The 243793-nt window shown below is 42.7% G+C and overlaps 9 protein-coding genes, 1 long non-coding RNA gene and 16 other non-coding genes across 46 annotated transcripts in view; 24 read left to right on the top strand and 2 right to left on the bottom strand.

The window, feature by feature from the left end:
* The first annotated feature begins 313 nt into the window (after nt 1-313).
* On the top strand, nt 314-132391 carry slc8a2b (solute carrier family 8 member 2b). 5 transcript variants are annotated; one of them, XM_047335706.1, is made up of 18 exons: nt 314-464; nt 3695-4048; nt 50884-50912; nt 80874-80938; nt 102201-102687; nt 105487-105624; nt 105931-106158; nt 106371-106748; nt 107829-107954; nt 108078-108273; nt 108820-108950; nt 114438-114811; nt 118314-118417; nt 119849-119866; nt 122692-122816; nt 125088-125187; nt 126656-126922; nt 127669-132391. In XM_047335706.1, exons 5-18 carry the CDS (start codon nt 102301-102303, stop codon nt 128043-128045), a joined length of 2949 nt encoding a protein of 982 aa, XP_047191662.1. In that variant the 5' UTR covers nt 314-464; nt 3695-4048; nt 50884-50912; nt 80874-80938; nt 102201-102300; the 3' UTR covers nt 128046-132391. The 5 variants fall into 5 exon arrangements, with proteins under 5 accessions (XP_047191662.1, XP_047191663.1, XP_047191665.1 ...); XM_047335707.1 differs by lacking the exon at nt 50884-50912; XM_047335709.1 differs by lacking the exon at nt 80874-80938.
* A 1417-nt stretch (nt 132392-133808) lies between these two features.
* srsf7a (serine and arginine rich splicing factor 7a) lies at nt 133809-142155 on the top strand. 3 transcript variants are annotated; one of them, XM_035621770.2, is made up of 8 exons: nt 133809-134049; nt 136121-136368; nt 136613-136789; nt 136965-137057; nt 137170-137211; nt 137483-137539; nt 138440-138532; nt 141214-142155. In XM_035621770.2, the coding sequence occupies exons 2-8, from the start codon at nt 136136-136138 to the stop codon at nt 141263-141265; spliced, it is 747 nt and encodes a 248-aa protein (XP_035477663.1). In that variant the 5' UTR covers nt 133809-134049; nt 136121-136135; the 3' UTR covers nt 141266-142155. The 3 variants fall into 3 exon arrangements, with proteins under 3 accessions (XP_035477663.1, XP_035477662.1, XP_035477664.1); XM_035621769.2 differs by having other exon boundaries at nt 139334-142155; XM_035621771.2 differs by having other exon boundaries at nt 138758-142155.
* A 368-nt stretch (nt 142156-142523) lies between these two features.
* LOC118295903 (heterogeneous nuclear ribonucleoprotein L) lies at nt 142524-153482 on the top strand. Of its 2 annotated transcripts, none has more exons than XM_035621763.2 (14): nt 142524-142680; nt 144225-144340; nt 144526-144763; nt 145395-145480; nt 145863-145959; nt 146115-146187; nt 149514-149546; nt 150036-150107; nt 150385-150632; nt 151459-151580; nt 151739-151940; nt 152071-152128; nt 152687-152797; nt 152899-153482. In XM_035621763.2, exons 1-14 carry the CDS (start codon nt 142603-142605, stop codon nt 152955-152957), a joined length of 1593 nt encoding a protein of 530 aa, XP_035477656.1. In that variant the 5' UTR covers nt 142524-142602; the 3' UTR covers nt 152958-153482. The 2 variants fall into 2 exon arrangements, with proteins under 2 accessions (XP_035477656.1, XP_035477655.1); XM_035621762.2 differs by having other exon boundaries at nt 152881-153482.
* Nucleotides 153483-154792: 1310 nt separating this feature from the next.
* Nucleotides 154793-161536, top strand: LOC118296033. 2 transcript variants are annotated; one of them, XR_007031704.1, is made up of 7 exons: nt 154793-155189; nt 156278-156597; nt 157027-157097; nt 159483-159796; nt 160489-160521; nt 161143-161214; nt 161492-161536. It is a non-coding gene; the product is annotated as an uncharacterized LOC118296033 (long non-coding RNA). The 2 variants fall into 2 exon arrangements; XR_007031705.1 differs by lacking the exon at nt 159483-159796.
* Nucleotides 161537-164725: 3189 nt separating this feature from the next.
* ech1 (enoyl CoA hydratase 1, peroxisomal) lies at nt 164726-172938 on the top strand. 4 transcript variants are annotated; one of them, XM_035621768.2, is made up of 10 exons: nt 164726-164913; nt 166660-166828; nt 167439-167527; nt 167619-167743; nt 168132-168180; nt 169424-169488; nt 169919-169989; nt 170687-170758; nt 171129-171279; nt 171370-172938. In XM_035621768.2, the coding sequence occupies exons 2-10, from the start codon at nt 166701-166703 to the stop codon at nt 171472-171474; spliced, it is 855 nt and encodes a 284-aa protein (XP_035477661.1). In that variant the 5' UTR covers nt 164726-164913; nt 166660-166700; the 3' UTR covers nt 171475-172938. The 4 variants fall into 4 exon arrangements, with proteins under 4 accessions (XP_035477661.1, XP_035477660.1, XP_035477659.1 ...); XM_035621767.2 differs by lacking the exon at nt 164726-164913 and adding an exon at nt 165191-165402; XM_035621766.2 differs by lacking the exon at nt 164726-164913 and adding an exon at nt 165192-165579.
* On the bottom strand, nt 172005-186033 carry cep295 (centrosomal protein 295). Of its 2 annotated transcripts, none has more exons than XM_035621764.2 (29): nt 185617-186033; nt 185021-185221; nt 184599-184723; nt 184407-184500; nt 184116-184229; nt 183893-184033; nt 183450-183633; nt 183124-183303; nt 182653-182889; nt 181928-182025; nt 180596-180805; nt 180263-180339; nt 179163-179958; nt 178816-178975; nt 178474-178674; nt 178139-178375; nt 177934-178031; nt 176791-176887; nt 176336-176533; nt 175566-175699; nt 174980-175424; nt 174659-174823; nt 174034-174512; nt 173776-173937; nt 173624-173684; nt 173151-173435; nt 172468-172564; nt 172198-172297; nt 172005-172109 (listed from the first exon to the last, which is right to left on the bottom strand). In XM_035621764.2, exons 1-29 carry the CDS (start codon nt 185713-185715, stop codon nt 172074-172076), a joined length of 5511 nt encoding a protein of 1836 aa, XP_035477657.2. In that variant the 5' UTR covers nt 185716-186033; the 3' UTR covers nt 172005-172073. The 2 variants fall into 2 exon arrangements, with proteins under 2 accessions (XP_035477657.2, XP_035477653.2); XM_035621760.2 differs by having other exon boundaries at nt 174034-174521; nt 185617-186027.
* A 132-nt stretch (nt 186034-186165) lies between these two features.
* On the top strand, nt 186166-193097 carry med17 (mediator complex subunit 17). Its single transcript, XM_035621761.2, has 13 exons — nt 186166-186315; nt 186983-187233; nt 187986-188149; nt 188357-188576; nt 188686-188822; nt 189007-189088; nt 189283-189435; nt 189768-189898; nt 190062-190246; nt 191069-191206; nt 191532-191649; nt 191967-192126; nt 192613-193097. The coding sequence occupies exons 2-13, from the start codon at nt 186993-186995 to the stop codon at nt 192819-192821; spliced, it is 1938 nt and encodes a 645-aa protein (XP_035477654.1). The 5' UTR covers nt 186166-186315; nt 186983-186992; the 3' UTR covers nt 192822-193097.
* A 716-nt stretch (nt 193098-193813) lies between these two features.
* LOC118296017 (V-set and transmembrane domain-containing protein 5) lies at nt 193814-197303 on the bottom strand. The gene is made up of 5 exons (XM_035621772.2): nt 197147-197303; nt 196610-196964; nt 195413-195739; nt 194276-194419; nt 193814-194006 (listed from the first exon to the last, which is right to left on the bottom strand). The coding sequence occupies exons 2-5, from the start codon at nt 196683-196685 to the stop codon at nt 193975-193977; spliced, it is 579 nt and encodes a 192-aa protein (XP_035477665.1). The 5' UTR covers nt 196686-196964; nt 197147-197303; the 3' UTR covers nt 193814-193974.
* Nucleotides 197304-198568: 1265 nt separating this feature from the next.
* On the top strand, nt 198569-207641 carry LOC118299568 (pannexin-1). Of its 2 annotated transcripts, none has more exons than XM_035623392.2 (8): nt 198569-198778; nt 200214-200436; nt 200879-200994; nt 202130-202317; nt 202985-203263; nt 203447-203669; nt 204046-204289; nt 205385-207641. In XM_035623392.2, the coding sequence occupies exons 2-8, from the start codon at nt 200256-200258 to the stop codon at nt 205468-205470; spliced, it is 1317 nt and encodes a 438-aa protein (XP_035479285.1). In that variant the 5' UTR covers nt 198569-198778; nt 200214-200255; the 3' UTR covers nt 205471-207641. The 2 variants fall into 2 exon arrangements, with proteins under 2 accessions (XP_035479285.1, XP_035479284.1); XM_035623391.2 differs by having other exon boundaries at nt 198570-198768.
* Nucleotides 207642-208345: 704 nt separating this feature from the next.
* The window catches only part of LOC118299086 (transient receptor potential cation channel subfamily V member 1), a 39980-nt gene continuing 4532 nt past the window's right edge, over nt 208346-243793 (top strand). The window contains exons 1-12 of one of the 8 annotated variants that reach the window (XM_035622499.2): nt 208346-208456; nt 238091-238237; nt 238684-238895; nt 239728-239820; nt 240103-240152; nt 240248-240319; nt 240483-240563; nt 240898-241738; nt 242299-242444; nt 242871-243023; nt 243271-243408; nt 243501-243793. The exon at nt 243501-243793 is cut by the window's right edge and continues 12 nt beyond it. In XM_035622499.2, coding sequence (XP_035478392.1) covers nt 241599-241738; nt 242299-242444; nt 242871-243023; nt 243271-243408; nt 243501-243793 — 870 coding nt within the window. In that variant the 5' untranslated portion in view covers nt 208346-208456; nt 238091-238237; nt 238684-238895; ... (3 more) ...; nt 240483-240563; nt 240898-241598. Of the gene's footprint in view, nt 208457-208484; nt 208607-209884; nt 209987-238090; nt 238238-238683; nt 238896-239727; nt 239821-240102; nt 240153-240247; nt 240320-240482; nt 240564-240897; nt 241739-242298; nt 242445-242870; nt 243024-243270; nt 243409-243500 lie in introns of those variants that run through there. The other 7 variants (XM_035622504.2, XM_035622502.2, XM_035622501.2 and 4 more) reach the window with 7 other exon arrangements.
* On the top strand, nt 209996-210186 carry LOC118299931. The gene has a single exon (XR_004789995.1). It is a non-coding gene; the product is annotated as a U2 spliceosomal RNA (small nuclear RNA).
* LOC118299930 lies at nt 211071-211261 on the top strand. The gene has a single exon (XR_004789994.1). It is a non-coding gene; the product is annotated as a U2 spliceosomal RNA (small nuclear RNA).
* LOC118299932 lies at nt 212126-212316 on the top strand. Its single transcript, XR_004789996.2, has one exon. It is a non-coding gene; the product is annotated as a U2 spliceosomal RNA (small nuclear RNA).
* Nucleotides 215602-215792, top strand: LOC118299928. The gene has a single exon (XR_004789993.1). It is a non-coding gene; the product is annotated as a U2 spliceosomal RNA (small nuclear RNA).
* LOC118299921 lies at nt 217225-217388 on the top strand. The gene has a single exon (XR_004789987.1). It is a non-coding gene; the product is annotated as a U1 spliceosomal RNA (small nuclear RNA).
* LOC118299927 lies at nt 219384-219574 on the top strand. Its single transcript, XR_004789992.1, has one exon. It is a non-coding gene; the product is annotated as a U2 spliceosomal RNA (small nuclear RNA).
* LOC118299920 lies at nt 221010-221173 on the top strand. The gene has a single exon (XR_004789986.1). It is a non-coding gene; the product is annotated as a U1 spliceosomal RNA (small nuclear RNA).
* Nucleotides 222925-223115, top strand: LOC118299925. Its single transcript, XR_004789990.1, has one exon. It is a non-coding gene; the product is annotated as a U2 spliceosomal RNA (small nuclear RNA).
* LOC124850806 lies at nt 224547-224710 on the top strand. Its single transcript, XR_007031728.1, has one exon. It is a non-coding gene; the product is annotated as a U1 spliceosomal RNA (small nuclear RNA).
* LOC124850807 lies at nt 226462-226652 on the top strand. Its single transcript, XR_007031729.1, has one exon. It is a non-coding gene; the product is annotated as a U2 spliceosomal RNA (small nuclear RNA).
* LOC124850805 lies at nt 228088-228251 on the top strand. The gene has a single exon (XR_007031727.1). It is a non-coding gene; the product is annotated as a U1 spliceosomal RNA (small nuclear RNA).
* LOC118299926 lies at nt 230003-230193 on the top strand. The gene has a single exon (XR_004789991.2). It is a non-coding gene; the product is annotated as a U2 spliceosomal RNA (small nuclear RNA).
* Nucleotides 231631-231794, top strand: LOC118299919. Its single transcript, XR_004789985.2, has one exon. It is a non-coding gene; the product is annotated as a U1 spliceosomal RNA (small nuclear RNA).
* Nucleotides 233383-233546, top strand: LOC118299922. The gene has a single exon (XR_004789988.2). It is a non-coding gene; the product is annotated as a U1 spliceosomal RNA (small nuclear RNA).
* LOC118299918 lies at nt 235180-235343 on the top strand. The gene has a single exon (XR_004789984.2). It is a non-coding gene; the product is annotated as a U1 spliceosomal RNA (small nuclear RNA).
* On the top strand, nt 236943-237106 carry LOC118299917. The gene has a single exon (XR_004789983.1). It is a non-coding gene; the product is annotated as a U1 spliceosomal RNA (small nuclear RNA).

Here is a 243793-nt window from a genome sequence, read left to right as displayed (position 1 = left end):
AGTGCAAAAGTTATGTACATTTTCTTCAAATAAGTCCTTTGATTTTTCAACCCCAAAAGTCACTTGTGACATTCTGCAAGGCGGTTCCTGTCTGCAGTGACACAGAGTAGTGTCAGTAGCGGTAGTAATAGGAGTAAACAGGAGGAGTGAGATGTCCTGTTTTCAGTGTAAAATCTTTGTTTTTTTTGACAAGTCGACAACAAAGCCCCTGATTGGTCAAAGATCCAAGATGGACGGCTAGAAGTCCGCTGACAACCGCAGTAGCCTTTTACGTCTTGAAAAACGGGATAAAAATGATCATAAAGTCATTCAATGTTGGATTTATCATCATGGACATGTTCTTACAAAGTCTCCGAAAAGACACTGAAGTTCCAGGCCGCGCTTCAAATCTTCTGAAAGGGTCAGGGTCGCAGGGAAGCCCCGCCTGGAACGGCACGAGTGTTAGCTTCCCGTCAAAGCAAACCGTAAGTCGCTGGCATCAACTTATCAAATGTTATGAGGACTTTTGTGACATGACGCATTTTTCTGTCGAACAGTCGACAGGCTCGGGCTCAGGGGGGACTAACTCAAGAACAGAGAGTTACAGAGAGTAGAGAGCTGCAGAGTAGAGAAATGAGCCTCTATTGGCGCGGGTTGCAGTTCCTATCTTTGACCACTAGGCCATATGATAAATCTAGTCGCAGTGGGGCGCTGAGGTCTCCTGCCCCAATATTGAGCCACGCACTAAATTGAGACGGAATCACTGAAATGACTATCTCAACTCTTTCAAAAATCAGAAAATGCAATATAATCAGTGTATGCCGTAATAATGTGTTAAAATAGTTTATAAGGAGGAACAATGATGTGGGGTGGGTGATCTTTCTTGGTGTGGCGCTGCCCCACCTTCCCATATTGAGGGGCCGAGCCTGGCGGTGAGGAACCATTTTCCTGTCGAGGGCCATTTCAATTTTTATAAGATCCTTCAAGGTCCAAACCAATTATTGCCCATGCATCCCTTTAAACTCTGTAATGTGGTGAATGGAACTGCTTCTCTCTGACGAGGCGTGATGACTTGATGATGATGATACTGATAGTTTTAGCTGAATCAACTTGCTCAAATAAAGATAGAGTAATTCCTATATTCCTATATTGTACCATATCAGTAATCTGGTCTGCAATGATTCTTCTAGACAAACTGACACTTAAATGCGACATATCATGCTCATATTTAGGTTCAACCTTTTCATTTGGGTTATTCTGCAATTGTGCTTTTACCACCGTAACTACGTACCCAGAAGCTATAGGCACATTGGCTTGCCTTTTACTAAAAATAAAACTAACATACAGTCCTGACTGTATGTTAGTTTTTTGTCTATTATGTAGTTAGTCTATTTATGTTATTTTCTTTTAAAACAGTTAAATGCTAGTTAAGATTTTTGGGGGTTTGTTTCTGAGTTGCCCTTTTTGTTGTGTATCCGAACTGTCTGACAGGTCAGAGGTTTCCCAGCCCTGCATTAACTTGTCACCTATCTGCATCTGATGCTCAAATAAGGGGAATGTAATTTAAACATGTCCTCTGCTTCTCTCCTCCTCTGCCTTGATGTGATTTAATGATAAGCATGCTATTCATGCAAAAAATCTCTCACTGCTCCCTGCACTCATTTACATAATCACCACAATGACAAGATCACCCAGTGCTCACATGCTGGGATCATAGATCATCTGCATATTTATCTGTGTGGAAGCAGGAGAGCCACTGCTGCGGGCAAACTCTGTGCTGACTCTTATGTGTATGAATTATTAAATTATGTGTGTGTGTGTTTATTTTAGAGCAAGTTGTGTGTGGACTTGGACAATCCTGCTTGGAAATCTGCGCTAATTACTTGACCCAAAAGATATAGGTCAGTGACTCTTGAGGTGTTAAGAGCGACAGAGCTTTAGTGTGTATGTGTGTGTGGAGGTAAGATTTATAGCGAGGTACAGATATGATCCTGGGGTCAACTAGCCAATCTGTTCACTCTCATGGTATTTAATGGTATTTACTAAAAGATGTAAGAAAACATTTTCCATCTCTCTGATAATTAGAGGTTTTGGTCCTATTACTGTACATGCAGCCAATAATGATGTTTATTTTGACAGGGGCAGATGGATGGAGATATGTGTAATATGTATACATATGGCCTAGCTGATTTTCATTACCTGCCTATTGCTGCGGTTTGATGACATATGTGTTGTATAGAGCACAATAAAAATAACTACAATTACATAAACACTTAGAATACACAACTATAGATTTATCATTTAACGATTCCCAAGGAAAACAATCTGATCATCCATGATCTTTTCACCGGTGTCATGGTTCCGGTTTTGTTTCCCACTTTGGGGACACATATTTTAGTAGCTATATGGGATAAAGCTGATGTCAGTCAAATACGGACAGTATCTATTGGACATTTTGGTCTTCTTCTTTCTCCGATGACACAGAATGTGACCGGTCACTGATATCACAGCTGTCAAACGGTGGGATCCCATTTCAGTATAGTACACGGTATAACAGCAGTAACAAATCTCTGCTCTATTATCTCAGATTTTTAGCTTTTTATGAATTTGCCACCCACAGAAATATAAAAAAAAAAACCCTGCAGACTATGATAAACATTTATGCAGCCCTGCAGAGTTGTGTCTGAAGCCATAAATGAAAATGATGATACAGGCGGGATGTAAAACTGAATTGCTGCAACCGAATGTGCCGTTCACCAGAGATTCGAGTAGAGGCCGTAAACCCACTATAAAGCAAAATGACTAATCGCTGATGCTAAGTAAGAACGAGGAAGGAGGGAGAGAAGCAGCAATAAAGCGAGAGTGTTGGCTGAAGTGAAGAGAGGAGGAGGTGCACAGTGTGACATCTCCACTCCATGAACTCTGGGAGGTAGATTTACAGTAGCGCAGCTCGTCTGTGTCGAGACAGACTGATTGACTGACTGTGTTGCAGTGGTTGCTTGGTCAGCAGGCCTCGGCAGTCAGAGCTGAGCCCGGAACGTCGCACGCCGGCCAAAGTAATTGGCTGTGCTCGATAGTCTGATTAATGCCTCCCTCTCTTCTCTCCCCCTCCGGGCCTCGTCTCAACCCCCCTGTTCTCCCGCTAACAGTTATTGGGTTAACTGAGGAAATGTCAAACTGTGGAGCCTGCTTATATCCAAATTCAGATATTACGAGTGTCAGGTATGATGATGTCTGATATTAGATGATGGGGAGAATACCGTGGAGGACGGGAGCCACGCTGGCTGCAGAACATCCTGTTATAACACGATTAACAGTCGTTTTCTATTCTATTTTTCCCCCAGCTCCTTTATATTACTCCCCCCCTCTCTCTTAATTCTCCTTTCTGATCTTCTCCTTTTCTGAATTTCTTTTTGCCTTATTTCCCCATTTCCCCCCCTTTTACTTTTTCGATCTTCCACATAAATTCTGCTCTAATTCCTCTTATTAATGTTTTGATTTCCTCTCGTTCATATCTCCTCTGCTGTCATCTCTCCTATGCATCGTTTCCCTCCCACTTTCTCTCTTTGTCTTAATTCCATTCCTCTCCTCTCCAACCCATCCCTCCTTCCTTCCCTCTCATTTTAGCCTGTTGTGTTGTCCATCTCTATTTTTTTTTTTTTTTTTTTTGTCTCCTCATGACTTGTGCCTCTCCACCTCTTCTCTCCTCACCCAGGCACACACATCCCCTCCACTCCCATCCCGTCCGCGCCCCCGAGGACGAACCGCGCTCCTCGGCACCCCGCCCGGCTGCGCGCTGTGTGTGTGATGAGGGACAGCGGGGAGGGGGAGTGAGGGAGTGAGGGAGAGAGAGAGGGAGAGAGAGAGAGAGAGAGAGAGAGAGAGAGAGAGAGAGAGTGTATGTACTATATGTGTGTGCAGTTCGAGCGTGTCGAGGCGATAGAGGGGAGAGAGCGGAGCAGCGCGGACAGGAGCGGCGGAGCGCAGCACCGAGGACAGTTTCCCCTCCCATCATCTGATACCATGCCCACTGCTTCGAGTGCGGACCGGCACTAGATCGGATCAGGAGGTAAGAGACACACTTCATTTACACCTGCGCTCTGTGTGTGTGCACTGTGAGCGGCCGCTTGTGCGCACTTGTTCATAGTGCGCGGCTGGTTCTGTGCGCGCGGCCATGTGGAGCTGCTCCGCGGTGCCAAGAAGCGCTCGAAGAACGACGGGGAGCGTGCGCCTGGAAGAGTTGTCGGGTGCGCGGTGTCATGACCGATGGGTGGGCGTGTGTGAGCATCGCTGCGTTCACACGCGATCCCCGTCGTCTTTGGGACGGTGTCAGACAGTCCCACACGGCGCGCTCGACGCGCTTTCTCCTCCATCCCTGAACTGAAGCATCTTCGTGTCCTGTATTCGCCTTAAGTTTGTTCTTCCTCTTTCGATTGCGTGAGTGAAATGCTTAGGATGCTGCGGGGATGCAGACACACACACGCACACGCGCATTACGCCTCCTGGCCGGAGCTCTCATCCAAAGTGCCTCCCAGTCTGACGAGCGTTACTACCCCGCGTGGCCCCAGAGGGAGTCGGCTGCAGCCTGGCAGTGCTGCCGTCGACAACACCGACACACCAACTGTCCCGTCTGTTCCGCAGGCTCCTTTTGTAACGAGCAGACAAACAAGTTCAAATGTTAAAAAGGCGAGGACCCCGCGCGTCCCTCCTAATTGTTGCGCTGCTGTTTTCCATCGGTGAGGCAACGCGAGGTCGTCGTAGTGCTTCTGGGATACTGCGCCTCTCTGGCGGCGGAGACCACTGTCGAGTCGGCGGGAAGGGACGCGTCGCTTCCTGTTAAACTGTCAAAGTAAAACCCACAGTGTTGGTCGAACTCGTCTGTCGAACTCGTCTGTGTCATTTTTGGTGTGTGTTTGCGTGTGATTATATACAATGTGGACCGCATACCGATTTTTTTGGGGTGAATTCTGTTTTGACACCATTCATTACAGCCAAATTTACACACTTTACGCTTTTATGTTGAAAATCTTCCGGGGTTTCCCCCCATGTCTTGTTCTGTCAAACTTGACGCAGCATGCAGAGCGATGCGTCCCAGTCGAGCAGGGCTTCTGTGCTGTTCCGGTCCGGTGGCTGGTGTGACTCCCAGTTCACGATGGTGAGGTGTGGTAGCCTATCCATCATTTATGTTGCGTTGCTCTGCTCCCAGGACGATGGATACAGTTTGACTCTCGATGGAAAGAAATGTGTACTTGGACATAATTGTGTACAACACATGGAGGAAATTGATTCCAATGTAGTCTGTGGTCACTTTGCTTTGATTTACATGCATGCACGGACCACATGAAGATTGCTCCACCTCATATTATGCGGGAGTGATTTCTGAAATAGTAGGTCAGTATTGTAACAAGGACATACACACAGTACTTTAATTTGACTGTGTGATATCTCAGATATTGTCAAACATATGTTTTGAGCTCTCTATGGGGCAGGACTGCAGGGCACAGAGAAGGACGCACCGCACTTGATTATAAATGTAAACTATAGTTTGAGCACTCAGTCTTAAAGGCTGCAGCATGCAGGCTGTGGTGACAGAAGGGAGTCCGGATCGTCCTCCCGTGCATTGGAGCTGCAGCAGGGCTTCCCTGGGCTTTTCCTCCCTCTCTCTCTCTCCCTCTCTGCAGTTTTTTCTGGGACTTCCCTTGTGTTCCCTGCACCAGGCGTTAGCCCGGCCCTCCCTCCATCAATCTGTACGTCTAACGCTATTACAACCCCCTCCTTCTCTCTCCGTATACCTCCATGCATCTCTGAGGGGGAAAGGCTGTACGCAGCTGCAGAACCACGAAACCACCACAATCCTGCATGTTTAGAAACATTACAGGGATGTAATGGAAGTAAATGTCATAAAGCTCAACAGCAGACACATCATTTTCCACCTGAGGAAATATTTGAGGAGCAATTGAAATCATGGGGTTGTGTTCCATTGTACTGCAGTTTGTTTTTGCTTTTGGATACATGATATTTGCTTTAGCCTCCCTCTGCACAACTCCACCAACATGCTCAGCTTCACCTCAGCAGCATCCAAATGCTGCTTTACCTTTTTTTTTTTATCTTGGCTAATGGATTATTCATTAACGCTCCTTCTTCCTCTCTATGCCTCTCCTCTCCCTTCACTCCATTATCTCCGGGCTTTCTCTCTCTTTCACTCTTGCATCCTCTCATCTTCTCTTCCCCCCTCCTCATCCCTGCTCCCTTGGCATCTCCTCCTATCCTCACGTCCTCTATATTTTTTCTTTGAACCGCCACGCATTATTACATTTCACAACATGCATTTAGCCAGAGTCTCTTATCCAGAGCCACTTACGCACAGAGAGACATACGTGTAAGTTCCCCTGTTTTCTGCATTTTTGAAAAACCCTTTTTATTTAGTGTGTAGTGTGTACGGCTGCTCTTTCATCACCGCCCCTACCCACACTCATGCATTTACAAATCACACTTGGGAAAAGAGCTTCAGCACAACTGCAGCCCTGCACTGAGCAGCTGCGATGGAGCAGAGGGCTGTTACGTAGCACTATCCTGTTCTACTCTACTGTTAATCTTATAATCTGCGGCATTTTGATGGAATAAAAGATGTCGTCCACGCGAGGAAACCTCCCCTCCACGCCAGTTGTTCTGAAGTGTTGTCTTGTGTGTTTGTAAAAAATTCAGAAGAAGGAAATGTCAGTGAAGTTAGCAAGAGCAGAATATATGTCTGGACCATGTCTGGTCAATGTGGGATATGGAAAGGCTGAAAAAACAAAAGCCTTCAAGCGTAAGAAGTTTAAGCCTCAAAAAGTTGCCAAATGTCGCCAGATGACTCAATGCGGCAAATTAGCAGAAGCATGATATCATTGCATCATATTTGCATTCTGCCTAGTGTTAGCTGCTCTCAGCTCTTTGGCTGCACCAACATTACTACACTTTTGTTTTAAAACACATCACTCCTGCTACGTTAACGCCTGCCGTCTCCACTCTGGAGTGTCAGAGCATCGAAAACGGAGAGGTTTGGAGATGTAGATCGCCCCGTTTTAAGTTTCACAAAACTCTGGGGCAACGTTGTAGTGTGGATGAGCAAAGACAGAGATATTTGGTAAACAATGAAGCAGTCGCCCGCATTCGCCTCCTGATTGGTTCTCATCAGTCACGCCACGTCAAAACGTTGTCAACACCGTCAGTACTATTTGGACCTCGTCGTGCTCTTGCTTACTTACTAAATTGTTGTTCAGTGCTCGTAGTGTCTTCTGTAACTAAGTAACCAACTGCAGAGTAGACAGTCTGCTTCCTGTTGTCACTGGTATGCACATGCTCAGTGTACAAGACTGGTCACGCGATACATGTTTTCAGGTGCGTTAGTACAGACGGGGATTTATACTGACTGTTAAAAGCCAGCTAAAACACACGTGTATACAGAGATTGTTTGTACGGATGTAGCCTTAATCCGTTTGCTTCTCTGCTGCTCTCCGTGCTCACATGAATACAGCCAAATTCACCATGAAGCTGTTTTTCTGTTTCTGTCGTCAGACAATGGAACACGTATGAAGTGGTGACAGAAACGTGACCCATTGAGACAAAACGTTACCCAGCAGTCACTTCCAAACTAGTCAGTTGAATGAGAGGCATAGGCAAGTGTGTTGCTATATTTATTGCTATAGGTTCTTTTTTGAAGTCACTAAAGGGATCTGAAAAGTATTGTAAGCGGGCGCCCTGGCCCCGTAACAGAAACTCTTGAGTCAGTCACGTGGAATTTCGGCGGACAGATGGTGTAGCTTAGTCAGTCAGACCTCGATGTGCTGCCGTCTCCAGCAAAAAAAGAGTGACACATTCAGGACCTCCATTATCGTTAAATTCGTCATCGCTTTTTCACCGACAAATTTATTTTTAGGAGCTTAGAGAGCTTAGAAACACTTGCCAAGAATGTGCGGCACCAAAGGAAGGGACCAAATAGAATGTGCTGCTCATACACCAGCAGCGGCTGCGGAGGCATCCAGATGTGTCGCTGTAGTTGAGCTGAGCCTGCATCATTCTAGTACAGTGTGCACGAAGACAGGGAGACGTGCCAATATAACCCCATTGAAATAAGTGCAGGTGATGCAGTAAAAAATATTCAACTCAGTCCTTTGTTGCAACATCAAGAAATCCGACAGCCTACCTTATACAAGTACCTTTCCTAACCTTATGCAAGTTGTTAGATACCTGATATACATCTCACTGAAAAAGCACCTACAGCGTTTTTGTGTTTAGTCCTGAAGGCGTGTGAGAAATCGATTGAAACCTGAATCTGCACCAAAGATCCAGACATAAAGACCACACAACGAGCAACAAACCAAAGAGGGACAAAAAAACATTTATCTCCTTTACCAAATTAACCTTCACTCTCTGCCTTGTTTCATCTCAACACCTCATTATCCATTTCTTCCCTGACTCTGAACTCCTCCTCGTTCCCTCCTCTGTTTCCTCTGTCTGATTGCTCTCAGGGGACACATACAGGGCTGTTTCCATACCTCCAGCCTCTCATCCACTGGCTCTTCTCACTGTTTTTTAATTACACAAATGATCTGGCTGATTGGTGCAGGGTAAAATAGCAATGCGTCTGGGTGGGAGGTGGTGTGCAGGCTTGACAGACACAGACGCAGGGATTGATTTTTCTCGGGCGCGACAGAATGGCCTGGGGGACGGTTAACAATTTGCTGAAAAGAAGTCTGTAGGTCTGTCACCCCGGTGATTTAACTATAAATTTGAAAATGTGGGAGTACTGTAGTGTGATGCATCGCTCCCTCAAGTTTTGCTGGAATTGGATCTGTGTTATTGCCAGATATTGGCGAGTGGCAGAGAAGCACACAAACGAGCAAATGAATGAGCGAACGGGCTGATCTCTTCCAATCCCTTACACCTCCAGTTTCGTCACGGGCGACTAGAAAAACAGGGGGATTAACTTTAGGATGGACAGGTAAACAGACAGACAGACACTCTTGAGCACAGAGGAGCGTAAGATCCAGCAGAGGGACTTTACGACAGGAAGATGGGCAGAAAACAAATGCTAGAGATCAGATGAACGGAGACTACAGAGGGGATTATATGAAGGATCGTGAGAACAGAAGGATGGTGGGAAGGAAAACAGACAGACAGATCCTGTGGTTTATTAGAAAATAGCATAAGAAAATCAAGCTCCTCATATTCAGCGGTTCCTGTTGACACACGGTTTCAATATGACATGAAGAATTAGCACACATCAAGTCACAAGTCTACATAAGCAAACTGAATTTAAGATGCAACTCTAAGTGTGTTGTCACAACAACGATACCCAAACCTTGTTTTCATTAATTGTCCTTTTTAAAAAATGTAATTTGACTAAATGGAAAACCAGTAATTGTGGATAGTCACCCTGGGTTTGAGCTTCATCAAGTGCCAGACTTATAGTTAATGTATGTTTCCTAATATCATGCTTGAATATAAGTCAGGATTTAATGTCTTCCAGCATCAGTAAATTGCGTAATACTACTTGCAAGTCCTTTCAATGCAATTAGAATTAAACATTCAAGCTGTGTGTGCACGCCAGAGTGTTGCTTATCCATTTTTCTCTCCACTCAAGTCCTTCTTGTTGTGATTTAAGAAGCTTCACATTGTCACGTTATGAAAACAGTGAGAGGTGTCGCTTGCTGCGATGAACATACATCTTTTGTGCATGCGCGTTACTTGTGCGTGATGTTTCATTGAGCTTGCATTTGCCTCTGCAGCTCTATAGCCCCAGCAATTAGCTGGTCACAGCCACAGCTTCAACCATACAGCAGAGCCCCATGTGGTCACTATGACTGCATCCTGCTGTCAGAAGCTCAGCCGTCTGAAAGCTGTGATGAGCAACAAATGCATAATGTCAAGTGTCACACTATGTCTTCTTTCTATAATATCTGCAGTGCATCACCTGGCTAACTAGACAAGAATTCTAAATGTATTATTACCAATGAATGTATATAAATCCAACATGACGGCTCCCTAAAGTGATGCCGAAGCTACTGGATCTCCCCCTGGTGGCTGGCCGCAGTATAGGTCATAATCCCCGCCTCCTCCATGTTAGCAAAAGGGGATTGAATTGGCCAAACTTAAAAGTCAAAGTAAACCCCACATGAATTTTCCCCCGAAGATGTGTTTCTGACATTGTAGGTAGATCTTATCACACTGATATAGGTTCAAGTGTTCGTGTTTCTGATAAATTTGGAGGCGTGATGTCATGACAGCTGAGACTGATTCGCCATTGGCTGAGCGGGTGTATCTGTGGCTCCCCTCCAGCAATTCCCATCCTGCGCAAGATGGCAGCCCACCGTATCTGAGATATTTTGGCTTCAGAGCAAGTATAGATGTAGAGATGCGTCGGCCATTTTTATATACAGTCATTGACTGTTTCTAACACACACACACACACACACACACACACACACACACACACACACACACACACACACACACACACACACTGCTTCACAATAAAAGCCACCCCATGATTCACCAGCTGAACACTTTCAATGTTCAGCCGCAGCAGGAGATGTTTGGTTTGCATCAGGAGCAACTTGATTCGGTTCTGATATGGCTTCACAAAGAGAAATCAGTAAATGGTAAAGAAAGGGTTTCATTGCTGTGGTCTGAATTGATGAGAGCTGTAAAACTTCAATCCAAGCCCAAAGTGTGTAGCTCTGCTCCCGCACCACCAGCGCTCTGCTAATCTGGAGTGATACTAAAACTGAGGAGCAACTTGTGAGACTGTGCACTTTTTTTTTTTCAAGCAGATTTTTTTACATTCAAGAGAGGAATGAAATCAAAGTCACGGGAAATAAAGGGACTGATTGCGCAAACATCTCACAGATCTGAGACTGCGACCTATTCTCCAGGCAGACAGGCGAAGTGCTGCATCTTTCTATCATCGATAAACTGACTACAATGTGTGTGTGTGTGTGTGTGTGTGTGTGTGTGTGTGTGCACGTGCACGTGCACGCACGCGCGCGTGTGTTGGGAAGAGAATAACTGCTGCAGTGGCCTCCTGCTGAGAAGCAGCTCCTCAGTTCTCTACTGCTATGAACTCTCATTATCAGATGTGTCTGAAGTATGTATGTGATATAGAGGCAGTGAAACACGCATGCACGCACGTGCACACACACACACACACACACACACACACACACACACACACACACACACACACACACAACGACGGTCATTTCATTGGAAAAATGGGTTTTACGTGCTACAGTCTTGTGAACTCTCAGCAGTAATGCATTATGGGTGGAACTGAGCTGCACTGCGAGTGTCAGGTCCCTCCATGAATTCCACTTCAGTGCTGCCGTCTTACATAATCAGAGGAACTGTGGCACATTTCTGTTGACATTTGATTCTTCTCACTTCTTCTGCTGGCACTCTCACCATTACACTTAACCTCATCTGTCCTCTCTCTCCCTCTGACTGCTCCTCTCTTCTCTCCCGTCTTGTTCCTTTTTAATTTGCATTGAATTAATCTGTCACCTCCTCGCTCGACCCTCCGACTTTCCACTTATACATGTGTAACATTGGCAGCCCGAGTCTCTATAGTGTAAATGCGGATTATAGAGTCATTGAGATGCAGTTTTCACCGTGAGCCTGTCGGGCTCACACTGAACCAGTTTTGACTCTGTGTCTGTGTCAATCACACGCAAGGACTTCATGGAGATTCATTTTTTGTGTGATGTCATTGGGATGAGTTATGTGTCCACACGTCTAATTAAATCGGGGATGTCTTTGCTTTAAAGTGCAGGATTATTAAGTGTTGTTCCAAAAAATCAATCAAATCCCACACCAAATCCCTTTCACTTCTCTCCACTTCAGATAAACTAAATTTGGTGCAAAAAGGCTGTCAAAAAGGTCCGTCTGTGATTTTCTCCTTGTTTCCTTTGCCCTTGTCTGAGTGTTTCTGCATCAGTCTCCCTGCTTTATGTGCTTAAGGGCTCATGTATTATTAGCATGTGCATGTGCGTGTGTGTGTGTGTGTGTGTGTGTGTGTGAGTACAGTATGTTCTGTCACTGCACAGTACTTGCCTGTTAAAAGCTCAGAGGCCAGGCATCCAGACTCCAGAGGGAGTAAAATTGCTGACATAAATATGCCATATATATATCTTATCTAGCCGACTTGACTACTGTAACAGTGGCTTTATTTTCTGGTCTTCCTAAAAAATTGCTGCATCTGACCAAGTGGATCATATCAGTCCAGTTCTGACAGCACACTGGCTTCCTGTCTCTCAGAGAATTGGTTTCAAAATACTGCACAAAATACTTCTTTGCGTCACTGTTTCAGTTTAGTTTCCCTTGGTCATCCCCATGCGTCATGTTTTATCTTGAGTTTGTTATTTCCTGCTTTATTATGAAGTCACTTCCGTGGTGTCCCGTCACTTCCTTTCCACCCGTGTCCTGTTGTTTTCGGTCACTTCACGCCCCCCCCCCCCCCCCGTGATTGTCTGCACCTGTGCCTAATGTGTTTCACCTGTGTCCAATCAGCCCCGCCCACCTCGTGTATAAAGTGACTGTCCTCGTCTTTGTCAGCTCGCTCAGTTCAGTCGTGGCTCCTGTTCCCGCTCAACCTCGCGGTCTGCTCAGTGTTGCTCCCTGTGTGGATCTCCCTGATGTTGCAGTTGTGTACTTTTCCCAGTCATGGGTAAGCTGGTGTTTGTTTGGTTTGCCTATTTGTCTTAAATGCATTCTTTAGTTTCCTGAACCTCACCGCTACTGTCCCTTTATTTGCCATCAAAAACTCATTTGTCATCCTCTTCTGTCTTCACTCCGTCCTCTCCCACTTGACTTGTATCCTTCCTACCTACTTCCTTCATCTCCTTTCTTCCCCTCGTACAGTTTTCTCCTTTTCTTACCTCACCACCCCCCCTCCTATTCCACCCTTGCATCATTCACCATCTCGCACTATTCATTCATCAGCTGTCATCCATTTTTCAGATTTGCCCCCTTTCTTTCCTTCGTCTCTCCTCTTCCCATCATCATCATCATCATCATCATCATTTATTTCCTTGTCTTTGCCTGTTTCAAAAATCATTTTCACCTCTTTACCCCCCATTTCTTCAAATTTGCATCATTCTTTTCACCCTCCTCATCCCTTATTTTGTTATTCATAACCTCTCTCCACTCATCCTCTGGCCTCAACTCCCTAATTCTTCTTCTCTGCACACTCTACCACCTTCTTTGCTCTCCGCCCTTCATCTGGTGTCCTTCTAACTGCTCTTTCCTTTTACATCATTTCAGTCACGCTCCCTTTTGAACTCTGTCCCCTCACTCGACTACTCTACCAATTCACATCTGTTAGCCGAGGGTGTAAATCCGAGGTGTTGGTGCCGTGTGGAGGAACCTGTAGAACGCTCACGTAGGTTGGATTAGCTCAAAGTGGACTGTGGGTTCGGAGAGCGCTGGTTTTTGCCTCTCAGAGATGTCGTGGTGTTAATTGAACGGCACACCAGAGAAGAAAGATGCCCACTCACTGATCGTATCGTTTATGACCCTTCTGTTTCCTCTTTATCTTGATAGAAGATCGTGAGATGGAATATATGTATGTATAGAAAACTTTCTTAGTACAGAACTTTATTCCATCTGTTTAATAACTGTGGATATTTCACTTGAATGAAGAAATCTGAAATGCAATATTTAAATATTAGGAAATTAAAAAGCAACTACAGCAGTGTTATTATACTGTACGTAGTCATAGTTGTGCTTTGAACTCAATTCTGATGTCAACATGCTATATCAGATATGATTACTGTCCCAAACGGCTTACTTCTCTTACTTGCTATTTTGAATGCATAAGTGCACTCACAATGATAATTTGTGAGTGACAAGTATGGCACCATGCAGTGATACCAGGATCGTGAACGATAGACTCCTGGACACTTCTCTCCCATAACATCAAATTTGTGAACGGTGATTTCCATTTCCATTACATGACATAAGAAGCTAGTGAGCAAAGCTTTTGTGGTGGGTGACCCAGTCACGCGTTGCGATTGTCATTTCTAGTGAGCGCACAATGGCAGTGTTTGATTTGAGACAACACTGCTTTGTTTAAATTCATGATACACGAGTGAGTCTAATGTGTGCACACTGTTCCACATGTATCTGACTTGGGACGAAGGAAAAATGTCTTCGTTCAACATCTTGGCATGTGAGCACGCTCGTATTCGATGATTAGCAGTACACACATCTGCTGAAGCTGATAGGAATGTAATGTCTTTTTTCAAGTATTTAGTCAAAAACCAGAGGATTTGAGAAATTAGATTTTTGATGTAGCCAGAGGAAACATTAGGGGATTTACATAGTTGTTGCATGTGCATAGATCATGTGTACCACATTTCATGGTCACTCATCTAATAGATGTCAAGATATGTAACCAGTCTGTAGGATTCATTGTCTGGGAAGCATCTGATAGTTGAGATCATAGAGATGGCAGACGTGACAGCTCACAAATGTGAAGCCAAAACATCTGCATCGCCCCCCCTAATGGTTGGCTGCAGTATAGGTCATAAACCCTGCCTCTTCATGTCAGTGGATGAGACATGGAGCAAACAAAAAAGTCAAAGTACACAATGAATAGATTTTTGTCCCCACAGAAGATGGTTTTCTGGCATTTGTTCTGATCACACCGATGTGTGTTCATGTTTCTGATAAATTTGGTTTTAATTAGTTATTTGCTATATGTGAATGTCATGATTGACAGCTGAGAGTGAGTGATTGATCTGAATGTTTTTTTTATCGGCGCAACCTCGTTACCACGGCTCCTCTCCACAATCACAAGGGGGCAGTGCTCGTATCCAGGATATTTTGCTTTGCTACAAGACTGTCGATGCTTGAAATGATAGATTTAAGAAAAATATTTGATTCGGAGTATGAAAAAAAAAAATCAGTCTCCACGAGTGTTTTATGCTCCTGTTTACTCCTTGTGACTGACAGATTCAGTATCTGCCTCGTCATCCTTCACTCCGTCTCCTCTGTCTTTCATTCTTTGCCTCTCTACCTTCAAAAGTCATCCACCCTATGGCCACAGTATGCTCTTACTCCCCCTCCTCCCACCTCCACTCTACAGCTGTGTGTGTGATTGATCGACAGCAAATGTGTCCTCTCATGCTTTTCCTCTTTCCTCTCAAGAGAAGGAGAGAGTTATTAGTGGTTAGTGATGTCAGCATCAGCCCGACGTTACGTTATAAACAAGACTGATGTTCATTCTGCAGCTGTTAACATGTGCAGGTCTCAACATGGTTTTAGAGGAAGCCTGGGCTTGTTGCACTGGCTTGTGTTTGCACATCTGCAGTTCAGCTCCACTGCTTCAGGCAAGCAAATCTGAAGTCAAGCCTACATTTTTTTGTTCATGCCCAGTGTGACTGTGTAAGAAAATAATTGTATTTGTTTATTTATTTGACAGGGACAAGGAAAATTCATGAACATGCTTAATTACCATATTTAATGTACAGTTCATCTTAGCAGTATGTTAAAGGAATATTCCTTTCTTCATGTCCTTTGTAACCATTTTAGGGATTTGTTTGTTCAATTTGAAAGATGCCATGTTTGTGGTGCTGTTGAATAATATATTTATACAGTACACTTCATATCAGACCGATTCATATCAATAAACGTAGCCCAAATAACAAACACTTGAAAAAAATGCACCACACACTGCAGCCTGTTGAGTAAACACGTCTGTCAACACAAATTCAACAGTATTACCATAACCTGAGTGTGTGATGCTATCACTACCTCTTGGCTCTAAAGAATATTTAATAATTAATGTGAAAATTGGGGCCAAGCAACCCCCCCAAAATGGAAAAAGTCACGGTAATGGCTAATAGAAGGCAAACATGAATTGCAGGTGTACGATGGGACACAAACTCAAACCAGCCTGACCTTTACACTCAGTACTTTCACCTTCTCTTTTCAATGGATGAACCACTTCCTGCATTGGCACTGAATATTGGCCTTGGACGTCATGGATTTATCCAAATTGGACGTAATTCCTGGAAGGGACATTCTGCTATGGGCACTGTGGAAATGCAACACACATTACCACTAAATGCAGAGCTTAATTTCTACCAGGTTTAACATTTTACCTCTGGGATATTCACACGTCTTTTTGTGGCACCAGGGCTGTCACACTGCCAAACCAAATTGTTTGTTTAATACTGCTGAAGTGCATCACTACCAGGCTTTTGATGGCAGTAGAAGTGTAGTATTTACCACTGGAGATGCACTAAAACCAAGAGCAAAATCACAAATGAGATATAATGAATATTTAAAATACAACTTTTTAAGAAAGTGCAGCATTGGGCTAGCCAATGAGTAAGCAATGGACGAGCAGCAGGTGGGTGCTCTGAGGTGCACAGATCAGTGCAAGGGCATGTTGACAAGCTTGACAAGGTCATGTGAGGACACAAGTCTGAAACACGTAGCTCTCAGCACACAGATGGAGGGTGCCATGGATACGTGGCAGGGTTCTGCACAAATTCAAGGTGTTTTGTCAGGGCAAACTTATGTCTTCAGAGTGCATGTCGGGAAACAATGTTTTCTTTGACAGGATATAACTGCAGGGACAAAGACATGTCTTATATTGTACAAAAGAAAGACACATTTTGACTATATGAGTGATGCTGACCTGTATTGTTTATTTTGATAATACTTTCATTTACATATGCATACTGTACATGCATTTGGAAACACATAAAGGCACCCCACCAGTCCACCCACATACAGTCATTGGTCCAGGAACAGAACTGTGCCACCGGCTGTCCTCCTATTGGCTGTTGTCCTGGTGTGTGCATGTGTGTGTTGTGTGAGTATGGTGATATGGTGGTCTCTTTTACTTTCATTCTCTCTGTCAGCCTCGCCCACTCTCTTTCTCACGTCGACATCCTGAGACTGGAGCTCAGCCTCTCATCCCGAGCGATTGAATGAACATGGCAGCAGATTAACCATGGTGTGTCATTGCTGTTACACAAAATGCACAACAAGACCAACAACAAGACCCACAACAAGAGAAAACAGACCTTGATACTGTGTAGTAGATAGATCATGATGATTCTCTTCCTTCTTGTGAATGTGGATGCACCCTGATCATTTCTCTTTTTTGTGATAATGTTGTTATTGTGTGATGTGTTATTTGTAACAATCTCTCAGGATCTTTGTAATGATATTTGTGAACATTTCGCTTCGTAGCTACAAACAAGGCGAGCCAAGAAGTGGTAAACAACTTATAACCCCTGAATTATGCCTATAGGGAAATATCAGTCCTGCCATATGTACAGCACCAGCCAGCTGCATGAATCAAATGGTTAGTTTTAGGTATTAGATTGCATAAGATTTGTTTTCAATTTCTTACAAAATGGCCCTCCCTTCACAGATACAAGGCCGGCTGTTTGTAGATATAATTTTCTGAACTTGATTGTTTTTAAGCAGAAAACTGCAGTAATTGGCAAGAATTATTATTATTATTATTCTAAAACAATTTTGTGGAAAAATAGCTGGGAATTGAAGCTGTGACCATTCCAGCTCTTCAATATACAAATATAGTCTTTTCTCTTGTGCCTTCCACTCAGCTTTATTCAGTGTACTGACTGAGGTCAGTTTCAGCCACTCTGCCATCAAATCCTCTCCCCTTTTTGTCTGAATTGGAACAGGACACGCACGCATGCACACACGTCTTCACCTTGAAATGTAAGGCTTTACGTTATATAAACTTGCTTTCTGTCTCCATAAATGAGAAGTCCCCATAATGAGACTGTTCAAACAGATTTAGGTCCCAACAACATTGATAACCTAGACCACAAACACACAAACGTATTTGGCTTTGATTGCTTTTTAAACTCATCCCTCCTACACACACCTTCACACTGACTCTTCACACACTATGACCACATTGAATCCTATCACTGACCTCCTAACCAGTAATGGTCTCAGTGGTGTTTGTGCGTGTGAGATTGTGTGTATACATTGTGATGGCAGGATCTTGGCATGCCACAGTCTGATGCTTCCTTCAATCATCATTTAGTTTTAATTAAATTGAAAAATCCCAATATTGGCTCCTGCAGGATGCTGCAAATTGACGTTTCAGTCTCTCTTTAACGAGGTCGTGTGATGCTGAGAACAATCCTTGCTCCTAAACAAACTGGAGCCCAGAGAAAATCTATTTAAAAAACAAAAAACCTCTAATAATAAAACCATGGTGTTACATGATTCAGTCTCAATATGCAGTTATGATATGCATTTCCACTGCAGCCTCACAGTCGGGGGGGGGAACTGCAATGATGCTCCTTCACAGAGTAAATGTAATGATTTGTTACCCAACAACAACAATAATGTGAGGCAGAGATACACGTTAAAAAGCATTTAAATTAAAAAATATTACATACAAACATTTTACGTCGCAATTTCTAAAAGCATTTTTTGTAATGTATCATAATTTTATTAAAAACAATAGAATAACTAATATCAATATCAAGATACCCTAGTGTTATACCACTATGGTGTCCTGGCATAATTCAAAAGATATTCAGTAATCAAGCATGAAGATGTTAACCCCTTATTTTGTCCTCTGTTGTACTGTAGGTAGGTACGATAAGTATTTTATTGATATGCTCTGTACACTGTAATCTAAAGCCTCACTGAAAGGTCTTCATTTCTGTCATTATAATGCCGGTCAATAAGTCCCACAGGCTTTTAGCATCTGATTTGCTTGCTGCGCTGTCTGTCTCAGCTCTGCCATGTGTTCCTAAGAAGCTTACAAACCATTTTCTGCTAGAAAACTCTGGGCTCAATGTGAATAGTTCCCACTAAACAATCTAAAATCCTTTGTGTGTGGTGGTTTTATAATGTGAAAGCTGTTTCATGTCTGCTGTGTGGATACAGTAGACTGGAGTGTTGTAAGCTCTCTCTCTCTCTCTCTCTCTCTCTGTGTCCAGCCATATGGTCATCAGTGCAGCTCTTTCTAATCAAGGAGATAAGTGTGTTATGTAAGATGTAAAGAGTATACGCTCATGTGACCTTTGACCTCTGCAATTTTATAACAGAAACACATCACATCCTCAGGCTTTTCAGCTCGTTAACTGTGATCTATATTGTCGTTTGTTGTGTTCACTGAAACTTTGATTTGATCAGGGGAAAACAGACCCGTGTATGTTATACGCGTCTCTTTGTGGTAGTGAAGAGTGGGTGAATCCCGTTGCCTCTGGTCTGAAAATGACTCCACCATGCCTGTGCCACTGCAGCATTTAATGGTCACTGTTAACAGTTTTTAATCAGATTAATATAAAATACTGCGGATGCTGAGCAGCAAATGTTAAGAAACATCATAGGGTTGATGTGGATGCATCTTGCAGAAGCCTCTGGCTCTCGTTACGCAACTTAACTCACTGTTGGTACCAGTCGGATGTGGCTTCTACTCATTCCTGTAACATCACGATGGCCACACATCGAATCAAAATCAATACAGCAGGGACAGATGTCTTTAATTTTTTTATTTCATACTTGTCAAAACCTGGCTTCTACATTACTCACAAAGCAACTCAGGCGTGCTATGTTGGTAGCTGCTAATGTATCCCCAAGTCACTGTATGACGAGGAGCAGCTCCAGAGTTCTGGCAAACTCACTTCTTTCTAATTCCTCATCGCCACGTCTTCAGATCCAACCCAGGCTGCCCGAGGTGACATCACCTTAGTATGTTTATCTGACTTCACTCAGCTTTTCTCAGAAATGCACCTATAAACAGAGAGTATTCCAGTTCCACTTTTTAATTTTTTCAATTCGATCAGAAACGCACCCGATTCAACCAGCCCGGACTAGCAATCCTGTTTTCGTTTTATGTTGAAACTAGAGGTAAAACATATTACAAACATTATGGAGTTTTTGACCTAGTGGTTTCAAAAAGCAAAGCTGTACAAACAACAACAGTTTGCTCTGGTTCTTTTAGGTAGAAAATTCTCATCAATGTGTCCATAAGGCTGCGAGAAAATGCACAATGTGTTTTATTGAACGTGAACAAATGCTGAAAACTTCCACAGTTTTACTGCACACGTTTTACTTCTGCCGTATCATTTCAGTTCAACTCAAGTCTGCTCTAGAAAATTAATCTGAGTGTGACCTAAGGGGGGAAAAAATACTTTTGTACCACAGTGATTCTTTATTCAAATTGGGAGAACAAATTTGGCATTGTGTGCTGTAAATAATTAATGGGGAATTTTCCTTGAATCCTGAATGAGCTGGCAGATTTGTTCCGTAAGAGAATGAGCCTGCTGGCTGATGTCACTGACTCTTTAATTTATCTGTTTTTCTGTGTGTCCCTGCAGCGTCGGACTACATAAAAAGAATTAAATCAAAAATAAAGAAAAGACAGCGGGGTTAAGGTCAGGTTCAGGGTCAGTCGTTGTGACCAGAGGATAATATCAGCATCTCTGGCTACTGCTGTTATCAATTAGCATGGTGACTCATCACCATGGTCATACACACACACAGACGCACACAAATACACACAAAATTACGGCAATTTAGAATTTCTTGATGGTCTCTTCCCAATCCTCCAGACAAGGAAACGAGGTTAATCTGATTCTTATTAATGATGAAAAGGAAAAACAAACAACAACACAAACCAGACGACACCCACACGTGCACATGAAATGCTCCTCTCTCCTTCGCTGAGCACACCGGCGCTGCAGGGTGCTCCCCCTGCGTGTCAGCATGAGCGAGTGTTCCGTTCTGCTGGTAGTATTGTGTTCGGGGTCTTCCTCTGTTATCTGGCCGCCTGCCTGCACCAGCGTCGGGCTGCTCATCCTGATAACACTCTGTTATTCAGCCACAGCGTGATGTAGTGACCTCTTTTTGCAGCACATTCATTTCTGCCGCAGACTCCGTTTTCAATGAACTCTTTAATCACTCTGTTGGAACCCAGCTCAGTGTTGGACAGGAAGTGAATAGTGGGTGATGTCATTAAGCGTTTATTAGTTTATGACTCTGGGAAAGTGGGGAAAGACAGTCAATTTCCCCCAAAAACTACTTCATCTTTCAAAAATTGTTTTAACAAGATCACACACATTTGGGGCTGTTCTATAAAGTATCCTTTTGATAGCCTCCCCTTAAACTGTTGCAGACTCCCTGGAGAGGCCCACCTCCCACTATCGAAACATCTGGACTTGACTATTAGGCAAGAAAATAAACTGATAATGAAAAAAAATAGTTAGTTGTAACTCTGCTCTGATCCCTCTGTTTGCTGCTCAGTGCTCGCTGTTCAGTCTCATTGGGTGTTACCCAATGTGTCACAGGCCAAGGTCACTACCAACCATCCTGCTAGTTTGTACCAGTTGTCACCTGTGGTAAAGGAACATAAAAAAATCCCAGAGCTGGCCATAAAGCATTTTCACTATAAATTATATTATTATAAATGTGAATTCTCTAGAACTAGAGCAGGACAGAATACTGTAAGTAGTGTTTTATTTATTTTAGTCCCTAAATAAATAAAAGTCCCAGCCCCTTTAAAAGGAAACAAGTGCACAGTCCATTCCTGAATATCTACAGATGCTGTATGAAGTCTTAAAGACAAACAGACCCAGCCTTCACCAGTTAGCAACAACGGGGAAGAATGTGATTTATTAAATACTTGAGATAACTGGAGATTTTGCATATCTTTCCAAAGTATAGCATGATTTTATTTTTTTTTAAGTACTGACAGCAGTGTGCAGCGACACACAAACCGACAACGGTTTAATTTAGGTCTGTTAACAAGTGCAGGTGAAGGTTATTTTAACCTGCAACAGTGACGTTCAGCATCGGGAAAAAATGTAATCGTCCATTGCAAGGTTTCACATTGTCATACACCATTTCAGTAGACATCGCTCCACCCCACTTGGGGATCCTTCAGGGTACAAGGGTGGCATCAGTCTATCACAGCCTGTGGAGTGATGGCTGTGATAGACATTAGAACAGTAATTGGGTTGGCAGTGAGGTCGATGGAGCTTGCAGCTGTAAAATGACTTCAGATAGTTTTCTCTCCGCTCTCCCGCTGTGTCAGTGTTCTTATGAAGGTCTCTTCTAAAGGTGCAGTGTTGCACACAATTAACTCGCCCTTCAGTGTGTATTCTGAAATAAAAATGGGGTAAAACAATAACTGCTGTTGTGTAACCTGATTCCCACTGTTTCTCTGCGCTGTATTGAAGCTTTTTTCTCTTCTTCTTTTTTTTTTTATCCCGACACCAGTGTGATATTGTCTCGCTCCAGTCGCTGTTGGTTGGGGGCGTGTGAGGCAGAATTGTTCATCAGCTCTGTGTTTAACGATGCGAGCAGCCTGTTTGATAATTATCATGTGGTTAAGTTCAAATCGATTGGCTCAGCTAGTAATGGAATAGTAACACAATGCAATGTAAAATTACTCTCTGACTTTTTGACTAATTGAGTGTGGTTTTAATATTATTGCTATAACAGTATTAAACCATATTAATTTGTCTCAGCTTCCTACATCAAAGGGGCAGTAAGTGATTTTAATCCAATACACTTATTAATAAAATTCTGCGAATGTTTCCTCACGGTCCACTAGCTGTTGGTTCTGTGTGGAGTCCTGGCTCAGTGTTATGTGGTGCGGTCCCACACAACACTGAGCCAGGGCTGCGCCGAAAAAACTGTGCGCAGTTCGAAACATCACTCCCCGACACCTTAAGAGACGTGTAAGCGACACTTGCCACAAAGTGGCCCCACGTGAAAGTGTTTAAAAGTGAAATGTTGTTCAAACTACACTTCTATGTAACCTGCATCTAATCTGAGATTAAAACTTTACTGATCCCCTAACAGGAAATTTAAGGTTTGTACCAGAAAGCAGGGATAAATAGGGAATAGGGAATAAAAAAATACACAAGAAGAGCAAGAGCAATTCAAGTTTAGGGCAAGAATAAATACACAGAATCCAGGAGTAGTGTTGTAAACTGATAACATAGGACTATCTCAGTTTGGTGACAAATCTGTAATGGGGCTTTCATCCACTTTTAACACAATCTCTTCTCTCTAAAACACAAAAGATAAGATACTGGTAGCGTAGTGCTGGCTTACCTTAAACAGGTGGACCGTATTAGAGCATATATCTTTTGCTGCCAACAGACATCTTTCAAAGTTTATTTCAACTCCAGGAAAGAATCACACTCGGAACAACTTGAATAAAATTACAAGGCAATGACACATTTTGGGAAAATACAACTTTTCATTTCTCGATAATCAAAGGGCACCATAACGGTACAACGGTAACCTTTCCATGCACCTGAAGTCCAAACCAGCAGCAGCGGGAGCAGTAAACGAAACTGTCCATCACCTGCCATGTAAAGGTCACTGCCAGACACACTGAGAAATGAAAACTCCTGCCCCCTGCCAACCTTTTAATACAAACTCACTTTTTCTCTCTTTCTGAACCTCTTTTTTTTTTTTTAAACTGCTGCCTAATAAAATCATTAATCATCAATAATATCTGACCATCCGTGTTAGGGATTACGGCGGTCTTGTACTGTATATAGCTATCAGGGAAGAGTATGTGTGGTAACCAGGACGTGTGTCTGTGTGTGCGCGTGTGCAACAGACCCAAATGGTCCAGTGGCCCTCAGCTAGACGCTGTTAGTCAGCGGGCGAGAGACATAGAGAGAGACAGACGAGACAGAGAGAGAGACGGATGCAGAGAAGGTGCCAGGTGGTCGGGACAGATTTAGATAGTGGTGTGCAATCGGCCCCAATTATGGACATCTGCATTGTTCCTTGGATTCATTAGACTGAGTCATTTTCATGTCCCACCCGAGTCTGCCTGTTGAACCATGAAACTTGACATGTTGCGGTTTCCACTGAATTCTTTTTGGTTTACACTATGAGCTCCTAGCTGTCCATCAGTGCGTGAACGTGCCTCTGGTCTGCTCCTCCCCTCACACAGCTGATAGATTGATTCCTGCTTTAGGTGAGACGGTGAGCACGATACAGATGCCGGCTCAGACTACAACTTTTTTTCTGATGTTTCAGTAACTCCGTTAAAAGTAACTGTTTGCTCAACTTTTATTAGCTCCAACTCAACACGATCCACAGTCGCCACTGTTGGAAGTTCACACGCGGTGGCATAGAAACCCCACTACCAGCTAGTGTGATTGCAGAGCGATGCAGACACCCCACTGTACGGCAGCGTAGACCCTGACGAAGGCTCTGTGTCGATCCTGCACAGAGGTAGAGACCAGGCTTAATGAGGCAGGGAGAGGGAGGGCTGGGGGGAGTAGCGTGGTTTGCCTTTGAGTCTCATGCTTGCACTACTTTGATCACGTGGACCCCATATCGAATATAATGCACAGCGTTATCTGAAAATGTCATACTTAAAATAATAATGGAAAAACAAACTGCTGCTGTGGAGCACAGGCTTCACCATCAAAGGTTCAGAGAGGAAAACAATACAACATGGATGCAAAGAAAGAAAGAAACAACACTTGATTCTTCTGTTAAAAAAAAGCCGCTGTTCATTTGTCAATACGGCACAATAACAAATGTGAAGTTCAAACCTCTGAAAATCGGACGTGTTTCTCAAATTACAGATGTTGGCCCGAGTAATAAACAAAGGTTGTTACTGTTTTGAACTCACCTCATTTAAAAGGTCTGTTTAAGCTTAGAGGAAGGTGAACCTCTACGGTGGGTCAGTGGTTCTAATAAATGTGCGCAGGGTGTTGTAGACAGGCACTCTGTCTCCAGCAGTGTTTATTTTTTCATTTCACTTTTCAAACAGTAGGCAGTAAAGTAGGCAGTAACCTGATTTTGTGATCTTGAGGTGAATCCAGGTGGAAGAGGTCGGGCGGAGGTGCAGCGCCTACTCACCTCATCTGAGGACTGCTGCTTCCTCACGTGTGTGTGTGCGTGTGTGTGCGTGCGTGCGTGCGTGTGTGTGTGTGTGTGCGCGTGTGCGTGTGCGTGTGCGCGTGCGCGTGTGTGTGTGTGGACCTACAGGAATACTGAGTTTCTTGTGCGTTTTTCTGTGTTTGAGTCTGTGTCCTCCGGTTGTTACGCAACATCTGTCTCTCTATCCGGTCCTCTCAGTCTCTCACTTGTTTTCTCTGCTTCTCGTTCAGCCGGTCATGCACAACTCTAAAGGCTTTGTTTTAGAGCACTGCAGCCTGACACCGAATGGCACTCATAGCCCCCCCCCCCCCCTCTCAGTGTGCACACATTTAAACTGGCAGCCTTACATACAAACTCCCTGAAACATTTGAAAATTATTTATATTAATAACATTGATAATACACAAGCTTCAACTGACAACAAAGGAGGATTGGGGCTTAAATATTGTCTGTGCCAGAGGAAACAACACGCACACAAGCACCCCACATTTGGAGAAGTAAATATAATGTTGTCTTGGCCCAGAATCACTGCCCAGACGTTGATCCACACACTTCACTGTCAGGGGTTTTCTACTTTCATTTTCTACTGTCTGAAGAAAATTGCTCATAATCAAATCCCCAACGAAAGTTATTGTCTCTGTGGATTGTCAAGAAAAAAGACACTAAGCTGCTATTGACTTTTTCTAATGTCATGTTTGCATGCATCGATCATCTCAAATTAAATTCCATTCGCTTTAATTGTATTGGGATGGTCATGTTCAACGTCTAGAAGGCTGACCTCCAAATTTGAAATTTGAAAAGCTCAACTTTTTGAGCAGCAGTGTGAGCACCAGCCAATCAAGTTGCACTGAAACATACTTACGTTCATTCTAATACAGGTCCCGTCTGACATCAAATGTCAGAATGATTCTGGAGAGAGGAGGCAGAGGCAGCTGGGGAATCGGGTATGTGGCCATCTAGTGGTGGTAGTTTATTCCCCGTTTAGGCCTACTTTCCTTTAGCATTGCATGGACAGCTAGCATGGCTCGTTAGCGGAATGTTGTGGGTCCCGAGTGGGAAACGGTGATTGGTGGTGGTTGTTATGGCGATCTCGCCAGGCCCGTCCCACCGTCATTGTGTGTGTTTGTGTGGAGTTCATGTACACATGCATCATGGTACCGGTGCAAAGTTGAGAGTAAGCGAAAGAGAAACTTTGACAGGATGTGGACGAGTTGAAGTCTGATGGAGGCTCCTCTCACCACAGCTTCAGCTTCACCTCCATGATTGATAGCCTGGGGAGAAGCGACTCAGCCAGAGCTCATTGGAGCCATTATTTCTAACTTCATTTCCTTCATTGGCAATATATCCATGGATTGGGACTCGGGATACAAATGCTCTTTTCTCCCGTGGCTCTGTCACGTGGATTCTCAGCCTGGAGTTCCCGAGTAGAACCACAAAGCAGCTGCACTGGAGCCTCTGGATCCTAAACAAGGCCGAAGTTCTTTTCATCACAGACTTTCTTATCATCCATGTGCTGCTCGTTCTCCCCAAACAGACCACTTGAGTGGTATTGTAGTCATTTAATGTACTATAAGTACAAATAAGTGGCAGTGCAGGTTTACCATGCGTCGTTTATGAACAACGTTAGCTGTTGTATTTCCTCACATCAGACGTTTCCACTTCAGTCATTCCACACATGTAGGCTACTATTAACAGGAGCATATATATATTAAAAAAGGACAAATAGCTTGACACAGTAATTGACAAGAACCTGAAATTCGATGCAAATACTGATAAAATTTGTAAGACGGGACAGCAACATTTGTGCTTCCTTAGGAAGTTAAATGTTTTTAATGTTGATAGGGGGATGATGTAATTGTTTTACGTCTTATCTAATCTATTCTGACATTTACCACGATTGCTAGATTAGGGAACCTGATGATTACAGACAAAAAAATAATTTGAGCCATATTGTGAAGGTGGCTGGCAAGGTGATTGGTGTCCCACAGACCCCTTTGTGGGCTATCTCCGACCGGCAGGTCCTGAACAGAGCCATGTCTATATTCTAGAAATTCTCCCTTCAAGTCACAGATTCAGAGTATACCGGGCCAAGTGCAATAAGAGTAAAAAAAAATTGTCCCATGTGCAATGACTCTGCTATATTTGCACATGTAATTTTAGTATTTTAGAAATAGTTTTTTTAGTTTTTGTTTGTGCTCTGTGTTGTATGTACAGGAAATATTTTTATGTGCTCTTGTATTCCTTTTCCTGTAATTGTGTGGCGCCCTGTGCAAACATCTCCCGAGGCGTGCCCCCCATCCGCCAGGGGGCGTGTAGTGAATTTGCTGGGGTAGAGTGAAATGAGTTGGTCACCAGAGCGCGAAAAAAAAAAAAATCCAGACAATTTTCCCATTTGGGATGAATAAAGAACTGAGCTGAGAGCAGGTAATTGGTGTAATGCCTTCTGAAAAAGAGACGTCCTGGTGTAAATTCCAGTTTCCATTTCTCAATCAATTATGTTCTCTTACATAGCTTTAGGTGCTTGTTACTCACATTAACAGTTTGTTTTCAGTACCTCCACACACAGGGGTTAAGAAGATGAGGCTGTGCTCCTCCATCAGACTTCTGGATGTTCAGCCAATCAGAAGAAAGTGGGTTTTTAAGGAGGCCTGAGCTTATACTTTGTGATTCAGTCAGTGACTCCGCTGATGGGCTGCACAGCAGGCAGTTTGAGATAAGTGAGGACGTTTTTTGAACTGTGAAACGAGCAAAGCTGCTTTAGTGGAGTCCCAGAATGAAAATACAGTGCTGAGATTGAGCATTATAGATCTCCTTTAAAGGACAAGACTCCTGTTACTTGTCTTTTTATTATCTTCTTGTCAAATGAAAAGACCAAATGAAACAAAGTACTGTCTGTGTTGCCACTGCCTGATGCAGTTGGTCTGTGCGTTAAAGCTCCATCATCCAAATGAGGAGTAAATTAGACCAACTAGCTGAACATAACAAGCCCACTGTGATTTATTCCTTCCAGTACGTCTAACTACCAAAGCAGTGTAAACACACAACTTGGACCCTGAGCACGTTCAGTATCATCTGCCACATGTGGGGCTTCGCTGCAGAGAAACATACCATCATACTCAAATTCAAAATCTATAGAATAACAAACCAAAATTATTTTTTTTTAAATTGACCTTATTCAAGAGAATTAATTCCAAAGGAATTCACTCAATGCAATTATATGTAGAGTGAGAAACAATAATTTGCCATTTGTAAATCTACATGGGTTATTACCTTTAATTGAAATCTGCCTTTCCATTTGAATATTTTTCATTTAGGGGTAGGGGGGGATTTTACACCTGACATCATTTATTATTTGTTCATCGTTATAAATTACTGTAAGATTTCCTTCCCCCAGGGGATTTTGTGTTTACACTCTTGCTGTAATGACTTTTCGAAATAGTCGGGGGCCACTGCGCAGGTCGTTCTGCTGAAAGGTTTTATGTCTGCTGTCTCCACTCACAACTCTTGTTGTTGTTGCTGTTGTCCACTCTGATCCTCTTCCCGGTCAACAACCGTACACTAAGTGTTGGTTTCTGTTCATTTACACACAGAAAAAAATGCGTCGTCACTCAAAGGATTATCAATTATTGTCCATAACAGTTTCCTCGCAACAGTATGACGCTCTCATGTCTCTATTCTTTTTTGAACATTTGACGTCTGGCTTACTCATAGGCAAGACCTGCCACCTTGAAACCTGGGACCCAATCTAAAACAAGTGACCTTTACACGAAGAAGAAATGTTCAGGTTGTCTCCTGATAACCATTCATCCATCATCTATACCACTCTATCCTTTATGTGTGGCGGGGGGGCTGGAGCCAATTCCGCCTGTCATTGGGCGAGAGGAGGGGTTCACCCTGGAGATGTCGTCGACGTATCGCAGGGCAACATACAGAGACAAACAACCATTCACTCTCACGTTCACGGCAAGTGAAACCCACGCATACATGGGGAGAACATGCAAACTCCACACAAGAAGGCACAGAAGAGACTGAATTACGTCTTACAATTATCTGCTTAATTAACTTCTGTTCAGATTTGCATAATCCTTTTCTACGAAGCATGGAAAAGCTACAGCGCGTTCTCATTAATATGCACAATAACCACGGCCTTTATGCTGGGTCAACACGACGAATCCACTTCTGAGTGGCTCTGGTAATGGAGCCGCTCCGTTTTATAACGGAGAGCGACGCGGAGAGGTGAAAGGCGGGTGGCTCCAGAAGTTAAACAAGGTGTTGAACAGGAACAGAGCAGGTGAGGACGGACGACCAGCGGTAGAAACAGATATCCGATTACACAAGATACTGGAGACTTAACAATTTAGGGACTAAATGTTTCTGAACTCTCAACATGGATTAGTGAGTCATCACGCAGATTAAGTTAAACCCAACCCATTATTTCCCTTTTGTATATTTTGTATTTGATCTTGAGGGATAATCTGTGTGAGTTTTTTTTTTCTCTGTTATGAAATCTTGCTAAGTGAGTTTTCATTCTTCCCAGAAATCACCTGTCTATCAGCATTGAAGGTGATCTTTGTCGTTCCAAATTTCTAAATTGTAATGATAAAAACATTTTTTAAATTAATTTTAGCTTAAATTCAAGCTCAGTCCCTGTATTTATCAACCATCCGAGAATCTCTCCTACAAAATGCACTTATGGTCCTTAATGGAATTGTTTGACCCATTTGGCCTATATGTATTATACTGTAAATTTGTCAACTTTGGTTCAGTTTAGATTGATATTCTATCCCAGTTGATAGATACAGGTCTTGATCTAGATAAGACAACAATATTGTACCACAGCACATTTCAGAATAGCTCCACTGGTAAAAGGTTTTTATTTTATCAAGTAGCTTGACACACATTAAGATCCACATTTGAAGCCCGTCTGCTCGTCCTGTCGCCGTCTTCTCTGCTTCTGTGCTCATCAGTGACACTCTTCACTCGTATCTGCCAGACTGTGCATTTTCACAGCTCCGCTGTTTCATGTGTGTTGTTTCATGTCGCACCACAATAAGCTTTTGATCAGCACCTCAGCAGGAGATTTGTGTCTAAATGGGTTTGACCTCATGTTATTAACCTTCTTTTCCAAAGGTTTTAGGCTCTTGTAGAGCAAATACATCACAGGTACACAACATCTACACACTTGACAAGTAATTCCACCACTGGTTTACCAGGAGACGTACTGCAGCGCAAATTGAATTTCTGGAATAGGGTAATAAGTTGGGGTCTAAAGATGATTTTGATGGATTTTTATTAAATTTAATCAAAAAGGTATCAGATTCCCTCATGGTAGATTCACACTGTAATTTTAACACGGCAGTCAATCATGAAGCAGAATGTTGTCTTTATAAAATTCGTATATACATACAAAACTACAAATGGAAGTCACCACGAACATAGGGCTGTAGTGGTTGGTATGACGACCATGATCAGATTCAGCAGCATAAATCTGCACTGTCCGGTCAAAAACCGACAGAAAACAGTCACCAAACTGTACAGTTAGAGACCCAATTATCTGTGAATGTCGCCTCCAACGTGTCCGCCAGAGGCTTTGTTATTGCATTTCCTCATTTGCCAAACAAGTCAAACCCAGAAGTTGTTTCACAGTGTGTTATTATGTTGTGAGGCCCACGAATGCATCATAGATATTGTGTCTTTATGGCTGCATCAAACGCTGTCCGGCATTTATGACTGTCCAGCTGCACAATATACATCCATAACTCATGATCCGAACCTGAACCATGGTCTGAAGGATGATGGTGTTTTCTCTTCACTCTGCCGTCTGTCGATGAGCTGTGGCCATGAATTTTTCAATCCTTCAGCATTCCTATGACAGTTAGTTTGATCATGCACATACATTATTTGCAGGGGCTGTAGGCAATTCTTGAATAGTGGATGGAATTTAACAAAATGATAATAAAAACAAGAACTTTTCATATACAATGTGAAGCTACAATTCATCCCAAAACAGACATTTTCCAATCAAGTTGAAATGCCGTCTGACAAATAGGGTCCCTGTTTTTTATTTTTTGTGCCATGACAATAGCTTTACATAAACTACAGAGCTTCACATGGCTCATAGGTTCCGTCCTAATACTCACACTTGCAGTCTCAAGCACTCAAGTGAGTGTTCATGTGCCACCAGGTTGTAGGAACGTGTCTGTACTAAATATGTCAACACATACTGTAGTGCACGTAACCCACACTAGATGCACATTTCTCCTAACAGTGCAAAATTCGCCAGTCGTCTGTGCCGCATCAGTTCCCAGTTATTGATGTTAATGCGCCTATTAGCTGGTTTTAGGAACAACGTGAAGCGACACAGTGCTGAAGTTCCTGTAACAGTGACTGGAAATACGTGACAGGAGTATAGGACTCTTCACTGCGCCTCACGTCATACCACAAGTGTCCGCACTGAGACACTGGGAGCTACACTCCCCCGTAGACACACAAGACCAACTCCGAGAAGTGATGAAACTGGGTGAAGCGATGTCCTCTTGGTTGAAGATGTGAAGGGACCATCAACAATATCAGCATGGGCCCATGAGACATAGCGCTTGTTTGATCGTACTAAAGTACGTTGTTTTCTTAGGGACAGGTCAAATGTGTCTTTATCCTCTTCTCCCCATAACTAAAGTGTTCATGTCTTCTTGGCAACTGTAAGCACTAAACGCTTTGCCGTGTTTTCTTTGAGCCCTTGAGTTTTGTTGTAAGAGCCAGAGAAAGCAGTGAGCTTAGTGAAAAATCTACTGGTGTTAATCCCGTCATTAGCCTGATTTACTGTAATGATGCTTCCTTCCCAGAAGGAGGATGACCTGTGGCTCATGTTGTAGGGTCTCATTAAATTAATGATGGCTGTTTTTGTCTGTGTGAGCAGGACCGTCCTAGTGAGGCTGTACTAATTGTGACCTTCTGGGTGATTTGTGTGTGTGCGGTTTTGCGTGTCAGAAGTTCTTTGTAATCTGCTGTGCAATTCAAGTAAATGGCCCCTGTTGGCTCATTTCTTCCACTATCATATCATATCATATGCATATCTGTCTATTTTAGTGGTGATGCCTCTTAAGTGACATATGGTTCATTGTTCATTATTCAGCGCCTGAGCTCTTGAGATCTAGTTTTTCCTTCACACTTTTCCTTAATCCTCTGCACCCTGTCAGCACGATCAGGTCCCTGCTACTCAGGGGCATAACTCAGGCACATAATGAGAACTGTTGCTCCGAATTTTGCCGCTAAATGTCAAGAAATATGTTTTATAATAAGGCAAAAAAGACGCTTAGTATGATACAGGGGACACTTCCATCAGCTTTTGAAATGCAGGTTTTCCGCCGTTCCAGCTGTCATATCTATTGCTCAGAATTATGAAACTGTTCTTGCTGTGTCCCTGCTTCTGTGTGAACTTTTCTCACACTGGACAAAGACTGAACAAGACAGACACTGCTAATCTTAACACACAGGTCTCTTTTGTAAACTTGGGTGCTAGTGCTGGTGTAAACAGACAGACCCTTGACCATACTGGGATGGTGGAATGATAACATCACGCTGGTTTCCTGCATAAGACGCAATGGATATCACTCTCTTCTGCAGTTTTAGAAATGTGAATAGATGTTGTGTGACCTCTCTTCTCCACAATTCCGTTGCCCTGTGACTCACGGTTGCTCATTTTAATAATGTTATTTAGTGTTTTTAAACTTTGGGCCTCCACATAACCCAAATGCTGTAGCCTAACAGGGGGCTTGTGCAGAGCCCTCTGGAAAAATACTCTTCAGTTTATCATTCTTGTTGTGGGATTTTTTTTTTCATAATAATTCATCATCCAATTCTGGTTCATCATCCAGCTGTTTATAGTGAGAACTAAACAAGTGTTAAACTCGTAGGTTCATTTAGATACAAATAGTTTGTCTATTTATCATAAAAAGCCATATGGTTATTTCACAGTCTAACCTAGAAAACATACAGCACCACTGTCCCTCTGGCATATTGGCTGTAACCTTCTAGTTATTTCTATTCACAATTAAATAATTAACAACTTAATGAAATCAGATATTTTGTTATTGCACTTTAAGGTGTTGAAGCGATTACTATTCCGTTGTAGAGGTACATTTGTGTTTGTCCGGGGGCTGATGGATGACAGACGTGAACCGAAAATTGTAAAGTTAACGTTCGATTAAACTGTCATGAGGTTAGTGAAATCAGTAGTCGAGGTGGCTGCAGCTCATTATTAAAAAGAAAGAAAAAAAAAAACTCCCTCTTACCCAGATATGCACACACAGTCACTGGTCTTTCTGCCAGCAAATTGCCCGAGCCCATAGAGGTATGAAACTCAAGGCCTTAATATTAAGATGTTACAATATTTAGTAGGATTTGTAATAAATGTCTCTGTGTTTGGGTAGGTCGCAGGCAGGCGTGGAGATGAATGAACTGAAATGGAAAAGAATCAGCCGGTAGTGCAGATTATGAAATTGCGTCAGTGATGCCCTCCAGGTGCACGCTGTCCTTCAAAAAATGCCATCATTTTGGAAGCACATTGCAGCTCAACTTGTTGATGTCTTACCCTGAATGAAAACAACCATTGCCAGATACTGTGCAGACTGCAGCTGCTGTTGTGGCCAAATTGTTAACTGTTAATTCTCCCTTAGATTGAAAGTGCAGCTAATGGAATTGGATACGAACCCTTTTCTTCCTCTCTATCCACTTACTGCCAAGGTCTTCCAATACAACTTAATGTTTGCCTCCCAATTCATCTGTCAGTCTGTCGGCACTCATTCATCACTCCGTCCGCCTGCTGTCCAGTGATTATTTGGTTTAAGTGCAGATTTGGACCTGGTTCTCTGGGCCCGGCAGAAAAAGTTGAACTGTCAACATTTTTATTTTTATTTTCTGAGCATCAGAGCCAGTGGGCTGCTGTTGAGCGTGAGCAGGCTTCATAGCTTAATTTCGACATGGGCTAGGTGCCAATGAGATAGGGGCATTTCGTTTAGTGAAGGGGGGAATACGCTGAAAATGAGATCAATTAAGCGGACATTTAACTGCTGCTGTTTCAGCTGTCAGCTGATGTGATGGATGAAGAGCTGGTGGGCAGAGACCGAGGGATGGTGGGATGAGAAGGCTTAGTTTCTTTACTCCTCGCAGCTTGGAGTCAGAGGTGTGAGACGAGATAAGACTGTGACAGGACTCCTTGCTGTTGCAGGAGTCAGACCTGTGACCTGACAGGCAACGGGCAATTTCCGTGAATACTTACTCCACTTGTTCTCCACTTTTCATTCCATTCATGCGCCCATCCATCCGTTCAGGCCTCGGCCATTTTGCATTTATTCCTTCTCGCCTGGCCACTGCCAAGTCGGTTGGCCCAGCTCTTTTTTTATCAGCAGCGGACCATCTGTGAGGCCTTGACTGTGGACAGAGAGAGAGAGCAAAGTAATGGGAATGACAGGAGGCATGAATGTATTAAGAGAACTGCAGTGTTCCAAGATGATGACCCATTTTGTTCCAATCAAAGTTTGTATGTTCACTGAAAGAGCTCTTTAGAAACTCTAAATAGCCCGTTTGGTGTCCTTTTCCATCTCAAATTTGTCAAGCAAATCGTTTCAGCACAGTGTGAGGACATACTCCAAACTCAAGTCTTTCTGTTGCTCCATGTTTTCGTAGCTTTATTACAGGGACTGCTGTGGCTTCTTATAAAACGGTATATGCTGCACATTAAAATATAAATTATACATTAGTCAGTCTTCTGTGTCTGCAACTTGTTCAAAATGCCACGGTCTGAGTTTCCCCTGGTCTTACGTCACCGCTGTGCTTTCTTTTTGTCGTAGGTGTCCATTGTGGCAGTTGACTTAAACATCTTACTCTTTGTTAAAAAGAGTTGCAGTATTTGCTCAACCTTTAACCTTTACACCCCTGTTCTCACCCAGGTGTGAGTGTGTGTGTCATGTGATCCAAATCGTGACTGGTCAGGGGTTGGCATCACGCCGTTCCTGTAGTGGAACACTGTTTCTGAGCCAACAGTTAAACACATTTGCATCATTTTCATGCAAATGTGGAAGGAATCACATGTGAGTACAGAAAATGAAAAATCAAAAACAAAGACATTGTTGTTTCTGAGACACAGAAGTTTGTGCTTATGAAATGTTTACACAGAGAGGACATTTTGGAAAAGGATCTCTGAAGCTCGGCCTGAGAGACCATTGAGTTCTTTGTCAACGCTGTTACCAAGGCCCGTCTCTCCAGATTGCTCAGCTTGGCTGGACATCCAGCTCCAGGAAGTCCTGGTCGTGTAAACCTATAATGCAGCAGCATGGTTGTGTGTAGCCTTCCCCAGATCTGTGCCTCGACACAATCCTTCCTGTGAGCTCTGCAGGCAGCTCCTTCATCCTGGTTTTTGTTCTGATATGCACTGTCAGCTGTGAGACCTGGGACAATTGTGTTGTCGTCCGGATCATATCCAATCAGTTAAATTTGGGCTCCAGTCAAGGTGTAGAGACATCTCAAAGATGATCAAGAGGAATAGGAGGAGCAGCACAGTGTGTGTTTGTTTATGTCAATGTCATATTTCAGTTTTTTTTAACTGAACAGAACCGCTTTAGGAACCGCCAATGATTTGGTGGAGGGGGGGGTAGAAGTGTGCCGCTCCCTCAGCCATCAGGCAGTGAGATTAGATACTTAGCGGTGCTGCGTTCAAAGGCTCAATAAACAAGCCGCGTTAATTATTCTGCCTCTGATTGTCAAGCGGTGCAGCTGAGAGGATGTCAGCAGTTTGTATCAGTGTGGAATTTGGGAATTGAACTGGACTCGTACCTCAGAGCAGCAGCCATCTGCCTGGTCGGCGGCGTATGTTAATTTAGACAGAAAATGATCCGATTTTTTGTGATTTAATTTGGGAGCTGTCCAAGAGACAGACGAGAGCTGGCATGTGTGTGTGTGTGTGTGTGTGTGTGTGTGTGTGTGTGTGGTGACACTGATAAATCAAAAAGTGGTTGGCTTAAGCACATATTCATATCAAGAAAACACAATTTAGTGTCTTTGTGTCGGTTATCATGTTTTTTTTTATTTCTGCAGGCACATATAAACACAAGAGTATTCACTGGATATCCCTGCGCTCCTTTCTGTAGCCTCTCGTTCACTGCATGCAGGAATATGTTCACCTACTGACTCTCTGTCAAACTCAGCATTTGTCCGATTCCGTCAAAACAACAGCAGCAGTGGTGCAAGCTGCACTTGTGTCCAGTTACCTGCGATCATGATGCTGCTTTTTAAACTGCAGTGTCTGTGAGCGATGATAATCCTCTCTACCCACATGAAGTGATAAATCCAAATAATAAGTGCAGAGTCTGAAGCTCTCCATCCCGCCAGCCACGGCGAATAGGAAAGTGAAGCTGTTTTCTCTCTATGAGGTTAAAACAAGATATTATGGCTTGAACAGCTTACACACACCGTGATGTTGTCAAGCTACTCACAGTTCAAATCAGCAGAGATATCTTCTTTTATGTTTTTCAAATCTCACCTGAGATGTCATTTTGCAGATGCACCACAGATTGAAACCTGTTCAGAATAGTGTGTGGAATGAAACTGCAGCGCTGAATCCGTTTTACCCAGGTCAGAATGTGCCTTGGTGAGTTTCGTCCGTGATCACAGGACATGTTTGAATTCCTCTGTGTTTCTTATCATTCATTCATTCATTGTCTACCACTTTATCCATTTAAGGGTCGCGGGGGGTCGCTGGAGCCAATCCCAGCTAACTTTGGGCGAGAGGCGGGGTAAACCCTGGAGAGGTCGCCAGCCTATCACAGGGCCACATACAGAGACGGACAACCATTCACTCTCACATTCACACCTACGGTCAATTTAGAGTCTCCAATGAACCTAACCCCATTCTGCATGTCTTTGGACTGTGGGAGGAAGCCGGATAACCCGGAGAGAACTCACGCATACCCCCGTGTGTTTCTTATGAACAATTGAAATGTGCTGGATCTGCACTGTGTCTAATGTTTGTAGGACACTGCAGGAGTTATTTGAAATTGCTTTTTGTCATGTTTTTTTCGGAGGGTTTGTTCAAAGAAGCACTTATCCAGGTTACCATGCTGAGTCACTGCTCTCAGGTTCATTAATGGGGTGTAGGCTGCACCGCGCACGTCGTTTGTGCTGATTAGCGTTAAACACGCGTTTAAGAGCCTCGGTATCCCACTTAGCAAACTTCTTTCTTTTTTAAATGATTTTGCTTATATGCAGTCGTGTATGGTTTTCACAGAGAACAATAGTCTGCAGTGAACTCTATGAAACTTATGAGTCAGGTCAGCTCTCTTGTCTCGCCACCGTGCAATCATCCTGACGCACACTGAGCTGGACTCTGAAGGTGTTCATGTGTATTAAATCCAAAGATGGAAATAATTTGCAGGTAGAGTGGAGTTATGTAGGAGAGGCATTACACAATCTATGACTAAGATTTAGCATGAATATTTTTGAACTTTCTTCTTTTCTTTTGTAGTCGACAGGTTGTCCAGCTGACCTTCTCCCTGACTTTGTTGAGCTCCATCTCTCAGATTACAAAAAGGCCTGGCACTCTCTCAGGGCCAAATATTCAAGATGTTTTCATCCGATATATATTTGATTCCAAAACGTAAAGTCATGGCTCTCTCTCTTGGCTTTGAGCATTATTATTTGTCTGTGTTTTTATCATGATATTCAAATCCAACACCTTTAAACGCCACAACAGTGCGTACGCTGCATACTCGACCCTCTTTCCCATAACAAGCAGCCGTGCTCTGATCTGCAGCTGTTTGTTACTGATAAAACAACGGCAACCACACGTTTGTTTTGTCACAACCCCGCTTCGAGTCAGCAGCATCTTCAACTTGCATCACTAACAGAAGGGAAAACTGGAAAGGCGACTGGATGCGCATGTGACAGGATCACCATGGAGCGTGTGCTGGGTACTCCTCAATAACACTGGATAACATGTGTTGCATCATGCTACATCCTCCCCAGTTGCTGTTGCTGTGGCGATGAGCAGAGCACTCGGTCTGAGGAGGTAACACTACTGACACTGTTGCCTGCACACCAATCGTAGAGATGAAAGAAATCGATCCAGCTCCTGTTGTTCATTGCCACAACATTGTCTGGTGTAGGAGAACTTTCTTTTCCATATAGATCCCATGTATTCTTCATGTGTCTTACCCTCTGACCTAGATTGACTAACTGATGCATGATGAGCGTCTGAGAAGTCGAATATGCAGACATCAGCGCGTCACTCAATGTCCAAGGACAGGACAAGACAAGTTGTCCTGGAAGACGCCCTTGAGATGTGTCTCAAGGTGGAGACCTAAAGCTACCCCCCCGGCACCGCCCATGATGGAGACATGTAACCAACCCAGCATTAGTCTAGGAAATAGTGCCCAAACCAACAGATGTGAAGCACTGCTATTTCTGTTCTCTGTTCTCATTTGCTAATTCATGTACTTGAATGTGTTGCGAGTCCATCTGCAGATGCCGAAGGAAACTTACAAAAAGACCTTTGCTCTTTATTCAACAGAAATTGCCACCGCACTGGTGCTGTGTTGTGGCATCGGGCCGCAGTGATTCAGTTGGAATGAATCACTCGGCCGCTTTCAGCTCCACCAATCTGAAGCGTGACAGAACACAGCTGAGTCACATTAGCCCAAAGTTAAGTTGCATTTTCTAAACAGATTTTTTTCATGATGATGATTCATGAAACCCAGCAGGTCACTTTCTACCTTTTAATAGCTGCGTTGTGTAAGATTCTCTCTGTACAATTGAATTACCGGAGTGTATAGATTCAGCGGTATTTCTGTCTTTTTTAACTGAGAATTAATGAAGTAATTCATTCATATCTCACTTATCCCTTGAGAGTCTGGAGCTAATCCCAGCTGACGTTTGACCCGCAGATTCCAACCCAGAACCTTTTTGCTGTGAGGTGAACAGCACAAAACACTACCGCTGTGCCGCCCTAACTGGGAATGGGGATCATTATAGTGGCCACAATAAATTTAATCGAGTCAGAGTTTAAGTTGCACAATCCTTAACCGGCACACCATGTACAGTAGAAGGTTGTTTTAGTACGGCAACATGAAAACATTAACATTTGCTGCATCGCCAAATCATCATTCTGGTCATTTCACGACCTAACATGGCCAAAACAAAACCTGCAGGTACCTGAGCACGGAGGGGGTTTTATGGCTGTTGGCCATGGTCAACAGTTATAGTTCACATAAAAACCCACAGGCCCAAAACGTCTTACCGTTTAACAGAATGTTATTTCAATGCCATGAGTGGCAGTGGGATGTCAGCGAAGGGCTCTGCTCAACGGGCCCACAACGATGAAACTCTGAAGAACTTGTATGTGGCCGTTGGGCAGCTTCCATTTTAATATACGGGGTGCCATTTTGTGCCAGCAATAACTTTAGCTCCATTGCAAGGATCACAGCAGTTATTGTATTACTGTATAGTTCAGTGGTAAATGTACAGACAATTGTACATTACTTCCGAGTGTTATTGTTGGATCAACATGTGGCATTTCTTTCTTTTTTTATAGAGTTTGTTTTATATTCAGGCAGAACCTTAACACCTGTTCACCACACAAAGATAGAGCTGAATTCATACAGACATACCCAATCCAGAAGCAACTACTGACATCTTACCAGTATCAAAATTCATACTGTTGTGTTTGCTCATGCTGCATTGCAACTATCTAATATTTGTTCAGAGCTGCTCCAACCCCTGGGCGGATGCAGGCACTCATGCATGGGTCCAATTTATTTCCCCCCCCATTCCCAGGACAGCCGCTGTTTATCCACAGCTACCTCCATCCCAATTCTTTCTCTTGCTCAGGTGAACTTCAGCAGTACACACAGCCGCTGATGGGCACACAGCTGCAACTGCAGCAGGGGGATTGGTTTCAAGAGCATGCACATACTGTATATATGTCTGCTACACGCGAACACACACACACACACACACACACACACACACACTCTCTCTCTCTCTGCCTCTGGTCTAGTGGGACCTGCAGACAGTGCATGGGTCTTATGGAAACTGTAGCCTGCAGGCCCCTTCTGAATGTACATGTATGGAAAACAACAGGTTAGTTATTCATCACTTAGCTCATTTCCAAAATGAGACATGATGTATTTATCCTTTTTTAACAAATGAGGGAGTTTAAACATTGTTAAGTAAAGCTAATGTTGCTCCGACAGGGAGCAGACGAAGCCTGGTGTGTTTATAGGGCGTTGGAGGTTTAAAAATATGTAGTAACATATTATTGTAGCTGTCTACTATTGCCTTTGAAATATTCAAATAATCACATTCAGCTGTCGTAATCATACAGTACAATACAGTAGTACTCTGTATACTATGCTCTTTGAGATTAGATGATGGAAGATTGAATGAATGCAAGATGAATCTGCTGAGGAAGGAGTGTTTCTTGACAGATTGTGTGTGTGTGTGTGCGTGCGTGTGTGCGCGCATGCGCGTTTGTGTGTGTGCTGTGACCTGTAAGTGGGAGGGTGAGGTCTGCATGGAGGGACAACATACTGATGAACACGCCACATGCTGGGAGACCACCTGGACTATAGAAACCTACCTTGACCGCACACACGCACGAGTTTACTTGGGCAAATAATGAAAGTAACTTTAGGAAAGGGAAGACGATTTGCTTAGTAGTGCACCTGCTACAGTTTCAAACAGTTTGCGTTTGCTTCTCACTATGTTGATTATTGTCAAACTTTCATTTTCTTTAAGGTAGTTTATAACCAAACAAACAAATTGACGTATGAAATGGCTTAGTGGACGAAAGATTATGTCAATTAATAAGTCGTCTCATTGAAAAGAGGATTCATATCTTTGATAATATCAATTTTCTGCATGGTTTTTGGACCATTGGTTGGATGAAATAGGCAATTACTGCTGTAAATATACAAATACTACATCTTCATGTTTTATCTCATTCAGCAATAGTGACTGCTTAAATGAAAACCTTTCAGATCTTTAACATGATAGTTGTATGAAGGATTATTTTTAGTCTCCTCCTCTCTGCCTGAGCTCCTCCAGCATTTCCTCTCTTTTTTAAATGAATCGCTCTCCGTCTGTTTATTGTGTTTTCAGTCTCTCTTTTCGTCAACTTTCATTTCATTTTCTTTCCTGTCTCTTTCCTATCTCCCTGTCTCCTCACCTTGTGCTCGCTGTAATGTTACATGCCATTTCCCCAGAGAGCCTGTGTTTTGTGTCTCATTTACAAGCTGAAAGATTTATTACAGCTATTTGTTCCTTTTACCATTCCCCCTCGCTCTCCCTTTCTCTCCGTCCATCACCCCGTCTCACACGGGCCCTTTGCAATTGCGAATTCAGATTCTCCTGCCTGGCTTTGTACCTGCTTTCCTCAGCCTTGTATGTTTTTCATCCCTGCAGTATTATTTCAGTTCTCGTGATGCTTGACAGCCCCGTCATCCCTTCCGTCTCCAGCCTTTTCATCTCAGTGCTGCCATCTGCTTTGGCATGAAGGTCTAAATAATGGACACATTCACAAGGAAGCTGCTGTCGACCCAGAGTCAAGGTCAGAGAGTAAGAACTTTTATTTCATGTATTCCAATTATTATCATTAATAAAATTCAGGAAATATAAATGATCTGCCCAGAGACAGGTGAAAACTGCTGGGAGCGAGAGATGATTAAGGATGGTTATAGACCTAATCATGGAGGCTCAATAATTCAGAGGAGAATATAGATAAAGTATATGCTAATTTAGATTTTGCATTGTCAGTCATACCATGTTTTAAGAGCTCCATTTCAAAAGAAGAAGATATCTACCATATTTTTCAAAATATACTGTATTTTATTTAATATATATATATATTGTCTGAACTCATTTTATGGGCTCTTCTGAGCCTTTTCATCATCTCTTTGATTCTTTTTCCATCACTGATCAATTCTGACCTTCACTCTGGAGCTGCTTCCATCCTGCTTCCGGTGGTTTGTGGCCTCCCATGACATTCTTGTGAAGCCAACAAACGGACTCTCCAAATATCGACCCCTGAGGCACCCAGCGTATGTTCCGTACACAATATTAATCTCTCACTTTGTAAAGAGGCGTACTCACTCTTGACTGACAGCCTGACGCAGCCACATGTGCGGCTCCGCGAAGCAGCTGAAGACAAATTCTACCTCTGAATCGATAAACGTCCAAAAAGGTCATTAGGCTCCACCTTACTGTAATGCAAAATGGATGTAATTATACGGTGACAGCAACTGATATGATGGGAAACAGGGTCCAAGTATGCATATAGGTGGGATGAGATAATATGACCTGGTGCTTTTTTTTGTAATGCATGTTGATCAATTTCAGGGTGTGGTTACCAGTTTCAGTTTAAGGTCATGTTTACTTTACTTTTGTTTATTCTATCATAATAATATCAAATTCATGTGAACCAGCCTTTTCCTTGCTCTTTGATTTTAAATTACAATTGGGAGGGGCAGGGGGTAGCACGCAGAGAGCATTACTTGAATCAATGCTAACCCACCCATTAGTAATTTACAATGCATGATATTGCTAATAGGCATGCACGCCCTCCTCAGGTCCTGCCTCAGTATAATACAATCAATGTTAATTCACAGGGAAAGTCAATATGTGACCTGCGCATTTCTGCACTCCCTGGAGACACTCGATCATTGGACACATGCAGCGTACTAATACGCCGTCTGTAACACCGTGAAAGGCTAATTATGCACGTTTCCTTGTTTTGTGACAAGAGGCAACAACAGCAGAGGAAAGCTTGTCTTGCTTAATATTCAGTTGTTAGAGCAAATGAACGGATTAAGTTTATTTATTTTTCACTGTTCCAGTTGGTATTAAAAAATGATAGTCATCTGTTATAAGTGTCTCCAGTAGTATATGAAAGAGTCCTGCTGAACCAGTAGTACGGCAGCCTCAGCTCAGTGTTGACATTATACAGAAATAATTCAATTGAATATATAAATTCAGAAACGGACGCAGACAGACAGAGAGAGACGATAAATGAAAGACAGAAAAGAGAGAAAGACAAATGAGGACATAATTAGTTATATAAAGCAGCATATTGTGGAGGCACCTCCAGTGTTGGGCGTGTTGCCTCTGTCAACATATTAGAGTCAGGATGTTCCTGTGCAGGGTGTTAAATGTACCCGACTGTGTGATGTCTGCTACCATCATGAAACATTTACTTTTCATGTGATAAATCTCTGTGTTCCGTCTCCTCTCACACCACAGCACATTTGTCCTCTAATATCACACATCACAGTGATATTTTTTTCCGACTGTCATTGACATTGAGTGGTGAAGGGTAGTAATAGATTACCTGTAGTGTAATTAATTAACTATAATCACCCCAGATTACTTAAAAAAAAAAGTGTAATTGGATGATTATGGTATTCAAAAACTGTTTCTTAAAACAATTCGTCTGGACTTTTGTAATCAGTGACCACTGCCCTCAGCCCGGCCGACCCGGAGCCACCGCCAAATCTTGCAGGGTTTGGTTTATCCAAGTGTTTACCTGAAATCTGCGATATTTTTATTTAATATTTACAATAGACTCGTAATAGTGTTGTTCTCCAAAGATTGTTTTAACATTTCATCTCGGCTACATCACCCCTGTATTGGACCTGGGCGCCTGTCCCCCAGATGGTCAAGGACGTTGGAACCAGATGCAAGGCTTTGGTGTTGTGTTTCCCACTGAATCCAGCCAGAGTGTTTTAGTCTTAAGTTGACTGTCTGCTCGAATCATTTTAGAGCTGACTGATCATCACCATTTGCGTTTACCAAGGAGGTTTACCAAGCTACATTAGCCAGCTACCATCCATTACGTGTGGTTGGCCCTGCCCTGCGTCACTCAAAACAGTCGGCCAATCAGAAGAGAGGCTCAGAGCCTGCTCTTGTTAAGTAAACCTGCATGGAGAGGTCTGTGCCTAAAACCGATAATACATTTCCTAATGGATCAAAAAAAAGTGTAAAATATGGGCCCTTTAAACTCAACACTCAATCTCTATACTCACCCTTTTCTTTGCTGTCACACTTGGTGCACAAACCTCCCTGTCTCCAGTGTTTTTGGGGACACCAGACATCAGAGAGAATCCGTGACAGCAGCGTCTGAGCTGACTGGGTTTATTTAGAGCAGCCAGCAGAAAGAACCCCCCCCCAGCACAGCTCGTATTCAGTTTATACCCCGCCTGTGTGCCTGTCCTGGCTGCCAGCTAATGATGCAGGAGGCAGATATCCGTACTAGATTTCACTTTTCTCCAAAACTACCTCTCATGTTTTCAACGCAGAAACTGGGAATGCCTAACAGGCAGTTTCAATACGATGTGTCTGATTCAGTTGAACCCTTAGTGTTATTATTTTAGAATAAATTAATCTGGGAAAACGTAGCTCCAGTAAAGTCAGTTGTTTCTGATATTAGCCTGTTGCTTGAGTTTGTCGCTGAGAAGCAAAACGTGCCTAAAAAACCCCCAAATTTTAGTCCCGTGGTTTACTTATTCTGGGTCATATCCCATATGTTTGCCCTTATTATTAGAGAATATTCTGATTTCATTTCCGAGATCTCATGTGCAAGTTGACAATCAGAGGGGGCATTAATAGCTTTTTAAAACAGACATTTTATTTAGTTTTTTGGAATTAAATTCCCTGTTTGGTCTGAATTTAGGGAGAAATAAGTGGAGAGAGAAACTGGACTTTCTGCCAATGTCTCTCAGGTGATGATCAACAACTCCACATTGAGCCTCTTCAGGCTGAGTGGGCTGATACAGCCGATGACCTCAGCCTAAAACTTGTAATTTGCACTGGTTGTGGTTGTGGATGTGGGAATTGAAATGCTCTGGTGGTCTGAGCTCATAATGGATGTGCGGCTGCTTTTAAAAAATGGACGTATAACCACTAAAACAACACAACCCTTTTGTTTAATGCTCCTTATATGGTAATGTTGAGCTTTTGCAGTCCTCTGTGGTGGAGAGCTGCTCTGATCCGGTTTTAAACGCACTCTGCACCTCTGAACAGGCAGTCAGGGCCTAACCATGTGCCGGCATCACAGACTATATAAAATTGGACGTAGTCACCCGCTCTGGAAAGTGAAGCTGATGAGCAAGTGCCTGAAACCTGTATTCTCTCTCTCTATAGAAGTCTCCTTCAATCTCTAATTTCAAGTCTTCAATACAGCATGATGTTCATTTTGTATTTGCATTTTGGAGTAAAATAAACGATAAAGCACCGTTTGCATTGGGGACGTGGATGCAGAGTGTGACTGACAGCAAGCACCGTCCAATTGGTGCATGCTAAACTCCACACTCCAAAATGGCAGTCCACAGACCAATGAGTCAAGGTGGGTTGCCACTTGGCCACCCTATACTCCCTATATCCCGTCTCTCAGCAAATACTTCTGCCTATCTGCTTTTCTGTAACTGTGGACCTTGTACTGAAAATGAGAAATATTTCTCCAACTAGTACTTTGACCTCTAATGCATTGGAAGTGTTTCTCAATTATTCAACCACTGTGTGTATTTCCAGTTCTTTTCCATTCACCTCCCCGTGTTAAATGAGCTCTGCTCGAGCGAAAAGGTGCGGCCGGTTGATTGAGGCGATGCAGCTCGGCTGGCACTGACCCGTCAATACATGTATGTGTGGTTGATGGGGATCGTCTAAAGAGCTAACAAGGAAGTGTAACGGCCCACAAGCCTTCACTTGTTTAGACGAGATGATTTATTGAGCTGATATTACCCGGAATATTGTGGGTGAACTTTCTGCCCTCGGTCACATTTCTCATCCTTTCACCGCGGCTGGAATTGTCACATTTTGTGATGTTACTACATTTTACATTTTGGGGAAGACTACACTGTGCACAAACTGTGTCGAACAGCTGAGACAACAACAACAAAAAATAAAACGGTTGCAGACATGTCTATTGCAACCAGAGCCGGAGTCCGTCTATGTTGGAACGGCCCCATCTGACCGGTTCAGTGAGTGCTGCAGGCGCCTGCAGCACCTCTTTCCCCGTCACATTAAGAGCCGTGTTTGCGGTGGACGCCAGTGTCCATGCATTTTAGCCTCCTTGCTAGTGCGTCCGCGTCGTGGGGGGTTCAAGGCCGCTGCTGTAACACATGGGCGATGTTGGGTGAAAATGTTGTTTCCAGTCCGACCCTGGCGTGTGCCGATTTTGAGGCTGCCACCCTCCTTAGACCGAATACGTTCTGATCAATCAAACATTTAAATCACCCGATTGATGAGCCGTTTCCCTCTCGGGGAGGGAAACAGCAGATAGAGGAGGCAGAAGAAGAAGAATTCCATTTTTTTCTCCTTTTTTGCAACCTTTCAAAAGTTTACTTCAAATTTGCTTGACAGTTATAAGGAAAACAGGTCTATAGACACAAATGCACATAGACACACAGCACATCCTGTCACAGTGCAGCTTATTAGAAAACAAACCAAAACCTTCCCCCTTGAGGCAAAAAAAGAGAAGATCCTGCACACACACTAAGCAATGATAAATCACGGTCTAGCCACATTTCCAGCATGTCAGTGAAGGAGCCTTGACACCAAACCTGTCAAGTCGTCTCAAATGAAATCTGATGTGTTTGATATATTTCATATTAGATGTGGACTAAACAACGAAGCCAACTCCACATAGAAAGGTCCAGTTCATATCTAGAGTGATATATGTAAACAAACTTTGGTGTGAATTGTTTGTCATTTGGAAGCAAAGTAAACCTCAAGGAAAAAGATGAGCAGAACAAAATTTACAGTCTCTTCCATTCTAACATCAAGCATTTGCTGAGAAACGTGAGATTTTATAGTTTTTTTTAGTTTTTTTATTCATATCTTTGGGCGACAACAGGTCTGCTGGTAAATGACAGCAGATGGGCAAAGGAGAAAATCATTGTGAGTTAAATGTGCAGCCTGTGGACCCAAATCTTATATTAGTGAGGTGTCAGCCAGCCCACTTTATTGAGTTTCATTTTGTGTATTCTGTGGGTGTGTGTGTGTGTGTACGTGTGTGCAAAGATGCTGGAAGCTTAGTAAATAGACAAGGAACTCGCTCTCTCTCTCCCTTCTGGTAGACCACATTTTTTATGATCTCTCATCTTCTGCCACACACACACACACACACACACACACACACACACACACACACACACACTTGCATGTTGCCAATCTCAAATGCTAGAAGTGTTTTTACCTCAAAGTCCCAGAGATCTAAATGTCTAATGTTGTCTCTTTGAATCAGAGACAAAGTCCATGTTTAAAGGAGATTGTAGAAGATAGACGGAATGACAGAACATAGGCCTTCATGTTTCCTGTGTTTCCTGTGCAAAGGCGATCATTTCTTTAATTCATGATCATTCTACAACCTGTTGTTTAAGCCTGACAATGATGGTCCTCTAACGCGTAGGGAAGTACTCATTTGAATACAAACCACGACCTTCTTAACCCTAAGTGGTGGTTGTGACTAAACTTGATCAAAATGTGCCCGATCCACAAGCTTGACAGTGATGTTGACCACGGTCTTGAGTTCCCTGCGCTGACATGCTCTTCTCAGCTGGCAGGGGCAGAAATAAACGGCCTATACGGTTGTTCAGGCCTGGGCGCTCGTTGGACCTTGAGCCTGGTCATTAACCTGATAACTTTCCCTGGAAAATATAGTCATTTTTGCTTTTCTTGGTTACACAAACGCCCTAAGGCATTTTTTGAAATGTTAAGGGTTTTTTCTCTTGACTCTGCTAAATCAATCAACCCTGGGTAAGTGATGCCTCAAAGGCCTGAATTATTATCACCTCTGTGACATCTTAATTGCTTGTGTGCTTTGGTGCCCCTCTCAACCAGAAAAAGAGGTCAATGCTCTTTGTTATAGTTGTAACAAAGTTATATAGCTATATTTAAGGCTTTTTAAACATATTTTCCCTCCTGAGTGCCTCATGTTACCTTACTCAACTAGTTTTACAGCCGGGCAGCAATCGAAGCAATTCATTTTTTGTCATTTACATCATGGAGTAGACTGGATTATTAGAGTCACACTTTGATCACTGCCCTGCATATCTATCTCTACAGTATGATGCACTGAGGGTCAAGGTATGCTTGACCACACAGCAGCACGTGAGTGACTTGTTTCTGCTCCTCTTGTCGCCTTATTGTGACCTACCAGCTCGTCTGTCCAGTACAGATGTCATCAGACCTCATGTGACAAAGAATATACCGACGCAGTTAAACTGATATTAAAAACACAGGATCCTCTGGCGGCCGAAGACGTTAAACTCTAAATTGCGACCAATGTGTGAATGCTATTTATGAGTCGAGAAGTGGTGTGTACTGTACATACAGTAGGAGCACTGTATGAATGAAAGGGTGAATAAAACACAGTCCATGTTTTAGTGGATCTGTCTGTATTCACTTTAATTCAACAGATTAAACTCTGATCCTTTTTTTACTGGACTCTTCAAGGTCAGAGGCTTCTCTGAGTCTGGCAGTAGCTCTGAGTTCTGGCAAACTGCCAAGAGCTACACACCATTGGCTCACAGTATCTTATTAAATTGATTTTTACTTGTTTCGGAAGCTCTATATGGTTTGGATCAGTTACTCTGTCGTTTCATTATATGCACAACACAATGGGGAGCACTGGTTTATTTTTAAATGATGCTGCAAAACGAGATAAGATACATGATAAGCTACCAAACACTGTAAGACGAACACAGGCTCTTTGAAAAGCTATTTATTTAATTTGCTTTTAATTGATGTCAGGCTCATATTTTATTATACTTACTGTTTTCTGCTTTTTTCATTTTTATATTTTATCATCTAAGCTAATATCTTTTTTTTGTTTATTAAATTCTGTCCTTTTCATTTTACATCTACATCTCTTGTTTAAAAAGTGCTCTATATAAGTAAAGTGTGTTATTATTATTATTATTATTATTATTATTTTTGTTGTCATTATATTCATCAGCAAAGAGCAGCTTACGAGTCAGCTTTTCATTTTGTGGTGGCACTGGCTGTTAAAATGACAAATGCTGTGAGTGGCAGATCTTATAGCAACTGTCACTAACTGTTGTTAATACATGAGTAATTTGAGTAAGCAACTTTATGTAGCAGTATGAAAATATAAAATTGTAAATGTTGTCTTTTGAATCTTGAAGCCTTTTTGTGGGTCAGAAAAATTCAGCAGTGTGAGACATTCTAAGTTTGGGCGTCACACTCGTCCTTAAACTTTTATTCTGATCATGTCAAAATCTAACCTTATGAACTTAGATTTTTTAAACCCGGACCTCGATTAGTTTTGCTTGATTAAGCAGCGCACAGATGTTATTTGTGCCAGATGCATATTTAATCAACCTGCAGATTCCTCTTCCAACTTGAAAACAAACTTGACCGGGGCAACTCCACTTGTAACGATGATATAAGTGCCGTCTTCTTTCTTTTGTGCATCAATCAATTATCCAATCTATATATACATCCATAATCTATATCCCGGTTCCCCGAGGAGAGGAGACCTCATCACTTTCTCAGGCACTTCTCAGTAGAAAGACAGACAGCCAGACAGACTCCCATGCTTACTAAGGCTGGAGCCTTAATATTTAATTTACCCTTCTCTTTTACACTGAACTTAATTCACAGAGATGTTTAGGCAGAAGTAAGAAACATTCAACTGTGGCTGTTTCAACAACCTGAGCACAACTGAAGCTTTAAAGGATTTTAGAGAATTAGACGTTTACTGATAAAAAGCTCTCAGCCATTGAATTTTCACTGTCAAACCGAAGGTGTGCTGTAGTAATTGGTACCAAAACACAAACGCACATTGGAACAGACACACACACACACACACACACACACACACACACACACACACACACACACACACACACACACACTCAACACTCCAACAAAAAGTGAATACCTCTGGATTGTCCTCTGCAGAATCACTGGCCACAGATTGTCCTCGTCATTTCCTGCCAATCAGTCAAAGCAGACAGGCTCTTGATTGATCTGAGGTGGTTTTGGTTTGGTTTGTCTGTTTCAGGACATTAAAAGGCTGAAGAAATATTGATTCGGTGTTGAAAGGACGCTGCATTGTGGCAGATTGATCTCTGAGGAAATACGTGTGTGTGTGTGTGTGTGTGTGTGTGTGTGTGTGTGTGTGTGTGTGTGTGTGTGTGTGTGTGTGTGTGTGTGTGTGTGTGTGTGTGTGTGTGTGTGTGTGTGTGTGTGTGTGTGTGTGTGTGTGTGTGTGTGTGTGTGTGTGTGTTGTTCCAATATGGATAACGGTAGACAGTGCTTACTGTAATTGGATATTTTTCCACCTTCAACCTCCCCAAGTTCTCCCACGGTACATCACTCCTCCACACCCTGCCCTGGCTTCCGGTGGTGGCTCAAATCCGATCCAAGGCACTGGTACTCTCCCACCGTTCTGCGAATGGTTCAAGACCCTCCTACATCCAGAAAATGGTCAAACCTCACACCCCAGCCCTACTCCCTCACTGTGAGGGGCGGGCAGCCAGCGCTCATCTGAATCCCGTCCCTTCTCTGTCCTGGTTCCTCAATGGTGGAACGAGCTCCCCATTGACATTCAGGACAGCAGAATCCATTCAATGCTTTCATCGCATACTGAGAACTCCCCTGTTCAGACTGCACCCTTGCGTTTTTTGCCTATTTGATGAATGTTTATGTTTATGTTAATTCTTGCACTTTTGAGTAATATCTTCACGGTTGGTTGCACTTATTGTAAGTCGCTTTGGACAAGAGCGTCTGCTAAATGACTGTAATGTAATGTTGTATTTTAGAGGTTACTCATTTTAAGTTTAGCAGGCAGATTTGTTGAAAGCTTAAAATTGAATGGCTAAAATAAAACATCAATTTGTGAACTAGATTTTTAGTTTGTCCAATGTTCTGTTGTTCTCTGTGTTCAGGGTTTCCAATAACTAAATCTCATTTACTGTTTCAGGTTCACACAACCCCGCGAGTTTGGCTCGGGTAAGTACACATGCCTTTGTGCTTTGTGCAGGGATACTTGTAATGAGCAGTTGGTTTATGCATGAACAAATGTTTCACAGTGAGAGATCCAGTTTCTCTCTCACACGCACACACTCACACACACACACACACACACACACACACACACATACACATTGTCTGAGTGAGTGAGTGAGTTGGAAAGAGGCTGATTTGCTACTGAAGCCAGCTCACTCTCTCCTCTGCTGTCCCTCCTTCTCTCTGAATACTAAACACCCCGCTGCTGTTATCCATGGCTGTGTGTGTGTGTGTGTGTGTGTGTGTGTGTGTGTGTGTGTGTGTGTGTGTGTGTGTGTGTGTGTGTGTGTGTGTGTGTGTGTGTGTGTGTGTGTGTGTGTGTGTGTGTGTGTGTGTGTGTGTGTGTGTGTGTGTGTGTGTGTGTGTGTGTGTGTGTGTGTGTGTGTGTGTCAGAGAGAGACAGAGAGAGAGAGAAATGTGTGTTTAGTAGTCATGGTAAATTAAACACATAAAATGGATGCAAGTCCCATAAAATTAGAAATTTCTGTTTGCCCCTGATCTCTTGCTCCTTTACATTGTAGTTTATGTCACATTTGTCAAAAATGACATTTCGCGGTGACCCCTGCTGTTGTCTGGTCTTGTGGGGATTCTTCTTTTTACATAAAGTCTCAACCCAAAACAACGATTTAAGGACAAGCCATTATAAAAGTATAGATCAGTGCATGTATTTATATGATCACCACAAACGTCAGATGATAATAATGTTAAGTAATTGAGCGCTAAGTTCTTGGTTGTGTTACAGTAAATAAGATTTTCGTCTCTCAGCTTCCATACCTGACTCAGGGACATAGATATTGCACGGTAGACAGACCATTGGGTTCCCTAAACACTGTTTTTTAAAATGTCCTTTTTTTTTTTAGTTGTTGTTTTATTTTTGGTCTTTCTGGTGGAGTTAAGTGATGAGGAGTAACGACACAAAATTGCCTTGCCTAAGGTGCAAGAAGGAGAATCTGTCTTTAATGATAGGCCAGTGTTTCTTTTCTACCTCAGGCATGAATATAAACCATTGTGATGTTTTTACATTTTATTTCTAGTATTTTTCATCCAGATATCTGAATGTGCACAGTGCAAAAACAGCGGAGAGGAAACAACACCTTCAGACACGAACAGCATTCATGCAGATGCTTGTGTTTCCCTCACCGCCCAGCATTCCTCCTCACACTCAGACTCACACATCCTCCGGTGACAACTCGAGTGTTGTTTGCCAGAGGTCGTCATATTGGTCCTTTTCTTCCAGTCCTTCAATTTTACGGGATGCAAATCCCTGAGGCCCACATTATCTCCAGAGAACAAAACCATATCGCTTTTTCATTGCTGCCTCTCAAACTGAATGTTTTTGTCCAACGATCCAATGCATTGTGTTCACTGAACAACACACGCTGATGCACACCGGTACCGTTAGGTTACTGCATGAGAATGATTGATGAATAATCGCTATTTACTCCATTAGAAAGTTCTAACATCCCTCCTATGTGTGAAGAAAGACGTAGAATCAATAAGTCGGACTTGGATTTCTGACACGTGACTCCGTGCTCACAGTGGGAATGTTTCCCTGTATTTTGAGAGTAGAAGGTTGCAGGGGGAGGGAATTCAAAATGCCTCAGAGACATTATCCAACAAAGGCATGTTGCTGGTGTAAGCTCAACACCCACATTCCCAACACACATCAAACCACACAAAATACAACATACACTGTCAGGAGTGGAACTTTGAACATAACCTCATTTGTTGTAAATTGACATTATAATTAAGATTACCATACTGAAATATCGATGTATCAGAACATACCAACCATGACCAAAACAACCCAATCAAAGCAATGAAATATAACACATTTGGGTAAAATAAACCTTTTTATGAAGTGAGCAGATTTGAATAATATTCAAAGTTTCTGTTGAAACTGTATAATGACTTTTGGATGCTCCATTGTCTCGTCGGAGAATGTTTGAACAGATTAATCAACTCTCGCCGTTTCAGCGACTTCCTCCTTTTTTTTCCGAGCCGGTGAATGAGGCCGACATCAGCGTGTGTGTGTAGTCGGTGCCATGTTGAGTGGAGCCGCACAGGGAGTGACATGAATCGTCTCGTTTCTATAAAAGGTTATCGTTCTGTGTGCGGCGCCCGCTGTGTGTCGTCTCTAATGGCTTCTGCCTGGATACAGTGGAGGCTGGTGGGGGGAGGAGGCTGTGGGCGGGCAGTAATTGGCTGTCTGAGAGGCGACCAAAGGGGAGTTAGTAAGTGTGTATGTGTGTGTGTGTGTGTTAGGCCTGGGCAATATGGTAAAAATCTTATCACGATCATTCTTTTCATATTGATCGATATCGATATACATCCCGATATAAGTCAAATCACTATTTCTGTCAAGCTTAATAAGGGTTGTGAGATGTGTAGATATCGTAATATTTAAACAAAATTTTGTGCTGTAGAACATTATACAACTGCTGCTGTGCCAAAATAGCTCCACACTGCCGAATTCCTCGGACCCTTCTTTTAAACAGTGTCCTCATCTTTTGAGCCTCGGCCCGTGTCTGTTGGGACCACATCTACTTCGGTAACACTGTCGCTCGGGTCAACATTTCCCATCTTCATTGCCCAAACATTAACACGTGCCATCTCCTGCGATCTGCTGTGGGCGTCAACCTAACATGACATCGCTGTAACTCTATTCCAGCCACATGATTGGTTCAGCACGGCGCTATTGTCATTTTCATTGGCTGTTCGTGTTGTCTGTCAAAACATGAACGGAATTAGTTCTATCGAAGTTCTATCGACGTATCGTGTGTGTGTGTGTGTGTGTGTCATCTTGAATGATAATGATTTATATTATGGGGACTTCTTGTCCCCTTAATGAAGACAAGAGTAATGACTGGATACAGGTGCCTAACCCTAACCTAAACCCAATGCTCACCCTAAAACCACGTCTTAACCCTCAAACAGCCCTTTGAACGAGCGAGGCCTGTACAAGTACACACACATACACCCACACACACTTTTTATACATTTAATGCTGCGTCCTCCTTCCCTTCTTTGGTCTCTTTCTTTCCCTTTCACCTATTTTCCCCCATTGGAAACTTTTCTTCTGGAGCTTTTTTCCAACACTCCAGACATTTCTGTTACCATTTCACACCGGAGGCCTTTCTTTCTCCACTTGTTGGCTTCCTGGTCACGGAATCCCTCGACAAAAAAGTGTCCCCCAGAGTGTGACCACATTTTGTCGACGGGCTGCTCGCTGCAGGGTGGTTGGAGGTTTCAGTAACGAGCGCTGCTGTCTTGAACAAAAGCTCCGCTCGAATCTTTATCGAAGGGCCCCCTCTGTCATCTTGCGGCTGGCAGATTGAAGAATGTCAGCAGCGGATAGAGGATATAGAAAACTGTCTCTCCAGTAACCACAAGCTACAAAGCAATATTGCGGCGTCTTTGTCACATGGGAGCTCAGCGAGCGCAAGAACAAACTCTGCCCAACTTGCTTATGGAACTTTGACGTCCACTGGTGTGTTTAGATTTTCAACATTGAGTCAAGAAGCTGACGAATTAACTGATGATATGGATTTACCATAGACTGTATATGAAAATGGGCTTAGACCTAATTCGGTGTAGAGAGGCTCCTGTACGGAGGAGGACTGGTCATGACTTCCTGTTTGTCGCTCTCCTTCTGCATGTTCTGTGTGTTCTCCGTCTCTTCCTCTGTTCCTTCCTTCCACTCCTTTGTAAATTGCCTCCTCTCACTCCGCTGTATATCTCTGCTCTTCTAGCTGGTGAATGTTGAGCCTTACTCTGTCCTCCTCCCCTGGCTTCTTTCCCTCTGCATGCCATCCATCTCTCTTTCAGATCTCTCTCTCTTTCTTTCTTTCTTGTTTTTCCCCACAGTGGCGTTGTCCAGCTCTCCCACTCTTTCTCACTTTTCCCTCAGTCTCTTTCTTTCTCATCCCTTCTTCCTCTCACTCTCCTGCTTCTCTTTCTCTAATCTCTTCTTCCTTCTTCTTCTTCTTCCCATAGTCTCTCAACTGTCTTTATCTCCTTGTATTTACTTTTCTTTTCTTCACCGGTTCCCCTTTCCCTTCCATCATTCTTTGGATTGTTTTGCTGTTTTCTGAACCCCCCCCCCCCTCCTCCTCCTCCTCTTTGTCTCTCTGTCTCTCCCCCTGCAGCTCTTTTCTTTCACCTTTCACTCCCTTTCTCCTCTTTAAGTTTTCAAATCCCTCCACACTACAGATTCCTCTCTGCAGTGCAGACACCGCAAATCTCTTTTCCTCATCCTCCGTCCATCCCTCCGTCACCTGGCTGTGTTGCACAGTAATAATGATGCGGGTGGTGATGGATCAATAATAATTATAAAGAGGAATAAACTGCAGCGCTTATCAAATGTAATTAAAATAAGGTAAACCACTTATACACACACACACAAGCGCACACACATTTATCGAAAGCGACTGAGGCAGAAGAGACAGAAGTTGAGAGGGAGAGGAAGTTGTCTCAATCCATTTCTCTTTGAATGATTTAACAGTTAACATTCAGGTGTAGCACCCTCTTTATTATCTTCATCATCTTCTGCTGTGTGCAGCTCTTTAGTTAAATATGGTGACAAGAAAAAGCAAGTGGAGCCAACAGTAGTCAGTTGTTCGCACCAGGAGTTCAGATAATCTTCAGTGCACCAATCAGACCTCTGTAAATCAAGACAATTTAGTTCTGTGCTTTCTCTGACTAGAAGAGGACGCCCAGCTTGGATGACTCCAACACAGAATCTTCACTCAGAGTAACCCAGAGTAACAGCTAAAGGCACTACGGAATCACTGGGGCTGGTTAACATCCCTTTTCATGACCGTGTGCATGGAGCCTGGTGTCCATCGCAGGACACCACCGAGGAGGCAGCTACTGGGGGAATTGTTTGGGAAGAACTCAAAACATGAATAAGCAATGAACAGTTGTTTAAAGTTGAGAAAATACGTATTTTAATTCTGTGTTGAGCGGCTGCTCCTGTAGACTGTAGATGTGGATTAATTTGAAGCGGCATATTGATATGAGCCAGTCCATGAGTAAAAAAGTTAACACTCTCCGTCTTTCACTCTCCTTCTGCGTGTTCTAATTCTCTTCTTTAGTTCCTGCCTTCCCCTCCTGTGTAAATTCCTCTCACTCCGCTGTGTTTCTCCTCTAGCTGGTAGTGATTAATTTAGCGAGATGAAACACGAGTTTTAGGAAAGGGCATCGACATAAGAACATCACCTATCAGTGAAGTGCGGTGGAAGGAGAATCATGATTCAGGGCTTTTATACCTCTGGCGCCAGAGAGCTCGACATCATCAAGACTAAAATGAATTCCCACGTTTGTCAAAGTGTCATAATACATATACTAATAATGTCAGGGAGGCTGTAAACCAGATCAGTAGAAGTTGGGCGATGCGGCGGGACAATGACCCTGGACATTGAAGTAAATCTACCACAGAATGACTGAAAGAAACCAGATATACGATTTTGTCTGAACTGTATTCAGTGTGACAGTGTTATGATGTGCCAGCTGTAGTTCTGCACACAGGGGTGTAGCACCAATAACACACACAAAAAATAGCTCACTCATTTATGGATTTATTGACATCAAACCACCTCTCGTGCCTGAGACATCTTCTCACAGCTTTCACAGCTGTTAGTTTGTGAAAGAAGCCCTTAGCAAATCCCTTAGCATCCTTATCAGTGAGCATTTTGCTTAAATATGCATATTTCAGGGTTTGCGTTTTCATGTGTGAAATACTAAATGGCTGTCATTTTGTATAATGGCAGTGATTTGAAATTCCTATGTGTAATAACAAAAGAGTTATTGATTGAAATGAGCCGTCCCTGACAACGCCATAGTGACACGCGCACAGGGCACACATTCAACGCCTTGCGCTCTCCACTGCATCGTCATCTTTGGTGATTTTGATTTGATCAAATCTGTGGAACATCTTCCTGAATGAGCTCGCCAACATATCCCGAAACTGGGAGAGATCGAAGTTTAGACGCGGAGCTAATGAAAATAACAGCTGACGAATGTCAAATATGAAAATGACTTCGGCCCTGGATTTACCAGTTTCAACTTGCTGAAAGCCCGTTCACCCCCAGAAACAAACAAAAGAAACTTTTGATCCCAGGATTTCCAGGGCCCCCCACCCTTGGGCCCTGGGTAGCCTGTCCCCCTTTCCCCCCCGGTGCGACGCCCGTGTCTGCACCTGGAAGAATTAAACGATTTCAAATTTTGAATTAATCCTGCTCCCTGCTCCTTTTGGGATTATTCCACCTTGAAGTTCAGTTGTGATGATGTGAGTGAGTGACAGGGTTGTTTCACAAGAAATTCAAGGGCAACAGGTCGAAATCTGAGGGCAGAAATTTGGCGAGTACAGAGGAGCAGCCTGAGCGCTGGGAGAAGGACTCCAGCAAGGATTGTTTCAGAGAGCGTGTACAGAGATAAACGGGGAAACACTACGAAATGTGAATGTTAATGACAGCCCATGCTTTTGAATAAAAATGGAAAAAACACTTCATGGTAACGGTGACATGGTTGCACCTCGAGCTGCCGCGGCATTTAATGAGGTTGGATACAGAGACGCACACAGGGATGTGTCAAATCTTAAAGATTAATGAGTTGCATCAAAAGGCACCGTGAATTAAAGCATTAATCAAAATACATCACTGTTCTCACACACACATTCATACAGGTAAATGTTAGTTTGATGACGCAGAGACGGATTATGACAAATTCTTATTCTTATACCATTAGAATACCCTGTCATGCCTGCTTAAATCTACATATAAGTGTGCACTGCTGGAGAAGAGAGCAGCGTATTCATGCCACCAGTCTGCAGTATAAGCAGTGATCCAGTGTTATATAAAAATGTAAATTATTTTCATAGAGAAGTGAAAAAGCCGCAGGCGGCAGCGTCACTCATTTAAGACATTAAAATAAAACAGGACAAGGTCATGTTTATTATCTGTGATATTTTACGCCCACAGAACTGTGATTATGAAGGAAATTGTTGATAATGTTTTAGTCTTCAGACCTTAATCTGGCAAATTCATCAAAATGATCTGGTAAAATATCTCTGCAAAGGGTCTGAGGAGTAATAAATAAACAATACTGTGCAGGAACTCTGAGCTTGTCATCCAAAAATATCATGAGACTTTTTACTGTGCGAGAAGGATTACCTGCAAAAAACAGAGGTGAAGAATATCTACATATTTTTATACTTACTGTACAGAGAGCTGCCAAGACTGCCGTGGCCGAAAGAAATCATGATAATGATTTTATCACGATTTCTGTAGAAAAATAAAACAAACATATTACACACAGCTATTATGTTATTACATATGAATATTACATATTATTGTTATTATATAGAATTTTAATTTATGTTATTGCTTCAGAAGGTTTGCATGCTCTAATGTTCAGCTCCTCTTTCCAGCCTCTGTCTGAAACACATGGTTTGAGCTCCTGTCTCTTTAAGGCCCCTTCCTCCCATTAAAGCCCAGCCTGCTCTGATTGGCCAGCTGGCCCACTCTGTTGTGGTTGCTCAACTGCATCTGGTGGATGTAGGAAGTGTCGGCGCAGGGCTGCGATCGAATGTCAAATTGGCTTATTGGTTTTGTAAATCTTGACGTGACCCGGAACTATTTGATCAGCAGCCATGATAAGAGCTGTTCGGATGCTCTAAATGCACAGGAAAGGAGCTTCAATGCTTCCTTTCCTATCTCCTTTAGCATAGGGTACACTGGAGCTTCCTTTGTGAGAGTAAGGAGATAAAGACGCCCCACAATTCATTGCAGCAGCGATATTAAACGTGACGTGCCGTGCACGACCGTAAACGATTCAATCCGAAATCGAAGAAAAAAAAGTAGAAGAGTATGAATATGAGCCAGAAGAGACGCAAGTCATGTCAGTTACTGTTGCAAATGAATAATTTACAACTGATGTCACACGGTGGTAAAACACACTGAAACATGCTGATGGAGCCGCTGCTTTTTTTGTAGTTCATCTTCGGAAGTTTGTGATTTCACCACGACAGACGCATCAATAACATCCGCCGTCGCGTGATCACGTAGTTTATTCAGAGTCGAGTCGGATTCCCTGAGCAGCGCTGTCGGCTCTTCCTAATAACTATCATTCCTCCTTTACACCTTTCCTTGACCTCATGACGTTTCCCACTGAGGTCAAGGAATAGAAGATAGGAATAGTAGATGGGAATGACAATTCAACCTCACTCCTGCTCTATCTTTACCTGGCTATGCAAACGATGACCCTGTGAGAATCTGGACGACTACTGAAGAGGCGTTTCCAGGCTTTTTTAAATTCGTAGAACTTTTAGATCCAAAAGAAAAACCCTACAGAGGTAAGGGAAAAACTGAAAAAGCTAAATATGTCTCCCTCAAAGACGTAGTTCAGAGATACAGTTTTGGGAAACAAATAAATGTCTCGGGCCAGACGTCGTATCAAACAGTAACATTAGGTTTTCTCACACTGAGAAGGACAAGGAAAGTAAAGTCATGTGAGGTTTCCAAACCTCAGGGGAGGCCCACCGTCTCAAACCCCTGTTACAGACAGTTTCTAAAGTCCATGGAAAGCTACCATTTCAACAAAAAGTGTAATATCTCTGAATAATGTACAGAGGATCTGTGAGTTTATTCCCCCAGTGCAGTAGGAAACTCGAGGTTGACAAAATCACTGCAACAAAAAATACCGGCTGCCTGCTCAACCTTTTTTTTTCTGGCTGTGGAGCTCGGAGACAAACATAAGATGGCAGATCACCGTTACCACTCAACCAACTCAACCATGTCCTCGTGCAACCTCTGGGGAAATTAGTGAAAGATAACAGTAAAAATGACAGCATCTGCTTAATCTGCACAGCTGGAGCATGTCAAGTGTATTGCTTTATCATATTAATGCGTCCAAACACTTTCAAATCAGGAGTTTATTTAAAAATGTCTGTCCCAGTGAGTGAACTGGAGTTAAGGTCAAATGTTTGTACTTGAATCCCACCGTCATCATATCATTCAAAGTCAGAGAGTGATAAACCAACAAGACTTATTTCGCCATTCTAAAAACTGAAAAGATTGTTGGTCTAGATTCAGACACTGCACAAGCAGAAACCACTGTTAGTATTTCAGGTTGCTTCCACAAGCTGCGGTGGACAATTTTCAAAATGTTAAATGAAGGAAGGGGCAAATTGTTACCTAACAAAAAGAGACAGAGACTGCAGCACATTAAGTCTTCAGTGCTGTTCAGCATCCCGGCACAACGACTGTACGTAGTTGCTTGTCTGTGTGAAGTCAGTGAAGTTTAGTCAAACAAAGGGCATAAATATGTTTTCATTGCAACATTAAAAGTTTTATGAGCCAGCAATCTACCTGATTGAACTTTGATCATTTAATCACTGACCTTTCTGTCGAGCTCACTCGGGCTAAATGTTAATGAATCCTCCCCTTTCAGAAGAGCGTGTGACACTCCCGTTCTTCTGACATATTGAAAGTTTATAATCCATTTTTCAAGTCCATTGGCAAAGAAAGAGACTCTGAATGTTTAACCATAAAGATGACAGACACAAGACATTAAAGACATTAAACAGCTAAACAGCAGGTGTGAATTCAGAGAGGCAGAGATTTTGACGGAGGAGGAAGAGGAAAGCCACATGTCACAGTATCAAGTGAAAGTAATGGCTTGAAAACCGAGAAGATAGCAGTCATTGTCTAGGAAAATAGGGGCAGGGGGGGTTAACCGCAGATGAACGTGACAGTACAAAAGGTTTAATCACAGCTGCAGAGGAGGCGGAGGGAGATATGATGAGACGGCTCTTATTTTTCTCTGGAGTCTGTTTCATTTTTTTTTTTTTCAATAAGTGATATAGATGTTAAGTGTGAGAGGAAGATGTGGAGGACAGATTAAACCTAGTGACTCCTTTTTAACCTGGTATTAAAAAGTCCAGATGTGATTTTAAGCTGATTACATGTACACCTGGCTTTTATGCGTTTCCAGTGTCCACTCTGAGATTGAGTTGAGATCTGCTCCGAGATCCGATCACATCCTCCTCTCCTTTGAGCAGCTCCAAAGATACTAACAATGGGGCGGGGAGGAAAAGGAAAAAAGATGGTTGCCGTCTATGAAGCTGCATCATTGTGTTTCTGTCCATTTCGATTGATATCATCTTCGCTCCATCCACTTGCACGACATGAGAAGTGAGGAGAGGACTGCTTTACTGGCTGCAGCTGGTTTAAAACAGCCCATCCAGGCTTTCTTGTGGATTGACAATGCAATTGCATTTACGCTTGTGTTCAGTGTGGTCACAACGTGGCCAGTCGGGTCACTACCTGTCCTCTGTGCGTCTCGGGTGCATTTACAGCGGGACTTTCATGTCGCTAAGCTCTATCGTATAGAAATCAAATTAGTTAAAAACGTATTTAATTCTAGGTGTACGCGTTTCAGTGAACATACATACTGTGTTTGAGCCACTAAACCCACATCTCTGCGTTATTGTTATTGTACGCTAGAAATAAAATTTAAAAATCATCCATAATTCTGGGCTCGTCTTGAGAAGATACTGGATTTTGATCCTCCACACTGACTACTCTGCCACCTTCCCTCCGCTGTGATTCATCACTGCTACTCAGCAGCCAAACAGTTTGTCTGCCAGTAGACGTACAGATTAAATAACAAGAACTGATCTTAGATTCTCAAGACAAGAACAAGGGGACACACTTTTCCCTTTTTCCTCCTCATGAAAAACTTTCACACACTTGCTGTCGACTGCTATCCGCCCTCCGCACGTGCACTGGATACTTATAAACCTGACGCGGTCTCTTGCTGCTGGCAATGTACTGACGGACTAACTGTTGAGGATGCACACATGGCTAAAGACAAATTACAAGACTTTCACATGAAATACGTAGCTCTTGAAATGCACGGAGCGTTGTAGATTAATGACATGTAATGATGTGTGAAAATATGCAAAAAGGGGGTTTTCTATCAACTTCTCTAGTAGAGCTTCTTCTTGGCCAGCAGACTGGTAATAGAAACACATCAGCAGATTTATAAGGACTTCTGCTGACAAGATAAAGTTAAACACAAACCCTGGAGCTGCTCACACTCACACTGCACTGTACACACAATGGAATGTTAATGTAGTTTTGAGGACATGCATTCACCGTCATGAACTGTAATCCCACCGTTAACCTTCTGCAGCACAGGCCACTCCTTACAGCAAATCTACTCCTGAGATTAAATCTGTCTGTAGCTCCTAAGCCAACAGAGACACAGACCTCATCAAGTGGCTTCACTCCCACCGATTTTTTTATTTACATCTGATTGTCGCTCGGTACAGTGGTAGAAAGATATAAATAAAACAAAATTTCCATTCCATATACGGTCCTGGTTCCTTTGGGAACGTTGACTGGGGGAAACGTGTTTTTTCTACATCACACCAGTGAGCAGCTACCCTGTCGGAGATTCGACAAAGGAGGAGCAACTGGTGCTGTATTTTTTGGTCTTTACAGCGCAGCCGAACAATACGGCAACTCACTGCATCATGTCGTTTTAATAAAGTAGAAAGTCAACAATTTATTATGTTGCAGCTGTGCGCTCATTTCAACACGGCACAGAGCAAGTCTAGGTTTCCACACAAAGCTGTGGCGCGGACAAAATGTAATTAGTGACCTTGTTTTCTAGATCAAGAGTGTCAAAAACATTGCATTACCTGAGGCTCTTCACAAAACAGTTACAGCTTCCACTGTGGTCGGCCAGTTGAGCGCTAATGATGCGAAGCAGCCGCGGTTGGGGATGTTGGATTTGCATTCGCAGTAACTTACAGTAACACAGTCCTGGAGGGCGCTCAGTAAACGGAGAGGTTTCTATCAGTTACATGTAGATATTCTTACAACCTGTAACATTAAAGTACGCGTGTACTTTGTTTCTTCTAAATTTCCTCTGCGGGTCAAGGTCACTTGGTTCTGCTTTTAAAAGGTCTGTATACACTTTTAAACTTTTTGTCATAAGCATTTGCACGCAAAATATCATGCGGCAGCAAAGCAACAGATTGTTTTTTTATTTTTTAAAGGATTTCTGAGATGTCATGCTGCATATTCTGGCATCAGACATTTACTTTACACTATAGTAGTTTGGATTTTAGACACTGCGGCTGGGCAGGAGAATCCCAGGTTGCTCCTCAGTCTCCTCAGATGCATCTCTGGCATCACCGGCAGGACTTCAAACTGTCCTACCGACATCCCAAATTATGTCCTGGACTGAGGCCGCGGTCGGGCTTCCGCTCCTGTGCGAGGCTACTGACTGATCCATTTCCCAGAATGCCTTCTGACAACCCCGGCGTTATCTACCCTGTTGTGTTCAGATGTTTTTAATAATCGTCGGTAGTAATCTAGACAAATCCTTGTGCACATACTCCAGGATTCAAAAGACACATTTTTTTTATTTGATGGAGATATTAGATCGGTATGAGATGAGATCCTCTACATGCAGACGGGGCAGGATGCAGCTCAGCAGATGAGGGATTTAGCGTCAGCAGCTTGTTAATATACCTCCCATTCCCCTGCACAACGGCAGGCTGTATGGCTTTCTACTCTCGTCTAAAGTGGTGCATTTATATGAAATGGATGATCCCCGGTTCGCCCCAGCTACTGTTACAGACCAATATGTTGCTGGGAACAAATTGTTCTCAACCCCTCCATCACTCTGCTCCCAGTCGCCTCCCAGTATGGTCGGCTGAGCATCTGCCGCGTTCCCAACAACTTCAGCAGATGACAGCTGCATGTCAAGTAAGCGGTTCTCCACTCAGCCACGTTACCATAATCTATATGTTTTTCATGGCACAGTGAGTAATTCATGGGCGAGTGTGTGAGGAGAAGAGGAGATGTTTGTGCAGAATTTGTTTTATGAGTGATATCATTGAGGTGTAGTGGAGTGGAAAAGCCTGCTGTGATTTAATAACACACACCAGGGAATAACACATAACTTATATCCATCATTGACAATGGTTACATTTACAGCATCACGTGACTGTTTATTTCCCCACTGGTTTGGTCTTTTCCTCAGTACACAGATAAAAATAGAAACATCTCATTTCAACATGCACGCAAATTAATACAAAACAGTGAAATAAAAAGAGGAACATAGCAGATGAATCACAATTTCTTGCTGGAAATCTCATAATGTGGTCAGTTTTAGTTAACATGATGGGCCTAAACATTATGACCGTGCCTACTTCATATGCTATCGGTGCTTCACGTGCCATGAAAGCTGCTTCTACAAGACCCCTGAGTGCGCCCTGATGTTGGCAGCAGATCTTTTTAAGTCCTGTAAGTACAGCGAGGGGGAGCACCACAAACCCCCAACAACACGGGACTGTGGTCTATTCCACCGACAGCCACGGCCCTCTGTCTTTAATAACAGCCCGACCAATAAGGATATTCGGGGACCAACGCGGATACAAATATTAGGGAGTAAAACATTTCCAATATTGATATATCGGCTGATATCTATGAAAACAGTGATTCTGTCCTTATCCAACCTCCAAAGACAAAGAAATGTATTTGAGGTTTGATGATCAATAACTATAATTAGGAAGAAATTACAAATACAACAAAATATTTCCAACTCGAATCAAGACAATATTTTTTTAAAAACATAAATGCACATCTTTTCTGCATTGTTTTTTCTGCAAAATATATGCTTTCGTATCATTTCATATTTACTAACAAAACACAGATACATGAACATAATAAATCCCAGACGTGCGCTGCTGTAACGAGATAATCATGAATCGCTTCACAGTGTACATACATTTACCACCGTCTTTGTCATCTTTGCAGTATTGGCTGGTATTTGTGCCACTGAAGGTGTGAAAAGCAAAGACAAAGCATCCTTTTTACATTGTAAAATGTACATCTTGTATACAGGGCATATAGATTGATGTCTGTTTGCAGTCATCGTGTAGCTTTGGGGAAATGCCACGGCTCATTATCTCATTCGTCTTGTAAATGTCGATTATGACACTTCTCTTCAGGCCTGTAACGGCGGCGTGGTGAAGACTGATGCTGCTGACCTCGGGGTCACGGCAGAGTCTGGAGCTTGGTTTAGTGTCAATGTCACTTAAACTCAGTTCATCATTTAGCCAAACTTGATTGATTGGTTCATTGATTTATTAGTTGGTTGATTGACAATACTTGTCAGATATGTCTGAAATTTGTCTTGCATTACAGCAGCACGGTGACAGATGGTGACATTTCTTTCCGGAACAAAGGCTGAATCTGTCTCGGTGGTTCAACAAATCCTTTAAACATCCGGGGAACACTGAATCTCTAACTGTGATCCGACCTGGGACTGTGTACCGTGGCAACAAGCTCACCATGACAACAGGAAAATCCTGCACAGTATCATTTTATTTTTAATGTGACTGCATGGTCAGTTGTTAAATCTCAGAAGGAGCTGCGGCACCATTACACTGGAGCCCCGTTACTATTTAGAATATTACATTTAACAAAAGAGCAATTTGTGACACACACACTAACACACACACACACGAGACAATTCATTTCACAATTTCCTAAATGCCACCCAAAGACACTTTGTTAACATTGGCATACGTCAGCAGATTTAACGTGCCTTCCGCCGAGCAGAGGGAGGGTTGTGATATTTTGTGGAGGAGTCGGAAGGGACGGATTAAAGGATCAGATTTCTGGGAGCTTTTTGTTGTTCTTTAATCCAGACTGCTTGCAGTACAATACAAATCTGGATTCTGACTGTCACCCTGTTTGAATGTCTTTTCCTAATGCTCCTTTTAAAATAATTTTAACATAATCCTTGTATGCTATATAATCACTTTACTTTGAAAGCCTTGTTTTATATCTACTCTCTAAAGCACGGACGCTTAAAACAAACTCTTTACTTGGTTTTGTTTTTTGGTTTTTTTACCAGATATTGTTTATTGACACTGATGGGAACAGTGACAGCAACAACACATACATACCTTCATGCTCGTACACACACGGACGATAAACACTCACCGAGATCTTTATTGGGAACACCTGAAAACCTAAAGTGAGGAGCTTCAGGTGATCTCACTGACGTGTGAGGTGATTGTTGGATTGAGCATTTCTGGAACTGCTCATCTCTTTTGATTTCTGCACACAGCAACGATTTTTACTCGTTGTTGCTCTGTGGTGATGAGAGAGGTCAGAAGAGAATGGCCAGACTGGGCGGAGCTGACAGGAGGACTGCGGTTACTCTGATAACCACTCTTCACAACTGTGGTGAGCAGGAAAGCATCAGAATGAACAACATGTCCAACCTTTGCGGCGGATGGTTCTATTAAAGCAGATCAGAACCACATCAGGTCCCACTCCTGTCAACCAAGAAATGACATATTAAGAATTATTATTATTATTTTCTTTTAATTCATATCTTGTCAATATTACAGTATCAGTATGTCTTTGCTACTTTATTTTGTTATTATTACCAAAAGGTTCGGGATACAGTGACTGATATCGATCAGTATTTGTTTATTTCCTAAACTAAACATTTAATCAATCAAAAACGAAATCAATAATATGGTTAGACAAATAAATCCACGTGAATTTAATGCTGCATTTAGAAAGGTGGTACAAAATAAACATTGTATAAAGATTTATATTTATTCTTCTCTTTTTAATTTTATTGATGCTTGATTACTGATCATTTAATAGCAGTATTTTAGTGATATTTAGTGCACCATGGTATATGGCAGCAGGTCTTTATCTCCCGCCTTCCATCACTTGCATCTCCCATTCTGTTTTCTTCTGCATTTCCACTATCTCATTTGTTCAGGTGGTCCCAGTGTAGATGAGCTCTTGTCTACAAAGTGCTGGTGTAACCAATCTGTCAAGTCAATATAGCGCCTGCTAAATCCCTCATCTCTCTCCCATAACAATCCTTTCCTCCTCCTCAGCATCTTCACTCTATATTTCCTCAGTGGCAGCTTCCTTTTGTCTCCCCCACTGGAAAATCAGCATCGACATTGTAATTTTGACCTTTCTTTTCAATTAGAACCTTTCATTTGTCCCTCAAATCTGTTTGTTTTAATTGCACTTCTTTCATCTAGAAGAGGTGCAATTAATACCTCCAAGCTCATTTGTCTCTCAAAACGGTTTGTTTTAATTGCACCTCTTTCATCTCAAAGAGGTGAAGCAGCTCCTCTGACCATTATGATCATTTTTCTGAAATATTATCTGTCTGTAGGCAGTAAGTTGCTATAATTTAATTTATTTTAAGTTTAGTTTTTGAAGCAGCAAAAAATTTCACCACAGCATATTTAAGTGCAATATTGACTCTGCTTTTTGGCTCCATTTTTGGTCTCCTCCAACTCCTGCAGGTTCTTTGGCTACGGTATGCTGCATGTTCCATTCTCAATTCACCACGCTACTTTCACAACAAATTAGCATTTTGAGCAAATGAGCTTTCTCTCTTCCCGTCACCCACATTGAAACTCCCGTCTAAGGATGTATTGAGGAATTTGGTGGTTCTTTGCAGGTTTCAGAACTGAGTCATTTACATACCTGCAAAGATTTTTTTCTATCAAGTCAGCCAGCAACCTCTGAGCTGTGTCACCGTGGGTCAAACCATTGTACCAGCCATCGTGTCAGTCAGACAAAAATACATTTTCTAAGGAGCAGGCACTACACCTTCAGCCTCCATGTTGTAAGTGTCAGTAAAATCCTTTATGCGAGACATGTTCGCCTCTCGGCCATGACCACAGACTCACGTCTGAAGGGAATACATCTTCTACTTGCACGATATATCGTTCAAGATTATGTATTCAGGCTGTTGAATATACTTGGTGGATTTGTTTCAGTGAATTTGTCTGGGTCTTGTTGCCTTTTGTTGTCTGTTGTTGCAGCACCATCGCAAACGAAAGTGGTGCTACTGAGTTATATTGCCGGAAGGCCAAAAATATATTATACTCCTAAATCAATCATGTTTTTCCATCGTGTTTCATTCACTTCATAGAGAGCAGCACAGCGTTATCTTCCACCTGTCTTTCAAAGATCACAAGATACATGTGAGAGTAGCATTATTGAAAAGGAGGAGTTTACTGAGCAGGGCATTTATTTTACTCAGCGTGGTCGTCGTCGCTTTCTTCACTTTCGATGGAGCACAAGAAATATTTCTGCTGAATAGATGAAAGGTTGTGGTGTTGCTCACCGACTGTATATAAAGATGGATGACATGACAGCTTGCTGCAGTATCCATGTTGGCAAATGGTCCAAAGTGCAAAGATGTTTTTTATTTATTTATTTATTTTAAGTAGTTCCTATCACACTGTCAAATGTTTCAGATGGATTTTGTTTTTGATTAATTGATGCCAAATAGCCGCTCCAATCGATCCAACTGCACAGCCTCTGGCTCCAAATTACGTCACTAGAAACAACATGGCTGCTCCTGTGTCAGAGATATTTTGGCTTCATTTTTGTACAGTGGGTGCACACGTGTCGGCCGTCTTTATATAATAATAATAATAATAATAATAATACATTTCATTTATAGAGCACTTTTCATTGCTAAAAGCAATCTCAAACTTTGTGTGTATATATAACACAATCTACAGTGATTAGTGCTGCTGAAAATGTTGTTGTGACATCAGACGTTCATCAGGAACATTAGAGAACATACAGCAGCCGGAAAGGACCAATCACATACGATGCAATGTCTCTGATGTGTAGCTACACGTCCCTCTGTCAGTGCCTTTAAATAGAGTATGAGCTAAATATATCTCTCGTGAAATAATAGAGCATAAATGCACTGCAATGAGAATGTTCTGTATAATGACCACATTACTCTGCAGCAGTGCAACATTTGGGACTCAACCAACCGGCACGAGAAATTAATCTGTGTGGCTGAAGAACTGTTTAAATAAGCAATAAGCATGTAACACAGTAAAACATGAAAGGAAATAAGAAAAATTGTATAATCTTTACATGGTCTCCTCAAAAAACTGTACCTCAGCTTTGTCTGAGCCTCGCTATGAATATTGAAGTGACTAAATTATTCAGCGGCAGCTTTGAGCTCCCAGAAGGAACACAGCTTCAGGGACACATAAAGTTCCTTAACACAGGGCAAGAGGCTTTTTGGGTGTTTCTCTTCTATTAGTTGGTGCGTTATTTGAATAATATCTGAAACAATCATAGGCCACAATATTTATTTGCTCAATCTTCTAAAATCTTCTAGCTGCACTGTATACATTTAAATAAATAAGCATCAGCATTGGTAAATATATATAATAATGTGTTATATTCATCTATTTGACCTCACAGAACGTACACTAACCATGAAAACATTTGTTTCTGATTTTGCATAATTGGTGGGAGATGGCATGATTCATATCTCCTTTTTTTTTATTTGTAGGCTTCCAAATAAGTAATTTCTTTAACATCTTGCGCAGTCTTTGATCATTTATATTTGGGCCTGAAATTTTGACCATTTGAATGTAGCCATTTCCTTTTAAACACATCATTGGCATTCCAATATGTCCAGAATCTTGGAATCTTGAATTTAATATTGTCCTTACGAATGCAGTTTTCCAGTGTTGTATTATTGATGTTTTGCAGTAAAACAACAATAAGCTGGTAGACATCAAACACACCCTCAATAGCCCTCGACACTTCATTTCCCAGAAATCTCCTGCCGGAAGAAGTGAACTCCTCCCATACATCCAGCTATTTCTGCTAATTTCAATTTTAAATTCAACACATCAGAACCTGTGCGGCAGATAAATAACCTCTCATGGCCTGAAATTAGACTGAATCACTACTGTATAATCAATACTGTCATAATCACAGTTCCTGTGGCTGCTCCGGAGTTTGGTGACTCACAGGCAATAGTGAGCAGTGCTGCAGGGAAGTCATAGTGTGAGGTGTATAAGAAGAATGAATAACAAAGATTATACACAGTTAAACTGTAAGTGTGTCTATACACATGCATACATACATATATACATGCGTGTGTATGTTTCTGTATGTATTAATCTGCTAATCATTTTCTCTATAAATCTTGTCAATTGTCATCAAATTATGATTTCAATTTCTCAGTGCCAGAGGTGGCGTCTTTAGCAGTCTTGTTTTCTGTGATCGACAGTCTAAACGTGTTCCTTCATTTACCTTCATCTGTCCCTGAAAGAGCATTGGAGCTTCAAACCTGTGAAGCGGGATCCAGCCAGCGTTTGGAAAGTGACTGAAACAATCGTGAAAGTGTTGATTCATTTCCTGTGGGGCGAGTAACGGCTTCAACACATATTTATATGAAAGTATTGTAGGGGACCATGCTGCCATGCTGCTGTTTAGTTGTTGTTGGGGGTTTTTTACCTTTCCCTGAGATAAAAAACAATCCTGTCCAGCAGGATGTGAGGTGAGTTTCTGCTCGGAGTTTCGGTCAGCAGGCAGCTCTGTGTGCTGCTCGTCACGCTGCCGTGGTTGGAGTCCTGGGCAGGAGAGGGCGGCTCTCTGCAGAGCCAAGCCACTTGTACGTTCAAACGCTGTCGTCTCAGTGTGTGTCTGCGAGCCCGCCACTGCCAAAACCAGTAAACAACCAACAGTACATGCCCATGCGCGTCGCCCACTCAACACACACACACACACACACACATACACGCTCACATGCACACATGCACAGATACACGCACAGCATGCAGGCCAAAGAGAAGCAGAGGAGGTGACAGATTAGTGTGGGAGAGGAAGTTGTGGGTGTAAATTATTCAGGAGCTGTCTCTGTGTGTGTGTGTGTGTGTGTGTGTGTGTGTGTGTGTGTGTGTGTGTGTGTGTGTGTGTGTGTGTGTGTGTGTGTGTGTGTGTGTGTGTGTGTGTGTGTGTGTGTGTGTGTGTGTGTGTGTGTGTGTGTGTGTGTGTGTGTGTGTGTGTGTGTGTGTGTGTGTTTGTTCTTGAGGGACAGAGGACAAGACAGACAGGAGAGTCAGATAGATTTTTTTCAGCTTCCTCCCTCTTCCTCCTCCTCCTCCTCCTCCCTTCACCTCGCCCTCCACTTGCTTCTTCGGAGATAGATCTCACCTGTTAAATTGTCGAGAGATAAATGCGTAAGAGATTAAATATCGGATCTCTGTCTCTGTGTTTCATCATATACGGGAAGACAAATAGCTTATAATATCTATCTGAGGCTGTTAATACAAACACTAATGTAAACTCACAAATAAAGAAATGCCCTAATTAAAGCCGTCACCCCCTTAATCGATGTTTACCTGTGAAACATTGGACAGTGAGGAGGAAGGCTGGTGACCCTTAAGTAGACAAGTGTAGATTAATGCCTGTAATGATTCAACAGTTTCCTCACATGACATTTTGTTCATCAGCAGTGGTTTATCAGTTATCATAATTTAACCTTTCTGTTGATGGACTCATTAATGGACCAAACAAAAGAGCTGGGGGAGCCATTTGGATTAAATGCAAAACACCCTCAATGAAAACTCAGTGATTATTGATTTCTCTCCCTAAGTCAACAGGGCAGTCAGAAAGTAACAGAGGAAATAAGAATGATCGAGACAGTCCTCTTCAGAAACAATACATTAATGTGAATATGATGAAATTAGATCTTTGTCAAGAGCGGCGAGAAGGCAGACTGGAAAATAAGGGGGCTGGAGGCGGCGACCGAGAATAGATTGACAAGGAAATAGATGGGTAGAGACAAGATGCCAAATAGTCTGCAGGAATGATGAATACACAGGGCGAGGGAGAGAGAGGAAGAAAGAGGTCGGTTCAACAACGGACAAGCAGAGTGTAATTAGGGAAGAGAGAAAGAGGGAGGTCAAGCAAAAAATATACAAGTAGAACATGATTAGGATAGAGAGATAGATAGAGGTCGATTGTACGGCAAAGAAGAGAGCACGATGAGAAGAGAAAACAGAGAGAAATGTCCCATGAATACATAAACACCACACAATTAGTGAGAGAAAATGAAAGAGGCCGTTTGAAGTTGAGCACAATTAGCAGGAAATGAGAGACTGAGAGGAAGAGAAAGGAGACTGGGAGTGTTTGGACGCAGCAATCTGGAAAGCGAGGAGTGGAGTCTCCAGAGCAGAGCAGAGAAGTTCCCTGTTTGTTTATAGCGAGGAATATAGGAGAGGCCCCGGACACAGGTTACACAATCATCCTGCGCCGAGTGAATTCGTTGTAGCGTTGAGTTTGCCCGTGGCGCTTTTACTCCTCACAGTCATGACTAACTCGTGATTTATTGTATTTTCCTATATGAGCGAGGGGAGGGGAGGAGAGATCCAGGAAGGAATCACTGTAGATTTGAGTGTGCTTGTGGATCAGCACAGAAAACAGCGGCAACAATCAACAATCGGTTACCATTTTCCTGTTCGAGGGAATGGGGAAGTGGTCTCAGACTTTTTGAACCTACTGAATATCGCAATCCAGGATATTTAAAGCAGCTACACAATGCAAACACTAGAGTTTTTAATATAGGCTCCAGCTCTGCTTCACATAATTATATTTTTTTTTCCCTCATATGCAAAAAGGTTATACTGGTTCTCATATTTACCTCAAAGCATCTCAAATGCTCAGTACTGAGCTGATACCATCACTTTACCAAATTCGAAATGTACCTGACAAAAAATGCCACTTAATTTTGTATACACCTTCACATAAATTAGTGTATGCGGAATTACTGGAGGTAGTTTTTTTTCTCTTCGGTTTGAACAAAAACACTTCCTTCCACTGTACAAAAAATTAAGCCAAGACATCTTGGATACAGGTGCTGCCATCTTGGACTGATGACATCATTTCAAATAACTAATGAAAACCAAAATTATCTGAAACATTAATACTTGAACAAACGTGTGGTAAGAACTACCTTAAATGACAGAGATGATCATTGGGTTAAATTTGTTTGACGTATTCTTGAAAGAAACATTGTTGCTTGGGCCAAGTCCTATCTGCTAACATTGTGAGGGCAGCCAGCCACCAGGGGGCGATCAAGATGTTTTGGCTTAACTTTTGGAAACTGTCGTGTTGGCGTTGGGTTTGAACAACATGTCCCTGAAGCCACTGTATAAACTCCATTGATTCTCTAAGATCCAAGCCTTGTCGCAGGTTAATTGAAATCATCAAATCAAATTACACATTTGACTGCAATGATTCTAAAAATTGTTTACAGGATTTGACACCTTCTATCCTTGGGACTTAACTAAGGAGAAACTTTAAAAAAAAACACAATGGGGGAAAAAGAAGAAACATGCGGGAGGAGCAACATGAAAGCGCTCGTCTTTTTCTTCCCTCTGAGTTGAGGTTATAACACAGTGTTGTTATCATTATTGAGAATGTAAATGATTTTTTTTGTGTGTGTGGTTTCTGGAGAGTCACAGATTTTGAAATGTGTGGTCCTGGTAGACAGGAAAGACTTGTTCAGTTAATTAGAGCTCGAAGAGTTTATGTGGATGAAACAATAGTTTGTATTTTAGTCTCCTGCAGGAACAATGCCGATGGGGAAATATCAAAACACTTTTCATGTTACTGAAAAGATATTTGCTAAATATATGTTGAACATCAAAGGGTTTTCAAATCAGTGGAATGGAGAACGTAATGACTCCGGTGAGAGGAAATTACTTCACCGATGTAAGCACTGAGAAATCTAAATCTTATAAATGTTTCTGTTCTCCCAATTAACTGACAAACTTTAAATGTATTTTAGGGTGCTTTTACATCAGGCCATGATAGAAATGTTGTTGTTTTTTATCAAACACTATATATTACTTGTACTGCAACGTGTAGAAAGGGTTGCTGAGGAGCAAGGTCACTTTCTGGTCAAATCCCTGCACTCATATCCCACGTTGCACTTTTAACTACATTTTTATGACCAATCATCTTTGAGAACTACTGTATGTGGGAGATTGATTCCTGGACGGCAGTCATGATCGGCTGATGAATCACATATGTCCAAATTGCACCTCAAATGACATCAGAGCTCACTCGGACGTGGATCAAACTAATGGTCTACCAGCCGGAGCGGGTGAAAAACACACCAAAGTTTCAGAAAAAAACACATGGAACACAGCTTTATGTATTTATGATTGCATTGACCATGTGTTTGTCTGTCCCTCTGTCTGACTCTCAGCAGGATTACTCAAAACTTATCGTACTTATCTCCAACCTTTTATTTCCATAAAAGGTTGAGGAGGGGTTTTGAAGTAGATCCAGATAAAGAGTTGGATGCATGATTATATATTTTTTCACTTTCTTTAACATGGTACGTAAGGGCATTAGCACTAGCCTCTCTCCGAGCGCCCTTCTAGTTTGGATTATTAATCATAATGATTTTATCTTAAAAAGACGATTGAAGTTTCTTCATTCCACTCCCAAACTAAAGGTGCATTACGTTGAAGCTATTCCACCCTGCAGGTACAGCACCTCCATCACTAAGCCCTGTGGTCCAACAGTCAATCGTTCACGCAGGCACACCTGACCCTCACTGTGGAAAATAGGCATCGCTTTCAGTTCGTCGGTTTAAGAAATGCAAAAAGATCAGACGACACAGACATGTGACCAAACTTCCGATAGGGTATGGCTGGTTCTGATTCTGACAGGATGCGCTGTATTGGTAAAAGCAGCACCGGAGGCGGAGCATCCTGGTGGCTCAGGAATCCACTGCATCGGTGACCGAGGAGAATATTTGACGGATGAATGCATCACACTTTTCATAGTCATCTTAAGCAAAGTGCACAAATGGTCCTTGTTTCAAGACATTGTTTGCAGCTCCAAACCACTGTGGTGGTGTGAAACTGAGACAAAGTACATTCAGAAGACTCTATGGGTCAATGAATGTTTATTGAATTTGCAAAATGGCTGAGTTGCTAGAATGTGGATCTGCAGCATTAGGTACAGCAGCTGCAGTCACCTGGTTGAGTAAACACTGCATAAAGAAGAAGCCATTGTTTTCACTTTGCCATCTGATGTCTTGCTCTCTCTGCCTACTCCGCAAAAGTGGGCAGGACTAACTACCAAAGTGTTGTGTTGAGAAGAGAGAAATCGTACGTGCTCAGAATAAGTCATTTTGAAACGAGAGACCAGGACGCCGCTTAAAATGCAGACTGATGGCAAGTTGTTTGAAAAGTGGGCCCGAGGGTCCGACACCAGAGTCGGCTGCAGTCACCTGGAGTCACCCGATGGGCTGTGGACCCCCGGCAGGTTCTGCTGAAGTCCACACGAGCCTGTAAACAAACTGCAGAAACGTATGTACAGTTCATAAAAAATAAAGTGCACTTGCTGCTTTATATATGGCTCTGGTGATTATCGATGTGTGTGCTCTATAATGAAGCACTAAGAGAACACAGCTCTGCGGGGGGGAGGGGTGCGTGTGCGTGTGCGTGTGTGTGTACACATTAGTAACAAGAGGGAGCTCCTCTTTTTACCTTATGCAGCTGAATTTGCTCTGATTATGTGTAGAGGCATTAACTATTTCTGGAGGAAGGATATGCCCCGTATATCCCCTGTCTGATCTCTGGACCGCTGAGCAGTTGCGCCTAGTGCAGCAATTTGAGTTTAAAAGTAATTGTATTTGGTGTTTTAATCTGTTTCCGAGTTGGTTTGGTGATAAGGGAGATCATCCTCCAAGCTTTGATGTCGTGAATTTATATTTCCTAAATTGTCTTTTTGTTTTTTAAACCGCATTCTAATAAACTGGCGGGTTCATAGCGGTCTGGTCTTAGTGGGGTCAATGTGTCGAGTGGTGGCAGAATTTTCAGCCTAAAGGCGACCGAGTCAAAAAGTTTGTCCTTGAAGGAATTCAAAGCAGCAGCACCAGTGGCTCCGGGGGAAAGTGATGTCTGGCCGGTCTGTCAGCTCACCTCTTTGGTCCAGAGCAAAATCTTTCTACAAGAGGGCTACTGGATGGACGGTGGGGAGATCTTTTGACACAGGTCTTTCCCAGGGGGTGAATCTTGACGGCTTTGGTTCTTTCCTGACATTGTGTCAGCAGGCTCAGAACTTCAGTTGGGGAGATGGATTGGGACAAAATTTGAAACAGATATTTGTGTTTTCACAGACAATGCACCAGTTTGGAGGGTGCTAAGGACGTGTGACTTACAAGGGCCCTAAAAATATTAGACCAGTAGTTCAGAACAGTAATGTATTTCAATATGTAATTAGCATATCATCATTAGAATATGGGGGGGGTTGTTGCCAAAATGGCTGCCCTTATACAGTAAGCAGTTATCTGTGGCCGCAGCCCCCCGCTCCCTTTGAGCTCACTCCCGTCACTTGATGTAAATCAAAGCCAGTGAACGGGGACATGATTCACCTCTGGGTCCGTGCAGGGTCATCGCGACGCTGCGGCGTAAACGTCTTCATGGAGAGATTCCAGCCAATGGGCTTGTCACAAAGAGAGAAATGAAAGACATCACAGTCACGGCTTCGCCTCGGCTGTACATTTCATTAAACAAGCAGGTCTCTGCCCCCCGTGGCCGCAGGTTAAAAGAGAAAAAGAAAAAAGTGCATCGAGGGCTCTCCTCTGTTGTTGAAGTGCTACTGTACTTCATGGCCTTTCACGACCGCACATGCCACATATGGCCACTGCATTATGACCAAACATGAATATGCATGCACAAATATGGATATCTGTTTTGCTGCCTGAATGTCGACCATCGCAACTTGAAGTAATCGCAGTGCCCCTTCATTCGGTTTGCACGATGCAGTTGTAGATCCATCGACATCTTTGCTGCAAGAATTTGCATTTACATGAAGGCAGCATTTTTCAATGAGGGATGAGGACGCAAGGCAGTTTTTAGTTGATCCCAAAGTAGATGCTTCCCTCACAGAAGTGCTTCACCATCTTCTCAGTTGGGGACTTTTTGAGAATGGGAATTTCAGATTTTTAAATGAAAACACTGGATTCTAATGCAGTCAAAGGATCATTTGGAGAAATGCAGCCTCAGGGATTCTTGCAAAGTTTGCCTCTTTTTTAGAGTAAATGAATGTCACATATTTTTGAATAGGGGAGAAATGTTTTTTGAAAAAGGGTCGGACTCATAAACATAGCGTTAGGGATTTTTTGGGGTGTTTTTTGTATCGTCATCGTAGTTCATGCAGGCTCTGCCACGGCTATGGCGTTGACACCAATATTAATGCATCACCACTGTTCAGCAGGTCTTCTCCTGAAGAACAGCTAGTTCACGACAAAGTGCAGCGGCTGCAGCTATTTCTAATTAGTAAATGAGCAGCCTTTTTATGTCGCTGGCTGAAGGAGAATGGAATTGATTCTTTTCCTTCTTATTTATTCTTTGAACCTACAGACGGTGGCAGTAAAAAACCTTAAGCGAGGAAGCAGGAATTTTTAAATGAAGAGATTCAAACATGAGATAAAGCCAATAAAGTAAATCATTAAAAAAAAAAATGCTTTCTCGCTTACAAATGTAGACAGCGGTGACCACTAGTTAGCGTCGTGAATAGAATACACCCATGCAATCTGAGCAAGCTTGCCTTTCTATAGTCTTTATATGTAAAAAAAAAGATGTATGTTGAAGAGAGTTGGGCCTCAACGTCTGCAGTGTTGCCGCACGAGATGTAATGGGTTGAATAGTGAGCTGCTGGTTGGTGGATTTTATTACTTTCATCTTACTCTTGCAATTATCATCGATACTAGAAGAAGCTACATGTGAGGAAGAGCAAGAGGAAGTCTGAAAGGCTTTAGTTCATACTCAAATGATCATGCTTGGTTAAAAAGAAACAAGCATGTTTGAGCCTGTGTTGTCGCCCAAAGCTCTTCCTAGAGAGAGAGAGAGGAAAAGGACTGCAACAACCCCATCGCAGTGGGATTTATTATTTGCAGCGATGGAGATTGTAAACAGTGAACTGTGGCGAGTCGGGGCAGGAGGAATCGTTTTCTCCTGGAATGACTTTTTCACTGATATGCCTTATCCCCCAGTGTCATAATGGTCTGTGAAGTAACAACACAGATGAACCATCTGACTATCCTCCGCATAACCCCCAACTCCAGGTAAGGAATATAGTATAATTGTAATAACGGCCATGGTGACAAACATTCAGACTGAATCATTAATGATGATTGTTCTTATTGTGAAGAAAATAGTGTCTGACTGAAAAAAGCTGAATGGAGTAAATGCCCCCTTTTCCCCAGTACAGTTTGGTGGATACTATTTTAATACGTAGCCTGACTTGACCTTTAGAAATACTGTCAGATGTGTCAGTGGGAGATGAAGAAGCAGTGGGAGAACAAAGCCACTGATGTGATACATGAGTGTACTGTGCCACACGTAGCGGAGGGAACAACAGAAGGAGCTACGCAGGGTTAAAGAGCACACAGCTCAGAGTCAATTGCGTGGTGAACTTTTGTGTCTTCGGTCCAGATGACTGGCTCTGTAATGAACCTTTGGCCGAGGCCTTTACGTTGGCGACGGCCTGAGTGAAGAACGAGGAGGGCAGGAGTGAGGGGGGGGGGGGGGGCAACCCTGACGTTTAGTGTCACAGACAACGTCCCAACTCTTCAAGTGTTGACACACACCTGAGCCCCTTTAAAGGACTGGGACTGAAGTAGAAGTCATGTTGACAGACAATGACTCGGGAAGCTGGTTCAAACCGACCAGGGCCTTTCTGTGTGGAGTTTGCATGTTCTCCCCGTGAATGCGTGGTTCTTTCCGGGTTCTCCGGCTTCCTCCCACAGTCCAAAGACATGCCGAATGGGCTTAGGTAAATTGGAGACTCTAAATTGACCGTAGGTGTGAGTGTGAGAGGGAGTGGTTGTTCGTCTCTGTATGTGGCGCTGCGATAGGGTGAACCCTGCCTCTCGCCCAATGTCAGCTGGGATTGGCTCCAGCCCCCCGCGACCCTTAAATGGTTAAAGCAGTAGAAGATGGATGGATGGATGGATGATTCAGGAACACTAATGATAAGGGGAACAGATGTCAGACTTTGTGTGTGTGTGCGCGCGTGTGTGTGTGCGTGTGCGCGCGTGTGTGTGCGTGCGTGTGCGCGCATGTGAGGGAGAGAGAGAAAGGTGTGTTTATTAGTCATGGTAAATGGTTTCATATGCGCGGCGTTTACGACACGTGCGTTGTCCCCCTGACCCACGAGTCATGTCAGATGAGGTCACCTGGCAGAGCAGATAGGTCTCAGTAGATAAAGAGCGATTGACGGCGGGGAGGAGGCTCCATCGACCTGTTAATAGAGGTCACGACCTTGTGGAGAAGGACGGAGGATTTGAATTTTCTCTCGGTCTGTTGTTGTTTCCGTAAGCGGAGGCGGAGACCAAAACAAAAAGCTTCCTTTCTCGATAATTCATCTGACTTTTATTTTGTATTCAATGCTGCAATCATTGTCTCATAATTCATCCTCCCCTTTCAGTTGTTTAATGGAGCATTGAGTTGGGAAATGTCAGGACCACATCAAACTTACCAGGCATTTGCATTCAGGTAAAAATTCCGCTTCAGGCTAGGATGTGAATAACAAAATCGGGGAGTGTTGTGCTTGTTGGCTGCGTAGATATTTTGTCAATCACTGGGTGTTGCAGGAGAAGAAAAAAGATCAAATGAATAGACGTACACATTAAACTTATTCTATAAATTGTCATCTGTTAAAATAACTGGCATCATGATGTTTGTCCCTGGTGTTTACATGTCGTTGGAATATGAGATGTCGTTTTGCAGCAGAGGCAGAAAAAATCCTGAGCGTGATATGGTGATCGGTTAATAATCATTTCATTTCTGGAGCAGAACCAAAACCATCTGAATTTTTTTTCCACAAAACTTCCTAATTATGAAGTATGGTGAAGGAAATTGGTGCCTTTTGATATTTTGGTTTTCATGATATTTCTATTTTTATAGCAAGGAGTTGACAGGTCCAAATAAACCTTAACAAAATTGTAGAATAACACAATATAAAAAACCAACAGGTAAGTTATACAGATGAGATTAAAAAATATATATTTTGCCATACATTAAATTAATGTAAGTAATTATACTTAATTGTACTTAATTGTAACCCAATTCAATATCATTTATAGTTCTGCAAAAGTTATTCAAAATCCCTGTTACCTCCGTAACTTTATTGCAAACTGAAGGGGAAAAGCTTGCGGAAGTATCAGTGGATGATTATGAGACGCTAAGACTAAAACACTAAAAGATGAAATCCCTTCAGGTTTTGGAGGCTCTTAAAAAATAGGATTTGGTCACGAGTCAGAAAGGATTTTGACGTGGCTGTGGTCACAGAGTAATCTCTGTCACTATCCTCTGTGGAGGACTCAGACTCGGCAATATTAGATATTTAATAAAAGGCCAACATAAAGTCAGTATAGCAGCCCGTTACGTCGGCTTCACCCGGCGCATTTCTCCCTCTCACACATCTGTTGCTCTTGGACTCGCTGGTGGAAAAATACTTCACACACACACACACACACACAGACACACACACACACACACACACACACACACACACACACACACACACACACACTTCTGAATGTATAAATGAATGTGTGTGCTCATCGCCCATGAACTCATCTCTGGGGATGATTGCTCACCTAATTATCTGACATCTATACAAATGAGGCCCGATCATTGATCCATATCCCTCCTTTCTTTAACCCTCTCTACTTCTCCCTTTATTTTTCTCTCTTCCCTCTCTCTCCTTTGGTTCACCTCCCTCCCTCCGTCTTCCACCCTTTCTCTGCCCGTGAGGTTTTATGTGGGATGCGGTACTCGGCATTCAAGCTCGATCTTCGGTGTTCAAAGTTCTGTTGTCGTTTCTCATGGGTGACTGTGGGAGTCTGCAGTGTTTTCAAGATGCATTGTTGCCTCCGTCTTCGCTGAGAAATGTTTAAAGCAACGTCAAATGTGAAAGTCACTCATCTGTTATTCTCTTTCTCTCTCTCTCTCTCTCTCTCTCTCTGCAGCCTGTCAGTGAGTAGGAGCTCCATGTGGAGTGAGAGTTGGAAAAGGAGCATCTGACTCACCAGCGGTGAGTTTGCTCTCCTTCCTGCTTTGCTAATTTTTTTTTTTTTTGTCTGGTCATATTTCCGTCTGTGGGGTGTCACAGTAGTTGGGCAAGACGCTGCCTTTGTGAGGAGACAAGACAAGGAGAGGGGTAGTGTCAAAGGTCCGACTGCTATAATTGTGGCTCATGTCACGGTGGGCTCAGATCCACCTCACCCACAGCACGTCACACCTCTACAGAGTTTCTATTCACATAGCTGGTGTTATTTGGCTCTCAGACAACATTAATATAGGCCACATGAACATCAGCGTACGTCACAACCCCCATCATTCAGAAAACTCGAACGGCTCACAAAGTCGCGAAATCATTTAGAATGGACTCCGCTTGTGATGGAGGATATACCTGACCCCACGCGTCTTAACCCGGGCCACAAAGGCTCTGATTGGTTCAGGCTGTTTTTTTCTTGCAGTCAGTCATGAGCAAGGCTTGGTTGTAACTCAGAGATCTGGCACCAGGCAGGTAACCTTCACCTCCAACCTGCAGAACTAAGGCCATAGAAAAGTTGGTTTTCTGCCTTGGCTTTAATTCTTTGTACCACTGACGCAGTATGTGAATGACATTCAGCAGCATTCATTGTTGCTTCTATTGTCCCACAGGCAGACGTTTAACTTTTTTTGATCCGTTTGCAAATTTTTGCGTCCGTCCAGCAGCACCCGTTTGTATTTAAATTGTCATGACATTGTGTATAGTGATTTGTAGAAAACACTGACTGAGATGATTGTGAACTGTCCCTGGATCCTTGGTTATTATATTGAATCAATTGACTAACTAATGGGATGTTCTGACTCACACTCAAATGAATAGACACACATACACACACACACACACACACACACACACACACAAACAGACACACTGTGCTGGAATAACACAGCGGACTGGAAGTATATTCAGATGTACCATACAATGTCAGAGTATATAGGAACAGGCAGTGTCACACATGCGTATCAACCAATGACCAAGAGGCTGGGGAGCTTGAAGGGCTAAAGCAATGTATTCTGGGTAATAGCAAGAGTAATGGCTCATTAGTTGTATCCCACAGCAACTCAGGCAAGTGGTGATAAATTGGAACTGTTGGCAGGGTCATTATTGTTCTGTGTATGTGGGGGGGCATGCACCCTTCAGAGGACTCAGTCTTCTCGGCGGGTCGACCGCAAAGGCTGGAGGATTTCCTATTTTTGTCACCAGGTCGTCTCACTCTTGCGTTGGCTACTTTGAGGCGCTGCACTTATTGCAGCTTGGCCGCCCACATCAGACCATATATATATATATATATATATATATATATATATATATATATATATATAAAAATGGACGTAGTCATTGGGTTCAGAAAGTGAAGCCAAAGCGAAAGTACCTGAAGCCTGGATTCTCTGGGACGACAAGCCGAGGCCGACTCCAGTGGCTGCAAAGAGAAATCAGTTTCTATTGAAGCCATTGAGAAAATGACTAATATATATTTTTTTATTGTAGCTCATTTAAAGTAAAATAGAGGATAAAGCACCGTAGCGTGTGCCCACACAGTGTGTGTCGTTTTGTGTGTGTGTGTGTGTGCGTGTGCGTGTGCGTGTGTGTGCGTGCGTGTGCGTGCGTGCGTGCGTGCGTGCGTGCGTTAAATACACTGGTATCGGATAAGGACTCTGTATCAGCGGATACTGAAAGGCCAGGAACCGATATCTGGAAGGAAAAATTGTTCACGGAACATCTCAACATAAAAAGGCTCTGTATAAAAGGCAATCCATTTAGCATTTTATCATTCAGCAAAATGTTTCTCATATTTCTATATCAAAATCCCCTTACTTAAAACTTGTAGTGCTTCAGGCTAAACACAACATCCAAGTTTCATTTAAAGACACATCTTTACCCTGCTGCAGCACAAATGCTGAAAAGTAGTGTGAGGGAAACCTAAGAAAATCTGTCTTTGACCTGAAGGATGTTGAATCAAATCCCTGTACTGATCTGAGCAATCTTTGCAGGGAACTTTTTAAGATGCCGATCTCTTGTGTTGAAGTGCTTCAGTGAAGACTGTCAGGGCTTTGGTGGAGTTCCTCAGTGGGCAGCTGTAAAAAAGAAAAAACAGGAATGGGTGTGTGCCTCTGTGTTTCTGCAGGACACACTGACAGAATGAAAATGTGTTTCCTACAACTTCCATCATCCCTTTTAGTTTTCTCCCGATCAGAGACCAGGACCCACAGCACATTAAGATTCCGTTCAATGTTCAGTGAGATCTGTTGAAGCTGAGAATTAAATGTGGAGTCAATTTATTGGAACTTTGATGAGGCGTTGCTTCCCAGGGCGCCGGAACAGGTGCTAAGACTGAAATCCGACGCATCACTGAGTACTGTGCCTGGAGAGGTTTAACAGACTCTGACTACAAAACAGGAGACAAACACATGTAGTTTGAAAAGGTTCACTTGTATTTAAAAAAAGAAGAATATATTGTACAACAATGTAGAAGATTTGATAGAACATTTATATTGAATATAACATGTACATTACATTATATTACAAGTACTTTGTGGAGTCTGTTTCTCATGGGTTGCATTCTTCTTTCAGTGGAGTGAAAATTCCCCATATTAAATTAAATGAATCAAACTCATGTTAGATGTTTACTGTGTGCATATCAAAACTCAGCTCTCGTGATCCAGTGATTTATCTTCAAGAACTCATCCTCATTTCTTCACAGACTCCGCATCCTTCAGATTAAATTCCCTCATCCGTTTGTTCGAGATTGGAAAATGAGTTAAGTTCAAAAACATCAGACAGTAATGAAGACATGAAACTATAGTGAGCCAAAGGAAATGACATGTTGATGTATTGCTACTTCTGCAAATGATAATAGTAATTTTGTATCCTTTTTTTTTTGATTAATGGAAACATTTATGGTAAAATTGGTCTATCTACGATCGCTCTTGGCACCATGGAGATCATCATCTGCAGGTGGAAGCAGAAGTTTCACCGCATCAACAAATCTGTTAAATTAGTCGTTTTTCAGCATCCATGCAATGGGTTAATTTATAAAACTGCAAGTTCATCCTTTCTTCGAAAAGAATGTCTTTATTCTCTACAATAGTTTATTCTGTAAAACTTCCATAAGTTCAAAACAAATGCACCAACACCTGGGGATAGAAGAGAGGCGGAGGTGAAGGACGGACGTCTCTTTGTGCCCTTTAGTTTCTACCTGCAGAGAAACAGAAAATACACAACAGAAAACAGGAAATAGTCCTGTATCCACCTAAGGACCAACAACAGTGGACTCACGCACAGCAGTCATTCCCTGACTAAGGAGCTGTTTCGCAGCAGCCTGAGGACCGAACTGTCTTTGGAACAGAATATAATAGGATAACACTCAACGCAGCAAACACACAGCCCAGGCCTCAGCTTTATTTTCTGCTTCCTCCTCCATCTTTTCTTTTACATGACATTTCCCTTTCACGCCCTATTTAACCTCAATCTAAACACGGATTCCTCGTCCGCTTTGACATTGTAGTCTTTCAGCCAGTGCTCTTATCTAGAGTGACCTATTTTGCAGTAAAGCCCCAGCATCATTTGTTCCTGTGTTCCTGTGTGATTGGTGTTTTAATTACATGCCTACATGTTCCCGGCAACATTTGCCGGGACCGCCCTGACTAACGTACAGTAGGAAGCGGGGGAAGCCAGGGAAAGATTTAAAAGAGCAGCGAGTGTGGCGAGTTCTGTTTTCTGTTACCGTGAGAAATAAATTCACCCTGGACAAGCTGACGTGGATTTCACCCTCATACAGATTCAATAAATCCGATCGACGGACGTCTCAGGTGTTTTGCCACGGAAGAACAAACAGGAATTTCGAGTTAAATTGCGACCAACTTTCGAAGCCTCTTTTCCTATTGTACACAATATAAGACGTCTTAATAATAAGATCTCCCTTTTTTCATGCTCTGTTTTGTGGATCCAAACTTTTTTGGACAGAAATCCTCTGAGCATTTGAACAACGCGTGCTAATAAACCCTATTTCTGCTCTGTGCTCGGTCGACTGACACTGATCGTCTCCTCCGAGTGAACAAGGCTCATCAGACACAAAGACGATGATTGTTGAGAGACCAATTTGCTCCCCAATTTAGCCCTAATGAGACTTTGTTGTTCGTGTGTGAAGGGGGGGGGGGGGGATTTGTCAGCCGTCCTTTGTTATTTTTGCACTGCATGACATGAGGTTTTGCTCCCAGTGGACACCAGTGGTTCCTCAGTCTAGATTCTGTGTCAGCAGGGAAATCAGCATATAGGCTGTGTTCTGATCGCCTTGTAGTTCGCTGCGTCATGGACTCCGTTAATTGAGATTCCAAACTGTGGCGATCAAACATTCTCGGCTCAAAGGAAAGTGTGAACTGGGTAGAGGAGACCTGATCAACCTTTTGCCTGAAGTTGACGAGCAAGATTACCCATCAGATGTATACGCACATGTCATCTACGAGGGTGCTGCGATAGCTTTTTCTCATAAGAAACCACAGGCTAGTCTCGTCCAGGGTTGCCATGGTTTTGTTTTTACACAATGCAAGTCCACAGGTTCTATACTGCCTGAGTTTGGTGGCCCTTTTTGTGGAATACCTCAGTAACATGCGTAGTACACAGAAGGGGGGTGAACAGTTCCGTTCGATCGTGCATCTGGTTGTGTACGCGTACATCTCCCGCTTCACCTTTAATTCCTGGTTGCACGTGAGGGCGGACTGCATACTGCGTTCGCCGCGCAATCACAACAATCAATCCTCATCGGCCTGCTCATGTCATGACTAGTTATCATTAATTGTTTTCTTTTGTGTGCACTTAAAAAGAAAACTAAATCACATCAATATTTGATGTGACCACACTTTACCTTTTCTCCGTGGTACAATGGGCCTTTGTCACGCCAGGCGTTTTGACATGTCATTGGGGGAAAGGCACAGGCGCTATTGTTGATACTCATGATGGCTCCTGACATGCCAGTGTGAAAATGAGCCAGCAAATACCAGGACACAGCATCATTTTTTCCATTACATTATTTACGCCTGTGCCTTTCTGCTGTGACATGACTGTCTGCCATGAAAAAGGCATTTTGCACACATTGTTTTCCAAGTACTTGTCGGGTAGGTTGTTCCCTGCGCGTTGGAGAACTCCCCACTGTCGTTGTGTGAAGTGAGACTGCCTCACTGTCTTCTGTCTCCTCGTGGGATCCCAGACTGACTCCATAATGTTGAGATCAGGGCTCTTCGGGGGGGTCAAACCATCTGTTTGAGGACTTCTTGTTCTTCTTGGCTCTTTGCCATTCTGTGGAATGAATCTGAGACCAGTCAGATGCCACCCTGATGGTATTTGTTGGAGAAGAATCTAAACCTCCAATGTGTCTTAAACCTTTCCACAGTGCAGTACATCTTCAGCCAAGCAATCATGGACAACTCCTCTCATCCCCTCTGTGCCGAACTGAGGCAACTTAGGAGCACGTTCAGCCACAGACTCAAAGCGCTTTGTGCCGTCAGCCATCAGACTGCATAACATCTCACAACACACACTTCAAATCTCAACTGCACAATCTTTTAATTTTTGTTTAGATTCTGTTTCTTTTCTACTTTATTATATTATTATGTCCCCCCCCCCCCCTGTGCTGCTACTCATGCATATAATGGAATCTGTGTATATGCTGGCGTGTTTTTGAATTTCCCCTACGGGGATCAATAAAGGTACATTACTTATCCATCTTATCTCACCTGGAGACAGAAATGTCATCAGTTAGTGATGGCAGTAGTGACAGTGCAGACATAATAGCTGAATAGAAATTCCATTGATGAATGAAGAAGGACTATCATGGAATAAGTTTCTGAACTCAGTGGGGACAAAAGCCAGACAGTGAATATGGAGATAAATGCTGAATGCAAATTCCGCGGTTGCTGTCATCAGCACATTTATCATCTGTCAACGAGGTCTACAAGACAAGTGGAGGTGGGGACAGATGCAGCATAAATTCTGGCAGCAGATTGGACCAAAGTTTGGCTCATCATCTAAAATTGTGAGGGAGAGAGTGGAGCAGAGAGACGACAAGAAACACTCGGTTGGTGCCGCTCTGGTCCGGATGCAAGATGCTATTAAGCCCCTGGGCTTAAATATTGTTTGAATTACATGAACTTTTTCCTTGAAAATGAAAAAAGATTGCTTCGAATTTTGAACTTCATCATTTATATGAATAAATACAGCCTGTGGTGTTTTTACCCAGGATCCTCTCTGGAGTTCGAGGAAATGAACAATTAATGCAGGAAACACATTCCCATCACAACAATTGTAAACACAAAAAGAGCGAAAAATCCACAGTGAGCTGTTAGACACGAGACGGAGCTGCGGGCGACAGGCTGCACACCTCGCAGTTGATCATCAAGGTAAACAGCTCCTCTTACTGAGGCCCGCTGTTGTGTTTAAAACTCCCATTAAATCGGACTGCGCTTCCTCGCGGTCTGATTGAAATTACTGACTTCATGAATAAACGCTTTGACACATTGCATCCTCTGATTCCACAGTTTTGATTGGCTGCGCTGCGAACAGATACACCAGTTGCTCTTGCGTGTGTGTGTGTGTGTGTGTGTGTGTCTGTGTTTGTGTGTGTGTGTGTGTGTGTGTGTGTGTGTGTGTGTGTGTGTGTGTGTGTGTGTGTGTGTGTGTGTGTGTGTGTGTGTGTGTGTGTGTGTGTGTTGTACAAAATAACTAGAAAACGCATGGATGGATTTTCACCAAACTTGATTGCAATTTTACTCTGGAGGGTATCTACAAATTATTAATGTTTGACACTAAGCAGTTCGGGGGGACAGAGCAGGGCCGTTGTTAAGATAATGTCTGCCTTGTGACAAATGTACACTTGTCCCGTGAATGTACATGAATCAAGTCAAGTTAATTCTCCATTCTGCCTGCCTGCCAGGGGCGGTAAACATTTTATGGATGTTTTGATGGGCCAACGACAAGGGCAGGATTTCTCCCAGTGCTGCTGATGGACAGCACTGTATGTTTTCAGTGATTATTTTCAGTGTGCTGAGGCCAGGGTTTTAAGAGAGGTGGAGTCACCCGGACGCCATGGGAACAGAATGCGGACGATGCTCTCATGGACGCTGGATTAATGCAAGGCCAAGTAATCAGCCTCGACCAACAGGTACATTACAAACGGGCTCTGCACAAGTATGAATAATTCACAGATAGGGGAAATGTTCTTTCACATTCTGGACTGGCCTTGTTCATGTTGTTTCATCCCGTCCACTTCTTTGCCGACCGGCTGAAATGCAGGCCATCCGCAATTTCCAGTTGATTCCGGTTTATTGGTGCACTTACCAGAAGGTCTGAGTGAAAGCTTTTGCTGCGACGCGTGAAACAAATACTTCATGGAGTATAGTTAATGGGAGTGTTTTAGCAAGCGCTGGAGCACGCTCCGTAATGCTCTCTTCATTAGTTTTCAGTTGTGGAAATGTGGAACGTAATAAAAGCACTTTCTCTGATTTTATTTAGTTTCTCATTCACTGCTTCGCCCATTGGTTGGTAAACACCCAGCCGGCACTGACACAGTATTTAATGTGTGTTTGTGTGTGTATGTATGTGTGTGTGTGTGTGTGTGTGTGTGTGTGTGTGAGTGTGTGTGTGAGTGTGTGTGCATGCATGTGCACCTACTGAGTGTTGCCAAGCAGCAACTTGTTGTTGCCAAAGTGCTGTTTGCCTTGTGCTCTTTAAGAATTCCCATGAGAGAAAAGACTGGGAGAGAGAGAATCAGACAGTGACAAACATGCGAGCGTGCACACACACACACACACACACACACGCACACACGCACACACACTGCTGTCCAACTACATCGGCATGTGTTTATAGTGGCTCAGAATGGTCACGCTCAAAGGTGGAGTGAAAAGCTAGCAGTGATGGAGGGGCATCATCTGTAAACAGGAAGACAGTCATAGCCGTTGCACTCAGTTGTCTGTGTGTAAACGCACTGAAATAGTTAAATGAAACAGAGATAGTTGATGGAGGGAAGCAAAATCACACATTAATACTGTAAATCTGTCACAGAAAAACTAGAAGAAAATAAAGGGCCGTGAAACATTGCAGCACACTCATCTGCACCAACACTTCCTCATCACTTCATCTGTCGATGAGCCGAGGTGTTCTCCCATGATCCTCCGGGTGTTGCTGTCTTGAGGGAGAAGCAGTACAGTGGTGTCGCAGATTAAACAGGCACAGGGAGAGAAAGCAGGAGCACGAGACAGATAGTAACAGTAAGAGGTGGAGAAGGCAGTAGCTCAACATTCCTTCCTTCATTTTTTATATAAAGCTGCGATATAAACGCTGTGAGAGTGTGTGTGTGAGTGTGTGAGAGTGTCTGTGTGTGTGTGCGTGTGTGTGTCAGCTGTTTTTAGCCCCTCCCCCTCTCCGATCAGGTCATTAATCACACTAACTGGCTTCCTGGTTCTACTAACTAACACTGTTTAGCATTAATCAACTCACTGTTCATAAAGCGTAGTGATGGATGGGCGACGCGATGGAAATGGTGCGTGTCTTGTGGTGTATTGTGTGTGTGCATATGTGTGTGTGCAATGTGAAGGTGTATTCAGAGCTCACTCATGATGGATGGGACTAATATATGGCCTGTGAGAGACATTACAGATGAAGTACAGGTGTACATTGTGGACCACATAGCCATGATAATCAAAATCATTATTTTTGGAGGTCAACTTGAAGGTGAAAGTGCAAACAGAACATTTTTCTTCCGCACAACTTTGCCTCATCAGGTTTTTGTTGGGGCCATTTTTTTTAACCCTTAACCACATGGGGGAGATAAAAAATGCTCTTGTGAGCAAGTTTTGTAATGTCATTTGTTGTGGATTTGGAAAGCAATTAGAAGCGACGTCGGCCTCGTACAATGTCAATAGGTGTTGTTTCTGAAGGCAATGAAAAAACATTTAATTTGTTGTTTGATTGGAAGGACTTGTGTGTGTGTGTGTGTGTGTATTTGTCCCGGTCCGGGTCATGCTGGTTACACAGATGCCTGTCTTTGTGTCACAAATGACATCACCCCTCAAAGGGGCACCACAACCTCAAACACGCACACACACACACACACACACACACACACACACACACACACACGCATCACATCTATTGCCAATCATCGTCATCATATTAACATTTTTTAATGGTTTATGTGGATACCACTTTCCACACTAGCACGGAATGTTAGCTCCGGATGGAAATGAAGAGTAGAAAAGACTTCAATGGTTGTAAATATGACGCACACGTACAGAAACAGTGGACAATAGGGACCAATTCTTTTGGAAGGGAGTGAGTTCTTCCAGTTCACCTCCACTGTTTGGTCTGGCATGTTTTGTAATTTAGGTCAGCTGAAGTTTTCTATTGTATTGAAATAAATTCATCAGAGAGCCTGTCGGCGTTCCTCTGATGTTTCCTCCTTGTCAACTCGACAGCAGATGTTGTCATCATCACACACGCGCGCGCGCACACACGCGGGCACACACAGATAGACACTGGGACACACTGGGTTGTGGCTGATTTCCTCCCTCCATGCACAAAGCCTGAATGATTCATTACCATCCCAGACAGCTGGGGGTTCGGCGTTGATTTCCTCTTGAGAAACACTTTATAGTTATTCCTTCCCAGAAATTAGTGTCATCAAAATTTACAGCAGCAAAAGCCTTTTCACCGAACTTTCGCCAAATGTCTGCGGGTGATATTACAGAGGTGTCTGATGAAGGGCAATCAAATTCCCTTTCACTTGGTAAATTGGAAGAGAAAGTGTGCTCAGAGGGGGGAGGTGTCGTGAAAAACGGATACTGCATTCATGCCCGGGGCCATATTTGATATCAATAATTTAAAGAGACACAAAGGAATCTTCCGGTCCTAAAAGCAGCAGAAAGTTTATTGGTTCAACATTTCAGCCATTTTATAGTAAGAACCCGGCAAAGCTCATCTCAGCTTTTGAATAGAATCGTTTTAGCTCCCTGAGATAATGTCACCGCTTGTCTCTAGGTGGTTTAATGCTCCAGCGGCCAGTGCCTTTCTTCCCACTGTCCAAAGACATAAAGCCCAAGGTGCCCCGGGACTCTGCATTGTTCTTCCTGGAGTTGTGATGGTCTTTCTGAGTGTCCATCCTGGGACCAGTCGGTCTTTCTAGCCTTCTGATGCATGCTTGGAAAGGTATCCAGCTAAACCCCACTCCCATCCCCCCAGTGTGGAGGCTGTAAATATCCTTGATAGTGCTTTTATTGACTCTCCTAATGCTTTCACACTAACTTGTCACAATTGGCAGGTTGTCAGTTGCCACATTCAAGTGTGGGATCTAATGCAAAGTGATGACTTCCTTCAACTGGTGGCACTGTACATTAGAAATGTAGGCACATTATCAGGAGGTGGTTAATCTGAATCCCCATAAGGACAAAAATAGTAAGTATAAAAAAACAAAAATATTAATCAATTTTTAGATTTGTTGTTGATTAATTTTTTGTAGACTAATTTCTTAATGGACTAGTTACAGTTAGTTAGTTAGAAGGCACCTGAATCCCCGAACATCGCCGGTCATGCTGACTTTAATTTGTGTCTATGCTCAAGACTGTGGCAAATGCTGCATTCATGTCGTATCAGTTTTCAAAATTAACACTCTCCGACCCATAGATACTTCATACGTCATATCGCAACATGCAGGTCAAAATCTACATTATATCAGCCACTATGGTTGGGCATTAAGAATAACATAACAACAAACTCTTGTCAGGAAAAAATAAAGGTTAAGGCCAAAAGAGCATTTCATTCTTGTGATATTTTGATTTCATTAGCCAGAGTGGTCTACTGCTTCTGATCTGTAGATTAAGGCCCTAAAGCATCAAACACTTTTAATCTCGGCCGCCTGATGGTTTGGCAGCAGGTCAGATATCGAACAAATTGTCCTTCATTAGCCAAGATGCTGTGGACGAGGAGCAGACAGAGTTGAGTTGTTCATTTACCAACTATGAGGAGCATTTTCTTTCCCACTTGTGTATCCTGCTGAATTTCACTCTTTGTCCTTACATCCGGCGCCCACTAGTGGTAAATTAGTATTCAAGAAGTATTTTTAAAGTTCTATAAAGGTGAGCTCCAGCCACCTGAGGGGCAATTTACCTCCATATTATAGGCAATTTGCGTTGGTACGTTTGTGGTATGTTAGAAAAATCTAAGTTGAGAGAGAGGAAATGAGAGAAACAGTGACAGGAATAGGTTGCCAAAAGCACCAGGGACTGAAAAGCCTCGATCTTCCAAAGGATGTTTGAGCCGCGACTAACACGGTCTGCTTTTAATACACCAGAGACAAATCTCACAGACTGCTCGCCGTTTTCTGTGCACTTCAGAGTGGCATGCGTCCTTGAGTCAAAGGCTTTGCAACTTTTCAGCTTTTAACCCCGTTTTAGCCCTGCGGATCTGCAGAGGGTCCACATCGTGGTGATTTTCTCTTTCATTCTGCTAAAAGGCAGTGCACCACTTAGAGACTGTCATGACCTGCACAATAGTAGCAAAAATAACTAATGTTCATGTTTTACTCAAAAAGAAGCCTCCTCTGGGTCCAAAATGAAATCAGTTAACAGTCTGGTCGGAGAGTGTTAACTGATTTCATTTTGGATCCCGTTCCCCGTGAGCATGGAACAAGGTTTTAACCAAGCTCAGTTGCTTACAAATCTCCTCCCTCTTTAGTGTTTGCAAAGAACAGATGTACATAGCATTCAGTCTTGGCCATTTCCTCATTTTCATTGGTCAAAAATGACACATTACCATGCACAAGATTATTAACTTCAATCCGGAAGGAGCATGAAACGCTTTGGCTGATGTCTGGTTAACAAGCTCTCTGTTCTCAGCCAAAGATTGATCGTCAGGGAACAACACATCACCCTGCAAAACTAATCGATGACTGTTGGGTGTGTCCCAGCTGCAGAGGACTGGGCGAACCGAAATGAGACGGATTGGTACACAGAGTATTTCCTTTTTGCATCACCAGCTTGTTTTATCGATAGCTACTTTGAGCCTATGCAGCTCTGAGGCCTGCATAATAATCTTGTCACGTCACTTGTGTACAATGAATCCTGGTATAGGTTGTGCTGAGAAGGATCCACCCACATTGGTCCTTCGTTGCTCGGGAATGGAAGGACGGATGTTGAGGTGTATTCGAAATGGGACAGCCTTGTTGTGCTGCTGGGACACGTTCAGTCCCCAAATGCAGCCTCCGAGGGATGGGACCCCTGGATTTGGACACAGCTTGTGAGCAGACTGTGACTTTTGCAATCTGCAACAGGGCAAATACCTCACTAGAGAAATGATAAGTCCATTTCGTCACATTGATTTCAAGAGAATCTCCCACTCCAGCTTTGATCAATAACCTGATCAAGAATTCAAGTTGATCAACTTGAATCGTCTGCACCAAGCCCTCTGGTATTTGGAGCAAGTAGTTGATGAAAAATATGGTTCTAAAGTCAGCAGGCTACAGCTGTTATATCAGTGTCAGATTAAGTAAATAAAAATATCCCAGATGCCGTTGGCCTTTTTTTACTGGTTGTGAACATTAATTAGACTGTCACCCCAAACAAGGGCTTCTGCCTCCTCAGCCAACCAGTGTGGATTTCAGTTTGTGTTAAGTTATTTATAACTTAAGTTTTATTTTAAATATTAAAAAGAAGAGATCCTAATTAGATTTGATTTGAACTGAAGAAGCCTCTTGCATCAGAGGTAAAAATGTCTTCAAGTATCTGCTACCAAGTCCAGTCCCAGTTGGATTGAGCTTTTCTTGGATAACCATGACCTGGATGAGACTGACATTTCATAAGGGGTTAGAAAGGATTTACTGGTACTGGGTTTAGATTTGGTAGATTGTTGTCAAGGTGATTGATCAGAAAATGCCAACATGGAGTCATTTTTGGGTCACTCGTATGTGTCAAATACCTAATACTGATACTGATTCTGAATATGCTGGACACAATGGATTTTGATACTTAACCAACATGTGATGTTCCTTCACTGAAATCCTCCATGACATCAGCATCCATCACTCTGAAATAAGACACTAAATCCTTAACGGCACCGCAGCCTGCTCTGTAGCTGACCTTTGACCTCCCATATGAACCTGAACTGTCTCTTTTAGACACCAGCATTACAACTACATTTTCTGAATGGGTGACGCAGAGACAGAGCAGTTCACTCAGCTGTTCATCCACCAGAACATTCACAATCTAGTTTAACACATGACTTTTTGAGTAGTTCAGTCCGTAGAACATTTCAGTAACTGGAGTTGTTCTTTCTTCCCAGTATAAAAAGAGGGATTTAAAGATTTCATTTTACTTTCCACTGGAGGCAAAGACTAAACATTACTTAAAAGGTGAAATAAGCCTCTGTTTATCTTATTTTGATGCTGAAAATGTCTTTTTGTTTGCCATTTTTTAACTCTAGACACTAAAAACACTACACTTAAGCAAAAGAAGGAATCACTTGAGCATTTTCAGTTGTTGGATATCACGAAGACTGTTATAGGCTCAACGTTGTGAAGTCCCTTGATGTTAGGGCTTTGATTCAAGGAAGTGACTCCACCATGAATAAGTAATTCATTATGGTGCGTTCACACCAGAGACTGAGTTTGGTCGCAGGATCATTTGTGCTTATTTGCAACATTTGCGTGAATAAGGTGAATATTTCCCTGTTCGTCCTTACCCTTTCTCCGACAAACCAAAAAAAGCACACTTTCTACCAAGCCCCCCTTTTTTCTTAATAATACTGTAACTCGTGTCGTTACCTCAGTGAGTTCCGTCAAGGCACAAAGCACACGCACGGTCTGGAGCACTTTATTCTGAGCACACACACACTTTACTCAAAGACATGAAGTGATTGTGTCATCAGGTGCCGTGCATTCATTCATACTGCGTAGGCCTACAATGAGTTGCTGTGATTATTAACGATATAGCAATCGTCTGCTTTGCGATTGTCTGGAGCGGTTGTGTATGTCCGTCCGTGTGTATATGCACGAGCGGACCATGAAAAAATATTTGCACCCGGGGCCAATCACAATAATGTGACACTGCTGAGTCAGACCTCTCTTGTGTTCACAGTTCACGCAGTTTGCACGATGCATGCAAACTCCGAACTGTGGCCAGAGAAACTTTGGGTGAAACTTTAAGTGAAAGGCCTGCGACAGTCCACTGAGAGTTTATCAAAGTGCTTGTAAAGGACTTTTGGTATGATGAGACAAAAAATTTAACTTTCTGAGCTGCACATCAGGCCATGCTCATCATCCGCCTAATACCAGACCTGAAGGTTGCAGTTCACAGACACTTCACAACTAATATGCCAGCGCCTGAGAGTGGGATAAAATGCCCTAATCCAGGTGAGACTTCAAAGTTTTAATTTCTCCCAGAGGGGCTTCTACAAATCAGAGCATGGAGGATAAATGTGAATACTTCTATGAATAAGGGAACATTTCTGAAAATGTGCTATTATTCTGAAATGATGGATAATTTGGTGTATAGATTCATGGGAAAAACAAATAATATGATGAATGAAGTCTAGTGATTTTACAAGCCCAAGGTGTGTGTGTGTGTGTGTGTGTGTGTGTGTGTGTGTGTGTGTGTGTGTGTGTGTGTGTGTGTGTGTGTGTGTGTGTGTGTGTGTGTGTGTGTGTGTGTGTGTGTGTGTGTGTGTGTGTGTGTGTGTGTGTGTGTGTGTGTGTGTGTGTGTGTATGCGCGTGCGCGCCTGTGTGTTTAGTTCAGGTCCTTTCAGGTCTCTCAGACCTTAGTAATGAATGAAGACCCTCGCCCTCTCTGTCTCTCTTTCTCTTTTAACAATCTTTGTCTCTACCTTCTTCTCTCTATCTTTCTTTCTTTCTTTCCCTCTCTACCTCGCCCACCTCAACACCCCCGTGGTGATTGATTACCCCACCAAGCCCCTCTCCCCTGGTTGCCATGGCAACACACTGAGCCTGTACTCCGAAATGAAGAGTATAAACACATTTATGACCTCGGCCCACGTCGTTCCTGCATCCCTTCATTTTGTCCTCCCCATCACGTTGCCTCCCTATACCTCCACTTCCTTCACTCCTATTATTTATGAGTTTGTTTGTTTTTTACCCCTCACATTCTCCATTTGTCCACAGCCTCATTTCATCCCCCTTCCCGTATACCTTCCTTCACTCTGATCAGTTCCAGTCATTCTTTCCATGCTTTTATCCCAGCTTCATCCATCACTCCAATTACCCCCTCTTTTTCTCACTCAATCCCTCCATCCATGTTACATCTCTTTGTAGGATACTCAATTCTTATTGGTCTGTTATTTCTGAATTGCAAATTGTTGCTATGATCATAGAAGCAGTTATGATCATAGACTCTGGAGAACCACGTCTAATCATATCAAGCCGCAGAGAGAAGTCTGGTAAAATTAACGCTGGCTCTGTATCAGAAGATTTTATTTTATCACGTGGATTAATATAATCGAAAAGCACAAAACATTTGATTCACGGTCAAAAATGTGAACTGTTGTCAGTAAAGAAAATAAAGAAGTAGAGGAAGAATAGCAAGGGAAGGGTAAAGACGCAAAGAGCCGGACGAAATCGAGAAAATTGTAGAAGACGGACATGAAATTAGCGTGCGTGTGTGTGTGTGTGAGTGTTTGTGTGTGTGTGTGTGTGTGGCAATAAACACTTACCAAAACACTCATATCTAGAAACAGGAGGAGAATGGCAATGACCACATTTCTCATGTTCGCAAAGATGCCAAATATTTGTGTAAAGAATATTACAGGCGTGATTTTTTTCCCCCCTTCCTGATACTAAACCAGCAGCTACTGGACGGACCAGAGTCCATGGGGCATAATTTCCTTGTGTGGGCAACTATTATCCCATATCAGGCCGTGAGCCGGGCTCTGAAGGAGGTACATGACCACCGCTAGCGGAGCACAGCTGCACTATACTATGCTTCTCTCTCAGGCCAGTACTGGGAGCAGGCACATAATGTGCGGGACTGGGTTCAGGTGCGATGGCAGCCCGAGGAGGCTACTGAGCTCCAAACATTACAGATAGGGAAAGTGGAGTGTAATTCAGGTAGTGAAGTGGAGCCTTTTGATATGTTGGGTTCAGTGAGAGAAATATTACGACATCAGGTAACTATGGTAGCATGAAATAATCTGCTTGTGTGTGCCGGTGGGAACATGTCATCTCCTGCCCCTTCCGTGATCTGCTTCAACTCCAATTCCCACCCTTGCTACGTCGCCTTTCCACCTCCCGCTCCCTTTTTTCTTCCATTCCTCTGTTCGGTTTACTCCACCTCTTGTCTTGTTCTCCCCCATCTCTCTTTCTATTCTTCCAGTTCTCCTTCATCCATCCGTCGCCCACGCAATCGACATCAACAATTCGCCGAAGTCATACATTTTTCTTACAGCTGTTTGTGCTGATCGCCTGTTGGAAACCCAGAGCCGTGCTTACAGAGAAAAGAAAAATGCATGTTAGCAGCAGTGCGCTCAAAGATACTGAGTCACAAAATGGAAAGATCACATCTGCGTGCTGCCCTTCCGCTCAGCTGGCTCTTGTCTGATGATGCAAGTCGTTCGTACGCATCTGCCGACACATCGGATGAATTAATAACTGCATTCGAATTGCACTTTTTTTAAAAGGGAATAAGTCAAAAGGAACCAGAGGTAATCCAGTGCTGCTGGTGAATGTGAGAACAACAGCAGAGACCATCCGTCTTCTCCCTCGTTCCAGCTCGTCTTCACTTTGTATGCTTTTCAATTGGGAGGTGCTCCCGGGTCGTCTGGGGCCCTTTTGTAGCAACAGGAGAAATGAAGCAAGAAGCTGAAACTGATTGCTAAACGGGAGGGAAGCGTCAGAGGGGAGAAGAAATGGAAATGAATGTAACGCCTACTAATGATATCAGTTAACCGACAAGAACACAGAGCACCATATCATCGCCAGAGTCAAATGCTTTTGGTTAATGCTTTTTGCGTGTGTTTAATTTGACGGTATCGACCCTGATGGGTGATCTCTGTACTGTGTCTGTCACCTGAGCTCACTTTACTGTTACAGCTGCAATTACTAACCTTATGTGTTGCCGTACATTACTCATTTTGCTCCTTTAAAAATGTTCTCTGCATTGCTGTGATTCGTCATTATGTTATATGAGTTTGACCAGAAAGAGTAAAAAGGCCAGGGATTCCCTTTAAGCATGTTCATTTTTAGCCAAGCACAGCTATTCAAAAGACCTGTGTGATAGCACTTACCCCTAACCCACCATTCAATCACAATTCAATTTCATCTGTCTATCACCAAACCCCAACATACATTATCTCAAGGCACTTTACACATAGTGAGGTCGGGACCTGCATTGCCAAAATTCATTGTGGTTTCTACGCTCCGCGCTGCGTGTGTTAGAAAAACTCGACTTTTTACAACATGGGCACCAATGAAAACAAAGAAAGCAAATGCAGTTTCTTGCTGACATCAAACGTCCGAATGAGTCCGGAGACAGCAGACAGAGGCAGATGGTGAAAGGGCTACGTGTCCATCTGGTCACGGAGTCTTCTTTCACATCTACTTACTTTACAGTAACATCGCATGGAAAATAATTATGGCATGTTGGCACAAATCCCCGGCAATGCTGTGTGTCCCAAGTGGGGAGCTGGGATTGGTTGTTGTCGTGCCAGCGCCAGGCGTTAAAGCATGTAGTCCTTAGTTTTCTGAAAAGAGACACGAAAGGCAGAACGCATGATGGCTTAAGGGAGATGGCTACAAAAAAAGGCAAACAGGTGAGATGAAACGTCCTCAAAGGGACGCAAAATGACCACAGAGCTGCAGAACAGCTAGGAACCCACACAAAATGTGTGTGTGTTAGTGCTTATTTACTGTATATATGTTTTTTTAAATAAACTCTATGTTAGACTGTTACAGTGTAAGTTTCATTTTATGAGCCTCTGTCTGTTCTCCCTGAGCATCTCAGCTGATAATTAGAGTCTAATGTGAGACAGTCCAACAGGACCACGGGGGCCCGGAGCTATTCGTCTGATGGTTATTGAGAGCAAACAGCCCTTTTTGTAGAGACGACGCGTGGCGCATTTCATCCTGACTGCACGGTTCTCGCTTCACTCCTTTTGTGTTTGGGTTCAGGCCCCGGTGGATCCAGAGAAGTAAACATGGAGCGTAAACATGTTGTGTAGTTACATAAATCCAAACTGAAACCACACACCGGTTCAGGTTCATAAAAGGAGACATCCAGCGTTTTGAAAAAAGGTCGACCTTGGTTCACTATGTACATGAATTGCTATCATAATACAGCAGCCGGAAGCCATCAGTTCATTGCAGCTGGTTGCCGTTCAGTGGACTGTGTTTGTTCTTTTACTGGCAAGGAACCTGTAAATGTCCGACATGATTCTGGCATGAAAAGAAACGCTGGTGGTTATTTTCTTATCATCAGAAAGCTTTTGGTTTTTAGTTGGTCTCACGCAAATGTTCACATAATTATAGTAGTAAAAAGCCAGTCTTCACATGAACTAAAATGATAATTTAAACATGAGCCTGGTTGCACAGTAAGCAGAAGCGTTTCTCTGTGGAGCCGTGGGTTCTTCCTCTGTCTACGTGGTTATTTTTTTTTTACTCCTCATGCAGTCCAAGGACATGTACTGGAGACTCCACATTAACTGTAGGTGTGAGCGGTGGTCTGTCTCTGTATGTTGGCCCTGCGATGGGCTGGCGACCTGTCCAGGGTGAACCCCGCCTTTCGCCCAATATCAGCTGGCACTGGCTCCAGCCCCCACAACCCTTACAGGATACGCGGTATAGATAACTTTCTTCATTTCTTCATGCTTTTAGCACAAATCACTCAACTGTGTGGCATTTATAAGAGACTGAAAATGAAATCAGTCTCTTCCCATCATTTGCACCTAAATAGCCAAAGTTAAAATACCAAACAATGGACGGTCCGGTTCATTCTCTGTTGGCATTCATGTCATGTTCAGAAAGGTAATAATCATGACAACATTTTTTTATCGTGTGGAACGTTTTGTGTGAGCAGGTGCTTTACTCCTCCAAAGGGCAGATGGAGAGAGAGAGAGAGAGAGAGATGAAACAAGAGGCAGGAAGAGAGAGGTGGAAGATTAAGGGCCGATGCACATACTGACGGAAACAGGGTTCAGTCCATCTGTCCATCCTTTGGTGTCACACTGAGGTTTCAATCTCACCAGTTGGCACACACACACACACACACACACACACACACACACACAGCCGTAGCCGAAAGTAGAAGATGCTAAGGTATCAAAACTTATCCCACAAAATGTAGAGTATAAACAAATATCAGTCGGCTTTTGTGTGTGTGTGTGTGTGTGTGTGTGTGTGTGTGTGTGTGTGTGTGTGTGTGTGTGTGTGTGTGTGTGTGTGTGTGTGTGTGTGTGTGTGTGTGTGTGTGTGTGTGTGTGTGTGTGTGTGTGTGTGTGTGTGTGTGGTCGTATTAGTAGTAGCTTTGGGGTTTGAATGAAATGAGCACGATGACATAAACAAACAAACTTGAACTCTTTTTCCCAGAGGCCATCACAGTGACTCATCCCTTCTTCATCTTTCTTTCTAACTCCACACTTTCTGGCCTCTGCCAATTCCTTTTCCGCCTCTCCGCTTCCTTCAAACACATTTTGCCCTCATCTGTTTGTGCTTGCCGTTTGGCTTTGTGCCTTGTTCTTACGCTCTTTTTGGGACCTTTCTCTCTCTCTCTCTCCCACTCGTTTTCCCTTTTCTCCTCCTCCCTCCCCGAGCTGAAGAAAGAGGTTATTTGTATTGCCTATTGTGAGAAAGAGAGGGGGAAAATGCTGCTTTAAGGAAAGAAAATCCCAATCGCCTCATTCCTCATTCTCTCTTTTCTCAATCTCCTCTCTCGGCCTTTCAATCTCTTCTCTGTTACCATCTGTCCTTCCTCCCATCTCTCTCTGGTGAGCTCCTGTCTTTCCAACCCTTCCTTTCTTTACCTGCTCACGTCCTCGTATGTGTGTTTTTCTTCTGCCCCTCAGTGACTCACCACCATGAATAGAGTCTGCCAGCGTCATCTGCTATGAATCACGCTTCTCAACTTTTCTCCCAGTTTTCTGTTTTCGTTTATGATGATATTGGATGTTTAAATTCACCCACTTGGTGAGTCCTCACCTAATATTTGATATTTACAAGACTCTTGTGTCAAATGAGCTGTGAAAACTTCTCCTGAATGGAGGCGAGGTTCCGTTCATAAACGGAGCCTCTGGAACTCTTTCTGGTAAACACAGGCAGCGTCTTGAAATGGATTAGACATTGATTGAAGTAAAAAAAAAAAAAAAAAAAAAGGAGGAGGAGTGTTTGATATTCTCATCTTGGCTTCCAGTTCTATTCACAGTGCAGTATTTTTCAAAATAAGCTTTCTCAAAAGCACCGTGGGGGCTGTAAATGTTCCACCTTTTAGTATTTTTCTTCATCTTGATCGAGGATGGTGGTCTGGTTTTTAGTCAGGAGGCCAAGCAGCTTGCATCCTTTAACTTCAAGTCTTTGTATATGTAGGAAAAAAATATTTAGATGACGAGCACATTTTCCTCTGCTGCCCCCGACCGTCCACTGATGTAATGCTTCTGTGCTGCATCTCCTCAAAGATCTTTTTCTTTTTTACTTTTCAGTTGAGGATGTTGACCTTCTGCTGCTGGTGCTTGGGTTTGTGTGAAGTATTTAAGGTCCATAGCTGCCAGCCAAGGTACACCTCATTCCCATTCAGTGAGAGAAAATGGCATTCATGATGGCGGTGCCACATTTAGATGATCCAGTTTCGGGGGTTGGTGTCATACACGCTGACCCGCTGCCGGGGTCAGAATGTCTGCCGGGGGGAAAAATGGTTCAGACGTACGTGTGTACACTGTACACACTGACTTCACACTGACTTCAAAAAGGCTTCGGCATACATGCATACATTTATTTTTGCAGACGTGAAAACACTTTCCACTCCGGTGAAAAATGTCTCCTCACCGTTAAGAGTGAGGCTGCTTTCTGTCCAATCAGTAATAACTCCCTCTAGAATTTTCTTTGTGTTCAGTCGAATGCGCTGTCAAAGATCTTTACTTGTCTTTTGTGTTTTCAACAAAACAAACAGGCAATCTGTGAGAGGTTGTCTGGTCTCTGTCTTTTCACTTTGTCACAAACTAATTTGTTCTTTCTTTTGTCTCTCTCTCTCTCTCTTCCCCCTGTAGGTGAACTAGTCGCACCCCCCGTCAGCTGTACCAACGCCTCCCCCTTCCCACCTCCCTCTTCCTCAGTCTAAACCCATCACCCTCCCCCCCGCGTGTCGCCATGTCTCTCTTCAAATCCACCGCCTCCATCCTCCTCCTCCTCCTCCTCTTCCTCCATCAGCTGCCTCCTTGTCAGCCAGAGTCCCAGCGCAGTGAGCCCAGCACCGACCCCAACCTGAGAGGGGTCTCGCCCTCTATGTTCCCCTCCTCCCCCCCGTCCTCCATGCCCGTTGGCAATAGCACTCCGTTGAGCAGAAAGGAGAAGTGTGAGGAGGCGACGGTGTGCAGGCCCGGCATCCTGCTGCCCGTCTGGCAGCCCAACCGCCCGGGGATCGGTGACCAGGTTGCCAGAGCTGTGGTCTACTTTGTGTCGCTCATGTACATGTTCCTGGGAGTGTCCATCATCGCCGACCGCTTCATGGCATCTATCGAGGTCATCACGTCGCAGGTGAGAACCTGTGAATGAATCTCTGTTTTGCTCTCCCTCTCCCTTGTTTTCTGTCCTTCTCCTCAATATCAACTGTCTAAAAAAAATGACGCGGTGAATCCTCACGTCTGAGACGCTTGGGCCGCTTTGCTCTTTAAATCGGATGAATGTACAAGATGTGATTGATGGGAATTGTTTTTGTTTCTGCTTGCTGAATATTCCCATCCTAGAAAATTGGATTTCAATTTGCTAAACCAATCTCCTCAGTCATCAGCAATTCTTCTTCAAGGGAAAAATGCAGTGCGCAGCGCCCATATAGAGGGTGTAATTTCAAAAATGTTGCTCTGTTCTTTTTTTCTCAGTATTGTACTTTCACACAGAAATCTAACATAAGACTGTTACGGTTAGCACTTAATTTGGACCTCGAAAGCAGATTCGGACTCAGGCACCAAGGATAGGAGGAGATAGTTTTATTTTGTCCCAGTAGTTGCAGAGAAGTGAGCTGTGAGGTGGTTTTCCTGGAGGAAGCAGACGGCGTCCGTGGCAGGCAACGGCAGGGGCAGGCTCAGCTTAGACAGGTGCTGGGAGAGAGGAAACACTGGTGAGGTGTGATTCAGCAGAGTCACAGCCATGGGTCAAAATCACTTTCGTCTGGAGTCTTGTTGAATCTAGACTTTACACACTTGTTTTCCTCTGCAATATCTACCTTCCATGGAGTCTGAATCCCGCGCTGACCTACATCCACACAGGTCCCTCTGCAATAAGTCAGCCACGACGCCCCGACAGCTCTCAGACCTCTCCAGTAATCGGTGGCACTTGATGTGCATTGTTTGAAAGCAGACAGAAACTATGCCGACTGTGCGACAAGCGGCTGAAAGTAAACGGGCATCATGTTGATCCATTTACGAGTTAGTGTATTCTGGTCTGTGGCGTCACCATAAATGATTGATTAGCCCTGTAATGTTCGAAGTCAGTGAGTGCGTCTGATGACCGCTGAGGAAGAGAAGCCGCCGGTCAACACGTCTGCATCATCATATCGTCGCCCCTTCACTGCAAGCAAGGCTCGTCAGCTTCCTTAATGGGCATTAGGCAGATTTCCCTCTGCATCAATTTGTCCTCCATAACAGTGGCGATGACCCTCGGCTGTTTCAGAGACAGACACACAGAGCTGAGTTATTAACTTACCCAGGAGGACTGTGGTGGATCTGTTTGAGCTGAACGCAGCAGGGGTCCCGCTAGTCTCTCACTCAGTTGGTGGAGGTTTGTGTGATGTGTCACAGGCAGATTGAGCTGTTTGTTTGTGTGTGTGTGTGTGTGTGTGTGTGTGTGTGTGTGTGTGTGTAGTCAGGTTTGGCAGTTATAAGCCCTGGAGACGAAGAGAGGAAGGTTTGAATTTAAGGCCTGAATGGAGGCGCTAAAGTACCAATACCTCAAAATTGTACTTAATTAAAAAAGGTATTGGTAACAGATCGATGAGGTTTGAGGCTCAACAGACGCCGAAACAAAGAAAAAAAACCATCATCAATTCTGCCTGGATCAGGGCCGACATAGAAACAGCAAAACAAGCTTTCACGCTCACATTAACACCAAGGAACAATTTAGAGGCTACAATTAACCACAAGCAGTTGCTGCAGTTTGGCCGCTCTTAATGGAAAATGTGTCAGATAATGATGAGGGGGGGGTTAATGCTGTATAGAGAACTATATAGACTTAATAGAGATAGTAGCAGGAGGCATGTGGGTGGAGGGGGGGCAGCAAAGTGAAATGAAAGGGTTAACGGAGGAAGGAGAGTGTTCATCCATCCTGTTCAAGGTCAGTGTGTATGATTGTCTGATTGTGTGTTGGTGTATGTGTATGTAGCAGCCACAGCAACACCTCAGCTATTTTGGCAGGGGAATAGTTTGCCCTTTGTGTGTTTCAGTCTGCATGTGTGTATTTGTGCTGCACAAATATGTCCTGTCCTCTCTCTGTGTGTGTGTGTGTGTGTGGGGGGGGGGGGGTGCGCGTTCTCATGTTAGGAGGATTTATGGGTCTAGAGAAGACGAACGGTAAATACAGTGGATCAGTGCATAAACTGCGTACGGTGGTGAACACAGCAGAGACAGAGGTATAAATCTGTCAGTGTGGATAAATGTGGACAGCAGCCAACAGCTTACACAGACTGGTTCTGATGGGAAAGTCCCAGGTTTGATCCCACTGCACACTTCCCGTTATCAAAAGATTTGTAATAAAACTAACTGAAGACATGTGGTGTCTCAGCATGGAGAACAACATCAAGATTCGAAGTGGAGGTAATACACAATGTATTATGTTAGACAAGGATGATACCGTAAACATTAATATTATGTGAATAATGCAGTGTGCAAGTGTGACATGCCCGTATGTGAAGATGTTCAACCTACACACTGTTAAATATTATATAAGGAAATCCTCCAGTCACAAAACAAGACTGTTGGGGACAGTTGTATTGTTTTTTTTCATTTGCACCTGTACAGTTGATCTCCCTTTTTTTTATATAAATGATCTGACCTTGCTCCAGGGCTGTGTGGGTGAACCCCCACCGTCCCCACTCTGCTTGGTTGCTTCGTTACGCATGTTTTATCGGAAACAATTTACACCTTAATCATCATCTAATGAGTTCAGTAAATCTGGTGACCTGACGCACATCCCTGCAGAACTGGAAACACCTGCGCAGGTGTGCGGCGAAGGTTTACGTTCGGTTGTAGAATTCGTCCAGCGAATGAATGCACAGTTCAGTGTTGTGTGTAAAGTTGTACGTTGTCCTCACGAGTAAAGTAACACCGACGTTTGGGCCAACAGGAGAAGGAGGTGACCATAACGATGCCCAACGGAGAAACATCCGTGGCGACCGTTCGGATCTGGAATGAAACTGTGTCCAATCTGACGCTCATGGCTCTGGGCTCCAGCGCTCCGGAGATACTGCTGTCTGTTATCGAGGTACACACACACACACACACATCCCCATCTTCATCATGTTTTTTTATTTATTCCAAAGCACATACTCATATTACTTTCAGTTGCAGCTTTGTAACTATATCTGCTGCAGAGACCATGGCTTGTTGAACCTGAGACTGGTTAATCATTTTCAAAGCGGAACAATAATAATGCATCACACACTCTGCTGCTCATTTCTGCCTGTGTCATTGATCGTCTTTAATTGTTATTCAAATATATTATTGTTTGCTTAGATGCTGGTCATAGATTTCAGTCCAACAAACCTCACACACACTATGACCCCTCCAGGTGTGCGGTCACAACTTCGAGGCTGGTGAGTTGGGTCCGGGAACCATCGTCGGCAGCGCCGCCTTCAACATGTTTGTGATCATCGGCCTGTGCGTGTGGGTGATCCCCAAGGACGAGACCCGCAAGATCAAACACCTCCGGGTGTTCTTCATCACCGCCTTCTGGAGCATCTTCGCCTACATCTGGCTCTACCTCATCCTGTCCGTCATGTCGCCGGGCGTCGTGGAGGTGAGACGGACTCAAAGACTAAAGGCCAAACGATGAAGGGCAGCAGCAGCGCGAGTGCGGTTGCAGAGCCATTTTCTCTGACATTTTGGGGGCTAATTTGGTCAAAATGTGTGCTCCATCCCTCTTCGCGTGAATTACACAATGTTTTTATCATCATCAAACACCTGACCACATGCCAACATGTGTCACAAGAATCTGGACGTGTGTTTCAGGTGTGGGAGGCCCTGGTGACCCTGCTCTACTTCCCAGTGTGTGTCCTCCTGGCTTGGATTGCTGACCGCCGCCTGCTCTTCTACAAGTACATGGGCAAGCGTTACCACAAGCGCCACGGCATCGTCGTGGAGACCGAGGGAGACGTGACACCCAACAAGGGCGGCATGGAGATGATCACAGACGGCAAGTTCCCGCCGCGAGGGGGCGCCGTGGTCCCCGCCGAAAACTGCGGGGGGACGGCGGACGGCGCGGCGGGCAACAGCGTCGGTGCAGCAGCGGGGGCCATGGCAACGGGAGCTGGAGGCAACCTGCCCAACTCCAACAGCATGATGGTCAATGTGGAGAGCAACAAGGAGCTCGACGAGAGCCGCAAAGAGGTGAGAGCCAGGGAGGGAGAGAGGGAAGTTCCATTAAAATTTAGAGAAAACTTTTTTCTCTGTTTATTAATCTACTCATCATTACAATTCGGATGCAGCCAGATGAATAAAGGCTCATCTCAAACTACATGTTTTTAATTTTAGCTGCCTCAAAACAACTTCCTGTGTCATGAATGTCCCTGTATTCAAGATATTCAAGATATTCAAGAGGACTGTTCAGAATATTTTAGCCCAACACAAGACATGTAATTATTGGGAATCTCAGTTTGACTCAGAGGAAGAGTTATCAGTGAAGAAGTGAGGGGTGATGGGATAGCTGCTGTCTCTTATTTTCCAAAAAAAGACTGTGTCAAAATCCTCAGATTTGTGCTGTTTCAGGGAATTCATGCAATCCAGGCCGTTTTGAGTGACACGTCCATGATTTGAATGGTTTATCAGATGGAAAAATCCCTGCTCAGCGTTTCGTAGCACTCAAAGATACAATGTTATAACTGGCTTAAGTTCTCGTGGGAGCAATTATTAAATTTTTTTGTCTCAGCAATCCCAAGGTAAACAGCAGAGGAGGGAAAAGTGCAAAGCAATCTACAATGAATGTGCTCTTCCGTGTATGTGACTGGATGAGGCAGTAACTTGACGGATGTCGTCGCGTCGTGGATCTCAGATTCAACTATTATGTTGAACATTTTAATTTCACTGTCAGCAAACTAAAGTTGGACATGACAGGTAAATACTGTGCCTGTCATTTCTTCTTCAAACCACAAAATTTAAAATGTGACGGCACCACTGGTTTGTGCAGAACAATGATTTGTATTCAGCATCAGACCTTTAAAGAGAGGGTGAAAAGAGCTTTTACACATCTGATATCTGGAAGTCCATTTCAGCCAATGTGATCAAATTTGGTCCCGTTGGTGTGTACTTGTATTGAGAAAACCTTTAAAAAAATCTAGTACTTTTTCCCTGCGATCCTCCACACATTCAGTGTCAGTATGCATGCAGCCGTGCGTGCTGTCAGTTTGTGTTGTGTTGACAGGTTTTTCTAATCTTGAGTGTGTCGCCCCATCTCTCTCCAACCGTCTCCAGGTGATTCGCATCCTGAAGGAACTGAAGCAGAAGTATCCCGACAAAGAGCTGGACCAGCTGGTGGAGCTGGCCAACTACTACGCAATGCTGCATCAACAGAAGAGCAGAGCCTTCTACCGCATACAGGTAACACACACACACACACGTAATTCATAAATAGTCCCTGATGTCAAAACTTGTGTAGACCTACAAAATAACATGAAAGATAGACACTTTTAACCCCTCCTCAACTCTCTGCTGCCCTCAAAGGCCACCCGTATGATGATTGGAGCCGGTAACGTCCTCAAGAAGCACGCGGCCGACAACGCCCGCCGCACGGCCATAGTTGACGAGGAGGCCCCGGTAGATGACGACCTGGGGATTTGCAGCCGCATCTCTTTCGAAAGCGCCCACAGTCAGTGCATGGAGAACTGTGGCATTCTGACACTGGGCGTGGTCTGCCAAGGTAGTGCGATGAATAAGTAATACTCTCATTTTGAGTTCACATGAATAAGTCAGCAGAGGAGAAAGTGTTGCGGTGATGAAGTGTAAAATCTTCCCTTTCTTCAAATTAATGAATACATTTAAACTGAATATATATACATATATATGTGTGTATATATAAATGTCTTTGATCTGTTCAAGTTTTAGTCTCCTTGATGTTTTTTTCTCTGAACAATCTGAACTTTAAAGGCAGCGTAGCCACCTATTTTATTTTAAGTTTAGTTACTGTATTTAAGCAGTGGTAAAAGGCATATTCAGATTTAAAACTGTATTCAACTGATTTAGGATCACACTTCGTAACGTGGTGTAGAACGTCATACTTTTACGAGAAAAAAATAAACAAATATTTTCAAAGATTATTCAGTTGAATACACCTGTCACAAAAAACTCACTGGAAAGTGAAGCTATGTGGTTTTGTTGTTACATATACACACACACACACACATATATACATGCAATGTACAGTATGGTATGCCCGGTGTTATTCTGTTTTGTTTCCGTTGTGTAGGTGGTCTGGGAGAGAACACCTTCTATGTGGACTACAGGACAGAAGACGGTTCGGCCAACGCCGGGTCCGATTACGAGTACAACGAAGGAACGCTGGTGTTCAAACCAGGGGAGACTCGTAAAGAGATTAAGGTGAGTGAAGAGGCGGGGCGGGAGACGAGGCGGGACAGAGGGAAGCCGTCCGGACACTGTGGGAATGTCGGCTAAACAAAGGAGTAGTTCAGCACTGAGCTCTGCACCACAAACCACCAGCCGAAAGGCAAGACCTGGCCCCCGACCACAAGCCGTCGCTGGGCCACAGAGAAACACCAGACAGCTTTCAAGTGCTCTGACCTTCCTCTGGTATTTAAATTCGATTCCTTAATCTGCTTCTGTGGCAGATTCAAGATTCAACATGTTTTAGTGGCACACCGGTTATACGTAAGTACAATTGTGTGGAAAGGGAAGGGCTGCTGTGTACTTTCTTAGGCACTGCTGGCTTTCTTAGGCGGGGGTCACTCGCACCCGGTGATGTGATGCGGACCACAAAGTGGAGACAATTCCACCAGAAAAACTTCAGCACAGTGGTCTGTTTAAAAGCCCCTTGCTCGACGTTTTTTTTGTCTCCTATACAACACTTGTTCTGTTCTGCAAATCACTTTCTCCTGAAGAAAAACCATTCGGGAGAAATTGGGATTTCACAATAAAAAATGTTGTGAATGCTGTATGCACGTTCATAGATGGAGAACATATCTCAATGCAGCATGAAGCCGTGGCGTCCGTGTTGCATCACCGGCAGAGCAGACGGCCACACTGAGCCAGACAGAAGCTAATAGACACGATCGGGCCAAAGACTTGACTGAGCAACAACCGCATGGACATGCTTCTTGTCCTGCATTCAGTTGAACAAACTCACTAAAACATTCACTGCTAAAATCAGGCAAAATATTTATTAGCCCAACTTATTGAACTGCATGAAAACATACAGCATCTGCAAATGTCACAACGACAAGGACTGAATGTCTAAATGTGATTTAAATGAGTCTTTATTCAGCATTTAGAGACGGAGATCGGGACTTTTACATAAATTCACATGTATTTCATTAGAGCCCTCGAGAAATGAGTTCAAGTACCCTTGGCGGAAGTGTCCCGGAAAAAAAGTTTCTGATGCTGCAGATAAAAAAAGGAACCTGTCATTCAGAGGAAGGATATAAGTCTAAAGAAGACAGGGATCGATGGCGAGGTGGCGCACTGATTTTCACTAAGTGTGGCTTATCCTCGTCGGAGAGCACAGAAAGAGGAGACGGGGGGAGACAAGTGCACCACGCTGCAGGTTTATCCTGCAAAAAATCTCTGATCTGTAGCCACAGATAACAGCAACAGAATAATATTTCGGTAGCCAGCAAATCATATTTGTGAAGAAAACGACTCATTCTCTCGTTTTCTGAAGACCTGTTTTATAATACTTCCATATTTAATTAAGTCTCTCCTGTGCTCCATCTTTGTAAAACGCCTGTCTTTGTTCAGTGTGTCGCCAAGCGCAAAACATTACAGACTTTAAAAAGTCCTCGGGGATTCTTCCATCCTTCACATTGTCAGGTTTGACGGAATAGGAGGACTACACGAATTCAGGACTTTTGGAGATGACATGAAACTTTGATGATCCCTGTGGATAAAATCATATGAGTAGCCTATAAAACACATTATGAAAGAGAGGACCTGCCAGTTCTTCACAAAAGCTCCAATTTCAAAGATCTCCTTGTTGAATTGTTGGAAATAAAAGCTGACATACTTTTTTTTAATCTTAGAATATAAACAAATCAGCCCCTAATGCTGACACCTTCTTTCTTCCTTTTCTTTCTTTCTTATTGTTTTATGAGCAAATCTGGTTCAGGAGGAGAGCTGGGCTGAGAATAGTTTGACTTTATGGAGCTGCGTAAACACGCTGCTCCTGCAGTGAGGCAGTGAAATCTGCAGCAGATATCCGGGGAGATCAAAGTGAGGGGGAAAGAGAGGAGGCGAGGGGGCGATGAGATAAAATAATGAGAGTCGCTGCAGGAGCGACAGAGAGAGTCTGAGGAGGCACAGATGAGATTTATCTGTGTCTGGTGTTTTTAAAGGTACAGACCGTGTAGTTGTCCTGCAGTGAAAGACAGAGATGCTCCTGCACATCTGAGGGGAGTCGAAGAATCAAACATCTTCAATGAAAAAACATAAAACTTAAAACAGAAGAAAGATTTTTTTTAACATTTTTGTTTTAACATAATCTGTTCTTCATCTTTTTATATATCACGCAGCTTACCATCGGTCTTCAGTATATATTTTTGCCGTTCTATATTTTACCGTTCTATATTTTAACCAGCATGAAAAGGTTTCATCTTGCTGATCAACTGTAACTGCGTCGAACAATTTTAATGCTTTATGCTCCACCAGTGAAAATATATCTGCTCCTCCTCCTCCTCCTCTGCATCTACTGTTGCTGCCCATCTCATAATGCCACTACTACAGGTGCTGCCATCGTTGTAGCTCCAGTCAGCAACTTATGTAATCACTGTTTCTTCATTAATCCACAGAATTATTATTTTTTTCTGTAATAAAGCTGCTCTAATGAATAGTTTTACAGTACCAATTATTCAATCCCGAGAGAGTCTCTCATCCGAGAGAGAGAATCATCAACCACCTCTGCAGTTTCCCTCAGCTCTACAGAGTTTTACAGCATCCTTCATTTTCATCATCTGCAGATTTACTGTTTTGGTTTTTAGTCTGTCCACTCCCATCGATCGCGGTTTTAGGGAAAAGCTTTAGATGATCAGTGTGCACGCTGAGCATCGGGCAGCTAAAGTGAGACCAGAACAGAGCGAAAAGAAAGTGAGACATGATTCAGCCGGTCGTCTTTAACACATCATTGCTCTACTGGATATGTAAATAAGCCTCATTTGGACTTCATATGGTGATTATATGTCAGTTGTTGGGGGGGGGGGGTCAGTGCGCCAAGCTGATAATCTAACCTCCTTCATGAAGGTTTTAATCTTCAGATTTTGTTTAAAACTGTGTTAAAGAGGTGTTGATTTAACTTCATTATCATTTTCTGTCATTAGTCTGAAGGTGTTCTGCCTTCACCTATTTCCATTTTGGCACAGAATTGTGTTTCTTTTCAACATTCAACTATAAACAAATCATGTCACCTTAGTTTCAAAGGATGAACGATAAAGGAAATCCATTGCAATTAAGAAAAATGTTCTTCGACGTTCAAAAGCCCTCTGGTACATCAAACATCAACAATTCAGGTTTCCTTATTTTCAACAAAAAAAATGACTAAAGGGAATCCATTATAAAAAAAATTAAACTGTGATAAATTGACTACATGAAATGTCATTCAGCGTTATTAGCCTAATCTGACAAGAGGGTACAAAGTCTGATGATTGATCCAAGTGAGTAGATCCAAGAGTTCAGTTTCTTTGATTACAAATATTACATATGCAATCTGAACTTGGGATCAAACACCATAGTAATTTTTATTTTTTTTAACTGAGGTCAGAAGCCTGTGCACTATGCTGTTTGATTTAAAAGCACATAAGATGATTGTAAAGATGTCGAGAACCGAGGAGAGATCAGAGGAGACTGGGGCAGCAGCCTGAAGAGTCACATTAAAGAAGCATGGGGAGGACAGTGGACAAAAAAAAAAGAGGTTATAATTTAGCCCGTCTACCATGAAAGAAGAGAGACGATGAGTGAGTAAATTACAAAGGTCAGAGTCATCCGTTTTCTACAGCATATCAGTGGGTTTCATCGATCGCCGTGCCAGAAATGAACAGAGTGGGGAAACCAATTATACCTGAACGTCTCACTCGTCTGCCCGAGCTCCAATTTCCCTGCCGCGTCACGCCCAATGTGTAGCCATCACCGCCGCCCTCGCCGGCTCGGCTCTCCACAGATTAAACAGAAAGAGATGGGGCTGACAGCACCGATGAAAGGCCTCGCTGTTGTAATGGAGAGTCCGTACTCGTTAGGTCAACATAAGAAGGCAGTCATTCATTCGCGTTGCAGAATGAATCTAATTTGCAACACGGCGGTGGAGCGGAAAGTGATGTCTCATCGCGAGATGAAAACAGAGCTGCCAGTCGTCCAGGCCTAAAAGTATTAATGCAGATAATAATAGACTACATGTACCTATAAACGTATATAGGTTGTACATGAACGTGAATACCTATTGCAAAACCTTACAATATACCATCTTCTTTGTGTGTTTAACATCAATACAGTAGTTCTGACAACATATTGATAAATTATATTGATAGAAACAATTGCGTTTCTGTTTCTCAGAGAGAAAATCTTAAAGTCCCTCTTCTTTTTTTTGCATTTTAAATTTTTCTTTATCCATATTAATTGTTCAGCTGTAAATGTCAAATGATTAATGCATGACAAAGATCGCTGAACCAGAGTGAACAGCACAACCTGTCTCCTTCAGGGCTGCAATGCAGGGAGCGTTGTTGTATTCAGGGTGAATATCGAACCAACTGTCGCTACATCTCTGCCGATCGAGTGGAGGTCTGAGCTGCGTCTGAAGTGGGCACATCGACACCATCAGCAGCCGAGACGAGACAATCAATTATAAAAATCCTCCCGCTCGCCACTAATGGGACGGTGCAGGAGGGTTACTGTTGTGTGTTATTTCACTGGATCAAACAAACCTGTTATCCTGTTTGCCCTGTCATCGGGGAGTAGGTAGTAGTTTTACTTCATTCATTCCGTTTTAACTTGACCTTTTTTTCATTATATTTAAGAAGTCATTATGAAAGCCTCCACTTGCAGACGCATTGGAAACAGCCTCACTCCACAAATATACATAGATTACTGCTGCACCAGAGCCACCGCTATTTTTTTCACCCTGGGAGTCCTCCTCAGAAGCAGTTCTGACTACTTTGGCTGGTGTTTATATGTCTGTCACAGAAAAGAACATTGAATTTGACCCCTACGAGGTGACCTGGGGACAGAACACACACAAAAAACTTAACAAAGATTCCCTATGAATCTTCCGTCACTTTCTTGTGATGAAAGGGACCTGACAAGTTTCTGATTCTGCGAGTTTTGCTCATGTGCCAACTCTAAACAAAGGGGTTGCGAATTGTATGCACGGTGACAGGCGATGAACTTCAGCCACTATTAACGTTAGAAGTGTGGCAGAGCAAGCGGCAAAGGGAGCGCTACTTTTTCAGCGGTGCTGTAGTCCACCTGATGTGTACTGAAATGTTCTGAGAGGAATAAACTGGGCAATCGATACCTTTCATCATCCTGCTTGAAGGGAAATGCCATAATCTCCAGATGCAATGACAGGTGTGCAGCAGATAAGAGCTTTGGCAGACTCATGGCGACCTTCCCTTTCACTTAAGAATTGGGACTATAAATTGGAAAGAAATGGACCCAGTGGGGGAAACAATACTTCACTAGCCCTTCTTTATTGTATATGTACTGTACATCTGACTGTGAATGAATACATATGTGTGGAATTAGTAGAAATATTGGAGACATTTTGCAGCTGGTGTTTAACTATAATTGATTAAATGACCAATAACACAACATCCACCTTCTGAGCCTCCATGCCCAAAGAGAACGACCTCCCGTCTCCCTGTGCCTCTCCAGGTCGGCATAATCGACGACGACATATTCGAAGAGGATGAGCACTTCTTTGTGCGCCTGCTGAATCTGCGCGTTGGCGACGCCGAAGGGATGTTCGAGAGCGACGACGCGGGTGCCGCCCCCAAAGCTCGTCTGGTTGAGCCCCTGGTGGCCACGGTGACCATCTTGGACGACGACCACGCCGGCATCTTCACGTTCAGCGAGCGCACGATGCGCGTGAGCGAGAGTGTGGGCACCATGGAGGTGACGGTGGCCCGCAACTCGGGCGCCCGCGGCACCGTCATCCTGCCGTACCACACAGAGTCGGGCACCGCCAAGGATGGAGAGGACTACGAGGAAGCCAGAGGGGAGCTGGAGTTCATCAACGACCAGACCACGTGAGTCAAACTAAACTTTCATTACATTTAATCTGTCCAGAAAACTAGGCTGGATGACGTGCCTCTGTCTCAGGAAGATGCTGAGCTTATATTTTGAATGAAGATTTACTCTTTAAAAGGAATGACCTGACAGGTCAGACTGGCAGGCGGTTGTAAAAGACAATAAAGAAAAACTCAAAAGAATGAGGAACAGACCTGAAACCACATGGGAGCACCATGAAGCTGAAATGAAGGCCAATGTAAAACAGGGGAGATGAACAGACAAACTGGGATTAGGACTGGGCACAGAGATTGAATACACAAGGGAGGCAGGGATAAATGGCAACAGGTCAAAACATCAGGACGGGCCAGACAAACACAAGAGTCGGAAAGCTCGACAAAGACAGGAAGTAGAACACCCAGGACACACGGACACACACACACACACACACACAAGGTAAGAAGCTTCAAAATAAAATAGGAAATAATAAACTGTTCTAAACAAAGAGTCCAAAAGTTCAAACATTTGCTAAAGACATCCCTAGAGGTGCACATCAAGACAAGTTGGCAGCTCACTGTCTTGCTCAGTAGTATCAACACAGTCCACCGGTTATTTTTTCTATACTAATAATGGTTAAATTACTCTTAATTATTGATGTGACGGGGCCTCTGGTGAGCCCAGTGCGGCTGTTTGCCTCAGGTCAACTTCTATTTTAAGTCAATTGGATTTCAGCACTTGAGGTTTTTGTGACAGTTTATGCCAGATGTGAAATCCCTCCAAAACTTCTTGTGGCGTCACGTTCTAAGGGACCTTAGAACCTTGACCTTTCACCGCCAAATTTAAATCAGGTCACCCTTGAGTCCGAGCGAGACTTCCTTCCAAATTTGTAGAAATTCCATCGCAGCGTTCCTGCGCCGTCGCGTTCACGGCAGTGAGACGAACGGAGGGATGGATGGACGGACAGTGAACTATTCTCAGTGATTTAGTGTCAAAAACCTTTTTTTTTCTGAGGGCGTCCTCTTATGGTTTTATGTTTGTGCAGCACCTGTGACAAACTCACATGGACTGCTGTTTGTGTGATATATTGATCCCAGCAGCTCAAAGCTGATGTAAACGGGCAGCCTCGTCGACTGGCAGTGATGTGAATCAGGTGAGGCGGGACCGGTGGTGGGTGATGGGTGTGTGGCAGGATCTCAGTGGGGTTTTCTGTAATTGTGGGAATATTTTTCACGTTCACCACCACTTTGGCTCTGCTCTTGAGGGGGATTCATTCCAATTTATTCTCCCAGTGGTTAATGATGACCCAGTCGGCATGTCTGAATATGTGTCACCTCCACCTGAAGCCTCAAACCAGATTTCTGCTTCTAAAATGACAATTTTGCTGTGTTTTTTTCCCACCTCATTAACTACAAGATTCCTCCTCCTCTGCCCCTCGTGGCTTTCTCACACTTCGGTATGACTACGTCGATTTCCTCGATTGCTAAGGCCCCATGACAGGTCTCCAGATCCAACTTTAAGTGGCAATATCGCTGTGACGGCAGTGTCACGCTGTTAAATGTCACTGCAGCCAACTCTGAGCACTCTTACCTCTCTGTCTCTGTCTTGTGCTCAGGGAGCTCTATCCCGTTTGGCTCTTCTCGGTCCCGACATGTCAGGTAGAATCATCGTAAAAGACCTCTGCTGAGAACTGGACTCTTTTGAAATGAAACGATTGATTGATTTTGATCACATACAGCAGGAAGATGAGCAAGTACCTTTTTTAAGGCTTCACTTTTTTATCCACCTGGCACATAATGCGGGATGATAAAGTGATCAGTATGTCTGTCCATTACCAGAGCTCAACTCAGGAAGTGAAGTGGAGCTTATTGACAATATAGGTTTCATGAAAGTGTCAATACTTCCGCCTAGGAGGTTGTGTTTTCACTCCTGTCCGTTTATCTGTTTGATTGTCAGCAGAATTAAGCAAAAACTATTGAACGGATTTCACAAAACCTGGATGGGAGGGGCAGAGGACTCAGTGACATGTCATCACCTTTTCAAATGATGAGAAAAACACTTTAGGAAATGGTTGCTTGAATCCAACAGTAAAGGAGCAAAATGATCTTTAATTCGGAGTGATTTTCCTCTTTGGTCTCTGTTTTTGGCTTCCACCATTTGCTGAGGGAAATGTCAGGCTCTTCAGCTGCTAAATGCTCCACTCTGTTCAACTACTGGTCTCTCACTGTGACTGTTGCGTTCCAAAATAACTGCGCTCTCCGTCTGAGTACAGAGAAAGTAACAGTAAAAACTAAAAGTTGCCGAAAGTCACCTGTAAACCTCTGCAGAGCCGAGCGGAGCTGCGGCTTTCACTGATTATTCTCCGTCGGTTTTCATCGCTAGGATCGACGGCTTTCACGTGTTGTCACATTTTTTGATACTTCACTATTTCAAAAAATAATGAATATAGCCGCAATAAAGACAAGAAAATGTGAAAGCAAGAAATATACTGACAATGATCTGAATGATAAAAACGTTCTCCAAAAGGAGCCTGAATTCTCAGAAAATGTCCACAGGATGAATTTTAAGTTACCAAAGACACAAACGGGTCGGTTTTATGAGGGCAACAACACCGACGAGAAAAGGAGCGGAGTGTTAAAAGAAAAGAGGGAAAAAAGTGAGTCATTGATTGAGGGCTTTTATGCCATCAGAGACATTTTATGCCATCTTGACATCGGCCATTTTCAAAGAATCAGGAATGATGGCACGGCATTAGAGGAGGGGAGGTGAAGATGAAGTGACGATGACAAGACCTGTTAGCGTCTCCGAGCATCACCGGAGTGAAATGTCAGCACAGAAACCAGCTCGGCGAGAGCAGAAGGAAATCTACACTGACAACGGACAGAGAGGGGGAGAGGGGTGGAGACGGGAGAGGAAATGAACGATGGAGGGAAGGATATGGAGAAGAGGACAGCTCAAACTGGGGAGGGGGAGTGAAGTTGAGAAAAGGATAAAAGGGGGATAAAGAGGCAGTGAAGTTGAGGAGAGTAAAGGAAGAACAGGACAGAAGAAGTCGGCCGTTGACTTCAGAACAGGGGAGGAAGGTGTGAAAAATGAAGGAAGTCTGGCATTTTATCTAAAGAACACCCTCACTGGAGATGAGTCAGTATCTGATTCTTGTCAGGGTAAGACCCGACAGAATCTGCCGTGTCATACCTTTGTCTCACTTTCACTTTTTTAATTATTGTGTTTCTGACTTTTTAAGTTTGATTCAGTAGCTTTTCCTTATCAGGGACAACTGTTTGTGTTTGGGTCTTAGTGTATGGGCCTTGAGGTCTGCAAGTCGATAACAAGGATGCCCTGTTGTGGCAGCCCTGTGAGCGCATGCAACTGACTGACTCTGTGTGTGTGTGTGTGTGTGTGTGTGTGTGTGTGTGTGTGTGTGTGTGTGTGTGTGTGTGTGTGTGTGTGTGTGTGTGTGTGTGTGTGTGTGTGTGTGTGTGTGTGTGTGTGTGTGTGTGTGTGTGTGTGTGTGCGCGCGCGCAGTCAGACACTCCACGTGAGGATAATTGACGATGAAGAATATGAAAAACATGAAAACTTCTTCATTGTGTTGGAGGAACCGCGCTGGCTAAAGAGAGGAATCTCAGGTATGTGAATACAGTATGTGTATGTAGTTTTCCTTTTTTTTTTTATGTATTTACTGGATTCTATGTTGACGTCTTTGGGTCTCGGCCTGGTTGTTTAGTCAACGCCAGAGGTGGGTTCCATTTTTTTTTCTCCATCCCAAACAAACTGTAGTAAAAACAGGCAATCATACCAGAGTTTGTGACGCTGGCGAGCAAATGGACATGAGAGCAAAAATCCAATAACACTAGCAAGGGTCATAAAACAGGAGGCGACACTAGAATGCGAGAGAGCATGTGAACTCCAGAAACCTAACGCAAACACTAACTGTGACAATCTGGCTTTGGTCAAAGCAGAATATGTAATGTAATAATCAGACCAAACCAAAAAGCTTTTATTTACAACCCATTGAGGCTTTGGTTTTGTATTCATTCTGCTTCACATGTAATAGAAATTCAATATAATTGGAACGATATGTAAACAACTGATTAATTACGTGGTTAGTGGAATGTTGTACTCTTTCAGTGCTTTGTTCATATTAAGTATTTAGTTTCACATTTAATCCAACCTATTTTTGTACTGTTTTGGTTTGTGTATTGTATATTATTCTGTAGTTATTTATATTTGTATATTTTTTTCCGTGTGACAGCCTGTTCTGTTTCGTTCCGTTTGATTGTGTTGTCTTTTACTGTAGCTGCGCTCAATGACCCACTTCACCACATGAAACTTCAATAAGCTTTCATGGTTTTCATTTTAAACAAAAAGACACACACACACACGCACAACAGCAGCAACAACGCACCTGTTCAGGGACCTATCCATTCATCTGTAACCTGTCAGTACAACAACACGCGGGCCGTTGTGGGAAATGTGGAGCGCTAGAGACAGAGAGAGAGAACAGGTGGAGAGAGAAAGAGAGAGAGAGAGAGAACAGGTGGAGAGAGAAAGAGAGAGAGAGAGAGAACAGGTGGAGAGAGAAAGAGAGAGAGAGAGACAGAACAGGTGGAGAGAGAGAGATAACAGGGGGAGGGCGCCTCGATGGCAGGACAGTCAGGACACACACCATGTTGGTGCATACGCCTTGAGCAGCCCCCAGGAGGCACCTTTGTACTGAGTCTCCTTCCCCTGCTCCACCTCATTTCCTGTTTATCCTTTACTGCTGCATCAGATGAAGACACATGAATGCCCCCAATGATAATAATGATTATAACTATATATATATATATACATATATATATGTTGAAACGTGGAGAAGAACAACCGGAAGTGATGATTTGTTGTGGTTGCGGGTTATGAACCTCTTGTTACTGTGTGAGCGTTTGTGAGTTTAATCTGAACACAGAGAACAGTTTGGTGTGTTATTATGGGCATTTTATTGCGTTGAATGTGTTCCTTTACTCACTGCTCTTCTTTTTTCATCCCCCCCTCCTCCCCCCTCTCTGTGCTCTCCACAGCTCTGCTGCTCAACCAAGGTGAGACCATCTGATTATTCCTTCTTTTAAGTACTGATTTTTTTCAATTGTTTCACCTCTAAATCTGGGGCTGATATGAGAAACCCAACGATCAAAATTACTCAGCGTAATGTTTTCTGCTATTGCCATAAAAAACAATACGAAAACGTTATGCCGGTCACCCTTCCTTACACAACCTGGATTCAAACCGCCCACCAAGGGAGCAGCAGCCAACCGCCCCTAAACATGCTTAACATAATCTCAAAATCAAATTACGGAAAGTATTTCATCTGAAATAGTTAAAAAGATAATTTAACCCACATCCAACCATCAGAGAAAATTTAGACAGAGGACAGGGGTTTCTGTTTACATCTGGATCACAGCAGAACTGGATCAGATCACTGGCCTCCGTGGGTCCCACAGCACAGAACAATAGGACATTATATAGATAAATGTTGACAAAGGAGTCCGCCGCTCCACACGGGGTTGTTTAGTGTGTGCTCATGCAGATATATCGCCGTGTTTGTGCTCTTTATTAGACAAATAAATGGGCTGGCTTATATCGGTGCATTCTCATTCTGTATTATGTTTTTTATAGTAACTTTCTGTGACTATTTTGGAGCCTTGTGAGTGGAAGGCAAAAGAGAGTGATAGGGATAACTTGAAAACTTGATTGACTTTATGAAAATAGGGGTCGACCGATTTGGCTTTTTCCGGGCCGATACCGACAGGATTATTACTAATCTTTGGTCACTGTCCACTTGTGATTGGATCGCAACTCCCTGCTCTATAGGCGAGGTAAAAGCCATGCGGGGCTGAGTGTATCAATGCGCTGAGTAGCTCTGCTGTGATCTAACATCAAAAAATGAATAGACAATAGACAAAAATGTGGTTGTCAGTGTTAATGCTGTGTCACTGGCCACACCATGAACCAAAGGGTGGTAAAGGTTCTTTATCAAACTGTAGTGGATCAGAGGACATCAGCAGTCTAGGGCGGCCCTTCAGTGTGGCCCAGGACATGGTGTTCACACTGCTTAAAGTATGTGGCCACGCGTCTGAACAGGATCTGATAAACTGTTTAAAATAGGATAAGACAAGACAAGATGAGATGAGGGGAACAGTGAAAATAAGAAGCATCAGTAAAAAAGTAATAAATAAGTAAACATGCAATATAAACATAAGAAAAAATAGCAATGTAATCACTGTAGAGCTGTTGAAGTCACGCTTGGGAAAGTATCTGTCCACCTGCATTATAGCAGAAGAGAACCTACAACCCGCTGATTCATGCTCAGATTAGATCTGAGCACAGTCCCATGAAGGGAAACAAATCCAGACATCCAAATGAAAAACAAAGCCACAGCTGATGTGCAGGACCCTGAGCCTTACTGATAAAGTAGCAGCTTTGTCTATTTCCACAGTGTGCGCAGGTCACCGATTTCCCATCCAAACAAAAAATCCAAAAAGACAAGTTCGAAGCAGCCGCGCAGCTCTAATCTCAAATGACTGACCGGTAAGGAGAAGCAGCCAGAGCAGAGAGACGAGTGCTGTGAGAGCGGGAAGCCCCGCAGTGGTGATGACATATAATGACGCTGGTCGTCCTGAAGGCGGTTTTCCCGTTCACCTCACTGGTCTGCCGCCGCAGGGAGGTGATCGGTGGAGAGGCTGCTCGCAGTGGAGTCTTACCTTATTTGAGCGTGTGCGATCAGGGGTGTGTGTGTGTGTGTGTGTGTGTGTGTGTGTGTGTGCGTGCGTGTGTGTGTTTGTTCATGACAGTATGAAATCATGTCGATGAACACTGGCAGGTTTGCCATATGCTGCATTACTTGAGTCTTTTCATTATGAGACATGTGCGGCCTTTGAGGAGAGGAGGCTATAATCTCTGCCTGCTCTTCATTCACACACACACACAAACGCACACACCTCCTGGTCTCTTTCCTTTTCTCCCCTCCCTGCGCAGAAATGGCGAATGAGTAAAAGCCCCTTTCAGCAGACATGAAGACACACTCTGCACACACTGAGCCCAGTTAGAAGGCTCAAAGTGTCTCCAAAGCTCTTTGTGAACCACCACAGCGTTACACCCTCTCTTTGATAAACAGAGAGGGGACTTTTGGCAGTAATACCATCCCCGATTGGCTCCGCTCCTCGGCCCTTTCTGCGAGGTAAACTCCGGTTGGTGTAGCCGCTGTTGCTACAGTGTTGGCAGTGGATCAATAGCACAAACTGGGCCACATGTCGGCATTAATCCCTTCTCTCTGCAAGGTGCTGGTACAGTAGGTCTCTGTCTCTCTCACTATCGCTCCAATACTGTATTGAAGCAGAATGAAAAAGAAAAAAGCGGATCAGTATTGTCCAGAGGGTGTAGGTCAAGCTTCGTGAAGAGTAATAGTGGCTTCGAAACATCTGTTTTACGTATCATCCACAGCAGCTGAATAGATTTCTATAGAACAACAAATTATTTTCAGACAGTAGAAGCGTGGACTGATGTTACATCATATGTACCTTGGTTGTCCATTTGTTTGCACCAATCACCGTTGACCTGACTCGAACGGTTTTATCAACAATGTTTGTGACAATCCCTGAAATCATTGATAAAGCAAAAATAGAATTGTTTTATTGGAAAACTAAATCAAGAATCCATCCAAAGAGACACTTTCCACACCAGCTCTTCTCATTCTTCTCTGTAAATCCACCTCTACAGCTCTAAATACAATTCTCCCCCATAATCTATTATTGATAGATGAGAGAAATATCTGCGACACTCAGAAATTCAACCCACACTCGTCTGCGTCGCCATTATTGTGCATCGTCTTCACGTTGTACCCCCACCCCTTCCTTTCTTCCCACAGAGGGGGCGGAGGGGCAGATGAGCACTGAGGAAGAGGAGGCCCGCAGGATAGCTGAGATGGGGAAGCCCATCCTGGGAGAGCACAGCCGCCTGGAGGTGGTCATCGAGGAGTCGTACGAGTTCAAGGTGCAACATTCATTTCATTATTTGTCCTTGTGCTAAGAACAGCAACAGCAACTGCGCTTCTGTGGCAGCGTTACATAGGCCACCTTTACACTCTTCCTCACACTCGTGAACCCCGGTCCTAACCCTCTCAGCAAACGGACCTAAGGGGGTTTGAATTATTGGATTCAGACTCGAGCATGGAGCGCTGATACTTTTGCCTTTCGGGCCTCCACTGTGTTCCCCTGTGCAAAAGAAAGCTCAGGGCTCTCAGGGTGTATTTTAAGCAAATTACAGTGTCCACCACCTCACAAGCCAATACCCACTTGCGTGCCCCTCCAAGCAATAGAATCAGTTTAGTTCACTGGCAAAGCAATAAGTCACAACAAAAGGTCCAACACAGAGAAGGAGGTTGTGTAACACATTTATCTGTTTTCATTTGTCTTAAGAAAATTAAAACGATAGATTCTTAATGTTCCAGCTCCCTCAAGAGCAGTTGAGGGTTTGTGAAGTAAATCATATGCTGTTTTACCAGAAGCACTGTGCGAAGCACCAGGGTTTAATGCCTCTGAGTCTGTGTATAATTGCTTTAGGTATCCATAAGTACTGTAACTCCTTTTGTACAGTATACAGTAAATACTGTCCTGGTTACCAATGGCTTTAGCAGCCCCTCCTGACACCAAGTGTTTCATCTTGACAGAGGAAGTAAACAAATCAAAAATCCGCTTCACTTTCAGCCAATTGGGAAACAGAAGGGAGCATGGGCTGTTTGAGAATTAATAACCGAGGGGCAGAGAGTACAGAGGGAGAGATCACTAAAGAAACCCATCGAGGGCCCGTCGTTCCTTTCATCACTTTAAGCATAGTCCACTAAAATATCAATATCCTATACGTGATTGGCTTGACCCTGTGTGGAAATATAATTGACCTTGTCTCTTGTGCTTTATGCGAAGTGAGAATCAATTTGGGGAATGATTGGCATCTAGATTTAGTTCAGCCGCGATCAATGCAAGAGCACTTGAGTTGTGACACAGTTAGTGCAGCTGTCGACAAACTCTGCATTTCTGTTCATACTTTTTAATAGACACGTTTATTATTGAAACGTAGACAGACACTGCCATTTTTTACTTTGAGTTCATAGGTTTATTGTGCCCAGTTTACAACAATCACAACTTCAAATGAAGTTGTATTGCACTGAAATCCAGTGCAGTTGACCATGACAAGCACACATATCCCATAAACAGATTAAAAAAAAAAAAGTAATTTAATTAATGGGTGCTGCTAGGTGGATTTTTCCACCTTTCAACAGAGCCAGGCGAGTTGTTTCCCCTTGTTTATGGTCTGTCTTTGTGCTAAGCGAATGAACAGTTATGTATATGCCACAGAGGATCAATCCTCATCCCAATCTCTGCAAGTAAGTGAAAAAAAAAAAAAAGCCACAGTCAAAGCTGCAGCGGCGGCTGAGATTTATTTTGTTCCTCCTACATTTCCCCCAATGTAGCGCAATAGCACCTTTCATAAGACCCTTCCCACCTGGTAAACACTTTCTGTCCGTGTGTTTCCTCCGAACCAATGGACTTTAGAAAGCTTGGCCCAGAGCCACATCTCCGTACTCCTCGTGACGAGTAAACTGAGCTTCATGTGAACAATGGGTCATTATAGGGCAACTTTAAATAAAAAATTAAATCAGACGACAGACGCAGCCCACCTTTCCCACCCTGTGGCCCCGCCCAGCACAGCTAACAAGCTCAGCCTCACCTGACGCCATTTTGGTACAGTCACACCCATGTTCACTGTAATGGAAAGATTGATGCAGTTGAATCAGAAGTCGTCGACGGTAAATGTAGTAGAAGTATTCATCAAAGGAGCTCAATATTTAGGGGGGTTTCTGGTTCATTACACAGATCAAAAAGTGGTCAGTGCAACGGCGTCCCAAAAACCTTCCTGTCCCCCTCAGAGTGATGTATTTAACTCTCGGAATCACGTTGTCATCAAACTGAATTGCTCCATAGTATCTCCTCTGTCTCAGCAAATCCAGGGCAAAGGGCGACTAAACATTCTAACAGTCAGGACCGATGTTTTCCCCAACATTCACTTCCGATTCAGGAAACGGGATGAGGCTTTTTGCTTCCTTTGCATTGTGAGGAGCTCAGGCTGAATAAACCCTAACCTGTGAAGTCGAGAGGCTCTTGGATGTTGAGGCGGTTTGAGAAAGAGGCGGAGAGAGAGAGAGTAGGACTCCATCACTCTGGTCACCTGGTTGCTAATGAAGTGTGTTGTGCTTCTGATTGGCAGAGCACCGTTGACAAGCTCATTAAGAAGACCAACTTGGCGCTGGTGATCGGCACACACTCTTGGAGGGAGCAGTTTGTGGAGGCTGTCACTGTCAGCGCAGGTGAGCTCTCTCTCAGTGTGTGTGTGTGCGTGTGTGTGTGTGTGTGTGTGTGTGTGTGTGAGAATGTGTGTGTGAATGTGCGTGCTTGTGCGCGCGTGAGCAAACGGTAGGCAAAATGTGTGGTTAATGTTCACTGTTTTGTAAAGATCGATGAACTCAATATTATTATTCATATTCATATCAGCGTTCTGTAAACCAGGGGCCCAATGTTCCCAATTATGACTTTAAAAAATAATGTTTTTTGATATATTATAGTTATTTAATTGTAAATGTATAATTGTTTTGAAAGAGCACATGTACCAACTTTTTTCTTCCAAAGTATCCGAATGTGAAAGCCAGATCTTTAATAATTACTGTTTATAATCAATGGTCCTGTTCTTGTTTTCTTCACTGATGAGGAAAAAAATGGGTTTTCATTTCATTCAGTGCTGTGCGATTTTGGGTTATCCCAGATTAAAGTTGACAGCTGTTAGAGAATTCTTTAGTCGTCGGTCCTTAATGAAACATCTTATGCTGGGATAAGAATACAATATATATATATTCATCTGTTAAGATGGTCACTGTGTCAGATCAGGCGATTTTAGATTCATAAAATCCTGCTATGACGTGAACGAGTGACATGACAGCTCCCTGTCCAATTGCCATTTGCTGTCTTTTACAAAAGTGACTGACGTCACCGGAAAGGACGTGCTTGAGACTGACATCAGATCAGCAGTTTGGAGTTCAGTGCCTTGATTTGGGCAGCATCGACTCTGCCACCAGCTGTGACACCAAGTCTCCTGATCTCGGCGTAACTTGCTCTGTAGCTGTGCTTTGAGTCAATGAAGGGTAGCTACTGTACATGTGTCAACTCTGCCACTGGAGCTTAAACAAACAACTTTGGGTCATCGGTCAGTCATTGGACAATGGACGGCGGCACAGTGGTGCAGTGTGCTTCCCCAGTTTAACAGGTCTGGGTTCGGACCTGACTGCCTGCCCTGTGTCTGCCTGGGTTTTCTCTGGCTTCCTCCCACAGTCCGAAGTCATGCAGCTTAGTTTTATTGGAGACTCTTGGAGAGTGAATGGTGTGGTTGTTGCAATACACTGGCTACCAGTGCCAGCCGGGATTGTCTCCAGCCCCTCCGTGACCCTCTAAAGATAAGTGTTACAGATAATGGATGAGAACCTACGATAAATGTGGGTTCTGATTCAATCACGAATGCTGACTAGGAGTGAGATTTGTGAGTCAACGCCACCATCTAGTGGAAGTCATAGTTCACTACAGACAGTAATCGCTCCACTGGTGTCAACTGGAGATTTAAAAGTCTCTATATGTCATCTGAGTAATCGGTAACCTCACAATGCTGTTTGTTTTTCAATATCACTGTGGCCATGATATAATCAAAATGAAACATCATCTGTCTCAGCGTGGAGCCAAAGCGTACTGCACGATGTTGTCTGATGTTCCTCCCTTTTCTCCCCCCCTCAGGTGACGGTGATGACGACGAGGAAGGTCGCCTTCCATCTTGTTACGACTATGTCATGCATTTCCTCACGGTCTTCTGGAAGGTCCTGTTCGCCTGCGTCCCGCCCACTGAGTACTGGAACGGCTGGGCCTGTTTCTTGGTCTCCATCAGTGCCATTGGCCTCCTCACCGCCGTTATTGGAGATTTGGCGTCACACTTCGGCTGCACCGTGGGGCTGCGGGACACTGTGACCGCTGTGGTGTTTGTGGCTTTGGGAACTTCTATTCCAGGTGAGAGATCATCCAGAGATCAAGAAAGTCGAGACGGTAATAAGGGGTGATTTTTAATAGCTGTCCAGACCACGTAATTAAAATCATGTAACCCAGACCATCAATCAATCAATCAATCAATCAATCAACATTTATTTATATAGCACTTTACAGCAACCACCAGGTATCCAAAGTGCTTTACACTAGAGAGAATAAAACAAACAATAAAATCAGACAAAGGTACATGAAAAGCAGAAGGAAAGTGTCACAGTGCTAAGTATTAAATAAAATAAAAATGTTTTACGGTGGGATTTAAAAAGTGCCCTGTCAGAGATAGAGCGTAAGTCGGGAGGTAATTTGTTCCAGAGTTTTGGAGCAGCAACAGGGAAGGCACCATGTAACTGTTAAATTGGCGAGGCAATTTAAAAGTGGCCAAAATGCCGGACCAGCACGCTGACGCATCCGTTGGCAACGTGTATCAACACTGTTACTAAATCCCAATATTTTTAAAGCTGGGAGTCACATTTGAAGACAAATCTGCCTTTCAAATCAGCAGTTAGTGTAAAAGTATAAGAAAGTATTTGTCTTCAATTTATAACCTGAAACTGTTTCTGGAGGAACATATATTTGAGTACACTTCAAAATTTGAGCCATTATCCCGTTCATTTTAAAAATGGAGTGTTGGCATGCAGCCACCTGTGTTTGTGTGTGCAAGTGTGAAGGTGTATGATTTACTCTTCCCATCTTTTATCTTGTCCTAAACCCAGACACGTTTGCTAGCAAAGTGGCCGCCATGCAGGACCAGCACGCCGACGCGTCCGTAGGAAACGTCACCGGTAGCAACGCTGTCAACGTGTTCTTGGGGATCGGCGTGGCCTGGTCGGTGGCCGCCGTCTACTGGAAGATCCAGGGCAAGGAGTTCAAGGTGGATCCAGGCTCGCTGGCTTTCTCAGTCACACTCTTCACCATCTTCGCTTTCATCGCCGTGGGCGTGCTCATGTTCAGACGCCGGCCCTCCATCGGCGGGGAGTTTGGCGGCCCAAGGGTGCCCCGCATCCTGACCTCCCTACTGTTCCTGGGCCTGTGGTTCCTCTACATCCTTTTCTCCAGCCTGGAGGCCTACTGCCACTTCAGCAGCTTCTAAAAAAGGAGCTGGTGACAGTTCTGGAAGAGTATTGCACAACAACACACATACACATACGTTAACACTCAATCCATACGGTTCAACATGAAACAAGTGTAAGATTCATTTGTTTGATAGGGCTCACTGCAGCCCGGAGGTGTCATGGTCTTTGATGCAGGGATACTAATACTAATAATACTTCAGCTACACGTACGCACACACACACACTTAATATGTACACATGTAAGTTACAGTCATGATAAAGGGCGAGAGCAAGTGTTTGTGGAGAGGCTGAGAAGGGTGAAGACGAGGAGCTACATGCAGCAAAGTTAGCAGAGAAGATGGAGAGACAAAGAGGTTTTAGAGGACAGAAGAAAAAAGACATCGATGTCACCAACTTTACAGGTACAGCTCCACATTTCTTCACCGAGGATGTGGAGCACTGTGTGAAAGCAGGAGTGGAATGTTTACAGCAACGATAACATTACGTTTGTTTACTTAAGGAGATCTGATACAGTGATGATGCTCATCTCATAGTATCGATGAAGGGCGGTTCTCCACACGCGCTGTAAATAGTAAAAGCCAGTGTACATATAGAGAATCGTGTTTTTCATTAGGCCGATATTCATGCCTACCGCGGAAAAAGTTAAGAGCGGGTCGAGAAAAAAAATATCCCAGAGAATGAGAAGCTGCTTTTCTGTAGAATGAGTCAAATGACAGGTTCCTGCTTCTTCTTCTGTCAGATAAGCTTCAATCTTGTTGTTTGTTGTTTTTTTAATTTACGCACAGACTGAATCGTTACAGATCCCGAGCCTTAGAAAGGTGAACAGGACAGGATGAAAAACAGAGACGTCGGTCGATCGACGAATGATAAACTGGTGACGTTTTATTAAAGAGCAATACTTCAGTCGGATGCGTCTCTTATGCCGTATGGTTCCGTCGCTGATGGAGATTTGTGTATCAAACTGAACGATTATAATTTTGCATGTGTAGCCAGATACGGAGCATCTTCACATAATAAGTCACACATATATATATATATATATATATATATATATATATACTTTACTATGTTGAAAGGAATGAACGGAGGTCACTGAGCAGCAGTCAGTCATCACTGTGTCGCGGCGCTGGAGACTAATCCATTGATGTGGCATGTATCGTGACAGACTAATCCTCTCGTCAGTCTCAGCAGCATTTCAGACACACATGCATGGACGGTCGAACAAGACTCAACAGTGTTAGTTTACTTAAAAGAGTGAAGCCTCTAAAACCATGTAGATCACAATTAAGTACCTTCATGAACTGACAAAATGGATTCCAATCGTGGAGATTCACCCTGCAGCACATTGATCAGGACGCAGGGCCCTAGTGTACACATTAGTTAGGATGCGGGAAAATAGTTTACAGCACGCTGTCGCTTCGAGATGGCACCCAGACAATGCCTTAAGGAAAACCCTCAAGTGAAAAATCTAGTATTCAAGCTTTCAGCTGTACAAACTGTCCGGGCTGCACTTTGTTCGACGTTACTACGACATACTGTGTTGTGTTTCTCTTTGGTCTTTAGTTGACAAACTGTCAGTGTGCAATATATACGACTGGAGGAAAACTATGAACTGTCCGAAGTTTCCACTGGTTCTGCTGATCAGCGCGACACTGGACATCTCTCGTCCCGGCAAGGGTTTTTGTTGTAATGTGTCCCTGCCCATCCAGCCGTGCTCAGAGCACGATATACTGTGTGTGTTAGTAGCAGATATGCTAAAAAAAAAACCTAAAAAAAACGTTCCATTCTCTTGCAAGGTCTACACATTGTTTGAAAGGACTAAGTGAAGTCTATAATCTAATGTCCTCTACTTTGTTTATAGCCTGTAGGTTAACAGCTGACAGGTCTGACACCGTCTAATCTGAAACAGTGTAGGTTTAAATCAAAAGACAGTAGCTGTAGTTGAAACATAGCCCTTCGAGGAATGTATGTGTTGCTCAGTATTGCATGGCACGGTTGGAACAAACAGTAAAATCTACATGGCTACTGGAACTACTGGCTGCTTAATAGACAGTAAACCGGAGAAAAACACCGAACGGCATACGCAGACATCGTCTGATCCGCTGTGACATTTACACGCTGACATTTCAGCTTTATTGCTGTCAGCGCTGAAAGGTCAGTGCATGAAAAAATGTCTCAAAAACCATTGTGAGCATTGCAATGTGTGACATCAAACAACTATTGGTTTTGACGAGAAGCAACGAGACCCCGGGATCCTTTTGCACACGAGGAGGATTTAGCATGTTGACACGTCAACATTAAAATTGCTGTAATATTCACTGCCTAACATCAGCCACATTAATATAGTTCTGTGGGAACATTTTACCTCTGCGCTGCAGGTGCATTTCAAACATTTCACACCGCAAATGATAAGTGCTATACAAGTGGAAACTTTTATTATACATAATAATATCAGAAAGATTTGATTCAGTTAGCTTCAACTAACCTTACCTTGTAGACTTTCTAAAGCCAGTTTTGTATCTTTTCCTTACAGATGTAGCCGAGTTAGACTTTTTTGTACTTCTAAACAATGTTTAGAGTAGTATCAATATGTCGAGTTGGTAGTTACACTTACATCGTGACGGAATTTAGTGGATTCGATTTTGATATATTTTCCACAGAGGAAACTCCCCTTTGAACTGCTCAAACAATGTAGTGTATCATAACCAAGCATAATCTCATCTCCTATAGTCAACTACTTTGTCTGCGGACTTGTTTGTGTCTCTGTCACTAATGTATATTTCTTCTCATGAGACAATTTAGATATTTATTTATTTATTTATTTACAAGAAGAATATTTATCTATTGATAAGCTGTGCCGCAGGTCCTTGAGGTGAAACAGTTTTTAGGGGTTTAGTTCAAGGACTGTGGTTTAACGTGCAATACAGGCAACAAAAAAAAAAAAAAGTTTAAGTACATCTTATTTCGTTATTGACTTTGACGAGAAGTCAGTTCACACGTTTTTTGTTTTTTTTCTGCTGCAGTGTTTGTTGTTTCCCTCCGTCGACGTACATTTCTTCATCCAGGTCTCCTGAAGGAGGAGGTCTTATTGTAAGTAGCATGTTTACATGAAGAAACAGTGCAGAACATTGCCAGTATGATTGTAAGTCTCGGGTTGACATGAGCTAAATGGGGACATTTGGTCGATACTAACAGTGGCTGTGAGGCAGGTCAGTGGTGTGTGAGGTGGTAACAGGAGCTGTAAGTGAAGTCGACTCACTGAACCACCAGGTGGAACCAAGATAACACAACACACGCAAACACACACACACACACACACACACACACACACACACACACACACACATACACAGGTCTGCCGAACTCTTCTGTGATCAGCACCAGATGGAACAGACCAGTCCAGCTCTGATCCTGCGCCCAGCTTCATCTCAGCAGATGTGACCCAGATGTGGCTCAGCACCCAAACACAGAACTGAACTACAACGTCCAGACAATGTTCCTTGTTTCCATGAACTTCTGTACTAACCTGTCCGGCTTCGGCCTTTGCTGTCCTGTAGCTAGATGTGATGCCTCCCACCCCCTCCGATCCAGACTCTCCCCCTCGCCCCTCCCTGCCCAGTGTGCGTCTGTGTTTTCTTCCCCTCCGTGTTCCCCTGCAGATTGCATGATGTATGTGTGTTAGCAGCATGGTCTACTGTGATGGACACCTATAGGCATAATCTATCAGGTCGATTCCCCACAATCCCAAACACCGGAGGCGCTTTGTGAAATAGAATGATCAAGTGGCACACGCAGACACAACCACAACAGTACAGATACACTGAATGGAAACACACACAGAGTTAGCATTTATGGATTCTGTGTCTACTGCGAATTTGTTTCGTTCCCTTTCGAGGCTGTGAAAAGAGAGTCCGCTCTGTTGTGCCCAGGCTGCGTCTGCAACGAGCAACATCCCGGGTCATCTTTTTCGTTTGTTGGTGTTACAATGTTTCTGTGTCCGTGTTAGTGTCCCCCTCCTTCCCTCTCCCCCAGGTCTTGCTCTTCAATGTGTCTCTGTGAGGTCTTTTCCTGTGATGATGAAAATTTCTCTCTGCCTGAACCTTTGTATAGGAAATAATGACTGAGTTACTACAATATCATGTGATAGACATATACATTTATTCGATGCTGTAATAAATTATTAACTGAAGATGATATAAAAGGGTTTTTTTTTATGAAATGCAGAAAAGAAAAATTCTTACATAAGTGACACCTTGTTTTTCGAGAACATGGCATGAGTTGTAATGTGTTACTGAAAGAAAATGAAGGTCTTTAATCAAGTGAAGTTGACCGTATTGAATATAGTTTATTTATTTTCAAGGCGTGATGTGTCTGAGTCGTTATTTTTGCACTGAACGAGCACGCAGCAGGCAAAGTCGACAAGGTCCAACTATGGGACAACAGCGTCTCCTCGTATGTAGGGATCAGCACCACACAGGGCTTTTGTTGACCATAACTCAAGGAGTGACTGCAGTCTAAGTATGCACTGTTGGGGAAAAACAACAAATAAAAATATCAAATAAAAATAAATAGCATTAGATTTGGACTTGGTGAGTTGGACTCATCAGTAATACATCCCTCGCACACTTTATAATCATAACCCACAGGGACCTACTGTACCGAACTCACAAAAGCACTTTAAATGTCTCGGCGTGTGTCCAGGTGACAGGGAGATGCAAACTCGCCAGCTTATTTTTACTTCATTTGAATATATGAGTAAATATCCATCATTATTCTCCGACACCAAATCAGTCGATTGACAGAAAATGAACTGGCAACATTTTCTATAATGTATGATTTGTAATTCAGCAAGCATAGATACAAAACATTGTAGTTTCAGCCTCTCAAATGTGAGGATTTAAAGTTTCTTCTATGTTTGATATGTCACTTAATATATTTGGGTTATTATGTTTGGGCTGTTGGTCAGACAAAACACTGGACTCTGACATTTTTACATTTTATTAACGAGACAATTAAATAAAAAATAATTAATCACTAATGAAAATGTGCTTTAGTTGCAGCACTAACAGTATTAGGAATAGTTTACAGTTATTTTTTGCTACCGTCACAACAATCCTGCTACCACTACTACTCCTGTGATGAATGAGAATAATCCGAAATTAAACAAATAAATGATTTGCTGTTATAAATTAAGATTAGATATAGATAGATTGATAGATACTTTAATCATCCCAAGCTGGGAAATTCACAAGCTTCCACGCAGTTTAGAAACCTTCACCAGCCAAATGATGAGAACATTACTGAATGAAAAATTACATTTTGGTACAAGTATTTTTTTTATTCCAATACAATTGCACTTTATCTTATACACATTTTTTGAATGTGAGATTTGTACTTGTTTTTTTAAAATACGTATTTATTTGTGTTGCATACAAAAAACTGGAAAAGGTCTACAAAGGTAAATTGGAGTTTTGCCAACTTTGGTGTTCTTTTGATAAAAATGAAAACAATTCAACCAGATCGTATGTTTAATGTTTTTGTTGTTTATTCGTCCAATTTAAGTAAAAAAGCAATTATAGAAAACAGGAATTATAACGCAAAAAAACACAAACTGCCGTGACATTTAACAACATACAGCCACGACTAGAATTAAGACGTTACTTTTGTTTCCCCATAAAATATAAATGAATGAAAATACTGAATAATTCGGGGTTAAGTTGTCACTCGGTCACTATGGTCACGCTGCCCATTCCGAAAGGACTCACCGGAAGCGTCTTTGTGCGCAGGTGCGGAAGTGACGGGGTCAAGTCGCGGAGTCGATTTTCGTTGCTGGTGCCTAACCAACGGGTCACCAGCGGGACAGGCGCGGAACCGTTCGTCACGGTGGCGGCGTAACGAGTTCTTTCTGAAAGTAGTGGTCTCGTACGGGTGACAATAAAACCCCTGTCTTCTGTTCGAGACGTCGCGAGGTCTATCGGTGCCGGGAGCGGAGTCGGAAACCAACGGAACGGCGGAAGAAAGGTAACGTTAGCTAGCGCGTGCAGCCGCCATTGTTTATGAGCGGGCCGAGAGCGAGGCCTCTGACTTATCCACGGATTCAACCGCGTGTTTACTCGCACAGCTAAACGTGCACTGTGTATTTCATTTTGACTGTTAAGCATTCAAATATCTCCCCGCGTGAAATTGTATATTGAAGCGATGGTGGGCTACAAAAGGACTCCGCCATGATCCGGTGTCGGTGACTGAAGTGGAACTGTGCGCGTTCGGGTCCTCGTTTGATTCGATCAACAACCAGAAAAGCCTAGTTCAAGAGACGCATGACCAAACAGCTGCGCGTCTTAACCGAACACGAAGACGCGGTTGATTTGGTGCCGTGAGAGAGGCCAACGTTATGATGATGATGATGATGATGATGCTGCGAAACAGCCCGTTGCGGTCGCTCAGAAACAGTAGGGGCCATGTGGAGCCGCTGCACCTGCAGAGCCACAGGAAGAGCCCTGCTCAGACCTTTCTCTCCCGCCGAGATCTCTACCACCTCCGTAGACCACGTCGTGTCGGGCACTGTGAGCTTTAACCAGGGGCACGGAGAGGGGATTCTCCCTTCAGAGGCACCAACGAAGTCCCTTATCAGCATCCGTGTGTGTGTGTGTAGGAGAATAGATGGGTGAGAAAATCCCTAACAAATCAGAGTTTCTGCCCTGTTCACCAAAGTAACCTCAAGATTTTATCATTTATTTAGTTTGAATCACAGAGTAGATTACAATGAAACCAATTATCCACATTCAATAATCTTTATCCTCATCCAGTAAGGTCCATAATTCAGGGCTGCAACTGACCGATTGACTAACATAAATTTTCAGCACTATAATTAATCAATGACCCGATTGATTTGCGGTTTTTGAGGTAACTTCAGGTTTAACCCTGGGGTTTCCGTCCTACGAAGCTGGTTCTATTCTTACATGGGTAAATCACAGTGGTAACTCATGCTGAACGGCAAACCTGCTGGTTGAAGGAGACACACTTGGTTTGAGCTCCTGTCTCTTTAAGGCCCCTTCTCGATAAAGCCCAGTCTGCTCTAATTGGCTGGCTGGCCAACACTGCTGTGATTGGTGAACTTCTTCCAGCGTGTGTAGAAGTTTCTCTTGATGTCACTGTACCGGCATTGTTTGGGGGGCGTGCCAGACTAGCCGATACACATGCCATATGCACTTAAAAAACTATAACCCACTACAGGAAAAGGATATCTCTCCTTTAAGGTCGAGATGAAAGATCAAAGCCAGTCCAGCTACTGACCAATCAGATCACTGGAAAATAAGACATGTCATTCTACAGGATTCTGACTGGAACTAACGGATTCAGCATAACGTGACAAATAATAAAGAGCAACAGATATTGAGCTCAACAGTGACCTTCCACTTTTAGAACAGCTGTGGTTCCGGAGATGAATTTCAGATTCACTCAGTCATAAAATCCTAACAAAAAGAGTTTTAAGCCACAAACCAAGCTGAACTACAAGATGAATATTTACAATAAAACATTTTATTTGCAGCAAAAAAAATATGACTTTGTACATGTATTGTTTTAAGAGTGAAGGAACTACTCATTCCACAAACCATTGCGAAGGGCTTTCCAACGACTTCCAACCAATCGGAGGAGTCAATGTTACACTGTAGGATTGTTGGTAGTATAGTACTTCTCAATGATATTGCAAACAAAAAATATTGGGTTTTTTAAAACATAGTTGATATCATACGGACTTGTGGCTTCATAACCTCATAGCTCGTGCTGCTTCTACCTCGGATCGTTACGTCATCGTGGCTAATAATCAAAATATTGATTCACACTATGAACGGGATTTTCTCTTCAACTTCTCTCCTCTGCTTCGGCAGCAGCTTTTGTTCATCATAGTTTGATCTTCGTCAGACAAAAAGGCAAAAAAATCACTCAATAGTAAACTTGATAAATTCCTGCGCTTATTTACATTATATTTTTAGGCTGACTTTAAGTTTAGAAAAGTATTTGTCTGAGTGCTTTTCTGTTTTAGTTGATTAACTTGTTGAGTAACGGACTAATCCTCCCCTTCTCCCAACAGGTTAGGTTAGTAGAGATGTCTAGTAGAGACTACTCGTCCTCCTCCCGTAGTTCGTCTCGGGCCACTGACTGTAAAGTGTACGTGGGTGACCTGGGCAATGGAGCTGCCAAGGGGGAGCTGGAGCGAGCATTCAGTTATTACGGCCCACTGAGAACCGTCTGGGTGGCCAGGAACCCACCTGGGTTTGCCTTTGTTGAGTTTGAGGATCCCAGAGATGCAGAAGATGCTGTGAAAGGCATGGATGGAAAGTGAGTAGCCACATTTTTCCTGTATTAGGTTTTTTGTATTAGAATTTTTCCCATTAAAAATAGAGGAAGAGCAGTAGATGTGGTGGCTTGTGCGTACTGCTCCTACTGATCCCACGCAAAACGATATCAGCCCAAACTTAGTCAATCAGCGGTTTGACCTAATCTAGGTTTGTTAGTCCTTGTAGTCGGCGTGAATACTCTTCCAGTTGTTGGCCTCTTACTAATATATATATTTTTGACTTAGGCTCCTTTGTGGATCCCGTGTTCGTGTGGAGTTGTCAACGGGCCTCTCCAGGAAGAGCCGTGGGCGCCCAAGCCGACGGCAGTTTGACCCCAATGATCGGTGTTACCAGTGTGGAGACCGAGGCCATTATGCTTACGACTGCTATCGTTTCAGCAAGAGAGGCGGCCGTCGCAGCAGGTGAAGAAATGCAGCCTAGTTTTGCACACGGTTGTTTCTGATTAGTTATTCAGTGCGCGTTACTGGGCTTTCAATCCGCTCAGCATTTGTTGCTCTGATGCGAACAGTGTTTATCATCTTGAAGCATAAAAGGAGCAGAGGATAGATGTGAATGGACTTTGTCTTTCCTTTCCAGGTCTCGCTCTCACTCAAGGTCTCGCTCCAGGTCCCGGTCCAGGTCCCGTGGACGCCGTTATCACTCTCGTACTCGCAGCCGGAGCCACAGCCGGTAAGCCAGCATAAAAACAGTGGAGTTTTGTCATATTTATTGTGGCCAGCCAAGGTTAACAGATGGGCCAGTGTTGATCCTTTTTGTGACTTGTTTTCCCTCGCTTTCTCAGGAGCCGCCGCAGGTCTCCATCCTATTCCAGACGCAGGAGCAGGTGAGACCACAGCTTGTTGATCTGTAGTCATTTTGTCCATTCGTCTGAGTGCTGTTTGTGTTGTTGGTGAGGTTTGCGTTGTGTAAATCAAGGTTTTTTTCCTTCTTAGAGGAGGGTTGGACGGATTCTTATTACCTCCCTGAGGGTTCAATTAAGTACATGTGCAGAACGTGTAATTTGTTCAGCCTCACAATGGTCGCTGACACTTCTGGTGTTGCCTTAGTTCCCACCACAGCTGTAATTAAACCCTCTTTGTTTCCTGTCACACCAGGTCTGGCTCTCCAGCCCGTTCCAAGTCCAAGTCCAAGTCCAGGACTCCGGCGAGGAGGTAAGTCGTGTAAATAGAATGTTGTGAAAACATAATTACAGACCTTTCCTCTGAAACACCCCGTTGTTGTCCCATCTGTCCTTGGGACATAGTTTTACAGTGAGACCGAGACAGCTCTATGATGATTTTGCATCATCGTCAAATTGTCGCTTCAGTTGTGTTAGTGTCTTTTTAATGAGTGTATCAAAAGCAACACTTTACCTCTGTATCACATACCTGTTATAGCTCTGTAACTCACAACTTTCAGTGGGGATTTGTGCCATTCTTGTGCGTTCTTATTTTCTGAGATACTTGTACTGATTGGACATATAGTGTACAGGAAGCAGTCGCGTTTAAAAAGATATATTGCAATGTGAAATAAGAAATTAATCCAATTCCATTTTATTTGTTTAGTGCCAAATCACAACAGACATTATCTCGAGGCACTTTACATAGTGGGGTCAAGACTTCGCAATATTACATAGAAAACGCAACAGTTCCCACAATGAGCAGCAGTTAGCGATTTAAAAAAAACAAACTCCTTTTTAATTGGAAGAAATTTGTAGCAGAACCCGTCTCATTCGTGTGCTGCCATCTGCTGCGACCGGTTGGAATTGAACAAAATTTTACTTGATGGTCTACTAGACCATCATCAAGTCAAATGATGGTCAACAATATTAAGTGTTGTGAAAATGAATTTAGTTTCAAGCACACTTGGGGTGGGAAGATGATGTTGCCAGACTCTAAAACAAAAAAGATCTAGAGATCTTCCTGTCAGCTCACTTTGAAGGGCCGGTGAACGCTGAACAACGAGATTGAGGTTTGTGTGCATCTGCTTCTCTGAGCTATTGCAACATCTCCCATCCCAGTCCCTAAAAAAAACGTGTTGCATATATAACTTGTATTTTCTTCCACTTCCAGTCGCTCCAGGTCTCGGTCCGGTTCTGCGCCAAGGCGACGCTCTGTCTCCCGATCCCGCTCACGAACCCCGCCCGCCAACCACAAGAGGAACAGGTAAACCCTCCATCTAGATGTCTCTCATTCACTGAAACAGAGTGTTAGGCTGTCTTAATAGATTTCTCATGCTTGGTTTTACTCAGACATTGAAGTGTGTAATACATCAGTAGGAAGAAGCTCGAGTAAGGTCAAGATGATCCATTACAGGTGTTAGCTATCTCAGTTCAGACCACAACTATGAGGGAGATTCCAGGTTAGGGTCAGTTATGTTCTTCACACTAGACAGAGTTAGGTGCTCCATCGTGGACAGGGGATGACTGCCACCTAACGACCGCCACATGACGATGAGAAGGACAACCGTCGAGACCTCTACCTCCTCGGCACAGAGGACCTGCATCTTCTGCCACGTCTTCTGCCGCTGCTGTTGGCCAGTAGTGGAGTTGGGAAAGTTAGAGGACAGGGACCTGAGCCCTCATGATTAATGTAGGGAAGTAAAGTAGATGAAAGATTAGACCTCTCTCTTGTGCTCTTTGCCAATGCTCGAGGACTCTGCACTTTTAGCACTGTTAAACTTAAATGTGGCTCTTAATCTTTGCCGCTTGAGCATGAAAAGAGCACATGAGAGACGGTGTCCGTCCAGCCTGTAAACTGTTCAGACTCATAGCAGCTATAACCAGTGAGTATTATAAATGTTCTTTTTTTTCTTAAATTTCAATTCCATATCCTGATTTGGCTAGATCATGAGAACTATCCAGAATAATATTTAGCTGAGATCAGACAAAGCAAAAACCGTTGGTGTGACTTACGGTAAGCATCTTTGCAGCACAGTTTTGTTTATTTTTCATATTTTCTTTAAAGCGTGTGGTGGGAGCTGAGCACTGCACTGTCACCGCAGCTGATCCCAGGCCCAGGGTCTGCCAGCTGGCGGTGTGTACGTCCTGCGGGAGGGTGACTAAGCGCTGACCTGAGATCAGCCTTCGCCTGCATCTGGTGTTAGACAGCGAGAAAGAGGTCGACCTACTGACCGAACCCTCCCCGGTCACAGTGAATGGGTGACCGTCTGTTCAACCGACGCACACGCTCAGACGAGATCAGCCCGCGCACGCTTACAGTTGTTCTACTAGAGCCAGCCTTCAGATCTACAAGAGGGCTGACCCACACAGATCAGAGTTCGACAACTACCTTTTTTAACCCAATACCTACCTACCAGACCCCTACCTACCAGAGTTCTTCGGCCTCTGTCTTAGCTTCTGAAAGTGAGTGAGAGAGAGCTGACGAGAGATCAGTCTTCAAGAGCCTCCCAGCGCAGTGTCTCTACAAGTTGTAGTCATCCGTCCTTCAGTCCTTTCATCCTACGCTTCTCTGTACTTGTTGTTTCTACCACTGTCTCCAAAGGTAACCAAAATCAAAACCCCCTGACAAGCTCATGTTGATGATGAAAGAAACCTCATGTTATCTGGGAAAACTGGTTATAATAGAGCTAAAGTTGGGCCTATATTTGCAATATGTACGTTTTTGCAATCGCTGCGTAGCAGACGTTCGCATTAACAGCTGTTAACAAGAAGAAATTGTTTAAAATGCCTTCCTTAACTCACCAAGTGCTGTATCCAGCCATGTAGAGCAACACCGATGTTAACTTAAAAAGCTTCTATTTCTATCGCCTTTTATTTGCCGCTCAGCAGGGTTTCCTGGCGGATGCTGATGATAATGGTTGCTTGCCAAGAGCCTCAGCGTTTGCGCTTCATGTGGTTATTGCCTTTACAAGACAAGAAGTCAGAGTACAAGCAACTTCTTCAGCTTCTTCATCATCCTCTCGTTTGAAAGAGGGCAGACCAGACGGGATGGACAGGGGCTTGCTGGTTTCCATGCTAACTAGAGCAGAAGAAAAAACGTGATAGACATAGAAGCCAAACAAGAGTTAACATTGGTGTTGCTTTCCACTGATGTGGACAGCTCCTGGCAAGTTGAGCAATGAAGTTTAATGCTGAACTGAAAAGTGTTAAATACACAGCTGTTAATGCAAGTTTTGACCACGAAGCAATAGTAAAAACTTGTATATAGCATCTTTTCACAAGCATGCACAATGTACAAATGTGTGGCTGCATGTGGGAGTGAGTGACTGACTGACTGACTGAGTGGAAGGACGTTTAATGGGCTGATATCTATGAGGGGGCTTGTCAGATATGTTTTTCGTCTTGTGCTGTACATGTCACAATAGCATTAGCATTTTTAGCTGTTTTTCAATTATAGTCTCTATTCTAGTTCTCAAACTCAGAACAAAAATTAATCCAGAACAGTCGCCAACAGTCTTTACTGTCCCATTTCTGTTTGTAGTTAAAAACACACCCCCACTTAGACAAGAAATTGTGTAAGCAATCTGTTCTCATAGCAAGTGAAGAGTCACTGTCAAGGCTGTCATTTTCTTAAATATGTTTGTTTCCCCAGGAGGTTCAATTATGTATTAAGCTTTTGAACCTGCAGTTACTTTATCAGAAAGACAAAAATTAATTGCGTGGGGTGAATTTTACACTCAAAGGCAGACACAAATAATCAGATTGGGACTGCGGTTTGAGAAGTCAAAGTTTTCAGTTACCAAATAATCAGCATCCATCCAGAATTATACAACAGGGTGTACATTGTAAAAATAAAAATATATGTTAAGTAGTGTGGAATTATTTTTCTGATCATCCTTCCAACCTCCAATGTGGCAAGCTAACTCCTTCCTGTTTCTGTTTCAGTCGTTCCCGTACAGGAAGTCCAAACCGAAGCGCTACACCAGCAGATGACTGAGTGATGAAGACTATTAGACACACACATAGAGACACAGACACACAGACTCACACACACACACACACACACACACACACACACACACACACACACTCTTTCTCTACTTGACAGACCCTCAAGCCCTGCACCATGTCTGCTTTTACAGCCCTACAGCAGCTTGGTTTTTTTTTGTACTGTCTGCCCAGCCTCTTGTCGTTGAAGTTAATTTTTCTCCTCAGCGCTGCGGCCTGTGTATGGCCTCACAAAGCTTAGTCAGTCCGGCAGACAAATCGGTTTTAAATGCTCTGTCGCTGCCATAAGTCATCTTTCTTCTCAGCTATTAAGCAAAGTGTAAGAAGCTGAAACTATGTTAAAGCAATACTGTATGTTGCAGTTGACTTTTATCAGTAGTTCAGGCAGTTAACACAGTAAACTGCAGTTGAAGATTGTCCAGTTCTTGAAGGTGAGAGGACATTGTATCGAATAACTGCTTTTATTTCCTATGCTTGAATTTGTGAACCTCAAGATATTTTTTTCCCTCGTTGAGAATCGGCAAAGACAAAATTGGTTTTGTATCCTGCCCAGTATGATTTTTGAGTTCAAATACTGTTTATCATTTCTTGTCATATTGGCATAGACAAAGACACTGGCCTGCATGCCTGTCACATTCCTACCGTTTATTGTGTCTGTTCTGCACTGCCCTTTTTACAAACCCAATCAGCTTGACTGTGGGTCTCCCCCTCCCCCCATGTGTTGATTCCTGAGGTGTTCCTGTGATTTTTGATTTTAAAATAAATACAGTGCTGAAGTTTGATTTCTTGTAAGGGCTGCTTTAACTGTTTGGTTCTGTTTCTGGCTTCGACAGCAAGACAGTGGCAGTTTTTATTTTTGAATAAACCTCTTCAACATTCGTATTTACTTTCTTTTTTCACTTAAGTTTTGTGCAACATGAAAAAATACTTGGTGTTCGCCTGATGTTCTCCTTAATTGGGTGAACTGCAGGATTTCATTACAAATATAAATTGTTAACATAGCCACTAAACTAAAGGATCAATAATGAAAGGAATCGATGCTTCTACTTTGATCTTACTTCCTACGCCTCAAGTTAATCATCAGAATAAACAACGCCGTCTTTTCATCGTTGCATACTTTCATGTAATACTGCGTCAAAGCCGCAGTTTGCCACCCCGCTATCCTATTGGCGAGAGTTCATGTCCCCGAGTTGACTGACGGCCGTCTCCGCCTATCGCAGTGCCCATGACGTCACGGTAGGCGTGGACGCCCAGCTCCGTTTTTCTTCACTTTTCCGTCCATTTCAGCTCGTCGTCATTACCACCATCCTTTTTAACCGGGACAACATGGCTACCGCGGCGAGTCGTTACTACAGCGAAGACGGCAGGGCCACCAAAAGACAGAAAACCGACGGAATGGCCACGGTGAGTCGAATTGTGCGGGGGATTAGTTTAAATCGGGTATCGAACGCGCTCGCTTACGGTTTCCTCGGTCGATTCTAATTCATTCAGATGCGCGTCGGGTAAAAAAAAAAAAAAAAGCGTCACGACGCACCAGAGGTCGTTGTAGTCCATGTGTGAGTCTGCGGGGAATGGTCTAACTACTCTTTTCTTTGAACTAGCTTTGTCGGGTAGCCGTTGTGTAACTGAAGCGCGTGAGGTTTGTCGGGGACACGTCGGGCGCGGCGCGGTGCGAACGGCGTCGTCCGAGGGCGGTTTCCCCGAGCTGGGCCTCGCCTGAGCCCGGCGGCTTTGTTCTAGCAGACGGCCGGTAACGTTAGCAAGCGCGCTAGGTGCTAGGTGCCAGTCGATCACCGACTGAAGCGGACCGGTGGGCATCGAACCGGCCGCAGCTCGCAAAGGTTCACACCGTACCCTGCTCTTGCACGTGCACGCTCGATCAAAAGACACGCGCCTTCATTTATGTATTTTGAGGAAACGCTCGTTTGGTTTTTCAAACGTGCACCGACACGCACCGCGGTGAAAGTGGCCGCCCCTTCCCCCAACTGCCCCCCAGAGCCGGTCTACCTTCATATTTATAGGGACGTTTATAAGTGACCCGACCCGCTGACTCTCTAGTCCGAGCGGCGGGGCCGGTGCTCGTTGATCGACAGAACAGAAATCTGATCGTTTGATCAGATGCATATTCGAACTCGCTAGATATGAACACAGCTGTCCAGAGCTCCCCCCCCATCAGCCGCTGGTAGTTCGCTACCACCCGGGCTGGATGTCGGCGGTGATCTTTGGTTCGGTCACATCGGATGGTTGCCAATGTTGTTTGTCGTGTGAACTTCTTCTGCACCTCTACCTGGCTTCGTCCGGCAAGTGAGCACCGCTGGTGTCAGACTGTTTATAGAAAAGTCCACATTTACAGCCTACAGAACTGTGGACAGAGGCTTGTCCCCCCCCCCCAAGTAACTGCACAACGAGACATTACAGGGCGTCATTATGCACATGCACATCTTCTCCAGTGTCATTTGCAGATGAACCGACCTACAGCCTCTCTCCTGGAGAACAAGCAGAGCTCAGATCGGTCGTGCAGTCTCTTCTCTCCATCTGTCCCTCTTGTCAAAATTCACTAACAGCGGTTTGTTACCAGTCGGCGCACGGTTCACGTGGCACAGGGTCATGGGCCGTCGGTCTCTTTTTAACGTACGACAACCCGCTGAGCATGCTGTAATAACTCCACAGAGCAAAAGTAAAGGCAGCTGTTGCAGACCCATTTACAGCTAGTAACCAATGCGCATACAACATTGCGTACTGACGTACATGCTTACTGCTAAAATGCAAAGACCGATTTCAAAATTCAACAACCAGAAAAGCATTTTTTGAAACAGCTTAATATTACTACTAAATATGGTTGGGTTTTTTTTTTAAACTAAGACACGTGCAGCGGAGAGGGATCCATTATGGATCAGCCAGGTTGAAGTTTAGAGTGTTTGCTAATTTTGCGTTTTTCTTTGACACAGGGATATGAAGATCCACACAAGACCCTTCCGTCTGTGGTGGTCCATGTCCGGGGGCTGGTCGATGGCGTCACAGAAGCCGACCTTGTGGAGGCGCTGCAGGAATTTGGAGCAATCAGGTAGGTGAAAGAGAGAATGTAAAAGAAAAAATTGCATCCATTCCGAAGTGTATATCATTAACTTTGTTGTGCATTATGTGGACATGCAATTAGCCCACGGTTTGGTTATGTTAGGTGGTAACTTTTGAACTTTTGAACTGGTTATATATGAAGTTTAGATTAAAATTGCCGACGTTCGTTTTCAGCTATGTGGTGGTGATGCCCAAGAAGCGTCAGGCGCTGGTGGAGTACGAAGACATGAACGGGTCCTCCACGTCTGTTACATACGCCGCAGACAACCAAGTTTACATCGCCGGACACCCAGCCTTTATCAACTACTCCACCAGCCAGAAGATCTCCAGGCCAGGAGACTCTGACGACTCGAGAAGTGTCAACAACGTCCTCCTGCTCACCATCATGAACCCCATCTACCCCATCACCACGGTAAATGCAAAGACTGCTACGTCCATTTTTTTATTATTAGACCTCTGGTTTATTCATAGGTATTTAACTCACTCAGCCATTTCCCTGGTGTCAGTTGACCTCTACAGGGCTGCAGTGAAATGCCAGCACTGTTAGCAGTAAGTAGAAGTCTGTTGTAGGTTAAGCCCATACTGTTGTATGCACCTGCTGCACCTGCAGTTTGAATCAGGTGTGTGGTGTGTTGTTATCTTCATGGAAAACCATTTGTCATACTGCAATTTTAATAATGTGGCTGTCAACTGCTCAAGGGTTAAGAAAACGTCATTCACTTGTAGGTTCCAGCTTCTCTACTGTGATACGTTTTTTGTTGGAGGGCTGCAATTAATGATGACATAATTATCAATCTGCTAGCTATTCTCAAATTTTCAGTTTTATGAAATCCTCCAATTAATGGATTTGTTTGAAACGTCAATTATCGATTTATAATGAAATGGATTGTAATGTGTTTTCACTGTGAAAAAGATTTTTTAGTTATTAGTCATTAGTAAGAAAATGTCTGCGGAACAGACTGACCTGCATGGGAAAACCAAACCTGTAACGCTAAATTAGATGCATATGGATGTATTTTTTTTAACGTGGTACATTTTCACAGGATGTTCTCTACACTATCTGCAACAACTGCGGGCCTGTCCAGCGAATCGTCATCTTCCGGAAGAACGGCGTTCAGGCGATGGTTGAATATCCTTTGCCATTTACCACAGGTGCTATCTGACATGTGACTGTGACTACATCTTGATCACTTCAAGTGTATTTCTACATCGCTGAATAAACTCCGGGTTCGGGGTAAAACAAACCAGTAAGATATCAATTTGAAACCCGGTGGCGTTCGCCCATTTGCACATGTCGTAGCCAACGATACCTGATCCACTTCGTGCCGGTTTTATTTGTGTAGGTGTGGGGAAAACACCTGCACATTGCTCCTCCCGAACATTGAACCAGAGGAAGACCGTTTGCAGTCAAAACATTGGGACAAATTAGGGACGAGGTGGCTTCTGGTAGTCTGCATTATCTTTAAGATGTTATGGTACGGCATGTCTTGACCTTAACTCAAGTCATTTACATTTGACTCTGTGCAAAGTGCCCAGAGAGCCAAGGCATCACTCAACGGCGCAGACATCTACTCTGGCTGCTGCACACTGAAGATAGAGTATGCTAAGGTAGGACTGCAACACACAACACTGCTGATTTTCCTGAACAAAATTAGTGAAGCGAGCACACAGCAGCCTGCTATTGTTGACTCTCAGAGTCTGATGGCTTTCCACCAAAAAATTGTTTATATTCTTGTATTCATGTGAATTTTTTTTTTTCTCAGCCCACTCGCCTGAATGTGTTCAAGAACGACCAGGACACCTGGGACTACACAAACCCCAACCTGGGAGGTCCAGGTAAAATCTCCAACATCCCGATGCACATGCTGAGCGCCACGCACGCTTTTATATAGTTGATGCTGATACTGTTAAGCAACCTTACTGCCACTGTTGGGAGTTTCAGCAAGCGGGCTATTGGGAAGATGAAGCCTTCAGAACACCTTTCACTGATAATGCTGCTAAACAGACTATTTTGAACTTGTTTTCAGTACATTACCAAATTATAATTTGGAAAGAACTTGTAAGGCATTATGACTGAAGTGTTGCTTTGGATCTTACTTTTACATCTGTCGACACACAATGGCCAGGGTTCATGAGCAGGAGTGAAAAGTATGTGGAGCATTGTGGACACGGTGTGAATAATGTTCAGGTTAGATGGTTCGTGATGATTAAACTGCCCTGTAAAAATTGATATGCATCAATTTTGGCACAATATCACAAATGTGAGGAAATGCCCTGATTCTGGCTGCAAAAGTAGAAGAGCTCTGCTGTGTAGTGTGAATGGCAGGAACACAGTTGCAGGAGGAAAATGTAATATTTCTCTCATTTGACATCTGTACTTTTAGGGCATGCGGTACATAATGACTGGAAACCACGTGTTCCTCTCTATGGCTTCAGCCTAGTATTCTAGTTCATTGTGGCATGTAGTTTTTCTGGTCTACTTCATAAAACATTTTCCTGCCTCCATTAAGGTATACATGACACTGTATCAGGATTTGAGACACTTTCCTTAAACTTAGTTTTGTGTTGGTTACAAACGCAGCCTTCACCCATTGGACAGATGTGTTATTGTCTGGTGGACTCTCAGCTGAGTGTAACTTGTATTTGCCATATATTACGTTGTCATTGCGACACAAACCTGTTGTGTGCCAGAATTTGCTGTTCCTGCCGTTCATACCACACCTGTCAATCTGCAGGGCTGTGAAAAGTGCATAAACTTGAGATTGAAACCGATGGTGACATTACAAATTAAAAAATGGAACATGTATGTCAGCGTTGACTCTAAAAGCAGTCTGCCACCATAGCTGATCCTGGTCTTTTCCGCTGTAATCTAACTTCTACTACCCAAGTCTCCCATTGGGTCATATTCGTAACTGAAAAATGCTCAACATCGCGGTGAGGCTGAACACGAGTCCCACTCCATGCATCCCAAAATGCATATGATGTAAGGTAGAAAGAGGCTCTTATAAAGGACCAGTGTCAGACCGTGTTATCTGTAACTCACTTTGTAGCACAATTTGTCTGAGAAGTAGTAACAGGGGCATGGACCAGCATCAGTAAACAGGTGGCGTCAGCAACATCATGTAACTCCTCATCTCCTCCTGATAAATCTGTGATTTCACACCTCAGTCAGTTATTTTTTTATAAAAATGACATGGACAGGACTTGTCGTTTATGGGTGAGGGAGAATACACGCTGACAACATCACCACTCAGCAACCACCATCTCCAGATTCCACTTCTACAGTGAAGACACAACCAGTATCACACAGAGGTCCAAACGTCCCCCCGAGACACGAGGGGATGCGCAACGAGACACCTTCCATTCAACACGACGATGTAGGACTGATACTCATTCCTCATCTCCGCGAGCCAGAGCCACGAAGACAACGCACACTTCCAGAGGGTGGGGAGTTTTGGGCACTGAGCTACACTTGGTCCCGGCCCTCCCTCCCGCCTTCCTTTTCTTATCCATTTTGAGACACAAGCCAAAGACACAATGAAGCAGGCCAAAGCTTGCATCTACAACCCGCCCACCACTGTCTACACCAAATGGAGACTGATACCAGCGAAGACACCGCATCCACCAAAACAGAAGTAGTGACAGACAGATGATGCACACTGATACTGACCCGTTGACTGAGATCACATTTTTTTTAAAAGCCCTGGGCCCTTCCTGTATTGTTATTGGCCGCGTAGCCTGTCACGCTTGGCGCCACGAAACCAAAACATTTGATCAACACACTCTTGACACTTGCTGATGCCCTACCGACTGATCCAATAGACGAGTCACACCCGCCCCGAATCAAGCTGTAGCCAGTCACACTGGAGTCAACACAAGACAACTGATGAAGACAAGACACTGCTGACAACACCATCAAGCACACAGAGCCCAGTCAGGCCCATTTTTGGTTTTACCCCTTCTGTGTGTCCTTCCCACGTGGAATTCAGATTTTCTCTCCTGCTCTTTCTCCTCATCTCCCCATCCTTTCCTCCTTCTGTTTTTTCTCTCACTACATTGCATCCCTGTGTAGCTATCCCTCTTTTTTTTGAGTGCAGCTTTCGTTCTAACTATTTAAAGTCTCTGGAACCTGTGTAACGCCTTCCATGTGATGCAGGTTTGGCAATTTGCGGCTAAGAGGAGCCGGCTTCCCAACTGAAATGTGCCCTATGGCAGTCACACGGCCTCCCAGTGGGCGGTAAGCGGACTATTCCAAAATGGAACAAAACGGATGGAAACGCCAGCCAAACGGCCAGCCACCCCCACCCGTGGGCCTTTCAGCTTGATTAAACCAGGAATCCATCCTGAGGTGGAGAGTTGTTTCCCCCCCCAAAAGAGGAAAAGGATAAGAGTATGGGATGAAATGAGTTGAGTGGAAAGTGGAGGAACTACTGCTGCAAATGTCCTCCTCCCTCTGTTTGTAAGCATGCAGTAAGTAAACCGAGCCCCTCCTCGGGGAACATAACTGCACAGCACCACATGACCCCAAAGCCCAGCACCCAACATCGCCACACAAGACTGACATTCTTCCTCCTCGTACAGGTTTAAATCTTTCTCTCTTGGGAAGAGGGTGATGGTTGTGGTTCTGTCGGAGTCTACATCTCTAATGTCTCCCAGAACTACCGTGTGTTCGTTTCCCTTGCTCTGTCTTGTCGCCCCCCCCCCTCCCCCCCCCCGTTGGCAGTTTACAGCCATCGGGAATCTCCTCTGTGTTACGGGATCATTTAATTTGGGAATTAAAATAATGTTGTTGTTGTTTTTTAAATCTGGGGAAAGGATGCAAACTTTATATTGATTCATGTAGGATGTGCTCGACCCATGACCAGCCCTATTTTTTGCAAAGCGTCACAAAGGAGAGCTTTTCATCACCAGCCACAGTGGCTGCTGGTGTCCAGACTTTACAATCTACATTCAGACATTTGCAGCCTGGTTGGTCACCCACATTTAATAGCCAACCATTGTCTATGTTTACCCTGTAATACTTACCACATGAGGACCGACAGCGAGTAATGCTGCACTCTAATGAAATATAACTGGGGCAATTTCAAATTTGCCCGAACATGATGTACGTTTTATTTAACCCGGGGTTCTGATCGTGTTTGGTTTCTTGTGTATCTGTACAGATGGTGACGCAGATGGCAATGGGAGCAATTCAGGTGTGTGTGAACTTTTATTTGATTAAAGGTGCTTGTGCTTAAGGGTAATTTTTCATTTTGTTCGTCATAGTGATCTTACCATCTGTTACATACCCATGCTGCCCCAGTTTAAACACTAAGATCATTTCAGCTACTTTGTTTGATAGTTTTTGCCTGAAGCCTGCCTGAAGTGTAATGTGGTGGAGGGTTGTTCATCTTTTCTGGTATGGCTCCTATAGACAAGAGGAATCTTGAAATGTGTCTGTCTCAAGAACTACTTTGATTGAAGTCTTTAACTTTTTTTTAAATGTTGCGCAGACAGATGAGAAATCTACTTTACTGTGCGCATTGTGAAGCAGAGCCTAGATACATTTCTTAAAGGCTCAGACATCCCCTTGTCATGGAAAGATTGCAGTCAGCCTTGTTTCCAGTCACTCATATCTCATATTCACTCGTCTTTTTTTTCTTCTTCTACCTCTCGCTACCTTTCTCCTCTTCCTGCTCTTATAGAGGATGTGGCTGCCAACCCCAACAAGCGCCAGAGACAGCCTGCCCTGCTGGGCGACCACCCTCCAGAGTACGGTAAGACTCGCTGCTGGGGAACAAGAAAATGCATTGAGGAAGATCTGTGTGCACAAACTACTGTGCATATGAACGTTTGAAATGACTGGGCCAGTTTATAAATTGGTCCTTCACACACTGGCAGCTAAGTGGTGGCTGTGTTGTGTTGTTTTCCAGTCTGCTGCGTACGTGCACTGTTTAAATGATACAGGGACTGAATCCTCTCCTACAACCATTTGTGCCTCCACCTCACCTTGCGCCATCAATAGTTTTTCTCCACTTGACTCTGGTTTTTCAGGAGGAGGTTACCATGGCTACGACGAAAGCTATGGATCCCCGCCCTACGAGGGTCGGCGCATGGGTCCGCCAATGAGAGGGCGCGGAGGAAGAAGCTATGGGCCAGGCTACGGACCACCTCCCCCTCCTCCCGGCGAGTATGGTGCCCACGCCGATTCTCCAGTGGTCATGGTGTACGGACTGGAACCCGTCAAGATGAATGCTGACCGTGTCTTCAATATCTTTTGTCTCTATGGCAATGTAGAGCGGGTCAGTATACGAACAAGACTATTTCACCTTTTCACCTACATCAGATATGGACAAAATCGGCCTCCTATCATTTTAAAAACATAGCGAAACCAAGAGGACTCGTGACCATCCAAGACCTAGAAAAACTGGTATATCCCTTTATTACTAGTAGGCTAAATTATTATGACTAAAAAAACACTCATAGGCAGCTACAACTTGTTCAGAATGCTTTAACAAAGACCAAAAAATGTGATCACGTTACACCAATTCTTAAATCCTTAAATTTGCTCCCCATATGTCAGAGAATACATTTCAAAATACTGCTTCTCACCTATAAATCACTTACATTGCTTCGGTCCAAAGTATCATTTAATTACTATGCAACAAATTAAAACTTCCTGAAGATTTAAGACTTGCCCCAACTCTGAACTATATTGCACTTTTAAACTCAAACCCCTTTTTTTTTTAACTTTTAACCCTTACAGTTGTATTCTTATTTTAATTTTGTTATGTCATGTTTTTCATGTGAAGCACATTGACTCTACCTCGTGTATGAGATGTGCTATTTAATTAAAGTTGCCTTGCCCTGTATGTGACTATACAGGCATACAATCATTTGTCAGTCATGGAATCTGTCTGCATGTGAGAGAAGTGGGGCTTTGCTGCATTTTGGAATTGGAACGAGTTAAACCGAATGTAGAGCTTGGAACACATGCCCTTGCTCCAAGCTATCGTCACACCTGATGTGTGTGCGTGCATGTGTTCAGAACTAATCTTTTTCCCTTCGGCGCAGGTTGCAGCTCTATCACAAAACCTCACCAAACCTGTCTTCTTACACCTTCCATAGGTGAAATTCATGAAGAGTAAGCCTGGGGCAGCCATGGTGGAAATGGGAGACTGCTATGCTGTGGATCGGGCCATCACTCATCTCAACAACAACTTTCTCTTTGGGCAGAAGCTGAATGTGTGGTGAGTTGACCCAGTACAAGTTAAGCAGGATGCCTCAAAAACAAATGGCAACTTGGAAGGACAAGTGTTTACTCAACTGTACAGCTGAGGCGTTGTGCAGAGTGTAGGCCCTGCAGTTGTGCGCCCTTTTTTTAATGTGTCAATTTCCCTCCCTGCAGTGTGTCCAAGCAGCAAGCAATCGTGCCCGGTCAGTGCTATGAGCTGGAAGATGGCTCGAGCAGTTTCAAGGACTTCCACGGCTCCAGGAACAACCGCTTCACGTCACCAGAACAGGCAGCCAAGAACCGCATCCAGCACCCGAGCAACGTGTTGCACTTCTTCAACGCCCAGCCCGACGTCACGCCAGAGATTTTCTCTCAGGTCTTTAGAAATGAGGCGGATCAATGTGTTTGGAAAAGTGTGGCTCATACTCCACATTGTCAATTATATATTTTTTTGAAAGTGTTGCTTTACAAACAGTTCCTAATAATTAATGTTGTGCTCTTTACAGATTTGTGATGAGATTGGTGTCAAGGTCCCCATCAACGTCAAAATGTTCACAGGAAAAAGTAAGCTGCTTTGAATCCTCTGGTTTAAATATTCGCTTTTTTTAAGACACTGAAGTCTAAACAGAAGTGAATCTAAAGATTTTAGAATACTGACGATCTGTCTCAATCTCTCAAGTCTAGTCAATCATTTTCCCAGTGATAAACGTCCCCATAGCAACACACTCTGTACCTGCCACTACGGTATCTACAGAGACGTAGTTCACATAGGACTATGACAGGTGGAAAGATAAGTAGTTCCTATCAACCACACCAATCAAATGTGGTCTGAAAAATCTCCCACGGACGTCTGGAGAAAGCATGGAATTTCAAAATGGAAAATGTATAGGAACCCTGTAAATGCATGATCTGTTGATCTGTTTTTCAATTTAAAGTACTGTAATCATAGTGACCCAAATCAACAAGTTCAACATGATTTGTTTTAATGGGAACTGGCAGTGACATATAATTAAACCAGGCAAATGAATTATCAAATGCTCCGGCATCTGCTCACTGAACAATATTTCTGTATCTGCTATGTGTGTGTCATGTTTGACCTTTGTTGACCCCTGTGCCCACAAGGTGGTGCAGCTCCCAGTGATCGCAGCGCGTCGGGTCTGCTAGAGTGGGAGTCCATCAACGACGCCATGGAGGCTCTGGCCTTGATCAACCACTACCAGATGAAAAACGCAAGTATGTGTCAGACGCTTTTCACAGCTTTGTTATGCAAAAAATCGGATTCATCCCGTGGTTCATGATTGTCACCTAATCTTCAGTCTCTTCTTTCTTACCAGCCGGTCCGTACCCTTACACCCTCAAACTGTGCTTCTCCACTGTTCAGCACGCCAACTGAGCGCACCCGTTTCGCCAGGCAGAGGAAGATTGGTCCACCATTCCCATGTTCACTTGTACTTAGACATGACTGCTTGCAACGAACCTGGGGAAAATTGATGTTCAAAAATTCAGTGAAATGTTCTTTCACATTTACAATCAACCCCCCAAAGGTCAAACTCCCTTGTATTTGGTATGAAGCAGATTTAACAAGTGTTAACGTGCATTTAAAGTTTTTGATATTTATGCCCCAGATGTGGTTTATAGCGTATCAGTACCTGTGTCTTCGATATTAAGTTGTCCTTTTTACTTTTTTGTATTATGCTTATGCAGTGACCTGACATGTGAGAAAGGAGGTTTGAAAGACTTGGTTTTATGCTCAGGTGGGGCTGTGGCAGTGGACATGGTTTTGTAAGAGAGCTGTCTTTTGAAACTTTTATTATGGCTCACTTTTTTCTTTTTGTGTTATTTTAGTTGCTGCCGATTCAGTTCTGCAAGAGTTTTGTTCTAAGAAAATAAAAAACTAAATTTAAAAAATCTATACAAACTTGAGTTTATTGTGACATTATTTCGACTTTGGTTTGTCTGTTTTGTCATCGTCTTTGATGGTGGTCTGTCGAGGCCTTATCTGAGCTAGTCCATCATCCGAACTAAACAGGTTTTCAATATGAAAACCTGTTTAGTATGAAGCATGTTCACACGACACCATGCATACCACAGACAGACTTTGTTCTGTTGACTGATTGACTGATTGCCTGGTTGCGGCCCCTGAAGGATATTATAAAGATTGAAGTGCCCCTTTTGAAAGGAAAAAGCCTCCCAGCCCCTAATGTACAGTGTGCAATGCAACGAAGTTAAAAGATCACACTGATATTGATAATTAACCTGGTGTGTCCAGGTTGAAGGCGACCGTTAGTCGTTTCATTTAATGGAGTCACCTCTGCAGCAGTGACCCAGGGACTGAACCACAGGTCTGGAGACTATGCCCTCATCACACAGAAGATAAAGTTCACATTACTCTGCACTGACTTCACTTTGATTAAAACTGGACACATTTTTTTTTATTGACTTAGGAGTAAATGGAACATGATGTACTATTTGGATTCGTCCGAACCTCAGGGCCGGTCCAAGCCTAAACAGGGCCATAAGGAGAAATACTTTTGACTTCCTTCAATGTTATTAGCCATAGCTGTGTGTCTTTAGAGGCAGCGGTGATTGATTAATCGCTTGCCAACCCATTAACATGATATTTATTTTTGTATGATCATTTGTATTAATTGATTAATAAACATTTCAAGCTCTCGTGGAACATTTCAGAGTTATTGGGGGTCCCTCTAGTGGCCACAGGCCATAAGCACACACTCAGTTTGCTGAATAACCTACTGTGTCAATATCTCCAGTATGAACAGATGTTAATCTGCTGGACCCAGTCATGTATTTGAATAATTCCCCTGGTAGCAGTTGAATTAAATATATCATAGACCTCAGGTATGAACATGAAAGTTTTTGTCAGGTAAAAGAAGCGGCAGCGAGGGTCACCAGATAAATCTGAAGGTTTGTGAGGCGATTAACCGGAGAGGGGGGAAACTGAAGAGCAAGTTGTGAGACATACTTTTGTCATATATTTTTTTAAATTAAAACAAAGTATTATTTGTATTATTGTCATGAACAGTCAAAAGACAACAACAGGATGGGAGTCGATGATGAAATCTAAACAACATGCTGTATTGTATGAATTGATTTTTTTAACTCGTGCAATTTAAATATTGCAGGGGAAATAAGAGTATATATTTTTCTCTAACTTCATCAACCCAATCCCCGTCTCTGCAGTATTTTTCTTGGTTTTTTTGACTTGTATATCGAGTTTGAACCTTGCCAGCCACCGTATCGAGCTAGAAAGGGGCTAACGCAGTAGAGGTTATAAAAGCCAAAACACTGTTATTGTATAGTATTTTCATTTCATTTATTGTCCTGCAGCCTGCGGCGGAGCGTTTGCTCTGTACAGTAGTTCCGTACTTCTGCTCGTGTTCGTCCGCTGGCGTGAAACCGACGAACTTCACCCCCCAAAACACTTTAGGTAAGACGTTCGTTAGCCGGCGGTTAGCATCAGTTAGCTTAGCTCCGGGCTAACAGCAGGTGAAGCCAATCACTCGTCTCTGCTCGCTGCGGTTTTATCGATCACGGAAGTGTGTGGACTTTGCAGCGGGCACACCTGCGATGCTGTCGGTCGTTGTCAGGTCGGCTCTCGCCAAAAGTAAGTGTCAGTGGCCTGTGAGCTGTTGTGTTGTTGTTGTTGTTGTTGTTGGCTGTTTGTTGTGTTATTCAGGGACATGTATGAACAACACTGTGCTCCAGATGTTAACGGCCCAGATGTTTGTCTCAGCTCGCACTAGCCTCACGATGAGGTTTGACTGAGGGAAACAGAGGAGGTGAAGGGCTGAGTAGGTGAAAGGTCACAGCAGCAGCAGCAGCAGCAGCAGCAGCCTGTCGTGTAGTTCTTCGTGCTTCACCACTGGGCTTGCTGCCAATACACTGGTTATTATTTTTTGCATTGACGGTTAACATGCTGATTATCTTCTTGATTCATTGATTAATAGGTAAGTCAACGAAAGCCTGCGGTGATAAGAGGCAAACCAACAGAACAGAACTAGAATTAGAGAATATTTGCCTCTTTTTTTTTTCACGGAAATTGGTGGAAACAATCACTCATGTATTTAAATGTTTAGAGCCGCAGCAATTACTATGGAAATGGATTGGTCGAGCAATAGAAAAGGAACCAGTGACTACTTTTCAAATTAGTTTGAGTCTTTAAAAGTCCTAATGGCATAAACAGGCTGGGACACCCTGTCCCTCAGGCGACATTCGTTACGGCCCACATCAGGAACAACCTGTAAACTCCATGTGTTGTAACGCATTGTATTGCAGTCAATAAATAAATAGACATGGTTTGTTCTGGGACCAACGGTGTCTTTAAAAATATTTGATTGTTTTGGTTAACCCTTTGAACGTTTGAGTAGTTTCCAAAACAAAAATGTCAACTGTTGTTTGATGCTTTCCTTCATTCATTTAGCAGACGCTTTTTTCCAAAGAGACTTACAATAAATGCTTTCAACCATGAAGATATTACCCAAAAGTGCAAGAATCAATAGAGAAACATTTATCAAATAGGCAAAAACAGCTTCAAGTGCTCGTAATAGTAAACGGCGTTCAGTCTTTGTTCTCCCGTTCTAAAGCTTAGTTGATCTTGTCACTGTCACTGTTCCTCGCTCCCAGAAGAATTCAGTCTCATGCTGTTGTTTCAGTTTTGTTCAGGGAGAATGATTTCTGTCTCTCTTCTCTCAGACAGGGGCTTGTGGCTGCCCACTCAGTCTGTGGTCAGGGCCATGTCGTCCGCAGGTGGTGCCACCTCGCCCTACACAAACCCTCGCCATCAGTCACCCAGCCAAGTCCGTCACACACGTGGAGCTCCACCGCCCTGAGAAACTCAACGCCATGAACTCGGCCTTCTGGAGGCAAGAATCTGATTCAAATTAAGACGCCAGCATTCGTTGTAGCCACCAGAAACATGCAGGAGAGTTTACATTAGGATAAATAAATAACTGCTGTACGTTAGGACTGGCAATCCCAGTTTGTGCACCCAGGACGCCTGGTTCCAGGTAAAAGTAAGTACATGTGCATCCAATTCTCATTATTTGGAAATGTGGTGAAGAAAACAGGAAATGTTACTGAGGGAAAATTAGGGAATAGATAAATGATGAAATAAAATAAAATGAGCTGGTGAAAGATGAACAAGTTTTGATTATCTGTCAGCAGAATTATGGATGTGTTCCCATTGACTTGTCTGATAGGGTTTCTATCTATTTCAATGTTCCATATGAAACGGAAAATTGTATGAACAGGTTGTTCACAGGTGTTTGATAATAGGAAAATAAATTAGTTTTCAAGAATTTAAAAATAAAAGCACATATATAATTTTAGCCTATACAGAACTCCTCGTTGTATTAAAGGATACAGGTGATGTTCTGTCTGATATGACATTGGGGATGATGTTACTAAAGTGTCAGTGTCTGTCTTTGTGTCCGGCTGCACAGGAAGTTGATATTGGACTAGCAGCAGACGTTGGGACTCTCCAGAGACTTCCTAAAGTCATCGGCAGCCGCAGGTAAATCACCCATTTTGATCAACCAAAGAGAGGCTGGGTGTGAGGTTGCGACTTCTGCTTTCTGCCACGGCTGCGTGCTGCCTGTAGGAACAGGTGATGTGCTCTGCATGTAAAAGTGACAGAACTTAGTCATAATAGTGTGACTAAAAAAATGTTGAGAGTTAGAAGTTAGCTGTGAACTAAGAGTGCAATGTATGTGCAGTTAACCAGTAAATAAACGCTAAAACTCCTCCACATAGTTCATAGTATTCTTAGGCATAAAAACATACTGTTGTGTAGTATCAAAAATGTCATAGTACAATAACGCTTAAAAAATGTCATAGTCTTATAAGGCATTTAACATTTCATGGTGTCGTAAAGTATAAAATATCTCAGCATGGTAAAGTATAGAAAACAGTGGTAAATGTTAATAAAAATATATTATAGCATATATAAGAAATGTCATAGTAAAGTATAAAAACATAGTATAGTAAGACATAAGGTCTACAAATGTCATAGTAAAGACAATGTCTGGCTGCAAAAGTAGAAGAGCTCTGCTGTGTAGTGTGAATGGCAGGAACACAGTTGCAGGAGGAAAATGTAATATTTCTCTCATTTGACATCTGTACTTTTAGGGCATGCGGTAGATAATGACTGGAAACCACGTGTTCCTCTCTATGGCTTCAGCCTAGTATTCTAGTTCATTGTGGCATCTAGTTTTTCTGGTCTACTTCATGAAACATTTTCCTGCCTCCATTAAGGTATACATGACACTGAATCAGGATTTGAGACACTTTCCTTAATCTTAGTTTTGTGTTGGTTACAAACGCAGCCTTCACCCATTGGACAGATGTGTTATTGTCTGGTGGACTCTCAGCTGAGTGTAACTTGTATTTGCCATATATTACGTTGTCATTGCGACACAAACCTGTTGTGTGCCAGAATTTGCTGTTCCTGCCGTTCATACCACACCTGTCAATCTGCAGGGCTGTGAAAAGTGCATAAACTTGAGATTGAAACCGATGGTGACATTACAAATAAAAAAATGCAACATGTATGTCAGCGTTGACTCTAAAAGCAGTCTGCCACCATAGCTGATCCTGGTCTTTTCCGCTGTCATCTAACTTCTACTACCCAATTCTCCCATTGGGTCATATTCGTAACTGAAAAATGCTCAACAGCGCGGTGAGGCTGAACACTTGAGTCCCACTCCATGCATCCCAAAATGCATATGATGTAAGGTAGAAAGAGGCTCTTATAAAGGACCAGAGTCAGACCGTGTTATCTGTAACTCACTTTGTAGCACAATTTGTCTGAGAAGTAGTAACAGGGGCATGGACCAGCATCAGTAAACAGGTGGCGTCAGCAACATCATGTAACTCCTCATCTCCTCCTGATAAATCTGTGATTTCACACCTCAGTCAGTTATTTTTTTATAAAAATGACACGGACAGGACTTGTCGTTTATGGGTGAGGGAGAATACACGCTGACAACATCACCACTCAGCAACCACCATCTCCAGATTCCACTTCTACAGTGAAGACACAACCAGTATCACACAGAGGTCCAAACGTCCCCCAGAGACACGAGGGGATGCGCAACGAGACACCTTCCATTCAACACGACGATGTAGGACTGATACTCATTCCTCATCTCCGCGAGCCAGAGCCACGAAGACAACGCACACTTCCAGAGGGTGGGGAGTTTTGGGCACTGAGCTACACTTGGTCCCGGCCCTCCCTCCCGCCTTCCTTTTCTTATCCATTTTGAGACACAAGCCAAAGACACAATGAAGCAGGCCAAAGCTTGCATCTACAACCCGCCCACCACTGTCTACACCAAATGGAGACTGATACCAGCGAAGACACCGCATCCACCAAAACAGAAGTAGTGACAGACAGATGATGCACACTGATACTGACCCGTTGACTGAGATCACATTTTTTTAAAAAGCCCTGGGCCCTTCCTGTATTGTTATTGGCCGCGTAGCCTGTCACGCTTGGCGCCACGAAACCAAAACATTTGATCAACACACTCTTGACACTTGCTGATGCCCTACCGACTGATCCGACTGAGTCACACCCGCCCCGAATCAAGCTGTAGCCAGTCACACTGGAGTCAACACAAGACAACTGATGAAGACAAGACACTGCTGACAACACCATCAAGCACACAGAGCCCAGTCAGGCCCATTTTTGGTTTTACCCCTTCTGTGTGTCCTTCCCACGTGGAATTCAGATTTTCTCTCCTGCTCTTTCTCCTCATCTCCCCATCCTTTCCTCCTTCTGTTTTTTCTCTCACTACATTGCATCCCTGTGTAGCTATCCCTCTTTTTTTTGAGTGCAGCTTTCGTTCTAACTATTTAAAGTCTCTGGAACCTGTGTAACGCCTTCCATGTGATGCAGGTTTGGCAATTTGCGGCTAAGAGGAGCCGGCTTCCCAACTGAAATGTGCCCTATGGCAGTCACACGGCCTCCCAGTGGGCGGTAAGCGGACTATTCCAAAATGGAACAAAACGGATGGAAACGCCAGCCAAACGGCCAGCCACCCCCACCCGTGGGCCTTTCAGCTTGATTAAACCAGGAATCCATCCTGAGGTGGAGAGTTGTTTCCCCCCCCAAAAGAGGAAAAGGATAAGAGTATGGGATGAAATGAGTTGAGTGGAAAGTGGAGGAACTACTGCTGCAAATGTCCTCCTCCCTCTGTTTGTAAGCATGCAGTAAGTAAACCGAGCCCCTCCTCGGGGAACATAACTGCACAGCACCACATGACCCCAAAGCCCAGCACCCAACATCGCCACACAAGACTGACATTCTTCCTCCTCGTACAGGTTTAAATCTTTCTCTCTTGGGAAGAGGGTGATGGTTGTGGTTCTGTCGGAGTCTACATCTCTAATGTCTCCCAGAACTACCGTGTGTTCGTTTCCCTTGCTCTGTCTTGTCGCCCCCCCCTCCCCCCCCCCCCCTGTTGGCAGTTTACAGCCATCGGGAATCTCCTCTGTGTTACGGGATCATTTAATTTGGGAATTAAAATAATGTTGTTGTTGTTTTTTAAATCTGGGGAAAGGATGCAAACTTTATATTGATTCATGTAGGATGTGCTCGACCCATGACCAGCCCTATTTTTTGCAAAGCGTCACAAAGGAGAGCTTTTCATCACCAGCCACAGTGGCTGCTGGTGTCCAGACTTTACAATCTACATTCAGACATTTGCAGCCTGGTTGGTCACCCACATTTAATAGCCAACCATTGTCTATGTTTACCCTGTAATACTTCCCACATGAGGACAGACAGCGAGTAATGCTGCACTCTTCTGACATAACTGGGGCGATTTCAAATTTGCCCGAACATGATGTACGTTTTGTTTAACCCGGCGTTCTGATCGTGTTTTATTTCCTGTGTACCTGTACAGATGGTGACGCAGATGGCAATGGGAGCAATTCAGGTGTGTGTGAACTTTTATTTTGTGTGAGTTTGACTCTGTTTGATTATCCTACTCACTTCCTAGGTCATTAGCTTCCACCTCATCTTTACCATTTCCCCCCGTTCCACTTTATTTGCTAAAGGTTCACAGTTTTTGATGTTTTCAGATTAAAGGTGCTTGTGCTTAAGGGTAATTTTTCCTTTTGTTCGTCATAGTGATCTTACCATCTGTTACATACCCATGCTGCCCCAGTTCAAACACTAAGATCATTTCAGCTACTTTGTTTGATAGTTTTTGCCTGAAGCCTGCCTGAAGTGTAATGTGGTGGAGGGTTGTTCATCTTTTCTGGTATGGCTCCTATAGACAAGAGGAATCTTGAAATGTGTCTGTCTCAAGAACTACTTTGATTGAAGTCTTTAACTTTTTTTTAAACGTTGCCCAGACAGATGAGAAATCTACTTTACTGTGCGCATTGTGAAGCAGAGTTCAGTGAAGCCTAGATACATTTCTTAAAGGCTCAGACATCCCCTTGTCATGGAAAGATTGCAGTCAGCCTTGTTTCCAGTCACTCATCTCATATTCACTCGTCTTTTTTTTCTTCTTCTACCTCTCGCTACCTTTCTCCTCTTCCTGCTCTTATAGAGGATGTGGCTGCCAACCCCAACAAGCGCCAGAGACAGCCTGCCCTGCTGGGCGACCACCCTCCAGAGTACGGTAAGACTCGCTGCTGGGGAACAAGAAAACGCATTGAGGAAGATCTGTGTGCACAAACTACTGTGCATATGAACGTTTGAAATGACTGGGCCAGTTTATAAATTGGTCCTTCACACACTGGCAGCTAAGTGGTGGCTGTGTTGTGTTGTTTTCCAGTCTGCTGCGTACGTGCACTGTTTAAATGATACAGGGACTGAATCCTCTCCTACAACCATTTGTGCCTCCACCTCACCTTGCGCCATCAATAGTTTTTCTCCACTTGACTCTGGTTTTTCAGGAGGAGGTTACCATGGCTACGACGAAAGCTATGGATCCCCGCCCTACGAGGGTCGGCGCATGGGTCCGCCAATGAGAGGGCGCGGAGGAAGAAGCTATGGGCCAGGCTACGGACCACCTCCCCCTCCTCCCGGCGAGTATGGTGCCCACGCCGATTCTCCAGTGGTCATGGTGTACGGACTGGAACCCGTCAAGATGAATGCTGACCGTGTCTTCAATATCTTTTGTCTCTATGGCAATGTAGAGCGGGTCAGTATACGAACAAGACTATTTCACCTTTTCACCTACATCAGATATGGACAAAATCGGCCTCCTATCATTTTAAAAACATAGCGAAACCAAGAGGACTCGTGACCATCCAAGACCTAGAAAATCTGGTATATCCCTTTATTACTAGTAGGCTAAATTATTATGACTAAAAAAACACTCATAGGCAGCTACAACTTGTTCAGAATGCTTTAACAAAGACCAAAAAATGTGATCACATTACACATTTGCTCCCCGTATGTAAGAGAATACATTTCAAAATGCTGCTGCTCACCTAAAAATCACTTGCATGGCTTCGGGCCAAAGTATCATTTAGTTTATAGTTGTATTCTTATTTTCATTTTATTATGTCATGTTTTTCATGTGAAGAACTTTCACTCTACCTCGTGTATGAGATATGCTATATAATTAAAGTTGCCTCGCCTTTGATGTGACTATACAGGCATACAATCATTTGATGCTAAATGAATTATGATATTATGACTAAGTCATGGAATCTGTCTGCATGTGAGAGAAGTGGGGCTTTGCTGCATTTTGGAATTGGAACGAGTTAAACCGAATGTAGAGCTTGGAACACATGCCCTTGCTCCAAGCTATCGTCACACCTGATGTGTGTGCGTGCATGTGTTCAGAACTAATCTTTTTCCCTTCGGCGCAGGTTGCAGCTCTATCACAAAACCTCACCAAACCTGTCTTCTTACACCTTCCATAGGTGAAATTCATGAAGAGTAAGCCTGGGGCAGCCATGGTGGAAATGGGAGACTGCTATGCTGTGGATCGTGCCATCACTCATCTCAACAACAACTTTCTCTTTGGGCAGAAGCTGAACGTGAGTTGACCCAGGACAAGTAAAGCAGGATGCCTCAAAAACAAATGGCAACTTGGAAGGACAAGTGTTTACTCAACTGTACAGCTGAGGCGTTGTGAAGAGTTTAGGCCCTGCAGTTGTGCCTGCCACTACGGTATCTACAGAGATGTAGTTCACATAGGACTATGACAGGCGGAAAGATAAGTAGTTCCTATCAACCACACCAATCAAATGTGGTCTGAAAAATCTCCCACGGACGTCTGGAAAAAGTATGGAATTTTAAAATGGAAAATGTATAGGAACCCTGTAAATGCGTGATCTGTTGATCTGTTTTTCAATTTAAAGTACTGTAACCATAGTGACCCAAATCAACAAGTTCAACATGTTTTGTTTTTATGGGAACGGGCAGTGACATATAATTAAACCGGGCAAATGAATTATCAAATGCTCCGGAATCTGCTCACTGAACAATATTTCTGTATCTGCTGTGTGTGTGTCATGTTTGACCTTTGTTGACCCCTGTGCCCACAAGGTGGTGCAGCTCCCAGTGATCGCAGCGCGTCGGGTCTGCTAGAGTGGGAGTCCATCAACGACGCCATGGAGGCTCTGGCCTTGATTAACCACTACCAGATGAAAAACGCAAGTATGTGTCAGACGCTTTTCACAGCTTTGTGATGCAAAAAATTGGATTCATCCCGTGGTTCATGATTGTCTCTTCTTTCTTACCAGCCGGTCCGTACCCTTACACCCTCAAACTGTGCTTCTCCACTGTTCAGCACGCCAACTGAGCGCACCCGTTTCGCCAGGCAGAGGAAGATTGGTCCACCATTCCCATGTTCACTTGTACTAAGACATGACTGCTTGCAACGAACCTGGGGAAAATTGATGTTCAAAAATTCAGTGAAATGTTCTTTCACATTTACAATCAACCCCCCAAAGGTCAAACTCCCTTGTATTTGGTATGAAGCAGATTTAACAAGTGTTAACGTGCATTTAAAGTTTTTGATATTTATGCCCCAGATGTGGTTTATAGCGTATCAGTACCTGTGTCTTCGATATTAAGTTGTCCTTTTTACTTTTTGGTATTATGCTTATGCAGTGACCTGACATGTGAGAAAGGAGGTTTGAAAGACTTGGTTTTATGCTCAGGTGGGGCTGTGGCAGTGGACATGGTTTGGTAAGAGAGCTGTCTTTTGAAACTTTTATTATGGCTCACTTTTTTCTTTTTGTGTTATTTTAGTTGCTGCCGATTCAGTTCTGCAAGAGTTTTGTTCTAAGAAAATAAAAAACTAAATTTAAAAAATCTATACAAACTTGAGTTTATTGTGACATTATTTCGACTTTGGTTTGTCTGTTTTGTCATCGTCTTTGATGGTGGTCTGTTGAGGCCTTATCTGAGCTAGTCCATCATCCGAACTAAACAGGTTTTCAATATGAAGCGTGTTCACACGACACCATGCATACCACAGACAGACTTTGTTCTGTTGACTGATTGACTGATTGCCTGGTTGCGGCCCTTGAAGGATGTTATAAAGATTGAAGTGCCCCTTTTGAAAGGAAAAAGCCTCCCAGCCCCTAATGTACAGTGTGCAATGCAACGAAGTCTAAAGATCACACTATGATATTGATGATTAACCTGGTGTGTCCAGGTTTAAGGCGACCGTTAGTCGTTTCATTTAATGGAGTCACCTCTGCAGCAGTGACCCAGGGACTGAACCACAGGGCTGGAGACTATGCCCTCATCACACAGAAGATAAAGTTCACATTACTCTGCACTGACTTCACTTTGTTTAAAACTGGACACATTTTTTTTATTGACTTAGGAGTAAATGGAACATGATGTACTATTTGGATTAGTCCGAACCTCAGGGCCGGTCCAAGCCTAAACAGGGCCATAAGGAGAAATACTTTTGACTTCCTTCAATGTTATTAGCCATAGCTGTGTGTCTTTAGAGGCAGCGGTGATTGATTAATCGCTTGCCAACCCATTAACATGATATTTATTTTGTATGATCATTTGTATTAATTGATTAATAAACATTTCAAGCTCTCGTGGAACATTTCAGAGTTATTGGGGGTCCCTCTAGTGGCCACAGGCCATAAGCACACTCAGTTTGCTGAATAATCTACTGTGTCAATATCTCCAGTATGAACAGATGTTAATCTGCTGGACCCAGTCATGTATTTGAATAATTCCCCTGGTAGCAGTGGAATTAAATATGTCATAGACCTCAGGTATGAACATGAAAGTTTTTGTCAGGTAAAAGAAGCGGCAGCGAGGGTCACCAGATAAATCTTAAGGTTTGTGAGGCGATTAACCGGAGACGGGGAAAACTGAAGAGCAAGTGGTGAGACATACTTTTGTCTTTGTTCTATTTCATATATTTTTTTAATTAAAACAAAGTATTATTTTTATTATTTTCATGAACAGTCAAAAGACAACAACAGGATGGGAGTCGATGATGAAATCTAAACAACATGCTGTATTGTATGAATTGATTTTTTTAACTCGTGCAATTTAAATATTGCAGGGGAGATAAGAGTATATATTTTTTTCTAACTTCATCAACCCAATCCCCGTCTCTGCAGTATATATATATATTTTTTTTGACTTGTATATCGAGTTTGAACCTTGCCGGCCACCGTATCGAGCTAGAAAGGGGCTAACGCAGTAGAGGTTATAAAAGCCAAAACACTGTTATTGTATAGTATTTTCATTTCATTTATTGTCCTGCAGCCTGCGGCGGAGCGTTTGCTCTGTACAGTAGTTCCGTACTTCTGCTCGTGTTCGTCCGCTGGCGTGAAACCGACGAACTTCACCCCCCAAAACACTTTAGGTAAGACGTTCGTTAGCCGGCGGTTAGCATCAGTTAGCTTAGCTCCGGGCTAACAGCAGGTGAAGCCAATCACTCGTCTCTGCTCGCTGCGGTTTTATCGATCACGGAAGTGTGTGGACTTTGCAGCGGGCACACCTGCGATGCTGTCGGTCGTTGTCAGGTCGGCTCTCGCCAAAAGTAAGTGTCAGTGGCCTGTGAGCTGTTGTGTTGTTGTTGTTGTTGTTGTTGTTGTTGTTGGCTGTTTGTTGTGTTATTCAGGGACATGTATGAACAACACTGTGCTCCAGATGTTAACGGCCCAGATGTTTGTCTCAGCTCGCACTAGCCTCACGATGAGGTTTGACTGAGGGAAACAGAGGAGGTGAAGGGCTGAGTAGGTGAAAGGTCACAGCAGCAGCAGCAGCAGCAGCAGCAGCCTGTCGTGTAGTTCTTCGTGCTTCACCACTGGGCTTGCTGCCAATACACTGGTTATTATTTTTTGCATTGACGGTTAACATGCTGATTATCTTCTTGATTCATTGATTAATAGGTAAGTCAACGAAAGCCTGTGGCGATGAGAGGCAAACCAACAGAACAGAACTAGAATTAGAGAATATTTGAGAAATTGGTGGAAACAATCACTCATGTATTTAAATGTTTAGAGCCGCAGCAATTACTATGGAAATGGATTGGTCGAGCAATAGAAAAGGAACCAGTGACTACTTTTCAAATTAGTTTGAGTCATTAAAAGTCCTAATGGCATAAACAGGCTGGGACACCCTGTCCCTCAGGCGACATTCGTTACGGCCCACATCAGGAACAACCTGTAAACTCCATGTGTTGTAACGCATTGTATTGCAGTCAATAAATAAATAGACATGGTTTGTTCTGGGACCAACGGTGTCTTTAAAAATATTTGATTGTTTTGGTTAACCCTTTGAACGTTTGAGTAGTTTCCAAAACAAAAATGTCAACTGTTGTTTGATGCTTTCCTTCATTCATTTAGCAGACGCTTTTGTCCAAAGAGACTTACAATAAATGCTTTCAACCATGAAGATATTACCCAAAAGTGCAAGAATCAATAGAGAAACATTTATCAAATAGGCAAAAACAGCTTCAAGTGCTCGTAATAGTAAACGGCGTTCAGTCTTTGTTCTCCCGTTCTAAAGCTTAGTTGATCTTGTCACTGTCACTGTTCCTCGCTCCCAGAAGAATTCAGTCTCATGCTGTTGTTTAAGTTTTGTTCAGGGAGAATGATTTCTGTCTCTCTTCTCTCAGACAGGGGCTTGTGGCTGCCCACTCAGTCTGTGGTCAGGGCCATGTCGTCCGCAGGTGGTGCCACCTCGCCCTACACCACCCTCGCCATCAGTCACCCAGCCAAGTCCGTCACACACGTGGAGCTCCACCGCCCTGAGAAACTCAACGCCATGAACTCGGCCTTCTGGAGGCAAGAATCTGATTCAAATTAAGACGCCAGCATTCGTTGTAGCCACCAGAAACATGCAGGAGAGTTTACATTAGGATAAATATATAACTGCTGTACGTTAGGACTGGCAATGCCAGTTTGATTAAATTTTGTGTGATGCAGTTTTGATTTGAAAAGACACAGTTACATCAAAAAATGCACATATTCAATTAATGAGTGAGAATTCATCTTTGACAATTTAAATGTATTTTTACTCCACAACTAAACAATACTGTAGTTTTCTATTGTTTACAAAATATCTAAGTGCAATTCATTAAATAAAAGAAAAAAGATCCCACTGATACTAAATCATAAATCTTTAAAAAAATCTGCTTGTTAATTTTCTACCCAGAGCTGGTTGATAAGAATGAATGAGAGGATACTCCAGTATCATACAAGTGTCAGCAGTCATTTTCAAATTGGACAACAAGCTTGCGATATCAAACGATGCCTATATATTGGATAATTTAGGAGTAGGCAGCTGTGTTGAAATAGTGAGCTGATTTCCATGCTACAGCACTTTTTACCATCTGGATTCATAACTGAAGCATTCATGCCACGCTGACAGATATGTTTCTTCTTTGGTTCCTAGAGAGATGGTGGATTGCTTTAATGAGCTCGCTGCAGACCCAGACTGCAGAGTGGTGGTGGTTTCCGGAGCAGGGAAGATCTTCACAGCTGGTGGGTGTCGGGCAGTTTACTCTTCTTTTTTTAATGGCTTTGTTTTTGCAGAAGAGTTGTGATTATTGTCAGTCCTGCGTTAACTGTCCAGGAATTGACCTGATGGACATGGCCGCCGACATACTGCAGCCACAGGGCGACGACACAGCCAGAATTTCCTGGAACCTCAGACGAAAGATCGCCATGTATCAAGAGACATTCTCCGTCATAGAGAAGGTGAGAAGAGCTGGAGAGGGGTTCTGTCACTGCTTTATAAGTAGGACTGCAACTAGTGACTAAACTTTCAATGGTTTTCTTGATCAATTGAATTATCATTTAGTCTAAAAAATGTGGAGAAAATCGAAATGCTTGTTCTGACCAACCAGCAGTCCAGAAGCCAAAAGAGAATCAGTTTACTGTCATGACAAAAACAAAGGCAGTACATTGTTTCATTTAAGAAGCTTGAACCAGCAAATGTTTGGCACCACAGAATATCAAATGGATGAATCACTACAGCTCTAGATATGAGATTGGACCTGTCACAGATATGATAACTATGTATTTGAGCATATGGTTGTCAATGTGTTAACCTGTGAAATTATTGATTGTTGTTTTCATCTCATAGTGTCCGAAGCCTGTTGTGGTGGCCGTCCATGGAGCCTGTATTGGAGGAGGTGGGACATATTGAATTATATTTTTCAATTAGTGTATCTTTGTCTGGTTTTCTTGTATCACAAAGCTGGCTCGGTTTTGACAGGAGTCCTATTCTTCAAATGAAGCTTAACAGATTCAGGCAAATATGCAGTTTTCATGTCAGATTATTCCTGTCCGTGAAAGAAGTTTGAGGATCGATTTGATATCGTCAATGACAATGTGCTCTTATTTTGAAATAAATGCAAATCAAGATGAGGTGAAACCATGATCAGATGATAATGGTTCATTTCTGCCAGCAGGTTAACTCTGCATCTAGATAGATGATTGGCTCAGAGCTGATCTTGTGATAACAGGTGAATGAGCTAGGCGTGTTACAAACCCTCCCAGCATAGACTGTGGCAATAGACCCCGGCGCATTTCATGTGTTGTTTTTTTTTATGAATTTACCTTCACAATGTTTCCACTGATTCCATTAGGTTACCGCTGTTACACTAAATTTTACCTGTGAGTTTGGTTCTAATTATAACATTTGACAACTGGTAAATGACAACTTTCTATAATCTCTTGAAATTATTATTTAATCAAAAAATCTAGTAAATTATTTAACACATTTTAGTGTGTAAAGGAGAAATTACTATGTTAATGTCAAATTTAACTCAGGCTCCAATGGTCTTTTAACAGTAAGAGTCCTTTTAGTAACTTTTTTCCCCCAAGGATGGATGGATAGAAGTAAAATAGTAAGTATTTGCAATTAGTTACCAGTTACATGACGGTGCAAATGTGCCGGGAATTGTGTTTTAAACAGAGTCCAGTGTCTCTCTGTCAGACAGAGGTGAAGTGTTATGAAGTCGGCTTGTGGCAGGAAAGATTTCCTGTAACGGTCTTTGTGAGAAGCAGCTCTGCTGTCTGTCCAGTGTGTGGTGGAGAGGATGGTCAGCGTTTATCCATGATAGATAAGTTTGTTTATTGTTCTCCTCTCCTACACTGCTTCAAAAGTGTCTAACGAAGTTGTGGTGAATCCCAGGGAATGTTTAACCTCTGTGGTGTTGAACCTTTGTGGGGTGTGGACAGTGTTAATGCCATCTGACACCAATAATGTCACTGTGTCACCGTAGTTAAGAATTTAATAACTCTCCAGAAACTTATTCAATGACCCGCCTCTGCAAAGAACAGATGGTATCAGGAGTTTGAACTGGTAGAGAGAGAGGAGCTTCAGAGTTTACTCACTGTCATGTTCACCGTGGACGTTGTGCTCTGTGGCAGGTGTCGACCTGATCACAGCGTGCGACATCCGCCTGTGCACCCAGGACGCCTGGTTCCAGGTAAAAGTAAGTACATGTCCATCCAATTCTCATTGTTTGGAAATGTGGTGAAGAAAACAGGAAATGTTACTGAGGGAAAATTAGGGAATAGATAAATGATGAAATAAAATAAAATGAGCAGGTGAAAGATGAACAAGTTTTGATTATCTGTCAGCAGAATTATGGATGTGTTCCCTTATCTGATATTTGACTTGTCTGATAGGGTTTTTATCTATTTCAATGTTCCATATGAAACGGAAAATTGTATGAACCATACACATCATCATTCACAGGTGTTTGATGATAGGAAAAAATAAATAAAAATAGCAGATATATAATTTTAGCTTATATAGAACTCCTCGTTGTATTAAAGGATACAGGTGATGTTCTGTCTGATATGACATTGGGGATGATGTTACTAAAGTGTCAGTGTCTGTCTTTGTGTCCGGCTGCACAGGAAGTTGATATTGGACTAGCAGCAGACGTTGGGACTCTCCAGAGACTTCCTAAAGTCATCGGCAGCCGCAGGTAAATCACCCATTTTGATCAACCAAAGAGAGGCTGGGTGTGAGGTTGCGACTTCTGCTTTCTGCCACGGCTGCGGGCTGCATGTAGGAACAGGTGATGTGCTCTGCATGTAAAAGTGACAGAACTTAGTCACCATAGTGTGACTAAAAAAATGTTGAGTTAGAAGTTAGCAGTGAACTAAGAGTGCAATGTATGTGCAGTTAACCAGTAAATAAACGCTACAACTCCTCCACATAGTTTAGTAAGTCACAGTATGGTAAGGCATAAAAAAAGTCATAGTATTCTTAGGCATAAAAACACTGTTGTAAAGTATCAAAATGTCATAGTACAATAAGGCTTAAAAAATGTCATAGTATTATGAGACATTTAACATTTCATAGTATTGTAAAGTATAAAATATCTCAGAATGGTAAAATATAGAAAACAGTAGTAAATGTTAAAAAAAATATATCATAGCATATATAAGTAATGTCATAGTAAAGTATAAAAAAATCATAGTATATAAAAAACTCTCGTATAAATTATAAATAAATCATAATATAAGATATAAAAAATATCATAGTCAAGTATAAAAAAAGGAATTGTATAGTAAGGTATAGAAAAACATCAGTCAAATTCACAACTTGAATGTTCCGTTCCTTTAGGTTTATGTTTACAGTCTTTGTTGTCGTTTGAATAACGCCCCCATCGTCTCCAGCCTTGTGAACGACTTGGCTCTGACCGCCAGGAAGATGTATGCAGATGAAGCCAAGAGCAGCGGCCTGGTCAGGTAAACACGGCATCATCATACATGAAATAGTATTTTCAACTAAACTTAGATGAAAGACAGACACCATCACTAAATTTGAACAGTGATCAAATGCAATAACTTTTATTGCAGATGCAGCAACATGTTGATTTAATTTGTTTTCCAGCAGTCTACATCACCATGATAATAGTTTTCTACTGGTTATCCAGATCACCTGTCAGTCTCATACACCCAACGACAGTTGGACCTGCTCGGGTGCAACAGCTTTAGCCCCAGTCTTTTTCTGTAGATCTTCCATCTGACCTGTATAATATTAAGATTTTCACTTTGATGTCACAGACAAAAAGTCGGACTTTTGAAATCCTCTAGTCGACACACGTTGTCTCTCCAGCCGGTTGTTTGCAGATAAGGAGGCCATGATGTCTGGAGCTCTGGAGATGGCTGGCGAGATCGCTGGTCGCAGCCCTGTAGCTGTGCAAGGCACCAAGATCAACCTGGTCTACGCCAGAGACCACAGTGTGGCAGAGGGACTGGACTACATGGTAAAATCTAATTCCTTTAAAGTAATTAAAGTGGAGGAGTGTTGGCATTCCTCTGCCTCATACCTGAATTCACTGTTCATTCTTTTCCAGGCCACGTGGAACATGAGCATGCTTCAGACTGACGATTTGATCAAATCAGCACAGGCCGCCTTGGAGAAGAAGAGTCCCAAGACGATAACTTTTTCCAAACTCTGAAACCTCACTGGGGCAGAGTTCTGATAAAACACGGAATCTGCTGTTTTAATCCTCCACTGCGGCCTTACAGTGTCTGTTCTACACTGAGCTCCTACAACAAACTATCGTATCTGTGAGGATCATGTAATGACATTTACTGATGAAGGCTAGAACCTGTGAGAGCAGGGGGAATTTAATCTAAACTTAGAAAAAGTCTTTCATGTGTGGAATCCCATCTTTTTCCAGATGACCAGTGATCTCTCACAAAAATCCACTCACCAGACAGTCAATCCTCAGGTCATCTGGGCAGCAGGAATGTTCTTTTTAATCTAAACTGACCTCAATTATCCTTCAGAGTGGAACAGCTGTGCATTTATTTCTCAGTTCATTGACCAAAAACAGAAACGGACAGTTATGTACATCTGTTAATGACTCCATGAATGTTTTATCTTATTAAAATAAGCTAATCTGAAAGTAAACTACCATGTTGAGCCACAGTGAAGTGCTAAGATTCAGTTTGAGTGCAAAACATTCAAATAACTACCAATAACTAAATAACTTAAATACTTTATTGATAAAACTATACAAAAAGGTAAAACTAGAAACACATTCAAATTCAGTCACTTCTGCTTGGCACGAAGCTTCTGTAATGTTTTCTGTGAAGAGAGGGGAGAAAAATATTCTATCAAACTCAATTGGGGGCAAATACATCATAATTCAGTGCACTTTTGTTAGTTTTTTAACCTTGTGGAACTCTTTGGCCTTCAGTCTGTTTTCTGCACAAGCTTCCTGTCTGCTCCGGATTGATTTCTGATGCTTCACCTCCTCCAGCTGTTCGTACAGTCTGTAGGAACGGAGGATCAGTCACCACACCGTTTTGTCAAAATCACATTTATAATTTTGAACAACATAACATAGTTCATATTTGATGTATGGAATCACTTTTACCCTCTGCAATGATATTATTTAAAGTTCTGTTTAAAAATTTAAAAGCTCAGAATATTATTACAATACCTGCGAGTTCTCTTGTACATCACCGAAACTTCCCGTTTCCTTTGCTCAGGTGTGTAGATCTTCGACTCGTCCATATTTCTCTGCCTGAAATCGCTCTCTGAAGGAAAACAATTAAATTAATATTGGTTGAATAACTGCAACAGCTAATCATTTTACAAGGGACTGATGTAGGAGTGCCATTTAGATTAAACTTTAAAAAAGCTTCTTATTTTTGCCACATAACACGGTACAAAGCCTGCCTGGGTAATATGGCCTGCATATATCGTACAGTGGTTTATAAACCATGACTATGTATTCCATACTCAATTCAAAGAGGTCTGATGTCCATATCAAGAGTCTTAACATTTCCATTGTGACAGCACTCAAAATATGTTCCCCCTGCAGTCAAATCCATTTGCACATATCAACTTTAAAACTGAATCGTACAGCTGTTTTGTTAATGATTAAGCAAAATTAAACTGCTCAGATTGAGAGGACTGAAATACTTGTGATTAGGGCATTTGTAATTTTTAAATTGAGTTTAATCCAAAACAAATTGAAATGTCCAAAAGATACAATTTTGGCAGAACTTTGGTTCTGAGGAAACAGACAAAAGCTCTACAGTTTGCTTTGTCACCCATTATATAAATGATCATACTGTATGTGATTTAAATCAAATATGAAAGGGTATAAAGTGAACATACGTGGAGGAGGAAGTTGGCACTTCTGCTGGAAGAAGCCAGGCTGCTCAGCTTCTCCCTTCTCGGACTTGTTGTTAGTCTTAGGCTGAAGTTCTGATTTCATCTTTGTCTTACGGGTGACTGGCTGAGACGCCTCAGCTTTAGATTCAGATTGATTCTTTTCCAGAGCCACTTTGGCCTTGATGACTTCCACCCTGCGAGATGATCTCTGGAGCAGAGACCTGCGCTTCTGCTCGTTGACGTCCTGAAGGCCTTGGCTCGGACCCCACTGAACCTCCAGGAACATCACTACATGTAGGGAGGGAAGGAACAAAAAAAAACATAGAGGCATAAGTTTACACAAGCTTGCAATGGTCTGAAAAAAGAGATGCATTGCTCTTTTGTTCCTGATCACATCCATATTCAAAATCAGAAGCAGGCATCCCTTCAGTCATATTTTCAGTTGGATATATTTAGTCTAACTGTTGTGACTTTACCTCGATGAGTGTGGTCCTGGTCCTCCGTCATTTCCTCTGGTGACAGTGTAGAGTCTGCCCCCTACAGGAGGCAAGTGTAATGTTTAGAAATCAGAAAGGTCCGACCGGCTGAAGTCAAAGCGCGTGTGTGTGTGTGTGTGTGTATAAGTTACCTCCACCTCTTGGCCTTTCTGTCCCCCCTCATCTGGATGCTCGTCTTCCCAAACACACTCTTCCTCCGTGGCGGTCGTCTCCAGGTCCTGCAGCGTGGTGTCCGTCAGGCTCACTAGTGTTATCTGGGACTGCTCCAGTATCCCCTTCTCACTGGCTGCTTCCTGATGTCCAGAGAAAGATGAAAAATACACAATTCAGCCAGTGACAAGAAAATTTTACACCCTTCAAAAATTGTGAACAAGAAAATGCAGTCATACCAATATCTTATCTGTGAGCAGAGCATCCTTCCTCAGGCTCGACCCTTGCTCGGTCGTCAGTTCTTTGGGACAGAGGTCACCGAACGGGACAAAATCTCTCGGCTGTTCAAAAATGCAGTTCCAGTGTGCAGCCCGTCCTGCTGGCTGCTGTAGGTCTGCAGCAGTCGCATCATCACACAGGGTTACATTTGACAGACCCAGAGCCGTGAGCTCCACGTCTGTCCTCGTGGTGTCTTCCGACATGAGGACAGATTCCTGTGAGGCAGGCATCTCTGTGCGCAGGCACTCGGGTGACGGTACAGACTCGACAGAAAGATCAGCGTGGATTTCAGAAGGTGGGGAAACGCTGCCTTCCCCGCTGGCTTGCCGTCCTCCAGGCGAGTTGGGCACTGTGTGTCCGAGCATGTGAAAGGTCATGGAGGGGTCGACTGTCTCATTGTGGGTGGACTCAGCCAGGAGCGGGTGGAACGAGTCGGAGCCTGGAAAACCTAAATGTGATTAGCATGACAGAAGTTGGTCGACATTGGAGCGAGAAGACCTGCAGCCGGATCACACTTCTACTTAGTTCGAGCTACAAACTAATTTCATATGATGATGATATTCTCCCTCCTTGCTGTTACCTCACCTTCAGTTCTCTCTGGGCCCAGGTCCAGTAGACTGGTCTGGTCCTGTGGACGGGGACTCACACCCGGGACGGTGGCGCCGTGTGACAAAGCTTCAGGAGACAGCGCTGGGGACGACGACAGACCAGCCTCAGCCGAGACACGGAGGTCCCTGTGTGTTCGGTCGCCTACAAACAGCAAATGAGTTGAAAGATTAAAATTCTCCTTCCCCACTTTGAGAAAATGGACCACAACCAATAATCCATTTGAGGACTTATTTTCTGTATATCCATCAGTAGAGGGTTGGACCATTAACTTAAACGTCTCAGTTTAACTCCTCTTACCTGAGACTCCACTGTGCTGTTCGTTATCCGACTCCCCAACCAGCGGTCTCATCCGGCTTCCCTCCTGACCCTCATCCAACCACGTGGTCAACTCCTCCGGCAAGATCTGACCCATCAGCCCACTTTCACAGCAGTCCCGCCCACCGCTCAGCAAATCGGAGCTGGGCTGGTGTGAGATTCGGCCCATCAGCCGACTCAGGGTGGAATCCCACCCACCGTGATCCGAGCTCACCGAAACTCGCAGACCCGCAGGCTGGCCAATCATGGACGAGTGAGCCGACGGTTGACCGACCAGTTGCTCCATGGCTGAGTACCTCTGGCCGGCGGCAAGACAGGATGACTGTTCTGTCAGCTGGCCAATCAGAGGCCGGAAAGAGTCCTCCGCCTGTGCTGGGGGGTAGCATGAGGAGGGCTCCAGGTTTGTTTTGACTGTAACTTCCCTTTCCTGTGGCGAACGGAGATTAAGAACGACTTTCAAGCTACAAATTACAGCAACGTGATCCGACACAATCAGCACAGCAACTGTGCAGTACAGTCGACTGCTCCTCGAATTAGAGTGTGTTGAAGGGGTGTTAGAGTCACTAACCAGGCTGCTTTGAGTCCGTGTCACAGCCGTGTCTGAGGGAAGAGTCCAACGTCCCGAGGAGCCTTCGTCCTGCCCCCTCGCCTCCGGGGCTCTAACCAAAGATCCAGGCTCCTCCACAAAAGAGCTTTCGCTTTCTGAAGAGAGGGAGGAAAAAAAAGACTCTGTATCGTGTAATAGACTAATATATGCGCAGTGAGGGAAGATGGCCTGATTAACACTCGACCAGGGCCTGCAGCCCCCCTCCTTTCCCCAGCATCTGAGTTGAGCATTGGAAGGCACAGAAGCTGTTTTGATAAAGTGACATGACTGTGTTCGGGATGAGTCGTCTCCAGACGGCGTCTTAACTTCATACTGTCTGAAGCTAATATTTTGAGACACACAACAAACTTTGGTCTCTCTTAATCACCCACCATTGTACCGGTGAAGCCAAGGGCGAGGATAGGCCTAGTCATATTTTCTTGTCTTTTTTTTTGGTAGTTTTGACGTAAGGTGTGGATTCATCGTCTGCTTTTTGCTTTCCTGGCTCTGCTTTAACAAACATTTCCGTGCTTTGCTTAGCAGTGCATCATTTGTTTACATCTGGCATGCAGCGGTTCTCAGAGAAAAAGCTCTACAATCTCACTACTCGGAACCAAGCAGCAAAGGGTCCATATATGAACACTTAAAAGAAATGGTCGGAGGTTTGCTGTTCAAAGTACACCAGGTCGGAGATATGACGATGTGAAGAAAGTGTATTTTTGTAACGAACGTGCGCCATGTGTGTCGTCTACCTGGGGTTTTCCGGACGGTGCCGAGGGAGATGTTCAGCTCCCTCGTGTATCGGTCTATGATGCGCTGGATGCTGCTGTCGTTAAACACAGATTCTACGGCCACGCCAGGACGACCTGCCGCCGAGGTGTCCTTAATGAAAGAGGGAGAGAGGATTTCTTGTCCCTTGTCCTCAAAAAGTCTGACGCGTGGTGATTTATCTAAAAAGAAGAGGGAGAGGAGGAAAAACAAGGAGCTGATTTAGGCTACAACAAAGCTGAAAACACAACTAGCATGTTGACAGTATAGATCAACAAACTGAAGCATATTCCAACAGGTTCCAGTTTTACAGCTCATACTCAGATCATCTACTTAATGAAGAGCAAACCAATTCATGTTGGTGAGGGGATTTAATAATTGTATAGGTGGATGTTTCTACTCCATTGTTCTTAAGTGTCAATCAATCACATGCTCTCACCAGTGTTCAAGTTCTGCTCAGGATCAGTGGTGATGTAGCTGCCGGTGGAGATGGTGGTGGACGAGAGGCAGTCAGAGTCCGGAGGCCCATGTGGAGACTGAGACAGACACATACACAAATACAATTAGTTACCATCTCTATACTGTACAGATTGAGCTCAGTTCAAGTGTAGAAACCATCATGAAATGTATAAATTCACTTCAGTATCAGTAATTTCACATCGCTCAGGAGACAAACAGCTCACAAAGACAGAACCCTGACACACTCTTCTCACACACAAACATGAACACACGCACACAGAGAGCTCAGTTCAAGTGTAGAAACCATCATAAAACGTATTTTGATCAAATACCCTTTAGGTTGCGTATTTTCACATCATCGCTCAGGAGACGAACAACACACAAAGACAGGACCCTGACACGCACTCTTCACACACACAGAGAGAGAGAGAGAGAGAGAGAGAGAGAGAGAGAGAGAGAGAGAGAGAGAGAGAGAGAGAGAGAGAGAGAGAGAGAGAGAGAGAGAGAGAGAGAGAGAGAGAGAGAGAGAGAGAGAGAGAGAGAGAGAGAGAGAGAGAGAGAGAGAGAGAGAGAGAGAGCTCAGTTCAAGTGTAGAAACCCTCATAAAACGTATTTTGATCAAATACACCTCAGGTTGCGTAATTTCACATCATTGCTCAGTAGACAAACAACACACAGACAGAACCCTGACACAAACACACACAACACACACAGACAGACACAGAGGGGAAAAATGCTTCTCGAGCATAATCACAGGCTGAGGAAGATCCAGCTCAGATCCAATTGCTCAGATTTGGCTAGCTTTTCATCATTGATTCACATCCTGTGAACCTCAGAGAGTATCAAAAAAATAAATAAACTGAAAACACGATGACACTACAACAGTAGTGCAGCAAAATTCATGTTAAATATTTAAAAATTCAAGAACTATTATCACTGCATCTGTTTGTTAAAATGTAGTCAAATCAAAAGCATCACTCTGAAAGGAACTGCACAGGAGAGAACAAGAATGGGGCGGTTGTTTCTACTGGAGAGCAGACGGGTGGTTTCACTGCATATTGAATGAGCTGTTCGTTCCCTCTCATCCTACAACGTGTTGCACGTCTTCAGTTGGCCTGGTTACCTCTGTGGGGGATCGGTAGCTCGTGACTGCTGGACCCGAGTAGTCAGCTCCTCTCCCAGAGTCGGAGGAAAGTGCTGAGATTCTTCTCAGGCCCGATACTGGAAAACAATGGTTCAAACAAGTGGACATTTATATGTATTTTCAAAACAAAATTCTATAATTTTCCTCCCAATCTGTATTCTTCATTCCCCTGCCCACTACATACAGGACTCAGAGGATTCTGGAGATGTTCCCGCCCCCATCAGTAGTCTCTCTCTCCAGATGAGATGGCTGGACCCCCTTGAGCTTGACCCAGAGCTGCTTGGTCTTTCTGCAGTCCGCTTCACACTGCCGGACACAGACGGCGTCTGCAGAGTACCGTCAGAAGCCAACGACGAATCGGATTCCTCCGGCAGATCCCAGTTTACGGGGTGCGAAGGAATCTTCGCGCTATATTCCTGGCCTGCAGATAGGAAGCGATCCAATTAGCTCACATTCCTCGACACATTGTTTGGTCAGGTGATGAAAATGGTAAATTAATCTGTCTGGGGCTAATCCGACCTGTGGCATGGCTGGTGTCGACTGGCGTCGCAACCTCTTGAATAGCGCTGAGCTCGTGTTGTTCCGTCATCTCCATGATTCCCAGCCGGACACGGGTCACCGGGGGCTTCGCTGCTCGAGCAGGAGGGGGGAGAAGTCCCGGGAAGAAAACTGGGGACACTGGGGCATGTCCAGCAGGAGAACCCGTCTGAGCGATGGGATCTTAACAAAAAAGGGGAAAAAATTACCCCACGGATTTGACGAATCTGCAGTGTTTATGATGACATAAAAAATGAACAAGGTCGATAAATGAAGTGAAAAATGTCAAAAAGGTTTAACTATCTTCAAACTAACATCAGTTACCTGTTTCATCACTGCTGGACAGTGATTGTTGAGGGGAGCCATCTTCCTCTTCTGCTCCGTTAGACTCCTCTATAGCAGCCAACAGGGACGCAAGTAATCTGCGGCGAGTCTGACCGATGGTCTCTGAAACCAGCACGTCACTGGCAGCCTCTGGAACTGGCTGGGAGAGACAACACAACAGGAAAATTATTTTCAAATATTCAAAAAGAGCCTTTCAGAGGACTCGATCCTCAGAATCAAAGAGGCTCAAACAATTCAGCTGTGTGAGTCTTTCAATTTATTACACACAAGCTGTTAATGTTTCAGATTTGAACTCTAACACCAAAGCGAAACGTTCCCTCACTTACTTGTGTGTCAGTATGAATCAGAGCCTGCAAGGTCTCCTTTTGCTGCCTCATCTGCTCCAGCTCTACTTCCCGTCTCTGCCTCTCCTCTTCTCGCTGCCTCTGTTGCAGCGCCACCGCATCCCTCTGCTCAAGCACACGTCTCTGGACCTCCAGCAGCTCTCGCCTCTGCCTCTCCACTTCCTCCCCTCGGGAGCTATCCATCTGCACGGGGGCGTGCAGCAAGATTGCCATATTAACCGCAGCATGGCCTGGAACCGGAGGCGGGCTGTCCGTGAGGCTCGGGGTAACGGCTTGGAGGGGATCAGAGGACGGCCGGAGTGGGATGGTGGGCGGGTGATGTGTTGTGAACAGTTTGCGAGGCAGTGGCTCTGTAGTGAGTGAACAGGGTCTCACTCTCTCTGGAAGGTGCTCTGTTACTCTCTCCATTATGCCGTCAGTCAGCCAGGCAGGTACGTCTGCTCTCTGGGTCCTGAAACCGTTCAAACTGGATTCCACTTCATCCGGCAGGAGCTTGGTGCCGGCGCGCAAACTGGAGCCGGGAAGATGAGGAGGTGAGGCCGGCATGGCAGACTCTCTAGTGGGAACATCCATGAAGGTTTGTGGTTTGGCATGAATGTATGATGGCACTGCGGGAATTGTAGGGAGTAGTAGAGGTGTTGGAAGAGATGGCTGACGGAAGTCCGGAGGTATGACAGCCGGCAGCAATGACGTGGGGCTCCCGTTGTAGCGGATTCGCAGAGCTCGCTGGTATTCCTCAAGGCGCTGGCGAGCCACTTCCACTGATCTGTGGTGGATTCTAAAATAATAAAATGGGGGTGAATTAAAATGTCAGGTGTGTCTCAGTTTCACCTTAATTCATAGGGACAGTGGTACTAATGATCCCTGGTATCACCAACAGCCCTCTGTGTACTAGTAATCCTACAGACTCACATTTCACATATGGAGCAAACAGAAAGGACAAAACATTGCAGCAACTTGTTGAAGAGCCACTCCAACACACAAAACAGCTGGTATTAGAAATAGCTGCGGCCTTTCACATGCACACTTACAAAAAAAAATAGAGGTTAATCCCAAGACGTATTTAGTGGCTATAAACTCACCTGTTTTGTTCAAGGAGCCGTTGTTGGTATTCTCTGATCCTCTGGGTGTGGTCGTCCTCACCTGCAGGGGGCTCCGGCTGCAGAGACCAGAGGTGAAGGCCATTGTACTGATCTGATAACGCTGTACATACCATTTTCAATGATGAGGATATTTAATGTCAAATTTAAATTCTGAGCTGGTCAAAATTTGGACTTTACATTAAAATCCTCCAGTCGGTGGAAAGCACACAAAAAAATCTTTTGACTGGGCACAGATCAACTTGAACTATCCCAAAAAATGAGAATTACCATATGAAGAATGATGAGAAAAGGACAATCGGGAACTCAACTGACCTCAGCGGCTGTACCAGGGGTGACCGAGGTGACTTCCTGATCCTGGTCCAGGTCTGTTTGGTCAATAGTCACTTCCTGGGTCAGAGCAGCCTTCAGATGTTCTCTCTCCTGCTGAGCCTCGAGCAGCATCTGCTCCAGTTTGGACTTCTGCTCTTCCAGCTCCCGGAGCAAAACCACCTGCTGCTGCTTCTCCCTCTCAAGCTCCTCCTCCTGGACAAAAGACAAATGTGTATAAAACAGTGGCTGCTGCCAGACTGAAAACTTTCAAACACGATCTACAAGTGTGATCATTGAGACGGTTTTTAGCTACACTTCAATATTGACCAGATATCCAAGTTGAAGCAGAGGGAAAAGAAAAACATTTGAGGAATCCTTATTTGAAATGTGTCTCGTTCTTGGACCAGAGCCGCTGTGTTTTTTGTAGTCCATCTTTCACCACGACAGATGCACTTCAATAACATCGGCCGTCGCATAATGACGTAGTGTAAGTGGAGTCAGATTCTCTTAGCGTCTTATGAGTCCTCCTTTACACCTTTCCTTGACTTCATGATGTTTTCCACTGAGGTCAAGGAATAGTAGATTAGATGGAAGGACAATCCGAATCCACAGCTGGTATTTCTTGACCTGCCCATCTCCAGAGGATCACCCTTCTCCGTAGGAACGTCTTAACCTGCTCATGTCTTTTTCGTTTGCATATAGATGCAACATCGACGAGCTCACGTGGTGCTCAACTTCAATTTGCCTTCATAAGTTTTAATACAGACAACTGTTCAGCTCAGCCCTGCTTTAGATAGAGGCTGCGCTAATTAACTGATGAGGATCACTTGGATCAACACACCCTGACCAATCACACAAAACCACACCCACATGAAGCTGTTGAGATAACGATGGAACAAGGCTGAGGATTCGTCAAAACGTTTTATGAAGAAAAAAAGAATATGGAGAAAATGTTTTTTTACACACAGTCAACAATAATCCTGAAACATTTAAAGTTGAGTCACAGTAGGATTGGGGCTGTTGTGAAGGATCATATTATATCGAACAGGTTTGTACCTTTGTGTAGCACAATACTGAAATGTCTGCTTCTTTTGATGACATTCTTTGTTGATGAAATGCAAAGAGTTGAGCTGCGATAAATTGTGATGTCGGTTGCAAATATTTAAAGGGGGCATGACAGAAAACTGCATGTGTCCAGTGTCTTTACAACATGTTCGTACGGCTGTAGATGCTATATGGTACAATCTTTTAAACCTGCCCAAATAACTGTGAATCGCAGTGCATATTGCCCGAGCCTACATTTACTGTATCTCATAATTAGGAAGCAACATATACCCTTTTCTTTCGTTCTTCTTCGAATTCTTGGATTCTTCTTGTTAGTGCGTCAGGAAGTCTAGTATCTGTTGCAGTTGAGTGCTCCTTCGTCTCCAATGCTGATTGAATTAAACACAACGAAAAAAAAAATCATTACCTCACAACAACTAAACATTGAAAAATTTTATCTGGAAGACTAAACTGGAATAGATCCCCAATTTAAGAATGGAATAAACACAAGGGAAAGAAAGCGGATATTAGTCAGAGGAAGTGAGGCTGAATGGGGTTTTTTTAATAGAGGAAAATACTAAAGATATATTTAACTTTCTTATAGAAAACTTTCTTATTTCAGTCATCAAAATATGTGTCAATAAGGAAGCAATTATGGATAAAAAGAAAGCAGGGTAAGAGTTAAAAGGGCAGTAGGCGATTTTGGAGAAAGCTTGTTTCTCCCTTTGTCGTTGTTGTGATTTTACTGCTCTGGCCGGCCCGCGATCCTGCAACCTCGTGACTCCCACACACAAGGCCAAAACAGTGGAGTTGCAGCACCATCCACTAGCAGTGTGATGTTATCAAACTTCAGCACCACACTGCTATTTATCCGGCGCGCACACAAAAGCGACAGCTAATGGACGGTGAGGAAATATTCGCGGATTTTTACAAAACGTGTATTGCTTTAGAAACGCTTACTGCTCATTTTAAGTCGTGTTGGTTTTTTTTTTTTACAGCTGATGATGGTGAATTACCTGGTTGTGAGAGGACACGCTCAGGGAGCTTGATGGGGGTCAGTTTGTTCTTCATCTCGCTGGTCAGGGAGCCGGTCTCGATGGACGTGTCGCGCTCTGGAATCTGGTCAGTGATGGCGGTCGGTGAGTCGACTGCAGGGACATGGCTTTTGTGTTCAGTCCGCTGGTTTTTCTGGCTCCTGATGCGATCAAGGAGTTTCTTCAACGCCCGTCGACGAGCAGGTTGGGAAGGCTCCACTGAAAGTACATGAAAAAGCTGAATGCTGTTCCAGATTGGTAAAGATGAGGTTCAAAGAAATTTCTGAAACATAACCACATTAGACAGTAGAATTGTATTCAGGGATGGACACTGTGAGGTGCTGGTCCTTTACTAAAGAATTGACATAGTATATTACAGTAAAACAAAGTCTTTTAAGAGCCCTGAACACATCTTCAATTGAGTTTTTGTGTGAATCTGGTGCTTCTCTTCACCTGGAGAGGATGTTTCCTGCTCAGAGCACGCAGGTTCGCGCTCGGCATCATGTGGTGTGTTTTCTGTTCTCGGTGTGGTGATTTCATCCAGTGTGACGTCCAGCTCTTGGTCCTGGCTGCCTGTGGACAGAGCTGGCAGGGGCTCGGGGGCCAGCTGGGCGACCAGGTCGCCTTTAATCCCTGAGATTGGACAAAGTTAAGGTTTAAAAAGCCCACGTAAAAAAAACAAAGTTGTGCTAGATCTAAGCACTGTGGGGCTATGTTGCTCTCTGAATCATTGTCATTTTGCTTTGTGACAGAATACTGCACCACTGAACGGTCCTTACTCCTCTCTCCCGTATACATGTCCTCAAAGGCAAACTCCATCTCCCTCTGGAAGTCCTCCCTCGTCTCCTGTCTCTTGTAGAGAGGCTGGAAGATCTGAGGAGGCATCTGCGACACATGCTGTCTCCTCCTCAGCAGGTCTGTCTGCTGCATGTGCTCCAGTTCAACAAGCAGGCGCTCACGATCCTAAAGGAGATCATCCCAGATCAGACACACAATCCTAATTTTTTTAATCTTATCATGGAAAACTGCAGTAGGATGACTGGGGTTGTCTATTTGACAAATTTGTCATCATACAACCATGTACCCACAGCAATGCAAAGAATCAGCCTTCTGTCCTGCTGTCACTTAACTGTGTTTATTACACTGACTGAAATTAGCACCAGAGCAATTCCTGTCAGATATGGATATGAAATTTTTGGTGTCAATACCAGGTAAGTTGTACCTGTATGAGCTGTTCCCTCCTCAGGGCCTGCTTCCCTCTGAGACGAGCCTTCTCGAGCTGCTCCTCTCTCCTACTCGTTTCCTCCCTCTGCAAGTCCTGCAGTCTCCTCGCCTCCAGCTCAGCTTCCTTGTGGGCATTGAGCTGAAGACACATCTACAGATTAGACAACTCTGATTTGGGGAGGAGTGTGTGTGTGAAGCCACATAATAATCAGAGGACTTACCTGATGTGCGTCTGCCTCCCTGTCCACTGCGCTTTCTAGCATGTGGTAGTGCGTGGTAGCGAAGGCGCCCACGTCAGATTTCTTAACGACATGAGGCTTCTTGTAATCAATGTTCTGCTTGAACAAGAGGAGACAGTGTCACCTCGACGCAATTGAGAACCTAAACCAACTAATCTGGAAAGCTAGAGTTTGTTTCATGAATAACAGGATCCAAAATGGCCAACTCTTAAATAAGTTGTAGTATTTTTAAAAGGAAGAAAAACATATAATATTACTGATTGGGTGAATCACCTGAATTGGGTGAGAGGGAGGTGGGGGGAGGCTGGCCACTTTGGCCGATCTTTCCTTCTCTGCCTGAAGTGCCTTCTTCCTGGCAGTGACGGATCTACAGAGAAACAAAAGAAACAGACTCGACTCCAGGTTCTTTCTGATGACATTCAACATGTAAACTTCTTTCAAGCAAATATGTCTAATGCTTCTTACTGGCTTTGCCTCTCATTGTCTTTAAGCCTCTGAGATTTCAGCTCCTTCAGGGCTTCTCGATAACGCTGCTCTGCTTTGGCGTGGTTGTCTTCCTCCCTCTGAGCTCTGGCTGCCAAGTCGGGTTCCTAAATCAGAATCGGCACCCACAAATTCATCTGATAGTTGATTTATTATGTCATATTTGTCCACATTTTGGTTTCTTGGTTTGGCCTTTGAGCATCTAAGAATCAGTTTCAACAAATTCACTTTACATCATTCCTTCACAGATAATCTAACTAAGCATTGACTGAAATGTCCCTAAAGGTGGTGGCAGCCTCATTAGCAGGTTGTCTGAATTGACTTCATTCAGCAACAGAAACCGTGGCTAATGAGGATATGGTAGATCTGCTGCGTTAATGTTTTTTACACCAATCGTATCTCACGTTTTCTTTTGCGCCTCTGTGTCCCTCCCCGAGAAGCTGCAGGCTCTCCTGGTACAACTTCTGCAGCGTCTCGACTTTCTCCCTCTTCTGTCTCTCCCAGTCCAGCCTCAGCTCCTCCCCCAGCAGCTCCAGCTCACGCTGCCGCCTCTGCTCAACAGCCTGCCGGACATGCAGCGCAATGTGCCGCTGCTGCTCCCGCACCTGGTGTCACAGCAAAATATAAGGGCCAGGTTGTCAGGTGAAGCATTTCAAATTTAGGTGCGTACAATGTGTGCAACGATTAACCATAAAGATAATCTGGAGACTAATTAATAATGAAAATATTCTATGGTTAGTTACCATGGCTACTGGATCTAATATTGTATTAAATGATTGATCACTTCAGTAAGCACGTCATGGTCAGTAGAAGCCCGACCTGCGGTAACCTGTGGGTTGAACTGATCAGCTGACTTTAAGAAACACACCTCATGTGTAAACTACGATGTCGATCACAAATCACGGACACGAATTGAAGCAGAAAACCGAGACGCCACCAAAAACAACCTGTTTGTGCACACGAATCAACTCTATTGTTACTGACAACTGGTGTTATTTACCTGCTGTATTCGCAGTTTCCTCCGCCTCTCATGCTCCTCTCTAATTATCCGAGCCTCCTCGTTGGGGCTTAGTCTTAATTTGGCCACTTTTCTCTTCATTTTCTTTAAATGTGCCAGCGGACGTTTCCCAAAAGGCAGGTAGCAGCTCCGTTAGCCGCTAGCTTCGTCCCCATCACAACGTAGACACGCCCATTGAAGAGAGATTTAAAACGTTAGAGCAAATGCAAATGCAGGTTAGGGTTAGTCGTAAATGTGGAAAATTTAATTTGCAGCTTAGTCGACCCCAGGAATCTTCGTTTATATCCTGAAGTCTAAACGAAACAACGCCTGAACGGCTTTGTCCTCTGCATCACATCCGGCGGTTTAAACTGCCCGCCGTACCTGTCCCGTGGCCGTGTGGAACTAGTTAATGGTAATCATGGTTCCTACCCATAAACTACACAGGCTCTTACACTAAAATGTCGCTGTTTAAAATACATTAAACAAACCCCCCAAATTTTTTTTTGTAATAAATAAAGCAGTACAATGGTGAAGAGTAAAGAAAAGTAACAAAAGCACCGCCGGGGGCATAGGGGGCAGTAGAGTGCGCCTTGGTCCAGTAAAGCGAGCGAAGAATGAGCCGTGTTCGGCGTTACTGGAAAATATAGAACAACTCCACAGAAGAACCGGTCCTACTCGGCACTCGCGTCGGTAGAGTAGGTAAGATCTGCACGAACAGAAGATGACGTGATCGTCATTTTAATATTCCATCCTTGATCCGAGGGTCTTTTTTTAAATGTATCCTGTAATCTTAGCAAGGAGCTAACGCCAGCTGAGCTGACTAGCTAGACGCAGCCATACACAATCAAATGCAGCTGGTGCTGTTGCTATTGATACAAAGGAAATCATGCGGTAACTTAGACAGTTTCATTTAAAATGAAATAAATCACCTTAGTGTTAAAGTAAAGAGATAACGCAAAGCTGTAAAGCTCTTGACTGTTTTTTCTTTACCCCGCCGTCGACTTATTCCAGACATCTGATGTTATATGTGGATGTTATATCTTCATATGTGGATGTTATATCTTCATTTGTGGATGTTATATCTTTATCCACCCATGTTGTCCAACTCATTGCTGGATTTCATTGATATCTTTCATACTTTGGCTGATATGATTCAGACGCAGGAATTAAATGGCATTTTATAGAAAGTTAAACGTGGTGATCCCTGCAGAAACCATGCAACGTAGATGACTGAACGTGATTTCATGATTTGTGCTTTGTGCTTTATCCTTTTGAATCTGTGTTGTGGAAAGACAAATCCTTCAGTTCAGTTAATGCAGAGATCTACTTATCTGAACTGATGTGTGCCCCGCTGTGTCTCCAACAGCAACGCCATCATGTCGGGGGGTCCAGCAGTGAGGGTCAGCATTGAGTCGACCTGTGAGAAGCAGGTGCAGGAAGTGGCCCTGGACGGGACAGAGACATACCTCCCCCCTCTGTCCATGTCCCAGAACTTGTCAAAGTTGGCACAAAGAATTGACTTCAGCCAGGGGACCGACTCGGAGGAGGATGGTGTCGAGAGTGAACCCAGGGACCGCGACCGTGAGTGGGGCAAGCAGGAGCCAGAAGAAGAAGAAGGTAACTTGAGGTCAAGGGGAAGCAGGAAGAATTTAGAGGCAGAGCTCAATTTTGTTGATCAGCTTGACACCGGCCATTATTGATCGATCACTGTTTCACTAGTGCGCTCAGGCTGCTGCTCGGCTAAGTTCAGATTTATACTATTATTACAGAGCAGGTGTCCTTGTCATGTGCCCCACTCGTCAATACATTTCTGGATCTATTGAAATTTTGAGATGTGTCTTTTCAGATGGAGTAAATAAAAAAAAAAATCTAAAAGGTTCATTAGAAGGTTAACACCGGGTAATATCAGGGAATTTGGTGAATTTAAATAACATACAAGTAGGAGATGATATTTTAAAACTTGAATTGCATCAGAGTGGTGGCAGTTCAGCTACAGTGAGCTTTAACCAAATTGCAATGTTCTGGTTCTCTCCTTTAAAAATACAAAAAAACTGTTGATACCCTGAAGTTTTTCAGCTGCATGGTCTTCGTCGTGGTGGTAGACTAAGTCGTTGATCTGATTAATTCTTTAAATGGTGACAACCAGAAAGTTGAAAGATTTTTCACGTTGTGAAGAACTAATAAATAAAAAGCATATAAAAACATGGAGTTAAAGAGACTATTGTTCAAGTGTGTTACTGACATTGCCTTCTACTGGCCTACACACGACAAGCGGATATAGATGATGGATGGATTCAAATCAAAATGTACTTACATGATATAAAAGAGTCATATATGTTAGAAATCTGATAATTTGTTTCTTGAATCAGGCACAGTGAAGTTTCAGCCATCTCTTTGGCCCTGGGACTCGGTGCGTAACAACCTGCGCAGTGCCCTGACAGAGATGTGTGTACTCTACGACGTGCTGAGCGTGGTGAAGGAAAAGAAGTACATGGCCTTAGACCCAGTGTCCCAGGATCCGTCAGCTGGCAAGGTAAACTACTAAAGAATATGAGTGTCAACATCCACACTGAATAAATATAAATACACAAGTGGGAGTGTAGCACTGATGAAATGTTCAAAGACGGTAATGAGGTATGGTTCATGTCTATAGTTGTTAACCTAAGCAGTTAGCCACACACTGCCTTCTTCCACCCGCTGTCCATTCATAACAGAATTCTTTCATTCTGCCCTCGTGCAGGCCCCCCAGGTGTTCCAGCTGATCAGTAAAAAGAAATCCTTGGCCACGGCGGCGCAGCTCCTCCTGAAGGGAGCGGAGAAGCTCACCAAGTCCGTTGCAGAGAACCAGGAGAACAGGAGGCAGAGGGACTTCAACTCTGAGCTGCTGCGACTCCGCTCACAGTGGAAACTACGCAAAGTGGGAGACAAGATCCTGGGAGACCTCAGCTACCGGAGCGCAGGTGATGAGGCCTCAAATGGATACTCCGTCAACTCTGTCAAAGGCTCATTGCCTTGTTCAAAGTTTAACCCTAAGTTAATTTGTTTATAACTATTTTTGTGCCCATGCAGGTTCCCTTTTTCCTCACCATGGCACGTTTGAAGTGATCAAGAACACAGATATTGATCTGGACAAAAAACTCCCAGAGGACTACTGCCCTCTTGATGTCCAGATCCCAAGTGATTTGGAGGGATCTGCTTATATTAAGGTGAGAAAGAAACAAAAGATTGATCAACGCGTCTCTCCATTAAAACAGTGTTGTTATCTACAAATAATTTGACAAACTCTTTTCCATACAATTTCCATACTGCTGCCACCTGCCATCACCTGTATGTTTTTGAAGATTTCCAACACATCTCGTTTGAATGATCCAGTTCTGTTCATGTCTTCAGGTGTCCATCCAGAAACAGGCTCCAGACATCGGCGATCTGGGAACCGTCAACCTCTTCAGGAGACCGCCAAAAACCAAAGCTGGTACGCTTTTGGTACACAAAGACACGACATTGCGTTAAACTTGAAAAAACTGGTTTAGTAGGTGCTTGACTCTTAGAATTAGTAAAGCTCTTACATCTCTGAAATTTCCCTATCCTCCGTTCTTCCATGTTCTACATCTTAATCATCTTTTCCCCTTCCCTTCGACTGATATCTCTTTTCTCCTCCCTGACCAGGAACCCAGCTGTGGCATGGGAAGCTAGAAGCGGCTCAGAATGTCTTGCTCTGTAAGGAGATCTTCGCGCAGCTGTCCAGGGAAGCTGTCCAGATCAAGTCCCAGATCCCTCACATTGTTGTGAAAAATCAGATCATCTCACAGCCCTTCCCAGGTCAGAACTGACACCATCAAAGAAGAACAACTTCACCACAGACAGGGTCTTTGTTTTGTTGAGTGAAATCGTGACACAATGTGTAAACTTGTGGCTTATTATACTGTTATACTGTAGTTTAAGTAAAATCACTGCCAGCAGAGCGGGTCTGATCACTACAGGTGCCTGTGCATTAGTGTTGTATATTTTGCCTCATCTTTGCATTTGACTGTTAACTGATGAATCAACGTAAATCATCAATCATCACTGGACACTTTTTCTTTTCTGCATGGAGGCTTAAAACAATCACACTGTACTCAGGCCTTGTTTGTTCCTGTGATCCTGCTCTAAAGGTCTGCAGCTGTCCATCTCACTGTGCCACTCTACGGGAGAGAAGAAGAACCACCGGGCGTCCCCAGAGAAACCCAAACCAGACGACCACCTCTATGTACTGGAACACAATCTGCATCAAATGATGAGAGAGGTGAGGTGGGGCGATGTGTGAGGTCACGCGGCAGCTCCTCTGAAGCTCGACTAGCGCATTGCAGATGTGTCGCGTCATCAACATTAATCCGTCAGTTGCTGCTGATCAGCCAGGAGACAGATCTATCGGTGCTCTGTGCATTGAACAACCTTGTCTGTTCCAGTTCCACAAGCAGCAGTTGAGTTCTGTGGTGATGCCGCATCCCGCCAGCGCGCCTTTTGGCCACAAACGCATTCGCCTGGCGGGGCCAATGGCCTACGACAAAGCTGAAATCTCCAGCTTGCAGCAGAACGAGGGGCTGCTGGAAAAGATCATCAAGCAGGCCAAACACATCTTCCTACGGAGCAGGTGACTTCATTTTTACTATCTATGATTTTATTTCCATAATTTGTCCACAGTATTGTATTACAATATTTTTGGCTGAGTAGTGTTAGCAGCTAATAAACATTCAACTATGCAGCTATTTACCTCTGCCAAGGGGCCAACGTCAATTCAATAAAGCTGCACCAAATTGCACACACTCATAGATCTAAATATGCCAGATTTTTTATAATCAGAATCCATGTTTAATTCCTGGGAAACCGGTTTAAATGTCAACCAAAGAAAAACATGGAAAAGAAACCCTGTCTCGCCTGAATCTGCGCCAACATTGAATGGGTTCATTGTTGGCCCATGTCCTATTCCTCCACCAAGTGCTGTGGAAATACATTCCGTAGTTAGACAAACAAACAAACATAATCTCCTTGTCAAGATAATAAATAAAAATAATGGAGGTCTATTAAATGAGTGTATCAAGTGTTCATCATAGATTGATCTCAGGAAAAAACGTTTTTAAACAACATTTTTATCTTCAAAAGTGTTAAAATGCGTTTAAAATTTTTAAAAAGTATTAAATTAAAGCCTGTCATATGTTTCTAGCCTGACATAGGCACTCATTTTAGTTACAAAATGTTTGTGTGTATGTGAAAAAAACTGGCTGATCTGATACATAGGGATTTAGTGTATCGTTCCAGAAAAAATTCCCACCCTTTAAAAACATCTTTAAAAGTCTTAGATTTCATTGGATCCCTGAAAAATCATTTTCACCACTTTAAGTATTTAGTTAAGTCAGTGTAGACTGATTTTACTTAGTGTTTCAGAAGTGTTGACGTTTGCATCTGTGGCCACCAGGACGGCGCGGACCATCGACAGCCTGGCAAGTCGGATCGAAGACCCCCAGATCCAGGCCCACTGGTCCAACATCAACGACGTGTACGAGTCCAGTGTCAAGGTGCTCATCACCTCTCAGGGCTACGAGCAGATCTGCAAGTAAGTGGAGGAGATGGAGAAAGGGAGGCGCAATATAGGAGATAAAAGAGAGAATCTGCTCACATATTAATGAGCTACTGTGCATATCTGAATAATTGATAACATTTCTAAGTATGTGAATGACAAGCTACAAAATGTCATTGGAGGCCATCCATGTAATTTCATTTTCAGTTTTACTTGAATTTACTTGATTAGAAAATGACATGTGAGTCTTACATGGCTGCAAAGCACAGGACAAAAAAAAACATCTTATTCTTTTTGCTGCCTGGATCTGATCTCATTCCACATGATCTCATATAAGGTTTGACGTGTTTTGTGTGTTAAGGTCCATCCAGCTGCAGCTGAACATCGGCGTGGAGCAGATCAGGGTGGTGCACAGAGATGGACGTGTCGTCACACTGTCGCACCAGGAGCAGGAGCTGCAGGACTTCCTCCTCTCACAGGTATCACAGCCGTCGCCTCCCACACAGTCGTCGGAGCGTGGTCTGTCTGCAGACCTGCAGTGTACTGAACTCAAAACAGTTCACAAGTCTTACAAAGGATTTGATTATGAACTGCTTCTTTTTCCTGTTTTCTTTCATTGAAATGTTTATATATCTGGGATCATGTACAGAATGCATCAATCTCAAAAATAGGAACGCTTTGTACGAGACTTAGCTACTAGCTAATTTCCATCGGCAGTCTTGGGGAAGAAAGGGCGGCGCTCCGTTTTAGAGACGCTGTAGTCACGCGTGTTTGTGGTCATGTTGTATAATTACAGATGTCCCAGCATCAAGTGCATGCGGTTCAGCAGCTGGCCAAAGTGATGGGCTGGCACGTCCTCAGCTTCAGTAACCACGTCGGCCTGGGCCCGGTGGAGAGCATCGGAAACGCCTCCGCTGTCACTGTTGCCTCCCCCAATGGAGAGAACGCTATCTCAGGTTGGTTGGGAGGGGGAAATGCTCAATGGACACTTACACTGTTGTGTTGCTACATTAATGTAATTGTAAATTAATAAGCAAGTGATTATCTTACATATTGTGAAGGGTCAAGTAGGAAGTTCTCCTTCTTTCTAAGAAAATCTTGTCAAGAAAAACCATTGTTACACTTGTTAAAATCAGCAATTTGTGAAGCTGTATCACTAAATGCCAGATATCCAGTGCAAGTAGCTTGATAAGTAAATAATTATTGGGCTATTGATATTTTTTTGTGGTAACATGTAGATTTGAACATGCCCAGTCTCTGGTGGTTGTGAAAATTTTGAAATGGGATAATCACTCAAGATCAAGGAGTCAGGTTGATACAAGCTGAGGAATCATTCAGAAAACAGGATAACTACCATAATTCATTTAAGTTAATGAATGTTAACATGAGCAGATTTTAGTCACTAATAGAGTTGAGTGTGTGCGTCTTTGTGTCTGGATCAGTGCGTAACGGTCCAGAGAGTGGGTGCAAGGTTTTGGTCCAGTTCCCCCGCAGCCAGACCAAAGAGCTGCCGAAGAGCGACGTCATCCAGGACGGCAAGTGGAGCCACCTCAGAGGGCCCAACAAAGAAGTCCACTGGAGCAAGATGGAGGGACGCAACTTTGTCTACAAGATGGAGCTCCTCATGGCCGCGCTGACTCCCTGTCCTTAGACAAAGACTCAACCAACAACTCCTGCATAGAATCAGCTGCAACACATGTCACGAAATGTGAAATGGGTGAAAACTCCTAGGTTTTGCAGCCATGATACGGGCACCTTTTTTAATAATGTGACTTTCGCTTTCCTTAAACACAGTAGATTCCTCCTCCAGTAGTCTGCTGCCTGCTCTGCTTTTTCATAATGCAGAGAATGAAAAAAATATCTATCAGTATGTATTTGTGTTGATTTGTCATATCATCATAACAATAAAGCTATGAGTTCCATGTTTTCTGAGGGTCAGCACTTAGAAGTATTTTTCTACATTCTGCTTTATCCTCTTCATTCTTATCACTTGTCTCACTCCTGCATTTTCTTCTCCTCATCTGATTCTTCAGTTTGAAGAATCAACCATGTGTGACGTTTAAGTTCTATCAGCCAACAAGTTGAGATTATCGTTAGTATGTTACACACTTTTGAAAAAGTCATTCTGAAGACCTGATAAATAATCACTCACTATATTTACATAGACGGCAATATTTACATAGTGACTGGTTTCGGACAATAGTCTGAATAAGACCATGTTAACAGCAGTTCCTGAGTACCTTAACCTGAATGAGGTCATACTGGGAGTATAGAATAATGGAATAAAGATGTGGAACATGCCAATTTTAGTAGCAGTGTATAGAAATGTATGTGTCTTAATCACATTATAATATCCTACATTGAGATTTTGCGGTGTTTTGCAACTTTGACATGTACGCCAGTTACAAACTGTCTGACATCATAATCTGACTGCTCTGTTACGTGAATGGAAATATTCTATTAGCAGCTCATGTAAACATAAGCGAAATAATGTCTTTTTCAGAGTGAAGTCAATAGTCACAATATTGCTATCAATGTAATAGTAGTCACCGATACAGACAATCTGTTGTATGGGCCAATGTTTTTTACAAAGACTGATTCATGTGTGGATAACAGCAAGTAAAAGAAAAATCACACAAATCATTTGCAACAATAAATACAGAATGTATTATGTTTTCTGAAATATTTACATTCGGCGTCATCAGCAGTGTGATTACTTTGAGTATTTTATGTACAAATTCCAAAAACGGTAGTTCCAGTGCGTGTCTTCGTGCCTGGTACAAAGCTCAGCAAGACGTTCCTCATCAAAGAGGCTGCAGCTCGGTCGCATTGTTTTCTGCGGGAAGGAGGAATTCAACTTTGTCAATACGGACACTTCAGTGAATACGACACACAGGTGAGACTTTCGCAGACCTTTGCACTCAAACACGCCCCATACTCAGATACAACACATAACTCCAACGCCCATCGAGCCACATACATACATTTCACATAATGAGAAGTGAATTATTGACTGAACATATGATTCCTCCACTGTGTAGCTACTGTAACATCTCCCATTAAGTAAGGGACGTTTATAGTATGATCCTTGGTGCTTGTTTTTACCTGGCATCTGTCTCCTGCGTCTCCATGCCACTATCCTCCTGTAGGCCTTGTCCAGCAGCCACATGAGGAGCATGAGAAGAGCAGCCAGACAGGCCAGTGCTAAGGCGGAGACGGACAGGTACTGAAGGTCCTCGTACAGCACCTCTGGAGGGGGGACAGGGGCAATTTACTTCACAAGGTGCTTCCCACGCAAAACACACAAAATCTGAACAATACAGCTTGTGAGCAGAGATGAGGTATACAATCAGTACGTTGCAGGGAAGGAATAACATACTTAAGTCAAAGATCAAATCTCATGTAAAAATAGATATTTCCATCTGTAATGATGATCAAAGACAGACGGATAAGTGCTCATGCCGTTTACTGATAAAGTCGCTGCTTTGAGATCTACAGAGCACAGACAGTGTTAAAAACGTCATTCCAGACATCCACTGCCTTCACAGATACTGGTGGGGTCTTGTTCTTTTTCTTCCTTTGGTTTTACTAACAGCCTCATGCGGCCACATTCACACATTCAACGCACACTGGCATCTGGAGGCTGCGCTGAAAAGCCACAGCCTGACCTGCTAGGGCAGGTTGGGGTTGGGTGGTGGTAAGTCCAGAGGATCAAACCAGCGGCCTTCTGATCATACGCCTACTTAACAGACACCAGCTGCAATTTTTTTATACGATGTTACCAGAATACTCTTGAGCAAGGCACACTCGTGGTCAGACTCCCTAAGTAAGAGCTTGAGACTGAGGCTGTTGATACATGCTCGAATGGGGACGATCAATGCAATTGCTAATTATTTCCAAGTCACCAGCTTGATCAAGAGGAACTGTTTTGCTGTTTTGCATGGTTCATGGTATAAGCGTGCGAAAGCCTCCATCATCCATTAGCCATGGAAAACGTATTCACTCATCCTAGACAGGTCACAGGGCTGACACAGAGGGCAGACAACCATTCACATTCATTTATATTGGACTCATCAGTAAGCTTAACCTGCATGACTTTGGACAGTGGGAAACCCACACAGGCCCCAACCCTGAACCAGCAACCTATCTGTCTGCGAGGTGACAGTGTTAAAACCTATGACTCTATAGGCTGGTAATGTTCAAGAAAATATGGTTACACAGAAAACCCGGATTCAAACTCACCGTTCACTTTCAGGACAAACCCAGCGTCCTTGCTGCTTCCCGCTGTCTCTGAGACGGTGACCACGTAGTATCCGTCGTCCTGCAGCCGCAGGTCCGACAGGCCCATGGAGCCATTGTGGTAGGGCTGCACCCTGCTGCTGTAGTCCAGCGTTATGTTCGTGTACACCCCAGGCTGCCAAGTCCCTATGGTGCGGCTCACCGCTCCCGACATAAAGTTCCATTGTATGGTGGGGATCCCGCTGCAGGTGACATCCACTGAGAAAAACACGTCCTCCTGCACCGACCTGGTGAGGCTCCTCAGGGGAGAATGTATGGAGATGGCTCTCGCTGGAAAAGGGAGGAGGAGATGTGAAGATACAGTTTCTTAGATCTACTGTGACAGGCGTTTCAAATACAACAGATACACGCGGACAAAGATATGGAGGCAGACCCTGTACAGGTATATGTAAACAGATATGGATGCAGTTTTATCAAGAAGACAATATATAGTTTTACTATATTACCTTGCCCTTTCACACTTTCAGTTAATGTTTAACCATCATCCATGTATATACAACAGAAATTACAACAGAAACATTTCAGTGTACAGTATGACACAATACAGCTTTATAAAAAGAGACCATTTTACCATGACACTGTCTGTCAGTGCCTCTGGCAAGTACAGAAAGAAATGTCCTGTCCTGTTTGCCTCTCTGACAACTGACGAGCTGCCGGTGGTGTGTTTGCTTAATGAAACAAAAGAAAAGAATTCCACCTGAGAATACCAGTGCTGACTAAGAGGCAAGAATGTGTGGGAGAAAGTGCATGTCCTTTTTATTCATCGATTTAATCACAGAAGCTGGTTTTGGTGTTGTTATGCTGCGCTGCTTCCATTTAGATTCACTGCTCTTTACCAATTCCTGTTTAGTTTCTTGAGGACTCAAATGTTTCTCGGGTGTACTGGGAGTTTAAGTGTGCTCCGGGACGGCGTGGCAGTTACATGATCATGTACACAGCCACAGCATATGGCTTTGTTTTTATTTTTAGCCTTGAAAAGCAGTTTTTTTTTTTTTTTAAATTTTCACTTCCTTTAGGTTCTAAATTTGACCCCTGAACAATTATAGGATCACCGTACAGCCACACTCTCAAACACAATAGCCAAATACGTCAGCTCTCTGGAACAAGACCAAATTGTAAAGGTATGTTGGATATGCTTACCTAGGTCACAGATATATAATGTGATGCTGAGAAACACAGCAACGTCTTGTACATCCCAGAGCCTGAAATGCCACATTGGAATCCCAGACCCATTGGTCAAACCGCAGTCGAAGAATCTCCTCCAGGTTGTCTCACATCCTGAAGCTCTTGTCTTTCACCGTCCACGGCGGCCTCCTCTCGTTCCACAGGTTTCCCCCTTCACTGTCCCGTTGACCTTTTTACAGTTGTTGGTGTGAGTTTCCCACGTAGAAATCTGAGAGTGCTGGTCACAGAAGTGCTGGAGTTCCTCTCCTCTCTCAGGACTGTGCTGGATTTCTCCTCATACCTCCACGAGTCAGTGCCAGCCAGCCCACACCTATCAGACAGGTTCAGCCAGAGATTACTGAGCAAACATGCACTAAGTGTTATGTGATCACACGCATGCACATGCACACGCATACGCATACACACACTTGAGGGAAGAAAGGTTGAAAAATTTGAATCCCTCCCGATTTACTCACTGCCCCCCGCCCAACCCACACACACACACACACTCACCTGCGTTTGCGCTGACACACTATTGCAAAATGAAACCAGGATAAGTAGAATCAGTTGGTATGCATGTTGTGACACACCTTGTTAAACACGTCAAACCGGAAGTGTGTATTCACACAGAGAAACACAAACACACACCGGACACAACCACAGTGGGGCTCAAGAGCTCACGAGGCACAAGAGCTGCTCCACTCTGGGCTTGTGTGTCATCACTGGACTTGCCCTTGCAACATATTTCAGTAATCTTTGTTTGCTCACTCAAAGAAAAAAAATAGTCTGTAGTCTATAATCTTGATGTTTCCTCTTAGACTGAAAATCATAAGAATTTCTACGTGAAATTGCACAATTTACTCTTCTTAGACACATGTTGTTGTCTGGATTTGATATGGTTTTTTTTTTCATAATCATTTCTATATGTATGTGAAATGTTGTGTTCGAATACAGTCGGTTTGGGAACAGTAGAGATGGAGGAGGAGGTTCTAATGGATTGTTGATAAAGCTATAAATAGGACTTGTAATTAATGTTAAAAAAGTGGGATAGTCGTTCAGCATGAGTCACCGTGGTGATATAGCCCGGTAAGAACCCAAGGTTTAACCTGAAGTAACCTCGATAACTGCAAATCCTGCTTTGTAGTGCAGGACTCTGTTCTTCAACAGGTTTGATCAGCCTGCTGCTGTTTGCTGCTGGTCTAACTTGCACATATTTACAGTGTCAATCTACATCATGCACATATGCTTACAATCATGGTACATCTCAAAATAACCTAACTAAGCAATCCAGAAAACTAACAAAGGGAAATAATACAGGAAAAAAAAAACCCACCTCACCCCCTGCTGCCCCCCATGGATCCTTGGCTCCCCTCCATCCCTAGCAACTGCTGCCTTGACGCATGTAAGAGGAAAGAGGGAGGCCTAAGACGTTGACAGAGCGTCACAAGGTGCATGGGAGGATGTATTGTTCCATAATGCATTGTTACACTACATATATTTTGCCGATGCTTTTAGCGAAAGTAACTTACAATCATCAGGACAGGTCACATTAAGGGCCTTGCCTAAGGGGCCACACCGGGATGATCTAGGGTCGAACCCCGACATTCTGCACCAAAGTCAGCGGTGTAACCCACTAAGCTATACCAGTGTTGTCGTAGGGTAGTTTTGTGACCTCACACATATTGTTGGCAGTGTTAATTACATATTGATTAATTAATAAAGCATCTCACAAAACCGATTGTTCCTCTGTTCGTTTTTCCAAAACAGTTATTTCCAGTATTTCAGCGTGCTGAGAAATGAATATGAGACAACTTGTGAATAATGAGATGTAACTCGGCTTCAGGAGTTACAAACGCACGAGCTGTCCGTGAAGGCCTCATTAAGAGCCGGGAAATCTGAGCCGTTGACTTGCACCTGAAGGCATCCGCTTTTCGAGACGGGCGGAAGGAGTTCGCTTGTCTCACAGGAAGGAGGCTCGATTCGAAAGTAGTGTTAAGTTTCATGGTTTCATCTGTTGAATGTCTGGACCGACTCAACTTGTGTCTCCTGCTCCGGGGAAGAGTCGCAGCTCGACCGCGGCGCAGCCATGCCGCTTTAACATGGACGAATAACACTAACCGGGAGCGGAGCGGCAGGTAGATTCAAGTTCAGTAACCCGATTTACGGTCTTATTATATCGAGCTAACTCACGGTTTGTGTTAACTCCAACCATTAGAGCCCAAGGCGAGAGGTGGTGAAGTGGGTTTGAACCGCTGCTCGCCTCACTTACAGCTCAATAACAATCGACGTTGAGCTGGCGTCCACATCAAAAGATTGTATTGCTGGGGAAATACATGAAAAATAGGAGCAAGCAAATGCTCCCACACTCACACACTAGCAAACCTGCTCCGGCTACACAACAGGAGTCAGTCACGAGATGTGTCCTGCCCTGTGGCTTTATTCTAACCTCATTTCAACTCCCGCAGACAAAGCAGCCGCAGTTATGTATTTCATTTTTTAGTTGTTTCTTTTGACTCTGTGGTGCATACGGCCTTTAATATAATCAGTGGCACTTCTATTTGTGTGTTTCTTTGTGCCTGTATGTTTTATAAGTGAAAAGGATGTATAAGCCTGTTTCAATTGGTGCACAATAAAGTTATGGGGGAAAAAAGTTAGTGACTAAAATGGCGGGCAAATGATCCTACACAGCTGGCGATCAACACATCAGCCTCACAGGGAAAATAATAATAATAATAATAATAATAATAATGAATGGTTCACAATGATTTGAACCCGCTTATGACTATGCAGATGACACAGCTGAGCTAAACTGGGGCAGGATTCAGGCTCTGTTGGCTCATAAGTTGTTTTTATAAATATGCACAAAAGCATGAAACCTGCTCCAGTGTTTCTCTACACCATGAAGGGACTTGGCAGAGGCAAAACTTTTTCCCCTCACCTTTCCGTGGATATAAAGGCAATTAAGTGATTAATTATTGTTTTATTGATGCTTTATGGATAAGACATGATGTAGTGTACCTTAATTTGCAGCCAAGGTTCATGTGTTCATGTGTAATAGGAACTCTGCTTCTGGAAGGGCAGTCCACTGACACCCAAATCTGTGGAAACCATGTCAGTCAGAAAAATAAAAAAATAATAATTTCATGCTAACCTGGAATGATTAAAACAAAAGAAACCACTAATGTTAAGACAATACCCATTATGGAATTTACAGCATAACGTCAAGATCACAGTGTAGTTATAGATAAATGTAACGTTTACTTTGAGGTTATTAAGATGATCATTTTCGTGAAGTTTGTGAATGTTGATGTCAAAGTGAGGCCTTATTCATTCAGGATGAACTGCGTGAGAGTTTCTTTTGAGACTAAAGCAAGCAAGTCTGGGAAGTTATCAGTTACCAGACTGGTCAGTGATCGTCTTTTGTACGTTAGCATCCTCTATGACGAGTGAGAGATTTTGCAGATTTAGTGAAAATGAAAAAATGGCAACAAGACTCTAGCATCTGACATTGTGGAGATATTCTAAACATGTGGAGATATTCTAAACAGAGAATTAATCTTCATTTTTTGTGTGTCCAAAGGTGTTTATATTTATGTGCAGCAGGTGACAGCAGAGCGGCGAGATGGCCATTGCTCATGTGGCTACAGAGTACGTGTTCAGCGATTTTCTACTGAAGGATCCGAACCAGGCTCGATACCGCAGCGTCCGCACTGAGCTGGCCGTGGACAAGATGGTGACCTGTGTGGCAGTGGGCTTGCCCCTCCTCCTCATCTCTCTGGCCTTTGCACAAGAAGTGTCTGTCGGTGAGTGGGGGAACTAGGCTGAGAAAAGCCGGACTCGTTGTGAAAAATCTGACGTAAATCATAACGTCAGGTTAGCCGGAAAGCTGCACACACTCTAGATTAAGCCTCAGATCCTGAATGGAGAATTAGAGAGAGCTGCAACATACGTTGTTCCAGATCAGGCCAGCTGCATCACCCGTGAACATGTTGACAGTCAAATCCACAAGCACCCAGCAGTCACAGGTCTTACCACAGCAATCATCATGGGTTCATCACTGAACAATTAAAGAGCGGCCTGATGCACTTCAGAGAAGTCTGCAGATGGCCGTAAAATAAAATAAAAATGAAAATACACTGAAAAGCAGCTGTATTTTATTGCAACTTTTCACTCTGGTTCCTATCAGTTTCACTCATGTTTTTGTGTGTCTGTGCTGTGTTGTTGTTGTGTGTCTTTTTCTTTCAGGTACTCAGATCAGTTGTTTCGCTCCCACTAACTTCTCCTGGAGGCAGGCTGCTTATGTCGACTCGTACTGCTGGGCAGCTGTACATACACACACTCTACCTCTGTGGCTTCACAAGGTACACACACACACACACACATTAGAGTTGTTATATCTATTTAAATGTGTCGTTGTTAGACATCGGTTTGATGATTTAAACATGTGAGAATGCTATGTAACACACCTTCCAGCAGAACAATGAGACAGGTTTAAGACTCCTTTATCGATCCTTCAGTATGCCGGGCTGCGTTGTGAAATATGTGGTCTGACAGAAATGTTCCTAACAATTTCCCATGTCCAGAATCCACAAATTTTACTTGGTAAAAAGTCTAGAGTCTCCTGTCCAGGTTTGTCCACAGCCCGTCAGTGGTTATTTGTGGTGAATTTAGGTGAAAGTTCACGGTAACGTTTCAATTATGCACAGGCAGTTTTTGTTTGTTGATTTTAGGGTGTGGTTGAGGACGTTCTTGTTAGATGTTGAAGGCTAAATTCTTAGATTTTGTATGTATTAATTTCTATCACATCTATCCATTATCCTTTATACTTTATCTTTTGGGGGTCGCGGGAGGGGGCCGGGGCCGATCCCAGCTGACGTTGGGCGAGATGCAGGGTTCACTCTGGACATGTCACCAACATACCATTCTCTCTGACAATCACATCTTCAAACTGGGGATTTGAAAGGAGAACCTTCTTACTGTGAGGCTACAGCCCATTTGCACAACAAAATCAGACAGTTTCTGTTTTGTATTTGATACTATTTGTAATATGCATTGAAGCAAACATGTCTTTTCTTTGAAAGACGCACAAACTAGGCCTACATTGTTCTATCTAAACTGCTGCTGCACTCTTGCAGCAACTGTTAACAGAATATGTGGAGCAGTGAGCCAAAGAAAGCCTTCTAACTAACACAGATAAACTAACTGAAGCGGTCAGGTGTATTGCAGGTTCAGAGTGCACCTGGCTGGACTCAAGTCTTCAAGCCTATTTGTATAATTTATATATATATTTTTATATCTACTCTGTAAAAAGGTGTTAGAGGAAAACAAACAGCATCATGTATCAGCCAGCTAAATAACAGGAACTGTGCTTTGCTGGAGACTTGGACTGTTTGATTTGCATCTCTTATACTTTATCAACCACCTCATGAGTTCTAATGTTATTGCCAATATCTGAACAATTTGATCGACATGTTGGTTTCCCCCTGTCCTCCTCAGTTCTTCCCCTACATCCTGTTGTTGGTGGCAGTGCTGATGTACACACCGGCTTTGTTCTGGAGATTTTCCGCCGCTCCACTCCTGCAGTCTGACCTCGGCTTCATCATGGAGGAGTTGGACCGCTGCTACAACCGCGCTGTCACTCTGGCCAAGCGCATGGCCTCCTCAGGACTGCTCTCAGCAGACAGGTTGTTTTAATTCTCCTTTAGATTTGTCATTTTCTGTGGATGATTTTTTTGGGGGTCTTTCGGTCTCTTACAATTAAATGTATATCCATTCATCTGCAATGCACAATATCTCAGATCCACGTCGTGGTTGACTTTTGACTAAATCGTAGGATTTACATTTTTTTTTAATGTCACTTCACTTTTTCCGTCATGTGTCAAAGCGTGATGACTCTTCAGAGCCTTTTCCTTCCATGGATGTTAACTTTGAGCTTTGTCAGTGTCAAGTGTTGGGAGAAAAAATTGGCTATTGTCAGGTTGAGTTTGGGTTCAGATTAGAAAACTTGTTTGCGTTATGGTAGTGTGTGAAATCCCCCATGACAAGTGTGGAGTCCCTTGCGGTTGTTTCGAAGGCCGTTTCCCAAAACCAACTTATTACCAGAACGTATTTATTAATCAACTCTGGACCCAACACAGCTTATTAAAGACCTCAGACCAACATGCATGACTTCATTGATTATTTAAACCTTGTGACATGATGCCAGGGTGGTATTTGACCTTCTACACACCAGTGAACTGTTTTTAAAGACACCTGGTTAATACAATGAGATCCAACCGCGTTTGTTTGGATTGTCTATTGGCTTTGATCTTGACTTATCTTATCCCTGTGTTCTCTCATCCGTCTGGTCAGCGATCCTACCGATGGCTGTTTTAATTACCCGCTGGTGGAGAAGTTCCTGATGACGAAGCGCTGCTCGCGTGGGATGCTGTTCTACTACCTGTCGTGTCGCGGCCTGACCTTCGTCACCCTGGTGTGTGCCTGCGTGTACCTGGCTTACTACCTCCGCCTGGCCTCCGTCACGGACGAGTTTGGATGCATGCTCCGCGTGGGCCTGCTCGCCTCGGACCCCGGCATCCCTGAAAAGGTGCAGTGTAAGCTTGTCGCCGTGGGAGTCTTCTCTTTGCTCAGGTACACCTGCAGAATGTATAACGTACTCCGAAACATAAGGTTGTGGAATGAAAGCTGCGTCTGTGAAGCTCATATTTTGAGGCTGTTTAAGTGATCTACTGGATGTCATCAGTACGGAGTATCTGCAGGACTTGCCCCCTCTCTCCATATCAAGCTTCACTTTGTTTTCCTTTTGTTTACCAGCCTCGTCAACTTGGTCGTGTTCATCTCACTGATTCCCGTGGTGATCTATGCCGGTCTCCGGCCCCTCCTCTGCCATGGTTATGCCCGATTCCTGGAAACCTATCAGTCACTCCCCACAGTGAGCGTCCTGCCCGCCCCCGGAGGTCAGTGGGACGACCTCTCTCTGTACCTGCTCTTCCTGGAGGAAAACATCAGCGAACTGAAGTCCTACAAATACATCAAGGTGTGTTAGTTTGTTTTTGTGCTAGTGTCCATTTCCTGTGTTTGATATCAGCCCCAGTTTACTATATTGTGCCCTGTATTTATTGTTACCCATTTTATTTGAGTGTCTGAATTAATGAGCGTGTACGCTGCCTCCTGCCGACTATCCTACAATGCAATGTGACACCCTCATTCAACTTCTCACCAATAACTAAATTGCTTTTGTCCTTTTTTTTTATTATTAACAATGGCGAGATTTTTTTCTGGATCCTGCTTATGTCAGTCAGTTTTGATAAAAAACAAAAAACAAACACCAAACCTCTGAGCGTGAGAATCATATAAACCAGAAGATTTAAAAAAAAAATCTAATTTAGTTGTTGCATGTTTTCTGACTGTAGGTGTTGGAGCTGCTGAGGAGACGAGATGAATGTTCTGGAGAAAACTTTGATGCCATGGGTCTGCTGCAGACTCTCTGTCTGGTGAAGATGGACAGTGTTGATGCAATTAAACCCACTGGTGCTGCAGGGAAACAGGATCCAGTAAAACTTAATGCAGCCGACTCTGCGAGCAGCTCCACGGCAACCAGCGCTGGGACGGCTGTGAACAACTGCAACCGTCTGAAGATAGAAACTGAGATGAAAGGTGAGCAGAGAGCAGCAGGGCAACACTAAATCATATTAAATAAAATTTTATACACATTCTGTTAAGCAAAAATTATCATAAATTAACCATCTGTAGTTAATTACTTTTTAAGAGTGCCGCTTTCTAAAACTTAGTCTGAGTCGGACTTTGGAAAGAGACATGCACCACCCTTGTGCCTCAGTGTTCTTCCAACTTTTTATTTTAATGGCATGTGGAAGGAAGATGAGAGATGACAGGAAACAGAGTTTGAGGTGGAGTAAAAGGTGTAGACCAACAACAAGACAGTGTTGACAATTACCTTTACCCAACAAAACCTGTTTCCTTAGAATGAAGGCTGTTTCTCAGAATATGAACAAAGAGTGTTTGACTCCACATCATATAATTAGAGACCGACCGATACGAGCCTTTCACAGACATATTGGTATCAGCGCTTATGTTTACCGATATGAATTTTTTATTTTTACAGAATTAACAATGCAGAATTTTTTTTTCCACTTATGTTTAAATTTTACGTTTATCTTCTTCATTCAAGTTCTATATATTTGGTTGTATTTGCTTTTTCTGTTTATTTATAGTTATTTATGATAAACGTTATGGTTAAACTTAAATATTAGGCCTCAAGAGTTAGATAAAGAGATCAATATTACTCTTATGTTATTTATAAACAACTATTCTCTGTTTTGTGTTGGGTTAGGTGAAAAAATATTTTTTACCAATTAAACCACCAAGGTGTGTGTGTGTGTGTGTGTGTGTGTGTGTGTGTGTGTGTGTGTGTGTGTGTGTGTGTGTGTGTGTGTGTGTGTGTGTGTGTGTGTGTGTGTGTGTGTGTGTGTGTGTGTGTGTGTGTGTGTGTGTGTGTGTGTGTGTGTGTGTGTGTGTGTGTGTGTGTGTGTGTGACTGAGCTTAAGATTTGCTGGTAGGTAGATTTCATCAACATTGGACAGAGCCTGGAATTTATGTAACTGTTTTATATTTCCTCAGCGTTAAGGCTAATGCTATGCGGATAAATAAATTAATACACTTTATTTTGTTTATTTATTAAGCCTGTACAACACAAATAATAATTTGTTGTCATTTTGTTTTTTTAATTTTCAGAGCTTACTCCATTGCTGCCAGGAAACAGCGATGTAACCGGCACTAAAAACATAGAGGGAGGCAATCTCCGGCAGCGAGCAATGTGATCGGCTGCTGACTCGTCAACGAGACCTGGACAACAGAGTTTCTTGGTGGCAAGTAACTTAACCACTGTCCTGTGGTGCATGTACAACTCATGACCTTCCTGTCCTTATGGAGGGATTAAAAAAATGAGATGGGACAACACAGCACAGTCATGGCTATCATCAACAAGTGCACCTCATCTTCCAGTCATTCATCAACATGGATCTGGCACACAAGGATGTTTTTAGTCTCACTTCCTTTGAATGAGGTCATCGTTTGAGAAGCAGAATAAAAAGGAGGAAGTGAGCACTGGGTGATATTAGGTTATTAAAGCTCATATTGGTACAGTTTTTCAAGTTCCCCTTTTTAACCTTTCATACACAGTATATATATATATATACATTTGACAACTGATTAATAAAACACTATACTGTAGTTGTACCTAGACACTTTTTCCCTTTTTGGGGGAGTTTTATGAATATACTCATCTTGTTTATACACAATATGTTTTATATTATTATAACAGATAATATTATCATTATTTGCTCATTCTCCAGCCTCACTTATTGATGTCATTGAGGACTAATAGTTGTTCAGATATACATAAATTAACACTTATACCTGCTAACAAATACTTTGTTTGGATAATAACCCATTCATCAAATGTCCATATCCTGCTTATGAATGCTTAATAGGGGAACTTAAAGTAAAGTGTTACCGAATCATGTAATGTTTTCAAACCATATAAGTCTAGTACACATTGATTTCTGAATTAAAACACTATTGATGTGTTGTCAGGATGTGATTAATATTTACATGTTTATATCTGACGTTTTTTAAATGATTTGCTTTTGGCGCACAACCCATGTGTTTAATTGTGATAGAGAGTGAGTTTGTTATGTACTTCTCATATGTCAAAATGCTTCACATGTCGTAAAAAAAGAAGTATGTTTAGTGTGCAGTAGATGTTGCTGCTGTGCAAGAGTTTGCTGCCAAAACACAAAGATGTGGTGGTGGGTGTAGTCGGAAGAGAGTCCCACATTTGCAAACAGTACATTTGAGAAAACAACTGACGGAAAGTCAATTGTGACTTTTTTAACCGACTTTTATTGTCCAGCCCTTAATTTACAAAAGTTTTATATACAACTGACACCATGTGACAATTTCCGCTTCAATTCAAGTTGAGGGTGAGACTGTGATAGTTGCAGTAAGAAGAGAGGAGTTATTTATTTGCGCTGCCTTTGTGGGGAATGTACTTTTTTTTTTAAAATAGTCAATTCCATTTCAAAGCAAAGTTATGGTTGTAAAGGAAAATTCCACACAGTAGGGAATTCATTTGTTATATTGTTATATTTGTTATATCATCTGGAAAATGACATGAGAAGGGAGCTGAAACACGAAGCCCTGATCATGGATGTCAGAGCACTGGTATTTTAATAGTGCTCTCTGTTTTTGGACTCACTAATTTGGACTATCCTTATCATAAAAATGACATTAATTCCTAAATTGTTTGGCGTTCCCCTTTAGAGCTGGATGCATTTCCTTAATGTGGATTGGAAAGTTTTCTCATGTGCATATGATGTTGTTTTACATGTCAAGCTGCAGTCAACAGTGTAAATGAATGCAGGAAGCCTTCATTCGTCTCTTTTTCAACAGAAATGGTTTACATTAATGGATGTTTATCAAAGACATAAGTGATCTAGGACGAAAAGGTGAGTCATAGCTATTAACTAAAGTAATTTAATTTAAATTTTTATATGTTTTTATGTCTCAACCGGGACTTGAATACTTGCCTGGGAATCTCAGGGATAAAAACATCTCACTCATGACTGTCAATGTTTTCTTCAGCCATCTTGCAGCATCGTTTTAACATACTCTAATGAAACTGAAACTTTTGAGATGAGATCTCACCTTTATTATACAAACATACACTTCAGTTATTTTGTTTGTTTTTTCGTATGATGGCTTTATGTTATTTGGGATACCATGTCTGTGCACTTTATTAATGTAAAGTGTTGGAATTAAACGAATGCTTGTTGTTTTGTTGTGATATGGGGGAAAAACTTTCTGGAGTTAGTTTTCTGCAAATTACGTTTTGTTGTTTGGTAATTGGTTCATGTTTCAGATGTAATTTTGACTGTTAATTTTTTTGACAGATTGTCTGCAGTCTGAAAAATAAACGTAGTGAACTTTACTGTTGAGTGAGTTAGATGGTGTCTAATTGTAATATGTGGGGTAGTTTTCCATAGGTTGGACACAGGAGCAGGAGGAAGACGGTTTGATTGTATTTTGTGAAGTTCAAGATAACGTTAAGACCGTGTAATTGCTGAAATATGCACTGTCTGACAGCACATCGCTAATGATCCAATAATACTTGGTTGCTTTGGTCCAAAAGTGATGATGAACAGGACGTAAAAGTTTTTGATTGAAAGACACAAACAAGACAGAGAAAATAGCATCTAAGCTCAAATACACTCACTTAGCACTTGATTAGGAACACGGGGACGATTCTTGCCACACTTTGGGCCCCTTAAAACTAATAAATCATGGTTTTAATGCCACAGCATATGAGAGCATTGTTGAAGACCAGCAAGATAATATCAAAATTGTCACAGTCATCTCAAACTGGTTTTATGAATATGACAAGGAGTTTGGTGAACTTCAGAGGCCTCTCCGGACACCCAAGATCGGAATCCAGTCCTTTGGGACGTGGTTAGAACGGGAAATCTGCAGCATGAATGTGCATCACAGAGGGTATATGATGCATCTGTGTCATACATGGAGCAGAATCCCAAAGGGAAAGTTTCCAACATTTTGTTGAAGACATGGCATAAGGAATCGAGGCTGTTTCTGAGGCAGTGTTTTTAAAAAAAATTTTTATCAGTGCCCTGAACTTCCTGATCAATCCACTGGGGGCAGTGCAGAGGTCGAGATAAAATTGACTGCGATGACGGATTAAGGGATTTACTTTTTTGTGAAGTTTGGTGTATGCCACCTCGACGCTTCTGAGTAAGTACAATCTTTTTTTTTGTCACTCTAGACGCCTGCCTGTGCAAAGTCAGTTTATTTATTTTTTTATCGCCTGAGTGGGTAAATTTGCAACATTTATCACCGTGTGTCGTTTCGAGGTTTTTCGACGCAGTTGCTGTTCGGGTACAGGTAAGTCAATTGGGCCTGTACTTGACCAGGTCGTCTGTGGTGTCGTGCGTCACAGTGACAGTGGCCTGTTCAGTTGCTCAGGAAACGCCTCCATTTGTTTAAAAAAAACAACAACTTTAGAATGAACTTTGTTCACCAACAAGCGAAGGACTGTCCATGCTAACTTGAATACCTCGAAAAGTTTGCTCACTACCGTGCACGAGCACCAGGGGGCGTAGGCTGCAGTTCCTTTAATTATCCAGCAGGGGTGCTATAGCGCAGTGTACTGTGGAGAACAGGTGAAGACTGGAAGGAAGAAAAATGAATCCTTTAGTTTCCCCCCCACATTATTGTCTAAAAAAGTACAAACAACGTAGTCCAATTACAATGGAATATCATTGAAATTAATCAACCATCAAATGATGATACTAAAAATTTAAGTACCCAATGTTGCTAAGGCTCCTGCAGTGGTGACCGACCTGGGTATGATTTTTAGATTGGTCAAAATTAGTAACTGTTGAGTGTTGCTCTTGTTTTGTTAGTGTTGTTTACCTTTATTGCACTCTTGGTTTGAAATGAACTGTCATTTAGTGTCATCATTATTCTCATTCTCCAGATGTGACAATCCCCTGTACTAATTATGCTGCTAGAAAGACAAACGCTGTGTGCACTATTATTTTCTACTGGTTTTCTGTGGTGTGTGAGGTAGATGAACATGTAACTTGACTAACTTGAATAAGTTGTAGTCAAAAGGAGTTGGCAGGTGGTGAATGAGCTGCAGTTATCTCATGTATCCAGCAGAGTGTGCTACAGTTCAGTTTACTGATGATAGCTCGAGATGCTCACATGACACTTGAAAGTTTACTGTGTGCGCTTTGTTGTAACTTTAGCTGCAGAGTGTTTAAACGTATTTACGCCAGCCCCCGGCTTGTAATTCTTCTTGTCTGAGATTTAAATACAGACGTTAACAGACTGTTGGCAGAACGGTTGTGAATGCATCACCGCCGGCGGCTGTAGACAGAGACGCCATGTGATTAAAACACCACGTTAGCTTTAAACCCACAGAGAACTCTGTCACGATCGATACTGTTGGACATATTGTCATAAACATCGCTGAAATACACACATAGCTCTGATGTTGTGACATTATTGCAAAACGAATGCCTTCAATTTTTATTGGATCCGAACGTAACACGTGACCCGGAAGAGGCACGGAGCCACCGTCGCTACATTTGTTTCTTTTTAAATTATTTTTATTTGCAGTGAGTCTTCGACTTTTGCTCGACTCTCATTCATCATATTTAACTTCGGTTTCCCCGACTGTGCCTAAACTGTTATATTAGTCTTCAGACCTCTGAGTGAGAAGGACTGTGGGGAGAATCAAACCGTTGCCTCCGACTAGTGAGTGGTATCGCTTCTCGGCCTTTTGGCTAAGATCAAGTGTAGTATCTGTTCTTATCAGTTTAATATCTGATACGTCCCCTACCCGGGGACCATATATTAAATTGATTTTTGGAACAGGGAGATGGAATAGGGGCTTGCTCCGTCCACTCCACGCATCGACCTGGTATTGCAGTACCTCCAGGAACGGTGCACCCCCCTCTGACTGTTGAACAAGAACTATAAACTGTATATTGTGTTTATTACATTGTTAGTTGTATTGTGGCAGTACTGAAATGTTGTTGTTGATAATTGAACCACCTCATGCTATTTCAATTGTGTTATTTTGTAACAACATGTATATAATAGAACGTGTTTGCCAGATACCTAATCAGAAAATAAAAACTGTAGAATTTTCATTTGCAAGGGAAAATCCACTCAGCATAAATTCTGCTGCTGCCGCCATTTCCAGGCCTGGTTTCCCCTGACAGATCCAAAGAGAGTTACATACTGTGTAAACCTCATTTCTGTTGAATTAGCTCCTCTTTGTGTAAATTACTTTCAGAGGAATGTAGATAAATATGTTGAAGAAACGGCGTTGATTCCACTCCAGGACAATAGGTGGCAGTATAGTGGGTGTCAGTCATCAACCACCAGTAAACAGTGAAACAGGAAGTGGTTTTATCGTGAGGGGGAAAATGTTCCTTCATTGTCTATTCTTTTCTCTGAATTCAGATGTGGATTAAACAACATTTGTTTCAGTCGGATTCAGTCTGTTTCAGCTCTCTCTCACTATAACCTACAGTTGGGCTGTTGTTAGTTTTCAGGAGTTAAATTAGACGATTTTTGGTCAGCCTTACATATGCAAATACAGTGTTGCATGATGGGAAGTCTAAGCATAATTCATCAAATAACATCTAAATGTTATTTGTCAGAATTTTTGCATAACAGTTTTGTCTATTTTTGTTTCTTTTAAATTTAATTTACAGTGATTCTGTGACTTTTCTTGTTGTTAGTCATATTTTGTCTGTACTCCTTACTTCAGTCCTCTGAGTGAGAAGGACTGTGGGGAGAAAGAGACCGTTGCCTCCGACTTGTGACTGGTATCGCTTCTCGGCCTTTTGGCTAAGATCAAGTGTAGTATCTGTTCTTATCAGTTTAATATCTGATACGTCCCCTACCCGGGGACCATATATTAAATTGATTTTTGGAATAGGGAGATGGAATAGGGGCTTGCTCCATCCACTCCACGCATCGACCTGGTATTGCAGTACCTCCAGGAACGGTGCACCCCCCTCTGACTGTTGAACAACAATTATGAACTAGTTAGTGTTTAATATGTTGTAAGAGATATTGTGACATTACTGAAATGTTGTTGCTAATAATTAAACTAGCTCAATGCCATTTCAATTGTGTTGTTTTGAGACATATATAATAGAACGTGTTTGCTAGATAACTAAAAAGAAAATAAAAACTGTAGAATTTGCATTTGCAAGGGAAAATCCACTCAGCATAAATTCTGCTGCTGCCGCCATTTCCAGGCCTGGTTTCCCCTGACGGATCAAAAGAGAGTTACATACTGTGTAAACCTCATTTCTGTTGAATTAGCTCCTCTTTGTGTAAATTACTTTCAGAAGAATGTAGATAAATATGTTGAAGAAACGGCGTTGATTCCACTCCAGGACAATAGGTGGCAGTATAGTGGGTGTCAGTCATAAACCACCAGTAAACAAAGAAACAGGAAGTGGTTCTATCATGGGGGGAATGTTCCTTCATTGTCTATTCTTTTCTTGGATTCAGATGTGGATTAAACAACGTTTGTTTCAGTCTGTTTCAGCTCTCTCTCACTATAACTTACAGTTGGGCTGTTGTTAGTTTTCAGGAGTTAAATTAGACGATTTTTGGTCAGCCTTACATATGCAAATACAGTGTTGCATGATGGGAAGCCTAAGCATTGTTCATCAAATAACATCTAAATGTTATTTGTCAGACTTTTTGCATAACACTTTTGTCTATTTTTGTGTCTTTTCAATGTAATTTGCTGTGATTCTGTGACTTTTCTGGTTGTTAGTCATATTTTCTCTGTACTCCTTACTTCAGTCCTCTGAGTGAGAAGGACTGTGGGGAGAAACAGATCGTTGCCTCCGACATGTGAGTGGTATCGCTTCTCGGCCTTTTGGCTAAGATCAAGTGTAGTATCTGTTCTTATCAGTTTAATATCTGATACGTCCCCTACCCGGGGACCATATATTAAATTGATTTTTGGAACAGGGAGATGGAATAGGGGCTTGCTCCATCCACTCCACGCATCGACCTGGTATTGCAGTACCTCCAGGAGCGGTGCACCCCCCTCTGACTGTTGAACAACAACAACCATAAACTAGTTATAGTGTTTAACATGTTGTAACTGGTATTGTGACATTAGTGAAATGTTTTTGCTAGTAGTTAAACTAGCTCGATGCCATATCAATTGTGTTGTTTTGATATATACAGTGGTGTCAAAAAGTGTTTCCCCCCTTCCTGATATCTTATTTTTTGCATGTTTGTCACACCTAAATGTTTCAGATCATCAAACAAATTTAAATATAAGACAAAGATAACACAGGTAAACACAAAATGCAGTTTTTAAATGAAGGTTTTTGTTTATTAAGGGGGAAAAAAATCTGAACCTACATGGCCCCGTGTGAAAAAGTGATTGCCCCCCCTGTTAAAACATAACTTAACTGTGGTTTATCACACCTGAGTTCAATTTCTCTAGCCACATCCAGTCTGGAAAAAGTTATAAAGCCATTTCTAAAGCTTTGGGTCTCCAGTGAACCACAGTGAGAGACATTATCTACAAATGGCGAAAACATGGAACAGTGGTGAACCTTCCCAGGAGTGGCCGGCCGACCAAAATTACCCCAAGAGCGCAGTGACGACTCATCCAAGAGGTCACAAAAGACCCCACAACAACATCCAAAGAACTTCAGGCCTCACTTGCCTCAGTTAAGGTCAGTGTTCACGACGCCACCATATGAAAAAAACTGTGCAAAAATGGCCTGCATGGCAGAGTTCCAAGACGAAAACCACTGCTGAGCAAAAAGAACATTAAGTCTTGTCTTATTTCTGCCAGAAAACATCTTGATGATCCCCAAGACTTTTGGGAAAATACTCTGTGGACAGGCGAGACAAAAGTTGAACTTTTTATAAGGTGTGTGTCCCATTACATCTGGCGTAAAAGTAACACCACATTTCAGAAAAACAACATCATACCAACAGTAAAATGTGGTGGTAGTGTGATGGTCTGGGGCTGTTTTGCTGCTCCAGGACCATGAAGACTTGCTATGATAAAACGAACCATATATCCTGCTGTCTACCAAAAATCCTGAAGGAGAATGTCTGGCCATCTGTCGTGACCTCAAGCTGAAGCGAACTTGGGTTCTGCAGCAGGACAATGATCCAAAACACACCAGCAAGTGCACCTCTGAATGGCTGAAGAAAAACAAAATGAAGACTTTGTAGTGGCGTAGTCAAAGTCCTGACATGCTGTGGCATGACCTTAAAAAGGCGGTTCATGCTCGAAAACTAGGGATCGACCGATACAGATTTTTTAGTGCCGATGCCGATACAGATTTTTTTTCATCAGCCTTAGCCGATGACCTATACGGACTGCCGATTTTCTTGAGCCGATATTTGGAGCCGATACTACTTTTGCTCCCTCAATTTAATAGTTAAATAGAATTAAATTCAGCGGGTTGTCTCGTCTGATCTGAGGTCTTAGTCAAAGTGGGGTTATGGCCTGGGTAGAGGGAGACGAGGCTCACGTCGCTCTGGAGCATCTCGGGAGTTCCCACCGCACCGGGACTCGTCCGCCCGTGAACGGGATCCCCTGCGCAAAGCCTGCGGCACGGTCAGCGCGGAGACTAAAAATGTCCACCGGCAGCAGCGCCTGACTCTGTGCGGGGCCCGACGGGGGGCGCCGCCAGTCCCAGCCTGCCGAAGCAGAGAGGGGAAAGGCGGGGAAGAGAAGGAGGGTAAGGGAGGAGAAGAGCCAGCCGACGAGCAGAGAGAGCGCGAGGACGTGGAGGATGCGTAAAACAGCAACCACGAGCCTCGCGCCCTTCCGTCGGCCGCGGCCCCCCCGAGATTAAAAAGTCAATCTCCACGAGGCAAAGGGTTTGGAGAAAAAGGAGAAAGACACAAACCAACCGGTGCTCCGTCCACCGCGACCCACGACCAAGCCGGCCGGAGCCAGCGAGAAGTCGTCGGAGGAGCGGCGGGGTGGGAGACATTGAATCCCCCTCCAGCTCTCCGGAGGAGAGGGAGAGCTGGGTACCCGGTGGGCGTGCAGTGCGGCAGCCTAGGGCAGAGGCACCGCGACGGCACTGGGTAAATGGTTCCGGAGAGAGCGGGGCCGGGCCCGATAAGCCACCGGATCTGCCCTCCCAAAAAATCGCGAACGTAGCAGCCGCGCATCGGAAAAAACGCAAACATCGGCCGATATTATCGGCCAGCCGATAAATCGGTCGAACACTATCGAAAACCCTCCAATGTGGCTGAATTACAACAATTCTGCAAGGATGAGTGGGCCAAAATTCCTCTACAGCACTGTAAAAGACTCATTGCAAGTTATCGAAAACGCTCGATTGCAGTTGTTGCTACTAAGGGTGGCCCAACCAGTTATTAGGTTTAGGGAGCAATCACTTTTTCACACAGGGCCATTTAACTTTGGATTTTTTCCCCCCTTAATAATAAAAACCTTAATTTAAAAACTGCATTTTGTGTTTACCTGTGTTATCTTTGTGTTGTATTTGAATTAGTTTGATGATCTGAAACATTTAGGTGAGAGAACATGAAAAAAAAAAAGAAATCAGGAAGGGGGCAAACACTTTTTCACACCACTGTAGATATATAATAGAACGAGTTTGCCAGATCTCTAATCAGAAAATAAAAACTGTAGAATTTTCATTTGCAAGGGAAAATCCACTCAGCATAATTTCTGCTGCTGCCGCCATTTCCAGGCCTGGTTTCCCCTGACAGATCCAAAGAGAGTTACATACTGTGTAAACCTCATTTCTGTTGAATTAGCTCCTCTTTGTGTAAATTACTTTCAGAGGAATGTAGATAAATATGTTGAAGAAACGGCGTTGATTCCACTCCAGGGCAATAGGTGGCAGTATAGTGGGTGTCAGTCATCAACCACCAGTAAACAGTGAAACAGGAAGTGGTTTTATCGTGAGGGGGAAAATGTTCCTTCATTGTCTATTCTTTTCTCTGAATTCAGATGTGGATTAAACAACATTTGTTTCAGTCGGATTCAGTCTGTTTCAGCTCTCGCTCACTTTAACCTACAGTTGGGCTGTTGTTAGTTTTCTGGAGGTAAATTAGATGATTTTTGGTCAGCCTTACATGTGCAAATACAGTGTTGCATGATGGGAAATCTAAGAATTATTCATCAAATAACATGTAAACGTTATTTGTCAGCCTTTGTGCAAAACAGTTTTTTCTGTTTTTGTTTCTTTTAATCGTAATTTGCAGTGATTCTGTGACTTTTCTTGTTGTTAGTCATATTTTCTCTGTACTCCTTACTTCAGTCCTCTGAGTGAGAAGGACTGTGGGGAGAAAGAGACCGTTGCCTCCGACTTGTGACTGGTATCGCTTCTCGGCCTTTTGGCTAAGATCAAGTGTAGTATCTGTTCTTATCAGTTTAATATCTGATACGTCCCCTACCCGGGGACCATATATTAAATTGATTTTTGGAATAGGGAGATGGAATAGGGGCTTGCTCCATCCACTCCACGCATCGACCTGGTATTGCAGTACCTCCAGGAACGGTGCACCCCCCTCTGACTGTTGAACAACAACCATAAACTATATATAATTAGTTTATATAGTTATACCTTGATTGACTATGTGACAATACTGACATCTTGCTAATAATTCCACTAGCTCGATGCCATTCTAGTTGTCTTGTATTCATGTTTATAATAACATTTGTTTGCTAGATCCCATATCAGAAAATTCAAATTTCAAATTTCTTTTCTAAATTTTCTTTTTAATATATGTATCTCATTGTGCTCTTTACTCTTGGGTATTTTCATATTCTCTTTATCTCTACTCTTCTTTTCCTTCACCTTCTCTTCTTGTATTCCTGTTTTTCTCTGTAACTGTCTTATTAGCTTCTTGATGCCTACATTTCCCTCAGGATCGATAGATAGTTACTTTATCTTTGCATAATACAACTACAACCCTTCAGTATTTTGAAAGCTGTACATTGTGGTGCTGTTTGATTGTATTGGTAATACTGAGAGATATCCCAAAAATATTTTCAACAATATTAGTTTTTAAGTGTTGAGGCTGCTAAATGGTATCATACATGTGATTTTTAGTGAGGTTTAACAAATAACTGCTGAGTCAGACGAGGAGAAAAGAAAATGAGATGTGTTCACTGTCCTTTGTGCATTTGATTAAAACATGAAAACATTACATTTTTTCTTGGTAAGTCCTCAAACTGTCCTTGTTTAATAGTGTTGTTTAGCCTCACTGCACTCTAGTTTTAAAATTCACGTTCATTCAGTCTCATTGTTACTGTAGCTCATTCTCCAGAAGAGAAAATCTATTCTGCATAATTTCTGCTACTGTTTTCCAGCCTGGTTTCATCTGACAGATAAAAAGAGAGATAAATACTGTGTTCACTTCATTTTCTGTTATTCTCTAAATTATTTCTTCTTGCTGTGAGCTGCAGACAGATTCAAAATGGATAAATATGTTAAAGAAAAGACGTTGGTCACGCTCCAGGACAATAGGTGGCAGTAGTGAGTATCTCAGTCACCCACCGCCCGTAAACAAGGAAACAGGAAGAGGGTTTATCTCGAGGGGGAGAATGTTCCTTCATTGTCTGTTCTTTTCTCTGATTTCAGATGTGGATTGAACAACATTTGTTTCAGTCTGATTCAGTCTGATTCAGCTTTCCTCACTTTAACTTGCAGTTGGGCTGTTTATCATCCTTAGGAGGTAAATTGGATAAAACGGACGATTTTAGGTCAGCCTTACATATGTAAATACTGCATTGCATGATGGGAAATCTAACCATTTTTATCAAATAAAAAGCAAATAATCTTTGTGCAAAACAGTCCTATCTGTATCGAATTCCTACAAAGACTGACCGAGTCACAGCCTCCTAGAACCTGCAGTCCAGTTGATTTGTAGTTTGTAAGAACCATGAGTCAGAACTGTTTGTCTGTGAGTGACTTGTCTGTCCGTGATGTGAACAACTCATACTTACCTGGCAGGGGAGATACCATGATCAAGAAGGTGGTTCACCCAGGGCGAGGCTCAGCCACTGCACTCCGGTTGTGCTGACCCCTGCGAATTCCCCAAATGTGGGAATCTCGACTGCATAATTTCTGGTAGTGGGGGACTGCGTTCGCGCTCTCCCCTGATGAAGTGTCTAAAGAAAATCAAAACATGCGTTACATCTGGAGGTGATTAATCACGTTGTATTGTCAAATTGCGAACATTCAGAACAACACTGCTGTCAATCTGTGCATATATATAATTTAATACAGAGAACCTGACTCAGACTCCTTGGTTAAAACTGCAGTTTTGCACTTCTATTTATCAGACATTTCTTATACATCAGCCTCTAGTCATCTGCTTCCTAAACATATTAATTATTCCTGATAAATACATTTTCATATTCAATCTCTGCTGATAATTATTATGAATAATTGCAAACTCATTATAATTTTTTCTCAAAACAAACCTTGTCACCAATTTTCTGAATTAAAGGGATCAAGTATCATCTACAACTATTTTAATTATTTACAGAGAGAACATAGCCAGTAATTAATTAAAGTAAATAAATAATAGTTATCAATTGCCTTTATTATCATGCTAAAAAACTTAGTTATCATGTTATAATCTAGTTATTTTGGCAATCCAAGCGACGTGAGTATCACAAACTATTTTCTGTCCCATCTCACTTAAGCTATGTAAAAACATTAAACACAGTTCAGCATTCAGATCCCATCAACACCCCCCACCCCACAATGTCATGTTGCAGCCTAATGGGAGATACAATACCTTCAATCTGTCTTTTAATGGAGTCCCAGCCCAACATCTATTTTCACTCGATATTTTTTCCCCCCACAGTCTGTCCATTCGAGTGAGCCGTTGAAGACTTTTTGTCTGACATTCCACAGTTTGGAGACTAGAGAGATTAATGTCGACAACGACAAAAGGCGGTTCAATTTCCACTTTTCATAAAAACTATCACTGATTCTCAGGCCTGTATCCAGGTTGTTAGCAATAACGAAGTCCAATTTTTTGGACCTCGTTATTGCAACTATTGTATAACAGTAGCTTCAAAACCATGTCAGTAGCATAAATGACTAATGATAGCGAGGACAATGATAGCAGAGTAGTGGAGATTTTGAGAGACGATGGGGGTCAGACCCCTCTAAGGGGTCCGGGGGCATGCTCCCCCAAAGGAAATATTTTGTAAATTTTTAAGTTAAATCCATCAATCTGGTGAACTTTGATAGCAATCTATGAGGCTAGATATATGAAGAACTTTATGCTCTTGTCAACAACTGTGTGCTGTAGACTTACGACCTATGCATGTGTTGAATGGACACTGACCTTCAGCCATATACAACTACAAGGAAAAGTAGCTTCTTTTGAAAATATCATTCTTTGCATCGAAATAATAGCAGCACAGAACAATTAACTAAAATTAACAATTAATGACATTGTTCATTTTTATATTGAGCTTGGTACCTGCAGGAACCAAAGTAGCAATTTGTATACAATTATGAACAGATAATTCCCGAGGATATTGTGATATATCAGGTGATTTTTCCTAATATTTTTAAAGACCATATTTCTTTCTGTATTAGGATTTTCATTTCATTTCCACTATCATACATATGTTTTGTTTTTCAAAGAAATGAAGTAAATTTTCAGTAGTGAGAATCTCATTCACCCACCACCAGTAGACAAAGAAACAGGAAGTGGAGCTATAGTGAGGGGGAAAATGTGCTTTCATTATCCTTTCTTTTTCTCTGAATTCAGATGTGGATTAAACAACGTTTGTTTCAGTCTGTTTCAGCTCTCGCTCACTTTAACCTACAGTTGGGCTGTTGTTAGTTTTCAGAAGTTAAATTAGACGATTTTTGGTCAGCCTTACAAATGGAGATACAGTGTTGCATGATGGGAAGTCTAAGAATTATTCATCAAATAACATGTAAACGTTATTTGTCAGCCTTTGTACAAAACAGTTTTGTCTGTTTTCGTTTCCCTTAAACGTAATTTTCAGCGATTCTGTGAATTTTCTCGTTGTTAGTCATATTTTCTCTGTACTCCTTACTTTCAGACCTCTGAGTGAGAAGGACTGTGGGGAGAAAGAGAACGTTGCCTCCGACTTGTGACTGGTATCGCTTCTCGGCCTTTTGGCTAAGATCAAGTGTAGTATCTGTTCTTATCAGTTTAATATCTGATACGTCCCCTACCCGGGGACCATATATTAAATTGATTTTTGGAATAGGGAGATGGAATAGGGGCTTGCTCCATCCACTCCACGCATCGACCTGGTATTGCAGTACCTCCAGGAACGGTGCACCCCCCTCTGACTGTTGAACAACAACAACCATAAACTATATATTGTTAGTTTATATAGTTATACTGTGATTGATTATGTGACAATACTGACAACTTGTTAATAATTCCACTAGCTCGATGCCATTCTAGTTGTCTTGTATTCATGTTTATAATAACATTTGTTTGCTAGATCCCATATCAGAAAATTCAAATTTCTAATTTCTTTTCTAAATTTTCTTTTTAATATATGTATCTCATTATGCTCTTTACTCTTGGGTATTTTCATATTCTCTTTATCTCTACTCTTCTTATCCTTCACCTTCTCTTCTTGTATTCCTGTTTTTCTCTGTAACTGTCTTATTAGCTTCTTGATGCCTACATTTCCCTCAGGATCGATAGATAGTTACTTTATCTTTGCATAATACAACTACAACCCTTCAGTATTTTGAAAGCTGTACATTGTGGTGCTGTTTGATTGTGTTGGTTTTACTGAGAGATGTCCCTAATATATTACCAACAATATTAGTTTATATGTGTCGAGGCTGCTAAATGGTATCATACATGTGATTTTTAGTGAGGTTTAACAAATAACTGCTGAGTCAGACGAGGAGAAAAGAAAATGAGATGTGTTCACTGTCCTTTGTGCATTTGAGAAAAACATGAAAACATTACATTTTTTCTTGGTAGGTCCTCAAACTGTCCTTGTTTAATAGTGTTGTTTAGCCTCACTGCACTCTAGTTTTAAAATTCACGTTCATTCAGTCTCATTGTTACTGTAGCTCATTCTCCAGAAGAGAAAATCTACTCTGCATAATTTCTGCTACTGTTTTCCAGCCTGGTTTCATCTGACAGATAAAAAGAGAGATAAACACTGTGTTCACTTCATTTTCTGTTATTCTCTAAATTATTTCTTCTTGCTGTGAGCTGCAGACAGATTCAAAATGGATAAATATGTTAAAGAAAAGACGTTGGTCACGCTCCAGGACAATAGGTGGCAGTAGTGAGTATCTCAGTCACCCACCGCCCGTAAACAAGGAAACAGGAAGAGGGTTTATCTCGAGGGGGAGAATGTTCCTTCATTGTCTGTTATTTTCTCTGATTTCAGATGTGGATTAAACAACATTTGTTTCAGTCTGATTCAGTCTGATTCAGCTTTCCTCACTTTAACTTGCAGTTGGGCTGTTTATCATCCTTAGGAGGTAAATTGGATAAAAAGGACGATTTTAGGTCAGCCTTACATATGTAAATACTGCATTGCATGATGGGAAATCTAACCATTTTTATCAAATAAAAAGCAAATAATCTTTGTGCAAAACCGTTCCATCTGTATTGAATTCCTACAAAGACTGACCGAGTCACAGCCCCCTAGAACCTGCAGTCCAGTTGATTTGTAGTTTGTAAGAACCATGAGTCAGAACTGTTTGTCTGTGACTGACTTGTCTGTCCGTGATGTGTACAACTCATACTTACCTGGCAGGGGAGATACCATGATCAAGAAGGTGGTTCACCCAGGGCGAGGCTCAGCCACTGCACTCCGGTTGTGCTGACCCCTGCGAATTCCCCAAATGTGGGAATCTCGACTGCATAATTTCTGGTAGTGGGGGACTGCGTTCGCGCTCTCCCCTGATATAGTGTCTAAAGAAAACAATACCACCGCATACCTTACAACTGGAGGTGATTAATCACATGTTATATCGTCAAATTTTATTGTCACCAATTTTCTGAAATAAAGGGATCAATTTTCAACTACAACTATTTTAATTATTTACAGAAAAAACATAGCCAGTAATTAATTAAAGTAAATAAATAATAGTTATCAATTGCCTTTATTATCATGCTAAAAAACTTAGTTATCATGTTATAATCTAGTTATTTTGGCAATCCAAGCGACCTGAGTATCACAAACTATTTTCTGTCCCATCTCACTTAAGCTATGTAAAAACATTAAACACAGTTCAGCATTCAGATCCCATCAACACCCCCCACCCCACAATGTCATGTTGCAGCCTAATGGGAGATACAATACCTTCAATCTGTCTTTTAATGGAGTCCCAGCCCAACATCTATTTTCACTCGATATTTTTTCCCCCCACAGTCTGTCCATTCGAGTGAGCCATTGAAGACTTTTTGTCTGACATTCCACAGTTTGGAGACTAGAGAGATTAATGTCGACAACGACAAAAGGCGGTTCAATTTCCACTTTTCATAAAAACTATCACTGATTCTCAGGCCTGTATCCAGGTTGTTAGCAATAACGAAGTCCAATTTTTTGGACCTCGTTATTGCAACTATTGTATAACAGTAGCTTCAAAACCATGTCAGTAGCATAAATGAATAATGATAGCGAGGACAATGATAGCAGAGTAGTGGAGATTTTGAGAGACGATGGGGGTCAGACCCCTCTAAGGGGTCCGGGGGCATGCTCCCCCAAAGGAAATATTTTGTAAATTTTTAAGTTAAATCCATCAATCTGGTGAACTTTGATAGCAATCTATGAGGCTAGATATATGAAGAACTTTATGCTCTTGTCAACAACTGTGTGCTGTAGACTTACGACCTATGCATGTGTTGAATGGACACTGACCTTCAGCCATATACAACTACAAGGAAAAGTAGCTTCTTTTGAAAATATCATTCTTTGCATCGAAATAATAGCAGCACAGAACAATTAACTAAAATTAACAATTAATGACATTGTTCATTTTTATATTGAGCTTGGTACCTGCAGGAACCAATGTAGCAATTTGTATACAATTATGAACAGATAATTCCCGAGGATATTGTGATATATCAGGTGATTTTTCCTAATATTTTTAAAGACCATATTTCTTTCTGTATTAGGATTTTCATTTCATTTCCACTATCATACATATGTTTTGTTTTTCAAAGAAATGAAGTAAATTTTCAGTAGTGAGAATCTCATTCACCCACCACCAGTAGACAAAGAAACAGGAAGTGGAGCTATAGTGAGGGGGAAAATGTGCTTTCATTATCCTTTCTTTTTCTCTGAATTCAGATGTGGATTAAACAACGTTTGTTTCAGTCTGTTTCAGCTCTCGCTCACTTTAACCTACAGTTGGGCTGTTGTTAGTTTTCAGAAGTTAAATTAGACGATTTTTGGTCAGCCTTACAAATGGAGATACAGTGTTGCATGATGGGAAGTCTAAGAATTATTCATCAAATAACATTTAAACGTTATTTGTCAGCCTTTGTGCAAAACAGTTTTGTCTCTTTTCGTTTCCCTTAAACGTAATTTTCAGCGATTCTGTGAATTTTCTTGTTGTTAGTCATATTTTCTCTGTACTCCTTACTTTCAGACCTCTGAGTGAGAAGGACTGTGGGGAGAAAGAGACCGTTGCCTCCGACTTGTGACTGGTATCGCTTCTCGGCCTTTTGGCTAAGATCAAGTGTAGTATCTGTTCTTATCAGTTTAATATCTGATACGTCCCCTACCCGGGGACCATATATTAAATTGATTTTTGGAATAGGGAGATGGAATAGGGGCTTGCTCCATCCACTCCACGCATCGACCTGGTATTGCAGTACCTCCAGGAACGGTGCACCCCCCTCTGACTGTTGAACAACAACCATAAACTATATATAATTAGTTTATATAGTTATACCTTGATTGACTATGTAACAATACTGACATCTTGCTAATAATTCCACTAGCTCGATGCCATTCTAGTTGTCTTGTATTCATGTTTATAATAACATTTGTTTGCTAGATCCCATATCAGAAAATTCTAATTTCTAATTTCTTTTCTAAATTTTCTTTTTAATACATGTATCTCATTATGCTCTTTATTCTTGGGTATTTTCATTTTCTCTTTATCTCTACTCTTCTTATCCTTCACCTTCTCTCCTTGTATTCCTGTTTTTCTCTGTAACTGTCTTATTAGCTTCTTGATGCCTACATTTCCCTCAGGATCGATAGATAGTTACTTTATCTTTGCATAATACAACTACAACCCTGCAGTATTTTGAAAGCTGTACATTGTGGTGCTGTTTGATTGTATTGGTAATACTGAGAGATATCCCAAAAATATTTTCAACAATATTAGTTTTTAAGTGTTGAGGCTGCTAAATGGTATCATACATGTGATTTTTAGTGAGGTTTAACAAATAACTGCTGAGTCAGACGAGGAGAAAAGAAAATGAGATGTGTTCACTGTCCTTTGTGCATTTGAGAAAAACATGAAAACATTACATTTTTTCTTGGAGGTCCTCAAACTGTCCTTGTTTAATAGTGTTGTTTAGCCTCACTGCACTCTAGTTTTAAAATTCACGTTCATTCAGTCTCATTGTTACTGTAGCTCATTCTCCAGAAGAGAAAATCTACTCGGCATAATTTCTGCTACTGTTTTCCAGCCTGGTTTCATCTGACAGATAAAAAGAGAGATAAACACTGTGTTCACTTCATTTTCTGTTATTCTCTAAATTATTTCTTCTTGCTGTGAGCTGCAGACAGATTCAAAATGGATAAATATGTTAAAGAAAAGACGTTGGTCACGCTCCAGGACAATAGGTGGCAGTAGTGAGTATCTCAGTCACCCACCGCCCGTAAACAAGGAAACAGGAAGAGGGTTTATCTCGAGGGGGAGAATGTTCCTTCATTGTCTGTTATTTTCTCTGATTTCAGATGTGGATTAAACAACATTTGTTTCAGTTTGATTCAGTCTGATTCAGCTTTCCTCACTTTAACTTGCAGTTGGGCTGTTTATCATCCTTAGGAGGTAAATTGGATAAAACGGACGATTTTAGGTCAGCCTTACATATGTAAATACTGCATTGCATGATGGGAAATCTAACCATTTTTATCAAATAAAAAGCAAATAAACTTTGTGCAAAACAGTCCTATCTGTATCGAATTCCTACAAAGACTGACCGAGTCACAGCCCCCTAGAACCTGCAGTCCAGTTGATTTGTAGTTTGTAAGAACCATGAGTCAGAACTGTTTGTCTGTGAGTGACTTGTCTGTCCGTGATGTGTACAACTCATACTTACCTGGCAGGGGAGATACCATGATCAAGAAGGTGGTTCACCCAGGGCGAGGCTCAGCCACTGCACTCCGGTTGTGCTGACCCCTGCGAATTCCCCAAATGTGGGAATCTCGACTGCATAATTTCTGGTAGTGGGGGACTGCGTTCGCGCTCTCCCCTGATAAAGTGTATAAAGAGAACAATACCACAACATACCTAGCAACTGGAGGTGATTAATCACATGTTGTATCGTCAAATTTTATTGTCACCAACTTTCTGAAATAAAGGGATCAAGATTCAACTACAACTATTTTAATTATATACAGAAAAAACATAGCCAGTAATTAATTAAAGTAAATAAATAATAGTTATCAATTGCCTTTATTATCATGCTAAAAAACTTAGTTATCATGTTATAATCTAGTTATTTTGGCAATCCAAGCGACCTGAGTATCACAAACTATTTTCTGTCCCATCTCACTTAAGCTATGTAAAAACATTAAACACAGTTCAGCATTCAGATCCCATCAACACCCCCCACCCCACAATGTCATGTTGCAGCCTAATGGGAGATACAATACCTTCAATCTGTCTTTTAATGGAGTCCCAGCCCAACATCTATTTTCACTCGATATTTTTTCCCCCCACAGTCTGTCCATTCGAGTGAGCCGTTGAAGACTTTTTGTCTGACATTCCACAGTTTGGAGACTAGAGAGATTAATGTCGACAACGACAAAAGGCGGTTCAATTTCCACTTTTCATAAAAACTATCACTGATTCTCAGGCCTGTATCCAGGTTGTTAGCAATAACGACGTCCAATTTTTTGGACCTCGTTATTGCAACTATTGTATAACAGTAGCTTCAAAACCATGTCAGTAGCATAAATGACTAATGATAGCGAGGACAATGATAGCAGAGTAGTGGAGATTTTGAGAGACGATGGGGGTCAGACCCCTCTAAGGGGTCCGGGGGCATGCTCCCCCAAAGGAAATATTTTGTAAATTTTTAAGTTAAATCCATCAATCTGGTGAACTTTGATAGCAATCTATGAGGCTAGATATATGAAGAACTTTATGCTCTTGTCAACAACTGTGTGCTGTAGACTTACGACCTATGCATGTGTTGAATGGACACTGACCTTCAGCCATATACAACTACAAGGAAAAGTAGCTTCTTTTGAAAATATCATTCTTTGCATCGAAATAATAGCAGCACAGAACAATTAACTAAAATTAACAATTAATGACATTGTTCATTTTTATATTGAGCTTGGTACCTGCAGGAACCAAAGTAGCAATTTGTATACAATTATGAACAGATAATTCCCGAGGATATTGTGATATATCAGGTGATTTTTCCTAATATTTTTAAAGACCATATTTCTTTCTGTATTAGGATTTTCATTTCATTTCCACTATCATACATATGTTTTGTTTTTCAAAGAAATGAAGTAAATTTTCAGTAGTGAGAATCTCATTCACCCACCACCAGTAGACAAAGAAACAGGAAGTGGAGCTATAGTGAGGGGGAAAATGTGCTTTCATTATCCTTTCTTTTTCTCTGAATTCAGATGTGGATTAAACAACGTTTGTTTCAGTCTGTTTCAGCTCTCGCTCACTTTAACCTACAGTTGGGCTGTTGTTAGTTTTCAGAAGTTAAATTAGACGATTTTTGGTCAGCCTTACAAATGGAGATACAGTGTTGCATGATGGGAAGTCTAAGAATTATTCATCAAATAACATGTAAACGTTATTTGTCAGCCTTTGTACAAAACAGTTTTGTCTGTTTTCGTTTCCCTTAAACGTAATTTTCAGCGATTCTGTGAATTTTCTCGTTGTTAGTCATATTTTCTCTGTACTCCTTACTTTCAGACCTCTGAGTGAGAAGGACTGTGGGGAGAAAGAGACCGTTGCCTCCGACTTGTGACTGGTATCGCTTCTCGGCCTTTTGGCTAAGATCAAGTGTAGTATCTGTTCTTATCAGTTTAATATCTGATACGTCCCCTACCCGGGGACCATATATTAAATTGATTTTTGGAATAGGGAGATGGAATAGGGGCTTGCTCCATCCACTCCACGCATCGACCTGGTATTGCAGTACCTTCAGGAACGGTGCACCCCCCTCTGACTGTTGAACAACAACAACCATAAACTATATATTGTTAGTTTATATAGTTATACTGTGATTGATTATGTGACAATACTGACAACTTGTTAATAATTCCACTAGCTCGATGCCATTCTAGTTGTCTTGTATTCATGTTTATAATAACATTTGTTTGCTAGATCCCATATCAGAAAATTCAAATTTCTAATTTCTTTTCTAAATTTTCTTTTTAATATATGTATCTCATTATGCTCTTTACTCTTGGGTATTTTCATATTCTCTTTATCTCTACTCTTCTTATCCTTCACCTTCTCTTCTTGTATTCCTGTTTTTCTCTGTAACTGTCTTATTAGCTTCTTGATGCCTACATTTCCCTCAGGATCGATAGATAGTTACTTTATCTTTGCATAATACAACTACAACCCTTCAGTATTTTGAAAGCTGTACATTGTGGTGCTGTTTGATTGTGTTGGTTTTACTGAGAGATGTCCCTAATATATTACCAACAATATTAGTTTATATGTGTCGAGGCTGCTAAATGGTATCATACATGTGATTTTTAGTGAGGTTTAACAAATAACTGCTGAGTCAGACGAGGAGAAAAGAAAATGAGATGTGTTCACTGTCCTTTGTGCATTTGAGAAAAACATGAAAACATTACATTTTTTCTTGGTAGGTCCTCAAACTGTCCTTGTTTAATAGTGTTGTTTAGCCTCACTGCACTCTAGTTTTAAAATTCACGTTCATTCAGTCTCATTGTTACTGTAGCTCATTCTCCAGAAGAGAAAATCTACTCTGCATAATTTCTGCTACTGTTTTCCAGCCTGGTTTCATCTGACAGATAAAAAGAGAGATAAACACTGTGTTCACTTCATTTTCTGTTATTCTCTAAATTATTTCTTCTTGCTGTGAGCTGCAGACAGATTCAAAATGGATAAATATGTTAAAGAAAAGACGTTGGTCACGCTCCAGGACAATAGGTGGCAGTAGTGAGTATCTCAGTCACCCACCGCCCGTAAACAAGGAAACAGGAAGAGGGTTTATCTCGAGGGGGAGAATGTTCCTTCATTGTCTGTTATTTTCTCTGATTTCAGATGTGGATTAAACAACATTTGTTTCAGTCTGATTCAGTCTGATTCAGCTTTCCTCACTTTAACTTGCAGTTGGGCTGTTTATCATCCTTAGGAGGTAAATTGGATAAAAAGGACGATTTTAGGTCAGCCTTACATATGTAAATACTGCATTGCATGATGGGAAATCTAACCATTTTTATCAAATAAAAAGCAAATAATCTTTGTGCAAAACCGTTCCATCTGTATTGAATTCCTACAAAGACTGACCGAGTCACAGCCTCCTAGAACCTGCAGTCCAGTTGATTTGTAGCTTGTAAGAACCATGAGTCAGAACTGTTTGTCTGTGACTGACTTGTCTGTCCGTGATGTGTACAACTCATACTTACCTGGCAGGGGAGATACCATGATCAAGAAGGTGGTTCACCCAGGGCGAGGCTCAGCCACTGCACTCCGGTTGTGCTGACCCCTGCGAATTCCCCAAATGTGGGAATCTCGACTGCATAATTTCTGGTAGTGGGGGACTGCGTTCGCGCTCTCCCCTGATATAGTGTCTAAAGAAAACAATACCACCGCATAACTTACAACTGGAGGTGATTAATCACATGTTATATCGTCAAATTTTATTGTCACCAATTTTCTGAAATAAAGGGATCAATTTTCAACTACAACTATTTTAATTATTTACAGAAAAAACATAGCCAGTAATTAATTAAAGTAAATAAATAATAGTTATCAATTGCCTTTATTATCATGCTAAAAAACTTAGTTATCATGTTATAATCTAGTTATTTTGGCAATCCAAGCGACCTGAGTATCACAAACTATTTTCTGTCCCATCTCACTTAAGCTATGTAAAAACATTAAACACAGTTCAGCATTCAGATCCCATCAACACCCCCCACCCCACAATGTCATGTTGCAGCCTAATGGGAGATACAATACCTTCAATCTGTCTTTTAATGGAGTCCCAGCCCAACATCTATTTTCACTCGATATTTTTTCCCCCCACAGTCTGTCCATTCGAGTGAGCCGTTGAAGACTTTTTGTCTGACATTCCACAGTTTGGAGACTAGAGAGATTAATGTCGACAACGACAAAAGGCGGTTCAATTTCCACTTTTCATAAAAACTATCACTGATTCTCAGGCCTGTATCCAGGTTGTTAGCAATAACGACGTCCAATTTTTTGGACCTCGTTATTGCAACTATTGTATAACAGTAGCTTCAAAACCATGTCAGTAGCATAAATGACTAATGATAGCGAGGACAATGATAGCAGAGTAGTGGAGATTTTGAGAGACGATGGGGGTCAGACCCCTCTAAGGGGTCCGGGGGCATGCTCCCCCAAAGGAAATATTTTGTAAATTTTTAAGTTAAATCCATCAATCTGGTGAACTTTGATAGCAATCTATGAGGCTAGATATATGAAGAACTTTATGCTCTTGTCAACAACTGTGTGCTGTAGACTTACGACCTATGCATGTGTTGAATGGACACTGACCTTCAGCCATATACAACTACAAGGAAAAGTAGCTTCTTTTGAAAATATCATTCTTTGCATCGAAATAATAGCAGCACAGAACAATTAACTAAAATTAACAATTAATGACATTGTTCATTTTTATATTGAGCTTGGTACCTGCAGGAACCAAAGTAGCAATTTGTATACAATTATGAACAGATAATTCCCGAGGATATTGTGATATATCAGGTGATTTTTCCTAATATTTTTAAAGACCATATTTCTTTCTGTATTAGGATTTTCATTTCATTTCCACTATCATACATATGTTTTGTTTTTCAAAGAAATGAAGTAAATTTTCAGTAGTGAGAATCTCATTCACCCACCACCAGTAGACAAAGAAACAGGAAGTGGAGCTATAGTGAGGGGGAAAATGTGCTTTCATTATCCTTTCTTTTTCTCTGAATTCAGATGTGGATTAAACAACGTTTGTTTCAGTCTGTTTCAGCTCTCGCTCACTTTAACCTACAGTTGGGCTGTTGTTAGTTTTCAGAAGTTAAATTAGACGATTTTTGGTCAGCCTTACAAATGGAGATACAGTGTTGCATGATGGGAAGTCTAAGAATTATTCATCAAATAACATGTAAACGTTATTTGTCAGCCTTTGTACAAAACAGTTTTGTCTGTTTTCGTTTCCCTTAAACGTAATTTTCAGCGATTCTGTGAATTTTCTCGTTGTTAGTCATATTTTCTCTGTACTCCTTACTTTCAGACCTCTGAGTGAGAAGGACTGTGGGGAGAAAGAGACCGTTGCCTCCGACTTGTGACTGGTATCGCTTCTCGGCCTTTTGGCTAAGATCAAGTGTAGTATCTGTTCTTATCAGTTTAATATCTGATACGTCCCCTACCCGGGGACCATATATTAAATTGATTTTTGGAATAGGGAGATGGAATAGGGGCTTGCTCCATCCACTCCACGCATCGACCTGGTATTGCAGTACCGCCAGGAACGGTGCACCCCCCTCTGACTGTTGAACAACAACAACAACCATAAACTATATATTGTTAGTTTATATAGTTATACTGTGATTGATTATGTGACAATACTGACAACTTGCTAATAATTCCACTAGCTCGATGCCATTCTAGTTGTCTTGTATTCATGTTTATAATAACATTTGTTTGCTAGATCCCATATCAGAAACTTCAAATTTCAAATTTCTTTTCTAAATTTTCTTTTTAATATATGTATCTCATTATGCTCTTTACTCTTGGGTATTTTCATATTCTCTTTATCTCTACTCTTCTTATCCTTCACCTTCTCTTCTTGTATTCCTGTTTTTCTCTGTAACTGTCTTATTAGCTTCTTGATGCCTACATTTCCCTCAGGATCGATAGATAGTTACTTTATCTTTGCATAATACAACTACAACCCTTCAGTATTTTGAAAGCTGTACATTGTGGTGCTGTTTGATTGTATTGGTAATACTGAGAGATATCCCAAAAATATTTTCAACAATATTAGTTTTTAAGTGTTGAGGCTGCTAAATGGTATCATACATGTGATTTTTAGTGAGGTTTAACAAATAACTGCTGAGTCAGACGAGGAGAAAAGAAAATGAGATGTGTTCACTGTCCTTTGTGCATTTGAGAAAAACATGAAAACATTACATTTTTTCTTGGAGGTCCTCAAACTGTCCTTGTTTAATAGTGTTGTTTAGCCTCACTGCACTCTAGTTTTAAAATTCACGTTCATTCAGTCTCATTGTTACTGTAGCTCATTCTCCAGAAGAGAAAATCTACTCGGCATAATTTCTGCTACTGTTTTCCAGCCTGGTTTCATCTGACAGATAAAAAGAGAGATAAACACTGTGTTCACTTCATTTTCTGTTATTCTCTAAATTATTTCTTCTTGCTGTGAGCTGCAGACAGATTCAAAATGGATAAATATGTTAAAGAAAAGACGTTGGTCACGCTCCAGGACAATAGGTGGCAGTAGTGAGTATCTCAGTCACCCACCGCCCGTAAACAAGGAAACAGGAAGAGGGTTTATCTCGAGGGGGAGAATGTTCCTTCATTGTCTGTTATTTTCTCTGATTTCAGATGTGGATTAAACAACATTTGTTTCAGTTTGATTCAGTCTGATTCAGCTTTCCTCACTTTAACTTGCAGTTGGGCTGTTTATCATCCTTAGGAGGTAAATTGGATAAAACGGACGATTTTAGGTCAGCCTTACATATGTAAATACTGCATTGCATGATGGGAAATCTAACCATTTTTATCAAATAAAAAGCAAATAATCTTTGTGCAAAACAGTCCTATCTGTATCGAATTCCTACAAAGACTGACCGAGTCACAGCCTCCTAGAACCTGCAGTCCAGTTGATTTGTAGTTTGTAAGAACCATGAGTCAGAACTGTTTGTCTGTGAGTGACTTCTCTGTCCGTGATGTGTACAACTCATACTTACCTGGCAGGGGAGATACCATGATCAAGAAGGTGGTTCACCCAGGGCGAGGCTCAGCCATTGCACTTCGGTTGTGCTGACCCCTGCGAATTCCCCAAATGTGGGAATCTCGACTGCATAATTTGTGGTAGTGGGGGACTGCGTTCGCGCTCTCCCCTGATGAAGTGTCTAAAGAAAATCAAACCACAACATATATTATCATAACTGGATGTGGTGCAACACATGTTGCATAGTCAATGTGTGATTGCAGCAGAATAAGAAATTGTATTCATGTGTCACAGTACGGAATATGTATATCTCAAAACCACCATCCTGTCAATCTGTGCATATATATAATTTAATACAGAAAACCAGACTAACCCCCTTTGGCTACAACTGTAATTTTATACTTCCATTTATCAGCCATTTCTATACATCAGCCTCTAGTCAACCACTTGCTTAAAAATATTCATTATTCCTGTTAAAAATACTATCATTATCAATATCTTCTGATAATTATGAATTAATGCATTATATTATATTTTTTTCAAAGGAAAAAAATTGTACATTTTTTTGCAGAATTATTTTACAAATGCAGATTGCAGATGCTCAGAGTATTGGTGTTAACATTCTGTCCCAAACGATCAACTCTGTCAACATTTGGCCTTGAAAGGTTCAGGATGATGTTAAACAGCCGTGAGGATTTTACCGTTCAGTTTGAATTGAACATGTTTCAGAGGATGTTGATTTATTTTAATAGTCATTTTGGAGGCTGTACATTGTGGTGCTGTTTGATTGTGTTGGTTTTACTGAGAGATGTCCCTGATATATTACCAACAATATTAGTTTTAAGTGTTGAGGCTGCTAAATGGTATCATACATGTGATTTTTACTGAGGTTTAACAAATAAATGTTGAGTCAAACGAGGAGAAAAGAAAATGAGATGTTCACTGTCCTTTGTGCATTTGAGAAAAACATGAAAACATTACATTTTTTCTTGGAGGTCCTCAAACTGTCCTTGTTTAATAGTGTTGTTTAGCCTCATTTCACTCTAGTTTAGAAATTCACGTTCATTCAGTCTCATTGTTACTGTAGCTCATTCTCCAGAAGAGAAAATCTACTCTGCATAATTTATAGCTGCTGTTTTCCAGCCTGGTTTCCTCTGACAGATCAAAAGAGAGATAAATACTGTGTTCACTTTATTTTCTATTATTCTATAAATTATTTATTCTTGCTGTGAGCTGCAGACAGATTCAAAATGGATAAATATGTTAAAGAAAAGACGTTGGTCACGCTCCAGGACAATAGGTGGCAGTAGTGAGTATCTCAGTCACCCACCGCCCGTAAACAAGGAAACAGGAAGAGGGTTTATCTCGAGGGGGAGAATGTTCCTTCATTGTCTGTTATTTTCTCTGATTTCAGATGTGGATTAAACAACATTTGTTTCAGTCTGATTCAGTCTGATTCAGCTTTCCTCACTTTAACTTGCAGTTGGGCTGTTTATCATCCTTAGGAGGTAAATTGGATAAAAAGGACGATTTTAGGTCAGCCTTACATATGTAAATACTGCATTGCATGATGGGAAATCTAACCATTTTTATCAAATAATCTTTGTGCAAAACAGTCCTATCTGTATTAAATTCCTACAAAGACTGACCGAGTCACAGCCCCCTAGAACCTGCAGTCCAGTTGATTTGTAGCTTGTAAGAACCATGAGTCAGAACTGTTTGTCTGTGAGTGACTTCTCTGTCCGTGATGTGAACAACTCATACTTACCTGGCAGGGGAGATACCATGATCAAGAAGGTGGTTCACCCAGGGCGAGGCTCAGTCACTGCACTCCGGTTGTGCTGACCCCTGCGAATTCCCCAAATGTGGGAATCTCGACTGCATAATTTGTGGTAGTGGGGGACTGCGTTCGCGCTCTCCCCTGATGAAGTGTATAAAGAAAATAAAACCAAAACATACATCATTACAACTGGGGGTGATGAATCTCATGTATTGTAAATGTGCCGTCAGCAGAATAAGAAAATGTATGTATGTGTCACAGTACAGAATATGTATGTCTCAGAACCACAATCCTGTCAATTTGTGCATATGCATAATTTAATACAGACAACCAGACTAACTCCCTTTGGCTACAACTCTAGTTTTGTACTTTCATTTATCAGCCATTTCTATACATCAGCCTCTAGTCAACCACTTGCTTTAGCATATTCACTATTCCTCTTAAATACATTATCATATTCAATCTCTACTGGTAATTATTATGAATAAATGCATTACATTATATTTTTTTCTCAAGAAAAAAACTTGTAATTTTGTTTGTTTGCAGAATTGCTGTACCAGCATAAATTGGTTTCCCTTTTGTGACAAATGCAGATTGCAGATGCTCAGAGTATTGGTGTTAACATTCTGTCCCAAACGATCAGCTCTGTCAACATTTGGCCTTGAAAGGTTCAGGATGATGTTAAACAGCCGTGAGGATTTTACCGTTCAGTTTGAATTGAACATGTTTCAGAGGATGTTGATTTATTTTAATAGCCATTTTGGAGGCTGTACATTGTGGTGCTGTTTGATTGTGTTGGTTTTACTGAGAGATGTCCCTGATATATTGTCAACAATATTAGTTTTTTTATGTGTCAAGGCTACTTTTTGGTATCATACATGTGATTTTTACTGAGGTTTAACAAATAACTGCTGAGTCAGACGAGGAGAAAAGAAAATGAGATGTTCACTGTCCTTTGTGCATTTGAGAAAAACATGAAAACATTACATTTTTTCTTGGAGGTCCTCAAACTGTACTTGTTTAATAGTGTTGTTTAGCCTCATTTCACTCTAGTTTAGAAATTCACGTTCATTCAGTCTCATTGTTACTGTAGCTCATTCTCCAGAAGAGAAAATCCACTCTACATAATTTATAGCTGCTGTTTTCCAGCCTGGTTTCCTCTGACAAATAAAAAGAGAGATAAACACTGTGTTCACTTCATTTTCTGTTATTCTCTAAATTATTTATTCTTGCTGTGAGCTGCAGACAGATTCAAAATGGATAAATATGTTAAAGAAAAGACGTTGGTCACGCTCCAGGACAATAGGTGGCAGTAGTGAGTATCTCAGTCACCCACCGCCCGTAAACAAGGAAACAGGAAGAGGGTTTATCTCGAGGGGGAGAATGTTCCTTCATTGTCTGTTCTTTTCTCTGATTTCAGATGTGGATTAAACAACATTTGTTTCAGTCTGATTCAGTCTGATTCAGCTTTCCTCACTTTAACTTGCAGTTGGGCTGTTTATCATCCTTAGGAGGTAAATTGGATAAAACGGACGATTTTAGGTCAGCCTTACATATGTAAATACTGCATTGCATGATGGGAAATCTAACCATTTTTATCAAATAAAAAGCAAATAAACTTTGTGCAAAACAGTCCTATCTGTATCGAATTCCTACAAAGACTGACCGAGTCACAGCCTCCTAGAACCTGCAGTCCAGTTGATTTGTAGCTTGTAAGAACCATGAGTCAGAACTGTTTGTCTGTGAGTGACTTCTCTATCTGTGATGTGTACAACTCATACTTACCTGGCAGGGGAGATACCATGATCAAGAAGGTGGTTCACCCAGGGCGAGGCTCAGCCACTGCACTTCGGTTGTGCTGACCCCTGCGAATTCCCCAAATGTGGGAATCTCGACTGCATAATTTGTGGTAGTGGGGGACTGCGTTCGCGCTCTCCCCTGATGAAGTGTCTAAAGAAAACAAAACCAAAACATGCGTTACATCTGGAGGTGATGCATCACACGTTCTATAGTCAATGTGTGATTGCAGCAGAATAATAAATTGTATTCATGTGTGTCACAGTACGGAATATGTATAACTCAAAACCACCATCCTGTCAATCTGTGCATATAAATAATTTAATACAGAAAGACAGACTAACCCCCTTTGGCTACAACTGTAGTTTTATACTTCCATTTATCAGCCATTTCTATACATCAGCCTCTAGTCAACCACTTGCTTAAACATATTCATTATTCCTGTTAAAAATACTATCATAATCAATATCTTCTGATAATTATGAATTAATGCATTATATTATATTTTTTCAAAGGAAAAAACGTGTAAATTAGTTTGCAGAATTATTTTACAAATGCAGATTGCAGATGCTCAGAGTAATGGTGTTAATATTCAGTCCCAAACTATCAACTCTGTCAACATTTGGCCTTGAAAGGTTCAGGATGATGTTAAACAGCCGTGAGGATTTTACCGTTCAGTTTGAATTGAACATGTTTCAGTGGATGTTGATTTATTTTAATAGTCATTTTGGAGGCTGTACATTGTGGTGCTGTTTGATTGTGTTGGTTTTACTGAGAGATGTCCCTAATATATTACCAACAATATTAGTTTATATGTGTCGAGGCTGCTAAATGGTATCATACATGTGATTTTTAGTGAGGTTTAACAAATAACTGCTGAGTCAAACGAGGAGAAAAGAAAATGAGATGTTCACTGTCCTTTGTGCATTTGAGAAAAACTTGAAAACATTATATTTTTTTCTTGGAGGTCCTCAAACTGTCCTTGTTTAATAGTGTTGTTTGGCCTTATTTCACTACAAATTTGAAATTCATGTTCATTCAGTCTCATTGTTACTGTAGCTCATTCTCCAGAAGAGAAAATCTACTCTGCATAATTTATAGCTGCTGTTTTCCAGCCTGGTTTCCTCTGACAGATCAAAAGAGAGATAAATACTGTGTTCACTTCATTTTCTATTATTCTATAAATTATTTATTCTTGCTGTGAGCTGCAGACAGATTCAAAATGGATAAATATGTTAAAGAAAAGACGTTGGTCACGCTCCAGGACAATAGGTGGCAGTAGTGAGTATCTCAGTCACCCACCGCCCGTAAACAAGGAAACAGGAAGAGGGTTTATCTCGAGGGGGAGAATGTTCCTTCATTGTCTGTTATTTTCTCTGATTTCAGATGTGGATTAAACAACATTTGTTTCAGTTTGATTCAGTCTGATTCAGCTTTCCTCACTTTAACTTGCAGTTGGGCTGTTTATCATCCTTAGGAGGTAAATTGGATAAAACGGACGATTTTAGGTCAGCCTTACATATGTAAATACTGCATTGCATGATGGGAAATCTAACCATTTTTATCAAATAAAAAGCAAATAATATTTGTGCAAAACCGTTCCATCTGTATTGAATTCCTACAAAGACTGACCGAGTCACAGCCTCCTAGAGCCTGCAGTCCAGTTGATTTGTAGCTTGTAAGAACCATGAGTCAGAACTGTTTGTCTGTGAGTGACTTCTCTATCCGTGATGTGTACAACTCATACTTACCTGGCAGGGGAGATACCATGATCAAGAAGGTGGTTCACCCAGGGCGAGGCTCAGCCATTGCACTTCGGTTGTGCTGACCCCTGCGAATTCCCCAAATGTGGGAATCTCGACTGCATAATTTGTGGTAGTGGGGGACTGCGTTCGCGCTCTCCCCTGATAAAGTGTATAAAGAAAACAAAACTAAAATATACATTACAATTGGATGTGATGCAACACATGTTGTATAGTCAATGCGCTATTGCAGCAGAAAAAGAAAATGTGTAAAAGTGGATTATGTACTTCTCAGAACCACACTAGTGTCAATCTCTGCATATATTTAATTTAATACAGAAAACCAGACTAACCCCTTCGGCTACAACTGCAGTTTTAAACTTCCATTTATCAGCCATTTCTATACATCAGACTTTAGTCACCCACTGACTATATTAATTATTCCTGTTAAATACATTATCATATTCAATCTCTGCTGATAATTATCATGAATAAATTAAATATATTATAAGTTTTTTACTTATCACCAATTTCCTGACTTTAAGGGGTCAAGTATCATCTTCCGAGGACCTGAGCTGATAAATGTTTCATTTTTAAACATTCTCAGAATATTTGGGAAGATCAATGTCTAGAATTAGCTCATCAAAAGTGTTTTGAGTTTTTTCTTCATATAAATCACAGAGTGTGAGAACTTCTCTATCTACCCACTCGTTCCAAAAGAAAGGGCCCTTGCATATTCATAATTTTGCATTCAACCATATACCTGACTATAGTAAGATAAGGATTTAATTTGAACGTATGACATATTATCCTCAACGTATCCTGCAGATGAGATATTAATGGTATCGGATCGATACTGAGGAGACAATTTGGTGGCCAGGCATTTTAACAGAGGAAGAGGAGGAGCCTCTCCGCTGCTCCACTTCCCACCATGTGAGAGCCCTTTCTGGGGGTAGAGCCCACTGAGCCAAATGTGTTGTACTGATGGCCTAAAGATAAAACCACAGCTTGGGAAGCCCCAGACCTCCACGTTCAGTGCTGGCTGTGGGATTGAGGGGTGATGATATACAGTAAATGAGGGCCAGCTTTGACCGTGAGTGTTGTGAGATAAAAATAAATGACACAAAATATCCCCCTCCTTTCTACTAGGACCCCTCCTACGCATTGCCTGCATCTCCCACTGGTCCTGACTCAGTGAAGCCTGCCTAACCCCGGAGGTCAGTGGGACGACCTCTCTGTACCTGCTCTTCCTGGAGGACAACATCAGCGAACTGAAGTCCTAAAAAATACATCAAGGTGTGTTAGTTTGTTTGTGTGCTACTGTCCATTCCCTGTGTTTGATATCAGCCCCAATTAACTATATGGTGCCCTGTATTTATTGTTGCCCATTTTATTTGTCTGAATAAATGAGCCGTCAAAAATTCTCACATTGGAACAAAGTCGTGTCCATGTACGCTACCTTCTGCTGACAATCCTGCGATGCAGTGTGACGCCATTTTATAGCCGTGCATCTCTAAATCAGACAACATGATTCATCAGTGTCCAAAATCTAGATTTACTCCTAAATATCAACTAACTGCTTTAGTTGTGGTTACTTTCAGCAATGGCGAGCATTTTTTTTGCTGGATCCTGCTTTTTAAGTCAGTCAGAGTTGATTTGGAAAAAAATATGGCCTCAATGTAAGAATCATATAAACTCATCATATATTTCTTTGTCTAATGTTGTTGCATGTTTTCTGACAGCAGGTCTTAAGAACTGCTGATGAGGCGAGGTGAATGTTCTGGAGAAAACGTTGATGCCATGGGTCTGCTGCAGAAGAAGGACAGTGTTGATGTGATTAAACCCACTGGTGCTGCAGGGAAACCGGATACAGTAAAACTTAATGCAGCCGACTCTGCGAGCAGCTCCACGGCAGCCGACGCTGGAGTGGCTGAGATCAACTGCAACCGTGAGGGTGAGCAGAGAGGCAGGACAGCACTAAATTCCATTAAATACATTTTATATTCTATCGTGTCAAACGTATACATATTCTGTAAAGCAAATTCAGTCACTCAGAGTGGGATGGGACAATAAGTGTTGTGTACTTTACGTTATAATAATACAAAGACCTTCAGGACTCCCTTATCAAGGCTGCTGATCAAATACTTCTGGGTCACTTCAAGATTTAGGAAACTTCCTAAGCTAATTTTTTACAATTCAACCTCACCCACAGTGTCGGATGTCCCAATTCGTGGGCTCCGTCTAACGTGGCTGACGAATGTGTCCTTCAGCCCCGAGCAACAAAGGATCCAAGGGGCAGATCCTCCCAGGCCCTCCCAGGATTCATTGGGCACCGGTTTAGAAGGGAGATAATGGCATCCAACGATAATACCATGGATAACACGAACGGAGAATTTCCTTTTAAATGTAAATATCAGGCTTCAAATTTAATGTGTAGCTAATGTTACACATGTTTAAAAAGCTGAGGGGCCTTAAAACATGTGTCACACAGCCTGTGAAACAAAAACGATAAACACCTTCACTTTCAACTTAAAGAGGTTCAAAGTAGACTTGTATGTCAATACATTTGTGGTGGTTTCATAAGTAAAATGTACCTCATTTTACATCCATAAATGGAACACGTGCACGTGACAGGTTGTGAATACTGCTGTCACTTTCCCAGTACACTAGAAACGTAACGCACTCTGAAAAAGTTGATTACACAGCAAACCTGACCTTGGATGTTTTGCTGCTTTTGTTGGTGGTGGGAAGGAAAACTGTCTCTATATTTTATGTTTTGTTTCAAGGAGCAAGGAGCAAACTGCCCAGTTTATAAAGCTGAGGGGGGAGGATGATGAATTATTCACCGGGGCCAAAAACTCTGCCAGTGTAGCGTGGAGGTAGGGATAACAATAGCACATTTGTAATCTCTCCATTTGTCCTTTAAAAAAATGTTGTACTCCGTACTGAGACAACCAGTAGATGGGGCAATGCCCTTTTCTAAGCAGCGATCGTTTTTGTAACAGGTCATCCATGTAAATTTATGTATTCATCTAGGGTTTTCTCGGGGGTTGTTTGTTCTGCTGTATCTTTTCCAATCTGTAATGTTTGCATCCTATACAACTATGATTTATATATTTTATTGTTTTCCTTTTCTGTTTTTTCTCACCCTTTAATTCTAGACAAAGTGGGCCTGGGGGGGGAAAGTGACTCCCCTGCAGGCCCCCAAAGGGTGAATAGTAAAATAAATACAAGGCATGTGCATGTTATTTTGAATTAAAATGGTCTTTGTATTAACCATGTCATTTCATTAAACACTTGCTGAAGTTTGTTTTGGAGAGGGAGTAAGTATCCGGAGTCGGGAGAGGAACTTGGCCGTGACGTGCTGGGACAGAGACGGTGATTGTCTGCACCTTTCCCTGATGTGTTTCACCTTTGTCCTGTTATCCCCGCCTCCCTTGTGTATTCAGTCTCTGTGCTCCCAGTCCTCATGTCAGTTTGTCTGTTCTCTTCAGTTCTGGTTCTCTTCATCTCCCCTGTGTTACTTTGTGCTTTTGTACAGTTTCTCTGTCGTTTCCCGGAGTCTTTTGAGTTTGGAACACCTGTTGGACATCCGGTTCTGCATCCGCCTGCCTTCCTGAGTGTAAGCCTGTTGTTTAATAAATTCACCATTCTCCTACCTGCTTTGTTTCTTGCTTCTGCGTCCTGACTATCATTACCTCACACTAACTCACATTAATTTAAATAATGAATTAATGTATTTCCATCCATTTTTTGTCACTAACCTGGGTCCAGGTAACATTAGTTATTCATAAATTTGAGAATGAGAATCAGTCATATACAGTTTGGAAGTATTGGAAAAAAATAGTTAGATAAATTCCTCTACTTCAAGTCACATAGAAATACTCTGCATTGAATTGGAATCTATAGCTGCTTTCAAACATGTACTTAAGCTGTACCTGATCTTTTCCTGCCAGGCCCAGAGTCAGATGCCTGGAGGATGTCCGACTGAGCCCATTTGAGAAAACAGGAACATCTCCAGAGTAATCAGAGTAACCACTCGCTCGGGCGTGTTGATGACTGTAAACAAAAACTCTGCTGTCCGCAGCAGAACTATCGTCATGTCCTTCTTCCTACACGCTCTACCCAGACATCACAATGTTCCCGAGGTTTCCCTGCTGTTGTAAAGTTTTCTGGAGTTTGTCTGAAAACAGCTTTTGTCTGATATCTTTTTTTTTCTCCTCACAAAATTCAATATCCTAGTTAATTTTCTTTTAAATTACATCCATCCTCCTCTCCGTCTTAGAATAATCTACACTAGTAATAAGCAGTTACAGTGAAACTTTATAGTCAGTCTGCACTGATCAAAACATACATTTAAGGGATGTTTAACACCATTAGCAGTGTCACGTATTTGATAGCTGATAAGAGAACATCAGATAGTGAATCCACCCCCCAGTGGATGTGCTGTGCTCTTTGTCTTTAGGGTAAACAACAGGCTTGTTCTCCGGGGAGAGGGAGGAGCAGCGCCATGGTAACAAACACCATAACCACCTCTTGGCCTTTGCAACTCTACACCTGTGCAGCAGAAGCTCATCATACCTGATGAGCCACTTGTGGATGCACGCACAGTCCCTGCCAATACACCACCAAGGCTAGGTTATTAACAACAAACAAGATGGAAAATGGACGAACACAGAGCAAAGTGGAGCCAGACCAAGACCAAGAAGAGGAGGGGAACAGTCTGGACTGGCTCCTCAGAAAAGACGTCTCAGAGGGAATTCCTGCGCCGATGGATACCAACGTTCTGACGTCTAGGTAACTGGTCCTACTGGTACTGGGGGAAGAGCTGGGGTTTGATTTCACTTTTCACAGGTTATCATATATAATGATATATGATAACCTGTAATAATATTACAATCATTTTGCTCACGCTTTCTTGTCCAAAGTGACTTACAATCATTGAGGCAGGTAGCACCAAGGGCCTTGCCTAAGGGACCACACTGGGATGACCTGGGATCGAACCCCGACCTTCTGTAACCCACTAAGCTATACCAGCTGCTAGGTGGGACACATGGACTACAATTATTAAACGATGCAGGAAACCGCGTCAGAAATCAATGTGGTTCTTCTGCTGCTAAGACACAATAGCGTTTTAACCTTTAGGGACTGGTAAGTATCAGGTGACAAGGAGGCAGATTTCAGGTAAACCACCCTCATGATGTTTAAAGCCTTCATATGATTAGAAAGTGGGACCCTTTTCTATGAGACTCACAAACTAATGCTGTGTTAAGTTTGCAAGACTTGTTTTTGCAAAGTTGGAAAGCTTGAGCTGCCTTTATTTACTTGTGTGATTCTCTACATTTTGAACAATACAGTGTCAGTGGTGACAACATTTCCAGTAAAGCATTCACCAGGGCGAGAGTCTTTGAAGCAGCATCTCAGGGGGACGCGACTCAACTGCGTGGCCTGCTCCACTACCTGCGAGTTCATGATAAGCGACTGACGAGCCCAGAATTCACAGGCAAGTGGTTTTGCTCGTCTTATTTCTGACCGACAACTTACCGATGTTAAACGTGACAATGTGAGCATCCAATCCATGTGTCCTCAAATAGGTTTGCGCAGTGAAATGCATTCTGGTCCAGACTGATGGCTGGTGGTTGAAAGAGTTGTGAATCAGCCTATTTAGATAAAGCATCACTGAGGGAGAAGATGTGAATCAGTGAAAAGGCACAATTAAACTTGGGATCTAATGTGTAACACATGCAATGTCTTGAAATATTACTAAAAGTATGGGGGAAGCTGGATGTGAATTTGGTTCATAAAACTCTTTTTGTCTAATAAGAATAATAGTGTGTGGCGAGAGCAAAAGTAAATCTGAGGCTCATTCTAGTATTACACTTCAGAAATGTTCCGTGACGTGATATGTAATTGTGTTTCCAACTTCCAGATGAAACGAATGGGAAAACGGCGCTCCTGAAGGCTTTGCTAAATCTAAAAGACGGCAGAAATGACACCATTGAGGTTCTCCTCGACATAGCAGAGGAAACCGGAGATTTAGACAATTTAATCAACGCAGCTTACAAAGATCTTTTCTACAAAGGTAGGTGACAGAGGATTTATAGTCTGTAAAGCAAAAGGCTTATGAGTAAGGGGATGCAGGGGTGTACGTTCCAGACTGTAAATATTCGGAGAGTAGCTCATTTTTTGTGTGTTTATAAATGTAGAAAGTACTCCGGAAGTGTCTCGTCCTATTTACGTTTGTCATGGGAGAGTTTAGGACATCGTTCACAAAATTCTTAAATTGACAATCAGCAGGACATCCTGTAACAACAAACGCCATGTCACAGGTCAGACGGCCTTGCATGTCGCCATTGAAAGAAGGAGCTTTGAGCACGTGAAACTGCTGGTCCAGAAAGGAGCAGATGTGCAGGCCAGAGCCAACGGGAAGTTCTTCCAGCGTCACGCGGGACTGGGCTTTTATTTTGGTGCGTATATTACATTTTAAATATAACCAGAGGCTACGTTTTCTATTCCATTTGTGAATGACTCACTAGACTCACCCCTTGTTTGTTTCCAGGAGAACTCCCGCTGTCACTGGCCGCCTGCACCAACCAGCACAACATTGTGTCCTTCCTCATTGAAAACCCGCACAGAAGAGCAGACTTGGCCGAAAAGGACTCGCAAGGGAACACCGTCTTGCACACCTTGGTGGTCATAGCGGACAACACAAAAGAAAACACGGACGTGGTTGCAAGGATGTATGACGAGATCCTCGTTCAGCACAGCAGACTTGAGAAGACACGGAGAGTCAAGCTGGAGGAGATTGAAAATAATCAGGGGCTGACCACTCTGAAGTTAGCAGCCAAGCTG

The sequence above is a fragment of the Scophthalmus maximus genome, chromosome 11 (assembly GCF_022379125.1).
Source record: "Scophthalmus maximus strain ysfricsl-2021 chromosome 11, ASM2237912v1, whole genome shotgun sequence".
Taxonomy (NCBI): Eukaryota; Metazoa; Chordata; class Actinopteri; order Pleuronectiformes; family Scophthalmidae; genus Scophthalmus; species Scophthalmus maximus.
Note: the sequence above shows the minus strand (reverse complement) of the source record. Positions and strands in the feature narration are given on the sequence as shown.

Bases quoted from the DNA above. Each gene is read 5' to 3' on its own strand.
- med17 (XM_035621761.2), top strand. From the start codon at position 186,993: ATGTCGGGGGGTCCAGCAGTGAGGGTCAGCATTGAGTCGACCTGTGAG. The intron at 188,577-188,685 runs GTGATGAGGCCT...GTGCCCATGCAG, and splicing joins CCTCAGCTACCGGAGCGCAG to GTTCCCTTTTTCCTCACCAT. The intron at 188,823-189,006 runs GTGAGAAAGAAA...TCATGTCTTCAG, and splicing joins AGGGATCTGCTTATATTAAG to GTGTCCATCCAGAAACAGGC.
- slc8a2b (XM_047335707.1), top strand. From the start codon at position 102,301: ATGTCTCTCTTCAAATCCACCGCCTCCATCCTCCTCCTCCTCCTCCTC. The intron at 105,625-105,930 runs GTACACACACAC...TGACCCCTCCAG, and splicing joins TACTGCTGTCTGTTATCGAG to GTGTGCGGTCACAACTTCGA. The intron at 106,159-106,370 runs GTGAGACGGACT...CGTGTGTTTCAG, and splicing joins TGTCGCCGGGCGTCGTGGAG to GTGTGGGAGGCCCTGGTGAC.
- LOC118296017 (XM_035621772.2), bottom strand. From the start codon at position 196,685: ATGTGGCATTTCAGGCTCTGGGATGTACAAGACGTTGCTGTGTTTCTC. The intron at 195,740-196,609 runs GTAAGCATATCC...TCCCTTTTCCAG, and splicing joins ATTATATATCTGTGACCTAG to CGAGAGCCATCTCCATACAT. The intron at 194,420-195,412 runs GTGAGTTTGAAT...TCCCCCCTCCAG, and splicing joins GTTTGTCCTGAAAGTGAACG to AGGTGCTGTACGAGGACCTT.
- LOC118295903 (XM_035621762.2), top strand. From the start codon at position 142,603: ATGGCTACCGCGGCGAGTCGTTACTACAGCGAAGACGGCAGGGCCACC. The intron at 144,341-144,525 runs GTAGGTGAAAGA...GTTCGTTTTCAG, and splicing joins CAGGAATTTGGAGCAATCAG to CTATGTGGTGGTGATGCCCA. The intron at 150,108-150,384 runs GTAAGACTCGCT...CTGGTTTTTCAG, and splicing joins CGACCACCCTCCAGAGTACG to GAGGAGGTTACCATGGCTAC.
- LOC118299568 (XM_035623392.2), top strand. From the start codon at position 200,256: ATGGCCATTGCTCATGTGGCTACAGAGTACGTGTTCAGCGATTTTCTA. The intron at 200,437-200,878 runs GTGAGTGGGGGA...TTTTTCTTTCAG, and splicing joins TGCACAAGAAGTGTCTGTCG to GTACTCAGATCAGTTGTTTC. The intron at 203,264-203,446 runs GTACACCTGCAG...TTTGTTTACCAG, and splicing joins GGAGTCTTCTCTTTGCTCAG to CCTCGTCAACTTGGTCGTGT.
- srsf7a (XM_035621769.2), top strand. From the start codon at position 136,136: ATGTCTAGTAGAGACTACTCGTCCTCCTCCCGTAGTTCGTCTCGGGCC. The intron at 136,790-136,964 runs GTGAAGAAATGC...TTTCCTTTCCAG, and splicing joins AGAGGCGGCCGTCGCAGCAG to GTCTCGCTCTCACTCAAGGT. The intron at 137,058-137,169 runs GTAAGCCAGCAT...TCGCTTTCTCAG, and splicing joins CGCAGCCGGAGCCACAGCCG to GAGCCGCCGCAGGTCTCCAT.
- ech1 (XM_035621766.2), top strand. From the start codon at position 165,543: ATGCTGTCGGTCGTTGTCAGGTCGGCTCTCGCCAAAA. The intron at 166,829-167,438 runs GCAAGAATCTGA...TTTGGTTCCTAG, and splicing joins ATGAACTCGGCCTTCTGGAG to AGAGATGGTGGATTGCTTTA. The intron at 170,759-171,128 runs GTAAACACGGCA...TTGTCTCTCCAG, and splicing joins AAGAGCAGCGGCCTGGTCAG to CCGGTTGTTTGCAGATAAGG.
- cep295 (XM_035621760.2), bottom strand. From the start codon at position 185,715: ATGAAGAGAAAAGTGGCCAAATTAAGACTAAGCCCCAACGAGGAGGCT. The intron at 178,376-178,473 runs GTCGGATTAGCC...TCCTATCTGCAG, and splicing joins CGACACCAGCCATGCCACAG to GCCAGGAATATAGCGCGAAG. The intron at 173,685-173,775 runs GTAACTTATACA...TGCCTCCTGTAG, and splicing joins AGAAAGGCCAAGAGGTGGAG to GGGGCAGACTCTACACTGTC.